The 288358-nt window shown below is 39.9% G+C and overlaps 1 protein-coding gene and 4 long non-coding RNA genes across 9 annotated transcripts; 3 read left to right on the top strand and 2 right to left on the bottom strand.

Moving 5' to 3' along the window:
* Positions 1-4907: 4907 nt before the first annotated feature.
* negr1 (neuronal growth regulator 1) lies at positions 4908-233503 on the bottom strand. 2 transcript variants are annotated; one of them, XM_082505589.1, is made up of 8 exons: positions 232256-233503; positions 120782-121020; positions 88021-88146; positions 68825-68956; positions 52921-53041; positions 50868-51016; positions 37811-37852; positions 4908-6044 (listed from the first exon to the last, which is right to left on the bottom strand). In XM_082505589.1, the coding sequence occupies exons 1-8, from the start codon at positions 232423-232425 to the stop codon at positions 5944-5946; spliced, it is 1080 nt and encodes a 359-aa protein (XP_082361715.1). In that variant the 5' UTR covers positions 232426-233503; the 3' UTR covers positions 4908-5943. The 2 variants fall into 2 exon arrangements, with proteins under 2 accessions (XP_082361715.1, XP_082361716.1); XM_082505590.1 differs by lacking the exon at positions 37811-37852 and having other exon boundaries at positions 232256-233502.
* On the top strand, positions 172715-174986 carry LOC309689295. The gene is made up of 3 exons (XR_014271321.1): positions 172715-172738; positions 172830-173825; positions 174255-174986. It is a non-coding gene; the product is annotated as an uncharacterized lncRNA (long non-coding RNA).
* Positions 192962-195531, top strand: LOC309689296. The gene is made up of 3 exons (XR_014271322.1): positions 192962-193185; positions 193477-194344; positions 194774-195531. It is a non-coding gene; the product is annotated as an uncharacterized lncRNA (long non-coding RNA).
* Positions 203919-206052, top strand: LOC309689301. Its single transcript, XR_014271327.1, has 3 exons — positions 203919-204431; positions 204548-204651; positions 204756-206052. It is a non-coding gene; the product is annotated as an uncharacterized lncRNA (long non-coding RNA).
* A 3829-nt stretch (positions 233504-237332) lies between the features above and the next one.
* On the bottom strand, positions 237333-241096 carry LOC309689623. 4 transcript variants are annotated; one of them, XR_014271468.1, is made up of 5 exons: positions 240955-241096; positions 240190-240255; positions 239684-239839; positions 239141-239233; positions 237333-238845 (listed from the first exon to the last, which is right to left on the bottom strand). It is a non-coding gene; the product is annotated as an uncharacterized lncRNA (long non-coding RNA). The 4 variants fall into 4 exon arrangements; XR_014271469.1 differs by lacking the exon at positions 240955-241096 and adding an exon at positions 240799-240948; XR_014271470.1 differs by lacking the exon at positions 240955-241096 and having other exon boundaries at positions 240211-240948.
* Positions 241097-288358: the final 47262 nt, after the last annotated feature.

The following is a 288358-nucleotide window of genomic DNA, read 5'->3' on the forward strand; positions in this document are numbered from 1 at the left end:
ATATACTAATGTGCCACAAACAGGACTTTAATATCACCAACCATTCCTATTTTATTACGGTGTATCCATATAAATGGCCCACCCTGTAGAAAGCCCCGTGCTATTTCCAAAAAGGTATAAAGTAGCACAGGTGCATATCGAATGGAATGAGCAGTGACTTATGTCCGCTGATGTCTCCAGATCACGTATACTGAGCGGTGCATGCCAGTCAGTGATGATAATGCAGCGCAAAAGGTGGTTAATCCTGCGTGCTGTGGAGTCTGGCCATCTGTGCTCAGGAGGCTTTGTACAGTGATTGAGGCAGGAAGGGAGGGGATCAAATATGCATGATGCTGCACATTTGCAATGATTGATACAATGATTGTTAATTTGAGCTGCAACTTAAAAAAAAAACTTTTAGAAGGGAAGAAATACACTAAATAATAAGATGTACAAACAGAATAATATTAAACTAACTTGCATTAACAGACAGATAATGGAAGCTAGGGGTGAGGTGTATACAAATCTAAACATTAGCAATGGCTAATGTAACGTTAGCTGATGTTAGCTACAATTTCACAGAGTGACAGAACAAACATCAACTCTGTTTTGACTTATCAAGATAGATTAAAGTGATTTAAATATGTGTGATTTTTAAAGCATTTTAAGGAAGATTGACTGTTTTAGTGTCACTTGCTAGCTATCGAGCTACAGAGAAATTAGCTTTAACTGACACATGATTGTTAACCACCTGGCATTAGCTTCCTTGCTATTTTGGGTGTGTGATAATCATGGTAACATTGTAGCCTCAAGCGAATGAGGACCACTGGTTGTGAGGGGAAAAGAAATTAGTATTTCCCAGTTGGTTGGAGAGTTGTTGCTGGAGGTTGATGGCAGTTGCTGGGAAACTGACTGCTAAAGCCAACGTCACACAGACCTGTCACTGCTGGCTGTAGCAGTGAAGCTTAGCTTTTTCTGTTAAGTTTATGTTGTACTTTTTCAAGTTTTACTGCTGATCAGCTAGTCAGCTGTAGTTGGTAGTTAAGGAGATTTTTATCTGGTGCAGCACAATCTTTCCACCAATTTCACCTAGCAACAGCAAATAACTCCCAAGAATTACTTGCCAACCAGAACAATGATTATTTCCGTGGGACTAGTGGTTGTATCATAGCATCACATGAGAAACTGCTATTGAGCTGGATTATGTGCACTCATACTGTGTTTTATCAGTCTTCACTCATTTGAGAGCACATATTTGGGCGCACCAACTGCTTGAAGTCCAATTTTTAGCTAGAATGGACAATATCATGAAAGCTAGTTCTTAAGTTGAAGAACTACATACAATGTGAACATATTGTAAATTAACAGGTACTTAAATAACACCTTTCTACTTGGTTGCACTGAAAGAGCTTCCTACTCCAGCCACACATACACATTCATACAGTGCTTTTCTATGTGCCCATGTGCTTTTTAACATTCACAACCACACTCACACTCTGACAGATGCATTGGGGGCAACTTGAAGTTCTGTATCTTGCCCAAGGATACTTTGGCACATGGACTGGAGGAGTTAGGGATCCAACCACTGACCCTCTGAGTGATAGGTGACCCGCCACCTGATCCAGACCCATCCCAATCCGAAAATGCGTACATAAAAAAACTAAAATAAGATATTAAAGAGAAAACAATATTTAGGATGCAGTGAAACCATGGATGGTATAAATCAGCGGTACCCAACCTTTTTTGCACCACGGACCGATTTATGCCCGACAATATTTTCACGGACCGGCCTTTAAGGTGTCGCGGATAAATACAACAAAATAAAACTAGTACCGGTACCGAAAAAAACATAACACACGTGAAAAGACCCAGGAAAACCGAGTTAACGATAAAAACGATAACAAAATAACGCTGAAAACCGATAAAAACCCTGAAAACCAGACATTTCACACCTGAGCCTCAACTCTCACGGCCAAACGACTCACGGACCGGTACCGGTCCATGGCCAGGGGGTTGGGGACCGCTGGTATAAACCATGGACATAGCATTTGTGTTGGAAAAATGAAACCAGTGCAGAAGTGCCTTAAACCTGCATTCTATGTGAAGGCCACCAGATGGCGATGGCTGTGGTAGCAAAAACACATCTGGTCCAATAGACATCTACAGGAAAACGGCTTTCTGTTTTGACCTCTGTAAACACTTTTTTGCTGAGTTTGTGGACTCAGTCACTCGTTGCGGAAAATAAAAAATAAAAAATTACATTTGCGATGTAAATCTTTTATCTCATACTATGTGTCAAAATGGAGGTGTGGTCTGAAACTGGCTAACAAGCTGTCAATCACAAGTTATTAGCTAATAAGTATAAGGTTTCACAGCCAGACCTGCCCTTCCTCATCACGTTTTCTTTTTTTGCAGCCAAGAGGGCGAAAACACTCGTTTTGGGACTTCACAGACTGATGGGTGACATCATGGTGGAAACTGTAAATAAAAGATGCACACCTACTGCTTGGTCATTTTAGCTGTGGCCATGTTGGTGTTTAGAAACCTGATTGGCGAAGAGTGACTCTGACTGCAAACCCAATAACACTGCAAAACCGTAGTTACCGAACACAAATTGCTTAACCATCTAGTTTACTATAAATGGGACCGTACTTTATAAAATAAAAGTCACGATACATCAAAGAAGAACTAGTGACAGAGACCATAACCTGACGAGTTTACTGTGGTCATAAAACAAGTGAGAAGTTGGGTCATTTTGCCACAGACTTCTATGCTATTGGAAAACAAAGGCTATGCCGGTTTTTATTGACAATTCTTTGTCTGTTACTACGAAAGACTTTAAATGCAAACATAGCAAATTTACAAACTGGTGCAACCCACACGAGCTTTTGGCGAATTCTTTACAACTTAGCATTTAAGCTAATTTTGTAGTTTTGCCAAACGCTTTAAGAAAAAATCTGCTACATGGGGGAAATGACGTGCAGTGAGGTTGTAGTGACGGGACCGCGTACGCTGTGAGGATGCTGTCTCAGCTACCTTTACTCTCAAAACATCATGAAGTAACAATGAAAAACTCCTCTTGAGTGCTCATTAAGTCAGATGTTGCTTTATCTTGTAACATGAAGACTTTTATTGCAAATAATATTGATTTGATAAAAGGGACTTGTTAATACCATTATTGAAAATAATCAACATCCATTACATTTCATATGGAATACTAGCATGGTTTTAACTGCTTAACAAGCAACCAACATAACTCCAGACTGTCACCAATGTGCCACAATAATCATCATGACTCTGAACAGCAGTTGTTTTTAGTTTATCAGCAAAGTCGATCGAAAGAAATCACAAACAAACATAGCCTGGCAATCTGTAAGAGGTATGTCTTTTTAGACCAGGTTTATGAACCAAACGTTTGGAAAAAACTGCTTCCAGTCATAAAAAGTATGAATATCTGTAAAATGCCCACCTCAAAAACACAGGTTAACTTTGACATGCAGCACAACCATACTCTCTGCACATCGTCAAACACGCAAGTGTGTGAAACTATGACTACACACTGGCTCTAAAGATCAAAAGGTATCATATTTTCTCCAAATATACACACATTGACTCTGTTCTATAATACTGTTATATTGGTTCACACCCTCTCTCTTTCAAAAAGTAGGTAATTTGATTGCAAACATTGTTCTTTTAATGTACTTAAATCAACAACAGTTATGGCATCTAAATGAACCAGACAACATTATAAACTATGCCATACTGTGCCTCATTCAAATAAATGTCACATATTCAGTTTTACATGTTTCAAATGTATTTTTTTACACTGTTTTTATAAAGGAAGAGAATAAATATACGTCTGACCCATTTTCATTATACCTTAACATTTAAACAAGATCATATGGTGCAGTATTTTTATAATTTGTAAAACAAGCTGATAACAACTTTAGTACAAACAATAAAAGAAAGAAACGGAAAAGGAAACAACAGAAAAGCTCAGCAGACCTCAAAACAAATCACCACAAAACGTTCAAATAATAATGTTTGTGCTTTAAGTCTTTTAACTGCGATGGCTATTTTTCTATAGATTTGCAGTTGCAAGTTTGCTGTCTTAAAATACTCTGAACTTGAATGCTGTTAGTCCCTCCACTGTTCGGTCCAAATCCGAACGCGTTATTTGGACCGGAAATACTGCATTTGTACAACTGACTTATTTGAAAATACCTGCAGGAGCCATCGGTTGGATTTGACTGGATATAATGCCTAATTTAACAGATAAGTCAGCTAATTGTTCATGAACATTCAGTCATCAATAATACGTCAAAATGACAAATAAGTTGTGTCATATTGAGATTTTCTCCAAGCGTCCTTTCAAAAAGAGGGTAATTTAATGTCTATGGTACTAAATGACCTCCGATGCACACTGATCATCTCTTTGTTAACCTTGATCATCTTGGAGAGGGCTGGTAGCACCTTAGGCCATGTTTGTTTGGTAATGAGCATCTTCTCTTCATCATGAATAACATGAAAAAAAGTTAAAGTTGCAAAAGGTGCAATTATTGTAGGTTTTTTGTAGATTATGCACTTAGCCAAATATGGCTTTGACTCTTTATTTGAAGGGGAAAAAAAGAAAGTGGGGCATATTTCTGCATGTAATTCTCTGCACTGGAAAGGAGAGTAATAAAATGCAGTGCAGCAGAACGGTGCTTTCCCAGACTCCATTATCCAAGTTTCATACCCAAAGTTGGGGGCGAAAAAACCGATCCTACAGTACGGAGCTGTGGGTTTTCTGCCAAAGATGATCAGTAGGTACGCAGCGAATTCAGAGACAAAGTGCTCTGCCCTGATACCTACTGGAGGTGGAGCGCAAACTAAAAAGAAACTCAACTTGGGCCTCGCCTTTTTCCTAACTGCAACAATTTGTCATATTCTTCACATACACTGACTCGCTGAAGAAAAAAAAGCAAGACAAAACAGAAGGAAAAAAACAGAGAATATACTTTTTTATTTCTATTTTCAAGAAAAATGTAAACATGGGGGCGGCGATGTTCCTCCTTTCATAGCGTACAAAGTCATGGTTTGTGTTAATGCTCTTGGTCGAATGAGAAAAGCTGGTCCCACTTTAAAACAAAAGCCTACGCTATATTAAAATATAAAGATACAATACAGTATATTTTGCTACTTTTGACGGCTGCCTGATTGAAGCGGTTAGGCAGGCATAGTAACTGAAGGACCCATTTCAGGATACGGCAAACACACCTTGAACACTGTTCATCCATCTATTGAGTAATCGTGAGTAATACAGGTCCTGAAAACGCCCTGCCTTTTTTTTTTTTAATTATTATTTTGTTGTTGGATTTTTGTTGTTTTTTAACTGTTTTTTTTTTTTCAGAGCGCACTCCATGATCAAAAATTGTATTGTTAGGAATCTAAATGTCTTTCCTTTGTTCAACAGCCGGTAATACATTCAATACAACATTGGTATGGTAATTCTTTGTACTGAGAGACTTTGCGGAATTGCTTCTTTTTTAGTCGTGTACAAAAATGGGTGAAGATGTCAATTTTGCGCCATCGCCTCGCAGGGACAAGATGCATGAAAGGAACTCATTTGAAAGGTTCGAGGGGTGGGGGAGGGTGGGGCTGTTGATTGGTGTGGGGGTTGGGGATGAGTACTGATTCACAAGCTGGTCAATCAATCAGAAAAGGAAAAAAAATAATAAAGAGGAAATAATAATAATAATAATAATAAAAAACATCATAGTATTTACATTACAGAAATTTCACCAAATAAGAAAATAAGATTAAAAAAAAGGAAAAAAAAAACATTTCCCCACACAAAAAGTAACGCTGATTATTTTCCCACCACAGCTCAACAAACTGTACCAGATTGGATTCCAGCCATCAGCAATGTCAAAAAGGATTCATAAATGCTCTCGACAGTCATTGTGTCTGGGCTGGCCTCTGCTAGTACACGCTGATGAAGGAGGAGAGAGCCATGACCAGGTACCGGCAGGCCAGCGAGATGTGCGCACTTCCTGTGCTCCCATAGGGTGCAGTGTTGGGCGCTGTGGGCAGGAAACAAGAGAAGCTCTGATTAGTTGTGATTGCACTTTCACTCGCTGCACTGACCATTTTCAAACCCCGCGGTCAACTTGGCGTGGCGCGTCCAAATGACACAGCAAAAATGGCAATTACTGTACCGCTGCCACTGATTCCAGTTGGCTTGTGAGACAGAGTTAAGCTCTGATACTAGTAAAAAGGCTGCATTATAATCTCATGAACAACTAAATGTAGTAAAGCTATCAGAAGAGATTATTACCGCACATGAACTCACAAGACTTTTAGTAATTTTCCTTTTTTACAATAGATAAAGGAAAACAGGACAAGCTGTAAAAGATAAAGACATTAGAAACACTAATAAACATATGCATACATAAGTAGTTTTACATACGCATTTGCACACCAATGCATTCATACAAACATATACCAATAGACATGCATACATACTACATTAAATAAATGAGTGGATACAAATCTGAGTATAGTTACATAATGAATTATATGAGATGAAGGAATTAAAGTGGAAGGAATTTGTTGGGAGGGTCTTAAGAAAAAATTCTAAATTAATTAATAAAAAACATTAATGGGAAAAACAGCCCACAGATGAAAGAGGTGGTATCGTCCAAGTCAAAAAGATATTAGTCTCAGTAAAATGGTTGGTGACATCCAAGACTTTCCTTAGACCAGCTCTCAGTTTCCTCCAGACCTGGGGAGGGAGCCCCTGGGAGGGGGCCTGTTGATGGTCAGAGATTAGTGTTCTGTAAGGAAGTCAGTAAGTGATGTGGTCAACTACATGTTGCACACCTCTGAGACTATCCTGTCGGGCATCTCAAGATATCACAGCACACTTTGTGGGGCTGAAGGCCAGTTTGATGATGTGTCTTATCTTGTTGGTAATTTAACTGATCAGCAACACAACCAGAAATCAAGCCCCAAATGGCTGAAAGTTAACTCAGATCAAAAAACATAAAACAAAGTCGACTTCTTTGTAGAGCAAATTTAAAAACAGCAAATGAAGAAAAATAATCATCAAAATCAATCAATCAATGACAAGAGTGAGTAAAATGTTAACGCCATATTATGTAACTGAGTTGAATCCAAAACTGTCCTGACACATTTACTACTGTTATAGTACAACACTATGAGCCAGTAAGTTTTTCACCCACTGGTGTGAACTTTACCAGTTCTTTGTACCGCACTGGCTTCATAAGGTATTAAATGTAACATCCAGAAGTGACATCATTACTGCTGAACTCAGAGGAGGTTCTCAGAGGGAGATCACTGCAACATTTATAGAAGATGAGACCTTCGACAACAGTGAGCTGAAAACGCCACCATGGTCGCATTTTTTCTGTTTTATATTCTTCTATTTTGTAATCTAGTTTTTTTCCTGTGCTGCAACACCTGTCATTTAGAAGCAGACTGCAGCGGGCATAAATGGTTATGCAGCGAGCGGTGACGAATGCGTCGCCCATAATTGCGGCTTAAAGCAGTAATAGTCAACCGAGACAGGTGTTGGTGTGTTATGCTGTCTGATCAGATCACTTCTCCGAAATGAACGAGGGCGTGTACGACCTGATCGACAGCTGTTTTATTTTCCTCTTAGTGTTATTGAACACTCGGGTGGCTGGACACACCCAGAGGGTTTTGTGACATCATCTACAGCTCCCTGACTCCCTGCAGACATTCTGACCTGTCATCACAGGAAAAGTGCAGGTGGAATAATGACATTAGTGATGTTTTAATACAGTCACATTAACTAGAAAACAATTTTTCCGCATTTGGCAACTGATTGCAAGTAGTTATGTTGACCTGCTGGTCTCCCAGATGTTAAACGGCCAACACCCTCACATTCTAGGTGAGGGTGTTGCAATCACCTTTCCATTGTAAGGTGATTGTGTGGGTCGCAACCCGTCTCTTTTCAACAGGTCACATGACTTGAGCGTACCCATTGCCTATCTCACTTTGCAGTTGAATCCCCTGCAGCAACAATGTCAACACTTGTGGAGAAATGTCTGAATTTGTGCTTCGGACCTGTGGCTGGACTCTGAATGTAAGTAGTTGAGAATTTATGTGTATGTAGAATGCAACAGATTTGACTGCATTCAACTGCAGACTGCATCTTGTGTATGTATATATAAAATTTGGCTTTTTTATTAAAGCAGACAGATATTTCAGGTGTGCCAGCTCTAAATGTGTATGCGCTAAAGGTGCGGCCAGATTACAGTTTTCTCTTTCCAAATGTAATATTTCCTCCAATAAACTGGCACAAAACTCCACTGGGACCTTATGGTTTTAACAGCATTTAATACTTGAAAACAGTGGTGCACCAGCACATACTGCACTCTGTCTACCACTACAGCTAAAACATTTAGTAAATCCAACTTTAACCGGACATACAGTTCAATCAGGAGTAGCAGCACCAGAGTCCAGAAAAAAGAGAAAAAAACCTTTCTTCCATCTCATCTATTTTTAGTTGAGTGTCAAAACACTTATTCCCCCTTTTCCCTCTTTCAAATTAGTGGCCCAAAAAAGTCATCAGTGGAGAACAGTTGAGGGCTGAACAAGGTCTTTTGTAACATTGCTATTGAAGGAGGCTTTGTTTTGGCTTGTTTGTGTTTCTCTGAACAGCAGACAGCCACAGTAATATGAACAGGTCTCTCCGGAGAGCTGCGTCAGGCGGGCAAAGAGGAAGAGGGCAGCCTTTCATTTGGAAAAGGGCTACTCTGCCTCCTCATCACAGGCACACTCTTAGGTTTTGGCTCAATAAAGCACACCTCACAGGTTACAAAACAAACACTCCATCTGCACACACACACACACACACACACACACACACACACACACACACACACACACACACACACACACACACACATATATATATATAAACCTGCATGTACAGGTCACATGCATGCTTGCACAAAGAAGGCTCTGCTGCACCAGGGGAAATCATGTGGTGCACAGCCCATATCAGCAGGGTGCCTCTTTACACAGCCATGTAATTAGTTCACAATGTAACTCCTCTGATGTGGACCTCACAAACACACAGCCCAAAGTGAATGACGACAAAACCGAACGCGCAGACATACCACGCAGAAACACAGATTCCGTCGCCAACATATCGAGCCGTTTTCGTGGCGTTTCAAAGGTCAGAGATGCATGATCTGCAAGAATCTCAGCCCCGGGTAGTGAGGGCCATGCATTTATTCAATAAGAACCTGCAATGGTTGCCATTAGAGTGTTACATGAACGCTAGTGTGTTAAAATAAATACAATGATGCAGAGATTGATCTTTTTTTTCTTGCCGACATAATAGCTTGTTATTGACAATTTTCACAGGAGTTGTGATGGAGAGAAAGGGAAAAAGCCACCCCGTTATCACCTGATATTTTCAGGTATTATTTGTCAGCGCTGAAGTTGTTTACCTATTAGAGTGAAAACTATAAGCTTGTCTGACAGATGGAAAGGGGAACAAAAAGGGGAAAAAAAACAGTGAACAGAGGTGCACAATTACACCGATCCGCCACAACATTCAAACCGCCCGGTGAATATGGTAAAGGTACACCCCGGGCTGCCAAAACAGCTTGGACCTGTCAGCGAATGGACATGGGACCCAGGGGGTTGTCCTGTGGTGTCTGGCGGCAGTGGGATATTGGCACCAGATCCTTTGGGTCCTGTGCAGGTTTGGGCCTTCGCAGATCAGATTCAACCCACAGATGTCTGATCGGGCCGGGATGTGGGGAGCTGGCCTGGAGCCTTTTGCTGTTCTCCTCGAGCCATTACTAAATAGCTTGTGATCTTTTTCTGGGGAAGCGGTGCATATCCAGGCCAGGATTCCATCGTCTTCTTTTGTCTTTACGAATGCAGATAAAATAAGATAGTTGATGACTTCAGCAAATACCTTCTCTCCTTTTCTTTTCATACGTGCTCTTTACTTAGCGCAGTCAAAGCTTGCCTAGATGTGATTGGTTAATAGATATGCAGAATCTATTTATAGAGATGAGCCGGGGGAGGCCGGTGTCGTTGAAGTCTGCAGAAAACGTTTAGGTCGGTGGTACGTGTCGAAGTAACATCCCCATAATTGCAAAGACCTGAGGTTCACTAGAAGGACCTTCTACTGTAACAAGACAATCAGTGTTTTTCCACCTTTGCTGTAAGTAGTTTTAATGTGTCTGATGTGCGATGATATACGGTTTATGTCTGTGGTTGGCCGGCGTGAGCCGCAGACCCTCCCTCTTCTTTCTCCTTCTCGCCTTTCTTTCTTTGTCTCCCCTTTCCACCTCTTTCTCTGTCTTTGTATCCGTCCTCTCTCTCTTTCTCCCTCACCTCCTATCCAAAGTACAGGATAATGACACAGTTTTCCTGGGCTGCGAGAGCGAGCTGAGAAATGGTAACCATAGCAACAGCTCCTGTCCTGCTCAGCCGGCCCACTGCTGCCTGCGCCTCAGCGCGCAGCATTGTGCTAGCCATGCTAGCGAAATCATTCTGGGTGTTGTTTGTGTTGCGTGTGTGTGTTTATGTGTGTGCGTATAGTGGTAGCGGCGGTGGGAGGGGGAATAGGCAGATGTCACTATTTGCCTTCTTCAGTCTCTCATCTCATCAGAGTCAGTGTAGTTTACGGCTCAGTAAATACTGCAGTAATCACATTAATATCTTGTGCACAAGTGCTTTTCGTGCAGCAGTTCAAAGAGCTCACGAAGTAATTAGTGGATCTCTGCAATGACTAATGTTTACTGGGCTGAGAGCATAACAATAAACCTCTCAGTACTTCAGGAAGGGAAGTGTTAAGTGAGGTTGAGGTATAGTCAGAGTTACCGGTCCCTGCCTCCTCTCTGTGCTTGATTTTGGGCTTGTTTAATATCTCCCCATGTCACCGCGAAAAGCCTCCATTGTTTTGACTGTGTGGGTTGTAACTTGCCATTTTAATTAAGTCCCCAACCAGGACCCGCCTGCAATACTATTACTCTGCTTATTACCATGAAGGGAATGGAAGGAGAAAGATAGAGACAGACAGTGCAGAAGAAAGAGCGATGTGGGGAGAAGCAGGGTGAACTAAAGGAGGAGAAAGCGGGGAGAGAAAAAAAGGACAGTGATTGAAAGGGGGGTGAAAGTGAGGCTGAAACGGCAGCAGCGGATGCAGGAGGGCGGGGGGGCTGACTGAGCTCTACCTCTTTGGGGTTTGAATTTAATTGCCATGTACATCAGCAGCAAGCTACAATGAAGTACCAGAATACCAGACAATATATCATAGAGAAACCAATAGTGTCAAGGATGCGCAAACGCAGGGAAGACAAGCAGCGCTCCAGAGGGAAGAGGAGCAGAGGAGATAAGTGGAGATGAAAGCGATATGCTTCAATTACTGTTTTGCAACAGAATTGAAATGAAAAACTAAAGCCTCTCCAGCTGTAGCAAGAGTCATATGAAAATAACAATCCCTGCTACTCTCCCCTGATTCTGGACTGGAGCCATTAGCTGTAAATAGTGAGCTGGAGTATGAAGCACTCTCTCTCACTCTCTCGTCCTTCCCTACCCCTTATCTCTCCCAAATCTCCATCGACAGCAGTTTTGTCACCCACATATCATATGCACAACAAATGCTAAGGCTTTGAACTTCAGTCTCTGTTGACACAGATAATGAATCATACTGAAATCTGCAACTGTGGCACTCAATGCAGGCTTTGTATCGAGTATTATCTCGAGTGCTGCGCTGCACTGTAATTTGCTGGAATGCCATTGTTTATTAAGTAATAGGGTGCTTTTCATTATGCTAACCTATTCTTCCCCGCGTCCTATCTTCTCCTATGACCCTGAATTCATTCCCCCTCTGCCATCACGAGGACCTTTCAATCGTTTAAATGTACCTCGAGGAGCTCGGAGGCTTCTGGAGGAGCTCGGAGAAACACAGGTGCGTCCTTTCTCACATAGCATAATGAAAAACATCCATAGTGTGAGGTAATTGGGCGGCTTTGCAGACACAGGTGAAGATCTATTCGGGAACGTGGGCTATCTTTGCTGTTGGTCCCTTTATAGTTCATATCAACGCTTTAATCAGTCACCTGTGCAATCTATGGAGCCTTTGAATGAACTGAAATCCCATCATCCTACAACACAGGCACAAATGCAGAAACAAAAAGTTTAACCCGACCCTACTACTTTTCAGCTCTTTAACCAACACACACTGGTACTTTAGGCTTCCTTTCCTTGAGCTTTATACTGTATACATTCAATAAAGCACATGAAGGAAGACAAATCGAACAAACGTGCATGTTTTTGTATTGGATGAAGTCTCCAATCTATTCATTTGTCTTTTATTGGATTCACAGAGTTGGTTGTATCCTCCAAACAGCCTGTCACTAGCGGCACACGGACGGCAGCCAGCCAGGCAACATCCCAATCCCCCTGTGGACGTGGCTTCAGAGATGGGCTCCTCTGAGCAGAGGGTGTGGGAGGGGTTCAGTGTCCTTGACCATCAATCAGTGGCCTCTGGTCCTTCCCCCACAGCTCCCCCGAGAGACACCAGATGAGACACTCCTGAGCCAGAACTGATCCTGTACACGCCATGCTGTAAATCGGGCTAAATCCCTCTACACGCCAGGTTCACAGCAGCCACCAAGGGTGTTTTTAACACAGTACTGCAAACACTAAAAAGTAGGGTTTTTTTCCTAGGCATCATGTTTGGTAAAGACTTTAAATGTAAAATAATGCAACCCTTGTGACATGTGACGAGGGGATGCCGCACCTTCAAAGAACGCGTCGCGCCTCGCCGTCTCCTGAGAGCTTACACACACCGAGAGCGTACAGAAGGCGATCAAGACATTTTCCATGCCTTACCTCACTTCAATCCGCTGACGGTGAAATACGCTCCTCTACTTCACCATTCATCTTGTACCCTCCTGCCTGTAGCGGGCTGCCATATCGAGTCTGTGCACAATTGACTCACCGACCCATCAGTTCACTCATCCATTCCTTTCTCTATTCCTTCTGTTCTTGTACAAGCAAAATGTTCATCATGAACAGATACGATGTTCAAAACTCATCACCTCTGTCTCCCGCTATGATCATCACACACTGCCGCTCCACAGAGCCCTCATTCACACAGACCTTCGAGCTCATTAGCCCCACCAATCATTTGCATTAGTGCTAGTAATGAAAAGCCTCCATTAATAAGATGGCCTTCAGAGATCATTTACCCTCCTCCGCCTCCCAGTGCTGCCGTTTCCTCACCCCTCTCCCCCTTCCTTCTCCACATCGTGGTACCTGCCAGTTATCACCACCCAGCAGAATGCTTTTTGGGGCTGGCTCTAATAGCTCCTCTCAGCATCAGTATCTGACTGGAAAACGAATGAGCAGGAGACGGGTCACCTGATAGCCCACTGAGTGAGCCGGGGGCTCTCGATTGCAGGCGGGCTTTGGCCTTCAGCTTGACTTAATCAACACCTCTGTGGGGTATCTGGACACTTAAGAGAGCCCTCAGCGCAGTGTGAGCTGGAGGAAGGAATCCCAACAGAGAAGACATTTCCGGTGCTCTCCGCAGAGATACTGTTGCTTGTCTTCACTGATCGACCGCTCCCTCGTACAGTCTCCTCTTTCATCCTCCTTCTTATAGCGCATTTACATTCATTTTATCTGCACTGAGTCAGGTATTTGAGAGAATCCACGATTCTGAGTGACCTCAACGTATGTTTATTACACCTATCAATTCAAGGACATGCTTTATGCAGGAAATCAATGAGCTTGCAAATTGTGTACTTTATATGCAAGCCTGATGGATAAATCTCCATTTTAAAATGTTTTATGAATTTTTCTCTTTTTTCCATCCCTCCTCTGAATCTAGAGGGTAAATTCAGAGCAGCATGTTCTGGGAATAAACAAGAAAACGCAGTACAGTGTGGATTGATAGTTTAAGCAAGCGCTTTTAATCACAGCGTTTTCTAAAGCATAATTACTTCATGACTTTGGCTGCTCCCGCTAAATCTGTTTAATGTTAGAGGCTTAATAAAATGCACAGGGACACAAACAAATGGCGTCAGCATGTAGTGGGTTCATGCAGCTCCTTTCTCCTCCTCTCGTCTTCTCATTGTCTCCGTAATAATCTCCTATTCACATGTGGGTCTCTCGCTCCCGCTCTCTCTAATAATTCCCCGTGCCCCCTTTTCTCCCTCACATTTTAATGCTTATCAGGATTTTATTTCTGTGCAAGTCCTGGCTGCAGGGCCAAGGATTTCGCTGAGTCAGGCGCTGCTCAGCTCCAGCATCCCTGCAATGACAGCGACAATCTGGCCAGTTATGAAGAATGTCTTACGACAAACGGCCTGTACTTGCATCACCGTTAGCTCCTCCATCGATAACATCTGATCTGCAACTGGGAGGCAACTCTTTCTTCCTGCCTGTTCTGTTCCACTCATCTCCTTCACCTGTAGCCTCCTAAAATAGCAATTCCCTGCTGTTATGTATGTGGAATTATGATAAGACAGCTCCCTTTTATCAATTTTCATTATGGTGCTGATAAAATGGCAGGGCTGGATGTAGAGGGTTAAGTGCATTTTCCTCTTGATGGATCTAAGATAACTTTATCACTGCAGACTGCCTGGTTATCAGAGTTCACCTGGGGCTACTTGAACCGTACCGGAATTCGCTCCCGCTGAGCATCTCGGCGCGGGCACACAAGCTGCAGCAAGAATTTGCTCAGATGGTCATACTATATACAGAGCGATCCATAATTTTGTTCATATTTACCTACCCTGAGCTGTTAATTGATTTCTTTCAAATCAATTCGGTGGTTTACAGAAATTGTTGGACCAAAAAGGGCCAAATCAATCGCCAAGTGATTAGCATGTGCAGTGGATTATTCCTAGCTGAGGCGCTGTGCGAGGATGAGGATGAGTGGACGGCACACGCAATTCAATGAAGGCACAAGCAATATGTTTTTGTTAATTATTTCTAACTCAAAGTCTGCTTTAGATAATGTACGCCCACAGGCTGTGTGAGTGTCACACATGAAATATTCCTTTATTACGCCAAGACAGAACCCGAGGCAGTGAATGCACTCCGGTGTCTACTCCCCACCTTGCTGCTGACTGCCTGCGGGAGGTTCAGATAAAAGCTATAGTGTCCTGAAGTGAGCACCATTGATTCAGAGGCATATTTTATACAGCAGTTTGAGACAGTACAGGCAGTGCTGATACAACAACAGTCAGCCGGGTCTCTCTGCATGTGCCTTCCTTTCCTTTCATACACAGGAATGTGTTCAGCGGTTCACAGTTCAAGGTCTCAGAAACAGATATAAAGTTCTCCTGCCACAAAGTCCTCGTGGACAATGAAACAAACAAAACAAAACAGAGCCGCCGTGCTACTTATGTGACCCCCGTGACACATGTAGCTTTAGGAGATTGCAGTCTGGAATGAGAATGAATCCCTTTTACACTGAAACCAGAAAACTAATTGCAGGGTTGTTAATTAATTCTTAATAGCCTCCGTCTGTCGTCCTGGAGATGGGCTGCACTGGAAAGGCTCAAAACTAATTCACTAATGTCAGCTGCAGTTAATTTGGGGGACTGTATTTAAGGCAGAATTAAGAGTGAATTTGACGTGTGTCTCTTCTTATGACACGGAGAAGGCGGTGTGCGGGGAGGAATTGGAAGAGTTGCTTCTGTGTGTTACACTGATCGTCCGAGGGTAATAATGAAAATGTCACATGTTAAAGCAGAGATAGACGGTGTTTTTTGTACATGCTACAACTGTGCTTGACACACATGAAAGGAGCTTTAAAGTTATTAATATTATGAGAATTAAAGCTAATGTAGTAAAACACATGGTGAGTAGCTTGTTGTCAAATGGTTGTAGTGGAATTTATTTGAACTATTTAAGCACTATTAAAGTACTAATTAGTATTAGATTAGTAACTCGAAGAATATACTGTAATAACTTCATGCTCATGCATTTTAATGTAGCTTTCATATAATCCCCAGAGACACCTGAAAACAATCAACCTCAGTCATGCACTGCTTTCGTTTTGGGGATTTACTGGTTTAATCTGTACCAGTGCAATGTGCAGATGTCAGATATGTGCACTGAGATAAAAGGCAAAATCTTTTGTCCTGAAATTGAGAGATATTTAGTAGCATTAAATTAATGATCTCAGTGCGGCTGTCCCATATCATATGGTCCTACTGGTATAGGTTTTTTACGTCATATAAAAGTATCGAATCAAGATGATATAGCAATGCCAGGCAGTGGACACAACAACAATTCAAGCCCAGGCATGTCTGACAGTGAGAGCTGTGTGTCCCCCTCTGATCACCATTTATTAAAACATGCGCTAAACTGTTGAGTTACAAGGTTTAGTTACTTTGTTAGTTACTGTCAAAGCATTAAGCAGTTAGCTTTACACTTTAACTGAAAATTACCAGGGAAAGCCGACACAGGCGCGTTTGTCTTGCGCTGTGCTACTGGATCTAATGCTGTGTCACTACTCTAATGCTGCTGCTAGATTCACCCTTTGATTTAGGCAGTCTGTCATCAGTGGGTCATTGGGAAAGAAGGATGGAAAATGTCCTCCATGTTGTTAGCGCTAATAAACAAATGCTGGTGCCTGCAAGCTGCAATCACCGATAAAATGCTGTTCAGTACTTGTTTTTCTATATCAGTGATCGAGCTGCAGTTGGAATTGTTCAGAGAAGAAACATTTACGAGAAGAAAAGTTGAGGTGGTGTGAGGCGGTGGGGAAAAAGGCAGCCAAATAAAAACAATGACTTGTGTTTAAAAGTTGCATCAAATTCTCTGTCAGCGCATTTAAACAGAGTGCAGGCTGAGCTGTTGCTTTGTGTTTACTGACAATAGCTGTGCAGCAGTCCTGGATGTTTAGGTTGTATGAATAAAAGGCAGACAATATCTCCTCACACTGCAACGTGTCAGATCCCCAAAAAAGCCCTCAACTCTTATCTGCTCCTTCATATCCTCCCCCTCTACTCCAAATCCACTTTAGGCTTTCCTCTGTAGGCTTATCCGCTCAGCCACGCTGACGCTATCGATGTGCAACTTTCATGCCTGCATAAATACCATAACCGATGATTGTGACACATGCTCCTTGCTTTTGATGTGAGACTACACTTGGTGAATGTGGCTCTCAAGTCTGTAAGTACTACTCTCCCTGCCTTTGTTTTCCACATGAGGTTAAACATTATTGACTGGAATCACTGAGGGGAATGAGTCTGCGTTTACCGACAAATTGGACTGGTGGATTGACCCCCGGTTCAACTCGGCTTGGTTTCAGGAGCTGAAAATATCAATACATTTGGTAAAATGCACACAAATCTCTCTGTCGGCAGAAGCAAAGCAGATGGATTCACATTTACATACAGTATTCATCAACAAGTTGACTCACTGGTCTCATGACAGGGGATGTCAGTATGGGAAATGTCACTACAATTATACTGCATTCATACTATTAAAGGCAATTATAGCCCAGCATAAAGGGTAAACCAGCAGCAGCATATAAAAGAAGCTAATATCGTCTGTCTAGAAAAAAACTGATCAAAGTTCCACCAAAATGCTTTTCAAAATGCTTTTTTATTGGTTAATCAGACCCAGCATCCAATTACTAAGTCCCTCCATCACCGTTAATTTGTGCCTGTATAATGTGTGTGGAAAAGAGCAGACGATTGAATGTGCACTTTTCCATCAAGGCTACATGCAGCGTTAAAGCACTATTTCCAAGAACAGGAGCAATCTAACCCAAGAAAAACACAGCACATTGAAAATATATCTATCTTTGACAGACACGTGATGACAAAACAATCATCCACACTTGTTAAAAAAGCAATTCCAACAAGCAGTCCTTACGTGATTACTGACGACTCCTGACTTAGTCTTGTCCAACACCATTCAACTACTCAGTGAATCATTTCTCACCTTAAAAAACTGTCAGTTTCCAGTCCCACATATTCCAGAATTTCCAGAACTCCTCAGACTGCAGTGATTTTTAGCGTAAAATATCCTGACATACATGTTATATCTCTTAATAATTCATGTGAGTCTGATCAACAAATCCAAAGACAAGACAAACAATGTCTTAATATTCTGTCAGTACCACCATTAGGTGGGACACTGTATGTGCAGGACCAGCTCAATTCTCAAAGACACAAATATTTGAAAAATCAGGCACTGTAGTTTTAGTTTTAATCAAAGAGCAGCGTATTCTTCTGTGCACTTGTGAGCATTAATGGATACGTATACAGTGCCATGCTCATTGTAACAAGCGACCGTGTCAGCCAATAAAAAAAAATGTATAATACAGTGGAGGCAATAATACAAATTGCTGATCAGACTTTAAATCGACAGACTGAATTTGCTGAAATGTATCAGGAACACATTTGGGTTTTTTTTCATTCCTGGTCCTGTCAGGGTCCTGGGACTGGGCGACCCAGGATCCCTGAGCAGTCATGTATTATATTATTATTATTATTATATGTATTTTGGTATTGCTGCTGCTCTCCTCCATGATTGTAGATGTGAGTGTGTGTGTTTATGTCTGCGGGGATGCTTGGAGGATGGAGCTCAGCCACCTGCAGGCCTGAGGGGTGTGGCCCTGCGGAAGGACTGGCCACACCCGAAGCCACACACCTGCCGCTGATCAGGGCTCGTCGGGGGAGCTACTTAGGAGAGTCTTGGAGCTCCCACCGACGCGGGATCATTGCATGAGACTCCACGTTAGTCACCCTGTCTAAGTTTAGTCAGAAAGTGTATGCCTGCCATTTCTGAGTGTCCTGACAGCTGCGCTATTGTTTCCCGCAGGAAGAGCGTGGAAGGCACGGAGAGCAGCGAGCACCGGGGGGTGCTGACACGGGAGCAGAGAGCACACGGACTATTCACGGGAGACACGACACGGGAGTCTGGGAGAACACGGGGATTTATTGTTACGTTGTTTTCACTCTGTAAATAAACACTGTTTGTACATAGAGCACCGCGCCTGGGTCCTCCTTCCCCACATCCCCACGGTCTGCCAGCCAGACCGTGACAGAATGATCCCGCCACTTATGGACCCAGCGGTCTCCGGGGAGAGGCTCAGGAGGGAAATTATGGACAAAGTGTACCGCATGTGTGAATTATGGTGGGAGAAGCCTGCGGAAGGTTTGCGTCACGCCGTGGAGAGGCGGCTGCAGGAGATGCTTTTTAAATTCCCCTGGCTGGTGGACTCCCTTAATGCGGTGGTCCTGGACTTCCTACTTTCCACCCTCCACCTCCACTCTCCTCCTCAGGCTGCCCACCAGCTCGGACAGCTGGTGGATTCACTGCCTGAGACGCCGGCCCCGACGCCGACACGGAAACGACGTTCGCGCCGCCAGCGTTCCTCACCGCAGCTAAATCCCCAGACATCTCAACAGCCGGCTGTGGTGAGTCATATGGACAATTCATCGTCACTCACCTCAACTGTTTACTCTGGGGCTATGTTTATACGGTCAGCTGCCCAGCCGGTAGCCAAAGCGCAGCCCGCGGCCCAGCTGGTCGCTGTACCTCAGCCTATCGCCCGGCTAGTGATCCAGCCGTCACCTGCTGAATCATCCCCCGCGACATCTACCTCACCGCTTACCGTTTCATCCTGTTCACCATCCACATCACACGCTCAGCCATCTTCTCCACCAGCAGCAGCCTCCATTCCACTGCCCACTCCAGCGGCCTTGTCCGGAGAGAGCGACCTTACCCGCGTCCAACGCCTGATGGACTGGGTAACTCACACCACCAACACAAGGGCAAGAGTGGTGGGGTTAAACGCCATCGAGGCAGTCCTGGAGGGAAACCCCTACCTCGGCCAGCTCAAGGGAGTTTCCGCCTGCCTTTGCACCCTGCATAAAGCCCGGGGGGTAGTGCAAGCTCGGGAAACCTCAGACTTCGTCCAGCTGCAGCAGGAGCTCAGCATGCCCGAGCAGGAGCTCAGCGAGCCGGAGGAGCCCGCACCGTCAGCTGAGGCGCTCAGCGAGCCGGAGGAGCTCAGCATGCCCGAGCAGGAGCTCAGCGAGCCGGAGGAGCCCGCACCGTCAGCATGAGACTCCACGTTAGTCACCCTGTCTAAGTTTAGTCAGAAAGTGTATGCCTGCCATTTCTGAGTGTCCTGACAGCTGCGCTATTGTTTCCCGCAGGAAGAGCGTGGAAGGCACGGAGAGCAGCGAGCACCGGGGGGTGCTGACACGGGAGCAGAGAGCACACGGACTATTCACGGGAGACACGACACGGGAGTCTGGGAGAACACGGGGATTTATTGTTACGTTGTTTTCACTCTGTAAATAAACACTGTTTGTACATAGAGCACCGCGCCTGGGTCCTCCTTCCCCACATCCCCACGGTCTGCCAGCCAGACCGTGACAGGTCCGCTTTCATGTTTCTGCTTTTTTGTCAATGTTTTGTCATGAAACAACTTTTCTCTTTGGTCTAATTGCAGATACTTAACTTCCTGGGCCCTTTTCCCACCTGTGTGATTACCTAATTATCATCTTATTCTTCTTGTGTTTGTAGTCTCTGTGTTACTTTTCCCCTGTGCTGACTTTTATGTCTAGCGTTCCAGCCATTTCCCTCATGTTTTCCTAGTGGTAATCAACAATTGTTTCTTGTGTTTTTGTAAATGTTAAAAATGTCTCTGCCAGATTTTTTGGACTGTTTGCTGTGTACCAGAAATCAATCTGTAGTAAAAACTCTTTATTTAGAACTGCCTTGTGTTTGACCTGTCCATATGTGTCCACACAGTCACTATAAGGGTAACATTTAGGCTGAGAGGTATTTATCCAAAAAAGAAAAACACGTCTGTTCACCAACTTTATAACACAAATATGCTTTTAGGTGTGCAGACATGGTCAAAATGACCTGCTGAAGTTCAAAGCGTGCATCAGAGTGGGAAAGAAAAGGGATTTAAGTGACTTTGAATGTGGCACGGTTGCTTGTACAAGCCCCAGCTTGTCTGTGTAGTTCAGAAACTGCTGACCTACTGGGCTTCTTCCACACAGCCATCTCTAGGGTTTACAGAGAATGGTCCAAAAGGGAGCAAATATCCAGTGAGCTGCAGTTTGCTGGGTGAAAACACTTTGTTGATGTCAGAGGTCAGAGGAGAATGGCCAGACTGCTTCGAGCTGATAGAAAGGCAAAAATAACTCAAATAACCACTTTATACAACCAAGGTGTGCAGAAGATCATCTTTGAATGTTCAACATGTTCAATCTTGAAGTAGAAGTGCTATAACGACAAAAGACCACATTGAGTGCTACTCCTCTCAGCTACAAACAGGAAACTGCGGCTACAATTCGCACACTAAAATTAGACAACAGAAAATTGGAAAAATGTTGCCTGGAATAATGGGTCTCGATTTCTGCTGCAGCATTTGGATGGTAGGGTCAGAATCTGGTGTAAACAACATGAAAGCACAGATCCATCCTGGCTCAACGGTTCAGGCTGCTGGTGGGGATGTAATGGTGTGGGGATATTTTCTTGCACACTTTTGTCCCTTTAGTACAGCCGATGTTGTTTAAATGTCACAACCTACCTGAGTATTGTCACTGACCAAGTCCATCCCTTTATAACCACAGTGTACCCATGCTTCCAGCAGGATAGCACACCACGCCACAAAACTCAATCCATCTCAAACTGATGATGAAACATGACTTAGATGACAGTAAGCTCACTGTACTCAAATGGCCTTTACAGCCACCAGATCTTAATACAATTAAGCATGTTTGGGATGTGGAGGAATGGATCCATTCCATTATGGATGTACAAAAAAAGGGCGTGGTGGGTGGGCAGGGCAAAGTCTCAAAGGAACGAAGCCAAACGAGGTCCTACCCAGCTTTTGCGAGTAGCTGGTGAGTGTATGTTGTTGCACAGAATAAAAGATGTCATTGTTTAATATAGTTATCTCTTATAGCAAGTTAAATCTGACACCTATCTGTTCCTTAATGACATCTGACAGATTAATGACATATGTAGCTGCTATTTTAATTCTTCAGATCCAAATTTAAAATCCAAACTTCGTTATTTTTTTTTACTTTATAATTTCAACTTTTTATAGTTCTTGCACAAAAAGTTTGAATATTACTTTTTTAAGATGTTGAATTATATTTTCTATTTCTTTCTGTGAAGCTTGTGAATAAAGTGCAAAGATATGATTGACTGTCGTGCTATGAATAAATATTAGTGTTTCAGGGTGGCGGTTCCACAATAACAAAGAGAGAACACTTCTAACGGAGTCCTGTAGGACGTTACTCACAGAATATGACCTACTGCCAGCAACCAGGGCTCTACAAATAACTGTGTTGCATAACACTCTTTTCTAGTTACTGTTAGTTTATCAAATCTGTATATTTTGACAAACAGGGTGTCAGATATCAGACTCGGTTTAATATATGCCTGCAGCACTGATCCTTAGGATATACTTGAAAAGAACAGAATGAAATTCTCGCGTCGTCTATCACTTTGTCTCGTCTCTACTGTGGTGCAGAATAAATTAAGGTGTGTAGCAAAGAAAGGGTTTGCCAGATATCAAAACACACATCAATCATCCAAATGCCAACAAACAATCAAAAGACAGACTAGTGTCACTAGTGATATGCAAATGGACAACTCTAGGAGAAGGCAATATTCGTCTCATTCTGTGCTAATATTCCTCCCTGTGCTGGTGAGAGGCATACGGGCTTCCTTCCAGGCATTTTCTGCTGTTTCATGTTGGGATACGGATCTGTGGCGGCCCACGGGGAGCCACCCACCATCACTGAGATCTCCACATGCTAGATGGCATTAGGAATAACAAATGTTAAGCAAAATGGTCTAATCCTCCCGTCTCCTTTTAAATGTGCTCAGACAAAAGCGCCTGAGATTCTTTGGTGCTAATTAACAGTGTCAGCGGTGACAGGACTCAGACTCGTGAGTAGCTCAGCCCATTGATTGTTTCAAGCACGTTATACGGGGTACTTGGATAATAAAGGACCGTTTATCACTTCAGAGGCCGTTACGACCCTTGGTGCATTGAGTCCTGAGATTATTTTGCCAAAGGCATCTCTCAGCAGCACGTTCATCGACCTTTCTTCATTATTAGTCGATGGGAAGAGGGTGGATCCTTGTCAAAAACCCTGAATAACTCATCAGTTTCAAGGCCAAAGGAAAAGTAAAGGGTTAATGGTTTCTGTTTGCGTCCTTCGAGGCTTTACCCTTAAGCTCTTGCATTTCAATTCCTCTGTTTCATGGGAAGAAGAACTGAGCGCAGGAGAGTGGGGAACTGAGATAGCAATGAGCTGTGCGGGATGCAAAAAAAGTTGTGTATGCAGGGGGTTTGATTTGTCTGTGTGTGTGTGCGTGTGTGTGTGAACAAAAGCGTGTATATCATTAATTGTCAGAAACAACCCCCCCAGCCATCCAGCGCTAATGCATCCATCCCTACACTCACCACCACAACCAAGTGGGAGCATACTCAGCATATACGTGCTTATATACTGTGTGTCTCCATATGTGTGTGGGGGCTGTTCTGCTTTATTAGCCATAACACAGAGTGAAACCACTCCAAGTTGTGCAGAAAGCCTTCAGTACTGGCAGAGAAATGACCACTTTTTAGCGATGCAGAAGATGCCAAGCTGCTTAGAAATCGAGCCGATAGAACTAACCTTATTTAACGGTCAGACATCCAAGCCATTTCCCCAAAGAGGATGCCATTTCTGAATGTCATGACCTTTTCTAACCGCGTTTAAAAACCTCCAAGGTCTTCAAGGTGTGGTTTGTCAATGAAAAGAATTTAAAGACTATCGAGGAGGGGGTAACTGACGGAGAGGCGATGCAAATGCTCCGCTTTTAATGGGCGCTTCAGTATAGATACTGTCATTTGTGGATGGGATGACTGAGAGAATTTTCCAGAGGCTCACGACAGCAATTGAAACGACGCGCGTGGGCTTGATGAACTTAGGAGAGGGTCCAGACAGTTTCAATAACATAAAAGACAGAAATGGAAAAGAGCTTTAGGGTTGCCTCTGTGTGTGATTTAGTGTGTTTTCAAATAGACAAGAGTAAGTGCTATTTAATGGGTGATGGGCAGTGTGGGTTGGTTTAAAGGTAGGTGAAATTGTCATGAAGAGAGGGACTCTTTGTCCAGGCCTCTCAGAGATAATTGTCTGAAAGAGCAAAAAAAAAAAAAAAAAAAAAACCAAACCACTCCACAGCAGTTAATCCTGAGAGGGCAGAGGGGCAACACTGAAGACATCAAACTTGACAAAAAACAAATTAAAGAAAAGATGAGGGAAAGGTGTCTGGAGTGTGATTTGAGAGGACTATGGACTAAACTCTTTGCTCTGTCATAAGGACACCCAGTATGGGTCCACATAATCGATAACACCGTGTCGTTGAAGGTGAAACAAGTGCAGAAAGTCACCGGGATTCATTTAGAAATCGTTCACTGTGGAAAAGGAAGCAAGGTGTGCAAAGCCCTACTGAAGAACAGCACTAGTGAAGCCTCCTGTTACATTTCCTCCTGTATGATCATGCATACAAAGTAGAAACCAAGTACATTTAGATCTGTTTGTCTCCGGGCTGCTGTGATTAACAGGGGTTGAGTTCTGTCTCAGTCAAAGCTATATGAAATGCAAATCAGTAGCCAGTACAGTCACATCTCTGATGGCTGACAAGCATTTTCATGCAAGTGTTGTAGTAGGACTTAGAGTTCAATTTACAAAGTGAGCAGAGAACAAAGCTGAGCTGAACTCAGGTGAGCCCCGAACAAATCTGTTACACCCACAGGAAGGTTTCTTAAGGATTTCCTCCTTTTCCTCCTGTACCAAGGTGCAACGCAGTGCATGGATGAGAAAAAAGCTCAAGGGGCCAGGGTGATATCAAACTGACTGGACACTTTCATAGCTTCCCTTATCAAAAGTATGCATCATGTGTATGCATATGAATAAACTCAGTTACATTTGGGTGTGTAACACTTTGCTAGGAGCCAGCCATAGCATTTGCAAGTCAACACAACAGGAGTATTAAATGACCAATTTTACATCAGCTATTTTGCTGTGAAATAGCAGGTAAATAGAGGAAACTCTTTTTACAGCAAAGCGCTTTCATTATTGTCATCGCAAAGCCTGATGATGGTAAAGACCTGTTTACCCACCATTTCATGCCAAAACTGCAGTTCCTGTTAAAACCACTTTGATGAACACTTTATATGTGAACATTATAAGGTGTTGTGTTTCCCTCCTCTCATCCCCGACCGGTTGCGCCAGATGGCTACCCCTCCCTTAGACTGGTTCTGCTGGAGGTTTCTTCCTGTCAAGAGGGAGTTTTTCCTTCCCACTTTCACCAGGTTCTTGCTCATAAGGGGTCATCTGATTCTTGGGGGTTTCTCTGTATTGTTGTAGGGTCTTTATCTTACAGTACAAAGTCCCGTGAGGCAACTGTTACTGTGACTTGGAGCTTTATAAATAAAACTGAAACTGATTAAGATTAAGGCTTGCATCATAGGTAAGAATAGCAACAATGTAACTATCTGATAACTCCACTGAGAGACTGTTTAAAAGATAAAATGACCACATATGAATGTTTGGTTTATATGTGGATATTTGAAGAAGATTGTGGAGATTATTGTGGAGAAGTCCACATTGCTAAATATCTGGTAATTAACAACTTTATGTCATTTGAACCATCATACAGCCTCCCTCGAAACAGCAAGTAGTTAATAATATAGATTAGCCTTTGTTAAATGCATAATGCACAATATCAATATACACAAATTAACAAAATATGGCTAATTTATTGTGGAGAAATGCAACTAAAGAACAGCAGGAACATTTCCCTGCATCACTAATCTGCTTGCTGAATTAAACAGGGGAGAAAATTATTCAGCATCAGACCTAACAACAACAGAACAGCAGCTAAAACGCATCTCCATATCATTATGCCTCTATGTTTGATTTATACAACTGAAGCCAGTCTTCAAATAATGATTTCTTTGAAAATTTTGGATGCAAGGGTTGAGCATAGGTTTTCTTTTAGAAGCAGTGGGCACAGTATCTTTACTCCTCAGGCTTCTTCCTCTGCCAATGTCAGCAGGGGTTGTTTAAATTGGGCAAGCGAGGAACTGTGTAATTCCTAGCACTTATCATGGAGTGACATATAGGCACCAGTCTCTCTAGAATTTAAATACAGGGGAAGAAGACATGTCATGGGTGGGCAGAGTTCCTGAGGTTTATCGGGGCAGTTGGCAACGAAGACAAAACCACCCTGGCACGATCACATGACCTGTAATCTTGCAGAAGACAGCTGTCACACACGGACGGGTGACAAATTAAAGGGAGAGCTGACATCAAGTGTCTTAGCAAGGTGTTGAGCCACCTTGTGCTGCTAGACAGCTTCAGTGCCCCTTGGTACCGATTCAATAAGTCTCTGGAACTGAAGTGGTGGAGTGGAAAATGCATGATTTTAAATCATTTTCATACCTAAGCCATTTAATTAGACTAACTTTGTATTGATTTAAAGTGACCCTTCCCTCTCTGGGGACAAGTAAAGCTAAATCGCACCAGCAAAATGCGCCTCCAGCATATTAGAGCCACCTTATCGCCTCACCGTCGTGGTCAAAGGTTTAACATTTATATATCTGCAAAATAATACAGACATGGAAACATATTCTTGAGTAATCTCTCATAGTGTCTCGTGTTTTCATCTCAGACTCTTAAAAAGCAATGGCTAATTTTAATGTGACAGTATCAGTGCCTGCGGATGGGGATGCAGTGTTCCATTGGCTCTGATTTGCTTCAATAAGCCACTTCGGTAAGTGCCTGTTTAGGGTCATCATTAAAATCCCAGAGATGCCAAAGCAGAGCTGTTATAACACAGTGAAATGCAACATTGCAGACAACACAGCATGCACTGGTGAGCACAGCAGCACGCTTAATTGAGCAGGAACAGCGGTAAGTGATCAGGGTTAAATTTAAATGCCTGTGTTTTAGATTCTGTGAGAATAAACGACAGGACAAAGACAACTGCTCAAACACCCAGAGTTTAGGAATGACATCTGCATGAGGCTTTATTGGATTAGCAGGAGTATGCAGCGTGAGCCCGCAGGTCTGCGGATCTCTTAAGCAAAGCTACTTCCTCAACTCGTTCCTCAAGAACCCCAAAAGTGAGCGTGATGCAGCGAAGAGCCTCCTGAGAAGTGAGCGAGCCTGAAGAGCGCATTTGCTATATTTCCAAGGGCAATGACAACATGTCCAAAGCTTTCTCTCCATTACTACTAAAAGTGTTCTCTCCTGTACCTCAAAATTATGCCCATTTAACTCTGCTGAAGAGTGCACTCACCAAAGATGAGAGAGAGGGAAGACCTAAAGCACTGCACAGTGTGAACCCACTGCAATCTACAAATTGGCCAGAAAGCCATCTTTTCTGATTTACCGCGGCCTCTACTGTAAGTGTGTGGCTTTCTTCAATCATCCTCCTTAATGCACTAACCATTAGAGTCTGTCCAGAAAGAGAATATACCCTGGTGTCTCAATTATAGACCAAGACTGAATCGCTACAGCAGCCTTTTGTGGTCATAAAAGGAAATGACTATCCATTTTCTGCTCCAGCTCTCACACAGCAACGGCACGGTCCTGTCTGTTGTTGGGAGTGCCAAAACTCATCTTTCCAACTGAATTGTCTTATTAATCACCCCCACTGCAGCGGTGAGAGTGCCAATTAAAGTTGGAAAGAGATTTAAATTGACAAAAAACCCCATTTTCAACGTCCCTTTAACAGCAGCTTCCCTTTGTGGTCCTTTCTGCTTATTTGCAGAACTTTTTACTCAAGAGCAGGAATGGAGGTTTTGTAAATACAACATCAAAAACTGGGAAGGATGTCGCGGACCTGAAAGCGCTACAATGCATAATGTGCTTTGATCTTCTGGGTACAGCGTAGAGATGTGTGAGATTTGGTGATCTGCAAACTCTGAAAAGTTATACCAGAAAAAAAAATATAAGTGACAGCGACAGGGATAAAAGCACTGCCTCCAACAAGAACTCAAATACGAGATGGGAAGAAACACATGAAAGAAAGAAGATTCTTTGGCACAACTTAAAAACTGGGAAAAGGCTCTGACAGGTCTCAGTTTTAATATCCACCTCCAATATTATCATTGCAAATACAGAGAAATATCCATGAAAGATGAATACAGGGAGAAGTCTGTAAAATAGTTTTCTCGCTCTTCTCGAGACAGTTGTTTAAGTGAGCGCCGCTGTGTTTCTTCTCCGTGTGTGTGGGACTGACAGCATGACCAGGTTTGCATTTAATGGCCGGCACTCCTGAGGAGATGCAAAATGGGAGAGATAATCAGAGGCAGAGAGAAAAGCGGTGCATGTGGGAGCAAGGGAACAACGCTGTGTGAAAGAGAGGCAGGGACAGAGAGACTCGGTGAGAGAAATGTGGGATAAGTAAAATAATCTGCTGACAGAAGGGGAGGGCAGCACGGCCATTTAAATCAGAGACTGACAAATAGGTGAAAGGCAAGCCTGAAAATGAGTCTTTGCAGGGGGCAGAGGGGAATGGTGAAGGTTAAGGTCCATGAAATATGGATAATAATCTGTTTATGTAGTTAAGATAGGGAAGAGGAGAGGTAAAAAGCCCTTTGTGTGAGCTGAAAATGTTTTGGCAATGCTGTCTGAGAGCCTAGAGTCAGAAAAATATTGCATTACTGCTAAAACAGGCTCCCTCTGAGACGTCTCCAAATTTAAAGAGTTTAAATTTAGTACACGTGCGTGATTGCAGAACTCTAGCTTAGACTGTACGATTATTTGTATGATTGCATAATTGCCTTTGCAGTGCATTTTCTCATATATATTATATATAAATCATTTGACTATGTCTCTCACTCATATTCTTAGGTAGCACGGTGGACCTTACTTACCATAGGGGACCCTGGTTGGGCTACTTAATGCATTTAGTCATGTGGACATGGTCAAGACAGCCTGCTTACGTTCAAACTGAGCATTAGAACAGTGACTTTGGCAGGGTTGTTGGTGCCATACGAGCTGGTGTATCAAAAAATGCTGATCTGCTTGGATTTTCCCACACAACCATCTCTGGGGTTTACAGAGAGGGTATAACGAGGAAAAATATCCAATGAGCAACAGTTCACTGGCTGAAAATGCCTCGTTGATATCATAGGCCAGAAGAGAATGGCCAGAGATAATAGGAAAGTAGCACAAATAACCACTCGACACAACCAAGGTATGCAGAAGATGATCTCTGAATACAAAACATGTCAAACCTTGAAGTAGATGGGCTTCGGTAGCAAAAGACCACACCGAGTGCCGCTTCTCTCAGCTAAAAAAAGGAAATGGATGCTATAATCCGTGCAGGCTAACCAAAAGTAACAGAAAATTGGAAAAAGCCCAGTCTGGTGAGTCTCAGTTACTGCTGCAACATTCAGTAATAGGCTTAAAAACAACAACATGAAAGCATGGATCCACCCTGCCTGCTACCAATGCTGTAACAATGGGGGGTATTTATTTTCTTGGCACACTTTGAGCACCTTAGTACAACTGAAGTGTGTTTAAACATCACAGCCTACCCAAGTATTGTTGCATCTCTTTATGACAACAGTGTAACATCTTTAGATAGCTGCTTCCAGCAGGATAACATGTCATGCAACAAAGTTTAAAACATGAGTTCACTGCACTCAAGCAGCCTCCAAACTCACAGAGTCGAATTACGGATGTGCAGCGGACAAATCTGCAACAACTGTGTAATGCTATTATGTCAACATGGTTGCTTAATTGCTTAATTTTAGGAAAATGTTGGGGTTAGAATTAATTAAAGCAAATGACATACACGCCACATTTACTCCACTGGCATTGAAGGTTCCCAATAGATGTATGAGGTGTCCCTTCACCAGTGTGGACTCGTCTGTCCATCCAAGAATTGCCCTGTGTTTAATTTGTAACAAACGGTGTGCGATCAATATTAATAATTGTTTTTCCTCAGATTATAAAAGGTTTCTTTTTTTGAAGCATGTCTTAAGTGTTTCATAATCAGTTAACCAAAAGCAAACAAGGAGAAAGAGCCATCACTTTGTTTTAGAGCACACTTCTCAGCACAGTAAAACACAAAATCAATTTCATTGTCGGTATCTCCCACATTTAACTAATCAGCATTAGCACTCAGAATGTGTTTTAGGGCACAGTAATAAAAAGCCCAGGCAGCCACAGCAAAACAAAACCTAGCCTGTAATGACTAATATCACACAAACAACGGAGTACCAATCAGCCAAACAACAAAAAATAACACTTCCCCTGATTAATACTCATTTAGGAAATTACAGAGAGAAAACAGAAGATCACAAGGCAATCGCATCGTGTGCTATTATAATATCAAAGTAATGGCTTTCATTTCCTGAAAACATATGCTCTACACTACACTACACTACACTACACTATGGTAATGCATGTGTTGTCAGAAGGCAAGGGAACTGTTGATCAAATGGATAAACTCTGGCAACCCTAGCACACTTTGACATTTCAGAAGATAATGCAATAAAGCCGAGAAGAGTTATAAACTCAGCCTTCCTCAGCGCTGGATATATCCTGTATAATTTAGTGTTTACATGCACTCACTGGTGGCTTTTGAGTCCCTGTTTTCTTTTCATTAGACATTATAGAATTTCTGTTTTATCAGAGGAGGAGATGGAGGTTTTATTTGTCGAGCCTATCTCACGTGTTTTTAAAATGTTTACTGAAACAACAGGTTTCTGAGCGAGGAAGCTCACAGGCTTCCAGTTTCGCAGGACAAAACTCCCGATCTATTTACATTGTTCCGGGATCGGGGGGTCAAGCGTGATAGATGACATGCCATCTGCTTATCAGGCCCTTCCAGAGGTCAGTAAAATTGAAGGTCAGCATAACACCTCAAAACAAACTGTACGGGACAGGAGTTGGGGGTGGCAGTGCGTTGCAGGAGCAGAGCACGGTTCCTGATCTCGCCACCACACAACTGATAAGGCTAGCAGAAAATGCGCTGCCAAAAAGGATTATCTGTGGGTAGCTCAGTGTGTCTGACACCAGGCATGCTGGGTAAAGTAGAGGCAGGGCTGTTTACTGTAAAGGTTTAACACACTAAAATGTGGTCTCAACAAGCCCAGTGCTCTAGGATTTACACTACCAGTCACACTCATAGCACACTCCAATGTAGGTTTAACAGTGGGAGATACTCCATCCTGCTGAATATTTCATAAGTGCAATGTATTAATGCAGTCATTAGCTTGGTATGACTCACAAACCCAAGTAGACAGCAGTCAAACTGGTGACTATATTTTAATTGTCACTTGACACAACTGAACTTCAGCACTTCTGGCTCCTACGTCTGACTACAGACGTGTAATTGAACTGTGTGCATGTGTGCTATTTGTTAGAACAGCAGTTTCACGTACTGAGCAATCCGGCGTAGTTCACCTCAGGATGAGGACTTTATCCATAAAGTCTACAATACCTACCTCTGAGCAACAGGAAAAAAACACACAGCATCTCAGTATGGGTTTTATCTGAGTGCAAGTTCAGGAACTTTGTCTGTGGTTGATTTTTGGAGCTTTGAGGTTTGCAGAAGCAGGGAGGTGGTAGAGTCTCTGCAGTCTCTGGATTTAATGCCAAGGGAAGGAGGAAAAAGGCCTTTTTTATATCAGTTACCTGATTCTTTTCAACCGGCTTACAGTGTCACATTGCTTCACTGCTAAAAATACAACATATGGAAAGTAAAGCTGGTTTGAGAGGTGCCGTAGAGCAGATGAAGACCGTGTTATCTAACCGATGATGTGTAATGAATGATTAGTGTGATTGACTTTGTCTGGGACTAAACAAAGGACAGGCAGATCTATTCAACTTGTCCAATGACATTCAAGAAATCCAATATCAATCTCTAAGTATCAGTGTTCTCCTGCATGCCGTCAGAAATAATCCTAGTGGAAATTAAAGGCATATTGTGGCATCAGAAACCTATTATTGTGTGCTGAGGTGAAAGAAATCTGCAACTTTGTTTCAAATTTTTCTTTTATGACTCATTTGAATACATAACTTTTGTTTCCTAGGTATCCCAGTACTTTTAGGATGGCCTAGTACTGAGGTTATGATGCAATGATCAGCATTCTAGTCGTCCGTGTGGGCATCGAGCATATGCTGGAGCATATGTTTCAGAATATATTGCGAGAATTTAGTATGCACTGCTGCAGGGCAAAGGAGCAGGGCAGCCCGGTAGTATATTCAGGGGGAAAAACTGTGATACACAGTTAACCTGTGCATGTACAAAAACAAAAAACCTACTGCCTTTGTTATAAAGCCTACAGCTGATAGCAACTAATACTCCATCTCAGAAGGGAAACTAAATCTGCACATACAATTTTACTTTGTAATTCTTTTTGCCTCCCCTAAGGGCAAATATTTGTATAAAAAATAAGGTACTAAACCAAATGCGCACCATTTTTTACGCTTAAGTTAGTAAAAGTCATACGCTGACAAAATCACCAAAGAAGTACTATATATAGATTCAAAGACAGGCTGGATGTGCTTATGGGCTTCTTCAGTTAGAGTTAGTCTAATATTTACAAAGTGATGGCCAAGAGAAAATATTAATTTAGAACTTAAGAGAAAAATGCCAAGTTGTGTATTTGTAGAGTGTAACATAAACAAAATCTTCCTTAGAGTCTTGCTTGCGTCAGCATCAGATGAAATAGGAAACTCAAAGAGCAAAAGCACATTCAACCTTGTTTAAAGTAATCTTCCAAAGAAGACATTACCCCAATTTCAGACATAAATTAGCCAGCTATCCTTTCATTAGAGAAGCTTTACAGGCTTACTATAATAATTTGATTAACACAACTCCCTGAACCTCAGGGAGCTGAGTGAGTGACTTTTGTATTTTAGAGGACTTTGGAAGAATACTTAATGAGGTAGATTATCTCTTTGATGTTGTGCTCTGGACCTTGAATAAAGCAAGATATATGACCTAGCCCTGCTCTAAATCAATCAGAAAATGGTCTTCATTAAGCCGCTGAAACTTCCAATTTGAAAACATCTTTATAAAGGAACCCTCATCTGAGTCTTTGTTCTGCAAAGATACAAGAAATTTTCAGGGAATAAATCCCAGAAAACTTTAACAGCCTACTCCACTATCTTCCAAGACACATAAACCTTCATAGACTCATTAAAGCACTCTCCCTATCTCCTAAAGCTTGATGCTGGTATGGAGGACGGTCAAATAAATGATTCACATGCCAGAAACGCGAAAGCATCGGCATTACCTCTTTCTGTAATTCGTTTTAATTATACCAGATAACAAGAAAAAAGGAAATTATGTACCATGAAAAATTAGGCCCCAATAAGAGGATAAAAGAGAAAGTCAAACAGTATGTGAATCATGTTCACTTAGCTACACTCACGCCTGAATTTGTTTATTTGGAAGTTAACATGGCACCTGGGAATTAGAGTGAGGTACCTCGGTTATGTATAATGCATGCAGTACTCCTCGAACCAGCAGCAGTTGTGCATCTTGCCTCATGAAGACATGATATGCGGCTCAGTACAGTGTTAAGAACACTGTTTTCTTAGAGTCAAGTGATCCGAATAAACAGTAGTGAAAACCTGTGGGAGCAAACACTCTTATCTCAGATCTACATTTCATTGGGAGGATAGGGTGGCACCAAGCCAGCTGCTTTAGAGAATTGGAGCAGTGCTTTGTTTGGGTAAATGCATGCAGATCCATATGCTAAAGATAAAATAAGCTTAAGGCCTTGATTGTCACCAAATAGTATATTACCATTTTGCACAGCATAAACTTTCACGGTGCGGTACATAAAACATCATCTCAAGAGGCAGAGACAGATGGCTTCCCTTTGTGCGTGTGGTTACCTGATAAATGTGAATGTATCTGTATGACATAATAAAACAGGTAAAGAAAAAATAAGATAAAAGTATGAAATGATTTGTATTGATCTCCATGGGTGCAATTCAATAGTCAAAGGTCAAAGATGCTTTTGTGGTGGTAAACAACAACTGTACAGTTATACTAGGCCTTACAGCTCACACAGCTGTGTAGACGTTAGAATACTAGTTACATTTACCAAAGGAATCGTGTTACAATCTGCTCCTATCACTCACCAACTGTTCAGTTTGATCATATACCCAAACAAAGTCCCAGTTATGTGCTTTTGTAGTGAGTCAGTAGCATCTTCATATTATACAGTACTGTCTTGAGGATGCAGACCTTTTCACAGTAGTCTTAAACAATAGTTCTCTGGGCTTTCTGAAGGTTTTTATTTGGACTTTGGCTGCTTTTTCATTCATTTTCAGTCCAGTCCTTGTACCTTACAGTCCATGCATTCATCTTTAGTAGGCTTGATTACTGTAACAGCATCTTTACAGGTCTACCTAAAAAATCAGTCAGACAACTACAGCTCATTCAGAACTCTGCTGCTCGAGTCCTCACTAAGACCAAAAAAGTGGACCACATCAGTCCAGCTCTGAGGTCTTTACACTGGCTGCCTGTCCGTCAGAGGATAGACTTTAAAGTTCTGATGCTGGTCTATAAAGCTCTGAATGGTTTAGGACCAAAATACATCAGTGACCTCCTGACCCAGTATGAACCTTCCAGATCCCTCAGGTCATCTGGATCCGGTCTTTTATCAGTTCCCAGAGTCAGAACCAGACACGGAGAAGCTGCATTCAGCTTTTATGCTCCTTATATCTGGAACAAACTCCCAGAAAGCCTCAGATCAGCTGAAACACTCAGTTTATTTAAATCCAGGTTGAAGACTCACCTGTTCTCAGCTGCATTTGAATAAAACACAAAATCCACACTTTTAAGCTTAAATTTCAAAACTTACATTTTAACTACTGATTTTATCTACTTTTTTTAATCAATTTTAAATCATGCTTTGATTTGTTTTTGTTTTTTAATGTCTCTGTAAAGCACTTTGAATCACCTTGTTGTGCTATATAAATAAACTTGCCTTACCATGCACATAATACATAGAATTATAAATGCAGAAACATAGCATCTTGGAAATCTGTCTGTCAACATCCAAAGATTTGAATGTCCTTCTAAAAACATTCAGTTAATTAACATGATGTTTTAGAAATCCATCCATTCGCTTATCCTTCTTCAGGGTCGCAGGGTACGCCCTGGACATGTCGGCAGTCTGTTGCTAACATAGGCACAGACAACCATTCACGCTCGCCTTCATACTTATGGACAATGTAGAGTTTCCAATTAACTTATCCCCTATTATGTCTTTGGGAGGAAGCTGGAGTAGTCAGAGAGAACCTACCTGCACAAACACAGGGAGAACATGCAAACTCCACACAGAAGCAGCAGAATGGTGGCATTGAACTCAGGACCTTCTTGCTATGAGGAAACAGTGCTGACCACTGTACCACCGTGCTGCCTTGTTTTAGACTGTGTATACTGTGGTGTATAATCAATTATGTAAAAGGTTGAGGCTTTTAAGATACAATTATTGTCTCAAAAACATCAGGCATGACATTTGATTGTTTGATCTTTTGTAGTACATCATACTGAAGACCAAGTAGTGACCCATCGCAGTATGACAGTCCTCACTGGATAAACCATGAATGGGTTACTGACCAGCTTTCCTGAACACAAGGCAACTAAGCCAAGTGAATCCTGCTTCTATGAATTTCAGCCATGATATATTTAGTTTTGCAGTTGTGAGCTCCAATGTTTATCAGGGATGGAGCATCATTCACGTAGAGGTCCATGCTGTTATTTAGCAGCGCTAAAGGAACTGCAGCTTTTTGCGACTAATGGTGTCATTTCACATCCCAAATCTTGCTTAGAAATATTTCATAAGTTTTCCTGTTGGGTGGGAAACTAAGCTTGTGTACAGCTGTGTCTGTGGGATATCAGATTATACAAGTGCTGAGTCAAACAATCTAACATCTACCATAAAAATAGGATTTAATTAACCTACACAATAGCTTTTTTGGCCCATTGGAGACGACTTTTATTAGAGTAGTACTGGCCCAGCAAGGTTAGAAATAAAAGCACAGTGACGGATGTTTCCTATTAACAATGTTTTCTCTTTGTAATTTGATTTTGTTTTTGTCATTTGCCCTTGATCAATGGACTGAAACATACACTGCCAAGTGCTGTGGGGCCTGAGATTTATTTATTTATTTCCCCCCATTTCAGATCTTCGGATTCTTTTACCTTACAGACAAGAAATTTCATTCTTATTTTGGGACCACATCTCCCCAAACCCATTCATAGGGGAAATAAAAGCAGATAATAACTTGGTAAAAAAAAAATAATTATGAAACTTAATTATACAATGTTTGGGATCTAAAATAATTCCCTTTACCAAGCCAGTTAGTGAAGGCAGCATTGAGAAATTAACTTCAAATACAACTTGGAACAAAGCAAAAACAGTGGCTCACTGAGAGAGTTTATCTCCACGATTGAAACCACCGGTGTTCCTTTGGACCATGAAATTGTCATTTGTTCTGCTAGCATTACATCAAATGAGAGTTCAGGGCCATGCCAGGACCGTTTGTTGCTGCTGAGCTTATTTTAACTTGTTATCTGACAGAATCTCCATGGATAATTATATTTGGCTCAGACAGACAGGTAGAGAATGTCATCTTTCCACAGAGCTGGGTGAAAAGTCACGAGAACTGCCTAGGAGATAAATCGTGCAATACGAATCCTCGCGTGTGATTACAGTACAGTATGTACTGTAAGTGCAGGTGCATTTGGGCACATCAGAATATTTCAGAATGTTTTCATTTCAGCGTCTACAATGCGCATCTGTGTCAGAGAAAGCTTTTAGTGCCAGTGTGCTTCTGTGCACATGAGCACAATTAAGCAAAAAAAAAATAAATAAATAATGTAACCACCATGAGAGATTACATTCTGCGACTTGCTTAAAACCATTAGAGAGGGAGAAGAGACGGCCAGGCAGAGGGGATTATTCTGGGCTGGAATGTGGAAGCAGCAGAATGCAGTGAGGAGGGGGAAATAAGGGCGACGTCGACAGTGTAGCACTGACAACAGCACTAGGAGGAGATCAGGTTAAAGAGGGTGGCACGGCGCCAGAGGACTGTTTTAAAGAGGAAAGAACAGAGAGAGAAAGTAGGGGGAAATGATTGAGGAATATTACAAGAGAGACAGAAAGGGGGGGGAGGTAGTTTTCCCTTTTTCTCCTTTTGGAATGGGGGGAAGAAAACTACAAGCGCAGCGGAGATTCCATCTTGCAAACAACAAACCAACCACAGGCCCTTCACCACCGACGGTGTACTGCCTTTCATGTATACTACATTTAGCGAGTGGCGGGGAGCAGGAGAGTGTTGTTGAGAGAAAGAGAGAAAGAAGCCATCAGCATTATGAAAAGCATCAGACCCAACGGAATATGGAGCAGCCACTTGATGACGCTATTTGATCCAAGTGGGGGTGCTGGTGGGGGAGGCGGGGTTGTAATGGCAGAAAAAAGGGGGCGGGGTAGTGTGATGGCAAAGGCTGCAAGAAGAATAATGTAGCCAGACTGAAGAAGCCAAAAAAAAAAAAACAATTACCAAAAAATAAAAATCCCCAAAACAAAAGATTAAAAAAAGAATAAATGCAAATATAGAGTATAAAAGACATACAGTGAAGCTGTACACCCAGCAGGCACTCCAGCCAGCCAACTGAAATAAATCGAGATGGAGGAGCGGTTTTCAGCTCAGGTTAGTATGAGGCAGCGGCTCACGTTGCTGATTTGGTGTACAGCATGGTGACATATACTGACCTGGGCTTGAGACAGCACTAGTGGTGGTGGGTTCAATAATTGCTACAGGGGAGGAGAGGGGGGGAGAGGGAAGGGGAGGGAAAGAGGACATTCATGTATTATTAACAGAATGGAGACATAAAAAAATAAAAATTTAAAAAATAAAATAAAATAATAATAATAATAATAATAATGCATGCAAGGACAAAAAAGGACAGGGAATGACGACAAATCCTCTCCGTGCATTAAGGAGCGATGGCTATAGCGAGATGCAACCTCCTCGTGCTAATAAAAAGCACCTTTCCCCCCAGTTGCCTCTGATTTGCATGAATTGCTGCTAAGACAAAAAAAAGAACAAGGGCGAACCCAGCAGCCGGAGCCAGTCCCAAACCCTGAAGGGATTTTGTGACCTGGTGAAAAGTCTTCATTTCTCTTCAGGAATACTCGGCCACCTGCACTTAGTGGGGGTAGTTTTTCAGTAGCAACACTCGGCTTAATTTTTTCTCTCCAAATCGTGTTTGGAGAAGGCGCTAAAGAATAAGCAGCAACAATGGGAACCTTCCTCTGAGGGAGGAACTCAATCTTGAATAGCTTTCAGGCTGATGGAATTAAGTAACATCCAGTGTGGCAATCTAAACAGCTAGCTTGTGCTCTTTAAGTATATATGACACATAAATCTTTGTACTTGTGTCACATATGCAGCAACGACCCCCCCCCCGCAGATCTCGTATCAACACTCAACAATCACCTTGTCGACTAAATTGGTATGAAGATATCAGTGTAATGCAAACACTGCTGCCCATTTGATCTAACATAGCTGTTTGGTAAACAAGCACTCAATTTGAGAAAAATCTGTACCCACTTTGTGCAGTGACTCACTTGAGAGCAGAATCTGAAATGTGTAGCAAAAATCAAAGCTGTTCTTTACCATAAGGGCTAAACTCAAAGCGATACAGGAGTCGGCATCGCTATCATGTGTTTTTCGCACATGATAGGCTATAAAAATATTTAGACTTCCTGCAAAGGCGCTATGTAAGATACAAGCCACCTTCCTCCTAAAAGGCTTCATGAGAGCAGAGGAGCTTAAATGTCACAAGAGAAATCAAAGCAGCCATGATTACGCCTTAAAAACATTCACACGAGGAATACAATGACTTTCTGTCGTTCCACCAGTGCCGCGCCACGTTAGCGATAGTGCAGAGGCTACTTAGTCTCTCTATTTTAATCCATTTACACGGGAACTCAATATGGGCACTTCACCTGCGGGGCAAAAGAGGGTACGCTGTAGTCCCCACCATGCTCTCAATCTGTGGTCTGTGTTGCTTTTCTGAAGCGCTCAAACAAGTGTGTAATCACTGTGTTACTCTTTTACCGAGCCACTGTTATGCCAACAACAATAAAACATTTGCTTTCACGTCGTTTCATCATTCTATTTGAGGTGGAAATTGTTCAAGAATCAGTATTCATACGTGAAATGATATGCCTTTTTCCCTCGGTATATTGGTGAGGAAATGGTCGAATTCATCTTTTCTTCCACAAATGTTTCCACTTTAAGTAGTCCTGGGGGACCCGGTATGTGAAGAGAGTTTCTTTTCAGTTCTTCAAACAGCCAGCCGGGTGCTATCTGATTAATACTTGAGCATGGATTCACCACTGAATCATTTCATGAGCTCTCAAGACACTCCTCCATTACTGTGGAACATATCTTTTGACATGCAATCTCTCCCTCGTAGCTCCACGCCGACTTGGAGTTTCTCTCTCATTCAGGAGAGCGACGCATCATTTCACATACTGTATACGCCGGTCGGCCTCTCGCGCAGCTTGCTCCTTTTGCGAGATAAAACACATTAGTTTTCACAGCTATTTTATTTCATGGATTGCTATTCTCTTTGTTCTTTGTGAAGGGATAATGTGAGAGATTTATCTGACTCGATTTGAAGGAACCAGTGTTCACAGAGAGCCCAGCTCAGACTTTTAGCTCATTACAAGCATAAGGAGAAGTTAATACTAAAACTGTACACATCCGTTTTAGCTCTATGGGTTGCACGCAGGCAGCTATTCCAAAGAGACTTCTTGGAGTTTTCTCCTGTATGAGATGTGTTCAGAGTTAGATTCTTAACAAAGAAACACAAAATGTCTTTGGTATGCGAGTTTGTGCCAATATCTGAGTTTATAAAGTCACATTTCAGAGCCAACAATCTCAAAACTCATTAATTACTGGCTGGGTCAATAAAACTTATCACTAATCCTATTAAACCTCCATGGATAAAATATGGCGTGTTTGTGCAATGCCGCAGTAAAAACCGTACTTAGAGCCATAAAATATAGGAAGAGGAGATTCCAGACAAACTTGGATATAGCCCGAGCCTTTGTAAGTGTCCAATTTATCTCCGCTGCTCCATTTGAGAGCATTATCAAGGTATTTTTCATGCAGGGACACATGCCTGCATGAACATCTTCCTCACTTATTCCTCCATGATGATGGAATGGTCCGTTTTTAAGGCTGTGCTCATTTGTGAGCCGCCCAATTAAGTATTCGCCCTTGTTCATTTTTAATGGCGGCAAGTGTGTGTGGGTACACACTCGGATCGCTCATCCAGGGATGAATGTCCATAAAGTGCTTTGTGCCTCCTATAGGAGTCGGCAATGGTGGGTGGGGTGTTGTCGGGAATAAGCTCCACTGCCTGCTGGGCTTCAGCACCAAACATCATCGCAGTGCAACTGGAAAATGTTAATGGCTTTTATGATTGCCTAAATATGGAAATGCAGGCATTCAAAAGACAGGTAAATGGTGCAACACTCTAAGGGCGCTTTTGGGGAAAATAAAGCGTATGGCAGCCTCGCCACGTTAAAGTTATTCAGTGTCTTTTTCATATGTGCGTGCTCTAAAAATGCCCTCAAATTATGTCGCGCTGCTTCTATTCAATGGTTTTAATGCTGGAAAACAATCAGCGGTCCAATATTGCCAGGACACGCTTCTGTTTTCTAACCAATGCGGACAAATATAAAAGAGGAGTCATTTTAAACCAGGATGAATAAACCTGGCTGAAGCACGATGCGCCGCAGCCATCCAATCCCCGCCTGGACTCGATATTATTCCCCTGCGTTCGAGGCTGTAATCACACACCCACATTTCAGGTTTCACCTTTTGCTCACATTTTCCTGCATCTCTGCTCCGTGACTCAGGTACAATCACAGGGTGCGTGAGCGAACGACATCATCGACAACAATGGCAGACGAGGAGACGTGTCAAAATGACACCTACACATGCAGTGATTGATAAGCGTGACAAATGAACACAACATTCATTAACCAACTAGCCAGCAGTGTCTCTCCTGCCTGAGGGAGGCTGAGCAGTGACACAGAGAGAGGAAGAGTAACTCTTTTTCTTCTCCATCAGTCTCTTCCGATTACTGCTCAAAAGGTGGGAGTGGGGAGCAGGTGGGGGGGGGGGGGGGGGGGGAGGAAATGAAGGCAGAGGTATAGGCGGAGAAAATCTCCTTCAGGGCTAAGCCGAGGTGGGCTGGGGGATAAGAGCTTGACCAATTAAGCTGGAGGACTCCTCAGAAAATTGGAGTGAGCAGCCTCAGTCTTTTCACCGAAGTTCACTTCCATCTAGCACATGAAATGGGAAGTTGAAATAGGGATTGCCAGCTTGGTGATTGTTATACCTCGGCTAAAATCATAAAGAGTGTGTCTCTGCATGTGTGTGTGCAGTGTACACACAGTGCTCATGTGTATGTGTAGTAAGAGGCCGTCAGAAACAACCTGCAATGATTTTTGGCCCTTTTAAAAATAATTATTGGCCCACAAACGAACATTTTTTAAAAAACTGTTACACAGTTAGATTTGATTGAAAATCCTCTGCTGTCTGAGGAGCTGTCAATGAATGAGGGGGAGGGAGGGTGTGCTGATGAAGCTCAACTCACCTAATAAACACATAAATAAACATAAACATACATGAATGATGTCTTCTTCAAAACAACAATCATAATTAAGACACAAGGAGGGCGTGCGGGAAGGTAAAGGGTGCTGCGGCTGTTAGCGGTGTGGCTGTCAGAGGAACAATCATCAGGCTCACGTTGTAATATCTGTGCTGTGCACCTGAATTACTATAAACTACTGCAAAATGAGCCAATCACTGAAAGAGCCAATTACTGTAAGACATATAAGAGCTGGTGTCAATCAGCCATTCCAGATTGATTACAGTTCTCTGCCAGAACTAATTCCATGTTTCATTCATTTCATCAAGTGAGAGATCCGAGTCAAGGAAGTGAACGTTTACAGCTGAAGGTTATACAGTTAGATGTGGAGGAAGAAAGGTTCGGCTGTTTGAGGGCGCTGTCGATGGACCCGAACAGCAATGAGGATTCTGCTGCGACCACAAATCCCCAATAACTACATTACTGCGACGAGCACGCTGTCGCCTGAGAAGGAGTTTAGACAACATGCTGGCTGCCCGCTGATAATCATGCAGCGGGACACTGATTCAAGTGAAACATTTTAAACTATACATGAGAGGCTGCAGCAGGCGTGCACTTTTTATCTGACATATTACTCGGTAATATTGATTACTTGCAAATTAACATACAGTAGGATCCTAATGACATCTTGAGCCAAAATATAAATACACTCTGGATCCCATATACAGTAACAGCTCACGGAAAAGCACCAAAACTACAAGTGGAAAAGGACTAATTCCACCAATTTATTGAGTATACTCCAATTATAACTGGATAACAGCAACAAGGCAAGCACTGTGATATGATCCTATTTTTTAATAACACCATGCAAATGAACAGAAAGACTGGAACTCAATATATATTTGTCTCCGTGACGCAACAGCAAACTGAGCAGCCACCGGCACGAAAATCGACGCATGCATTTAAATGCCAATAATTCCTGCTCATTATAAATTAAAGAGCAACAGCAAAGCAATGAAACTAACCCAACAGACAAACAGCCATAGCATACTAACATTATAGATAGAGCTGGGCGATAGAACGATAACGATATGTATCGCGATATAACTTTTACTCGATAGAGAAATTAAGCTATCGCGATAGACCTCGCCGCTCTTGTCCTCAAAAAAAAAAAAAAAAAAAAAAAAAAGGTCAGCCAATCCAAACTAATTAGCGCAGAGCCGAACCAATCACAGCCGCAGCGTCACGTCGCGTGACTTGTTACGTACAGCACAAGTGCCAAGCCGCACGTGTGTTTGTTTGGGAAGCAGCCAGCGGGCAATGGAGGAAATGAGTGTGCGACTAGAAAAATCAACCGAGCGTGACCGAAGAGAAAACAGATGATGGTTCCAACGCCGGAGAGATTGTCGAACGGAAGAGCCATAGAAGTTCCGTAGTGTGAAGGTATTTCGGCTATTTCAAGTCTGACAAAAAACAGAGTAGCGTGCACTGTAAATTGTGCCGAAAGCAAGTCTGGAAATACAATAAACTGGTGCATGCGTCACACTGTGCGCCACGTTATTGTTTCGGTGAAATGAATTTCTACAATACTGTTACTGTTAATTCTACTCTCTGCAGTGTTTAAATGCTTACATATACACACAGTTACTGTCCCTCCACACATACGACTCGGTTCTGCTTCTGTGCCCCAGCTTTGTTTACTTTTTCCCACCGAGGCTTCTAGACTTCTGATTGGCCAACATTTCTGCACGGTTAGGAATCTAGCGCCACCTGCTGCTTTGGCATGTTCATAGCAGCGTTTTCCTTCATTTCTGCCTTTATGTGTGGACGGGATTATTTTTTAAAACGAAAACGGAAAATCTCCGTTTTCAAAAATACCCGTGTACGTGTGGACGTAGCCTCAGTCTCTGACTGGAAGCGCTAATTCGTCATTCGGCTTTTGTCAGACTAAAGTAACTGTTAAAACTGTTTGAAAAGCTCAGCTATACAACAAGGAGAGATTGAGAATTTCCTTTTAGTTCTCAGTTTATTTGATATTGACAAAAGTTAGTCAGTTTTGTCTGTTCTTCTGTAAAACAAACTAAGATTTATTTGTAGAATTAATATTTTGTTTCTAAGTGGAATTGACAATTTAGTCTGTTTCATTTGTTCTATTTTGAAACTTAAACGCTTTAGCGGCTGCCTTTTGTGTAGTTTGTAATATTTGCCTTTATTTATCTGAAAAAGTCTCATGTTCCTTAAGTACATCTACCCTGTTGAACTTATTATGGGAAGTAAATATTTAAATAAAAACAAGCTGCTGATTATTTCACATTTTACTTGTGAGCAACGGCACATTTAAATCTTACAAATATAGTTATTTGGCTGATATCGTGATAGATATCGTTATCGCCTGAAATGAAAAAAACATATCGTGATATGAAAAAATCTCATATCGCCCAGCTCTAATTATAGAGGAAACAAAGACTGAAGGAAAACATGCTAGGAGTGAATAAAAGCTCCTGAGGTCACCATGCCCTGTCAGCGTGGGCATGGTGACCTCAGGAAATGCTGTGGCTTCAGATGCTGACTGACAACCGCGCGGTGATAAACTATTTACTCCTTAATTAACTTGTCCAAGATGAGAAGCAGGGATCGTGACAGGTCAGCCAGTTCTGGCAAAAGTTAATGGGAATATCTATCATTTTTTGTGTTGTCCTTTTCCCAAACCAAACCCACTCACGCTTTTCTTGACGAGACTCCTCACAGCGCAACGTTGCCTTACATTTCTTTCAGTAATGAAAAGAGCGTGGAACCAGTGCATCGATCTGGTTTTAAACTCCGCAGGTTTCACTATAGAATTTTTGCCGAAAGCTGAACCCTCATTAACTGCGATTACGTTTCTGTTGTATGCACACTGCGGCTCAGTTTGCTACAGAGTGATATGGAAAACACAGCAAAGCTACTGAGAGTGAGACTGATAATGAATCAGTGCAAACTGAACCTGTGCGAGCTCGGCTTCGTCTGTAATCACACAGTTCAACTGAAATCATACAGAAGGACAAAAAGTTATTTTGGGGTATTTCTATGCATCATTCATAACTATTACCCAGTCCAATCCATCACACCTTTGTAGCTTAACAATTGTTTAAAAGTACAGACAATTGTGACCAGTGCTGTTTCACTTTGATATTTGTTCATTCACCGATGACACTGGGCATTGTGGTATTCACAAAGTATGAAAAGATTTACACACACGCGCACAGAAGTGCTGCAGAGTGGTGACAAAGAGGCTATATGCTTTCTTTCTGCTCCACAGAACCCAGTTTGTGTTTTACCACAGCTTTTTAACACAAGCTTAAAGTGGTACTTGGCTCAAAGAGATCACAATCCCTGACTAATGGTTTAAAAGCACGAAAACCAAAACGCTCTGACATAACTGGCAGAATAGAGCAGACAGTGAGGAAACACAGCACCTAACTCGTATAAAAAAACCCAGGCGTTAGTCAGAGCCTACCATGTCGAAAGCGAGACGAGATCAGGATGCAAATTCTGCTTTTCATCCCTATTTGATTTGAAACAGAAACCCAACTATCTGTCTTCCACTGGCTGCTCTGAATTGAAGGCAAATGTGTTTACTTTCTCTGGGAGTAGGCTTTGCTGAGTCACAGTTCATCTCATCAGCGATAATGGCAAACCTTTTCCTGGATTGATTTAAAGTGACTCTGTAAGGTTAAGACAAAAAGGATTTACACCACTGACAGATAAGGACCTTTCAGCTTTAAATTCCTGACAACAGAGCAATGACACTGAGCTCTGAGGTCTTGTGTGTTTTGCTTTATTGTACTTCCTTTTCTCTTGTTTTTCTTTTTTGAATAGGGATAACCCTCAGTTCACAGTGCAGTGCAAACAACCACAGAGACAGCTGGACATGACCATAAATATCCCTCCACACGTTGTTCTTCTACTTACAATTCACCTCACTATATACGATGCTCAGTCTAATATGCATACCCCTTTCCCCCCTTGCTCATCAATAGCTATTGACTGGTTCAAAAATAGCAACCCAAAGTCACCCGTGGTGAAATCTCACCTCTGGGTTTTGTTATTTGCGTCAACGTAGCGATGAGGTGCGCTGCGGCGACTGCTTGCCATTTCTCGTTAAGAGCGACATCGGAAACGGCCTCTCTTCTAGATCACGAGAGACAAAGGGAGGGGCAAGACTCTGTGTGTGCCTGTGTGTGTTTCTCGCTGAGAGGAAGAGAGTGATCGAAAGGAAGAATGAGTGACAACAGTCGCAGAAAGGGGGAGAAAAAGAGTGAGAGAACGAGATAAGAGAATCAGACAGACAAAGCCACGATAGAACGACAGACAAAGAGATAAAGAGAAGGGGAGAAGTTGGGGGTGGCAGCACAGGAAGCTGCCTCCTCTTTCTATTCCGAGGGTTTCTTTATCGCTCTGCCTTTGAGGCCTCGCTAGTGTCACATTAAGATCATCCATTTGAGAATCTGAGACAAGCCTTTGATGTTCTTTGTGCATACACAAACAGGAGAGTGGAGTGCTCCTTTGACAATTGCCAACTCTACAGAAATATCTTTTTGTAGTCTGAGTCTCTGGCCTGCTAGGGACAATGTTATCATCAGAGAGTGCAGTGCAAACTAGTGAATAATTTAATTTACCTGTTCATATTTCATCACTGAATACATTAAATAGATTTTTTCCCACTGCTCTCACTGTAAAACATCGAGAAAACGATGTTCCTCAGTCACGATGTCACTGCTTTTTTTTAATCTCTTTTTTTTGTCGCTCAGTTGGGCAAAATAATGGAAGAGTGTAAGAAAAACTCAAACACCCACCAAAAAGTAGGGAGAACTCACGAAGACGTTCCTGAATGCATGTATTGTAGACAGATATTTCATAAAAGAAGTGTCTTGCTCTTTCAGGAATGAAAGATGTTGAAAAGTAATTCACGGAGCTTTAAAAATATGTGCGTTCGGAAAGTGGAGTCATCAAACATGTCGGAATTTTTCCTAAAAGTTTGCTCATAGTGGATTTCTTTCCTGGAAATAAAAAAAAAGGCCTCAGGTTGTTTGTTCATTAAACAATCGACAGCACTACACTGGCAAATAAGCCTTAGGGCATTTTAAGAACTTTATCTTTTTTTGGATAAATTCTGTGTATTGGGCAGTCTGACAAAATGGGCCAATTATACTTTAATGATCAATGAAGAACTTCACTTAGGCCTGTAATAAATGAACTGATGGCTCACTTCACCTAATCTATACCTTGACCCTCGCCGCCCTCGGCTCCAGTCAGTAGACATCATGACTGTGATAAAGCCTAGAGTGTAGAGAACGGATCTACTGCTGCAACTTTCAAAACTGTGAAAGGTTATCATCGTCAAACAACCTCGTCCAACCTTTATGAATCTATGTTTTCTCATACAGAACCAAGAATTGGAAACGTATTAATCTTGCTAGGAAACCTGTCAAAGATCATCTCAACAACCACCGGAAATATGTACTTCCGGACTGCTTGAGAGTGGTTGTTGGAGGTTGCTGGCAGTCACTGTGAAGTCGATTGCTAAAGCCCCCTTTCACACAGGCCTACAGATCACTCAGTGGCCCCCTGTTAACTACGAAGGGTCATGAGGGAAATGTATGTTTTCTGCAACTTTGGCAAGTGGTTGGTGGATGTATTTGGTGTTTCACCAAAAACCTCCTGCTTTGGTCAATTGCACATTGCTACAGTTGTCAGTAGTTTGCATGGAAAACGCCGACATGTCTGCAAGCACTTGGCAACCACTCTCAAAGCAGTGAAGGTGAAAAGTGCAGTGAAAAATGGAAATGGAGAAGGTTCGCCTTCAAAGTAAAAGTTGCACTTTTTGAAAAGTGTTTGCGTTGGACTTTTTCAAATTTCAAGAACGTCCACAGACAAGTCGGTGTCTTCATGTTAGCTATGTGTGCAGTAGTAGCAGTAAGCTGCACAGGAAGGCTTTTCGTGCTGCACCCTCTTTGCAATTGATTTCACCAAGTGACAGCCAGCAACGTAGCATTATTATTACTTTTTACCATTTAGTAAAATCCTACAGTATTTTTTCTGCATGCACAGCCACCTCATTCAGACACACGTGTTACGTTTTTATTATTCTAGAATTATTATCATTATTCCCAATGCTGATGTGCCAAACTTATCACATTTTTTTCCTTAAAGTGTTAGAAATCATAACTATCAGTAGTATCAACACATCACACTCCTTCCAAACCTTATCCAGTGTGCTTATTATTTTCCATTTTTAAATGCAGTAACAACACTGCGTTATATTTTGTCAAAACATGCACAGATGGTATAATATAAACGTATGACTTGTATATTATACTTTGCCTCCTGGACAAGATTAAGCCCGGCATCTTTATGTGCTAGAAGATCTCTATTCAAACACGGAGCTTCACAAAGATGAGACATAAAACAATACAATGATAGTCTACCACACAAATGCTCTCCCACAGTCCCCAAACAAGAGCTGCTTCGACTGGACTCGTCATTATTAGAAGCCTTTCACTCACATGCTGGTTAACACTGAGTGCCTGCACGTTGTACATCTTCTTATATTTTCCTACATCTTTCAGCTCTGAGCTGCGGCTCGTGGCACGCACAGATCAGATTTCAAAAAGCTGATTATGGTCAGAAAGTTCAATTTTGAAGATTGCTGTTTGAGAAAACTTTGATCTCAAGCCACAGCATCCTTGGGTCCAGTGCTCCTCTACTAGTGGTGTATGAGTGTGTGTGTGTGTGTGTGTGAGTGAATTGTAAGGCACTTTGTAGAACCACTAAGGCAGGGATTATACTCGGTTGCGGGAACCGTCATGGAGAGCTGCAGACATCACAGATGAGTAGCCATTCTTGTTATGCTTTGAAGTCTGCTTGAAGTGCACCTGAAGGGTATATGCATTGGTGTGTTGTAGTGTAATGTGTCAATGGGTGTCACAGAAAATTGGTAGGCATGTGCACGTCGGCACGGAGCTTTGCGCTCAAAATTTACATCGCTTGGACCCGGTGAACCCTGGCATACTCACAAAAGCAGAACTATAATACACCATTCAGGTTTAACAGGTGCTATAGATGTGCGTTACACTTAATATGCGAGAGAAATGTAGAGTTTTTACACAGCAAAATCTCCAGTGTTAAATTAACACTGGAGAGTGTCTATATGGGTCCACACCTCTGAGTGTTAAATACAACACTGGAAAATATCTCAAAATGTTAGAAATATTCCAGTGTTAGAAAATCAGCACTGCTCAGTGTTAGCCATTGTTAATCTTCTAAACTGACTAGGTTACTTTTAAACACATAACACTGTCAAAAGTGTTAATTTAACACTCAATAGTGTTGTATTTAACACTCAGAGGTGTGGACCCATATAGACACTCTCCAGTGTTAATTTAACACTGGAGATTTTGCTGTGTAGTAGAGTTTGTTCTTCTTTCATAAATTGTATATCAACTAGTAAGTTAGGCTTAGTTTACTGAATGAACTACAAAAAAATTTTTTTTTTGCTTGTTATTTTAAGAGATTTCTCATTTTTTTTAGTCAGGATATTTTCTCTGATTTAAAAAAAGAAATCTCACTCAGGGTAAAAATCTGTAAAACTCTGTGATGTGACTGAAGCACATAGATCGTTTGTTCCAAATAAAGCTATAAAATTGACACATAAGTCAAACTGAGGATGTGCAGAACTGTTATTCAAATTCAAATTTTATTTGTCACACACACACAACCATACACAGTATGACATGGGGGTGAAATGCTTGTAGCTGTGCAAACCCGACCATTAAATGCGAGTGGTTTTACAGTATTTACAATTTACAGGTTACTACAAAAATTTACAAATTAACTTAGAAACTTACAGTAAAAAATGTGCAAATGGCAGAAAGAGATTATAAAGATTATAAATTATAGGAAGTGTGCATAAAGAAAAACCCGAGTGCGTGTGGTGATGTGATGTGTGTGAGAGTCCAGTCTTATGCAGTATGTTACAGCCCAAATTACCTGGCAGCACTGGTTTCAAGTGTGCATTTTCTCAAATAATGTACTTGTTTCCTGTATTTGCTGAACATAGTGATGAATGAGATCACAGGTATGATTTGGCTGTATAACAGCTTTTGATGCAGCGTTGTGTTTTTCTCCCCCTTCAATCTCCAGTTCCCTTTCATTAGTTGTTTTGAATGCTTAAGCAAGCAGGGGCCTGGGTAAGTGCTGGTCTGGGGTGAAAACAGACAGCCTTGTGTAAGCCTCATCCTAGAAACACAGAGCCTCTCTCTCCAGCGGAAAGGTCTAAGGTTGTGTTCAGGCAGACAACAGCACTGAATGAAAAAGCAGAGCCACCTCATTTATTCATATGCAATATTGATTCAGTCAGGGTGGCAATGTTGAAGAGTTGTGCATGAAAGAATGAAAACTTGAGCTATAATAGCATAGCTGAAGTATCTCTGCAGGGATGACTTCATTTATTTTGTGGACACATACTGATTTATTTATTTAAAAGAATGCTTCTAACTATGAGAAATAAATGCTGTTTATCAGTGATACTGCAGGAGTTTGGCCTCTGATATTTGGGTCTTTTTGGAACTCGGAAAGATTCCTTATGGGCTTTGAAAAGCTGTGAAAGGGCTGGCTCGGAGCCCTCTTTAAAATCTGACTCATACTCCTACTTGGTATTCAACTTAGCAGGATTGACCTGTGTTGCTGCCTTTGTAATTGTGACGCTGTTGCCTCAAACCTAAATTTCTTTTTCAGGTGGTGTTTTTATCCAGTACACATGCAGATGTAGACTTAAAAAGCAGACGCACCAACCCACCCACACACACACACACACACACACACACACACACACACACACACACACACACACACACACACAGGATGTCTAACAATAATAGACAACTGATTCACAAAGCGGATGTCTAGGAAATAATCTTTTTTTTTTTTTACTGGTGATCTGTGGGCAACCACTTCCACTGGGGTTAAACCTTTTTTTTCTATAACAAGAAAATTGTAGCAAAAAATGAAAACACTTTTGAGGGCAGAGAACCCCCCACTGACATCCACAACACTCTTCCAACCCTCTGACTCTTCAGCACTCCAGTTAGCCACAAGCAGGTAGAATGACAACTTACGATTGAGAGGCACGCTGGCATTAGCCGTCCCTAGCTTGTTGGAGGCGACGCACGTGTAGTTCCCGTAACGATCCTCTGTCATGTTGGTGACTGTGAGGACTGATCTGGAGCTGAGGCTCTTGATGTCGATGCCCTGACCCTTGATAATCCTGAAAAACAGAACACAATCACAACAAATGATGCTTTGATTTCTCTCCCCGAACACAAAGTAACGGGGGTGGAAACGGCTAGAGTCAAGGGCAGCGCAAATGTTTGTCATCTTTAGTGGATTTTCAGATTGTGTAGTGGCTCATCACTCTCTTCAACAGATCTATTTATCCCTTGGTCTGCCTTGGAGAGACGCTTTGAAGGACTGCGAGGAGAGAGAAATGACCCAGAGGTGAACCAGCTGGGTGCCACTTGACGTGTTGTTCATCGTTTTTGTTGCAGGTCCGGCCGGATTATAATAAATCCTACTACAGTTGTGCCTGGCATCTGTGCTAAGAAACTGACAAATGTTAAATTGTTTACTGTTGTGGGCGTGATGATCTTAAACAGCCTGTAGAGATTAAAATTCACTCAGCACAGGCATATGCTATGAATCCTGATTGTGGGATTTTTGTAGATGGTACAGCTTGTTTTCATCTCAGCGGTTGCCTGTACTGCTACAGATTCATATTTAAACATATAAACCATAAAATCCTCCAGAGAGGAGACATACTTCTATCCTGGCCTTGCTGTGCCCCCCATGATCTCGAGCTTGGCTCGACTCGCTTTGAGAGTCACTCTGGGTGTGAAGCATTATGTGCGACCTTATGTCCAGCAAATATCCGCAAATCTGTTGTTCCCTCTCCCATGGCGATTTCCTCAAATGTTAGCTGAACATTCTCTGATAATCTCAGCATGTGTCTCACCTCTTTACTTCACCGTGAAACTAGTCAATGCTCTCCTCCGTCATCCGAGAGCGATAGTGGCGATGCATCGAGAAAGATTTACTTGCAGAAGCCGCCACACGCCTTCCATTATCGACCAAATGAAACGACATCTGCAGCAATGCTATAGCTGCATCAACACTCAGCCAAAATCAGGAGTGGGGCTCATTTTACATGACGAGTAATTGGGCAGTGAAAAAGGCAGCGTTAATGCTGTACAGCAGCTACACGTGCTCCATGCTTAAGTCCCGATACTAATGTCCTGCTCATAATGAGGAGTAAATAAGAAATCAACATTTAGCCATGTAAGAAGTCACAGAAAGAACAAGTCCTTGAATTAAGTAAAGACTAGAATCACGCCAACTTGCCTCCTTAGCAATTTGAATAAATTGAATCCACCCTATAATTACAATTAGCACAGTGTGAGCTGATGATTGAAATTGTGCTCACCAGGAGTGGGTAAATGACGGGTAATAGGGGTAATTTGGTTTTTAAATTCAAGAACTGACACTTGAATCTAGACTGATTGATGTATGTGTCGCGAATGATTTAAGCCAGTTGCCAGCAAACATTTTATTAGGATGCAAGGTGAGGACAAGGCACAAATGACTCTCGCTGGAACATTTTTGTGCGCTCTCCCCAGAGGCTGGATGGATGGCAGAACAAACAAATGCACTGTCTCTGGAAAAAAAGCAAACAAGCAGAAGTAATACATTTTCTATCAAGTGAAGGTGTGACCTAATAACACAAGCGTTATTGTCAAATGTCAGCGTGAACGATTGCAGTAAAAATTTGATATTTAGATGTGGACTTTAGACTTCCGCGGGAAAAAAGTATTCCCGGGTAATCATACGGATTTCTTTATATTTGTGTCTACCGGCCCATTTTTCATGGCGTGTCGACTTGTCATAGCAAGAAAAGGACACACGAAACTAATTTCGTTAACAATGCCTCAGCTCCATCGAGAGTCACGGTGAAACAGCGTGCACAATACCAGAGGCTTGTAAGTTCACCTAAATGCAAGGCAGTGATTTTCCTCCTTTATTGATTACACATGTTCCTGTAGTTCAATGACATGCAGAAGAAATCTGGTATGAAAAAAGGTCTATGCGGGTATGCAGGGGTAAACAATCCGAACTCACCTTTTTTCACCCTTGTACCACTCAAATGTTGGAGAAGGCATTGCAGCAGCCTCACATCTTAGCAGGGCTGTGCGTCCCAGACCGACTCCATGGCTCTTTATGTCGTGGATAGATGGGGCAACTGAAGAAAACAAAAAATAAAAAGAAGACATCTTAGCAAGATTACCCACAACATTACCATGAGCCCTTTGCATAAGAACAGCGGTGAATGCTCTTATTTTGATGGCAAAGGGTGGCTGCACTTGACAACTGCTGACACCCTGGTCAGTGCAGACATTGCGCGGTGTAAGCTCAACATTCAAAATCTACAACGGCATATTTGGAGAGGAGAGAGGGCACCCATCCCCTGTGTTAGGAAACTCAAATAAATTGCACTGCATGGTGATAAATGGCTTAATGGAAGTTCAAAGACTCAATGGCAGAGGCAGGTTCAGTGAATGCAAAATCAGACTCCTTTCATGTGCTGAAGTGTGGTGTTAATCTCTTTGCCAGTGTCATGTAGGCAGCGATGGCTTTTAAAGCAACCCAGTCCTTCTCCACTTCAAGCAACAGAGCCTTGAAATAATGTAATGTGTTTATGTTTTATAGATTGACAACATAATTAAAGTGGTAGACCAAAAACAAAAAGGCCATTTCAAATTTCATCTAAAATGTAACTACAGGTTAAACTCGGGAGATGGGCCATCGTGTTTAAGAGGTCACACAGTGAATAAGAAAACCAACACAAGTGCAGACCAGACCACAGCTACGATCAGTGATACCAAAATGAATGAAAAATTAAATAACGGCCCAATAATGTCACCATGAATATACCATCAGTTTAACTTTTTTTTACAGGTATGCAAGTCAGTTTGGGTTTGGTAGATTTCTCCAGTCGGATGGTCTTTAAACTTGAAAGCACAAGTTGTATTTTCTTGACACTCTCAAAACGTTGTTGCATGTGTCAGAAGCTGTTTTCACTGATGCACTGCAGTCCTGGACGTTTCAAGACATCAGCCTGTAGAGGTGCACGCATCATATTTGATACATGCAGGTTTTTGTGAGACTTCTACATCATCAGTGTAACATCCCCCCCGCCCCCACCCCCTCTTTAAAAAAACGAAATAAATTGCAAAACATATTTTTAAGCAATTTAAAAAAAGAAGTCAGATGTAGCAAATATGATACAAAATATAAAATCATATATGGAAATTAAAATATAAATCATTTTTAAACCAATTTGTCAGATGGTTCAATAAATTCTTCATTTTCAAAAATTTTCTGGCAATTATTTCATATTTCAGGCTTTAAGGGGGTAATGCGATCCAGCTGTCCCACACAGCTGGATCGAACATTAAATGGTCTTTAACCTGCCAGGGTCCCCCAGTGCACAGCAGTCCATAAGGCTGCCCGCTTATAGCAAAATTCCAGGTTATTCTGGTCAGTGGTGTATGTGAATTTTTTAAGCAGCTGCAGGCAACTGTTAAAAAAAATACTTGGACAGGTTCACCTTTGGAAGCCCTGCGAGTTCTGCTTCCTTGATATTGAGCTTTTTGACCAAAGAGTCTCCTTCAGTCGAAGGCTTGAGCTGAAACTAACCAGTGAGTTTGAGCTTTTAGGGGGTTGTAAAAGTGCACGGCTGTAACAGTGGGAAAAAAGAAAAACAAAGGGGGGAGTGTAAGCATTTTATGCCAATCACTTTGTTTTCTTCTTAGGTGGAAGTCAAAATAATGACTGACATTAAAATCCAATTAATGGCCAAGCACAGTAAGTCCATGTGTAGGTAATTGTCGAGTGGATTCAAAGCGAGTGAGTGGGCGTAATGTGCTGGGACTCCTGAACTCCACTGCACACGCAAAGTGGGATTACTGGGACTGAATCAATAATACAACTGTAACTGTCCTGTGCTTTCTTATTTGGTATGTAAAACATTTAGATGAGCATTATAATATTCAAACAGCATTAGCTATTAGGTTTAGTTCAATGCATTTGACTCAATTTTACCAAGTGGAGATCAAAGGGTAAAATAAACAGCCAACTCATCAGATGAATGATTAAGATTGTATTATACTCTGCTTAATGTTATAATATTAATTCAATTAATGCTTAAACTGTGATGGGTAAATAAAATGGCACCTTTAGACAACGCTAAACTGGTCCCAGCTGAATGCACACAGTGGCTTAAACCCACTGGTATTTTTATGACAGCTTACCTTCATAGATCGCCTGCTTCTTCACTGAACACTGAGGCAAAGAAACAGGAAAAACCAATCACACTATCACACAGAGCTCAATCTGACATTGTGTATTGTGTAAACTTGGCTTGACTTTCCAAAAGCCTGACAAACAATAAAACTGTTCTGAACAACCAAGCAGATGCACAGCCATTTCAGATACAAGACAGGGCAAAATTACTTTGTGTCACTCACACTGTTTCTGATTAAAAGCATATGATACATGGAAAACGCTCGCGCTCTTTAGACCAGTCCTGCAGCTAGCAGTAAATTGCCCAGCCAAGTTTGAAAGTAAGATGGGGACTATTTATATTCCTGACAATGAGCTTTAAAGAATTACCTGTCAGTCTGAGCTAAAGCCCCTTTCCAGTGGAAGGACTTGGCCAAGAGCCTGCAAGACTTTACTTTCAATTGCATTTGGAGAGACCTGAGTATGGAGTGAAAAAGCTTCTAAACATAACCCCCAGCACGTCGGTGATAGGTTTGTAGCTTGAACCCATCCGCTGGAACTTTGAAGACAATATAATTACACTGCAAAGCAAGACACAAGTAGGCAAGCTTCTTCATGTTTCTCGTGCACGGGAGAGAACCGGACAGGCACCGTTCCTTCGCTTGACCCCAGTTGCTCTCGTCCGTTCTCCCGTACCACTGTTCTTTTATTGAGGTTACATGAATATGCATAAGTTCATTAACATACGACGTCTACATACACACAAAGAGTACCTTGCCTGTGTGTGTGTGTGTGTGTGTGTGTGTGTGTGTGTGTGTGTGTGTGTGTGTGTGTGTGTGTGGACTGCTGATCAAAGGGTCAAACATCCTTGGTCAGGAAGAGGGTAGCCTCCCCCTCACCCTAGATGGTTCATCCTAGATAACACGGTGAGGAAGTCCTGCAGTTCATCTAAACAAAGAGCACTTAGACTAGAACAGACGCAACTACGTTAATCCTACCATAAAACAATAAGACACGGTATGACCTCTCATGCTCCCAAAGTGCTGTCTAATACACACAAAGTTTGCAGACTATCAAGGATCAAAACCACTACCAATCTACAACTAATTACAAAACTCTAAGCATATATAAGTAAATATTTCTAAGCATAAATGACAATCAACAATACAAATCTAACAGTCGGACTCCCCCAAAACAACGGAAATTCAACGAAGACATAATCTGGTTCACTCCTACGGAACAGGATAGCATTCATGTGTTTTATCCGCTTAGATTTACAAATCCTTCACCTTTGATCATTCAGTACTTTCTGTGAGACGGCCTTGGTTTGAAGAGCTGCATGGAACCAATGCATGCACAGTCTTTCCCTGCAGCCTGTGACAGTCAGCGCAGATAGATGAAGTGGAATGCCACAGATTTGGGCAAGGTGAAAGCGAAGCATGTGATCATTTGTACAAGTGTCATAAAATCATGTAAGAGAGGCACACAAAGATCACAGTGTGCTCTGTGATGATGGATGCCCTTCCACCAACCTTTCCTCTGCATCCTAATGAGCACATTCATAGGACTAGCGTATGTTGATTTTCTGTCCTTGCATGTGTGCCAATTATACCATTAGTTCCCTCTTTTGTTGCTCTGCTGAATAATCTGAAGGACTTAAGATAGTGAATCAAGCAATGGGTTATGCTAGGGCTCTTCCTCTTCATTTATCACTGCATGAAATGTTCAACCCCATGCTGGGGGGGTATTAGTAGACCTTGACTGGATGCCTGTGCATGTTGTGTGTGAATGTGCACTGTGGGTGTGTGTACCCTTGTGTCTGTGGTCTAAACTCAAAATTTTTCTGCTTCAGAAACTTCAAAGATCTGTTCAAACATCACAGATTACTTCAGAGCTATATTTAAACATAACCATTAGTGGTTACTGCACCCGAAGACAGCTTTGCAGAGGAGCAGTAACAACCTGCAGCAACTAAAAGAAAACAAAAGTTTCTAAAGCACATAATAAAGTAACATCAGAGTGTCTGGTGTCTGACACTGCGCTTTACAGAACAGATGTACTTAAAGAAAAAGATGAGAAGAAGCAGAGAAAATTGCAACAGTACTCTGCAGCACAGAAATATAAGCCAATAACAAGTATGACAAAATCAATGTAGTATGCTGACCAGCAGAGGCTTAGCAAGTCCTCGTAATCCTCCATTGGTGGTATTGTGCGGGGCCATCGATTATCTGAAGGCTCTGAAAGCACCAGGGTGACCCGGCTGTCGTGTTGTACAGTTACTAGGACAGTGGACAGGGTGGCTCAGTCAGGTGAGTCAATACTTCAAACCTCACACATAGAGACATTTTATTTATTTCATTCTTATTATACCAGGAGGGTTTTTCCTGCATGGAGGGTTTTTTCATGGCCGCCCTGCATGGAGAGGTTTTATGAAAAGTAACTGAGAAACAACCACGATTCTAATAAAATGATTACCTACACTGTTCAGACTATCTGGATTTGACTGAATCGAGCATTGCAGACGTGTTTAGCAAATAATCTTTCTGTGAAAAATGTAACACACACTCACTGCTTTTATGGTACGCTGACCAATCAAGCTTATGTGCATATCTTTAAACATCCATTCGGACCCAGGGATAGACCCTGAACTACAAACCACAAAACTGCTGGAAAATTGTTTTTCTAAATGTGCATTTCCTCTCTGGATTATTTTGCTGTGTTCCCTTTAATATATTACCAGCTGGATCAGCTATTTGTCAAATGAACACTGTGCTTTCTTCATTAGACTCAAAGGATTTCCTATTTTTATAGTTAATTAGGTTTACTGTTCTCCATCAGTAGTTGGTTAAAATGCTCAGATAAAAAAATCAAACGAAGACAATGAAAGGATTGAAAAATGTGCTGTTAAAAATGTTAGGCACTTCAGGTGCTCATCCGTTCCACAGCACAGCTCTAAATACAGAGCGCAGTATAATAATAATACCAGCGATCCAGTCGTGCAACATGCCGCGTATTCAAAAAAGTGTGGAGTTGGAACTGATGTTGGTTATTTGCAAAGGCAAAGTCAAATGTTTTTAAGCATTTTTCTATTTGCTGCACTTAATTTGAAAACTTGAACCATGTAAATGCATCATCCCACTGGCCAGCATACAATACGAGCACTACAGGCTGCAAAACTCCAAGAGCGGTAACTAAGAATACAAAGCTTTTCTTGAAGGCCAGTTGTATTTCTGCAAATGGACAAATTCAAAAAGCAATTTGGGTCCAATAATTGTCTTTCAGCGATTTCTAATATAGAAAAATCTCTCTTATAGCATTGCAGGTATTGCAAAATGCTATAATTTTATATGCATATCAATATTATCAAGTTCTCCCAATTTGGACCTTGGCACTGCGATCTGTTAAGACAGATCACAACCATAAAACCCAGTACAATCCAATAAGTCCAATTTTACCTTGCTGGCATATCTTATATCATCATATATTGTGCTATACACCATCCGGATTTTGGAGAGTAATGCAAAGCAGTGCACTAAAAACCATGAAGCCCCAATAATCCAGGTAATTTAATGTCTAGGGAATGCTGGGGTGGTGCTGTAAATCATGCCTAAAGTCACGGTGGCTCCACCAGATGGGGGTGAGCGGTTGGGTCCAGGAATAGTACAAGCATGGCAGAAAAATGAGGAGTGTAAGGCTCTGGCAGGTGACAAATGGGCAGTTACGGATCGATCACGAACCAAAAGCCATTACATCTGCATTATCAAAACAAAGCCGATGTCTCCAAATGTCTATGCAAACTGTACAAATACACACACTTTAAAGATACATAACAAGTGTGACCTTTATTAATGGACAGGGTTTGCTCACAAAGCAAAACACCTTAATGTACAAGGCTTCGCTGAGTAGCGTCCCTTAAACAATCCTCGTGTGACAATTGATGATTAATTGGTGTGCTTCAAGGATGAATATGATTTATTTAGCTACATACTATTGTTTGCCAAGAGAACCCGGAGAACGCAGGCTTTTTAATTAAAAGATCAATTAATAACCCTACCTCTTCAGCCAGATTTGAAAATGAGTTTTCATTGCAATTAAGAAATGGACTCATCAGTGCATGACTTGTCAGCTTACACACAGAGACACTGTTCCCCACTGCCATCTGTGGGCTTCTTTGTCCTGCTTTTTCCCCCCTCAGTCAGGAATGGTTCTACTGCCAAGATTTATTAATTCATTAAGATTTCTATTCAGAACAGCTAGGGAACATTGTGTTCCTTCTTTTTATACAATGCGAGGCATATAAATAACCAGCTTAGTGTGTAGGACTGTGTGGGTCGACAACACCAGGGATTCAATCTATTGTCTGTGTTTAACACTAAATGGCTCAAGGTACACAAATCCTCACCTATCTTCCTAAATACACACGAGCTGGCGAGCTGTTCCGATGAAGACAATGGTACAGTCGACACACGCGGAAATGTCATTAATCTATTGTTACGAGCGAGCGCAGTAAGTCATCTCCGGTTGTGTGAACATAATAACCATGTTATAGACGATTTCATGTAAGCCTGTGATGTTATTCACCTTGCGCTCAACATTATTACTTATTTTGTCACTAAAATGGGATGCCAATGTTTAGAAGTAAAGGAAAAAAAAGGAAGTGTACTAGCCAGAACATTTATTCTGCAGAAGATCAAGTTTCCGCTCATTTATTCATGCCCCTCATGCAGCAAGGAATCCAAATAGCAATCAAGACGAGAGCTTTGGAGAGATGTAGAGAGATGGATTTACATCCAAACAGCTTGAGGGTACTGGCTTTAACTCTACTTAGGATTGGATCAGAATCCAATTCTAGGAAGCCTTCTCTTTTGAATCGTAAGCCACAGTATTTCAACAGATAGGGCAAACTGTCGACAAACGCTCAACGGAGACTGCATGTCTGATTTGAAAATACTCCCGACGCCAGTTTTCATTGAACTGTGCGATGAACGTTTATTCCACCTTTGATTCAACCTCACCATCCACCGCTGCGCTGAGCCTGATATGGACACACAGTATGTAGGTCATTGCATTTTGCAAAATGTAATAAATCCTGCATACCTCTATGCAGCTGTTATGGTGTATAATGATTCTTTGTAAATTCAATAACTATCAAATAAATAAATAAATAAAGCATGCCCACACGCCGCTAATAGCTGTTTACTCCAGTGTCATTACTTGACATTGTAATGTTGGGTGGTCATGAAGATGTGTCTACTGAACACAAGTAAACAACTTTAGTCTCTTATTTATCAGAGATGGTCGTGACTCCCCACAACCACTCTGTCAGCAGAGGAGCATGTTGTGGGTGTATCTACCAGGCCGGGGCCTGAATTCCAAACAGGCCTGGACGGCTGGGGTATTAGAGGGAAAGGAAGGTTAGGAGCAAACAAAAGACCAGGTGATGTAAAGAATTAGAAGTATTCGCAGTGTGCTCCTGCATTCTGATTTATTTATTTTTTTCAGAAAGCTATCAATACCACTGGTTAAATTGCTCACAGCAGCTCTGATGTGTATGGTGATTAAAATGATCACAGTTTTGCTGGACAATTAGTGTAAGCAGGAAAGAGCGAGGTGCTCTTCTTTTTACAATCACAGCCATGGCGAATATGTGAGCAGAATTCACAGCTGCAGGGTACTGGAGGAGGAAGGAGGCGTAAAAATGGCTGGAAAACTCCGAAGCATACAGGGTACGCTTTCACTCTGACAAGCAAGCTTGCCACGAAGGAGCCAAAGTGATATTAAAAAGGAAGACAAACCTGAACTGGTTAAAGCTTTAGCCTGAATCGAGGGATGCTGTCATACAAAATTACACGCGGTCAGAAGTTTGTATACGCTCACCGTGGGCATGAATATAATGGGAATTTTGGGCTTTCAATCGTTTCTTTGAACTGTGTACAGCACACATCTTCAATGGTTAAAAACAAACAAACTGGGTCCACGAGTTTGAAATTATTTTGCATTTTCTCTAATCCACATAGGGTAAAAATTATACATGCAAACTCTTACATACATTCACCTCAACCTTTTAGTAATTGATGCCTTTTAACTTGACAAGCCTCCTGGCTCCTGGAGAAAAGTTTTGTATACAGGGCTTAACAAATTAGTTAAAAAGAGAAAACACAAATACTTTTTAGAAATCTGTCAAAAAACCTGTTAAAAAATAAAACTCACTGAATTCACTGAAATGTAATCAACATTTTTATTCGCGGCACACTGGACTTCTCTGAGAGCTTATTAATAAATCAAGCACGACATCAACCATTAAAACGAATCTGTCTGTTCAGGAATGCAAGAAAATAACTAGTTTTACATCTTAATCAAAAATTCTACTGTGCCTTAAAACAGTAAATTTAAAAATAATGGCGAACGACAATAATTACATTCTGTTTATAAAACCATCATTTTGAATAACGAGCTTGCACATATTGGTGGTTAATCGTTACAAAAACATTACAATCATTTTGGTAAATACCAATAATGTTAATTTAGGGCGTGATGACACAGTTTAATGACCACGATTGAGCAATAATAAAAACACACGCTCCAGCTACAGAACACAAAGTAAAAGCATATCAAGTGGCACCTGAGCATGTGCCAATCACAGCTGTTCCCAGCACTGAGCAACTTGAACTTTCCTGGACTCGTATGACTCGATGACTGAAGCTATGCTAAAAGACAGACAGAGATCAAACTTCTAATGTCTGCCACAGCAGACGGAGAAGAGCTTGTCCCTCAAAGAAGATCATCATTGTTGTTGGAAATACTTCAGATTTAGCACAAGTTATCTCAACCGATTATAAATCATATTCAAAGCGTTTTGTCTGCGCTGCAAAGGAACACAAACTTTTCAGCTGCCTCAAGATACACCTTAAGAAACAGTATAATGAATGCGTAAAGTGCAGGAAAAACAATGCAATGGTTGCTAACGTAAATTAGAAAATAGTCAACTTAGCGGACAAAGCTGTTGTTGTGGGCCTGATCTCCGACAACATCGAGACGGCCTACCTGGAGGAGATTAGGAACCTGGAGACCTGGTGCCAGGAAAATAACCTCCTCCTAAACATCAGCAAGACTAAGGAGCTGATCGTGGACTTCACTACAAAGCAGGCGAGGAATTACAAACCCCTCATCATCAGTGGCACGCCAGTGGAGAGAGTGGACAGTTTCCGATACCTGGGTGTCCACATCACTCAGGACCTGTCATGGTCCTGCCACATCAACTCCCTGGTTAAGAAAGCCCGTCAGCGTCTCTTCTTCCTCAGAAGACTTAGAGACTTCCATCTGCCACTGAAGGTGCACAAGAACTTCTACTCCTGCACCATCGAGAGCGTCCTGACGGCAAACATCTGCACCAAGCAGGACAGACGAGATCTGCAAAGAGAGGTGCGCTCAGCCGAACGCATCATTCAATCAGAGCTCCCTGACCTGCTGTCCATCTACACCAAGCGGTGCAAGTCCAAAGCTAGGAAGACTATGATGGACCTCTCCCATCCCAACAATGGACTCTTCTCACTGTTGAGGTCTGGGAAGCGCTTCCGCTCCCTTAAGGCCAAAACAGAGAGAATGAAGAGGAGCTTCTTCCCCCAGGCTATTCGGGCCCTGAACCAGGTGTAGGACTGGACTCTCCCAAACACGTCACTATAAGACTGGACTCTCACACACGTCACCACACATTTCCTATAATCCTATAATTCCTATAATTTATAATCCTTATCTTTATAATCTCTTCTGCTATTTGCACGTTCTTTACTGTAAATTCCTAAGTTAATTTGTAAATTTTGTAGTAAACTGTAAATTGTAAATATTGTAAAACTTTTCTTCTGTCATTTAATGGTCGGGCATTGTACAGCTACAAGCATTTCACCCCCATGTCATACTGTGTATGGTTGTGTGTGTGTGACAAATTTGAATTTGAAAAGATGTGTTATCGCATCGCTGAGTTATTTTTCCCAAGCTTCAGGAGAAATTCAGAAGGATCTCACAGCAGTCGAGTACTTCTCTATAGCTTTATTTACATTCATGGTGGAGGTATAATGAATGGAGTGCCTTTATATTTAGCTTCTAAGAGATGTAGGTCAGGTGAATATATGCATGATTTAAACGTATTATTTAATTAAATAAGCTAAAATTAACAGGAATGTAGCCCAATGTAAAAGCATGTAAAAGAGTCCTAAAAGAACCCTGCTGATTTCATTTTCTTAAGTTCATCTTAAGAAGATAAACGTAAAATAAATGAATAACTGACTCTATGTCGCCTCCTCGTGCTTCTTATTTCAAATAATAGCCAAATTGTACTTCTGCAAAACATCTGGATATCTGCAAAGTTGACATTTTCTGTAAAATTTTGTCCAGAGTTTTTTGAGTTAGGATTAAAATCTTTATGTAAACATTTGTGCCACGCTATCAAATTCCCTCTAGATATTTCAAACAGCTTCAGATGAAGCAACTGAAACAGTGACGGGCAAATAAAACGTAGCACGACAAGACAGTTAGCTGTCTCCGTTTCTTCCGTGTGTGACTAAAGTTTGTGCAAACTGTCAAATCTCATCTTGCAACATGATGATGTTCAAACCCTGTATTCTCACTCGTTCAATAAGAGGAGCCGACACCTCTCTCTGGAGGAAAAGAGCTCCCTAAACTAGAAAGCGAGGTCAAACACCTTTGATTGTTCGTCTTAAAACAGAAACAGGCTTCTGTTATTGTTTTATCTGTAGTGTTAGTAATGGATGCCTTCAATCTGCTATAAGGTGGCTTCATTAATTAATCAAACACCAGCGTTTTATCTCAGGCGGAGGTGTTCCACGGTGGTTTCCTTTTCATTCATCCCTCCGACTCAACCACCTAGATGTGATATTTATGCTTTTGAGTCACACTGTGCAGTGAGAATTTCAGCCAGTAACGGCACCCACCTGCAGTGAAGATGAATATGTAAATTTTAAAAAGTAGGTCAGAGATCAAATTTCATCAGGTAGAATCACAGCTGAAATATTCTTTCGCCAAGTAGGGTTTTTTAAGCCAATCTGATTCTAGTGCGACCTTATGGATGACTGCCATCGTTCAGGTTTAGATGATAAAAGTATTCAGTCGCCGTTCATTTATCGCCAGGAGCATAAAGGCAAGAAGCCCTCTCAGGCCATAATTTAATTAATGCTGCCACATGAAGGTAGGACATTTGAGCCTTAGAGAAATCCATGCTGGGGTTACATGTACTGGACTTAACACTCGGGCAGTGACAATGCCTGCGAACGTCTGCCTCTAACTCCTCCTATCATAGAGAACCAAATGGCAGGCTTAGTGGCCCGGTGTTATTAAAACTGCAAATATGTTCGAGCTTAATTTTATTTTCATTACCTTGGTTTGCTTATTTTAATTATTGGCCCTAATCTGCAATTAGCCCAGAGGTCAGCTATACCCACAGCTTTGAAAAACGCCATTGTTTTGAACAAAATTGTCTGGACATGTATTTAATTAGACTGTTAACCCTTGAAATGTCAGTGTCACTCAATCCTATGCTGTCTTATTAGAATGATGAAGGAAAAAATACTACAGACTTCACTAACTGATGAATATGAATTCATTTCATTTAACTGCTGTTAGCAAGAAAAAAGAGGATCAGTGGTGATACCATAATGGGGTCAAAGCACGCCACGATAGCCGCTTACACCGTTAACAATATCGAACGATAACGCTGCGCCCTTTCTGTTACTCCACCTCTCATTTCTTTGTGTTTTGCTAAGAAGCTTTTTCGTCATTTCTTTAAGTAGTCTTCACAGATAGTTCAGCTTTTTGAAGAACATTCAAAGCTCTTATTTGGATGCTGGCTGCCTTTTGCTTTGTTCTTTGTCAAGATGATCGAAAATCCAGAGTTCAGGGGAGGCCAATCCATGATTTGTAATGTTCCATTGTGCGTTTTTCTTTTTTCTACTGCCAGTATTGTAAAAGGTGTGCTTTGGCGACTTTGGCAGTGTGTTTGGGATCATTGTCATTCTGAAATTAAAGCTGCTGCCAATGAAATGGCTTCCAGATGGCATCGCAGGGCGAATCCAAATCTGTCTGTGCGTTTCTGCATTCATAATTCTTTTAGTTTTGACATGATCCCCGACACCACTGGCTGAAATGCAGCTCCAAACCAAACAGAGCCCCCACTGTGTTTTGCAGATGGCTGCAGACACCCACTTCTGACTATTTGAACCGAATATTAGTATTCATGACTCCATCAGACCTGCTGTCATTGATTTTCATTCTAGTTCTTGTGTAATTTGGCAAACCTCAGCTTTTCGTCCTGTTTCCCTTAAGAACGGCTTCTTAGAAACACTTCTTAGAGTCAGGTGTGTTTTTTATGCTCGGATGATTCATAGTTCAGTGTTGAGTGACTTAATAAAAAAGCAAAAAGAATATTTGAATTTCTGTGCTGTGTACTGTTTAAGTTAGAGAGTTAAACTGACACCTGCACAGTCTCCCAGGAGGGCCTTCACAAAATTAGCAGGCTTCTTTTGTGAGACATACAGCTGTAAAACAGCTGTATGAGCACGTGTCCATGCAGTGTAATATTTTTAATAAAGTTAATTTCTTGCTTCTTGCTGCATAATTATTCTCTCTTGTTTGAGTTTCCATGTCAGCTAATGTCTTTATCTTAATACAGATTTTAATACGCTCAGCCCCTCATCAATAGCCCACACTCCTGGGTGCCTGGTGAATACAGCCTGATGTGTGACAGCAGAGCATGAATGATACAGTAGATTGGGACACAATCCAAATGCTTCTCTTTTTACTTCACAGGAGGAGAAGTGTGCCAGTGAGGAGAGGAGGCAGTGAAGAGTGGCCACCAGCTGGCTAAAGCTCTGCCTGCTGTGGCCAAATCAGTCGCTCCAATGGACAACTTTAATTCATTCATTCTGCTTCCTTATCTTTAGAGATGAGCACATGTGTCACCAGTCACCATGCAGAGAGAAAAGGGAAGAGGCAACTTTGATGAAAAATACAAGCATGAAAAGCATACTGACAAAATGCTCTGAAAACAGTCGCTGACTATTTGAAGCTACAGGGCACAAAATATTGAAGAACTTTTCAGTCCCATTTGAGGAAGCCGACAAACAAAGTCCTGCCTCTTTAACGTCAGCTGCATTTTTTGCTTCTTCTCTGTTACCTATTCAGCACCTTGAATGCTAAACAGCCGTAATAAAACACAGGACCTTTCGTGTGTGAAATGCTTGTGAGGCTAGAAAAATCTGACAGTGTTTGCAGTAGCTCAAACAGCATGTAAATAATTATGAAATCCATTATTTATAACTGAAAGGGTGGCCCCAAAGATGTACAGCGCCTGCTCAAACACTTATCAGACACCTTCTAGTCTTACTGCACACAAATTATGAATGAAAATGTGTATACATGTCACACAAGAGCTCTATCAGATATTTCATGTGTACGGCGGATGCCCATCAAGCTGTCTCTCTAAATCAGTGGTGCAAAACCAATGGCCCAAGAGCCATAACGGGCCCAGCAAAATCTCTGAACTGGCCCACCTGATGGGTTTGAGAATGTGAAACTTGCAAAAAAATCATAAATACTTTAGGTTTTTTGGGGGGTAAGATGCACCGCCACTGAGGTGTGACGATGCCAGCATTACGAGTCCGAATGTGTGAAAAGTTAAAAGCATTTCTCTAATATTTTGTTGGTGTTTGGTCAAAAAATACTGGAAATGCACAAAGGTTTCTCTGTTCGCAGATGCACTTGTACTGTTGACAATGATCCCAAACACACTGCCATGGTACTGCACATGTAAAGTGGAAAAACAAATCCACAAGCTCATTTTTCTTAAGACAGCTCGTGCAGGGTATGCCTCCTTTCCTAAATTACATGAAAGTTTTTTGTGTATTTTATATTAAGAGAAAGGGGCGACTGTGGAGCCTCTTCTTAATTGGTCATTCGGCAATGACTTTATAGCATCTGGATCTTTAACGATACTTCACCTAAATTTAAGGACTGCGTGCCACTTTATAAAAGGTGATATTTTTCCCACTTCGCTAGCGCACAAAAAAAAAAAAACCCTTTTAAGACCCATTGGATTATTTCAAAAATGAATTATCATCGACCTCACTGAAGGCTGTGTTACTTCATTCCTGAAAAGAAACACTTTGGAGATAATGGCTTTCAACTGACATCGACTCTAAAAATCTCATTTCAAAGTAATCGCTCAACATCCTCCTGCTGCTTTTGATAACACTGTCCAACAAACTGTCTCCTTTACATTTTTCATTTTTATAGTATATTCCATAAAGGTGTTGCAGTTAGGCTGGCTGTGTTACAAAAACTAATTATTCATTACCCTGCAGGCTGATGTAATGTGCGAGAGTTTTTGGTCCATACGTTTAACTCTTTTGTAATAGAGACACTTTCTATTTGTGAAGCGGAGCAACTCAATATCTGCTGTACTGAAGGATTATGTAAAATATCAGATCAAAGGGAAATTTATAAATAGTTCTCAGAAACCAATTTATACAATAAGATCAAAGGAGTCACAGACAGATATCTGGATCATTGTCGTCTGCGGTATAGATCAATAGCAACGAGCGAATCAATGGCGGAAGCAACCTGAGATAACTGTCCAGCAGGCCTGAGCACTTGACCAAATACAACACGCTCCCACCCCAACTATGGCTCAGGGGCTCAAACTGTGAAGACTATGTCTGACAGCAAAGAAAAGTCTTCCTAATCAATTCACTCAGTTCGAATGCTAAGCCCACATAACCCCGCCGTCTCAGCTTAAAATTCAGCGTCTGACTATGACATGCCTTATCAATCACAGAGAACATCTCCTTTGTTCTGTACCATAAAGACACAGCCAGTTGTCAAAGCACTTTTCATCCTTGAACCCACGTCTCAGTAGAGCTATAAATAACTGGCCTCTGAAACTTCACTCAGACCCAGCTCATTAGAGCCAGGCATTACCCAGAAATAATGGCCACAATTCTTGGTTTTGTACCAAAGCGGGCATGAACACTGTCTTAATACATGGAGGTGGATACAGATGATCTGCAGAAACAGATTAAAAATCGTTTTGAAAATGAATATAAAAAAGTACGTGTCAATTTCTTAAAACCCGAATTAGAAAACTTGCACGATTAGCTTTCTGGATGCGACTCACTAACTGGGCCAAGACGAGCCTTTTTTCTTTCACTTCCCCCTCCCTCCCTCCCCACATCGCTGTCGATGAGTGCTTGATAAGCTTTTCCAAAAGTGAGATTTAGCAGAGGGCATCTATACAGAAACTTCAATGAATAACAGTGAAGCAAAGGTGCACTTCTGAAAGAAAAGGGAATGGCAATAATAGTCAAGCACCCGAATTCTGCTTCTACTTACAAGTGGTGGTTTCTATGTGACCACGACAGCTAAAGCCCAGTATCATTCATTAATGCCCTGGCTCCTCATTACTGTCTCCTCACACTTTTGAAAGACTCATTACCTGCATAATGGAATAGTGCTTAGAACAGTCAGACCTTTCCTTAGTGTGAATTAATCATCTACATGCACCGACAAAAAGGGAATTCTCGCATTAAATATTAAGAAACTTCTTTAGCTCTCGACTTTCTCAAACTTCTGGATAGTATACTTTCTTGAAGTGCATCGTCAGGGATCGTGGATCTGCAAGGCCGGTGCACAAAAAAACACGGGAACCCAAGGAAGAAGAAGGAGATGTACTTACAGTTGACTGTGACTTTTACTCTTTTGGTGTCGGGAGAGGCAATGTCATTTAAAGCGCTGCATTCGTAGTCTCCAGCCTGGTCCTTTGTGATCCCAGTGATGTTAAGATTTTCGCCACTGTCATACTTCTTGGCTGGAAATAGAAGAATAGAGGCAAACTACTTACCACCATGTCTACACAGAATACAAACACGTACGCGCATGCGTAAGGCATTTTGTGCTGCCTGTGGTTAGTGGGTGGAAAGGCCTCATTTGTAGCAAATTATTTGTAAGTTTAAGTCTGAGTAGAAGATGCAATACAATTAGATATTGCATTGAACTCCTGATTACCTTCCTTGCATCCTAAAATAGCAGCGGACCAGCAGAGCATTGATCTATTTATATTGATACAGCGGTAGGTAATAATGGTGTATTCCCAGTCATCCGCTCATCGTTTGCTCAACCCCACGCAATGCAGTTAGAGCTGTCCCTGAAGACAGACAGATTTGATGGCTCAATGCACATGTCAGTGCTTTACTGGCATAACAACAGTGGCATGGCCCACTTTAAACATGCAAATCCACACAAAGATGTCCACTCAACACTCAAATTAAAATAGGCTAACAGAGATAGACTCACTCGGCTAATTTCTGATGCTAGAAACTGCATTAATAATAACGCGGAGAAAAGTAGAGCGACACAGAATAATATGGTTTCCAGAACAATTCGGATACAGCCATCAGGAATAAATACATTAGTGGCATAAATGTGGGAATTCTTAATCATTTTATATCTGAAGGATATAAGCTGAAAGACAGAAAGGCAAAGCAGCAAATGCTGGAAAGTGTTCAAGGCTATGACACACTTTTAGCCAAAGCGAATGAATGTAAATGAAGTTTATCTCAGCCAGCATTATGGGTAAGCCACTCATTGTTTTATTTAATGCTGTCGTTAGAATGAATAGTTGAGTCACTGATGGAAACAAAATTAATGAACAACTATTTTAATAACCAATTAATCATTGCCGCCATTTATTTAGCACTCATCTGGAACCTGTTTCTCAGTATGTGTGCTTATGTTTGTGCTTCTTTATGTATGAATACATCGTTTATATATAACCACAATTTCACTGGAAGATGAAATATGAAAATGACGACTCGGCTAATCGACACTGAAAATAGCATAATCTGAAGCTCTATTTAACATGTTAAACCAGCCACTTAAAACAACGTAATGGAAAAATCTGTCCAATTATTGATAATCACGGCCAATAAGCTCCAACTGACAGCAAAGACACGTTCTGTTTCGATTAAAATCACACCTATAAGACTGTTTAGATCATTTAGCTTGTGAGTGTGCGTGTAACAAATGGTTAAAATATCTCAGCAGGCTGCTCTGTGTACATATAAGAGAAACTGTGGTAGATTTTTCCCCAGACAACAATTAATTTCCAACCCAGTGGTGCTCAGTGTGAAATCTATTTATACAGAACCTTTCAGCCTGGTAATGGTGGTTTGGGATGGAAGATGTGTGGCCAGACTCAGAAGGCATGGGATTCAAACAGAGCACACAGTCAAGTTAAACTGAGCACAGTGTACCATACAGAAAACCACAGAGATTTAACCCCGATTTAGCCAGATCTTATAAGAGAGGAGTCGGAATAAAGACAACTTGTGTTCCAGAACAGCTGCCATTCGGTGCTGCCTGCAAGTGAGCTGGATTTTATATGTAATGCCACATTCTCCAACCCTGGTGGGCATTTTTTTCTTTTTATCTGCAAACCACTGTGTCAAAACACTTGAAACCGAAGGAACTGTCGATAATAAGTTTTCTTGTCTCTCCTCACACTGTCGTGGTGGCAACAATGAAGTCCAAGAGTCTTGGCAAAGATATTGTGGCAACACAAACAACTGCAAAATAAATAAATAAATAAAAGGGCCAGCGTTTGAGAAAACAATCCATAAATAAGCACTGAATGTGTCTGAAAAACCACACCAGTTAGTGTGCCAAGAGAGCACATGGATGGAGACATCACACAAAGGGCTCTAATTTTGTGGAGCTGGATGGTAAGCGGCTGGGACACAAGTGAAGAGGAATCTTCAGTGGGTGCACCGCCTTTGTTTCGTTTTTGACTTAATCCCACTAATGTGTGAGAGGGTGTGCAGCAGAGTGTGTCAATATAGTAATCAAATGGTGGAGAGCACGTCTGATGTAATAAAAATGTGATTTTGTCTAGACAAGGTTACAGTACCAGGATGCAATGCACAGTATTTCCATGTGCTATTAAATTACTCGTGCAAAGATTGCAAACCGGTTTTTATTTTAAATAACACACTGCCGTTTTCTAATTTCACTCGGGCATATCTCTCATAGCAAAAGATAAATAGCAATCCATTAGATTGAGAGACATGGTATGCTACAAAGTCCCAATGTCAACAATATTACAAGGGAAGAGGCATTAGCTGCTGAATATAAGCAGTGGGTGGCTTTCAGTAGTAAGCTAATCATCTAAGATAGCTTACATATCTGTGTGGCACCTTGGCCTGATGATACATGTACAGCTTGTATTTGAACAAAGAGATTAATACACAAATTGAAGTCATTTTTAACTACATAGTATTGTTAATGTTTCCATCTATTAAGTGGACTTACTGAACGGAAGCAAAGCCAGAACGTGACAATTGCTTTACTGGTCATATCGTGTATTTTTCTTAGTATATTTTTTGATCGTTCTCAGCATTTGCATTTGGCAATTTGTTCAAAAGAATGAGAACGTGCTTTTATGATGTGCACAAGTGACTAGATGATTTAACGAGCAGTTTTGATCATTTGAAATGCATCAAAGCCACCGAGAAAAGCTGTAATAGCGCAGTCATTTTAATTTAAATTTGAAAGAGTTTCAGAAGGCAGAGACAGACTGCACAGTGGATAAGTTTTGTCAGCTCTGAAAACCCTTCCAACTGTCATTGTAATATAGAGTTAAAAATGATGCAATCTGCCAATTAATTTGGGGCAGCTGAATCATAATAATTTCCCCATATACCCTAATTATCATCATTGCTATCTGCTATCTGAGTTTTCAGACTGCTTTATAGTATCTAATTGATCATAAAGAAGGCAGAATGTTTGCTTTTTTCATATAAAATTGCTTGCATGTGTGTTAGTATTACCCACATGACACCGCTAAAACCAGGTATAGTCATTAAAATGAATGTCTACTTGTTGCAAACACAGCTCTCGTGGATCATTGCGGCCCATTAGCGGTTGCATTTTGGCTTGATGATTAGAGTTATCTGATGCTTGTTTTTTATTGTGAAGACTCTGAGAGCTGCGCTTTAGAAATGACCAATATAAATAAACTTAATTAACAACATATATACTATAAAGAAATGCAAGCTTCCATACTACAGAGACACACACACACCCTCCGGCTCTATACTCACTATACTTGGTATTAAAGACACACAGGGCTTAGAAATCCACGGTATGCACTAGTGTCTTTAATAAGGCAATGAAATCAAAAGCAGTGACCCACAAGGCCAAGTACTGCTGCTACATATTACGAAATGCTGTAGTTTCCACAGGAAAGAGCTTTTTTCCACAATCACTCACTTCCCTGCCTCTACAGGAGGTCGATTACATTAGAAGAAAAAAGAAAAAATGTTAAGCATGATGCTTACATATTTTTCAATTCATTTGCATTCAATTATGTTTTATTTATATAGCAATAAATCACAACAGTGACCCCAAGGTGCTTCATATTGTAAGGTAAAGATCCTACAATAATACAGAGAAAGCCCCAACAGATCGGATCAGCCAATATCAGGAAGCACTTGGCAACAGTGGTAGTGAAAAACTCCCTTTTAACAGGAAGGAACCTCTAGCACAGAGGTGGGCAACTGCAGGCCTCGAGGGTCGGAGTCATGCAGGTTTTAGATGTGTCCTTGATCCAACACAGCTGATTCAAAGGCTAAATTACCTCCTCAACATGTCTTGAAGTTCTCCAGTGGCCTGCAGGACACCGGCCCTCGAGCCTTGGAGTTGGACACATGTGAACTAATCATTTGATTCAGGTGTGTTGACCGAGGGTCATAGCTAAAATCTGCAGGACACCGGGCACGTGAGGGCTGGAGTTGCCTACCCCTGCTCTAGCAGAACCAGGGTCAGGGACAGGAAACCATCTGCCGTGACCAGCTGCGTGTAAAGGGAAGGAGACAGGACGAAAGACAATCATAAATCTACATATGAATCTGCAGTATAAAAATGCCGCAGATTGGTTTTTAAGGGTGTGGAATAACACCTCAGCCTTTTAAGATCCTCTTTGTAAAAGTGTTGTACCATGTTTTCATAATCGGTCAACCACATTCTCTATAAATATATATTCTTTTTAAATAAACCTTTTTGATCATTGAAGTAAATATTTTAAAAAAGCATTTACAACACTTCAAAATTAAAATTGAAAACATAGGAAAGTGCTTTCTTGAGTCAGAACTGTACCTGCAGTGCTGTATAGCTTGTTAGAGCGCAGTCTTTCTGCACCTCCAGATGATGCTATCGTTTGACCCACAGGTTCCCATCCACACAACGTTTATTTTCCTTTGCAGAACGGCACTGAAAGAATCTTTTGTCCCATCCAGCTACTGCAGGTTTCGCTGTGATGCTTTTTTCTGCTATGGACTGTTGTAAGAGTACAGCCTTTTTCCTTTTTTGCAGTGACGTACGCTGTCAACAATTTACAGTATAAAACAATATAAAAGTGGAAATGTGAGTCTTTTACAGTCTCTTGCAATCAGTCTCTTATACAGAAATGTGTAACTTTGTTGAAACTGATATAAGCCACACAGAAAAAAGTGCAGCTTTTTGCTCTTCAACAACTTTTTCAATTACTGTCTACAAAACCTTACCTGCAGTCAACATCAGAAAATACTTGAAGAAACTGTTGTATTGACAACGTGACTAATCGTGACTGTAAACAATGATGTAAAGATAGTTTGCTTTGTTCACTGACAAAAGTATTTACATTTGAGAGATAAATTAAGGCAGGTTTGCTTGAATTGTTTGGAGAATTCTTGTAAACGCTGAGGATGATTTGTCTAGTATTAAATGAGGCTGTTGTAATCTGTCTGATGTCAGATTTTCCAATGCTACTAACAAGTGTAGCTTTCCTGGTAAGCAAATTGATGCAGAATGGGTCATCTATGCTCGGTTAGTCACATGATATTAAAAAAAAAAAGCGTCTGACTTTTCAATGCCTCCAGTTAACCGCTTTGAAAAATGACGACCTCGCATTTATTTCAGTATTGACACAGCATAAATACAACCCACAGCGAGTTCAATATCACTGAACTGTGAGTACACAGAGCAGATAAAAGAGGCAGTGAAGACTTGGGATATGAGAGCAAATTGGAATCATTCACAACAGGAATGAGACATGATGTCAGTCTATATTTAATCATAGAATCCAGGTGAAACTGCTGTGGCTTAATTATGGTAAATGGAAGGCAGTGTGACTGGTCACAGCTAGTGCATTACAGATGTAGTCAATTAATGTGATGATGGTTCAGTCCCACTAAGCTCTATAGCCCCACAAGCCCAATACCACCATCATCTTTAAGACTACATAGACTTAAAGGCCGGCACTGATTTACTGGAGCTTCATTTAATCAGTTCTGGAATAGCACCTTTTGTGCAGGTAAAATGTAAAAGAGTTGCAGACTAATGCACAAAGCAACACTCACATATGAATGGTGAAAAGAATAAAAATGCTACCAATTCAATTAAAAATACACAAAACAGATAAAAGCAAATAAAATTGATCTCAGCAGGCAGGGACATGACTGAAAAAGGAAAAACAGCAGGAAAGTGTACAGGGAGCAGAGAAGGTCTGGAGCCCCTGTTAGTGGGCTGTCCACAGTTTTAGAGAATGAGTAATTATACTTAAAAGCATTAAAGCTGGTAGGCAGCAAGCTGGTGTCCATCCTAAATGATGGCAGTAACTGGTCTCTGGCATTTATCAACCTGCTGGTTGTTTTGATTCAGGTACCCTTCTATCAGGATTCGGAACCAACGGGAAAACAAAAAACTTAAACAGTCACAACTGAGCAGAACTCACACAAGGTTCAACACAGGCGATCGTGGCTCAAGAGTTGGGTGTTTGTCTTGTAATCGGAAGGTTGCCGGTTCGAGCCCCGGCTCGGACAGTCTCGGTCGTTGTGTCCTTGCGCAAGACACTTCACCTACCGCCTGCTGGTGATGGCCAGAGGGGCCGACGGCGTGATATGGCAGCCTCGCCTCTGTCAGTCTGCCCCAGGGCAGCTGTGGATGCCACTGTAGCTGCCTCCACCAGTGAGTGAATGAATAGTGGTATTGTAAAGCGCTTTGAGGGGTTCCAAAAAGCGCTATATAAATGCAATCCATTATTATTATTATTATTATTAACACAGACCAAAAAAATATTGCATGCACACAAAACTAACTGTGTTTTAAATGGGCAGCACATTGAAGTGCATTGTGATCCACCCACATAATGCCATTCTGGCTTGCCATGCGGTTACCATTAACAGTGATTGCACCAGTAACCTGCACCAGTGTGGTTGGGAATTGCTCTGCTTGAGTGGTACCATGACAGTTAAATGCTGGGTTATTCTGGAACAGCCTACGTAATTTGGGTTTCCAGATCAAATGCTACCAGACCACACTGATTTCACCAGATGTCATCTGTCTTACTTGCACCTTGCTGGTTTGGAACATCTGACCACAGAGATGAGGCTGACTGTGAAACACTTGAGACCCTGCAGTGAGATGGCATTGATACACTGATAAAATAAAAATACATAATTATTTGAAACCACCAGCATTGCTGGTGCCAAATAGCGAGGGCATAGACGTGCAATAAAAAAAATTGTGGGCGTGACCTCCGCTGAACACAGACAAGCATCTTTGTGGGCTTTTGGAAAGGGAAAAAATCTTCACGCGCTTCAGCCTAGAGAAGCAATCGAATGCTATCCATTTCACATGAGCAGATCACAATAATGAGAAACAGGTGTGAGTAATAATGTCTCCCACGCTCAACAGTACCCTTTAGTGATATACACAGGTGGCATGTAGGCTTCCAATTAAACTGACGGAGCTAAATATTCCAGTTTGCGAGTGTTCATAATTCTGTAGAAAATATGCAGCCTTGTGCTGATTCAATGTGAACATAATGACATCTCTGAAGTTATCAAATGCTAGCAAACCCGGTCAGGCAAACCAAATGGAAAAGGATGGTCATTGCTACTGTTACATGAGTTTTCCCATGCCTAACATAGCAAACACTATCAGCCTTTTGTTGTGCTTATATATCCCACACCCCTGTCTTTGCTATTCATCCAACAGTGTTTTTGGTGTACTTTGTTTTTTTATTATTGGATTTTCTGACCTGCACAAAGACATGTTCCTACTACTGGATGTGAGCGGTCGCTTGAACAAGAATAAACTATTTAAAAACAAGATCAGTGTTAACCAAGAAATCAAAAGCTAAATTTTTATGAAAGCTAAATTCCTGAATCAGTTTCAAAGAGAAACACATTCAGCGCTCACAGTAATAGTTATCCAGTGATCAGTTTAATTCAGTTCAATTCTAGGTCTACACTATCACGCAGCAGAAGTTGAGCAGTAGAGGTGTTCGTCATTTGAAGTAGAGCATCATTATTTGCAGCAAACCTTTTTGGTACCATCGATGTTAGGATTTCACTCATTTGGTGTGACCAGGAAGGACAAAATTAGAAATGAGAATAAAATATGAGAGCATGAGGGTGGGAATGGATGTTTGTGTCTGTGTGTGCCTGTATGTCTGTGTCTATATGTCAGGTTGGGTATCAGACGGCACCTCTCTGGGGACATCTCAGGCCCTCCAAGGAGGCCTATCTCCCCCCACCACTTCCCCTGCCAGTGGCAGACGCCCTCAGACATCGGTGCGTTGGTGGTTCTTTGTGTCCGGGGATGGGCGTCCAGGTACACACCGGCTCCTGGTGGCTGCTTGTCGGGGCCTGGAGCCTGGGGCTCGCTCGGGCCACTTCGGGGGCGGGGTGCCCTCGGCCTCTCGGCCTGGGGCTCGGTCACTCTGGCACAGCTGGCTGCCGGCGGAGCTCACGGGCGCGTCACTGCAACTCCCCCTGGCTTCTGCTCCGCGGCTGCTGAGTGAGCCCTCATCTGGGACTCTCCTCAGCTCTTTCTGGGACAGTGGCGCAGCTGCCCCTCTGTTGGTCTTCCTTGGTCTCTTGTGTTCTGGGGGCCTCTGGATGTCTGGAGTTTTGATCTCCTCCATACCTGCTTCATGCCCTGGAGGACGGGGCTGTGGCCCCCCCACACCCTCTAGCAGATCATTACATGAAGGAACCTTTTAAAAAAACAAGCGCGTCCATGCTCACAGGTGTACACACGGGTGATCACACCCACAAACTACACCCTTTTTGGCTCCTACCTCAAAGCACACTGTGTTCTGTTGATATTATGTGCTGCACAATAATGTTTAATATTTAGTATTTACTGTCATATTCCCATATATCATCGTGATGTTGTTTATTATATTGCTCTATTTTTTCTGCTTGTTTTCTCTTTTTTCTTTCTCAACAGGTGATCCAGGTGATTGATTTATGTATGTTTTGTCTGCTTATTTTGTTGGTTTTTGTTTTTTGCCCTTTATCACCGTTCCTCTTCCCCGCTGTTTTTCTTTCCCTCTTTCTTTCTCCCCTTTCTTTTCCTCAGCCAAGTCTGTCCCGTATTTAGCAGGTTAAAATAAAATAAACAATAAAAGGTAGAAAAAAAAAGAAAAAAAAAGAAACGAGAATAAAAGAAGGACAACTTGGAAGATGGCAACTGGTGAAGCTGTCGTCTTATAGCTCTGCCCCGACTCGCCGATAAGAAAGACTCATGTATGGAAGTACTTTGAGGAATACTTTAAGGTGAATGACTGATTTGCAAAAGGTAATATGCAAGCATTGCTAGATCACAGGACGAAATACTTCCATTTCAGTGAAGCTTTTCTATTTATGTATTTTTATGGATTTCTTAAATGTTCTTTGACCAACCTACGTAGCAATGATCCAACCACATCACACCAAACTCAGTCTGAGTTGCCAGCAGGTACAGTATGAAGACTTGTATACTTCTACTACTATTTACAAAAGAACATTAACAATATTTACAGAACGTTAAGAATGAGGCTCTCCCTGTTCCTGCTGCCAAATGAATTTTCACACCAAAGCCACATTATCTTGTGAATCTGTAATAAAAGTGATCATTTGCGTGAAATGACTGGAATAGTTTGTAGTACGAGAAGCAAAAGAGCAGATAAACAAAATAAAATCACATGAAAATAAACAACACGTTGTCTAAGATTAAGACCACTGGAGCACAAAGTTGCAGCGGGCATTTACAGGAAGATTTGCTGCTTTCCCCCCAACATCATTCACATGTTAACTTCAGAATCAGCAGATGTGGACTTACAGTTGAACAAAATATTAATGCAGATCCTTCAGAAACAAATGGACAAATTTCAGATTTAAAAATCAGATTATGCTGCAGTGTATTAGTAAATGAACTCCAATATATTATTTCCATGCAGGATCCACTTGCACCAGGCTGCAAATTGTGTTTCTATTGATTTAACCAAGACGGGGCCTTTTCAAAGGTCAGAGAGGCCATTAGGCAGGTATCCCATCCTTGATATACATTTTGGAGATCATTTTATGTCCACTGCTCAACTAATAGACAACACAGAAATAAAACAATATATCCAAGCTCTAGCGTTGGTGTAAGTAATGTAAAACTGTCAAGGGACGCAACATAAGTTGCATGTGAGCGCATGGTGAGAGATATTCGAGAAACTGACAGAGGCCTCTCTCACCTGAGGGAGATGTCACTCCAAGCAAATTAAAGAAATCACAGCAAGGTTAATTCCGTATTCAGTGCCAATCCTGGCTAAGTGCCGATGCGGTAAGCAATTTCCCACATTGTGTAGGGGAGCTGAGGGTACACTTCCTTCAGGGCTGCAATACACAGATAGGGCAGGCATCGCTGAAGAATCCATTATAGCATAGAGCAGCATTTTCTACATCAATTTATCCTTTAAACTCGTGAAAATGGAGAACAACCCACGCCGCTACATTGTGCACTGGTGCCTTCTGGCCCCGACTCAAGGTGTGGGCCAGAAGTAGGGGTAGAATCACACCGTGTGCAGGGCTTGTCTGAAAAACAGGCTGTTAGTCTACCTTGATACGTAACCCCTACCCTGCTCCCTGGCTGCCAATCTGAGGCCGTTAAAATCCAGAGTGGAACTGGGCCAAAGGAGCCTTAAGTCATGTCTGATTGGATGTGCTGCCACCTCCGTGACCCGTAGAATTACCTCACCGCTACTTTCTGTGCTGACATATTTAGCCAAATGCGCTGAAGGCAGTGAAACACAATTTCAGGTGCTGGACTGGTTATTGGTTATTAGAGTGTGTGATTACACAATAGCTAGACAATGCTGAGAGTAACATACATCATTCAGAAAATGAGCGACGAGACAAACAGAGTGGTCTCGGGAGAAAAACAAAATAATTAGTTTTACAGAGAAAAATCTTTTATTTATTTAGTGAATTAGCAGATTTGTATTCTGCTTGTGGCCAGGACGAGGGTGTTCACACACAGATATACATGTGCGTGCTCATGTGCATTACTTGCACACTGTGTGTGTAAGTTTTCCTCCTATGCTAAGTTCTTTGTGATGAATAACTGAGTCTCGAGTCCCCCTTGTTGAACTGTTGTCTGCTTAGCAGAGCTTTCACGGCAGAAGAAAGAGCACAGTGGAAGAAAAGTGCTAAACTGCTAGTGTTTCCTACACAGATTATATTTGGAGAGGCCACCCAGGTATAAAAACGATTGCCCGGGAAGTAAAGTCTGCGTATGGGAAACGATGATTAGGCTCCAACAATTTGCAGAAGTCAATAAAATGTACCACAGAACAGCACAATTAAGAGATTTATTTGTTTACTTAATACGGCCTGGTAAGCTGTGTGTGTTGTACCAGATGAATCCTTTTATCACAGAGGGTTTAGGTTAAAAATAATAAACACTTTTTACTTTACAATTAAACCGGAACAAGCTGTAGTGTCCTGTTGTGTGGAGTCCACACCACAGCTAAACTGCTTATTGTTTAATTAGCTGTCTCTGTCACTGCAGAGCGTGGGACCGAATCAATCTGTCGAGCTTGGCACACACGGACACTTAACAATGAAATGAGTGTGTTAATATAAGGATAGAAAAAAGGATCATATTTTACATATTTATTAAGAATGGAAGGCTTTTATGAGATGTGACTAAAATGCAAATTCAAAAGTAACAAATGCAGATGTCTGTTCAGAAATAGACACAAGGTAATCACAGTGACATAGTAATCCAATTTGAAAGAATCACTGATTACAAATGATCTCACCAATGACATCTGCGTTTGGAAAAAGAAAGGGTCAATTAGGGCGTGCAGTATACTACAGTGTACATACAGTACAAGGCTCATTTGCAAAAAGGCTCATTTTCAGAGTTTAAAGCAAAAAAAAAAAACCAACTCTGGGAGCCTTCTAGGGGCCAAGAATGTGAAAAATTCTTCTGAGCTTCAATTAGTCAGTTAACTGACTGAAAAAAGGATAAATATATAACTGATTAATCATCTAGATTCCTCTAAGATAGAAAGCCAACATTCTCTGGTTCCAACCTCAATTCAATTCAATTTTATTTATCGTCCTCCATAATATACTGGCTGTTTTTTTTCTTTGCATCTGTAAACTCGACATGTTTTTGCTAATCTATTAAGAAGAAAATAATACACTAATCAGTAAAGACAATGGTCGGTCTAAGTATATTAAAAGGCACTGCTTATATGTGGCTTTCAACTACATGTACCATTAAATAAAGTAGTAGTGTGTAACAGTAGCATAGCACCGTGGCAAACAATCTAGTAGTCATCGTGTTAGGGCCACTACAATAAACCATGAGCCCATTGAGCACCTCTTTAGTTAGCAACACTCAGTTCAACAGCTGAATGGGGAAGTGTTAGACACGGCTCCTGCTGCTGATACGTGAAATTTGAAATGCAGTGCCTAGCTCTTTATCTTTCACCTCCCAACGTGTTTAAAGCATGCCCAAATGTCAGCCCTTGAACTGCAGATCAGTTCAATGCAAACTATGACAAAAAAAACCCGGTTCTGAATGAGAGATCCCAGGTGAGCAGACCGACAAACACCTGCTAAGCCTTCCTTAAAGAGCTGCCAAATTTCAGCGTGACATGACAGGCACAACTCGAGGTTCACAGCAGTGATATAAAGTCAAGTTTGAACAATTCATCACACTATTACATGCTAGAAAAACACTACAGCTCATGCTATTACCAAAAAGTCCCGTTAGATCTAGTTTTAACAGGCTGCAGTACTCACAACATAGTAAGCTGTGTCTGCAGAGCGGACCTGGGCAGAGGAAAGCCCATTGGCTGTCTCTGAGTGGCCTGTACGAGGTCAATGGAAAATTAGGAAATACAATACTACAAAATACAATTGAAAATGAACCCAGAATGGACATTGGTATTGGTATTTTCCCACCAGACCTTGCTGTCAAAATCAATAATAAGAATGTAACACATTGTTGATGTTGTTACTAAAACAGTAAACAGTGGCAAGGGGACAGGAGTCAGTTTGTTGCTCTTTTGAAGGAGCATGAGACCGAACATGGTGACATAGGCTACAACGTAGCTGACAGGTGGTTTGGCTAAAGGGCTAAAATGTGCTGGGGACCTGAGAGCAGAAACTCAAGAGTTTTGTGGGAAGAAAAATGAGGAATTTGTAAAGCTTGAATTTGCCGTTCCTCACATTTACACCCAGACAATGAACCTGATTATTTTACACTTACTTAAGCTTAAAACAGACTACTCCTTGTTCTCTTAAACTCTTAAACTACAAGAAAAACAGCAAAGACCGCTCTGTATGGAGTTAAAAATCTAACATTTTGCAAAAACATGCACATTTTGTTCACAGTTGTTTTTGCCTATATTGATTAATAATGATAAAATATTGGTACTATTACTATTCCTTCAATTGTAACATCTACTCAGTTGCAGCACAGAGATACAATTAATATTGAGCAAAATTAAATTCTGCTATTGGCGAGCCTCCACAACAGTCCCAATTTCTCATCTGGCCCTATGGGAAAATCGGAGGACGGAGGATGCTGCTACCTGTTTCTTTACAGTGTGTCATGGAGAGATCATGCACTTACACTAAATGAAAAGGCAGAGCACATATAGCATTTGTACATGTACAGTAGTAGCAGGGGAAGAGAGAAAAACGCTCCCAACTGAGTCCTATCATGAGAAACAATCAAATATGCGTTCTAGTATTCTAGTCAGCCTTTTCAAAGGTCACACTTCTATCCCATGGATTCAAATCTCAATGGAAAAGGCTTATCAAAGCAATTTTCCCAGCCATCCAGCCATCCACACAACCAAACCAGATTGAAACAGACTACATTAAAGGCTTTTTTACCTCACTTTCTGTGACCTATGAAAGAATGGTGAGGAAACAGCACCAGATTCCATATATAGGTAATACCCTGACAAGCAGCCATGCTGCCCCAATCTATCATGAGATTAGCAATGAAGTGGGTAAGTGAAGAGCTAAATTAGCAAAGACAGAGTTGCTTTCGGAAATACTGCAATGACATTTCCTGCCAAAAATCTTTCACTTGGTTTAAACACACAAGTTGATTCAAAACAGTGTTTTAATGACACTTAAAGGGTGCAAAGCCGAAAGCTGATCAAACTGATACACACTAAAATAAGCATCTTGCCACTATGTTTCTGTTTTTACTGAACTGCAGCTCTGAATTAGTTGGGGAGAAATCCTTGCTCAAGGGCACATCAACAGTGCTTGATAAGAACAAGGGAAGCATGAAACATGTAGCTTTCACCAAAGGATAGAGGGCATGTGTTTTTAGTTATAAGCACCCTTAACATGCAGCAGTCCTCACAACCTCTTAAGGACTTCACTGTTAAGCACAACTTTCTCATGGCTAATTAAGCTATTACAGAAAAAGTCTTCAAAAACATTAAAGTCCACACATATTTGCTCTTCTCATAGCACGTCAACAATAATGATCAGTGTTTTTTCAAGTGCCTGCTTCAGCTCTCTCTAATGAAGAACATGCACTAACCTTCTATGAACCGATTTGAGCCAAATTATCATCTCAATAAACTGTTTATGGCCACACTTCACTGGATTCACAAAGTTTATTATTAGCTTGCACTTTGCTGGTTGGCAGGAAGGGGACAGAGGGGAAAAAATGCAAACACAAAACAGTCAGAGTGGGAATAGGAACCTGACAGTCAGTCAGAGCAATTTATCATTCTGTCAAACTTCACTGACTGCTGCAGCAGAACCATCTACAGTGCAAAAAAATCTCTGCCCACTACTCCAAAATGACTGAGTGTTGAGGAGAGGAAGGCCAGAAAACTATACCTGACATGTAGAAGTGTTTGTTATTAAACACACCTGCTTGGCTTTACGTCAATGAGGTAGCTAAAATAGCAAGAAATTTGTCCTGCGTCTGTAACAATCAAACATAACAGATAAACCATTAGTGTGATTTGTAAAACATGTGCTTTAAGAGTTAAAACACATTAAGTTTTTTCTTTTTCCCCCGCCAGCTCTATCTACTGATAAACGAGTTCAGGATGGTCACTAGCTAACCAGTACACTTCCAGTACACTAACCAGTACACTTCCAGTACACTAACCAGTACACTTCCAGGGTTGTTCCTGTCCCAGTATAGTCCTAAACATGGCAGGAAATATAATCATTGTGAAATGAGTCCATGTTGCATTGTTTGATGGAAATGTATTCCTATTCCTGTTATTTGTGACTTTTATTAAATAAATTAGTTTACACGCAAATTCAACAAAACACAGCGATGTGGAAAAGAAAAGAAAATGCAACATTATCCAAATTATACATGAGTTATAGGATAAAAATAAACAACTATTCAGTAAAAAAAGTTTTAAAATTGTCCCTGGTCTTTGTTTGTTTTTTATGAGGGAGAGCTTTTTACCATCTGGCTCGTTACAGTCAAATAACCTTATTTAACAGGATATACTAGAATATGTTTCTGTGCTTTATTGATCAAAAACGCACTTGTTATTTATATTTTACATTGCTGCAGCAGACAGTTTCACCGTCTGTCAGAACTCCCTTTTCTGCTCCTCAGACGCTTCGGTTTGAACAGTAGTTACGAACATAACCAACATGGATCGCTAAAGAACGCTAACAACATGGTACAACATAACAATAAACTTTAGCGACATGCGACTTTCTCACTGAGAAGTCATTGTTCATGTTAGTAAAGCCCAAATGGATAAATAAACTAATTAGCATTATAATGCAAACTCCTTTATAATGATCCTGCAGCGTCTGTGGAATCACACTGCAGCTCCAAATTGGTAATTAATTTCCTCTGCTTCCCAAAATAACTCTTGTTTACAAGCAGCCAACCTGCTGCAACTGTCTCAGCAATAATCCTTGCATTCAGTTTTTTAATGTGTCTATAGTATTATGTAACAAAGCATGCATGTACATACTGCAAATAATAGTTGGTGTGATGATCACTGCAGTGAGAAGCATAGCAAATGTAAGGTATGGTGTGCTGCATCATTACAGTAACGTTAATGCTAATTTACCGACATCAAATGACCTGATTACAGATGTACGCCATCTATAATCCAGATCCCTTCCCAGACGCCTTGACCCCCACTCACATGAGTCACATGATATGGTGGGGTTCACCTGAAACCTTGGCTGATTGTGACCCACACCTGTTTTTACACCTTGGCTCATGTGATTAGGCAGAGGATCAATAGGGGGTTCATGACCCTCTTAGGGACACTCCCAATAGGGCTTAAAATCTGGGACTCTCCACCAGTTACGCTTAGAACTGAAGAAGCTTGTCAGATGAAACATCTTCAAGAAACTTAAAGAAGACCAAATGTGTTTCTTTCCGAGCTCCTTGGACTTCGACAAAGAAGCAAAGCAGAACCATGACGAGACATGATGCCACTGTCAAAAATGTGGGATTTAAGCCATTTACCATTGTTACCAACTCTGTGGCCATAAAAAACTCCCTTAGACAGCTCTCCTTGAACCTGGTTCTTTACAATGAAGTGCCTTGAGCTGACTGTTGTTGTGATTTGGCGTTACATTAATAAGACTGAATTAAACTGAACAGCTGTATTTGCCACAACGAACACCTGATCCATATGAGGCTCACGGCCCACTTCATTGAGACTACTGAACTTCATGTTCCTTTTGGTGCCACTGGAGAAGAAGCAATTATAGTCTAGATGTAGTTTTTAGATTTTATTTTGCACTGATGGCATTTTTATGTTTTTGTAGCTGATCATAGAATTTTAGTTTTCAAGTTTGTTTCTGTTCTTCTGTAAAACTTGAATCTTTTCAGTTTCAGTTTAGTAGATGTACTCGTGTTGTTTATTTAAAATGTAGTTGAACATTGTTGTCATGAATATATATGAACTTTAAGCTTGTCAGCCACAGTGACTGGACACATATTGTCATATGTATCCATAATGACTGACATTAAAAACGTTTTTATAAGACGTTTTTCCATATTGCCAAGCCCTAACTAAATCTTGCCAAGCATAATTCACAAAAGATTGATTTTTTTATTACTGTATTTTTTATGTGTGTGCTGCATATTTGTAGCTTTTATTTTCTACAAGCATGCTATCTATTCACAAAGTCTCTTAAATAAGCCTCTTGGATGGAAAGAAATCCCCCAACAGTCCCCAAAGTTGCCCACAAAATGTTCCCAAGTAAAAAGAGCGATTGTTATGATCATTTCAACACGTGCCAAGGCTTACTTTACATGTCTAGATCCCCATCTGTCTCATTTTATAAATGACTTAACAGAGCTGTAGTTTTGACTATATTTATACCCTGGAAGTAATTACCTTATACGTGCAGAATTCATGAATCAATTTGCAATTACAGTCCCAGCACTGTTAGTTTTTAAAGTCTGCTGCTATTTGACAGATCATTCACAAACGAGGTAAATATTCCCATATGCTCTGATAGCACATTCAAATTGGCCATGCACTGGTTAAAGCATGCTCTGCATATCCAAGGGATTTAATGGAATTCCATCGATAGGTAATTAGCCTATTACAACCTTTCAGTTGTACCACATCCTTTGGTCAAATCACCCTTACTAGAACTGACTCAAAGATCCCATGGCAAACGGCTTCTTTTCTGATGTGCTGGGAGACAGTCTGTGATTACATTTAGTCCTGGGCCCTTTCATTTGACCAGCATATCATTTCTTCCCTGGCATACTTCAAAGTGTGGACACTTCAAAGTAGAATGAGTGACTGCCACTCGGACTCTGAGGATGGCTCTTTTGATCATCCTCTGAAAACTCCTCTAATGCAATCAGGGCAAGCACGCCAGAGAGAAGGATTTGACAGCCATAAGATAAATGCAGTAATCCTCATAGCTATCAGATAAGCACAGCATGCTCTAATCCATTAATATGAAAATGAGGGAGGACTCAAAGTGGCTGGGTGGGGGCTTCAGAGCAACAGTTAAACACTTTGGAATAAGTCTTCAAAGGAAGGATTCAGAATTTAAACTATTTAATGATCTGTGTGTGTGTGGGGGGGGGGGGGGGGGGTGCCCAGGATAACAGCTTCCTACATCATAACACTAAATTATTTTGTTAATGCACTTACAAGGTGTAAGAGCAAATCTGATGTCTACCTGCAGTGATGTGAGTTAAAGTCTTCCAGCAACTCTTGAGTAACCATCAACCTGCTTTTATAGCAGTCCTCAGTTTTAACCTCTGCATCCTGTTTTATTACATTTGACCCTGAGTTTCTGTTTATGCTCTCCTGTTATTAAGATGTTTGTGTTTACGGCATCGTTCAGATACTCTATTATTCTAGTCTTGGTTATGGTTATATTGAGTCTTTCTGATTTTACTTTATGTTTCCTACTGATAGCTTTCAGTTTTGCAATCGGCTGGTTTGACTCTTACTTTTGGTAGTAATAGTTTGCTCAGTGTTTTTCCTGTCGTCTGTTCTCCCTGTCTCATTTTTCTCGTGGTGCCTGGTCCACTGTCATTGACTCTGACTCTTCTTGACTCTGAGTATTTGTCTTTATTTTATTTTGAAGGTTTTTTTTTAACCTGTGTCTCATTCCTATTGACATGAAATGCATTATATGTTTCCAGGATAGTGCTCTGATAAAGGTCAAAAAGACTGACGACTCCATCAGATCACCATCTGGAGTATGTAGGGGACCAGGGAGAGACCACCAACCAACCTTCACACAGCAGTAATGTATGTCAGGTGGTACAGTGTGTTAAACTGTCAGAATTCAGCATTTAGCGTTTGGTCAGATGCTGCGAAAGTTTTAAATGTCCACAAAATGCAGCGATTAGCGTCAGATTGCAATTGTCATGGCTATAATGTTAGCCAGTGCAAGCATGCCTAACAATATATATGGAACATTTTAGCCTTTTGACCCATAGCCTAAAATTCTTAGCCCTTGCAAACATTTTACAATTGCAATGCTAGCCTGGAAAAGAAATGACAATGTGCCACCTCCTCCTTCTTCAGCATGTAAGAATAGACAAGAACCCTTGTAGGCGTATGCTTTCTCTGTCAGAATTGCTGCCTCAGTGCATACACTCCGTACACTACCTATGGTACTAAAAAAAAAAAAAAATCCCTCTTTCAGACGTTTGGAGTTGGAAGAAACTGTAAGTATTGGTTGTAGTGGGGTGTGTCAACGTGAAGTCTGTAGCTGCTCATTTGCTGATTGCTTTAGTTGTAAAGGTAGATGCAGACTTGGCTTCTGTCTGTCCCCCAACTTTGTTTTTTGAAGGAACTCAGTTGTTCCATCTGACCACCTGCTCTTCTAATGCAAATCCATCCAATCACATTTATCTCCTATTCTATCTCTCTATCCTCTTGCTATTTCTTTATCTGCAACATTACTAGAAGTACTCTGTCCTGTTCATACAATCACCTATTGATATTTTCCGTGCTTCCCCATTACTGCTTTCTATTCAGCTATCCTTCTATCCATTTATCCATCCCTTCATTCATTAGCATTGGGTATGTGAGAGGTGATGTGAACTCACCTAATGGGGTTATGTGTCTCCAGGTAATGGTTGGCTCAGGTTTCCCACTGGCTGTGCAGATGAGAGACACATTGCTGCCCTCGTTTACCGTGATGTCAGGGGAAATGTCATATATCTTGGGAGGAACTACAAAAAAAAAAAGAAAAAGAAAGGAAAGGGAGAACATATAAACAAGATTAGCATTTCAAAGTGAAATATGATTCCTCCAGCAATATCATCTATATGTACGATTAAATTAGAGAGGAAATCAGTGTATGATGAATAATACAGTAAGAACAGTAAGAAGAATATATGTTTCGGTAAATGCTCCTTCACTTTACTGTTTGCATAAATCCCACATTACATGTCATATTCAGACCCCATGAGTCTGACATTGTCACCTTGTTAGATATTCAGAGTGGGCATAAGGGGAGTGTGACTTTCCCCTTGGCAGTTACTCCTACTCAACTGCATCAGTGACTATCACAGTCATGACTGAGGCTACATTGGGTAGTGCACACTTAGTATAGGTTAAGCAGGTTTAAACAAAGAAGCAGACAGTCGGATCAAAATAAACGGAGGCACAGTATAAGACAGGCTAAATGTTAGCGGTGGAGGAAAGAAATGAATACAGCATAGCATGCATGGTGATAGTGTATTGTTACTGGGACACCAAATATCAATATTTTATTAAACTGAATATGAACAAGAGGGCTAATCTTATGCACCACCATCCTGAGATAACATAAGCTAAATAAACTTGACAACCTCCTAACCTCCTCGGTGTAAGCTAATAACTCCATTCCATGAGTAAAAATAGGATACCAAATCTATTAAACTAAAAACGAAGAAATATTTGATATTCTGTGACCGAGGGCTTGAGTGTGTTGCACACTCACGATACTTTTTATCCATAAGGCGATTGCACGCCTCACAGGAGGACTTTTCTGCAAACAGTCACAGTCTGACTTGCACTGATTGCAATCACTCAAATTGCCAATATGTTGCCATCACACTAAATGAGTCTTTGTCACTGAGTGCAACTCGAGGGGACTCGACTCAACTGACCACCAGCTGGTTGTACATTAATATAGAACAGGAAGGTTGCCCAGCACAAATGTGATGGTTAAAATGGAAATTTCTGTTAAATGCAGATTTAACACCATCAGATATGTAATTTCTAACAATTTATCACAGTTAATTGCTCTATTATAGAAAACAAATTCCATGTAATTGCCAAATTGACCGCACTGAATTGCAGACTGATGTCAGACTAAGGCTAACTCCGTCTTATGTTAACATTTACAGCAGGCTTTAGTGTTTGGTATTTGACAAGTCTTTCCTGGCCTATCCTGTCAAATAGGGGTTGATGTAGGAGACGCCCTGTACAGCTCACCAATCAGAGACAGACAATTAACGTCAATGTGTTTGTACTGGAACATGGACACTCCACACAGAGGGGCCCCAGCCAGGAGGCTAGTGGATCTAAACTAGCCAAATGGGGCTATGAGTCAACACTTTGCCCATGATTAGCTCACCTCTCGCTAAAAAGAATCAATCTGGCAACTTATTGTATGACATCCTCTGTTGTATAAGTATATCGAGGTCCCAGTATATGTATATCGAAATATGGAAATAATTCTTAGATATTTTTACAAAAACATGAACAGGCTTTAAACAGATCTTGTCTTCCTAGAATCACTAGTGTATAACATCTGTTGGCGATATACTGATATAATGATTGAGGGTAAACAGAAGTTAACTAATGTGCTCTCACAGCCAGAAAATGAATGACAGCACAAAGTGTGGCTCAACTAAAAAGTTTTAAATGTGAATAATAATTGAATACACTTTGACACTTTTTAATCACAGACACTGCGACACACTGCAGATAGATGTCTCCTAATGGCTCATGTATCACGGTACCTTTGTTACTTTGGGAAATACTTCATGATGGTATTGTAAGTTACTATGCGTACCCCTATAACCAAACTCCCCAAAAGTAAGTAATTCATAGATCTGTAGCCGGGCTTAGAGGGTGTTTATCATCAATTTGGGGGGAAAAAAATATATTGACGGCAGCTCATGAGAAGTCCCCGCTGGACATCACTTACACGTATAATTGGAAAGTTTTTGTGCACTTAAATCCTCTTGGAGCTTTGATGTTAAAAGCTTCGGTATTTAGGGTGTTCAAAACGCAGAGAGAAACACATGAAGCCATCCACAAAGGCCTTTGCACGCATTTGAATAAGCACACATGCAGGTACATGTGCATGTGCGCACACACTGCTGCCAGCTTATGAGACACTATTTTAATCTGCAAGATTTGAATCTCAGCGGGGGCTTTTCTGCAGTGGACTGTGTTATACAGTAATGGATTCTCACTCATCTGGGTCCAACTATTCAACTATTCTACCCTCTGATCCTGCCTGATGCCTGCTAAAAAAACAACAAAGGAAAAGTTGATTCAACAATGTCTAGAGTTCCCCCCTTTAGGCCCACCAACACATTTTAGTCACATGGTCTTTTGTGTCATTGAACTTTCACTTCAGCATCAATTTCTCCCCTTCACTCTGTTATGAGTATACAAAGGGCACTGCAAAGAATTTAAACGCAAGCAAAACCTGCAACTTATAAACAATAAATGAGTTTCTTTAGTGCACAGAAAACAATCTGTGGCTTGGACAAAGTAAAAGAATAAAGCTAATAACGGAACTCCGATGACCAACATTAAGGCCATAAACAGCATGCTATAACTTTAACAAGGTTATATGTGTCCCACTTGTGTATTAAGAGCGAACAGCCAATCGGTTTTATAACTCTGCGATTTAAAGGAAACAAACAGCACTGTATGACTCACAAGTGGTACCACCAACCAGCAACCTGCACTGACCCAGGCATAACCAACCAATGAAACAAGGGAATGCCCATGAAAACATTTGCAGTGCTGCTGTTTTTTGTTGAGGGATGATAGGCGTCGCTTTTGATCAACAGATCTGGATCTAAATGAGATGAAAGTGGCAGACTTTCTGTGGGAGAGGACCGGAGGCGATGTTGAATCTAGGTTATTGCTTGTCAGACTCCTGTGTTTACTTGCTGTAGGACCCCAGTGTTGACACATCTCCTCAGTGTCTGATAGCACAAAATTGAAAATGTTGGGGTTGTCTACTGATCCTATCTCTCTTTGGCAGGGACTGAGAGGTTTTCAAAGGTTTAGATGAAGAGCCCACAGTTTTTCAGCTCAGAGCTGCTGTAGCACAGTGGCTTTACTGTATAACAATGCTTGCTCCAGTTAAGAATAACAACCGATGCTGTGAAACAGAATAAAAGATCAATAGGTACCAGTCAAACTTTAGACACTGAGTGAAAAACTTTTTATCATTATGGCGCTGCGGTATCTGAACAACTGAACAGTAATTTATTCACCAGACAATAGTCCATGTTTTCGATTCATGCCTTTTAAATCTATTACAGTAACTACCCGAAGGCTTTTTTATAATTGTAAATTTGCTCTAATACCGCTAGTATGGAGGGAAAAACTACTATAATGAATAATTAAATGTATACAACACTGAATGCATTCAAGTAATATATTTAAAAAATGTAGGTACATATGATTATTTAAAGCCATGATAAGAAGAAGAAAGAAAGCACATCCTCTTTCAGTTCTAAGGTTTTACATATCAAGACACATGATACAAATAATTTGATAACTACAACCTCAGATCAACTCCAAAACATGACATACTACATTGTGCCATTATTTATTTAACAGAAACTAAGCCAAATGCATAAGCATAAGTGTGTGCAATATTAGATCCACCCTTACTGCTGCTTTAGGAATTAAGAGGTTAAGTAGCAGCCGGGTGGATTAACTGATCATCAGCAAGTGTGAGCACCTCTACAAAAGGAGATGTTTTGTCAGTTTAGTGGTCTGGAGCACTCAGGTGCCTGTTAACACAATGCCAAGAAAGAAAGACGTCAGCGATGGTCTTGGAGAAGCAATTGTTGCTGCCCATCAATCGGGCGAGGTTATGAGGCCATTTCCAAACATTCTCAAGTGAGAAAGATTATTTACAAGTGGAAAACATCCAAGACAGCTGCCACTCTCTCAAGGAGTGGACATCGCACCATCCCAGCAAATTCATTCAAGTTCATGACAGTACAATTAGAAACAGACTGGATAAGTATGGCTTGTTTACAACGGCTGTCAGGAGAAAGCATCTTCTCTCTAAAAAGAACATGGCAGCACAGCTTAGGTTTGCGAGGTTGCGTCTGAACAAACCACAAGACGTCTGGAACAATCTCCTTCGAACAGACGAGACCAAAGTACAGATGTCTGGCCATAATGCACAGCACCACGTCTGGCAAAAACCAAACACAGCCTATCAGCACAAACATCTCATACCAACTGTCACGGAGGGGTGATGATTCGGGCTTGTTTTGCAGCCACAGGCCCCGAGCACCTCGCAGTCACTGAGTCCGCTATGAACTCCTCTGTATACCAAAGTATTCTGGAGTCGAATGTGAGGCCATCTGTCAGACAGATAAAGCTTGGCTTGAACTGGGTCACGTAGCACCAGCAGTTCTACAACTGAATGTGAAAAAGAAAAGTCAGTGTGTTATCCAGTCAAAGTCCGGACCTTGAAATCCTTAGTGAACTGAATTGACACTGTAAAGAGGAGTGGGCCAAAATTCCTCCACAATGCCTTTGTACAGAAAATGATTGCTTTTGTAGAAAACTGGTTCTATAAGCTTCTGAATCACAGGGTGCACTTAGTTTGTTTGGCTTCATTCTTGTTAAATAAGGTGTAATATCACAGGTTGGTGTTTATCTGAATTTCTATCTACTTCATTTTAAAAAAACTGCTTTTATTATGTCCTGACATGTAAAACCTGTATTTACATTTGCATTAATTATTCTATGTAATCATCATTGGTTTTGAATTTTAAAAGCATTTCATCTTTTATCTATTTATTTTGGGAACAAGTTCCTTTGTATTTTCCTGGTTTATTTGCAAAAACTCCATTTCTGCTTAACTATACAAATGAGCGGGGGTACCACTCAAAATGCGTAATAAGGTCAACTCTTCACCTTTTGGTGTTAAATAAGTTAAACTCTTATCACGGACAAATGGGGAAATCACTGAAAGCATGTGTCATGTTTTGTCTCACTACAGCGGCCCCTCAGCGGCTTTTTAAAGAGGCAGATATGGGGGAAAGTTTGCATAACTGCAAATTTATTTTAGTTTAATAATGCAATGCTGCTATTAAGTATGAAGTGTTTATTGTGTAGGGAATAGGAAATGAGTGATAGCGTGACAAAATATGATTTTGCCATCTGTTGTTTCTCCTGTACAAAAAAAACTAAAAACTAAAATCCTAAATAATATCTTACATGTTTTTTATTAAGTGGGAGTCTTGTTGCTAGGTTACAGTGCAAAGACTTTGCAATTTGTGTTGCTGAGGGGTCCGTATGATGGACACAGGACTGAACGGGTTGTGTATTTGCCTGCGAGTACCTTTTCCTACAAATGTTTTAGTGACGAAGCTCGTATTAACAAGAGCACGAGTCTCATACTGACATGTGACTCGTGTTAATACAGAAAAACGTTTGTACGTGTCGGTGGTAACTTATATGAATATATAGCTAATGACTTTATTTTCTTATTGCTACAGTCAAAAGAAAGTTGTTATTTTCATTGATGCCATTTATATTTATTATCTCTGGACCATCCTGTCCTTCAGTGTGCATTAGAGCCCAATGACATACCAGCTGATATAAGGTATCTGCAATGGCTGATCAACCAACATTTAAAAAGTAAGGAGGATATGACAGAAACACCCTTCAAATGCTCCATCGACACACATAACATGCTGTAGTTATGAGTGATAGACAAGTAATTCGTTCACTCTGCATCTTACTTGTTGGAAACGCCTGCCACAGTTGTAACCCGAGTGTAAAATCCAAGACTTGGTGTGACAATAAAAGATTATCAAAGGTTTTAATTTTAAAGATTTAAAATGCATTTCATATTTTTTGCAAGGGTGCATAAATAGCTACACAACGTAAACATGAGGGAAGTTTATGTTTCATGTCTCTAATAGAAAAATATATTGAACGATATATTGGATTTTTTTAATATGAGTTTAGATATTGTTCTTCAAAGTCCTATATAGGTTCGCCTGCACTGTGTATAGGGCGGCACGGTGGTTAGCACCGTTGCCGCACAGCAAGAAGGTCCTGAGTTCAATTCCACCATCAGGCCGGGGTCTTTCTGTGTGGAGTTTGCATGTTCTCCCCGTGTTTGTGTGGGTTCCCTCCGGGTACTCCGGCTTCCTCCCACCGTCCAAAGACATGCAGCTTGTGGGGATAGGTTAATTGGATAATCCAAATTGCCACTAGGTGTGAATGTGAGCGCGAATGGCTGTCTGTCCCTGTGTGTTGGCTCTGTGACAGACTGGTGACCTGTCCAGGGTGTACCCCGCCTCTCGCCCTATGACAGCTGGGATAGGCTCCAGTGCCCCCCGCGACCCTGAAAAGGATAAGCGGAAGCGAATGGATGGATGGATGCACTGTGTATATGTGGAAAGCATAAAAGGAGACGGGCAAAGTTCCATAACCTTCCATGTGCATGCATAAAAAGCTAAAGATCAGGACAGAGCCAGTCAGAGTAGCCTCCAATGGTAATAGATGAAAGTAGCTGACCTCCAAAGCAGCAGAAGCACAGCAAATACAGTCAAGCTAAAGCATTTTAAATAGAATGCCTGATGTGGGCTGGCACTGAGATCTTCTTATCTGGTGAGACTATAGCTCAACTTTCTTTGTGGCCCATCTGGACTCATGTGGGTGAATGCTGTAGTGGATATTTATGACATTTTTGCTTTTATTAGAAAAGTGAGAAAAACAAAATAATGGACATAGTGACCATGAGGACACCCACCAATAAGTGAAGTCCCTTTATGAAGCCTAAAGCTGAGAGTTTTTGAAACCTGGACCCGAAGAACATGCAGGCTAACGAGGTGTAATTGACAAGTCATTAAATAATGTGCATATTCTTGAAAATCCTCCTCGCCGACTCTGAGAATGTCACAAAAGGGACAATTTCCCTGCTCAACTCAAGTGTTTGTGCAACCAAAAGAGTTGCTGGCCATTAAAAAGCAGCAAATGACATGTAGTAAAGCTCCAGTCTGCAGGAATTAAACTGGACATATATTATGGGTCCCAGTCCCACGACTACTTGGCTGCTCCAAATCAGCACAAACGTAACCATCCAGTGAGGTTAATGATTGGAATGTGTTATGGTCCACCATCATCTTATTTTACAGCACAATAGATGTCTCATAACATAGTAATGGAGAAACATGGTGCAAAAATGTGCATTCGGAAATACAGCATCCAACCACAGTGAGAATTTTCTACATTTCTATCTTTATTTTTTACACAAAAAGAACTAAAAGCCTCCTCCAACAGCAGTGATGACGATCTTCCTCTCTGAGGTAAAATGACACCACGGATTCTTCAGGCATTATATCCGAATGTAAGTGGCAGTATCAAGGTGCTCTTACAATGTTAGTCCAACACTTCAGAAGCCAGAATCGTCAATACCTTGACCCAATCAACACTTAGTAATGGCGGCCAGTGTGCTGGAGGTGATTAATTTCCTCTCGTTTTCACAACACTATAACGCAGTTACTCCAAGGTAACATGTGTACTGAGGCTCACTTTGTGTTTCTCAGTCAGTATATGCCAGAAGATTCTAGGATCTTTGTAATAAAGCAAACTGCTTGACCAGCCATACTACATCATGGTTTAAAAGACCGCTGATGAGTTTGAAGATTTTCTCAAAATCCCTTCCCTCTAATTCAGAATAACGCAGTAGCCGCTTCTAACTGTAGACAACTTAACTCAGTGACATGGAAGTAAAAATAAATCTTACTATACTGATCACAGTGTAAGTATATATGTACTGTAACTCGTCCTTAAAAGGTCGGGCCCGCTTAACAAAGCTTTGCAACAACGTCACAGCAATTACAAAAGCTATATATTTAAAAAATATATAATTATTATAAATCCAGTTGGGTTTTTTGTATATATAATGCACACGTCATCCTCCCCCTGTGAATGCAACACTAAGTTCTATGAATTTATTTGTTTCATGTGCTATGTTCAACATAAATAAAAAATACAACCACTTGCTCAAAGCTGCTTAGAGGAAAACTAGTCAAAACTAAAGTGGACATTCATATAAAAGTTCCTCCCTGCTGAGATAAGACGTCGCTGGAATTCTTAGTTGTTAAATTCTTGGTTAACACATTGAAAGCCTGTGAAGTTCGGTACCATTACTGTTCCCTGGGTGCCTCTCTCTGAGTGCTCCGTATCATCCCTTTTCCACCTCCTCCAACTCTAACATCAGAAACAGTCACGACTGTGCGACCCCTTCAACAGCAGAACAATATAACCCTTCCCTCGATACCAACATCACCAGCTTGTTGTTTTCTTTAGGCGCTAATTCATTAACGATGCTATGATTGTCATGTTTGCCCATTCCTCTCTAATTTCCCTTCTCTAGCCCTGCGGGAGGTGCTGAGCACAAGCTGCCACAGCTGATCTGGGTGGCATCATCTCCCTCCTAGCAGATGCCTCAGGTGAATAAATAAAACCGTAATGACGCCACCTTGAATTACGGAAATGCTTACAGCTGCACTATTATAACATGGGGGGTGCACGCTACTGGGCTCTTCCATGAATTCTGACAGGCCTTTCCACGATGACTTCTGCTACTAAATTGCAGGACCCAATTACTGGCTAAACCTACTGCCATCAAGCTTTCCAATTAGAGCACAGAGGGGAACCCTGGCCACTAGCTGTAATGGACGGCAGCACGGGTGATGAGTCACAGGAAGCTGTGAGAAAGAGAGGGAAGGACAGGCAAGAAGGAAAAGAGTGCCATCCTTTATTTTCCACTGCCAGTGTTGAAACAGATGAAGATGTTGTGACTGCTCAAGACAACGCAATGCAATAATCTTACTGAAACAGAGAGGCTCTTTCATTGGAGGACACCTTTTTTTAATCATTGGCCTGAAGAAATTTTGAAGTGAATTAGGGGAAGATTTACTTGATACAATGACAGGGAAATCTTAAAATATGCTTTTAAAACTCTAAAATTACCTGCTCCCAAATTTCCCCAAACTTAATAACGAAACATAAACCCCATAAAAGTATACTTAAGTTTCTTGGATGTAATATACACCTCTATAATGTGACAGCTATTCCTAAAGGTTTTCAATTACATTTCCCCAAAGCATGCAGCAAAAAAAAAAAACCTTCCACTCTGTTAATTAGGTGTCAGACACGGAGACTAAACATAAGCAGTGACAGATTATATTACGCAAAGGGATTACCTCCATTTGCAGTGTCATAAAGCATTCACAGATAATTTGTAGCACTTAACTTCGGGGAAAGTTCATCCAAACAGAAAGAGAAACATGTCACTATTTGATATGACATTTTTCTTTACTGCTTTTGAGAGAAGAAAAAATAACTTTAGTGTAAGGAAAAGGCTCGACCACACAACCTATCATGTTTGTTGTGCCTCATGTGTAACATCATCAGTTAAAGGCCCTCAGAATCAATTAGGTGATTTTTAATGTATTATACACAAATCTTAAAAAGCATGCCTAATAAATCAGAGTTGATAGATACTGAAGGTGCAGTATGCATAAAGAAAGGAAAATGGTATAATTTCAAAGTAAAGTTGTCCTCTTGACAGTCTCCCTTCTCTGTTCTACGTTCCTTCAGCCTAATGAGCAGCAGCATATACCGACCGACATATTTGCAACGCAAGCTTGATCAATAGGCTCGACCAGAGTCGTCTGCCAGCGAGGCAGCCCAGGAGTTTGTTGTATAATCCAGCTTTTTATGAAGCTAAATATTACCTAAGTCTGCCTTGGCTGAGGCCAAGTGTGACAACTACAGTGAGTGCCAGTGCAGGAATAAACACATTTTACTGCAGGATTTTTCATCATTAAATAAGGCTTTCCACCAAGCTTCAGTGCCAATGGGGATGCTCTACTCAGCTGTGATGAATTGTTTTCCTACACGTCTGTCATTGGTTCTTCAGCTGGCAGGTGAATGAGGACTTCTCAGATTGAAAGGGCAGCACGGGAAATGGGTCATCTGGGTCCCTTTTCTTTTTTAAGTTTTGCTGTCACACATAGTTTGGAAAAGATTTTTAATTTTATGTCCCCAAATTAAGTATGAACAGTCTGAATGGGTCCTCACCATAAGACCATATAACCAAACCTATGAATTGTCTAAATCTATTCTGCACAAGAAGCTGTACTACTTTTCAGCACTACTTTAACATGAAATTTAACTGTGAAGAAGGTCATGCACAGTGCTGGTCGATAGAGGCACTGTCTCTTGTAGATTATTAAATAAATGTATGTATGGGATGTTTTTTATTTATTTATTCTACTGGATTTGTGTTTTTCAGCAGTGGCAGTGTTGGAGGCTCTTCACTTACTCTACTGCTGCTATTTCTTTTTTTAAAGAGTCTGGCCAGTGTTCAGTTAGCCTTCAATGCTGGAGAAGCCTCTCAGATGAGAGTTGAAATGTCTTCAAGAACCTAAAAAAGAAGTCCAGTTGCTTTCAACTCAAGCTCTTCAGACTACCATGACACGAAAGCCCGAGAACCTACACGGACACTCTGGCTAATGAAATGCAGCAGCATCTCATCTGAAGGGAATGCACTTGCAGATCAGCCAACAAGAACTAGCAATGATTATCGAATATCGAGAAGTCGTCATTAAGTTTAATACAGGACTATAACTACGAGCCGTACAATAAAATCTGTCCAACTCAGCAAGATTAGATACGCAGGACAAATATGTAGAGTCAAAGACAACTACTGCTGTTAAAAAAAGTCGTCAAATAATACATGAACACAAGGTCAGGCATAAACGACAGCCCTCAAAGCTAGCATGTCAGAAGTCTGCAAGAACTTGAGCAGTTTGGGGTCAAAGGTAATCAAATAGTTCCCTGTGAACTTGAAACAGTTCCCTGTGTTTTGCACATCCCTCACAGGACCAGACACCCTTGTCCCATCTACCCCATGATGCAATGGGGTAGATGGATTTTATAAAGTCTGTAAAAACAGCCAAGTGAAAATGCAGACCACTTGAATTACAACAACGACACAAAAACCTGCCTCAGTCTGTTTTCAATGGATTCCTCAGATAATGACAGTTTAATGCCATTCTTTTTTAGTGTGTTTGTACCTTTGTGTGTGCCACAGGCTTGCACTGTGTGCTTTTAAACAAATGTTATACCATACGTGACTCCAATCCTATAAACTTTGAAAGTAGCTTTAGTTTTAGCTTCAACATCAACTGCTGAACTCCCATAGTGTTATTAAACATATCAATCTCAATAATTTTCAACAGAAAAAAATAAAGCAAAAACACACGCTCAGCCATACGGCAATAATAAAAAGCAATAAAAACGTCCCGAAAAAGAGATGTTTTCTTTTTCTTTCCATTTATTTGAGCCCAGCAGCAATTGAGGAGGTGGACTAACTGGTGGAATGGCAGTACCAAGACATAAAACCTCATCATCCCTTATTGCTTGTCTGTTTTTGGCATCTCTTCATATTCTAAGATCTCCTCGTGGCTACGATGTTGGGCAGGTTAATAAAGGATTAGGACGTTAGGAGCTGCAGCACACAGCAAATAGCTGAAGACACAAATAGATTCCTGGCAAGTGCACATTAGATGATGAACATTATTCCATAATGGTATCATTAAGTATGATGAATCCAGTGATTTACCCGATTAATGTACTGCACGAATTCGCTTGAGGGCCTGGTGACAGTGTATAATGGCGGTACAGTATGATGACTTACTGTATGTCAGTAGCGACACTATACAGATAGAAGCTGGCATGTGTGAAACAAACACAAGTCGAGTATTTTGTAACATAGGTGCACTCTCTACTACATCTGCAGCAGATAGTGTCTTTCCCTTCGATGTGACCTGGTTGTGTTTTGTTGCTGACTCTCAGTAAGCACTTACACATAATCACTGTTAATGCACCTGGCATACATTCTCACAGTGAAATCTATGCCAATTACTTTAGTTGCAAGCCTGAAGTTATTATTTTTTTCCTCTCAGTTTATGTCAGTGGCCCACTTTTTCGCTTCGAGGCATCATTCGTGTGTGACTGAAACAGAAATGACCCCAATACCGTGGTAACAATAACACACTGGTGAGGCGATGATAGCCTTGGAGAAAAAGAAAGAATCGGACAAACATTGGACAATTCTACCTCAAGCCTCCTAAATGCACTTGCAATGTATGGACGTCGCCGGAGTCATAGAGCGAAACAATTTTCACCACGTCGAAGGTGTGTTATTAGACAGAACGACTTCTGTTATCAGGAGGTTGAAGTTGAGACTTTATCAGTATTTCATGCAAACTGTGTGTATTTATTCTAATAACACGCGAGTCATTAATTTGGGAGCTGGTGAGATGATCAAGGCGATAAAAGACAAAAAGAATTGTGAAAGTAAAATCAAACATGCTGAGAACACGCTTTGCCCTGTGCAGCAATGTGAGGAAACTATAGACACCGTTTCTATTCAACTTGTAATTAACCATAACTTTATGATAATAATCCTGTCATGACCTAATGGTGCAAAAATAACATGCTTCCGCAAATGTCACAACCAATACATATGATGAGTAATTGCCAGTGAGGTTAACGATGCACAAAGCGTGATTATGGAGAGCTTGTTACCAATTTCATGCACTTCTGGGGATTTCGTGAATTAAGGGAAATCAATTGATGAAAATGAACTTTTCGAAATACCTTGTGAGAGGCAATTAATCTTCAATGGGAGAGCTGCACTGGCCATGTAATTCAAAGATAAGCTATCTAATTTATTCATGCTAATCAGCGTCTTTAAAGCCACAGCATCTTGCTTATAAACAAAATTCCTCTACGTGTGGGACACTTAAATCTCAAGGATGATTGCTGGTTTTTCAATTAGCTGCATGGCAGCAAAGTGTCTCTGATTGGTGTGGCTACTCACAGGCCCCTTAAATAGTTTACTGTCACAAATAAACAGAGAGACTGTGAGAGGGCATGCAGCTTTCAGGCTGCAAAATGTGAGCCAGGGATTAAATGACCACTGCTATGGGTGCATCTCAGCTCTTAGCTTGTGTGTATGAACTAATAATGTGATGGGACACAATCTTGGCCTCCATCTGTCACTGATCCTAAAGGTCAAAGTTCAACCTTTAGAGCCTGGGTCTTGATTAATGGGGAGAAAGCAGTTTGCAGCTAGCACACACACACAGTCATAACAAAAGAGCTGAGCTCAGTGGGTGTTTGGATCTGCTCTTTATTGGCCTGTTGCTCATCAGTAGGTCTTTGTGTTTCATTATTTATGAAAAAAAATTTGGATTATTAGTTAAAAGTAGTTATTTAATAGAAAACAAAAATGCTGTACTCATAAAAGTGATTGTGTAATTACGTTTTCTATTAAATTGATGCATTCCCATAAACTTCATTCACAAGAAGCCACCACCTTGAGTACAGTGTCAGAGATGGCCATTCTTCACAATCGCCTTGTATGTATCTGGCTAGAGACAGGCTACAAACATATAGGCCAAGTGAGTTACTTACAGATCACAAACAGCTCTTTCAGTTGTATATGACCATTTAACGTTTAATCATCTAGCTCATTATGACTTTCTACTCCTCCTTCCTCTTTTCCACCTCATCCGCTTCCTCCTCACCTCAAGCCTTATCACCTGAACTGAATTCAGGGCTCTAACACACAAAAACATTCATAAACGGTGGACTTCCGGTGGCTCGTAGCACCGCATGGCCGCATAGAGAGTGACCTCCGGCACCAACCGTGTGTTTCCCCGGACTCGAGAGCTGTATTAGGGCTACATTGCCATTTTTCGACTCAAGAATGAGTGGGGATAAATCTAAAAAGGGAGGATACGGGCTACGAAACATTCTTGACTGTGAAATGGAGAAGGACGCCGCGGCTAGTGAGGCAAGCCTCGCATCGGGACAAGATGGCGACCGAGGTGAAGGTCTGGGTTGGCTTCGGGATGCTGTGAGTAGCGTACTGGTGGCCGAAATGGCTACATTGCGTACCGAATTGAAGAGTGACTTCAAAGCATTCGGTACGGAATTTCGGGAGGATGTAAAGAAGCAAATGGCCGAACTCTAAGGAATTGAATCAAAGATTACACGAGATGGCGGATCAGGTGGAGGAGATGACTGGTCGGCTAAAGCACGTCGAGGACAACATGGCTGACTCGGAACGCTGGGACATTGGTGTTAGGGATACACTTGTGCAGCTGTTGGAAAATCAACGGGCGCTTCAGGAAAAGGTGTCCGATATGGAGGGCCGCGCTAGACGCAAGAACATCCGGATCTACGGCGTACCGGAAAACTCGGAGGGCTCGTCGGTGACTACCTTTGTTGAAAATCTGATCAAAGAACACCTAGGCGAAGATTTCGGCCCGGACCGTGCTCTCGGCATTGAGCAGCACACCGCGCGTTGGGACCGAAACCACCCCCGAACGCCCCACCACGCTCAATAATAGTGCGCTTCCTCCGGTTCTCTGTTAAAGAAGAGATTCTCCGCACGGCGTGGAACAAAGGGGTACATATCCAAAACAAACGGGTGTATTTCGATCATGACTACTCTCTGGAAGTGCAGAAAAGGAGACGGGAATATATCCCAGTTAAGAAGGCTTTGAAGGACAACGGGATCCGTTTCCAGACACCACTAAGTAAGATGCGAGTGTTTTATGCGTCAGGCAATGTCCTATATAATACCGCGAGCCAAGCTGACGAGGATTTAAGAAAGCGGGGAATAGCCGTGGGTAAGATCACCTTGGGGAACCAAACCAACAGGATGACAGAGGACACGATAAAGCAGCTACTTCCTTGGGAAACGCAGACAGCACACTGCGGGGGCGGCTTCCAGCAGCACGTGCGGGAAAAGCTCCAAGCATTCCGGAGGGAGCAAGAAAAAGTGTCAGCAGACGAGTGAACAGCTGATGGCGGGACAACGGTGAGATAGCTGGCGGTAGAGTTTTGATAATCTAACCGCAGGAACACTGACTTTCGTATCCTTCAGAATTCATATTTCTTTAGGTTGGTGCCTACGGACATGGTTAGAGAACCACCACGTTATGTCTAGTAGCGATAAGAGACTGTTTCGTTTATTTTTTGCCCTTTTTTGGCTTTTTTGTCGGTCACTCCCCTCTTGTCGGATGAGGGGCCCCACCCTGTGGCCAGTCCCCTCAATGTCAAAGGATACTGTTATATCCTTTGTATTGGAAGCTCCTGTTAATGTTTTGTGTGTTTGCTGTTCAGTGAGTTCTGGTTGTGATGTTCTGAGGTCTGGGTTGATTATGTTGTATTCCACATATCCACTTGATGGCTTATAATTTCTATAAAATGCTGTCACTAAATGTAAATGGCCTGAATAGCCCTATTAAAAGAAGCAAATTAATTGCCAAATTGAAAAAGGAGACAGTAGACTTGGCATATTGGCAAGAAACTCATCTAGATAATGCAGAACATGAGAAATTAAAAAAGATGGGTTTCAGACATACATTTTATTCATCGTATAGGGCCGGGAAAAAACGAGGAGTAGCTATCCTTATCTCAAATAAAATAAAATTTGAACATATATCTACTATAAGTGATAAGGAAGGTCGGTTTGTTTTAGTAAAAGGTAGAATAGAGAATAAGACGGTCACACTATTAAATGTCTATGCACCCCCAGGAAGCAACGCAAGCTTCTTTAAGAAGATATTTGATTTGATCTCTAAGGAAACGGTGGGAACTCTTATTTGTGCAGGAGATTTTAATTTACTGTTAAATCCCAGATTAGACTCAAATAATAGGGACAGGAAAAGCACGTCTGGAGGGAAACGGGTTAAAGGAATGTTAACGGAATTAGGGCTTATTGACGTGTGGCGATCTATCCATGGGTCAGCGTCAGGATTCACTTTTTACTCTGCTCGACACTCAGTGTATTCGAGGATAGATTACTGTTTTATGTTTAATAGGGATTTACACAGGATAAAAGATTGCAGAATAGGTCCAAGAGATGTCTCTGACCACAGTGGACTTTATATAACGTTACATTTGGACGGGACACGGAAGACAACTTTGTGGAGACTAAATACCGGTATGTTAAATGACCCCGCTTTTGTGAAACAAATGACAGCCGATCTTAACTTGTACCTGCAGGACAATGATAATGGAGAGACAAATCACAGTATTGTATGGGATGCAGCCAAAGCTGTCCTCAGAGGTAAAATAATTGCGTGGTCGACCATGATTAAAAAGAAAAAGTCACAAGAATTGTTACAACTGCAGAATAGATTAATGGCCTTGGAACAGTCAGGTCTAAAGGATAAAAATACTACAGTAACCCACCAGATCAGACAGATTAAGCAGGAGATAGATAAGATATTGAGCGAAGAAGTAGAGAAAAACATAAGGTTCATGAAACAGAGGTATTATGAGGCGGGGCCTAAGGCGGCGAAGCAGTTGGCGTGGCGGATTAGAAAACAGCAAGCTGAAAATAATATTTATAAGATTAGAGACCCGGTTGGTAACAATGTTGTAACTGACCTGGATAAAATTCAAAAAGCGTTTGAAAAGTATTACAAATCCTTATATAGTCAATCTACTCAGGGTGATGTAAATAAGATGACTGACTTTTTGAATTCCTTAGACCCGCCTACGATTGGTCGAGAAGCAAATAGTAAGTTAACGTCCTTAATATCTCGGGAAGAAATAATTAAAGCTATCTCCAGCCTTAAATCCAATAAATCACCAGGTACCGATGGGCTCCCTGCCGAATGGTACAAAACCATGAGGGAAAGCCTTCTTCCCCTGTTGGAAACTAGTTTTAACTACATTTTGAAAGGAGGTCTGGTACCTCCCTCTTGGAAGGAGGCCTTCATATCGGTTTTGCCAAAGGGGGGACAGGATAGACTAAACTGCAAATCTTATAGGCCTATAGGTGTCCTGAACTCAGACTATAAACTATACACAACTATTTTGGTGCGAAGAATGGATGCTGTAATGCCTTCTTTGATTGATGAAGACCAAACGGGTTTCTTGAAAAATAGACAAACCCACGATAATATTAGACGAGCTTTACACATCATCGAACACATTAATAATAAGAAAAAAAGCTCAATTATTCTTAGCTTAGATGCTGAAAAAGCATATGATTCAGTGAATTGGGACTTCCTCTTCCTAGTGATGAAAAGATTTGGTTTCTGTAGCGAGTTTATAAGATGTTTCCAAGCTCTTTATTCTCTCCCTACTGCCAGAATAAAAGTTAACGGTAGCCTCTCCGATACTATTTTTTTAGAACGAGGATGTAGACAGGGGTGTCCAGCAAGCCCCTACCTCTTCAACTTGTTTATCGAACCTCTAGCCCAGGCTATACGTCAGGAAACATCGTTGAAAGGGATTGTAATAGGAGGGGACGAGTACAAGGTGTGTTTATATGCAGATGATGTCTTGGTGACAATCATGGATCCCAGCTCAGGTATACCAGTATTAATGGGGATGTTGGAAACATATGGCCTGTATTCAGGGTATGTCCTTAATGTAAAAAAAACTCAAGTTCTGTCATTTAATTTTTCTCCGGACCAGACACTACTGGCAAAATTCAAGTTTAATTGGGAGGCAACTGCTATCAAATATTTGGGAGTGTTTCTGCCTAGAGATCTGACACAACTGTACGATATTAATTACAGTCGTATTAATAGAGAAATATATAGCGATCTCAACATTTGGGCCTTGCTCCCTCTCGACCTTGGCAACAGGATACAGATAATTAAAATGAATATTCTCCCCAAACTACTCTATCTTTTTCTTGCTTTACCTATTCAAATTCCAGAGAAGCAATTCAGGGAATGGAATAAGCAGATTTCGAGATTCATTTGGCTTAACAAAAGACCACGGGTGAAGTTCTCTACTTTGCAGTTGCCGAAAGACAAAGGGGGCTTGGCTCTACCTTCATTAAGGAATTACTACTTATCTGCTCAGCTGAGGTCCTTGGTGTGTTGGTGTAATCCATCTTTTTGTGCGAGGTGGAAGACTATTGAGATGTCTCTCTCAGACACGCCAATCCAGTCTAGACTTGGTCACGCGGCTTCTGATTTGGACGATACCTTGACGCCCAGCCACTGGGTCACTTTTACACTAAAAATATGGAGGGGAGTGGTCAAGCAGGTGCAACTCCAGGAAGAGATAAAACTTCTGAGGTGGCCAGCGTATGACCCTGATTTTCTACCTGCTTCCCACGATAGTAGATTTAAACAATGGGTGTGGCATGGAATCACTGCTGGGTGTTTGGTTATTGTAAAATCTAAAATTATGGCTTTTGATACCCTATGCAAGACTTACGATCTCGGCAAACAAGACTTTTTTTGATACTTGCAACTCCGTGACTATATTGGCAAAAGACTGAAGAGCTGTGTCCGTGGAGACTTCTCGATTGTTAATATTTTCATTGATGCTTATGACTCTGGGAGTAACAGAGCCTTGATAAGTAAACTGTATAAATGTCTGACTAAGCTCAAAGGGCACTCAACGATTTACATAAAGTAGAAATGGGAAAAAGAAATGGACATTGTGATTACAGAAGATGGGTGGGCACGGATCTGGGAGACACAGTTTACCACGACTAACTCCAACATGTGGCGGGACTTCTGCTGGAAGAACATTATACGGTATTTCATAACGCCTAAACAGAAGTCTAAATTCAGTGCTACACCTGCGTTTTGCTGGAGGAATTGTGGGGAAGTCATGGCTGATTACGGTCATATATTCTGGTCCTGCCCACTCATACGACCCTTCTGGACGGAAGTTATAAAGATAATTACAGAGGTGTTGGGATTCCACGTGTCTTGTACATTTACCTCATTGTATCTGGGGTATTTTACAGACGATTTAGTTGCAGATGATGTTTACCTTCTGAAAGTTCTCTTGGCTTCTGCGAAGAAGGCCATAACAAAACGCTGGCTCTGTAGAGATCCCCCCACTGTAACACTTTTTACCTCTATAGTGGAAGACGTCAAATTGATGGAATGTATGACTTTCACTCTGCGACTGCAGGGAGATTTGGGAAGGAGACGGTGGAGAAAATGGCTGGACTTTACAGCTTGTGGCAGCACCCTTTGATGCATAGAATTAGCAATGCAGACTTGTTGACGTATGTATGTGTGGATGTGCAGATGTATGTACAGGTGTATGTTATCTTCCCATGACCTCATACTGTTTCTGTTTTTTCTTTTTTCTTTTATCTTGTTGCATAAAAATGTTCCTAAACAAATAAAAAGTGTCAAAAAAAAACATTCATAAACATGCTTATTTGTTCCTGACATTGTTACACTTAGTTACTGTCAGCAGATCAGACGTGAGACCCTCCTGTCCCAGTGCAGCTGACAGCGAGCTAGCTAAAAAAACAACAACAGCTGGTTATAAACTAACATTATGCCAGCTAACGTTAGGCTGAGTGTCCTGAAAGTCCTAATGTGTCCTAATTGCTTTTGAAAAACAGTTTTATTAAATTTCACATTGCAAAAATGACAGAATGACATTGCAAGAACAGCAGGTCCTAATGTCGGCTAACGGGGGTAAAAACATCGGCTCACCTCCGTTTCTCTGTCATCAGACAGAAGTGAGCTTTGCTGACTCGTATCAAGACTCCTTTTACAAACTTTCACGGCCTCCTCTATAGTGAACACATGGGCGCCAGGTGAGATAAAATGCTGACTGATAGTTTAAACTCACTAAAGATGAATGGTGGCCAGGACTGCTTGTCCTACAACGTCCACCGTAGCTAGGGTTGTGAAGAAAACGGAATTCAGTTGACTGCAATCTGCAATATACTGACATCTAGTGGTGAGATTGTACACACTGTAGCTTTAAGATGCAAAATACCAACCCTGTTGAAATAGCGCCAAGCAGCTGTAGTTTTCGTCTATAGCGCGTACATCTCAGGGAGTAGATACATAAAATGATCGCTGATACCGAACACTGTCTTGTGTGTGCGATTTTAGAGATGCTGTTTTTCAACTACCCAGTTTCTCAGTGAATCTAAATTTAAGATGCCTTTCTGTGCTTTTCATCATACTTGTCAGAGTGCCCTTGAGAGTTCTGATGAGCGTCTTTGAGCACATTAACATAATCTCCACTGGGCTTCTGGAAGACCCTTAACCATCAAAGCAATGCGCACTGCCCTGCCTTTGTTTGTCCATTTGTAGTGCAATTACTGTGAAATATTGCTACGTATCCCTGTGACTGGGCCATGTGGAGCAAAAGAAATCTACATTTTCATGAAGTGCGACGAACTGTCCGGGAAAGTTGGAATCGCGTCAAAACGCACTCGTGGATTGTTTGTCAAACTCACTTCCTCTCCTTCTGTCTCCCTCAGTCATGATTTATTCCTCTCATTGGTGAGTCATATAAGTCCGTGATAAATAGCATCGGCTGCCAAAACAATTCAAGGTTCAAGTGCATAAGAGGATTAGTGATTACACTCAGAGTTTGTGTGTGTGTGGGGGGGTGCATCTATGTAGTATGCACATCTGTGCACAACCACAAACACTGAAAGTGTCTGCATACAGCACGTGTATTATCTGTGTGTGCTCCATTCATTCTGATGGTGCTCCTGTATCAACTGCTTTTCTTCACAGTCGTCCCCATGGGTTGGTAAAGGGAGATTTGGATTAAAAAACACGTAGGTAATACAGGGCAATTCCTGTCCAGTGAGAGCTTTGGAAAGGCCAAAGTCATGAATATTCAATAAGTTGCTCATTATTAAAAACTATCAGCTACTTTGCCGAATACAGATGTCAGTTCCTGCTATTTGTTTACGCTGTTAGTCTCGAAAGATAAAGATGTTAATACAGAACACCAGGACTCTGATCATTTTAAATAAGCATCCCACCTCTGATTTGCCTGTTTTTGTGTCTATGATAATACATCATGTGTCAGGTCACTACAGATGAATGCTGCAGTATCCAGAACATGTAGGTTGAATGTCATGGTTAGACTACTAGTACATAGCTACTGTAATTCAAGCATGTATAAATCTAGTGCGTAGATTTTCATTGCACTACAGTAGTGAACTGATGATTATTTTTATCATCTAAAGATTATTTTAAGTTTAATATTTAAATGGTAAATGGCCTGTATTTATATAGCGCTTTACTAGTCCCTAAGGACCCCAAAGCGCTTTACACATCCAGTCATTCACACACATTTATTTTGTTGATAAACTACCAAAAGTCCACAGCTATTTATTGTATGGTAGTGAGGAGGCTACATTACAATACACAGCTCTTTTAACATCTGTTTCTATTTTTTTCTGTACATTGGTGTAGCAAATTTGTTCTGTATATGTGTTTATGTGAGCTGCTGAGGAATTTTCTATCTATCTGTCTGTCTATCTGTCCATCTGTCTAAAATGTGTGCATAGACTTTCTAAAACAGTCTTATCCTTGAGTGGATTTTGACCTAAACCACTTTTGACCTAAAAGTGGAACAATCCTGCATGTCAAAAATGTGATTCTTTGAGACGGTAAGGAAAAAAAGGTCTGATGCAGTCGCTTAGTTGGAGGGCTCGTTGAATCTAACAAAGACGGAGGGTCTCTGTGACCAGACTTCTACGACAGCTAGTAGTCAAGGAAGCCAACAAAGAGGAAATCTCTCCCTGCTCTTTAATTGCACTTTGGGCAGAAGATAAATCTCGCGGACGAGACAGGCGGGCGGCACCCCACTGCTGGTGGTCAGTTTACATTCAGGGTGATGTATGCAACAGTGCTGTAAGGCCAGAGAGCGCAGCCTGTGATATTTATCTGCCCAATTAGGGCCAGTATATCTCTGAGATGTCTGCCAGTGTTTCCCCCCCAGCAAATCAGTTTCACAGCCATCCCACCATTGATGAAGGTTATGCTGTATGATAAACACAGCCTAGAGGACAAGCACGCTTGTATCCACACACAAGTGAGAGAATTCTTATTTCTGTTGTGATTTACACCTCTGAGAACCAAATGTTTAACACCACAAAAGCCATGGGCTGACACGTCTAAGCCTGACTGACTGTGTGAACAGTCAGTCAGGCTTAGGGGGAGAACGATGCCAGAGTAGCACGCATGTTCACAATTCAAAAGTTCAAATCGGACGGCATGTGGCAGGAAAAACTGGGCAAGGACTGGGTAATGTATGCTCATGAAAATGAAATAGACATTTTCATTTGAAAAGCAATCAGGGTTTATATACGACTACGTATGACTTTTAAACAAACCAAAAGAAAAACAGTCAAAATCCCTCTGTTCTACCGAAGATCAGTCAGGTAGAAAAAACCAACAAAAGTCATAGTTGGAGCCACGTTAAAATCGTTTCTGGTAAGTTTTATTGATTACTCTTTGTTTCCTTGATCGTGTTTTAGTCGAACAGGACCAGGACTCGACTGCTCAACTCCCTGCTCGACTTCCTGCAGGTATCTCTGTTTCTGCTCTGCAGTTACTGGTTCTACTGTGTCGATTGTCATCTCGCCGTGCCTCCCCGTCAACACCACAGTTGGTCACAGCAGTAAAATGTGTCCCTGATTTATCGTTATTTGGTTTGTCTGTTTTCTAAACTACTGACAGAGTAAACACTGATCAGCACTTAATACGAACTACTTGCAGGTGGGGTCAAGTTTAATTATTTAGGACATCACAACAGTAAATGGATTACTCTACATGTCTCATTCTCACATTCATACAAGACCTTTTTCCTACATCTAACTGCTTTTTATTTGATCATTAATCCCTCCTTCCTGCACTGAAAAAAACAACCAGACTAACCTGAGGTGTGTAAGCGGGAATAAGAATGTGTCACAGACAAAATTAAAAAAAGAAAAAGAAAAACAGCACGAGACGACAACAACAAGTGACTAATTTTGACAACTCAACAAACTCAAAGGTTCTCAGAAGTCTTAAATCATGATTTTATTGCACCTAATGAGACAAGATGAACAACATCACCCGCATCAAACGAGATGACGATGTGGAAACATAATGGGGAATTCAGTCTGCTAATTCTTCTAGCGTGGTATGCCTATATTGTTCCAGCACAAATGCTGTGACAATGTAAAACATGTCGAACTCACCATGACAACAGCCAGACATGAAGTTTAAGAAAAGGCTAATTAAAGAAAAAAGGCACTGAGAGTTAACAGCGAGGCTTTTTACTTGAATAAGACACAATTAACAGTTAAAAGAGAGGAAACTGGAATTAAAGCCTAATTAGGTCTTGGTTCAAATAAAGGCCAAGTTCCCGCTTTACCTGAAGTAAATAAAGCTTTGATTTAAGCAGCTACAGCTACCCATGATTCATTAAATCACTTTTCAAGTTTATTTCTATTATATTTTAATTAAATTATACATCTTATGCATGTTGACTCGTGTAATGTTTTCTCACATGCTCGACTCTTTTTAAAACAATTTTGGCCTTCCCGGCATTAAAGGTGTTATCTAAGCTGGAGTGTCTGTGCACTTTCACGACTCGAGGTAATTTATTGAATATTTATGGCTATCGGCAACAATGAGTGACAGCAGAGATTTATTTTTCCTGCCCATTAATCTAATGTTATCCACGAGTACAGGCATGCAGAGAACACATGAAAAAAACCAGAGGATAATTGAAGTGGGACACCATCCAAGAAAATTCACGGGGAGTAACTCTACATTCTGTGGTTTTCGGTGGAAACAAACCCATTACTATAATCTGGAGAATAAAGCTATACAGCGCATACATTTCAAAGTACAAAAAGTATAAAAATAAACATCACTCCATATTTTATTGTTAATAAAATAAAACCAGCATGCACAAGGCAATTACATTTTTACATAATAGATCACATGGAATGTAATTTTGAGGAATTTACAGACGTAAAAAGTGACAACGTGGAGGTAAATTTCATGTTAAGCTCTTTTACCTGTGAATACCGTTCAAGGCTCCAAATGAAAGTTTTCTCCACTCAAGCTGCCTCTATTCTCTATTCTCTAGAGAAGACAGACGTGAGAGCTGAGCGGCTGACCTTTAACCTCACTCATTTTAATTAACAATGCCTAATATCAGCCATTTTCATAATGAGGATTCACTTTAGGCTCATGCAGATGCTCAACCAACTGCACACACGCGCACATGTGCATGCAGTTGTACAAATATATATTGCTGCATGCACGATGAGAGAAATTTACAAGAGCTTAGATAAAAATTCACAAACACAGACACCCACACAGAGACACACACACACAAACGTGCAATGATTGGTGGCTAACTAAATGTCAGGGGCCATAATGGCAAATCTGTTCCTTTAGACGCACTCATATTCTCTCCACACTTTCCCCTGCAATATAAATGGCAGCCACATTGTTTCAGTGCATTATTATTCCACTGAGGCCTTGATACTCAGTTATTCCAGCTGATGCTGATTCACTATTCCCTGTTCATAGAACATCTTTTCACAGGCATTAGAAGCTATTGCAGTAATGTTGTCAAAGTGTCTGTTTTCCACTTTGATAGCAATCATCATGCAACAAGTCTTTCATCTAAAACTAGATAAAACTAGATAAGTCAATAATCTCAGTGTAATTCATCTTTTTTTAATTAAAATCAAATTTTATCTTAATAAAATTTCTAGTTGTAACAGTAATTCTAGCTCAGCTAAAATGTAACTTTGGTTAATGTGACTAAAAACATCAAGTGTAACACACTACAGCTATAAAATGCTCGGCATTGGTCTCCACATTGCTTTATATACATTGTTATACCTTAGTAGTGAAGAGTGTGTCGTTCCCACAACACTGCTTTCCTCCCGAGGTCCCCGCAGCTGTTGAAAGCAATGACTTACGCAAAGACTGGAAGTCCCTCTATATGCACGTAAACCAGTTCACAGAACTCCGATAATCACAGAATGTTTTCCTTCATCGTGTGCTTGAGCTTAGCGCAGCTGTACAGTAGGCGACAGTAGGCCTTCGTGCGAAGGCGTGTCACAGAGCGCAGTCGTCAAAGTTCAATCAGTTGAGTTGCAGGTTGAGTCCAACGCACACAGAGATAAAGATCATGTTTATTACTCATTTAAAAATAAAAAAGCTGCATTTCTGTCCTTATCGGCTGAAATGACTGCTTATACAGGAAAATTACTCCTCTGATTGTTCATTCCTTGTAACGCTTGTAGACTATTAGAGTAAATGTCTAATCTAATAGCAGCATTCAGTTTAATCTTCAGGTAAGCTGCATCGACTGTTGACAAAATGTCCCGCCGTGTTTCAGTTTCACTGAAATATGCAGAAGTTAACTTTAAACTTTTTAAGCTACTTGACATCGAGTTTAAAAGGAAAATTGTTTAACCAATATGTGCAGTGGGAGCAATCTGTTTGAAATTGAATCAAGAGCAAAGCAGAGCTAGGTTGCAATTACGTGTAAATTTTATAACATCGATGTCACTAATACTCAAGTGGAGTTTGTGACAGTCAGTGAAGGAGAAATGGCAACGCAAAGGCATTCGCTGTGTGGATTTTGTCACAGAGGTGCTTTAGCGATGCTTGACAGGACTGTATTTTCGGGCTCAGGTCACGAGAAAATGAAATCTTTTTTTTAAAAGCACCCAACAATTAATGAGACTGACAGAATCATAGCACATTACGAATAAACTGCGATTTGCTTGGTCTTTTTATGCCATGTAATTACACACTGCTTCTGCGCTGACATTAAAGAGAGGAGCTGCAACCGGAGGTTTAACCCTCCATTTCTCTTCTCGCTGTGAAACACTCTTTCCAGGCTGACTCACTCCATGGGCGTGGGCGACTTTTCACTGTGGATCCGCTTTGATCCATATTAATGTCCAAAGCATTTTCATCACATACAGGATTACTGCTCACATTTTTGAAAAACGTTAACCCCTACGAAGCAATACACCACGCCAGGGCAACATGTAAAATCCCACATGAAATCCTATATCTTTAGACATACTGCATTATGTGAACAAGATTTCTCTTAACAAATTCATGGTGATGAAACCTTGAAATGCATTTCCAATGCCTGTGTGAGCAGCTACTGATGGTGAAAGGAAGTATGCTTCTTTCCCCTTCCTCGCTGTGACAAGATATTCTTAGATGAGAGGTGCTGTGCATATTTAATGCATTATCACATCTACAATCTTAATTAACCGAGAGCGAGGAATAGAATGGCGGCTGAGGAGGAGGCCGCTTATGTGATGTACAGAAGGGGCGGGCTGGGCCTGATGCCAATCTTTCAGTATCCTGCATCAGATGCTGTTCGGGGGGGGGATTGCTGCTAAGTTAGTGTAAGCGGGATGGAGAGAGGAGAATATGCAGACGAGGAAGAACAGCAGGGTTCACATGAACTAGTTACTTCATGGTCAGAGCATTTCGCATTCACTCAATAATCAGTGCACAGCCACAAGGCAGAGCCCATTTGGTTTAATCTTGTTAAGTCGAGTATTTGAAGAATGGTCTAACTGCTCGGCACCTGTGCCAAAAGTACCTGGAGGAAAACAGGGACCCTTTAGTAATTTAGCAGACCCCCTGTGGCCTTATGATCACTGCTTTTGGCTGAGATTACGTGAGAGAGAGAGGGCGAGCGGGCACTGGCACCTTCAGAGGACTGTTGTTGTGATTTCAATTTAAAAAAAAAAAAAAAGTAGATCTGGAGTTGAGCTGAGTTTAATCTTTGCATCACTCTGTGGAATATGAATATGCTTCTCTGCATCCGACAGACCCGCAGTCCTCTCATCTTCCTATTTTTGTTTTGGCGCACTGAGCTTACTCCATGTGCAATGACAACAAAGAGAAAATGTGGTGCCGAGACGGTGCCCTCGGCGTTGTGTGTCTCTGAGCTGTAATGCCAGTGCAATTCTGAACAATTTTTCCACCCACCTATCAGGGGCGCCGTTTGCAAAAAAGCTATGGGGGGTGGGAGGGGCACAGATGCAAATGTCTAATTTGCTGAGGTGACATAAGGTCTCTGAGGGGGATAAATGTCACACTGAGATTAAATGATTCTTAGAGAAGACAGCAAAGTCATATCCCACCTCTAGCCTCTAATAGAGCAGCATGTGATTCATGCATTAAGAAGCGTGACGATAACTAGAGATTCCTGGTGCCGTAGGTTCGGGTAAGGAGAAATCCCGAGGGATGCGACTCCAGAGAAGGAGGGAAAAAAATTCTCGTCTTTACCTCCGTCTTCATCCGCTCGTATAAAACTGACGTTATTTCTCATTGCCATAAATAATGTAAAGGTTTCTGCTGAGCGAGAGACGACTAAAAAGGAAACACATGGAGATTCAGTTTTTTTAAAAAAGAAGAAAAAAAGTAGAACAATTCCAAAAACAGCTTTACATATTTATCAAAGTTACAAACTTTCAGTGGGTTCTCAATTTGCCAAGTCATCATTGTTAAGGGACTGGTGAATTTTAAGGATTTATGAAGCGAAGCGTTGAACATTACTTCCATCTCCATCACAAGCTGTCCCTTAAAAAAGTCCAACTTTTGGCAAATGTTCCTCGCTTGTATTTTAGCATGCGTCTTTTCTGCCCCACAGCTTGGTGAAATATTCAAATATCTCCATTTTCAAATCTGTAAATGACCGGATGCAAGAAAGCCACTCCCTGCACTGCAGACAAAGATATTCATTTCAGATAAGCATAATTGCTCGGTGGATCAACTACTCAAAGACCCAACCATGCACCTGAAATGAGTTGAGACCATTGCATATTTTCATGCAGTAATCCCTTCTTGCTCCAATTTTCCATGTTACTCTTCCATGGTGCACCGTCAAGCAAAGTAAAAACGCCCCAAAAAAATCCAACGCCATGAAATCCTTTTAAGTCAACTGTAACATTTGTGTTGCGGTATTAATAAATGTTGCATGCTTGGACTGAAAAGCTCAGATTAAAGTGTCTGTTTTTTTTTCTTAGCAAGTCTTCCCTTTCATTTCAGCAGATGAAAAAAACAGCATGCTCCCAGAAGCCTCTGCAACATGACAGAGCGGCTCCTCTGCTACATCTCATCTGTAAAGAAATCTCTCTGTTCTCGATGAGTGGGCTTAAGCATGTGTACACAACTACCACACAGTGACAGGTAAGGTTTCCCAGTGCACAGTTTTGACAAAGAAAATGAACTGAAGTACAATATGGTGTAAAATGGCAGAGATGCCAGAAGACCACACATATGCTTTGGGACAGAATGGCTGGCAATGTAATGAACCAAATTTTTTAACAAGCTCTAGCGACCTGTCAAAGACATGCCTATCGGCATTCATCAGCTGGAGGTAGTCATCTGTATTTCAGCATACTTCCTGCCTGCAGCTCCCTCTCAGATACACAGAGCTGTCTGTCCATTTGCCTGATGACTCAACAGATTTAGATACATAACACAATCAAAACGCCATCAAGCTTTACTGAAAGCTGATAGTACATTTAGGGATCTCCATGTTTTACACTTTTTCACATGATTATATCGTCCGCTCATCATCCATCAAGGAAACAGTGACCACATCCCTTCATATAGCGTTCAGATATTTTTGTTTTCTGCTATCACTACCCAGTCTTTGTCCTACACTACAGGTTTAACGAAGCTGCAGGCTCTCTGCTAAACAGCTTCTGTTCAGCCTCGTTATTGTTTATGTGAAATAAAATGCAGTTCTCAGACATCACTGACTTTGATGGTCAACATGTTACATTTGCGAACAACAGTTGCTATTTGTAGGTCAAACTTTTGCCAAATCTTAGCCATTATGTCACATCCATCAGGAATTCTAGCCATTCCAAGACTTATTATGCAGCTGACAGCTGGCACATTAGCTTCGGTTTGATTGTGGCCATATGGCCAGTGGTGAGGAGCTGCCATGACCCACAACACCCCTGGTAAGATTCCCATTACAAACTGTTCTTCGGAAAACCAACGCCTACAAAAACATGACGGTCGTGCAGCTCACATTACTGCCTGCCAAGCAGCTGATTACAGTTTATCACATACATATTCAGAAACATGGTGTACCTGTAAAATGTGGCCCGAGCAGGGAAAGCAACGCTATGTGCGTTCTGTCCATGTGAATATCAGCAAATAAAAGCAGTCTTCACTCTCTTCCCTCCACTCTAGTCAATCCTAGAATTGCTTATAACGGCTGCTCAATGGGGCAAATTCAACAATGTGAACACAATAGGTTAGTGTAAAAAAAGTATGAGATTTTCTTATTATAACCTCCAGACAAAGGTGCTTTCATTATAACCTTTTGACCAGCAATTAGCCCTAACTTATAGGGATGTGTTGACCTTTTCTCTCCTGGTACCTAACCCCAAGCAGTCTTACTAATACCAGTGCCCATTTGCACCCCCCCATTAAAAATTTGCATTACACATCTTACTGCATGGATCTCATTGAAATTCCAGCTCCTAAAAGTTCAACATAAGAAGCACAATCATTCTGTATTACTGAGCTTACAGATATAATACAATTTCAAGCTTCTGTGTGCCTTTTCAAAATGACTTTTCCTAAAAAAAAACAAACTGCAGAAAATGTACTTTTCAGAAAAAGTTTGATGCGTCAACCTTTAATAAAGGCAACTGAATGCCAATGGCCACTTTTATTACCTACACAGGAAGGGACATGCAGAACAGTGTTTCGTGCCCCATCTTACTGATATGTGATCTACTTTATAAAATCAGTATTCAAGGCCAGTTTGAGGAATCTCTTTAAAGTGAACAGACACATTTCTAGAAGTAAATTCATCATTCGCTGAGAGGAAGCGAACGCCTGTGTGCTTGTGTTGGTGTGTGCGTGCGTCTGGGGGTGTATGCTTTCACTTGAGGAAACGCTAACAAGACTCAAGACTGCTGATGGACACATTGGCAGAGGCGGGATTTGCCCCTGTGACCTTTCAGCTATAGCACAGTGGCTATAACTGCAGAGGCGCTGCGGTGCTCTGAGGAGTTGACAAGTGCTGATAGAACTCTGCATTTATATTAAAGGTTTAAGCCTATCTTCATTAACAAACAATAAGTGAGGCTATGGACGCTCAATTTCTTGATGAGAGATTAAAAAGAAATTAGATAAGGTGCATTTGCACTAAAGACTTCTCATGACTCTGAGGGTACCAGCTCACCAGGGAGCTGCCCGGAGAACTACAAACTTTCAGGGCGCTTGTTTTTTTCTGCTTGCATTCGCACAGCCAATTATATTGACCTGTTTTTGCTTGCTGTTGTCATCTTTGTGAATGGTGGCACGCCCCACTCTGTGATGTTGTTTTAGCTTGCCGTGCACTCTTTAGTTTTAATTACCTGAGGCACACGCCGCAGCTGTAGTGGCTGGTGTGGAGACCCGCGTGTACGAGTAGGTCAGATTTACCACCTTTTAATTGATAGATGAGTGAAGCTCAAAGATTCCCAGATTATAGACAGGAAGCTGCTACAACGGCTTGAAAAGATGAGACTTTCTGGAGAAAACGCTTCAACTTCTTCTGTTTTACATCAGCACTGATTCAGCACACATAACATCCATCATTAAGAAGAAGACTGCAGGGAGTCAAGCGCCAGCATGAACAGTTATGGGGCTGTGATGTGGTCACAGTTGACGCAGGTAACAACAAACAGGAAGGTGACGACAGCAGAATCGGAAAGGCCGAGTTTCAACCAGAAAAGTTTTTCAGCAAAGTGACGACAACCGGCCCAAGAAGGAGGTTACACACTAAATCTAATCTGTAGCTCTATGCACTATCTATCCACCTGCTGTAACTTTATTATGCTAACCTGCACAGACGGATCAGCAGAGCTGTGTCGGTGCAGCTCCACAAAGTCAGTGCGATCTTTCACTTTCTTCTAATCCTGTCTCCGTTTGAGATTTACTGATGCCAAATATATCACGCTGACAGAAAAAATCTCATATTTTTCACGTGTTCTTATATGTAAGAATAAAACCTGGACTTCACTGTTGATTTCAGTTTTTGCCTCCAACTTTCACTCAGATAGCTGATGTTTACCTGCAATTTTGTCTGCAGGTTTGCCAGAAAGTTACAATCAACTAAAAGATTTTTCTATGAAACGTTGTACTTTGTGGACTGACACGAAAATGGATGGGGTGGAGTCCGTCCTCCAAAATAGGACCTATAAAAAAGTACCAGGAGTATAGCATTTAAATTCTGTGACCCTTTAAAACCGACAGGATTGTTAGGATTGTTAACCAAAGGCCATTTTTGAACGGCAGTACAGTGAATGCGCTCTCATCAGCAGCCAAACAAGCACAATTGTTCAAACACCACTTTGTACCTTCGAAACCAACCTTAGTTGCCGCTCTACGCCCACACATTGTAAATATTTGCACACTACAGGCAGCAGATTAAGAAATTTGGGGAAACAGACTGTTTTAAAAGCGCGCTGCTTTCATGTTGTGCTGCTTGTTGAACAGGGACGGACACCTGAGAAGGTAAACAGTGATTTGTTTTGACTACTCTTCTTATCCCCGGCGAAAAGTGCTACCTCACAGGATAGCAGTTTACAGAAGCGCCGTCCGTGCTGTTTGCGAATTGATGTGACTCTTTTTTTTTCTTTTCCAAACCCTAGTGCTCTTGTACCAGTTTAACGTGGATAAAGGCGAAACAAATATTTTCAATTACGGCTCACAACAAACAAATCAAACTGCAGGTAGGATCACATGCCTGAAAAGAATTTTCATAAGCTCTCTCCATATGTCACAACAGAGACGCCAGCTGGAGAGCTATTTCCACTTGCACATTTCACATATCACTGCTCAAACTTCAGTGCTCCTGACCCTCACCTCTTCTATTAATACTGTGCTGCTTGTGCGGAGGTGTGCAACATTATGTTTTCATAAATTAATCCTTAACTTGGCTAGGCTTAAAGCAGAATGAGAATAATTTGTTGTGCATTTTCAATTAATCTGATACCTGCCGAGGGGTGTGTGTGTGTGAATGTAGGCCAGGAGACAATGTTGTGAAATAAATATTAGGATTAAGAGAGAGACATTTTTTAATGAAATCTTCACATCAGCCTAGAAAAGAAACATAACACGGGTGGGCCCATTAAAATCCCTAAAAAAAATGCACGCTGCCCGAGATAAAGCCCAATGCAGACAACCTCTAAAAAGCTCAGTGCCAGCACATTTGTGTCGAAAACTAAAATTCACAACATTATCGTCTGCTAAGCAATGCATAGTGCATATATAGCATATCAGCAAGTGCAGGATGTAGTTAAAAGTTATCAGAATTGGATCTCTTTTTGTTTTGCCTGCTGCGACAAAATCCAGAGAGGCCTGATTAAAGCTACTTTGCCTCCAGTAATTTAAACCAACCGGCTTTTTGCTGCATGGCCTGCGGGCATACAATGTACCTTAAAATGTCGGTTTCCCGTCACCGAAGCAATTTCTCAAGCCTTTGCCTTTGTGAGCAAGACATAAGGTGTTAGATCAGAAAAAGGCACAGGACGGAAGCTGCAGCTCGCTTTTTGTGATGCTTGAAAACTCTGCGCCTACGATTTAAACAACCAAAATTGAACTGCAGATATGTGCAGACAACTGAAACACGTGCATGCTTGGAAATGGAACAATGTAAGTTATGATAATCACCAACATATACATATGCTACACACAGACAAAGTAAAGAACACGCATGGCCTGCACGCACCTTTTACAATGAGGTTGAGGAGCTTTGGCCGTGGGTTACGTTCACTCTGAATCGAGCATGTGTAAAGGCCATCATCAGTTACATCCACTTTCTGTATCTGAAGGCTGTACTCATGTTTGTCTCCAACACTGGACACTATGGACACACGTGGATCCACAGACCACTTGTCATTCCCTGCGAATATGATGCTTGAGCGGTTCAGCCAGGCTCCTTTAGAGATCCCATCCAACAAGTAGCACCTGGATCAACAAAAAAAGACACATTTAGATTTACTTGGAAAAACACATCCGTCTCATCATCTTTGCTGAAGAATGTCTTTGACTTATTAGCAATGTCTAGAAAATGTCACCTTTCTTGACAAATATTACTGTCTTCCTATTTAGAAGACACCTCCTGCTGTTTATTATTTTTTTAACTCAGAAAACAGGTGAAATCTTTAATGTGCCAAAAAGCGAGTCTCACAAAATACAGAAATCTCATCAACTTTACAAAGTGATTTAACATGTAAGAAGTTCAAGGTTGCTTTGAGATTTGATTTGTTTTGAGACTAAATTATCCCAAAGCCATCAGAATAACAAAGACTGCGCTGTTGTTGACACTCTAAACAAGTTCAAAGTGAAATTCTTTGTCACATTTTCAGTGGCATTTTAACAGTTAAGTGTTAATAGGCATCTTTATACTTAAGCAGTTGACTGACTGAAGGTGCGTCTGACTTAATTTAAGGCAAACTGATGAGTTTTATGACAAAAAGACACAAACTACAGCAGTCAGAAAAGAAACACTTGGAACTGTACTCCAAACAGAGTCCGAGCAGATTGTGAGTGCCTGTTGCCCTAACACACGCCCATGTGCGAAGAGCAGCACTGTTGACAGTCTAGAGATTCAAACCTTCAACCTTTGCATCACCAGGTAAGGTTACTTACTGACTGCAATGGGGAGACATGGTTGTCAACACACCTTGCCAGAAACTTAGACAATGACATAGCGTGTGCCAAACTGAGATATGTTTGTGTCTTTGAAGGCAGGAATCTTAAAGTATTCAAAATGGGAAACAGGGATGGGCAAAATTATAGGATGATATTTCAAGGAAATTAGATGTTTCTGGTATTTCTGACAGTATAGAAAAGAAAATAGTGAACGATGCTTTATCAGTGATTGCAACATGCAGGAAGCGGCATCTTTTACAGCAAGTAAAATAAAGGGCATTTCCTTCCTTCTTTTCCAATCAGTTACTGTTAATGAAAACTACCTAATTTGAAGTGTGAATCTGCTGCTACAGGGTGCCAGCAAGGGCAGCCTTGTGGTGGTATATTAATGTGTGTCTTAAAGTGTCATATTTAGATATCATTGCCATAGCAACACCTTGTGTTTGCAGAACAGCGAGACAAGCCCAGGCATGTCTGCCAGCAAGAGCCACATATTACGTCTCAAATGACGATTTAGTAGCTAAAAGGAAGTTACTTGAACAACGGTGATTTGAAAAATGTGCAAGAAAACTGCTCCTGCAGTCGATTCTGTTCCACCACTTGAGACAAACACACAACATCGTGCACAATCAGGCAACAAAGAGATACTAGCAGCTGGTGATGTGCGACCCAAATGTAAACAATGAACTGAACCAAGCATCGCTGGAGCACTTGATAGCAGCGCTCCAGGAAGAGAAAACGGTGAATGGAAATTACTGGCACGGTTACTTTAAGCAGCTGGTTCAAACGTTTGACCCAAGATAAAACAGTTTAGGTCAAATATATTTTTCAATATTATTATGTGATAATATCCTGAAGCTCCTGAAGAGTTCAAAGATTAAGTTAGTTTAGTTATTCTTAAATGCTAATTGTTCAATAATATTTAGGCTACTTTGGTCCACACGTTTGATTTAGGCTGTCACTGGAATTATTACTGTGTCACTGATATTGCATATCATGCTGTTGGTGGTGTTACTTTATTTCAACAGATTCACCAAATTATTGTAATTATTGTATTAATATTGTAGGAACCCAGGTAGTGTTTTTCCTGGAAAAACTGGGATATTGCATGTTGGGTTGAGCTTTTTAACCAGTAACCAGTTAATCAGTAATTTCTGTTCACCATCTGATCTTCCTGTCATACAGAGCACATCTAGCAAGTGCTCCAGCCATGCTCATTTAAGTCATTTGTTTACTTCTGGCAAATCACCAGATGCTAGAATCACTTCCTTTGTACTGGTTGTACTCGACAGTCTGTACACCAGCCTTCAAAAAGCACAATGCCTTGTTGGAGGTAAAAGTAAAAGGAGGTTAAAGTAGCTCTCTTTTTAATACATATGTGTGTGTGTGTGTGTTTATTGTTTGTTTAGGTTCATTAAGTTATTCTAGCTCATTTGTTATTGTATTACCCTTGTGTTAAGTCTCCCTTGCCCTTCATGTGTTTATGTCTGTGTGTCTTATGTTGTCAAGTTCATGTTGTCGTTTCTGTCATCTTCCCCTGTACTCAGTCTCCCTGGTTCGTGCGCCTACCCGTTATGTGTCATGTCTGTGTGGCTCTTGTTGTCTAGTTCGTTTCATGTCTATGTCTCCGTGTTTCCTGTTTTATTTTGAAAGAGTCTGTTCTTTGTTCACTGCATTTAATTTACTCTCCCCTGTGTTGTCATTGTTTCATTCTAGTCAGCTGTGTGCCCATGTGTCTCCACTTCCCCATATCACCTCATGTGTGTATTTGGTCCTCAGCCTTGCTGTGTTCAGTGTCGCGTCGTCTGTGTTCTCACCCACCATGTTTGTATTCATAGTTCTCTGTGGCATCATAATGCCAGTTTCCCAGTTTAGTTATAGTTTAGTTTCGTCACTGTGCTTCTGCCTTGTTTGACCCACATGTCATCAGCCAAAATAAAGGCTCGCTTTTCGTTTGAACTCAGTTTCGTGTCTGCACCTGAGTCCTCCACACACTCTCCACTCGGTCTGCCACTGCGGATCGTGACACATATATACATATATGAAAACATTATATATGCTCAAGTTTCATAGTGTTAGATTTTATTATACAGTAGTGTCTGTGTTTGCAGCACTAACTGAAAACTGCATCGACAAACCATGGCCAGTCATTTTTGGCAGTTTTCAGTGGATCACTTTGAAATATTGGAGGGAGCAGTGGAACAAGAAAGAGCTCCCACAGTGTGCATTTGATGTAGGGTGCAGGTACACGACCACCACCACCACCTTCTTAGATAGGTAACCAACTTCCACTCTCGTTGAGCCCTGCTGTTTATAGACTCATGCTATGTGCAGCATAAGATCACATCACGGTCCCACCCAGAGTGGAAAAGGCCAGCTATTGCCTGATTTTCTTTTCCAATTACAACACCGTAGTTTGTGTTCCTGCCTCCTGTATTGTGTGATCTGCAGTTTTAAGCCTCATGTACAGCTAGCAGAAGGAACTACAGGTACAGCTGAATCAACAAGGACTGAAATATTTTAAACACTGAAAACGAGGCAACTGGAACACAACAAAAATAAATTAGTATTACTTTTTCTGTTCAATGTTGCAATTTAGATTATTTAACATGATTAGTTATAAAAGCATACACCGTCATCTCTGATCAAAACTGGCACAACATCAACCTTAAACAGACAGGTACTCAGGTTGGTTCCATGTAGAACAGAGATCTAGCCACACGTCTCTTGCAAAGTGAGAAATATCAATCAAATTATTCTGAAAGAATTAAATGCATGTGTCTTCATTCTTTGTAACTAATTTGCTAAATGATTGCAAACAGAGAACCATTAACCCCTTATTCATGTACACAGATTATTATTACCAGAGAATGTTTTTTCACATGTAAACGACACTTTAAAGCTGGTAAGGTTTAAGCCTATCTGCATTAATTCTCTATCATTTTTTCCATTGTGAAATGAACGTGTTGGGCTGTTACATCCACTGTAACGCCATAAGCCTTCCCCTGATGTCAGGATCATAAACCCTGTGATGCCGCTGTTTTTGTCTGAAGTTGGTTACCTCAGCAGGATGAGAAATGAACCCCAGAGAAAGAGATCGTGAATTTGAGTCAGGGGTGAAAGTGGGCTGGAACAATCTGTAACGGCGTTCTGGCACCTTCAATTAACGAGCATTTAAATCTGATAGGCAGGTTAATGTTTATGTCGATGAGTTCATTTTTTGTGTCCTGTAGTCTGGAGTTACTCCAGTGACAGCAAGGAGATACTTTCTCAATAATAAGAAAATAATCATATCCCACAGGACTGCCCATTTTTTCCTCTCATGCATGTGAGCTGGTGTAGATGTAAATGCAGTTGGTCGCAGTACTTCAGGATTTAGCTGGACGAGAAGCATAAACAGAATAAAGTTCTTTGAAGTTACAGATAATATAAAATGCAAATAAATGTTCTTTATTTCCCAGGGAGAGGAAAAGAAAGTTTATAAGTGACACTGTCAGAGACTGAGAAAGATGTAAGAAACACAGGAAAGGGAATGGAGGTAAAGACTTCTCGGCACATGAAATCTGATAAAGTGGAAATTTAAACCTTTCATGTAATGTCCTCATTCCTTTTAGAGCTTTTAAATCAGATACTTGAGCTATAAATTATGTGCGGATTAAATTGCGCTTTTCCATAGTACAAGTATACTAATTTTGTGTTATTCAAAGGTTGCATGAAAATGCCAGGCAGTTTAGTGTTGGTTACACTGCTTAGTTTGTAGTAATGTGGTGAATAACGTCTCCACCATAGGCTGGACTGGTACAGAGCACCCTGTTCATGGTAAATGGTAGGTTAGGTCAAACGTAGACAATCAAATATATATAATAAATCATTATTATTTAGGGCAATGATCATGACACCCAATTTTACTTTTTATATGCCCGTTATAGTGTCTAAGGATTGGAAATCAGCCATGTAGCTCATGAATCATCTGCTTATATCTTATTGAACTGTGAAAGTGAAAGTGCTAAACCTGTGAAAAGCAGTGAATACAGGAGTAGCAGCACAGGTCACAGCCTGTACACAAAGAAACATCTATATCACAAAACAAGCAAATATTTGACTTATTTCTAAGTAATTCACTTCTTCATACTACACCGCTACACCCGACCTTGGGGGTCCCCACCTGCACAATCCCAGTTTAACCCCTACGTGTTTCACTCTTCCTAGAACATCTAAGCATGAACCAGCAATGTTCAGTAAGTAATAAATACAGCTGGGAATATTTTTCAACCATAACAAGACATTGACCAAAGACCACCAGCTGATGTTTATTTAACGCTGAAATTATATGTTGGATACAGTTTCTGAATTTAAAAAACTTTTTAGGGACTTTTTAATCTTTTGGTTAGGGACACTGTGGGGCGTTTGCTGGTACCGAGTGGGGCAAAGGAACAGTGTCACATTCCTCAGAGACCTGCTTGTATCTTGTTGGCAGCAATGATTTCTAAACAGATATAATTCCAGACAAGTGTTCACAGTCCTTCCATGGGATGACTTTCAAAAACCTCGGGACTTCCTCTAGTTAGATCTTGTTCACTAAAGGCTCTCTTTCAGTCTTCTTGGCTATCTGAATTATTGTTTTTGTTTTTAATAACTGGACGTGAAAATTGTAACATTTAAAATAAATATGATTACAACTTAAACATACAAGGTATAGTCCTCCACAGACGATGATGCAACCTTCAGTTTACTCAACGTGGTTTATAAGAGCATGCTCCGATGCCTGAGAGACCAGCACCAACACAGGTTATGTTTAGCTTCAGTAAAGGTTACAACATGGGGATAAGCACTCTCACAAGCCCAGTGCTGACTGTAGTTAAGAAATCGCATCATATTCTGTAACGAATACTGTAATAATGAGCAGGAAAAGAGGCAATCAAGTTTGGCTCTTTAGCCGTTGTCAACATGCCACGCAGACTGCCAGCACCAGTAGTAAACCCACCGAGGAAATCAGTTTGGCACTAACCACAAAGCTCTTTACTCCCTATGCCAAAAAAGTGTCTGTCAGGAAAGCGGGTAGAGGACAATGGTTTCGTCCACGCTGGTTCTCCCCTTAGAGAAAGCATTGCTGCATTGTGACAAATAAGTGGCAAACAATGTGAGAGTGGGTAAAATTAAATAAGCACAAGAGAGAAGTGCAGATCCTGTGGAGAGCCCACACAGACCTGTCAGTTAGTTAGCCCATTGACCACCTGAGCCACGGTGTTCCTTGCCCTCAGGCAAGATTTACTGAAGGAGCCTCAAGGCAGGTTTCACTCCGTTTCTGAGTTTTTTTTGCTTTTCAACAAAATAAGAATTCACTTGTACACTAGATTTTAGAGATGTGCTGATTATTTAATGTGCTGTATTCACATAATGGCAGATTTGTGGGCTTCAAGTGGCAAATTCATTACTCGGATTGACCGTGGTCGATACTAAATCGCATTACGGTGACATAAAGCCAATTTTTAATGTATTTTCAGCTGAGAGAAGTGTTGGGAGGCTTGATGCCTACATGTATGATCACAGCCCTTCAGTGACTTATAATTTAACACACTTTGGCGGGACTAGTAGGAGTGTTCAATGAACCTGTGTGCAGCCCACTAATGTGGACTACTTGTCAACAACTTCCAAGACTTTCATCATTATATTCTTGTAAAACAGGGTCGCCATAGAAAACATAGTCTCCAGTGTAGCTGCTATTGATTTTTATGTTTTCTCACCTAAAATTGTCCTTTCAGAATCACTCACGCTGGCTTCATAGGTGGCTGTTAAAAAAGTCTCCTCTTCAGAAGAGATCAGAAGCTCTGGTCAGCTTTGTATAGATGCCAGTTACAATGCACTTTAACAGTGACAGGCTTTTAAGGCTTGAAAAATTATCAAAAGGTCTCAAAACACTGCTGCAGCACAGGCTTCGTCTAGCTGTATAAACCACTTATACTGCTATCCATTGGTACCATAAGACATGCATTTCTTTGTTGTGGTCATATAAACTGCTGATATGGTTGTTGTTCTGCTGTTTTTGAAGAGGAAACTAACTTTTAACAACCACCTTTCAAGCATAGATTTCGGGGGAAACCTTTACTTTAACAAAGCCACGCAGCTAAAACTATGGCCTGCGGACACATATAACAGAGCCAGGATCTCTACAAGGAGTTTTGATATTATTTCTTCTTCATCTTGATGACCCAGGCCTCGATGTTCTTGCACTGGTTTTTCCAGTTTGCTTATCACCGTTGAGTGCCTTTGCACTCTTTCTGCAGAAATCATTATTGTTATCTCGCTGTCATCTTTCACCACAGAGCTAAAGCAATGCCCGTATTTGTTCATCTGCTCACAAAGCAGTGTGTCAAAACAGGCCATTTTACATTAGCACATTGTCTCGGGTGGGTGGGAGGGTGTTTAGTGTGGCTGCTTCCTTTGTTGCTGCTGACTGAAGTAGGAGCTACAAGGGAACTGATCACAGGTCTGGCATGAGACATCTCGGTGTGGCAGATTCAGGCTGCTGTTGGGCCAAGTCATTTTTGCTGCCTGTGATATCGAGCAATTTGATGGAGCGTAGACCTCGGGCAGATCAGTAGTGTAAAACCATTACATATAGATGACATATATATATACAACATTGTGATAAATTGTGGTGGTAAATGCCCCTGACACACCAACAAACTCAAATCTGCAGTCCTGCTTCTAGACGCTTTAGCTGCTTGGAGAGGGGACAGAAGCATTTTTGCCTGCAATGTATTTCTTTTAATTCTGCTATTTTAAAGTAATCCCACATTATTCAATGAAACCCACATGGAAATTTTCGATTAAAAGTAACAAGCTATTTCACCTACCAAAGACCTTGGATATTAAATGTAAATTATTGCAAGGCCATGCCATTGGGCGTGTCTTTTGTTTCTGCCACATTTCCCAAATTCATCTGCTAGTAGGCTCCACAGTGTAGTCGTTTACGCATTTGCCTAACAAGCAAAAAGAGCCCCAGTTTGATCCCGGGAGGAGACAAATCCCTTTGGGGTTGTGTTACAGAGGACATCGGGCGTAAAAAATCTGCTAAATCAAATATGAGGCGCTACCTGCTGCGGCGACCCCTCGTGAATGAGAGAGCAGCCAAAAGTCGTTTTTTCTCGCCCCACCCCCCAGTTCATCTGCTCACCCAGGCATAGCAGCACAAAACTAACACCTAAGGTGAGCTTTGTTTTCATTAGGCTGCCTTTATTCTAGAAGCCTCCCCAGGTAGCAGTCTGCCCATGGCTTATACAAAGCGCAGGTAATTATTTCACAGACATCAGAACTTCCGGTCTGATGCAGCTCTGACAACACAAATATATGCTAATTGATATTTCTGTTTATCCCCGTTTCTGACGAATGAGCGCACAGGAACCTGGCCCATTACAAGATGTGTGGGTTTTTTAAACATATATTGGATTTCAGAAAAGAATTCAATTCAAACCCCGGTGATTGTGCATAATGTGGAGAAAGGAAAGTGATGAGCTGGTGTTTGAGCAGCACCTCACATGAATGGGGAATGATGACAAATCATTAATTACAGTATGGAAGCTGGAAAGATGAGGCTGATTTTAATCCATTTAGCCAAACTCATTCATGTTCTTTGATTAGATATCATAATTAACACTGGGGCATCACTGCGACCCAGATTCTTTTTGCTCTATACAAATGTTTGCTAGATCTTCAACTGTAAATATTCTCCTTGGCGCCAACTCCACACATCTCGCCTCATAAACATATTTCACTGTTTCACAATTTTTTTCCCCTCCAGTTTGGCAAAGGAAATAAATGCGTTTCTGGATGTGTTCCTTTGCAGATTTTTTTAGATGTAAAAGTTAAGTAAGACTAAAGACAAACGATGTCTGCATTTTAAGAAATGGAAACGTTTTTATTTTATCTGAAATGAAGACAACAGCACGACATGTTGTGCAGATTTTACTCAGAAATTATTGTTATTATTATTTTTCCTTTATCCACCATTGAAATTGAACCTGAGGACCAATTATGAAGATTGGGTTTTGTTATTATTACTATTATGTAGTTGTTTAACTGTTGATGATGACAGTGCAATTGGTACTTGTCATTATTCTATGTGAAAAAGATCACATTAAAAAGAAAACACTTCTAATCACAGCTTGTCCTGATCCGTAATCAGTCAGAACGCTCAAATCAGTCGGACCTGTACTATTTCTATTCTCCAACAGGTTTGCTGACACTTGTCACTACACTGCAACTTCACTACATCAGACGTTGTGGAGGGCAGTTTGAGTGCTCTCACGTTCACTGCCCATCTGGCTTCTTATCTTTACAACCTAGCTCACAACTTCCATCTACTTCAGAGTGCAGCAACTAGTCTTTTTACAGCTTTGGATGGCTCATGACATCACCCTCAATCCTGGGGTCTCTTCCTATGCACTTCATAATCTATTTTAAGATATTACGGATCTCTTTTAAATCTGTGTGTAATAGTATGTCCCAGCCATTGTCGAGATATTCCACCAATCTGTCTTTTTACTGTCAGACAACAGCGAAAGCTGTTAGGGATGGCATATTACAGCATTTCTGGGAAGAAGATCTGCTCTGAGAGAAGCAGCTTAGAGCTTTTACGCAAAATAAATCAACCCCTAGCAAAACCACAGACTATTCAGGAAGAAATATGTGGTCGTGCAAACCTTGGAGCTGTTGATGGACTCAAACTCTGATAATTCATGCCTTGTCAACTTTGTGATTCAAACTTTAAAAGGAGCAGGTGGGTCGAGTCATGACAGTTGCCACACAGATGCGACAACCCACGTGAGATGGACTATGGAGTTGTTGACACTGAATTTTCACATCCATATGGCAGACGTGTCGGGAGTAGACAGATAACTCGAGGACTTGGGCAGAGACCCGAGGAGAGATATAGGTTGCTCATCAACCTGCTGATAGTGACAGTTCGATTTCAGACTGTGATTCTTCAGAAACAGAGTTAAAGGATTCACAGCTCAGGTCTTGTTCTCTGTTCCCAGCAGCCAGAAATGCAAGAGGAAAGACACTTAGACATGTTTTAAGCCTGAGATTTAGATTGTTTGATAATTAGATTCATCCAGGAGCATCCATTAAATATCTGCGATGTGAGAGGTGAAATACAGAACTGATAACTGTTGAGTTTTCCTGTAATATTACATCAGACAAGAAGCTGAACAATTCAGGTTTCTTTCTCCATTCTCTCTCCATTTTCACATGCCAGAGGGGGTCCTGGTTATACTGGACGACACGGCTCCTAAATAAAAAATATTCCTTTTTTATATTTTAGTAATTTATTTATTTATAGGTCAAACACAGGAAAAGGGATGGAGGTGAAGCTTTTGGATGGGGTAGAGCTCAAGCTCTGTGGTGTGGACGGTGATCAAGTAAGGGCCTCAGTAAACCATGTAACTCTAGTTCCTGGGCCTGAAGCTTTACTTCCACAGAGAATCCTGAATCTCTCAATGATGCTGTTGATGCTCCTGATCCAGAACAGCCAATTGGCTTTATTGAGTTGTTCATTTCTAATGAACTGATCCAGAGTGTTTTTGATGAGACAAACTTGTATGCAGATCAGCATTCACGCTGGCAGTGTCTCACCACATGCTGCTCTTCATGCATTGAAGATTGTTACAGTTTCAGACACGAAAACATTCCTACTGTAAGGCCCTTTTCTCCCTGGTATCATTCATAAGCCTGAACTTGAAATGTACTGGTATACTAACAACATGCTACCCACTCCCTACTTCAACAAGGTCATGTCTCACACCAGGTTTAAAACTGTACTGAGAATTTGTCAGTGATAATGAAGCACAACCAGCCAAACGCACTGACAGGCTGTACACAGTCAGTCCTGGCATTTGTCCAAATTCCATGAATTGTATAAATCAAGCAATCCGGTTGTTCAGTCTGACGTCACTAGCCGTGTCTGGGTCTAAACTCTGCTGCAGGTCCATATATCAAACGATCACTGTGGCATTACTGAGAGTTGAAAAACTGTCTAAAGTCTTTCATCTTTAATAAAATGATCGGCGTTCTGCTCTACCAGGTGTAACAATTGAGTTTAACATCCAGGCATCCATGAAAACGGAATTTATGACATTTAACGGAGTTAGAAGTTAGCAGGGAGTTAGCTCGCTAGCTTCTATCTAAATACAATATAGCATGTCCTGACTGCGGGGTTTTGGAAACAAATTAAAACGTACAGCTCTGCTATCATTTCCAGCATAAATGAAGACAGAAAACTAAACAGCAGTGACGTTTGTACGGTTACTGAAGTTGGGCTAGCTGGTATATAATGATGTGCTACGTGACCGCTAGCGACACAGCTATGTTAGCATAATATAAACAAGCTAACTTTTTTTCCACTCGATAAAAGTTACCGTGAGTGCTGTCAGTGGTCAGAAACAAATGTAATCGCATGGCAGGATGCTGTAAAAGGACCAAACTTCAGCCAGGAGAACAACTGAGATAATCCATCCACAATACGAGGTTAGTCATTCATATACTGCTGCATGGGCTGGGCTGTAGTTACATCCTAAGGTTTTAAAAACTGAGCTTAAATAAATGATTAGTGGTAATAAAAGCCGAGGGAGGTCAACAGTGATCACTGACTGTTTTAGGAGCTTTTTGAGATCAAATAGAAGAAAATACATAACATTAAACATGTTAACAACACAAAAGCCATATTAAACGTAGAATACTTTAGACCCGGAAGTAGGATTCGTCGCGTCATCACTGAACAACCGGATATATCGAAGAGACTATGATCCTGCGGCTCTACAATCTCCAAACAAACTTCTAAACCCTTCTGGTATACGGTACTGTTATACCACGAAACTGCAGAGACGTTGGCCTGGCTGGGAGACAGTCCCAGACTGAGTTTCTGCTTTATCACCTAGCAGGCACTGACGGTCGGTGTTTCATGGATATCTTTCACACTTCTGCAGTACTGTGTGAGTGCCTGTTAAATCGAGGTGGGAATCACCAGACACCCCATGATATGATATAATCACAACACGTCACACATGATATTATATTACTGCAATTTGTTTTTTACATTTTGTGATATGCTGAGTATTGCAAACACATATATTTCAACTTGAGGCTACGTTTCAAGTTTAAACTATGCCTTCAAAGTTAAACTTCGTCAATATCTGTTGCAAGCTGCAAAATGACATTACATGCACACTAATACTGTCAGCAAACACATCCATATACATGTATGTTGGTACAAGACAGATTCAGTCTGCAATCAGTTTGACATCAATCTGCAGTTGAATGAGGTCTAGTTGGCTATAACATGCAATCAGTTTCTGATAATAGAGCAATTAACTGTGATAAATCACTGAAAATCACATATCATAGCTGTCTGCATAGACAGAAATTCATATTTAACTGATACATTTGTGCTCAGCAACCTTCCTGTTCTTTAGGAATATAACCAGAATACAACCAGCTGGCAGCCACTTGAGTCGAGTGCCCTCAAGTTATGCTTAATGAAAAAGACTCATTCAGTCTGTCTGCTTTCATAAATTATTAAGCAATTATTTGAAAACCTTCAACAATCTCTCTGAGAGTGATTGCAGACAGTCCACATCAGACTGCAGCTGTTTGCAGAAAGGTTGCCTCCTGTCAGGCAACATGTCCAAACACTTTGTAATGAAAAGTGGTTATAATTGTGTAACACTCAACCTCTGAGAAACAATTTAGTCACCATAAGTTGCAATCGGTAACAGAATGTGGAAAAAAAAACAATACAATCACCAGACAACCATTGTTTTTTTGGTTTTCATTTTTTTTTTGTAGATGCAAGAACTTGACCACTGAGTTTGCTCTGAGTTTGGAGGTAGCTTTGTGAACCTAAGTGTGTCCACTGTTGGATGGTGTTCAGCTAACATTATCTCAGGATGGTGGTGCGTGAGCTGAGCCCTCTTGTTCACAGCAGTACAGTATTTTAGAGAGAGTTCTTTTGCTTTACAGCATCTGAGCTGTGTGTTTGTGGCCACCTAAACATCATGAACAGGAGTGAGTTTGGGGTTATATTTTTACTCTTTACTTGTTTAGTTTTTCTCTCGCTATCTCAACCTGCACACTTTTACTGCTGCCTTCCCACATCCTCCAGATTTCCTGTAGTGAGGTGCCTAAACTGAAAACCGATGTCAGTCTTACAGAAATCTTTATTTCTGAAAATAAGGGTGAACCACGAATAGTTTTGGATATTGGTAATAATGACCACAGAAATAGGGAAATAAACAAGCCTGGTGTGGTAGAACAAACAAAATTGAAAAAGTTAAAATGACTACAACCTCTTGATTCAAGCATATGGAAAACAATAAGATATGTTAGACAAATCGCAAATAAAAATTGCACGGCGAAAGGCCGCCACGTCAAGCACAGTAATGCAATAAATGGTGCTGACAAATTTGGTCAGAATATTCTGTAAGTCCCATTTGTCAGGCTGTCACACAAGTGGACGAAGAAATTTGTTTCGCTTCTGTTTGAGTTCAATTTGATCAATGCTTTTGTCAATTACAAAGCTAAAAACCCACATGAAGAATGTAGCACTCATCTCTCATTCATTCAAAGTGTCCTAAAATCATGGAGCAGCCAGGAGCCTTTCAACATTCTGCTGGTGAGGAAAAATGACCTTCCAGAGACTCCCACCATGAAACAGTGCTGATCCAGGGAAAAGGCTGGGTGTAATAAGCTGAAAAATAAATATGTAAAGTTTAGAGGATCTACAGTATTTTCAGGTGGGGCCATTCTGACTGAGGATTGAATATAAAGGTGAGCGTGCTTCTACCATCAGGACCCCTCAGCTTTAAAATGATCTGCCTGGACACAATCAGTTCCTCCTCAAAAAACACTTCTTCAAACACATTTTCATGCTTTTTTGGTAAGCAATCTTATGATTTTAATCATATTTGTATTATTGCATATTCTATTATTAATGTTAGCATTTTAAAATAAATTATTAATAGTAATAGCAGTAATAGTAGTGTTTGCATGGTCACCGAAGTGTGATTTAAGCTTCAGGTACTGAGAATACCACCTTGTATTTTTGTTATCCTCTGTAACACTGTCGTGGAGCATCATCTTATAGAGATTACGTCTGCATTTTATGTCAAGAGCAGTGCTTGATTTCTGGAGATGTTTGATTCCATTTAAGCCATTTCACACAGAGATACTGTCATGACCTTTACAACGAGTTACTGGCCTCAAAAGACCCCAAATGTCCATCGACTCTCCAAATGAGAAACTGTATTTCGAAGCGACTGGATACTGAGTATCATAGTGAAATCAAAAGCCTTTTCTGCTGTGAATTTATATTTTGCTGCGTCCACAAAAGAGAAGCCAGCTGATAAGGATAGAAAACAGGTTATTTTGCAAGTTTGCTGGAACCAGGCAGGTACTCAAAGGCAAACGGAGCAGGCAAAAACAAAATATTGGACAAAATTAGAGCAGGGCGATATGGCCAAAAATATATATCACGATATATATTTGAAAATTTGCGATAACGATATAACTGACGATATAATTTCTGCGAGACAAAATACAACTTCACAACTTTACTAGCGCATAAAAAAACCCATCTATTTATTTTCACTTAAACAAGCAGCTGTTTTTATGTGCATTAAAGCTATATAAACATTTAACAGTGCAAATTCAAATTCCTTGCTGAAAGTTTAACCAAAAGCCATTTCGAGTAGAAATGGGCTGACATATCCTGAGCATAACCATGTATGATATCCACTGAAGTTAAAAAGAGGTGCTTTGCAACATTAAACTGCAGTGTGCCAAATAAAAAAGTCAAATACGTATTTCTCGGACCATAAGGTGCACGGGATTATAAGGCACATTAAGCGAAACAAAGCAGTCAGATAAATCAAACTTTATTCAACTCAAATATGGGGAAAGCCAAAAACTGTGCTTCCTCCACTTCTGTACCATTGATTCATTAATGCTGTATTCTATCACAGCTGCTCTATTCCCATGTTGTTGCAGTATATTAATGACTAACCTCGTATTGTGGATGGATTATCTCAGTTGTTCTCCTGACTGAAGTTTGGTCCGTTTACAGCATCCTGCCATGCGATTGCATTTGTCTCTAACCACCAGGAACCCTCACGTGAACTTTTATCGAGTGGAAAAGTGTTCGCGTTCATCCTCCAGCTTCACTGTTTATGTTATGCTAACACAGCTGTGTCGCTAGCGACCACGTAGCACATCATTATATACCAGCTAGCCCAACTTCAGCAACCCTACAAACGTCACTGCTGTTTAGTTTCCTGTCTTCATTTATGCTGGAAGTGATAGCAGAGCTGTACGTTTGAACTGTTTCAGAAATCTCTCAGTCAGAACATGCTATATCATGCTTAGGTGGAAACTAGCGAGCTAACTTCCTGCTAACGTCTAACTCTGTTAAATGTAATAAATTCTGTTTTCATGGATGCCTGGATGTTAAACTTCATAGTTACACCTGGTAAAGCAGCAATGCTGATCATTTTATTAAAGATGAAAGAATTTAGACAGTTTTTAACTCTCAGTGATGCTGCAGTGTTCATTTGACTTTTGGGACCTGAATCGGTTTAGGACCCAGATTACGCCCAGATTTACGAGCACCTTAGTCCGACAAATACGGCAATAACGATGGCCCGCTTGCATGTTCTACAAAAAAGATGTGCTTTGTTGTGTATCTGACAGACAAACACCAAACCAGTGAAGTTGCACTATTTTTAAAAACCAATTCTGGTTCCTTTTCACTGAACCATCCGCTTTCCCCCTTCTCATTTCCCGTTGCCGCCGTGCTTTTTCGGCCATGTGCGTATGAAAACAAAGGCACTGCGCATGCGCGTTTTACCCATATTCTATCGCGATATTTCATTTTCTTATCGTTGCCTAACATTGTACCGGTATTACCGTCAACGGCATAATATGGCCCAGCCCTAGACAAAATATTGACAAATTTCACTAAGGAACAGACACTCTGGCAGGGTGCAACTGGTGGACTGGTGGTATATACAGGGTGGGACAGAGTGGGGGAAAAAAGGGGATGAGGGGGTGGGGAAGTTCAAGGCCATGTTCAGTCTGGAAAAACGTGTGCAACATTTTGCTATCGTTGCTGGTTTAAAGGCATGTTTCTACGCAACAGTGTGCAACAGGCTTTGATGAATATTTTAATTCATTTGATGGGATTGTCGGAAGCATTACCAAATCACCGGTGATGTCTATCTAAAATCCTCTTTATAATGAATAGGCATTCACAATGGTTGCAGTCAAATACCCAGTTTCTTTGAAGCAGGCTCCTGAGTGAAGAGCCATGGATGAATCAGCGTAGCAGTCGTATTAAGAGTTTATCAAATTCACTAAATGCTGTTTATTACTCCTTAACCGCAGGATACACTGAACCATCCTTCATTAAAAAGAACGCCCCACAATTCAAAGCGATGCACTATCACTAAAGCAGTCATACAGTATAACTGACAAGTGACCCAGATAATCATAAAAATTTAAATGTTTCTCATCCTATGCCATAATTTGCTCAAATGATGATGAGTTTTGAACTGCAAACATTTAATAAAGCCAACAGCGAACGCTGAACATTACGCTGCTTTATTAAAATCTTCTTATAATGAAGTCGCCTCCTTGTGTGAAGCACTTTGTAATGTGCTCTACAAATAAAGATAATAAGCCACATTACTGTGATCAAAGTGAAGGTTGTAGTGTATCTCAGTTAGCATTGGTTATCTCCTCATTTTTGCTGTTTTGACAGCATTTATTAGAATTAGAAACGCTGAAAGCTTTATTAAAGGCAAAAGTTAAAGCAGATCATCTCTTTAGCAGGAGGAGGAAATATGGCGGGACATTTCTTAATACAACCGTTTGATTACACTGTTGTCACTGGTAAAGTAGAAACACCTGTTCAATTGCTCGTTAATGCAGATGTCTGACCAACCAATCACGTGGCAACAACTCAATTTATTTAGTGGATGTACCCCTGCTGAAGTTCAAACTGAGCATCAGAAGTTTGAATGTCACATAAATGGACTGGGACGAGTATTTCAGATACTGATGATCTACTGGGGGTTTTCTCACATCTGAGGTTTACAGAGAACGGTCCACAGTCACCAGAACGCAATCCAATAGAGCACCTTCGGGATGTGGTGGAAAGGGAAATGGAATCTCTGAGGAATGTTTCCAGCACCTTCTTGAATCTCGGCCACGGAAAACTGAAAAAAGGCAGTTCTGAAGGCAAAAGGAGTCCAGCCCCAGTGCTAAAAATCATCCATTGAGTGTCTATACAACAGTGAAGTGATACTTTGTACACATTTACATGCACATAAAGAAAAAAACACTAACAAGGGGCACATGTTAGATAGATAGTTGTTTGTGAATCATCTTTGGGAACATGGCAGATCCAGTTAAACCATAACCAAACGCACCACAGTGCTTCTTTTCCCCTGACAGATCTGTTCATGTTCATGTCACTCCATGATCTTCTGATATTTTTCATCGAAGTAAAGTTATTAGGAAAAAGACATGTAAGGACTTTTTTTCTTTTTGTTCACCAGCCACATTAGTCGGTCACAGACAGTGAATGCTGTATTTTTGCTGTGTTTGATGAAACTTTAAATAAAATATAATGACATTATTGTTTGTCGGTTTTTTGTTTTTAGTAGGGAACTGTAAGAACTGTGTATATATATATATATATATATATACACACACACATATATATATATATATATATATATATATATATATATATATATATATATATACACACACACACACACACACACACACACACATATATATATATATATATACATATATATATATATATACATATATATATATATATATATTTAGTATGGTATTGCTCATTCCCTTAAAGATAGGTATTGATTTCTGTCTGGTTATTGGGTGGGTATGCTAGAGGTGGGGTGTTGTGTTGTTGCAAAGGATGAGGGAGAATGAGGACACACTGTAGTGCTGTGCAACCAAGGTACAGAGCACCAGGCTCTTAATCCCTAAAATAATCCTGTCGACTGTGGCCAGTGGGACACATCTGAAGCCTTTCAGCTATAATCCACACACACACACACACACACGCACACACACATGCCATCTAAAATCACAGACGCAGAACACTCTGAAAACTGTCTCATAGTCTTTTTCTCATTACAGTATCACTTTCTCTGAACTGACACAGATGGAGCCTCTGACTGTGGGAGCAGAAATTGCTTAGACTCCTGACGATGCCCCTATTTTGTTGCCACAGCAAAAAGAAACTCTTAACAGCATCACCTTGTCCCATCCAGCTTCGGATTTCCTCTAGGCGCATATGAAGTGGTTTTGTGTCATTGTGCATGTGTGTAAGATCCATAAGAAACAGAGTCGAAGATATCCAGAAGGTCTGAACAAGAAGAAATCTACTCGTTGCGTCTAGATACCAGCAAAACAAGGCTGTAGCTCCTCTTCTCAACTCTAAACGTGTAGAAGATTTCACATGCTGTCAATCTCAATTTGATCAAAAGTCAACACCAGTGTTTCTTCAACAACTAATTCATGTACAGAAAATCGTTCAAAGCTCTACACGAGTAATCTCTGGATTAATTCACATTATTGATCGCCTTTTTCAAGCATTGGCATGAATTTAACTTTGATTTTTTTTTTTTTAAATAACAAATGGTGCTTACAAATCAGCTTTTGAATAAAAGCTGAGAATTCTGAGAGGATAGAGTAGCCTTTGCAGAGATATAATGGGAGTGCAATGTCCACCCCAGACAGTTCCTCCTTATAAATATGTGAATGTGCTCTATGTAATATATTCACATCAAAACTGTGTTCAGTGCACATGCAAATGCTGATAAATGTCACACTGGAAAAAAAGACTCGACAAAGCATGATCAAACATTAAACCAGTTTACTGCCCTGCTTTCTGTTAAACAAATAGTATATTGTGTGGGAATCTATTTCCTAAGGCGAATGTTGCAGTTTTTCAATACCACTGTCAGACACGTCTTCTTCCAGCGCGCTACTGGACCACAGTCAGTACCACTGAATCTCAAAAATAACATAGCGATAACTGTGTACTGCCACAGAACAACAACAATTTTCTTGCATTCAACAACATGAAAAAAGTAACAAACAATTTACAGGAAACCAGCGTCTGACCAAGTTTACCGAACACCAGTTCTGATTTGAATGTCCAGTCAAAACGATTTTCAATGATCACTTAAGAGCCTGTTCTTCCTTTGTAGCAAACTGAAGCCCGCTGCTGTGCTAGAGACACACTTTTAAATCACTTCGCTTATCTTTGTTTGGTGCAAGCAACCTGCATTGCAAAGCAGACTGTTGAACTTTTCGAACAATGTATAGCTCACTGTGTTTTTTTTTCAGGAAGTCATTTTTCAAATGCTTCAAACGCAGTATGATATGAAGTATTTCTTCAAGAAGAAGGTGAGTTTTTTAATGTATTTAGTGCCAGTGGTCTAACATACCTTGTGAGTTGGATGCAATGTTCTGCCATTACTTACAGAATAAATAGGGTGGTTAGTATCACCATAACGTGTTGATCAATCAGACATGCATATATTTTGTGGCTAATAACCAAGGCACGCCCACAGAGACGCCCATCTGTAAAAGATACTTTAAACTCATGCAGGCTAGAGTCCAACAAGCCTGACATTTATACCAATATCTAGTCATAAAATTTAGGCACATAAGACATAAACAGATTTCACTAACATATGTGTGTACATACATAAACATACATGTGTATTTTTTGCATAGTTATTTATGGATGACTGAAATTATTTATTTATTTTGAACTGATTTAAACTGGTTGTTGTCTTTGTGGTGCTCCAACATGCACGTTGCCAAGAAGGAAGAGTTCCCTGAGGTGGACAAACTTTACATTAACACTCCTAACCTGACTGATGCATGTTTCTCCAGTGTCTGCTTTACTTTTTTTTTCATTTTCATTCAGTCTGCCAATAAATCTGTCAGGCTTAATCCAACCAAAGAAGACAACTTGTCCAACTTGGCAAAGCACCTTCCCAACAGTATGCTACCTTTTTTAAAGGAGTCAAAGAGTAACAGGTCAGCAAAAGTGAGTCCACAAGTGTGATTCGTCTTATGACCAGCAAATCTTTCCATCAGAATCTGACAAGAGAATTAAGAGTAATAGTTTGACTATTACGTGTTTAACTAACCTACCAGTGAGTAAACTATCTTTATATGCCAACTGAATATGCAGACAGTGTTTTAATGGAATTTTCTATTCCTTCATGCTTCATACACAAGCATAGAAATAAATCTCTAAATAAAGTTCTCCATGTTACTCGACTGAATATAAATCCCACTTTATCTCTGCATAGCTTTCCAATTACCCCTCCAAATTCCTATGTGGTAGAAGTGTTGATCATTTGGAATTAATCAATGTAAAACAACAGTTACCTTAACTGAAAATGACTGCAATGAAAAAAAAGGATAAATGATGCTGGAATGATGAAAAAGAATTATAAACATAAAGTCTTAAATATTGAATTTATTTTAAAGGGAGGTGGCTTTCTGCTAAACAAAAGGCAGTGTTTCTGTGCAATATTGCTACGGCAAAACAGACCGTTGTTGTCTACATTACTGCAATGTGTACTTATATTTCTGGAGAGATAATCACCAGGCTGAGATGGATCAGCAACAGGATCAGCCAGAGAAAGCCAGAGATTGTGGCCACTGGCCAGTCACTCAGTGCATTTCTAATTTGTATAACAAAAAAATCGTGCTCAGTAGAGTGCAGGCCTCCATCAAGGATACATATATTAAAAACCTTATTAAACAGGAAGCAATATAACACAATCTAACGTCGCCTGGAGCTGTGTGATATCAGTATCTTGATATGTATTTATTTGTAAACCAATAGTTCCATATTTATGAAAAGAAAAAATATTTGTTTTTATTTTACTTTATTTTTGGGCAGGTTTAGGCACCGATAAATGATTCCCTCTTTTCCAACATTAGCTTGCAAACGTTTAAATGTGATGACAAGTGGTCCTTTGCAAGTGTTCTGCCAAGTTGTCAGAAAACAACTTGTAACTTTCTTAAAATCAGAAACAGTGAGAAGAGATGTTCTTAAAAATAAGGCTTTAAACAGGATTTTTAAGCTTGTGTTTTCTTCTACACCACATTTGTTGGATCCTGACAAAACGCTCTCTGGGAATCTCATAATGCACAAGTGACCATGGAATATCTTACAAAGAAGCACTCAGTATTTAATTAAGCAGCAACATTTAGTGGTTGTGCAGACTACAAGAACATAGCTCCCATATAGAATCGCGTTGTCCTTCAAAACCACTGACTGGTTCAACACTGGACACTTCCTGTGGTTCCAGCTTTTTTTTTTAAGCATTTTTAAAGAACTTTCACAAACGGGAACACTCGGGACATCCCTGAAACTTACTGTAAATGATGTCCACCAAAAAACAAAAACAATGACAGGCATTCACAGGATCAAGTTTCTGGAGTTTCTGATTATTATCAATTATATCAATTGAGAGCCTGTATTTCCTGTCTGGAATTCCACATTCACTATGAATAAGTGGCTGTGTCTCTCCTATAGAAAGAAGGGAGGAGGGATTGCATGCAATAGCGGGGGACAAGAGAAGAATGCAAATATGGAAAATAAATGCATCGCTGCTGCGTATTAAAGACCCAGAGATCAAACGGAAGCAGTGGGTGGCTGACAAACCCCAGACAATCTCACTGAAGTTCATAGTATTATACTGTTTGGGCCCTTGGAGCCTTTTAATTATGCGTCATTTAATTTCAAAAATGACATTATATCCGGACAGATAACAGTGCACGAGATCACTCACTGTTGTGTACCATTGCGTGACTGAGGCCATTCATTCGTTTGCCTTTGATTAATCTGTTGAGATATTTATGCAGTGAGAGGACAGACAAAGGTATTTCATCCATTCTCAAACAAAAATTCAGTTTTTCAGCTAGTGGCTTTAGCTATACCTTTATTAATGTCCAAAAAACGAATAACCATGCAAATCCATGCACAGTGTTTAGCAGTGTTTCCCACACACAGACTTTTTCCTGGGCAGACACCTTCTGCAATCGATTCACACTCTTATTTTGAAAGTTCAATCAAAGCTAACTAGCTTGCCATGGTGATTCCCATCTTGTGCTTTCCTACTTACTCCTAAATTATAAAAAAGAATCAGAGACTCTCAAACAGACACAGAAAACATAAGACGAGAGATGCCATCAAAAAGTGTGGCAAGAAACCAGAAAATCTTGGGAGTTTAAGAAGTAAAGACACAATCAATGAAAACAGTCAATATACAAGCAGGCCAAATAACAGTACTGTAAAAGTCAAAAAGTGAGACTGAAAGCTTGCAATGCTTTTTACCGACTGGTGATCATACAGAAAATGCCTGACATAAGCCAGACGGTTGGTTTTCAGTGCTCTGCCACAGCACACAGGACATTTATTACTGAGTTTGTCTGTCAAATTACCAGTTTAGGACTCCACTGGGAAGCAATATTATGTCTTCATTACATTCCTATAGAATGAAAATATGCCACAATGGCTTTATGTATGGGATGTCACGTGTTTGTGATGTCTTAAAGACAAAAGAAAATCGTTGAAAATGGGTTTTAAGAGGGCTGCCTTTTTCTCCCTCTTAGTAGTTCTGGTGACATTTTCACACATGGATTTCATTTTATAGCATCTGCTTTCCCAAATCTAGCAACCCGTTCTGCGGGGTAGCCTATTTGCTCTGCGTACGTCTGTTGCCTTTTCTGGGCTGGCAGGGACTACCCTAAACAGCTCAGCCGGGACATTTTCCTCCCACAGCCATCTGTGCCCAGGTCCTCCTAATCCCCCACTATTCTGTCAACCTTTGCTGTCTCCCGTCTCGCTCGAGTTGTCGTGCTCTAGCTTGTACTACTTCAAACACATACTGATTGTAGTGGACAAACGCATTCTAGTATGACAGGTGAAACTGACAGCTGCAATTAATGGCATAAAAAGTTTAATTTGCTCAGGATTTATCAGCGTGATATTTAGGTTAATTCCCCCCAAAAACATAAAAACATACATAAATATATATATATTGTATATAACCCACTGACTCTTACTTTGATTGCTTTATATTGTCGTGTGTTATTTTATTTTATTTATATATTTGTTTTTCTTCATTGCACTTTTCTGTTTCACTGTATATGCCACTCTCTGCACTCTCAATTGCCCCCATGGGGATAAATAAAGTTATCTGAATCTGAAAAAGATACATCAAAATAAGCAGTCAACCCCAAAAAATATGATTAATGCAAAAATACCTTCCTATCCAAACCGACTAATTCTTATTCTGGTGTGCTCCTCTACCTCGTTTGTTTGTGCTTTGAAGTGTGTATGTGCGTCTGTGTGGAAGCTGATTCCTTTCATCCGTATATGCTTAGTTGGGCATTCTGCTGTCGAACAGTTTACCCACACCGCTCACCACCCAAGTGACAGGTCAGGGTTGGCGGCGTGCCAGAGAGAGCGGGTAAGTGGAGTCAGTGGGATAGGTCAAGGCTGGATGTGGGGTAAAGCTACTCATTGCCTGTTAGCCTGGGACCACTGGGGCTCAGAGATGGGTTTACAGCGCTCAATAACAGAGCTTACACCCCAAGTTAAATCAAACTAAAAGCAAGTGTGTTTGTGTTATGTCTAGACTGTGTGAAGACTCTTAGGATGAAAAGGAGGCCTATGCATACTGCGTTTTTAAAGGTCACTGCAAATTACTTCTTTAAAATGAGGTCACGCTGAGTCTTTTGAGCAGGCACTTATTGTAAACCCCAAATTTTAAGGTAAGCCTGCATCACGAGTATAGTTAGACTGTTCCTATTGATGTTTCTTCTGTGTTTCTTTGGAATGATGCACTATGTTTTTCACAACACTGTGGGTAAAAATCAAGGGATTAGCCATCTTGATTCTGTTTGTTCTGATTGTTAAACATATAAATGTACTAAATATTGCATTTCCTTTAAAGAACTTAGGGCATATTCAGAGCATCCGCCTGGTAAAAGATTGCGTCGTAATTAGTTTTCTTGTGGAGGGAAAAAAGTCCTGCAGTTCAGACAGTTTAAAAATGATGAAAAAGCTGTTTTTGAAGGTTCATTTCTCTAGCAGCGATGGGCCACAGTGCAAAGGTACTGACATGGGCAGAATTTGAACTGCTCTTCAAATTCTTTGGTACATTTCTCACACATTCCAGCTTCCTCTGCTGCCTGTGTTGCCTGCTCAACTACACCAATAGCAATGGATGAAAAACTCAATTTCTTTTTTTACAGCTCAGATCACATTTTTGCACAAGTTGGCAAGACTTGTGCAAAATGTGAGACAAGTATTATGTTGTATCTGTAGCATGTACACCGATCCAAAAAAAATTAAAGAAACACTATGAAAAGAGCTCAGTTCTCAATGGGGGAAAAATGCTGCTGCATATCTGTACTGACATGGACTGGGTAATGTGTTAGTAATGAAAGGATGCCACATTGTTTGATGGAAATGGAAACTATCAACCTACAAAGGGCTGATTTCAAAGACACCCCAAAAATCTAATTAAAAAAATGATGCTAGACCATTTTCACAAAATTTCATTGCAGCAACTCAGGATGGCACTCGGTATTTTGCATGGCCTCCATGTGCCCATGTGCATGTCTGACAACGTCAGGGCGTTTCTCCTAATGAGATGATGGTGCCCTGGGGGATCTCCTCCCAGGTCTGGACCAGGGTATCAGTGAGATCCTGGACAGCCTGAGGTGCAACCTGGCGGTGTCAGATGGACCAAAACGTAATGTTTCAGAGCTGTTTTATTAGATTTAGGTCAGGAGAACATGGGCACCAGTCAGTAGAATCAATTCGTTTATCCTACAGGAGCTGCCAGCATGCTCTCGCCCCATGAGGCCAGGACTCACTGCAAGTCTGACAAAGGCTTCATGGATTTCATCCTGATACCTAATGGCAGTCAGGATGTCGTTGTGTAGCCTTTAGTGGTCTGTGCATCCCTCCATGGATAAACCTCCCCAGACCATCACTGACCAACCACCAAACCAGTCAAGCTGAATGATGTTACAGACATTATAACGTTTTCCCGAGCTTCCTCAGACCCTTTCACAACTGTCACAAGTGCTGAGCGTGAGCCTACTCTCGTCTCTGAAGTGCTGCCGTAGTGGACCTGCCACTTCTGCTATTTTATGGCAAATGCCAATTGGGCTCCATGGTGCTGTTAATTTCATTAACCCCCTCTGCTACGTAACTGAGCAGATCAATATCCCAGAAGTTTGACTAACTTGAAGCCATACTCTATATTAAGTCTATATTGATGCCATTATACTGATGCTATATTTTAAAAAATCCTTTACTTTTTGAGCAGTGCATATTGATGAGAAAATATTTCTTTTCAAGTCTCCCCCTAGCTTTAAGAAAAAGGGCGGGTTATCATACTTTAAATAATACCATTAGCAAAGAACTACCGAAACTTTGATAATTGCAAGATTTCATTTGTAACTTCATTTAGAGGAACTGAAACATTATTCTACTGATTTACAAAAAAATACAGTAAGCTGAGACAGAAGAAGTCACTTGAATGAATGATGAAACGTCCCACTGAAAACATCCAGATGAACAGAATCGGCTTTTTGGGATACAGAAACTACAGAAATTACAAAAGTCATGCAAAACTAAATAAGGACAATCAATGTTATAGATTTGTTTGGAGCCTAACCCTCTTTTTGATGACTCATAGTTTGTAGGAGGCTGGAAAGAAGCCAGGCCCACTAGTCCTTTGGAGCACGATGACCTGACCATCTTATGTTTGGTCTGTTCTCCCTCTACAAAAAGCCTCAACAAGAGGATTTCTGCTTGTTGACAATGCAGAAGCTCACCATGTTCCCATTTCTGAAGAGTGTTATTGAGAACACTCTCTGTGGAAGAATAAACTTCAGAATGAGAGCTGTCATAAAGAGCCATACATGGGCAATATTAGCACCTGATTCTTTTCATCTCAACTTGAAGTCTCACCAAAATAAGCGCAGAGGATGAAACTGTATTTTAGATTTTTACATCTATGTCCTTCATGAGAAAGGTCGGGTCACAATATTCACAAAACAAACAAAAATCCTTTAATATCGTTCTTTGTTTTTGAATTATTTGCACTGTAGACAAATGTAAAGTTTTAAATTCTCCAAATCACTTCCCCAGCGGCAAAGAAAGTGATACATTATGAATGATAACGAGATCGCATTTAATCACGAAACAAACTGGCAAACGGTCAGTGGGATTCAGAGAGTCCTTGTAATTCTGCAGTGAGGAAAAAATGAAATTGTCTTTTACAGTCCATTTGTGAGCATTAACATTATATTGGATCAGAGTAGGTTGTGCAGTTTTCTAGAAGCTAATGCACACGGATGCTGTTTGCCAAGCCAGCTCTGGCATCTTTACAGGCAGTAACAGCTGAGGTGAAACAGTGTCTGAGCCTTTTTTTAACACAAAGGTAAACATCAACATACTCCACAATCTGAATGCCAAACAGCCTTACTAAGCAAAAGCAAAAGGCTAAAATATCTGCATTAGCAACAGCAACAACAAAAACCTGTGACGATCACGTCTGGCAGGAGATCGAGTCATTTGTTTTCACTGTTCTCTGTAAATCTGACTTGAATCTTCAGGTCCTTACTCCTGCCATGTGAGGGTGGCTGTGCTGCTGCAAATCTAGCCCGTACTCTGAATGCATTAAAAAAATAAAGACGTGCGTTCTTGAGTTCGATATGACAGAATTCAAATTCACAGTCAGCTATTTACTATATGCCATCACATTACTGGATTCCTCACAGATATTTGTGGACCTATTAGCTAACGCCAGGTGGTGTCGGGTCTTCGGTGTGTGCATGTGACTATGCCTAAAAAAATCACTCCGTCATGAACAATGACAATAACAAGTGAGTGTTTTTGTTATTGCCTCCCTGCAGGGCTTTATCCACCTTTTTTGATGTGCTCTGTCCATTGCACAAATGGACAATCCTTCTTTGTCAGAGGACTTTGAAACCCCTGCGCCGTCCGATAGGTGCGACCACATTCATCATCCTGACAAAGGGAAATAAGCAATTGCCACAGCACTTAACTGGTTTCAGTCATCTGCAAATATTGGAATAAACACATTGCGTAGAGGAGAGGTCCCTCTGGGTATAGTCATATTTTACATGCCCTATTTGTGCTTACTTGCTTGCATTAGGGACAGTGCTTTTTCTGTCTGTCTTACAGCAATGCACACAAAGTTCCCAGCTAGTGGGTAAAAGTAATAGGTTGCGCATCACGAGCAGTTTAAACCCCCTGCTTTCACAACAGAACATTAGTAAACACTTTATCCGAGACCCCGTTACTATCACTGTTATAACACGCAGACAAGCGGTGTTTAAAGCAATGCATTAAGTCTTTAGCTTAAGGCTGTTAATTATTTTGACAAAAGGAAGGAAGGAGTGTTGCACTGTGTCTAACTTTATTATTACTACTGAAAATCATCATTGTGAATATTAAAATGTGAGGTATTCAAACCTTTCTTTGTGTACTTCTGAGACATGTAAGCCTGTTTTTATAGAACGAGATGGCAGAAGGCTGAATGAATACAGAAATTCACTGAATGCTCCTCTGCTTAAAATGCAGAGCCTGTGCATTGGCAGCGACCAAAAAGTCCTTAGTTAAGCTAATCGCCAGTCCATTTGGCAAGGATTATGTTCAGCTTAGGGCTCGTCCCACGAACAAGGTCTCTGATTCATAACAGTGATTTGACTAAGTAATTTTATTGATAGAGCAAATACTCCCTTCATTGCCTTAATCACTGTAAGGTCTTCATAAGAAGTCATTAGTAAAAGTAAAATACTATTACATTAATTACAGATATCAATATGCCTCTCTGGCATGTGTGGGTTCGAGCTTGGGTTGACTTGAGGACACAGACACAGGAAGAAGTCTGAAAAGGACTCTGCAAACCAAGAGCCTGAACATTACTTTCTGACGACAGCCAACAGGGGGCACAACATGGGTTAGAGAGGCACTTATTCACCTCACTTCACCTGGGCTCAGAGCCTGTTGCACTTAACTGACTGAAGTGGTGGTCAGCAGGGTGAAAAACAATACAATTCCTTCAGGAGTGTCAACGGTGGTATACAGTTTTAAAGAGGCTGTAAAACAATCCAAAGCCCTGGGCGGTGTGTGCAACGTAAGCTAGACCAAACAATTTAAGTTAAATGATGGACGGAAGACAATTTTTGAAGTTAATGCAGTTGGCGAGTAAACAAAAAGAACTCGATGAGGAAGCGGAGAACTAAAAGAGTGAGAGCAGTGATGGGAATCTGTGTGTCACATAGGCCAAGAGTCTACATTCTCTTTTTCCTCCTCAGTGAGATAAAAGCGGCTTTCCGGAAGGGAGATAAAGAGGTAGAAAAGCTTAACTTTGGTTATTCCTGTGGTGTTTTGCTTTACATGTTTGTCTTAACAAATTTATGAAAGCACCTGTCATAGAAAATTGTTTAAAACCAAAGACTATTTTGTAATATATTAGGCAAACAAACTGAATTCACAAATTCATCCAAATTTGGGCCGGCACGCTGGACTTCTCTGAGAAGGCAGAAATTAATCAACTAATTAGTAAAACTAATTTTTCTGCTCAGGAATTAAAATAAATAACTGTACTTTGAAATTCTAATCAGAAAATAATAATAATGTGCTTGTTTGTATGTTTATATGTTATTTTTTAATAAAATGGAAAATTCACCAATAACAACAATAATTATATATTTATCATGGAAAATATCATTTTTGATTAAAGAGCTTGCACATGTTGGTGGATTAACCATTACAGAAACATGGAAAAAACACCGTCAAAGTTAAACGCCAGAAGTAATATTACCAATCGATTCAACACCATATAGTCAAGAAATGATGATTTTTTTTCAGAATTCTGAGAAAAAGGTCAAAATTCTGACTTTAATTTCAGAAGTTTGTTTAATCTCACAATTCTGAGAAAAAAGGTCAGAATTGTGAGATTAAAGTCAGAATTCAGAATTCTGGAAGTCGTGTCCACTTTTTTGGTCCTAATTCTGGTCCGTAGTACAGTGTATCAGATTTAATCAAAAATGGAACTAAATAGTCACATTGTCAAACTACAGAAAGATACAGAAGTACATCTTAAAGATACCTCAAAAAAGAGCAATAAAAGTAAAGTTTTTATTGCCTTGTTTCATAACTACTGTAACAGACCAATTAAAATCTTTCTTAGGTGCCATGAATTGTTAGCAGACAATAGAACAAAAGTCACAGGCGGCAAAGCTAAGTTGCACAAATCCATTTTGCATGAGTTCATTGGCTTAACCCAAAGCCTCCCTTGTTATTTCTGTAACTGTTTCCTGTTACCAAATGACCTTGTTAAGCATATTTAGTTGGAGGTAATGAGGAAACTGTTGTGATGAAATTTCTCATATTGTCTGGAAATGTTTACCAGACAGTCCTGAGTGTCTGAATCAAGAAAAAATTGTAATGGCGGCGAGAGGAAAAATACAGTGCAAGTTTTGCATTAGTGACAATGATCTCACATCTCATTAAAATACAAAAAAATACAAAGCACAGCAACACATACATCGCAATTTGGTTTCATCCAAGAACCTCCTGATCAATTGCTGTTCTTCCCCTTAATCTCACTAATCATAAACGCAGTCAAAAATCCAGGGGAAAATTGCTCCTCTTGCTTACCAACTCCAATCAATTATACAAAGTGATTGAAATGATGACTGAAATGATGCACAGAGGCTATGGCACACAAGCATGTTAACTATCATGATGTTATCTGAAGCCCATTAAGAGCTGGATTTGGGTCTGATTGTTCCCCACCCATGCGCCAGTGGTGAAGGGGAATAGCAGGGGAATGCATGTCTAAGTGAACAGGTTCATTAAGCCCATGTAAATGCTGCACTTTCCAGGACTTTAGCATTGTGGCAACCACAATAATAATGGTAAAAGTGAAACACCCAGCAGAGAATCCATCTCAGCCCTTCCTTGGGCTTTATTATGCCTCACCAGCTCTGGCTGCTCATTACCGGCACTGCACACGCTCAAATGAGCCAATGGCAAATGAGCATATACACAAACACACAATACTGTGCTCTGTGGGGTTTGGGGGAACGGACTGATGACTGTGCACTAGATACAACACAGTCACCTCATAAACCACCAACAACACAACACTAAAGTGATTTTGTGACTGATTCCTTTTCATCATGCTTATGCTGAGATCACAAACAAATCCCACTTTATAGAGTATGTAATTTTAGCTAAGGGTAAAATGGCTGATAAGAAGTAAAGTCAGCTAAGCTCCTAAATTGGATGGTTACAGGAGTGGGGGAATCTAAATAAGATGTATGGGCTGCAGCCTGTAACCTGTTAGAATTTTCCTTATCAGTTTATGAAACACGCAATTAGTTAAAGATGGCTGCAAGGTTTATTGAATAACCCCATTAAAGAGAATGGTGTCAAATAGGAAAGAGCCTACAGGCAAACGTAATGGGTTTTTTCCACTGACATGCTTTTGATGGGACCCATTTGATGGGAGAGAATGCTTTCCTTGTTCTTAATTTAAGCCCAGGACACCTTGAGATGGGAAGAGAGGGCGAGTTATTCCACAACTAATGAATAGATACATAATATAAATGCTAAAACACAAACAAAATCTATTTCATTCGTTAAACATCTGCCAGCAAGTGCATCTTGAGAGTTTACAGACTATCCTGGAATGACTGGAGAAAATAGCATTGCAGCAGAGTGAAAATCAAGGATTAGTACAGCATGGAAGAACAAAGCTTTAGGAATGTTTTGCTTCCCCATTTGAGGGGTTTGGTTATGTTGTCGACGGGCTAAGTCCTTGACAACACAGACACAGATATCTGTGTTGTAAAAGTTTGCAAACTTAAAACTTGGTAAACAAAATGTATGTTAAGATATGTGGCGAGCTATTGAAGTGACTATTAATTTGAGCAGATGATTGCTATACAACAGTGTGATAATACATTACCACAATCATACAGGTATTTCAAAAACGATATCAATATTTCATGATTTCTTACGAATGCAACCAAAAGGGATTTTGCAGGGTGTTCTCTGGTGGACAAATTATGCAACATCAACACTCATAACATGGTTAAAGGGTGTTTCTCTCATCTCTACTGTACTTTTAAATTTTTAATTCATTAGCTCCTAAAATTCTGATACATCAGCAAATACTCTAAAATACATTTGAGGGTTACCTAGGCAACCAGTGCTTTATAGGAGCTCTTTAGGAGCTAAATGCCCACAGAACCAGATATATTCCTGTCAATCAATGTCTGCACTCTTGATATAAGCATAAGACATAAAGTTACTGTCAGTATAATTACATGTCTTTCTTTTCTGCTGTAAAAATCCAAGGGAACAGTGACACCGATGAGGGAAAGGTGACTTAAGGATTGGTATTTTTTATGGTCTTATAATTTTGCGGCTGTGCAACACAAAGCCAGCAATAAAACACTGAACTAGAGTAAGCTTGCTGTGGGCATATCTGTCTGGCATAGCAGGGCCATCACTTGTAGGAGAGCCTGACAGCAAAAACAATAGAGACTGCTGAATTATGGACAGTAATTTTACTGGCTCATGACATTCAAAGTAGCTGTAGCAGCTCCTCCGGAGGGCAATCAACCAAAAGTGTGATCAGCAGGTTAGTTGGAGAAATTCTAACTTTGCAGAATCGTGTAGGGAAAAAAAAATCATAAAAAGCATATGCTTGGTCTAGAAGTCCACGGGGTATTAAATAAGCAACCTAAGGCAAAAGTACTTTTAGTTTGTTTTTAATACAGGCTACTTCTGAAATGAGAGGAGCCTGATGTTAACTGCTAATATAATTATGTGTGTTTGTCATTGTCAGTGCTTCCCCTAAGATGAGGACTTTGGTGGGGGAGGAGCAGATGGGCAACACGCCATTCTTTGACCACCATGGAAAGAGAAACTATGAGAGGGACTAGCACAACCATAAATTACAGCAAAATTCATTAACTGCTCTCAAGCTGTACCAAAACAAAACAAGAGCACACTCACCAAGTTAATCAATATCTAGGTTTTGTTAATCTAATATATTTTTTAGTCTATATTTTATCATTTATTTGTTTTATTTATTTATTTATTCCCCTTTTGGCTTTGGAACCACCAACAGATCAATAAAGTACACTGATGTAAAAAGGGAGCCAACCCAAGAAAAAAGATTCATTTTCTTCACTTCAGCAACGATTGTGTCTTGGTGCGTTTTTGTCACTCAAGTGACTGATTGCTGTGATCATAATGCAGAAACAAATGGATTCTGTAGTCTAAGCAACACTATATGTTCATTTCTGGTAAGGCTAGTTTGGTATTTAAGCCAGCAATCTGTTATCAGCTCCCTGGGGTCTAACGGGAGAGGCTCAACATTTGTCCCAATCAAGCCATGACCAATCTGCTGTTTGACTGCCACAAACACACACGTCTGCCTTTTACAAGACACCTGCAAGCAAAACCCTGCCTTATTTCTCAACATATAAACAAACCTATGCATTCATTTCAATTTGGTTTCTTGCAGCGGGGTCCTGTGGAGTGGTAGAGGAAACGCTGCCCTTGTTGGGGTCACTTTTTTCCAATCAGAGGCTTACTCATACGCCTCGCTCTGAATCTGACATTTGACATGATGGATATAGAATATATGGTGTGTTTCACTAAGCCCACTAGGTTGCCACTCTGTTATAGGCCTAGCAACCATTGACCTTGACAGCAAGACAGGACAGCCCCCATCCTGGAGGCGAGATTCTGATAACCATGTCATCCATCATTGTGGCACTGAACCAAACACACAGGTCAGAAATCTCAAGTTGATAGTGAATCCTCACCTGTACAAAGTGTGCGTTCACACATACAGACACACCGTGAGGAGTGGGAACTAGCAGTACGGTCTTTTAGCCCTTAAAGGGTACGGCAGAACGCTCATTTTTGTCAGCGATTAATGATGTATGGAGCTCTACAGTGTTGTGGGAGACAGGGCCGTCGGTCACCCCCCTCCCCTATCTTACTCACATACACACACGAGTGTGTGATGCTGGCACATGAAAAAATGCACTTCACAGGCCCGCAAACATATTATGCAATCACACATGTGCAAAAAAAAAAGGCAAGAGCTGAAACACTCTTATGTCTCTTCTCACAGAGCTTCCTCTCCCTATCGTTGTCTCTTTTATTTTTTTCCTTGGGCTTTGCAGAAATAGTCAGCGGCTTCGACGTATCACCTCCTGACAGAAAAGACCTCAATTCCCCACCAGTACACACTAACAAGAGAGCGCGAATCCTCCCTTTCAGCATGTAGGTCAGAGCTGCCTTTCATGACTGCTTTTTAAAAGGAGAGCTTATTACCAGTAGATCCAAGCTATACCCTCCTGCAGGCGCTTTGTTCATAACAGCAATATTCTCCTGAATGAGTTTCATACATTTTACAGGGGGAGCAAACACAGCAGTGAACTTTGACCTTAAGCCATAAAAATCCTGGATAGCCTTTGTAATACATGCTGTCATGTAATATGCTTTTCTTTAATCAAGGGAAATCTCCATTGGTGCAATAACATTTTACACCCCTCCCAGTGAGGGTGCTAGAGTCATCACAAATGCCATATGGATATTACCATCAACATAATGCTGCTGAGCACAATTTGGGAGTGATGAAATATTGCCTTGATGAAGGGACAAAAACCTAATTAGACACTATTCAGCTAATGTTGATGACTGTTTTATGAAAGATGGTTTTCACACAAACGGCCAGCAGGCCACAGGCCATATCATGTTTGCTAACCTGGACCTGATTTAACAGCCGAAATGACCATTTTGAGCACACAGATATTGAAAGGTTAAATTAAACCATAACCGCAAATGTATTATCATTTTTCTTAATTCTCATTATCACGGCTCTTCGTGTTCCCGCATACCTCCCCGAGGAAAGATTACCTCAAACATTTTCCTCATGGACATTTTCCGCTCTAGTGGAGGGCATGAAATGAACAAAAAGTACTTGTGCTAAGAAATACTTTTAAAGATTTTTATTGTTAAGAGTATGAGGAGACTTTTTAAAAAACACAGGTTCATACATGATAAAACACCTTAAATATTCAGAAGAGATTATTTAAGCTTTCATTAGCTTGTACCGACACTGTCAAGACCATGACAAAGCAGAGAGAAGACTCCCAAATGAGAGGCATTTTGTACTATGATGAACCGTCATTATCATTATGCTCTCCGTACAGAGCCAAGTACCCATTTTTGGAAACATTACAAATCTTTGAGCCAGTGTCACATGCATTATGTTACTGTTAAAGCCAACGAGGAGCAGTTGGATGTAGATGACTGACACAAGAGAGAAAGGCAGGCCATCTGAATATTTCATGGGTAGGATATATAAGTATTTGTCGCAGGTTATGAGGCGTGATATTGCATATTGGCAGTGTTTGGTGATGTCACTCAATAACCCCACACACACAATGCATAATCAGCCATTTATCATTTTTAGGACTTTTATAGTGGACTGCACCGATATATCAGTTTTGGTACGTATCATATCCTGTGGTAACCGCCAAAGACCAATCAGTAAATGAAATGGCATCAGTGGCCCATGGTACAATAAGAAGAATTAGCTATCAGCCAAACTGTAAAAACAAAAAGAAGTCATTTCCCTAATTTGACATCCAGACGTAGGCTTTAATGCACTCAGTGGTGCAGTCTGTTGTCATTCCTGGAACTGGCCAGCCACTGTCACTTTCTCTTCCCCTTCTTTCTCTCTTTGCCAGATAGGGAAAGGGGTTGGAACAAGCCTGGAGCTGGAGTGATGATTGATGACACGCCTCCTCTGGTGCACACTTCCCTGCTGACGCACCCTCACACTGCAACACTTTTCAGCACTAATTGGGCAAACCCTGCAAACTCTACTCTCCCTGTATGCGGGGTCCGGGTCTAAGCCAACCACCCACTCAAGAGAAGTGTGTGAGCTATACTGCTCTGATTAAGCACCGCTCGCAGCCCCCTTGCATGTCAGTAACACGCTCTGGCCCTGTTCACTGTGTAGTGCCAGACAGAAAGAAGGGCACCTGGAGCCATACTATTGACAGAAGATGGGAACATGCATGTTTCCTTAGAGAAACACTCCTTACTCCGTGGAGTACGAGTCAGAGAATGACCTCTGTGCACTTATGGAATATGTTGTGACAGAGGCTCCAAACAATGACAAAGCAATACAATCCAGACATAAACAACCTGATATTCCCCAGGACTGTGTTGCAAGCCAGGCTGCTATCTGGGGCTTGCATTGTTTGTTTCTCCTGACTTCGTCGAGGGCGACTTGCATGAGCTGCGATATGTGTGTAAAGCCTCTACGAAGATGGATATTAAGTGAAACAATTTAGATTAAGTGCCTCGCTCAAGGTCCGTGTTTAAACTGACAACCTCGCGATCATTAATTCATTTAGGGCTCACAGGGTTACAGGAGAGCAAACATAAGGTCGTTGTCCTTTTAAACTGTTTGCTAAACAGCACGGCATGCTCAGATCATGAATTCATCCACAGCGTTCTGTAATGCAGGACCAGGCAATTATTACTTGCTAACCATATGGCTGGAAAGACAATAACAGTGTGCTGTATGTTCACTGGTTCTCAATGAAGGACAAAGGTTCAGCTTATGGGTTCAGAAATTGTTGCTGATCTGTGCAACTGGTAAGCAGAGGGGGGTATTATGTATTATGTAAAATGAAAAAAAAATACAGGATATGCTTCCAAATCTGATTATGACATTGAAACAAGTAGAAGGAACTATTACTGTCATTTTGCTCTCCACAAACTCAATCTCTCGCCTGCTTTATCAGCAGAATCTTTTTTTTAAAGCCTCTTACGGTTCATTTTCTCTCTTGCCCTCGTTATTCTTCTCCTTTTATGTTCTGATTTTATGCCTACGTAATTGTTAATGTTTAAGTGTCTCTGGGCCCCGAGACTATATAATTAGGACATGTCACTTCCTCAGTGGAAGAGTAAACCAGCAGAGGCTTCAGTGTGTCACGTCCAAGAGGAAAATCACAGGAATTTCGATCGAAGAGGAGGTGCACATAATGTGTACAGAAGCCTTTGAATTCACTTTCTGGTTGGCTCTCAGCTAGGCTTAAGCAGGCACTTCTGAAGACAAACCCAGAACTTTATAGGTAGCTGCTTCGCCTCACAAAGAGTTGCTAGCTCGTTAGCTGTTTCTAAACCCCTTTATCTAAGTTTACAGTGTGAATTCTTCTTATTCTGTTTTTAATCTCTACAAAGGAATGTCTGCATGAATTATTCATTTCAGTTGTATACAGTATCTTCCCATTATTAACACAGAGTTAAAAAACACATCAATGGTCTGAGTCATTTAGCTGGCAAAACAGCCTTTAAGTTGACATATAAGACGTCTGTGTTGCAGGTGATGATGGAAAAAAGAAATCTGAGGAACAGGGGATACTGGCTAGTGTTAATAAGAAGTGAACCAAGCTTTCACTCGCAGCAAAGCTTCTTTTGTTTTCAGATGGAAAACGGTGAAATGCCACCTTGTGCTATTCCTTATAACTTATTCACTGCATCAAAAATGCAGCTACACCATAAAAAACATAGCAGTGTATAGCGACATATAAGCAAGTCATTACAGCATTCAGTATTCATTTTTGGCTCATGCTCACAAACACACACACATATATGCATGCTCACATACTAACAGATACTATTTCTAGGTGGCTCAGAGCTGTTTACTGGGACTGTTACCCAATGCTTTTCATATTTCAGGGAAAGCTTTCACTCTATTTGGCCATTGCCATGGCAGCTGGAAAACCCAATCTCATGCTGCACGTCAATAATGAGTTCCAAAATTGCCGACAAACACATCCTGTCAAACAGTATTATGTGTCGAGTATCGGGCTCAGGGCAACAGCAAGAGATCAGTAAATGCCTCGATCTTTAACTAAGAAAACTACAGCGATATAAAGCCTTTTAAAAATGTCTGCAGGATTGAGAAGTATTCTTATAAATACTTCTAAATTGATACACACACGCAAAAAGCATTCAAGCGTTTCCTAGTTATATATTATCTAGACAAAACCTCACCACTTTCCTTGAACAGATGAAGTACAATGCTTACTGACAGGTCCCTGTCATATAACACTCAACAATATCAGATTCCTGTTTGTGTCTTAAATAAACCTTTCACGACACAAATCTATTACTGTGCTAAAGTATTCCATTTGGCAGTCTAATTTCAATGCACCTGTCAACACAATTACTCTGAGCAGAAAGCTGCCTGGTTCGGTGGACAACACAATCATCTCGCCTCTTTCCAAATTACTCTTACCTGGTCTTATATTCTCTGGCCATTTTATTCGTTACTCTTGCTAGTACTGAGACCCATTAGAAGACAGGTACACTTTGATCGCCATGGGTGCATGGACATTATGGCACTTATTGATCCTCCGATGGTACTGAGGGGATAAAAGCATGGCAAAAAGAAAAAAAAAGAAATGACCAGCAGCCTGAATTGTTGACACAAGGCAGGATTGATCCAGTTCTTATGCTCTTTGTAGAATTCTGAGTCTAGTGTCTGAAAGCTGCAGCAAAGACATGAGCGTCATCAGACCGGGCAGCATTTTTCCATTCTTCCACTGTCTAATTCTGGTGACCCTGTGCTCAATGTAGCCTCAGTTTCCTGTTCTTAACTGACAGAAGTGGCACTTAGTACGGTTTCCTGCTGCTCTTGCCCATCTGCTTCAACGTCTGAGGTGTTATGCATTCACAGATTCTCCTTTACATACCTTGGTTGTAATGAATTAGTTTTTTGTGCTCCTGCATTTCTATCTATTGAAACCAGTCTGGTCATTTCCTCTTGCCTCTTCAATCAACGAGGCAATTTCACCCAGAGAACTGCAGCTCACTGGATGCTTTTTTTTCTTCTTTTTTTCCCTTAAATTTCTTAGAGACAGTTGTATGAAAATCACAGTTTCTTAAAAAAAACTTCTACAAGGCTGTCTCCTGCCTATGAACGTGCATCAAAGTAATATGAGATACATTTCCCTTACTCTGAAAGCAGGTGATCAATCAAAACTCAGCTCATAATTAAGAAGAGATGTTTAGCGATGTGTATAACAGAAACCATAGAATGATCATGGAAATTGCTAACTTGTAGCTATGACAGGCAAAATTGCCATTTGTGACTCGAAGTAGGGGGCTATAGGTTAAACTACCCTCAACTTTGAGGCGAGTGATTAAAGCAGCTACTAATTAAAAAGAAGACTGCCATATAATAGTTTAGGAAGAGGTTTACTATCAACCAAATATTAACAAATAAACAAGAAAACAACAGGAGCTTAGAGCTGCAGCCACACTGGTTGCATATTCCTTTGGAACTAGGGGCTAGCTGACATTCCAGGCTCTACCTGCTGGCGTAGCCCTCTAATGCAGCGGCCCCCAACCCCCAGGCCACGGACCGGAGTCATTTGGTACCGGGCTGCGAGAGTGAGACTCAGGTGTGAAATGTATGGTTTTCAGGGTTTTTAGTGTTATTTTGTTATCGTTTTTTTTTTTTCATTAACCTGGTTTTCCTGGGTCTTTTCACGTGTGTTATGAATAAATCTTTTTTTTCGGTACAGGTACTAGTTTTATTTTGTTGTAAAGGGATAAGCGACACCTTAAAGGCCGGTCCGTGAAAATATTGTCGGGCACAAACCGGTCCTTGGCGCAAAAAAGGTTGGGGACCGCTGTTCTAATGCATTAATTAAAAGGGCATATGTCAGTCGCCTACATCCTGCATTCTCATTGTTAGTTGTCTCAAGGTTAAGACAAGTTTATTTCAAGACCTGAACACTTCACATTGCCATCTTTTTTTTCTAGTAGTCTACTAAAGTGTGCAAATATCAGTGACTTTCTATGATCTCTGGTCATACACAGCTAAAGAGTCTTCTCAGTGACTAACATTTTGTTGACTAGTGAGGGACAGGTCTAGTAAATACTTTAAGTTCTGGCATAACCTTCTCACAGACCTTCAAATTTAATTCATTCAGAATAAGTATTCTTGTCGTGTGCAGGGACAAGCAAGGAAGCCTTGGTTTCCCTTCACTGTAAACACTTCTAATTAGTGTGAATGCTTGAAAAGCATTCACAGTATTGTTCTTCTAATCTTTATTATTATTATTAGTGTGAATGCTTGAAAAGCATTCACAGTATTGTTATTCTAATCTTTATTATTAGTGTGAATGCTTGAAAAGCATTCACAGTATTGTTCTTCTAATCTTTATTATTATATTTTATTCTGTATTCCGTACGTTTTTTGAAAGCCTACTCCTTCAAAACCGTTCAACTTAGAAAAACCATTCAAACATCGTTAGATTCCTATTATTTTGGACAACATTGCTTCTATTTTTCTCATTTTTAACATTTATATTTTTAATTTTATTCAACTTTATTCAACAAAAATTTCCCATGTATTTCAATGGGGAGACCCTTCAAATTCTCATTCAACTTACTCATTTTTAAACTCTTACTACTTCAACATACGTTCACATAGAGCCACCATTCAAACTTTAAAACGAAGACAAGACATTCAACTATTCAACTTGTATTTATCTTTTCAATATCTATTATACTTTTTCTTCAGTTCCAGTTTAAGTTTCATGATGTTTTTTCACCCGTTTCAGAGTTTATAATGGGTGTGTATGGGACGGAATGTTGGGGCTAGAGTGAGGCAGCTCAACTGCTAGAGTGAGAGGAGCAAAAAAATTAATCTTAAAATATTTTTTAAAACTGCTGCTGTGTCCGCAGCGTTTGCTCTACAGGTATGATTTTACCCTCAAAACGTAGCCATGGCTGTCCTCTTTCATCCAATGTGTTTACTATTGTACTAGGTGTTATGGTTCTTTCATAAATGTCACCAATGCACAGCCTCCTCCCTCCAACTCTTCCATAGACTCTAATGTTAAAATGGCTCAGAAGGTTGGTTTGAAAATCAGAAGAGCATGGTGTCTTTCCACTGTCACCACGTCCATATAATAAGCTCCACAGGCATGAAAACTGAGAATTAGGTAGACTAGACATTGCTGTCGCTCACGGTGAAAGAATTTTGTCAATACGACTTTTACTTTTCATTTGGGAGCGATTTGTTTCGGCCTGACTTTTCTGTTCATTTTAAGCAGCAAAAGTGAGGTGCATGTCTGTGTGCGTGTGTATGGAGCCATTGGGTGCGGTCACTATAGCAACCAGGCTCACACCTGCCTGCTTAACGAGCTCTGCCTGCCACTCTGCCAAAATTCAACTTAAACACTTCTCTTTCAACTGCTGCTGTGTCCACAGTGTCACAGCCATCATTTTACCCTCAAAACGTAGCCATCGTTGTTCTCTTTCCAACACTGTTTTTCAAAGCTCAGACTTTTACATTTTTTAAACTGTGTGGATCCAAGCAGAGGGATCAGATTTTAGTCATTCAGTGATTCAAAGAATATGACCTTTTAATATTCATTCAGATGTTTTCTGACTCTAAATGTTCTTTTCTCATTTCTTAGGGTTTTCTAATTTACATTTAAAACATTTTCAGTTTTTTTCCAACTTCTTCTTCTGTGTAACCTTCAGCTTTTAGCAGTTCAGCACCTTTGTTTTCAGGTTAATTTCGGGGTTTTTTTGTTGTTTTTTTTTAATCTCATTCAATATTTTTAACTCAAAATTCAGCAATTAATTCATTTCAGTACATACATTCAGATTCAAGCATTCACACTGCAGTTTCTTCAGAAAATGCACTTTCTAGTTAGTGTGAATGCTTGAAAAGCATTCACAGTATTGTTATTCGAATCTTTATTATTATTAGTGTGAATGCTTGAAAAGCATTCACAGTATTGTTCTTCTAATCTTTATTATTAGTGTGAATGCTTGAAAAGCATTCACAGTATTGTTCTTCTAATCTTTATTATTATTATATTTTATTATTTTTCCGTACGTTTTTTGAAAGCCTACTCCTTCAAAACCGTTCAACTTAGAAAAACCATTCAAACATCGTTAGATTCCTATTATTTTGGACATGACTGCTTCTAATTTTCTCATTTTTAACATTTATATTTTTAATTTTATTCAACTTTATTCAACAAAAATTTCCCATGTATTTCAATGGGGAGACCCTTCAAATTCTCATTCAACTTACTCATTTTTAAACTCTTACTACTTCCACATACATTGACATAGAGCCACCATTCAAACTTTAAAACGAAGACAAGACATTCAACTATTCAACTTGTATTTATCTTTTCAATATCTATTATACTTTTTCTTCAGTTCCAGTTTAAGTTTCATGATGTTTTTTCAGCCGTTTCAGAGTTTATAATGGGTGTGTATGGGACGGAATGTTGGGGCTAGAGTGAGGCAGCTCAACTGCTAGAGTGAGAGGAGCAAAAAAATTAATCTTAAAATCTTTTTTAAAACTGCTGCTGTGTCCGCAGCGTTTGCTCTACAGGTATGATTTTACCCTCAAAACGTAGCCATGGCTGTCCTCTTTCATCCAATGTGTTTACTATTGTCCTAGGTGTTACGGTTCTCTCATAAATGTCACCAATGCACAGCCTCCTCCTTCCAACTCTTCCATAGACTCTAATGTTAAAATGGCTCAGAAGGTTCGTTTGAAAATCAGAAGAGCATGGTGTCTTTCCACTGTCACCACGTCCATATAATAAACTCCACAGACATGAAAACTGAGAATTAGGTAGACTAGACATTGCTGTCGCTCACGGTGAAAGAATTTCGTCAATACGACTTTTACTTTTCATTTGGGAGCGATTTGTTTCGGCCTGACTTTTCTGTTCATTTTAAGCAGCAAAAGTGAGGTGCATGTCTGTGTACGTGTGTATGGAGCCCTTGGGTGCAGTCACTATAGCAACCAGGCTCACACCTGCCTGCTTAACGAGCTCTCTCTCTCACTCTGCCAAGATTCATCTTAAACACTTCTCTTTCAACTGCTGCTGTGTCCACAGTGTTAAAGCCATCATTTTACCCTCAAAACGTCGCCATCGTTGTTCTTTTTCCAACATCTTGTCTTTCAAAGCTCAGAGATGTAAACTTTTTAAACTGTGTGGGTCCAAGTGGAGGGATCACATTTTAGTCATTCAGTGATTCAAAGAATATGACCTTTTAATATTCTTTCAGATGTTTTCTGACTCTAAATATTCTTTTCTCATTTCTTAGGTTTTTCTAATTTACAATTAAAACATTTTCAGCTTTTTTCCAACTTCTTCTTCTGTGTAACCTTCAGCTTTTAGCAGTTCAGCACTGTTGTTTTCAGGTTAAATTCAGGTTGTTTTTTTTTTTATTTTTTATCTCATTCAAAATTTTTAACTCAAAATTCAGCAATTAATTCATTTCAGTGCATACATTCAGATTCAAGCATTCACACTGCAGTTTCTTCAGAAAATGCACTTTCTAGTTAGTGTGAATGCTTGAAAAGCATTCACAGTATTGTTCTTCTAATCTTTATTATTAGTGTGAATGCTTGAAAAGCATTCACAGTATTGTTCTTCTAATCTTTATTATTAGTGTGAATGCTTGAAAAGCATTCACAGTATTGTTATTCTAATCTTTATTATTATTATTAGTGTGAATGCTTGAAAAGCATTCACAGTATTGTTATTCTAATCTTTATTATTAGTGTGAATGCTTGAAAAGCATTCACAGTATTGTTCTTCTAATCTTTATTATTATATCATCTTCCGTACGTTTTTTGGCATCTAACTCCTTCAAAACCGTTCAACTTAGAAAAACCATTCAAACACCGTTAGATTCCTATTATTTTGGACATGACTGCTTCTATTTTTCTCATTTTTAACATTTATATTTTTAATTTTATTCAACTTTATTCAACAAAAATTTCCCATGTATTTCAATGGGGAGACCCTTCAAATTCTCATTCAACTTACTCATTTTTAAACTCTTACTACTTCCACATACATTGACATAGAGCCACCATTCAAACTTTAAAACGAAGACAAGACATTCAACTATTCAACTTGTATTTATCTTTTCAATATCTATTATACTTTTTCTTCAGTTCCAGTTTAAGTTTCATGATGTTTTTTCACCCGTTTCAAAATTTATAATGGGTGTGTATGGGACGGAATGTTGGGGCTAGAGTGAGACAGCTCAACTGCTAGAGTGAGAGGAGCAAAAAAATTAATCTTAAAATCTTTTTTAAAACTGCTGCTGTGTCCGCAGCGTTTGCTCTACAGGTATGATTTTACCCTCAAAACGTAGCCATCGCTGTCCTCTTTCATCCAATGTGTTTACTATTGTACTAGGTGTTATGGTTCTTTCATAAATGTCACCAATGCACAGCCTCCTCCCTCCAACTCTTCCATAGACTCTAATGTTAAAATGGCTCAGAAGGTTCGTTTGAAAATCAGAAGAGCATGGTGTCTTTCCACTGTCACCACGTCCATATAATAAACTCCACAGACATGAAAACTGAGAATTAGGTAGACTAGACATTGCTGTCGCTCACAGTGAAAGAATTTTGTCAATACGACTTTTACTTTTCATTTGGGAGCGATTTGTTTCGGCCTGACTTTTCTGTTCATTTTAAGCAGCAAAAGTGAGGTGCATGTCTGTGTCCGTGTGTATGGAGCCATTGGGTGCGGTCACTATAGCAACCAGGCTCACACCTGCCTGCTTAACGAGCTCTCTCTGCCACTCTGCCAAAATTCATCTTAAACACTTCTCTTTCAACTGCTGCTGTGTCCACAGTGTTAAAGCCATCATTTTACCCTCAAAACGTCGCCATCGTTGTTCTTTTTCCAACATCTTGTCTTTCAAAGCTCAGAGATGTAAACTTTTTAAACTGTGTGGGTCCAAGTGGAGGGATCACATTTTAGTCATTCAGTGATTCAAAGAATATGACCTTTTAATATTCTTTCAGATGTTTTCTGACTCTAAATGTTCTTTTCTCATTTCTTAGGTTTTTCTAATTTACAATTAAAACATTTTCAGCTTTTTTCCAACTTCTTCTTCTGTGTAACCTTCAGCTTTTAGCAGTTCAGCACTTTTGTTTTCAGGTTAAATTCGGGGGGTTTTTTTAATCTCATTCAAGATTTTTAACTTAAATTCAGTAATTAATTCATTTCAGTGCATACATTCAGATTCAAGCATTCACACTGCAGTTTCTTCAGAAAATGCACTTTCTAGTTATTATTATTATATATTCCGTACGTTTTTTGACATCTCACTCCTTCAAAACCGTTCAACTTAGAAAAACCATTCAAACACCGTTAGATTCCTATTCTTTTGGACAACACTGCTTCTATTTTTCATATTTTTAACATTTATATTTTTAATTTTATTCAACTTTATTCAACAAAAATTTATAATGTATTTCAATGGGGAGACCCTTCAAATCCTCATTCAACTTACTCATTTTTAAACTCTTACTACTTCCACATACATTGACATAGAGCCACCATTCAAACTTTAAAACGAAGACAAGACATTCAACTATTCAACTTGTATTTATCTTTTCAATATCTATTATACTTTTTCTTCAGTTCCAGTTTAAGTTTCATGATGTTTTTTCACCCGTTTCAGAGTTTATAATGGGTGTGTATGGGACGGAATGTTGGGGCTAGAGTGAGGCAGCTCAACTGCTAGAGTGAGAGGAGCAAAAAAATTAATCTTAAAATCTTTTTTAAAACTGCTGCTGTGTCCACAGCGTTTGCTCTACAGGTATGATTTTACCCTCAAAACGTAGCCATGGCTGTCCTCTTTCATCCAATGTGTTTACTATTGTACTAGGTGTTATGGTTCTTTCATAAATGTCACCAATGCACAGCCTCCTCCCTCCAACTCTTCCATAGACTCTAATGTTAAAACGGCTCAGAAGGTTGGTTTGAAAATCAGAAGAGCATGGTGTTTTTACACTGTCACCACGTCCATATAATAAACTCCACAGGCATGAAAACTGAGAATTAGGTAGACTAGACATTGCTGCCGCTCACGGTGAAAGAATTTCGTCAATACGACTTTTACTTTTCATTTGGGAGCGATTTGTTTCGGCCTGACTTTTCTGTTCATTTTAAGCAGCAAAAGTGAGGCGCATGTCTGTGTACGTGTGTATGGAGCCATTGGGTGCAGTCACTATAGCAACCAGGCTCACACCTGCCTGCTTAACGAGCTCTGCCTGCCACTGTACCAAGATTCATCTTTAGCACTTCTCTTTCAACTGCTGCTGTGTCCACAGTGTTACAGCCATCATTTTACCCTCAAATTGTCGCCATTATTGTTCTCTTTCCAACACCGTATCTTTCAAAGCTCAGGCATTTAAACTTTTTAAACTGTGTGGATCAAAGTGGAGGGATCACATTTGAGTCATTCAGTGATTCAAAGAATATGACCTTTTAATATTCATTCAGATGTTTTCTGACTCTAAATGTTCTTTTCTCATTTCTTAGGGTTTTCTAATTTACATTTAAAACATTTTCAGTTTTTTTCCAACTCCTTCTTCTGTGTAACCTTCAGCTTTTAGCAGTTCAGCACCTTTGTTTTCAGGTTAAATTCGGTTTTTTTTTGGTTTTTTTTAATCTCATTCAATATTTTTAACTCAAAATTCAGCAATTAATTCATTTCAGTGCATACATTCAGATTCAAGCATTCACACTGCAGTTTCTTCAGAAAATGCACTTTCTAGTTATTATTATTAGTGTGAATGCTTGAAAAGCATTCACAGTATTGTTATTCGAATCTTTATTATTATTATTATTATATTTTATCTATTCCGTACGTTTTTTGTAATCCTACTCCTTCAAAACCGTTCAACTTAGAAAAACCATTCAAACACCGTTAGATTCCTATTCTTTTGGACAACACTGCTTCTATTTTTCATATTTTTAACATTTATATTTTTAATTTTATTCAACTTTATTCAACAACAATTTCCCAAAATTTCCCATGTATTTCAATGGGGAGACCCTTCAAATTCTCATTCAACTTATTCATTTTTAAACTCTTACTACTTCCACATACATTGACATAGAGCCACCATTCAAACTTTAAAACGAAGACAAGACATTCAACTATTCAACTTGTATTTATCTTTTCAATATCTATTATACTTTTTCTTCAGTTCCAGTTTAAGTTTCATGATGTTTTTTCACCCGTTTCAGAGTTTATAATGGGTGTGTATGGGACGGAATGTTGGGGCTAGAGTGAGACAGCTCAACTGCTAGAGTGAGAGGAGCAAAAAAATTAATCTTAAAATATTTTTTAAAACTGCTGCTGTGTCCGCAGCGTTTGCTCTACAGGTATGATTTTACCCTCAAAACGTAGCCATGGCTGTCCTCTTTCATCCAATGTGTTTACTATTGTCCTAGGTGTTACGGTTCTTTCATAAATGTCACCAATGCACAGCCTCCTCCTTCCAACTCTTCCATAGACTCTAATGTTAAAATGGCTCAGAAGGTTCGTTTGAAAATCAGAAGAGCATGGTGTCTTTCCACTGTCACCACGTCCATATAATAAACTCCACAGGCATGAAAACTGAGAATTCAGTAGACTAGAAGTTGCTGTCGCTCACGGTGAAAGAATTTTGTCAATACGACTTGTACTTTTAATTTGGGAACGATTTGTTTCGGCCTGACTTTTCTGTTCATTTTAAGCAGCAAAAGTGAGGTGCATGTCTGTGTCCGTGTGTATGGAGCCCTTGGGTGCGGTCACTATAGCAACCAGGCTCACACCTGCCTGCTTAACGAGCTCTCTCTCTCACTCTGCCAAGATTCATCTTAAACACTTCTCTTTCAACTGCTGCTGTGTCCACAGTGTTACAGCCATCATTTTACCCTCAAAACGTCGCCATCGTTGTTCTTTTTCCAACATCTTGTCTTTCAAAGCTCAGAGATGTAAACTTTTTAAACTGTGTGGATCCAAGTGGAGGGATCACATTTTAGTCATTCAGTGATTCAAAGAATATGACCTTTTAATATTCATTCAGATGTTTTCTGACTCTAAATGTTCCTTTCTCATTTCTTAGGTTTTTCTAATTTACAATTAAAACATTTTCAGCTTTTTTCCAACTTCTTCTTCTGTGTAACCTTCAGCTTTTAGCAGTTCAGCACTTTTGTTTTCAGGTTAAATTCGTTTTTTTTTTTTTGTTTTTTTTATCTCATTCAATATTTTTAACTCAAAATTCAGCAATTAATTCATTTCAGTGCATACATTCAGATTCAAGCATTCACACTGCAGTTTCTTCAGAAAATGCACTTTCTAGTTAGTGTGAATGCTTGAAAAGCATTCACAGTATTGTTCTTCTAATCTTTATTATTATTATTATATTTTATCTATTCCGTACGTTTTTTGTAGTCCTACTCCTTCAAAACCGTTCAACTTAGAAAAACCATTCAAACACCGTTAGATTCCTATTCTTTTGGACAACACTGCTTCTATTTTTCTCATTTTTAACATTTTTATTTTTAATTTTATTCAAATTTATTCAACAAAAATTTATAATGTATTTCAATGGGGAGACCCTTCAAATCCTCATTCAACTTACTCATTTTTAAACTCTTACTACTTCCACATACATTGACATAGAGCCACCATTCAAACTTTAAAACGAAGACAAGACATTCAACTATTCAACTTGTATTTATCTTTTCAATATCTATTATACTTTTTCTTCAGTTCCAGTTTAAGTTTCATGATGTTTTTTCACCCGTTTCAAAGTTTATAATGGGTGTGTATGGGACGGAATGTTGGGGCTAGAGTGAGACAGCTCAACTGCTAGAGTGAGAGGAGCAAAAAAATTAATCTTAAAATATTTTTTAAAACTGCTGCTGTGTCCGCAGCGTTTGCTCTACAGGTATGATTTTACCCTCAAAACGTAGCCATCGCTGTCCTCTTTCATCCAATGTGTTTACTATTGTCCTAGGTGTTATGGTTCTTTCATAAATGTCACCAATGCACAGCCTCCTCCCTCCAACTGTTCCATAGACTCTAATGTTAAAATGGCTCAGAAGGTTCGTTTGAAAATCAGAAGAGCATGGTGTCTTTCCACTGTCACCACGTCCATATAATAAACTCCACAGGCATGAAAACTGAGAATTTGGTAGACTAGACATTGCTGTCGCTCACGGTGAAAGAATTTCGTCAATACGACTTGTACTTTTCATATGGGAACGATTTGTTTCGGCCTGACTTTTCTGTTCATTTTAAGCAGCAAAAGTGAGGTGCATGTCTGTGTGCGTGTGTATGGAGCCATTGGGTGCGGTCACTATAGCAACCAGGCTCACACCTGCCTGCTTAACGAGCTCTGCCTGCCACTGTACCAAGATTCATCTTAAGCACTTCTCTTTCAACTGCTGCTGTGTCCACAGTGTCACAGCCATCATTTTACCCTCAAAACGTCGCCATTATTGTTCTCTTTCCAACACCGTATCTTTCAAAGCTCAGGCATTTAAACTTTTTAAACTGTGTGGATCAAAGTGGAGGGATCACATTTGAGTCATTCAGTGATTCAAAGAATATGACCTTTTAATATTCATTCAGATGTTTTCTGACTCTAAATCTTCTTTTCTCATTTTTAGGGTTTTCTAATTTACATTTAAAACATTTTCAGTTTTTTTCCAACTCCTTCTTCTGTGTAACCTTCAGCTTTTAGCAGTTCAGCACCTTTGTTTTCAGGTTAAATTCATTTGTTTTTTTTGTTTTTTTTAATCTCATTCAATATTTTTAACTCAAAATTCAGCAATTAATTCATTTCAGTGCATACATTCAGATTCAAGCATTCACACTGCAGTTTCTTCAGAAAATGCACTTTCTAGTTATTATATTTTATTCTGTATTCCGTACGTTTTTTGTAATCCTATAACTTCAAAACCGTTCAACTTAGAAAAACCATTCAAACACCGTTAGATTCCTATTCTTTTGGACAACACTGCTTCTATTTTTCATATTTTTAACATTTATATTTTTAATTTTATTCAACTTTATTCAACAAAAATTTATAATGTATTTCAATGGGGAGACCCTTCAAATCCTCATTCAACTTACTCATTTTTAAACTCTTACTACTTCCACATACATTGACATAGAGCCACCATTCAAACTTTAAAACGAAGACAAGACATTCAACTATTCAACTTGTATTTATCTTTTCAATATCTATTATACTTTTTCTTCAGTTCCAGTTTAAGTTTCATGATGTTTTTTCACCCGTTTCAGAGTTTATAATGGGTGTGTATGGGACGGAATGTTGGGGCTAGAGTGAGGCAGCTCAACTGCTAGAGTGAGAGGAGCAAAAAAATTAATCTTAAAATATTTTTTAAAACTGCTGCTGTGTCCGCAGCGTTTGCTCTACAGGTATGATTTTACCCTCAAAACGTAGCCATGGCTGTCCTCTTTCATCCAATGTGTTTACTATTGTACTAGGTGTTATGGTTCTTTCATAAATGTCACCAATGCACAGCCTCCTCCCTCCAACTCTTCCATAGACTCTAATGTTAAAATGGCTCAGAAGGTTCGTTTGAAAATCAGAAGAGCATGGTGTCTTTACACTGTCACCACGTCCATATAATAAACTCCACAGGCATGAAAACTGAGAATTAGGTAGACTAGACATGGCTGTCGCTCACGGTGAAAGAATTTTGTCAATACGACATGTACTTTTCATTTGGGAAGAATTTGTTTGGGCCTGACTTTTCTGTTCATTTTAAGCAGCAAAAGTGAGGTGCATGTCTGTGTACGTGTGTATGGAGCCATTGGGTGCAGTCACTATAGCAACCAGGCTCACACCTGCCTGCTTAACGAGCTCTGCCTGCCACTGTGCCAAGATTCATCTTAAGCACTTCTCTTTCAACTGCTGCTGTGTCCACAGTGTTACAGCCATCATTTTACCCTCAAATTGTCGCCATTATTGTTCTCTTTCCAACACCGTGTCTTTCAAAGCTCAGGCATTTAAACTTTTTAAACTGTGTGGATCAAAGTGGAGGGATCACATTTGAGTCATTCAGTGATTCAAAGAATATGACCTTTTGATATTCATTCAGATGTTTTCTGACTCTAAATGTTCTTTTCTCATTTCTTAGGGTTTTCTAATTTACATTTAAAACATTTTCAGTTTTTTTCCAACTCCTTCTTCTGTGTAACCTTCAGCTTTTAGCAGTTCAGCACCTTTGTTTTCAGGTTAAATTCGGGTTTTTTTTGTTTTTTTTTAATCTCATTCAATATTTTTAACTCAAAATTCAGCAATTAATTCATTTCAGTGCATACATTCAGATTCAAGCATTCACACTGCAGTTTCTTCAGAAAATGCACTTTCTAGTTCTATTTTATCTATTCCGTACGTTTTTTGTACTCCTACTCCTTCAAAACCGTTCAACTTAGAAAAACCATTCAAACACCATTAGATTCCTCTTCTTTTGGACATGACTGCTTCTACTTTTCTCATTTTTAACATTTATATTTTTAATTTTATTCAACTTTATTCAACAAAAATTTCCCATGTATTTCAATGGGGAGACCCTTCAAATTCTCATTCAACTTACTCATTTTTAAACTCCTACTACTTCCACATACGTTGACATAGAGCCACCATTCAAACTTTAAAACGAAGACAAGACATTCAACTATTCAACTTGTATTTATCTTTTCAATATCTATTATACTTTTTCTTCAGTTCCAGTTTAAGTTTCATGATGTTTTTTCACCCGTTTCAGAGTTTATAATGGGTGTGTATGGGACGGAATGTTGGGGCTAGAGTGAGGCAGCTCAACTGCTAGAGTGAGAGGAGCAAAAAAATTAATCTTAAAATCTTTTTTAAAACTGCTGCTGTGTCCGCAGCGTTTGCTCTACAGGTATGATTTTACCCTCAAAACGTAGCCATGGCTGTCCTCTTTCATCCAATGTGTTTACTATTGTACTAGGTGTTATGGTTCTTTCATAAATGTCACCAATGCACAGCCTCCTCCCTCCAACTCTTCCATAGACTCTAATGTTAAAATGGCTCAGAAGGTTCGTTTGAAAATCAGAAGAGCATGGTGTCTTTCCACTGTCACCACGTCCATATAATAAGCTCCACAGGCATGAAAACTGAGAATTAGGTAGACTAGACATTGCTGTCGCTCACGGTGAAAGAATTTTGTCAATACGACTTTTACTTTTCATTTGGGAGCGATTTGTTTCGGCCTGACTTTTCTGTTCATTTTAAGCAGCAAAAGTGAGGTGCATGTCTGTGTCCGTGTGTATGGAGCCCTTGGGTGCAGTCACTATAGCAACCAGGCTCACACCTGCCTGCTTAACGAGCTCTGTCTCTCACTCTGCCAAGATTAAATCAAAAATGTGTGTTACATCTAAGCAGTTGTAGTAAGATTAACTTTTTCAATAGGTACAATAAGACAGGTTTGACAGGCTTTTGCCACAGATTAACAGTATGTCAGTAGTTAATATAGGCTAACTGAATAGAGCCCTGAATTATTGCCCTGTTAAATTCAAGTTGATTGTGTATTGGTGGACTTGTCTTCTCCACACAGGTTTTTCATACCTCGGCAGTTTTAGTCAGTTGATGACTTTAAAATAATCTTTTCTGACTGGATAATTAAAGCTCACAGCATCTACCTGTCTGTAGTGTATTTTCCCACATTTTAAATAATCGAATCTCATTTAATGTCTCTGTTTTTAGTCTGTATAGTTTATCTCCCCACGAATACGCTCAAAGTAGTCTTAAAATAAAATCCATAAAACAGTTCAAGATGACATACTTTTTATTTGCTAATTTAATGCCAGTTGCCCTCTTTCCTGAGTATAAGTGAATGAGTGACATAAAGAGAAAAAGTACCAATTTGTATGCTGGTGAGTCTTGTGTATTTTTTCTCTGTCTCTCTATGACAGAGAAATATATATGCTCATTATTGATGTTCAAACTGATGCTCAAATTTCCAAGCACCACCTGAACGCCTCATCAGTCTTTAACTAATCACTGCACCAACTGCCGTCATTCCGCTTTGCTCTCTGCTGTGGTAAGTACAATACACTCAGTACAGCACTGTTTTAATTTTATGGTAAAAATACATGTTTGACATTTAAACTCACATATCAAGTCTTTTTAAAGTTCAACAGAGTTCAAAGAATAAAGAAAGCAAAAAAAGAATAACCTTTGCTACCATTTATATAGGTTTATGACTTTTGCTGTTAGCAGCAGTGCTAACGCTAGCTTCAATGCTAATGCTAGCTATAGTGCTAACACTAGCCTTAGCAGTTGTTAACTGACAAAAAGAATATTCTTGTGATATTCCTGTGATATTTATTGGCGGTCAGTGAGACAAAAGTAACAAATGAGATTTATTATTGCCATTGTGCCTCAGTTTTAACAGTAAGAGTACTTCATGACTTTTGCTGTTAGTAGCAGTGCTAATGCTAGCTTCGATGCTAATGCTAGCATCAATGCTAACGCTAGCTATAGTGCCAACACTAGCCTTAGCAGTTTTTAACTGACAAAAAGAATATTCCTGTGATATTCCTGTGATATTTATTGGCGGTCAGTGAGACAAAAGTAACAAATGAGCTTTATTATTGCCATTGTGCCTCAGTTTTAACAGTAAGAGTGCTAGTTCTACCAGCAGTGCTAACACTAACTGAAGTGCTAACGCTAGCATTCCTGCTAGCGTTAGCAGCGATGCTAAGGCTAGTAACAGTCTAACAGTAGCCTTATATAAGTACTTAAATAAATACTTCAGTTAATTAGTTTGAATTATAAAATGGCTGCTGTATCAGCTGGTGTGCTATATTACTCTATAATTACCCTGCTGACTATAAGTTCAGTGTATCATGTCGTGTGGGCTTTGTTTTTTTGTTAGTCTGATAACACTGTACAGACAACTAACATGTTATTTCTTGTCTTACACTTTCAGGAACTTGACTCACATCTGTGCTTTGCCTGGTAGGTGTGCACATACTGTTAGAGAAGTACACCAAAATTTTAAAAAAAGAGTCTGACTAATATAAGCTTTAAAGTGATGGGTTCAAACTTTGTGCTAGACCTTTTAAACACATTTTTATAATAAATACACATAAGTTCAGCTTAACAATTGGGCTAAAATATTTTTTTCGTACATTTTTGCACATTACATGTGATTAGTTAACAATTCACTCAATCATATTTGTATTTAAAAATATTATTGCTGAATTTAATTAAATATTTATTCTTTTAAAAAGTGCCAAATTGTGCAACTTTTTGCACATGGCAGCCGACAACAGTTTAGCTTGAATATTTGTTTTGTCCTTTTTCAGTAGTCACAATTAGTTCATACAATTACCATGTAATATAATTTTATTAAAATTATTTTTTTTTCTTGTTTTTTGTTCACAGTGTGCAGAAGAAGAACAAGGACCAGATCTCCAGTCTTCTATCTCACATCCCAACCCCCCAACCCCTCTATCTTCTGTCCTACTCCACCTGTTGTCTCTGCCTTCTTTCCATCTGTATTTCACCCTGTGGTTTGTGAGAAATTTTGCCAAACCAAGAATCTTATTGCGGTTTGATTTAAAGCCGTGTCTCTCCTGCTCTGTCTGTTCTCTCTGCTAAATTTTCTCTCTACCTGTTTTTCACTCTTTGGCTTGCTGCTGAAAAATGCACAAGCCAATAAAGCAATAAAGAGTGCATATTTTGCCTCAACCTGAGAACAAACTGAACAAACAAAGAAAACTCTGCGGTTTGATTTAAAGCCGTGTCTCTCCTGCTCTGTCTGTTCTCTCTGCTAAATTTTCTCTCTACCTGTTTTTCACTCTTGGCTTGCTGCTGAAAAATGCCAAGCCATTAAAGCAATAAAGAGTGCATATTGCCTCTACCTGAGAACAAACTAAACAAATAAAGAAAACTCTAATTCACGGTTTGATTGTGATTTCCCAGCCGTGTTTCTCCTGCTCTGTCTGTTCTCTCTTCTAAATTTTCTCTCTAGCTGTTTTTCACTTTGCGCTTGCTGCTAAGTTGTGCCAAGCCAATAAAGAGAGTGCATATTATTCTCTCGACTGACAAACTGTCAAACAAACAAAGACATCTGTTTCTGAGAAATAAAAACTGAAATATAAAGACAAAGAGAACATCTGCTGTGTGCCACTCTTATTTTATAAACATATTTTCTAAAGACTAAGAGAAACACTTGTGTAAAAATGCCAAGGAAGCAGAAAAAGTCACAAGCTGCAAAACAACGCTGGAAGAAGTTCCATGAGTTTCATGAAGTACCAACATGTGAACAAGCTGAGTGTGATTTTCCTCAGAGCTCTGCAGAAGACTTTGTGTCTGCAAAGACCAATGCTGATGGTGTCAAACAGGCAGGTCAACATGTTCCTGCACATGTACAACAGGTATCCTATGCAGATGCTGTAAAGATTGGATTGCAGCATGAATTTAATGATCATCAGGTAAACCATAGAGACCAACCTGAGGTGTCAAGTGCCCCACAGGTGGGTTATGCTGATATTGTAAAAAGAGGCCGTCACAGTGATGTGGCAGGACCATCTCATGCAGAAAGAGTGAACTTTGAAAACCAGCCCTCTGTTACACATATCTGTGCATCTCACAGCCAGGCTCATCCCAAATATGGAGACTCCAGAAACAAGCAGTGCACATGTAACTCACTCACATTTCTTGCTTTCCTTCATGAGAATGATAACATGACTACAGCTGACCTTAATCTGGTCTTGGATAAAGGTGATGTGATGTACAAAGAGGCCAAGAAAAGATTTCCTAAAAATATTCATTTGGCTACCGATGAGCTGCCAGACAAAGTTGATGCTCGCAGGTCTATGTATCATGTCGACATGACACAGCCTTCCCGGTATGGGACATTTGAAGAACCTCCAGAGGAGGCAGTAGATACCTTTCTCAGCTTAGAAGCAGGACTGAGCTGCCTGTTGTCAGATGTGCAGTATGCCTTATTGATTATGAGTGGATTGTGTATCGCAGTGTTCAGATCCACATCAGGCAAATATGGTTTCTTTGATCCACACTCCAGAACAGCCAGTGGTCTTCCTCTAGCACTATGGTCACGTGACCGTGGTACGGCTGTGATGGTGAAATTCACACTCCTCAGTGACATGATTAAGAGGCTCCAGGATTCTTATGAAGGGATGGAGATATCACCTTCTTGTACCTATGAACTGAAGCCTGTGCAGTTCTACAGTATGAGCACAGTCAACCTGAGTGATACTATCACAGACACAGTCTGCAGACCAACAGCTGCCACTGCTGTGGGACCTACTCACTCTGATACAACTGAAGCAAACTCCTCTACTCCAAGGAGAAACACAACCACTGGTCTGACTGAGAACATCTTTTGTCAAATGTCCATTTACACGCCACTGGTGAAACAAAAAGAAGTCCGCATGACTCAGTTCACACCATATGAAGATCAGAATGAACCTCCTAATATACCAACTGAAGAACTATGCAGTGAATTAAATTTGCTTCCATCAAATGATGTTTTTTCATGCCAATCAAATGCTGCAATAAAAAATGTTGCTGCCTGTGACCTTTCTGATATAGTTTTACAAAAACTGAAAAAAGTTAACAAACAACAAAGGCACAAAATGAAAAGAAGATTAATGGCATCAGAGAAACCCAGAAATCAGAGAAAAGAAAACCAAAAAAGGAAAGAACGACAAAAGTATGCTTCAAATAAAGAGTACAAAGAAAAGAAAAAATCTTGCACAAGCGGGGCATATAAAAACAATCCTGAAGTTAGACAAAAACAACAACAGTATGTTAAAAGACGTTACTGTGAGAATGCAGAATTCAGACAGAAACAACAACAGTATGTTAAAAGACGTTACTGTGAGAATGCTAAAGTTAGACAGAAACAAAAACAATATATTAAAAGACGCTACTATGAGAATACTGATTTCAGAGAGGAGAAAAAAAGCTATATCAGTAAAAGGTATCGAGAAAGCCCAGAATTCAGAGAGAGACAGAGATCTCGTGTGACTCAGCGTTATGCACGTGACAACGCATTCAGAGTAAGACACAAACAACTAATGAAACAACTAATGCGAGACAGGTATCAAAGTAATCTTGCATTTAGGATTATGCACAACATGAGATGTGCAATGAAAATAAAAAGGAAATACAGATGGGTGAACAGACAAACCCAAGAGAGTGACAACAGTGTGATCAACGAGGCCATATCTGTGTTCAAATCACAAATCAAAGCTGGACCATCATACCCATGTACTGTATGTTTCAAGGCTTCATTTCCAAACCAAGTACGACCCTGCAGAAGGTCAAATTATGTCAAAAACCCACATGTGGTTGCAACATGTTTGACAGGAAAGTATGTTCATGATTGTGATGAAAACTGCAGAAATGAGCAGTGCAATGTGCCTGATGAGAGAAAGAGAGAGTGGATTTGTCACACCTGCCACGATCATCTTAAAAATGGATCCATGCCAGCACTTGCTGTTGCCAATAAACTGGATCTTGCTGATATTCCACCTGAACTGTCTGATCTCAACATACTGGAGAGACATCTCATAGCCAAGTGCATACCATTTGCCAAGATCATTCCTCTTCCCAAAGGCAGACAAAGAGCAATTAGAGGAAATGTGGTCTGTGTCCCATCCGAGGTACAGGAAACTGTTGAAGCATTGCCTCGATTGAGAATTAATTCTCAGGTCATGAGAATAAAACTGAAGAGACGCTTGTCTTACAAAGGTCATCAGCTGTTTCAGACTGTAAGCTGGTCTAAACTTGTGCAAGCACTGCATAAACTCAAGCAGATTCACCCACAGTATAAGGATGTGAGCATCAGAGATGATGCTGAGCTGTGTGATCCAACACTTCCTGATGAAGATGATGATGATGATGATGATGAAAACATGAATGAGGACGATTATGATGAGGCTGATTTAATGGAAATTGACAGCTGTGAGAAAAATGCACTGAGTGAAGCACAAAATAAAAATGAACAGGACATTGACACGTTACCCTGTGATGGTGAACAATCGCATGAACAGATGAGAGATGATTCAGAGCAAGCAGATGGACTGACTAATGGTGGTTTTGCACTCGAGTCCTGTTTGCAGCCCCCTGATGTGGCTGAGGAGATATTATGTTTCAGTGAAGGAATCTACTCTGTTGCTCCTGCAGAGAGAAACAATCCAATAAGTTTTTTCAAAACACCTAAACTGGAGGCCATGGCCTTCCCTGTGCAGTTTCCTACAGGCCAAAACACACTTGATGAAAGAAGGCTGATCAAAGTATCCCCCAGTGGGTATTTCAAATCAAGACTTTTCTGCATTGATGATCGTTTTGCCAAAGACACAAACTATTTGTTCTTTGCACAGTTTGTGACTGAAATACACTTGGCTACATCCAGCATGACAGTACAGTTAAGGAAGGCAAAGCCTCTGACCAGAGATGGTAGAAAAATAACCTCAGGCATGTTACAAGATAAACATGAGGTGGAGAAACTGGTGCGAAATAAAGATGCAGTGAGATTCATGCAGCCTCTGAGAGGAACCCCAGCCTATTGGGAGAAAACAACAAGAGATCTTTTTGCCATGATCAGACAGTTGGGAACTCCCACGTTCTTTTGCACATTTTCAGCTGCTGAAATGCGCTGGCCTGAAGTGATCGAGGCAATAACAAGGCAGCAAGGTGAACAAGTGAATTTTGAAGGACTCGACTGGTCAGCAAAGTGTGACATCCTGAGAAGCAATCCTGTCACAACAATGCGCATGTTTGACAAGAGAGTTGAAGCATTATTCAGAGATTTACTCTTATCTCCCGCAGAGCCACTTGGCAAAGTCATTGACTACTTTTACAGAGTTGAGTTTCAGCACAGAGGAAGCCCACACATACACTGCCTCCTGTGGGTAGAAGGTGCTCCTGTGTTTGAGGAGGATGATGAGCAAACTGTTCTTGATTTTATAAACAAATACATCACAGCTCAGCTGCCTGATCCACATAAACAACCTGAACTGTACAAAAAAGTAACAGAAGTGCAAAAACACAGTAAGAACCACACAAAGACGTGCTTTAGGAGTTTAAGCTCCGGGTGCCGTTTTGGTTTTCCCAAACCACCCTGCAATGAGACAATGATCACAAGACCCAGTGAGGATGATGCACTGGAAGTAGAAACGGCAAAGAACAAGCTCAGACCACTGAACCAGCTGCTGAATGAACCTGAAACTGCTTCCATGAGTTTAGAGCAGCTCTTGGAAAGATGCAAGTTGACACATGCAGAATATGAGAGATACCTGAATAAAATGAACATGAGGAGTACGATCATACTAAAGCGTGATCCAAAAGACTCTTGGATAAACGGCTATAATCCACATCTGCTTGAAGCCTGGAACAGTAATATCGACATAAGCTTTGTTTTAGATGCTTTTGGTGCTGCAAATTATTTAATGAAATATATATCAAAAAAAGAGGGCGGGCTATCTGAGTACCTGAAAACTGTCATTGAGAACTCCCATAAGGACAGTGTAAATGAGTGCGATGAAATGAGAGCCGTCATGCAGGCATATTCAAAGAAGCGAGAGATCAGTGCACAGGAGTGTGTTGCTCGTGCATGTGGTCTTCACATGAAGCAATGCTCACGTGCTGTAATATTCATTCCAACTGATGATAATCCTGTGAAAATGAGTCGTCCCCTGTCAGTTCTGGACAACACAACACCTGAGTCTTCCAATGTTTGGATGACATCTTTGAATGACAAATACAAAGCCAGACCTGAAACACCAGAGTATGAGGAGATGTGCATGGCAGACTTTGCTGCTACTTGCAGGATTGTCTATGGCCAACAGAAAAAAGGTAAAGATGTTTTGCCCCTTCTCAATGAGATGGGGTTTGTGCAAAGGCGCAAAAACAATAAGCCTGCTATCATCAGATTTCACCGCTGCTCACAAGAAAAACATCCAGAGCAATATTACGGAAGACTGCTTAAACTGTACCTTCCTCATCGTTCAGACCACGAACTGAAAACACCATCGTTGCCAACCTATCAGGCTTTCTATGGTGCTGGCTGTGTACAGCTACCAGGTACTGACCATCTTGAGTACGTGCAACACATTGTCAAAAGAAACAGAGAAAAATATGAGAAAAACAGTGAGGAGATCGAGAGCGCTGTTGAGGAATATGAGCAGAACAGAGGTGTGACTGACGAATGGTGTAATCTGGCACCTGAATCAGATCTCGTAAGGTTGCCACTTGTCGAACAAGAAAGAGAGCGAGACAATGAAAATGAACAGGAAGATGTGCCCGACTACAGCCGTCAGGCTGATGCTTCAACAGAAGTCAGAGCCATCAGGGAACCCCCTGCTATTGATCCCACATTGTTACGTCAGATGTTTCAAAATCTGAATAAGAAGCAAGCCTGCATATTTTATGCAGTTAGAGACTGGTGCATTAAAAGAGTCTGTGCTCTAAATCCAGAGCAGTTTTTCTTTTATATTAATGGTGGTGCTGGAACAGGAAAATCACATCTAATCAAATGCATCTACTCAGAAGCATCTAAGATACTGAGCAAAGTGCCCAGATATGCAGATGACGTTGACATATCAAAACCCACCGTCCTGTTAACTGCTTTCACTGGGACTGCAGCTTTTAACATTTCTGGAACAACACTGCATTCTCTTCTCAAGCTGCCTAGAAGCTTAAAACCTCCCATTCAGGGACTTGGCAATCAGCTGGATGAAGTCAGATCAGAACTTTTGAATGCTGAAATAATCGTCATTGACGAAGTGTCTATGGTGTCAAGACATCTGTTTGCATATGTAGATGCAAGACTCAAACAGATCAAAGGGACTCGGAGACCCTTTGGAGGCATGTCAGTCATTGCTGTCGGAGACTTCTATCAGCTACCCCCAGTGCGACAGTCTAAACCTCTCTGTGTGCACGACCCGTCTGAGATCGACCTGTGGCGGGAGCATTTTCAGATGATCACTCTGACTGAGATTATGCGTCAGAAAGATGATGTTGTCTTTGCTGAGATGCTGAACAGAATTCGTGTAAAAGGAAAGTTGGATGAGCTTTGTGAAGCAGATAGAAATTTGTTGTTACAGGCCATAACTGAACCAGCCCATTGTCCGACTGATGCATTGCACATTTTTGCAACTAATAAAGAAGTGGATGCACACAACTCTTCAACACTGGCTCTGCTCCACACTCATATCATTGACATCCATGCAGATGATTATAGAAAAGATCCTAGAACTGGCAGAATGGCACTTCAAGACAGACCATTGAAAGGAGGTAAAAACGAGTTACCAGACACACTGAAAGTTGCAGAAGGAGCTCGTGTCATGCTCACCAGAAACATTGACATACAAAATGGTTTGGTTAATGGAGCTTTTGGAATACTACTTAGAGTAGTTTACTCTGAAAATGACCAACACATCATCAAGCTTGGACTTAAAATGGATAATGAGACATCTGGAAAGAATAACCGCACACCAGCAGACGACATGGTGTACATTGAGAGAGCAGAGGAGAATCTGAAGCAGAAAGGAGTGGTACGAAGACAGTTCCCAGTGAAGCTGGCCTTTGCATGTACAATACATAAGGTACAGGGTATGACAACTACATCAGCTGTTGTCTCTCTTAAGAGCATTTTTGAGCCCGGCATGGCCTACGTAGCTGTCAGTAGAGTGACGTCTCTCAGTGGACTGTATCTTCTTGATATGGAGGAGAAAAAAATATTCACCAACCCAGAAATCACTGCAGCGCTTGAGAACATGAGACAAGCCAACCTTGATGACATGATGCCTCTTCTACACGTGAGGCAAACACTGAGCAGGTCAGAGGTTTTCACCATTGTTCATCATAATACAGAGGGACTGCCAGCTCACATTAATGACATCAAAAGTCACCATGAATTGTGTCTAGCAGATGTTTTGTGCCTAACAGAAACACACCTGCGGGGCTCTTTTGTCGCAGAGAGTCTCCACTTGGAAAATTACAATTTGTTCAAACGCAACAGACACCTGTCCTACACAAACTTTCCCCAGATGGCAAACAGAAGTGGTGGTGGAGTTGCTGTTTATGTGAAAAGTGACATTCAAGTGCATGAAAAACAGTACATCCATAATGTAACTGACCTTGAATTTCTGGCTTTAAAGGTTGAAGCACCAGTCAGTGCTCTGATTGCAGTTGTATACAGACCTCCAGACTACACTCTGAGGCCATTCCTGAAAAACCTGGTAAGCCTATTAGACTCATTGGAGATCATGGACTGTCATCCCATCATAGTTTATGGTGATTTTAATGAGAATGTTTTATCCAGTGCAAACAAACCAATCCTGGAGCTGTTTGAGTCTAGGGGATACGCACAGGTCATCACTGCCCCTACCACAGAGAAGAACACACTGCTTGACCTAATTTTCATTTCTCAGTCAGATCGATGTCTCCATTCTGGAGTCATGAAGACCTACCATAGTTACCATGACCCAGTATACTGTGTATTGTCCTGTGATGATTCATGATCTAGATCTTTGAATACAGTAAGTAATATCTATATTTTTGAATGACTTAAGAAAGTAGAGCGATATTTAAAAGTTGACGCTCTGCATTGCAGTATAATGGTTGAATTGTTTACATAAAATACAATTACATGAATTAAGTAATGATATCAGTAAAAGATGACAATTTTATTTATCACAGAAAATCTAAAGTTCACTAACAGTAACCTATAAATGTCAGAAAAATCAAATATAGCAGTTTAAAATGAATAGTGTAGGCATATCCTCTCTGCAGCCAGGCTTCAACATCCTGCCAGGCTGCCCCAGTCTCACTGTGGCTGGGAGGGAGGGAGGGTGGACCAGAGGATTGCCTACACAACACATAAATGTTCAACAGCTTCTTCATTGTTTCTGAGAGAACAATAATGACTAAAGGTTGCTTTTTAAACAAACAAACAAACAAACAAACAAACAAACAAACAAACAAACCTAATTACAGCAATAATGACAGTTAAGCCACTTTATGTGTGCCTCTATTTTGAAATACTATTTACAAAAATGTTATTATTTTGGTTTGTTATAAACTTTAAACTTTTTCAAAAGTATACGATTATATTTTTGGACAAATCTTTCGATGAAACATACATTTTTATGAGCTTTTATCATGTTTCGGCCAGTGCAATCATCAGGGTGGGTCTGGGTTGATAACTGCACATTTCTGGCCAGAAATGTTTCAGCAGTGTTACATAAGTAGTACATATGTAACACTTGCTTTCTGTTACCAGCTGATACCCTACATTTGTATAGACATTGGATGGTGTGAGGTTGGGGAGTTGAGGGGGGGGGGGTTACGGTGGGAGCTGAGGGGGGGGGTGTTAGGTTTCCTTTTTTCTTTTTCTTTTTTAAGAGAGACACAGTCCTCCTGTGTCTTCTCCAAGCTTCACATGTAAGATCCAACAGTGTGAAGCACATAGCAGCTAGAAACTGTAATGCCACAGATCAGAGAAACTTCATCATCACCATCTTCATCGCCGTACGATCAGAGCGTGAGACTTCACATCTGGAGCACAGGAGACATTCTGTGATAAGTCCTCCTTCTAGCTTGTCCCACAAGCAGTCGGTGAGATTTACTCACAACAAAAAGGGTTAATGACATTATTTCCATGAAAACATGTATTCATTCTTTGTGAAGTGTTTAAATTGTGTTTTCACTTGACCTTAGGAGTGTTAGAGTGTATTGTAATGTCTGTACTCAGGTGTTTCCCTCTGTGATCCATCCCCATCAGAGCTGAGACACTCAGGACTGAACAGACTGCACAGTTTCTGTGACCGAGCCTCCAAAACACCTTCTTTGAAACCACTCATGATAGAAGGGCTTCATATTTGCAGCAGCACTACTACAGGTATTCAGTTTATTACAGGATGTGTTTGTTTCTTAGGACCAGCTCTGAGTGCACACTACCTAACATATACACCTTTCTGTTCATTACAAACCAACTACTCTGGATCATATGGCCAGTTGGCAGGAATGTTGCTGCAGGAAAACATCCCTGGAGATCACCATCATTGTCAGACTGACTGTGCCTCCTCTGTGCAGTGTCAAGATCCTCTCTAAATGAGTGTGTAAGTTAACATTTTCATTATTTTATTCCCTTTGACAAGACAAGTATCACTGATATTTACATTTACAACTACATATGTTCCCGTTTTCTGCTCTTCTTTTAAAGTCCTCAGCTATCCTGCTTCTGTGCTGCTTGCCACACATCAAACACTGGCCGGATGACAGGGAGGATCCACTCTGAAGTCACTGGACGTGATGAGGATCATATGGGACTTCATAGTTTCACAGAAACATTGTGCTCTGTGATTACAGGTTTTAAATGGACATAATGACTGCCTCTCTCTGATCAACAGGCTAAAGGATTGTTTTCATTGTTAGTGCTCTGTACAATGTATGCTTATTTAATATTTCATCACAGAGCAAACCTTTATTTATTTAACATTTTTTTATTTTGTTTTAATGTTGAATTAACTGTGGGGATTTTTTTAAGTGGGCACTTGGGATGTCATATGACCAGAAATGTGGTAACTGGAATTCAACAGTATGGAAGAAAAAATCTGCTGAGAACGAAACACATACAAAAACCCCCAAGAAAATTCAAATTCATTCCATGTAATCCAATCTAAAACATTTTAAACTGCTGAACAGCAACACAAACAGTGTTAAAAAACAGTGTTAACAGAATGATTATGATGATTTTGTACCAAAGTTTCAGGTCACATGGCACACCTAGTGTGTAGTGTGGGGTATCAGCTGGTAAGTATAGGTTTTTTCATATTTGTGTCCTTAGAGTTTAGATAGATAAAGCCTTGTGTATAATAATTAGTCATAACCACAACTCAAAGTCAGGGACTAACTAAATTTGGGACTTTGTGTCTGAGCCCAGGTTAAAACAATGTGTAAAAAAGCATTTAGTGGCATGGCTGAACAATGCTGTATTGATACTTATTTATCCATGTTCACAAAAAGGACTAATGTGTTTATTTGATTATTTGCATGTGTTAAACTGTGTCACCACCTTAGGCTTTCATTTGAGTTTACTCACAAATCTCTATACAGTTCTCTTTTACCACTGTGTGGACTCTGTTTACATTAAAACATAAAAAAGAATGAGTAATAAAAAGATGTGTAGACAGATCAGAAGATTAAGTAGACCGATAGAAACAGCTGTTCAGCCATGTTCTAAGAAACCAACACAATTTAAAGGTTCAGGATTGTGGTTTTAAAAGTTGAATTTTCATGTATTTCATATGTTGCTCATTTTTTATTTAGTTATTTAATTTAGTTATTTTTCTTTATTCTACCAGTCCTTTTCAGAAAGAAGCTGTATATGACTTAAGATTTTTATGTTATTTTCTATGACATACAAAACAAATTGATGTATGTAATACTATTAAACATGATATACACATGTGTATATGTCTGAAAAACATCATGCTGTATATTAAAGTTTGTATTTTCTCCAGAATTTTTGTTCATCTTTTAAGTTCATTTCAATTAGAAGAATATGAACTTTTAATATTCATTCAGAGGTTTTCTGACTCTAAATTTTCTTTTGTCATTACTCATCTTTTTATTATTTACATTTTAAACATGCTTAGCTTTTTCCAACTTCTTCTGTGTGAACATCAGCTTTCAAAAGTTCTGCACTTTTATTTTCAGGTTAAAAATTCTGTATTTTCCAGCTCATTCAGATTTTTAACTCAAAATTCAGCAATTAATTCATTTCAGTGCATACATTCAGATTCAAGCATTCACACTGCAGTTTCTTCAGAAAATGCACTTTCTAGTTAGTGTGAATGCTTGAAAAGCATTCACAGTATTGTTATTCGAATCTTTATTATTATTCTATTTAGTGTGAATGCTTGAAAAGCATTCACAGTATTGTTATTCTAATCTTTATTATTATTAGTGTGAATGCTTGAAAAGCATTCACAGTATTGTTGTTGTAATCTTTATTATTATATTTTATTATTATTATTATCTATTCCGTACGTTTTTTGAAAGCCTACTCCTTCAAAACCGTTCAACTTAGAAAAACCATTCAAACACCATTAGATTCCTATTCTTTTGGACAACATTGCTTCTATTTTTTCTCATTTTTAACATTTATATTTTTAATTTTATTCAACTTTTTTCAACAAAAATTTATAATGTATTTCAATGGGGAGACCCTTCAAATTCTCATTCAACTTCCTCCTCTTTAAACTGTATCTACTTCCACATACATTGACATAGAGCCACCATTCAAACTTTAAAACGAAGACAAGACATTCAACTATTCAACTTGTATTTATCTTTTCAATATCTATTATACTTTTTCTTCAGTTCCAGTTTAAGTTTCATGATGTTTTTTCACCCGTTTCAGAGTTTATAATGGGTGTGTATGGGACGGAATGTTGGGGCTAGAGTGAGGCAGCTCAACTGCTAGAGTGAGAGGAGCAAAAAAATTAATCTTAAAATCTTTTTTAAAACTGCTGCTGTGTCCACAGCGTTTGCTCTACAGGTATGATTTTACCCTCAAAACGTAGCCATGGCTGTCCTCTTTCATCCAATGTGTTTACTATTGTCCTAGGTGTTACGGTTCTTTCATAAATGTCACCAATGCACAGCCTCCTCCCTCCAACTCTTCCATAGACTCTAATGTTAAAACGGCTCAGAAGGTTGGTTTGAAAATCAGAAGAGCATGGTGTTTTTACACTGTCACCACGTCCATATAATAAACTCCACAGGCATGAAAACTGAGAATTAGGTAGAGTGGACATTGCTGCCGCTCACGGTGAAAGAATTTTGTCAATACGACTTTTACTTTTCATTTGGGAACGATTTGTTTCGGCCTGACTTTTCTGTTCATTTTAAGCAGCAAAAGTGAGGCGCATGTCTGTGTACGTGTGTATGGAGCCATTGGGTGCGGTCACTATAGCAACCAGGCTCACACCTGCCTGCTTAACGAGCTCTGCCTGCCACTGTACCAAGATTCATCTTAAGCACTTCTCTTTCAACTGCTGCTGTGTCCACAGTGTTAAAGCCATCATTTTACCCTCAAAACGTCGCCATCGTTGTTCTCTTTCCAACACCGTGTCTTTCAAAGCTCAGACTTTTAAATTTTTTAAACTGTGTGGATCCAAGCAGAGGGATCACATTTTAGTCATTCAGTGATTCAAAGAATATGAACTTTTAATATTCATTCAGATGTTTTCTGACTCTAAATGTTCTCTTCTAAATTCTTAGGGTTTTCTAATTTACAATTAAAACATTTTCAGCTTTTTTCCAACTTCTTCTTCTGTGTAACCTTCAGCTTTTAGCAGTTCAGCACTTTTGTTTTCAGGTTAAATTTGGGTTGTTTTTTTTTTATCTCATTCAAAATTTTTAACTTAAATTCAGTAATTATTTCATTTCAATGCATACATTCAGATTCAAGCATTCACACTGCAGTTTCTTCAGAAAATGCACTTTCTAGTTATTATATTTTATTTTTCCGTACGTTTTTTGAAAGCCTACTCCTTCAAAACCGTTCAACTTAGAAAAACCATTCAAACACCGTTAGATTCCTATTCTTTTGGACAACATTGCTTCTATTTTTCTCATTTTTAACATTTATATTTTTAATTTTATTCAACTTTATTCAACAAAAATTTATAATGTATTTCAATGGGGAGACCCTTCAAATCCTCATTCAACTTACTCATTTTTAAACTCTTACTACTTCCACATACATTGACATAGAGCCACCATTCAAACTTTAAAACGAAGACAAGACATTCAACTATTCAACTTGTATTTATCTTTTCAATATCTATTATACTTTTTCTTCAGTTCCAGTTTAAGTTTCATGATGTTTTTTCACCCGTTTCAGAGTTTATAATGGGTGTGTATGGGACGGAATGTTGGGGCTAGAGTGAGACAGCTCAACTGCTAGAGTGAGAGGAGCAAAAAAATTAATCTTAAAATCTTTTTTAAAACTGCTGCTGTGTCCACAGCGTTTGCTCTACAGGTATGATTTTACCCTCAAAACGTAGCCATGGCTGTCCTCTTTCATCCAATGTGTTTACTGTTGTACTAGGTGTTATGGTTCTTTCATAAATGTCACCAATGCACAGCCTCCTCCCTCCAACTCTTCCATAGACTCTAATGTTAAAATGGCTCAGAAGGTTCGTTTGAAAATCAGAAGAGCATGGTGTCTTTCCACTGTCACCACGTCCATATAATAAGCTCCACAGGCATGAAAACTGAGAATTAGGTAGACTAGACATTGCTGTCGCTCACGGTGAAAGAATTTTGTCAATACGACTTTTACTTTTCATTTGGGAGCGATTTGTTTGGGCCTGACTTTTCTGTTCATTTTAAGCAGCAAAAGTGAGGTGCATGTCTGTGTACGTGTGTATGGAGCCCTTGGGTGCAGTCACTATAGCAACCAGGCTCACACCTGCCTGCTTAACGAGCTCTCTCTCTCACTCTGCCAAGATTCATCTTAAACACTTCTCTTTCAACTGCTGCTGTCTCCACAGTGTTACAGCCATCATTTTACCCTCAAAACGTCGCCATCGTTGTTCTCTTTCCAACATCTTGTCTTTCAAAGCTCAGAGATGTAAACTTTTTAAACTGTGTGGATCCAAGTGGAGGGATCACATTTTAGTCATTCAGTGATTCAAAGAATATGACCTTTTAATATTATTTCAGATGTTTTCTGACTCTAAATGTTCTTTTCTCATTTCTTAGGTTTTTCTAATTTACAATTAAAACATTTTCAGCTTTTTTCCAACTTCTTCTTCTGTGTAACCTTCAGCTTTTAGCAGTTCAGCACTTTTGTTTTCAGGTTAAATTTGGTTTATTTTTTTTTTATCTCATTAAAAAAGTTTTAACTCAAAATTCAGCAATTAATTCATTTCAGTGCATACATTCAGATTCAAGCATTCACACTGCAGTTTCTTCAGAAAATGCACTTTCTAGTTTATTATTATTATCTATTCCGTACGTTTTTTGAAAGCCTACTCCTTCAAAACCGTTCAACTTAGAAAAACCATTCAAACACCGTTAGATTCCTATTCTTTTGGACAACACTGCTTCTATTTTTCATATTTTTAACATTTATATTTTTAATTTTATTCAACTTTATTCAACAAAAATTTATAATGTATTTCAATGGGGAGACCCTTCAAATCCTCATTCAACTTACTCATTTTTAAACTCTTACTACTTCCACATACATTGACATAGAGCCACCATTCAAACTTTAAAACGAAGACAAGACATTCAACTATTAAACTTGTATTTATCTTTTCAATATCTATTATACTTTTTCTTCAGTTCCAGTTTAAGTTTCATGATGTTTTTTCACCCGTTTCAGAGTTTATAATGGGTGTGTATGGGACGGAATGTTGGGGCTAGAGTGAGAGAGCTCAACTGCTAGAGTGAGAGGAGCAAAAAAATTAATCTTAAAATATTTTTTAAAACTGCTGCTGTGTCCACAGCGTTTGCTCTACAGCCACCATTTTACCCTCAAAACGTAGCCATCGCTGTCCTCTTTCATCCAATGTGTTTACTATTGTCCTAGGTGTTATGGTTCTTTCATAAATGTCACCAATGCACAGCCTCCTCCCTCCAACTCTTCCATAGACTCTAATGTTAAAATGGCTCAGAAGGTTCGTTTGAAAATCAGAAGAGCATGGTGTCTTTCCACTGTCACCACGTCCATATAATAAACTCCACAGGCATGAAAACTGAGAATTCAGTAGACTAGACATTGCTGTCGCTCACGGTGAAAGAATTTTGTCAATACGACTTGTACTTTTCATATGGGAACGATTTGTTTCGGCCTGACTTTTCTGTTCATTTTAAGCAGCAAAAGTGAGGTGCATGTCTGTGTCCGTGTGTATGGAGCCATTGGGTGCGGTCACTATAGCAACCAGGCTCACACCTGCCTGCTTAACGAGCTCTCTCTCTCACTCTGCCAAGATTCATCTGAAACACTTCTCTTTCAACTGCTGCTGTCTCCACAGTGTTACAGCCATCATTTTATCCTCAAAACGTCGCCATCGTTGTTCTCTTTCCAACATCTTGTCTTTCAAAGCTCAGAGATGTAAACTTTTTAAACTGTGTGGATCCAAGTGGAGGGATCACATTTTAGTCATTCAGTGATTCAAAGAATATGACCTTTTAATATTCTTTCAGATGTTTTCTGACTCTAAATGTTCTTTTCTCATTTCTTAGGTTTTTCTAATTTACAATTAAAACATTTTCAGCTTTTTTCCAACTTCTTCTTCTGTGTAACCTTCAGCAGTTCAGCACTTTTGTTTTCAGGTTAAATTCAGGTTGTTTTTTTTTTATCTCATTCAAAATTTTTAACTCAAAATTCAGCAATTAATTCATTTCAGTCCATACATTCAGATTCAAGCATTCACACTGCACTTTCTTCAGAAAATGCACTTTCTAGTTAGTGTGAATGCTTGAAAAGCATTCACAGTATTGTTATTCGAATCTTTATTAGTGTGAATGCTTGAAAAGCATTCACAGTATTGTTATTCTAATCTTTATTATTATTATATTTTATTTTTCCGTACGTTTTTTGAAAGCCTACTCCTTCAAAACCGTTCAACTTAGAAAAACCATTCAAACATCGTTAGATTCCTATTATTTTGGACAACATTGCTTCTATTTTTCTCATTTTTAACATTTATATTTTTAATTTTATTCAACTTTATTCAACAAAAATTTCCCATGTATTTCAATGGGGAGACCCTTCAAATTCTCATTCAACTTACTCATTTTTAAACTCTTACTACTTCAACATACGTTCACATAGAGCCACCATTCAAACTTTAAAACGAAGACAAGACATTCAACTATTCAACTTGTATTTATCTTTTCAATATCTATTATACTTTTTCTTCAGTTCCAGTTTAAGTTTCATGATGTTTTTTCACCCGTTTCAGAGTTTATAATGGGTGTGTATGGGACGGAATGTTGGGGCTAGAGTGAGGCAGCTCAACTGCTAGAGTGAGAGGAGCAAAAAAATTAATCTTAAAATATTTTTTAAAACTGCTGCTGTGTCCGCAGCGTTTGCTCTACAGGTATGATTTTACCCTCAAAACGTAGCCATCGCTGTCCTCTTTCATCCAATGTGTTTACTATTGTACTAGGTGTTATGGTTCTTTCATAAATGTCACCAATGCACAGCCTCCTCCCTCCAACTCTTCCATAGACACTAATGTTAAAATGGCTCAGAAGGTTCGTTTGAAAATCAGAAGAGCATGGTGTCTTTCCACTGTCACCACGTCCATATAATAAACTCCACAGGCATGAAAACTGAGAATTAGGTAGACTAGAAGCTGCTGTCGCTCACGGTGAAAGAATTTTGTCAATACGACTTTTACTTTTCATTTGGGAACGATTTGTTTCGGCCTGACTTTTCTGTTCATTTTAAGCAGCAAAAGTGAGGTGCATGTCTGTGTCCGTGTGTATGGAGCCATTGGGTGCGGTCACTATAGCAACCAGGCTCACACCTGCCTGCTTAACGAGCTCTCTCTCTCACTCTGCCAAGATTCATCTGAAACACTTCTCTTTCAACTGCTGCTGTGTCCACAGTGTTAAAGCCATCATTTTACCCTCAAAACGTCGCCATCGTTGTTCTCTTTCCAACATCTTGTCTTTCAAAGCTCAGAGATGTAAACTTTTTAAACTGTGTGGATCCAAGTGGAGGGATCACATTTTAGTCATTCAGTGATTCAAAGAATATGACCTTTTAATATTCTTTCAGATGTTTTCTGACTCTAAATGTTCTTTTCTCATTTCTTAGGTTTTTCTAATTTACAATTAAAACATTTTCAGCTTTTTTCCAACTTCTTCTTCTGTGTAACCTTCAGCTTTTAGCAGTTCAGCACCTTTGTTTTCAGGTTAAATTCGTTTTTTTGTTGTTGTTTTTTTTAAATCTCATTCAATATTTTTAACTCAAAATTCAGCAATTAATTCATTTCAGTCCATACATTCAGATTCAAGCATTCACACTGCAGTTTCTTCAGAAAATGCACTTTCTAGTTATTATTATTATTATATTTTATCTATTCCGTACGTTTTTTGTAATCCTACTCCTTCAAAACCGTTCAACTTAGAAAAACCATTCAAACACCGTTAGATTCCTATTCTTTTGGACAACACTGCTTCTATTTTTCATATTTTTAACATTTATATTTTTAATTTTATTCAACTTTATTCAACAAAAATTTCCCAAAATTTCCCATGTATTTCAATGGGGAGACCCTTCAAATTCTCATTCAACTTATTCATTTTTAAACTCTTACTACTTCCACATACATTGACATAGAGCCACCATTCAAACTTTAAAACGAAGACAAGACATTCAACTATTCAACTTGTATTTATCTTTTCAATATCTATTATACTTTTTCTTCAGTTCCAGTTTAAGTTTCATGATGTTTTTTCACCCGTTTCAAAATTTATAATGGGTGTGTATGGGACGGAATGTTGGGGCTAGAGTGAGACAGCTCAACTGCTAGAGTGAGAGGAGCAAAAAAATTAATCTTAAAATCTTTTTTAAAACTGCTGCTGTGTCCACAGCGTTTGCTCTACAGGTATGATTTTACCCTCAAAACGTAGCCATGGCTGTCCTCTTTCATCCAATGTGTTTACTATTGTCCTAGGTGTTACGGTTCTTTCATAAATGTCACCAATGCACAGCCTCCTCCTTCCAACTCTTCCATAGACTCTAATGTTAAAATGGCTCAGAAGGTTCGTTTGAAAATCAGAAGAGCATGGTGTCTTTACACTGTCACCACGTCCATATAATAAACTCCACAGGCATGAAAACTGAGAATTTGGTAGACTAGAAGCTGCTGTCGCTCACGGTGAAAGAATTTTGTCAATACGACTTGTACTTTTAATTTGGGAACGATTTGTTTCGGCCTGACTTTTCTGTTCATTTTAAGCAGCAAAAGTGAGGCGCATGTCTGTGTCGTGTGTATGGAGCCATTGTCACTATAGCAACCAGGCTCACACCTGCCTGCTTAACGAGCTCTCTCTCACTCTGCCAAGGTTAAACCTAAAAATGTTAGATTGTAGTAAGATTAACTTTTTCAAAAGTACAATAAGACAGATTTGACAGGGTTTTGCCACAGATTAATAGTTTGTCACTAGTTAGTATATGCCAACTAAGTAGAGCATTGTGATTGGCACAAAGGTTTTTCAGATCTGGGCAGTTGGAGTCAGTTGATGACTTCAAAATCATCCTTTCTGACTGGATAATTAAAGCTCTCAGCATCTATCGGTCTGTAGTTAATTTCCCCACCTTTTAACTAACGTTTCACTAACCTAATCTCATTTAATGTCTCTGTTTATAGTCTGTATAGTTTATCTCCCCACGAATACACTCAAAGTAGTCTTAAAATAAAACCCACAAAACAGTTCAAGATTTAATACTTTTTATTTGCTCATTTAATGCCAGTTGCCCTGTTTTTCTGTATGTCACTCATTCGCTTATACTTGGGCAAAAAGGACCAATTTTTACACTAGTATAGTGTATTTTTTCCCTCTATCTCTCTATGTCTGTCACACACAGAGACCAACACACAGACATGTATATGCTCATTATTGCTGTTCAAACTGATGGTCAAATTTCCAAGCACCACCTGAACGCCTCATCTGTTTTTAACCTATCACTGGACCAACTGTCGTCATTCCGCTTTGCTCTCTGCTGTGGTAAGTACAGTACACTCAGTACTGCAGTGTTTTATTTTTATGATGGAAAAAATACATGTTTGACATTTAAACTCACATATCAAGTCCAACAGAGTTAAAAACAATTCAAAGAAGAAAGAAAGAAAAAAGAATAACCTTCGCTATCATTTATATACGTTTATTACGTTTTGCTGTTAGCAGCAGTGCTAACGCTAGCTTCAATGCTAATGCTAGCAACAATGCTAACGCTAGCTATAGTGCTAACACTAGCCTTAGCAGTTGTTAACTGACAAAAATAATATTCCTGTGATATTTCTTGCCGGTCAGTGAGACAAAAGTAAGAAATTAGCTTTATTATTGCCATTGTGGCTCAGTTTTAACAGTAAGAGTGCTAGCGCTAGCAGCATTGCTAACGCTAGCTGCAATGCTAACGCTAGCTGCAATGCTAACACTAACTGAAGTGCTAATGCTAGCCGGAATGCTAGCGCTAGCAGCAATGCTAAGGCTAGTAACAGTCTAACAGTAGCCTTACATAAGTGGCAATACTTCAGTTAACTAGTTTGAATTGTAAAATGACTGCTGTATCAGTTGGTGTGCTATATTACTCTATAATTACTCTGCTGACTAGAAGTTCAGTGTATCATGTCGTGTGGGCTTTGTATTTCTGTTAGTCTGATAACACTGTACAGACAACTAACGTATTATTTCTCGTTTCTTTCAGGAACCTGACTGACACTGTGCTTTGCCTGGTAGGTGTGCACATACTGTAAGAGAAGTAGACCAAAATAAAAAAAATTATATGACTAATATAAGCTGTAAAGTGATGGGTTCAAACTTTGTGCTAGACCTTTTAAACACAATTTTATAATAAATACACATAAGTGCAGCTTAACAATTGGGCTAAAATATTTTTTTCGTACATTTTTGTAGTCACACTACATGTGATTAATTAATGATTCACTCAATCATATTTGTATTTAAAAATATTATTGCTGAATTTAATTAAATATTTATTCTTTTAAAAAGTGCCCAATTATGCAACTTTTTGCACATGGCAGCCGACAACAGTTTAGCTTGAATATTTGTTTTGTCCTTTTGCAGTAGTCACATTTAGTTCATACAATTACCATGTGATATAATTTTAATAAAATTATTTTTTTTTCTTGTTTTTTGTTCAGAGTGTGTAGAAGAAGAAGAACAAGGACCAGATCTCCAGTCTTCTCTCTCACATCCCAACCCCCCAACCCCTCTATCCTCTGTCCTGCTCCACCTATTGTCTCTGCCTTCTTTCCATCTGTATTTCACTCTGTGGTTTGTGAGAAATTTTGCCAAACCAACAATCCTTTTGCGGTTTGATTTAAAGCCGTGTCTCTCCTGCTCTGTCTGTTCTCTCTGCTAAATTTTCTCTCTACCTGTTTTTCACTCTTGGCTTGCTGCTGAAAAACGCCAAGCCAACAAAGCAATAAAGAGTGCATATTTTGCCTCAACCTATGAACAAACTGAACAAACAAAGAAAAATCTGCGGTTTGATTTAAAGCCGTGTCTCTCCTGCTCTGTCTGTTCTCACTGCTAAATTTTCTCTCTACCTGTTTTTCACTCTTGGCTTGCTGCTGAAAAACGCCAAGCCATTAAAGCAATAAAGAGTGCATATATTGCCTCTACCTGAGAACAAACTGAACAAAGAAAACTAATTCACGGTTTGATTGTGATTTCCCAGCCGTGTCTCTCCTGCTCTGCCTGTTCTCTCTTCTAAATTTTCTCTCTACCTGTTTTTCACTCTTGGCTTGCTGCTGAAAAATGCCAAGCCAATAAAGAGAGTGCATAATATTCTCTCAACTGAAGAACAAACTGTCAAACGAAAGACAACTGTTTAAGACAAATAAAAACTGAAATATAAAAACAAAGACAACATCTCCTGGTGTGTGCCACTCTTATCTTGTGAACATATTTTCTAAAGACTAAGAAACACTTGCAGGTGTGTGAAAATGCCAAGGAAGCAGAAAAAGTCACAAGCTGCAAAACAACGCTGGAAAAAGTTTCATGAGTTTCACAAAGTACCAACATGTGAACAAGCTGAGTTTGATTTTCCTCAGAGCTCTGCAGAAGACAGTGTGTCTACAAAGACCAATTCTGACAGTGTCAAACAGGCAGGTCAACATGTTCCTGCACATGTACAACAGGTATCTTATGCTGATGCTGTAAAGAGTGGACTGCAGCATAAAGTTAATGAACAACATGAGGTGTCAAGTGCCCCACAGGTGGGTTATGCTGACTTTTTGAAAAGAGGCTGTCACAGTGATGTGGCAGGACCATCTCATGCAGAAAGAGTGAACCTTGAAAACCAGCCCTCTGTTATACATGTCTGTGCATCTCGCAGCCAGGCTCATCCTAAATATGGAGACTCCAGAAACAAGCAGTGCACATGTAACTCACTCACATTTCTTGCTTTCCTTCATGAGAATGAAAACATGACTACAGCTGACCTTAATCTGGTCTTGGATAAAGGTGATGTGATGTACAAAGAGGCCAAGAAAAGATTTCCTAAAAATATTCATTTGGCAACCGATGAGCTGCCAGACAAAGTTGATGCTCGCTGGTCTATGTATGATGTCGACATGACACAGCCTTCCCGGTATGGGACATTTGAAGAACCTCCAGAGGAAGCAGTAGATACCTTTCTCAGCTTAGAAGCAGGACTGAGCTGCCTGTTGTCAGATGTGCAGTATGCCTTATTGATTATGAGTGGATTGTGTATCGCAGTGTTCAGATCCACATCAGGCAAATATGGTTTCTTTGATCCACACTCCAGAACACCCAGTGGTCTTCCTCTATTACTACAGTCACGTAATCGTGGTACAGCTGTGATGCTGAAATTCACACTCCTCAGTGACATGATTAAGAGGATCCAAGATTCTTATGAAATGATGGCGATATCACCCTCTTGTAACTATGAACTGAAGCCTGTGCAGTTCTACAGTATGAGCACAGTCAACCTGAGTGATACTATCACAGACACAGTCTGCAGACCAACAGCTGCCACTGCTGTGGCATCTACTCACTCTGATACAACTGTTGATGAAGCAAACTCCTCTACTCCAAGGAGAAACACAACGACTGATCTGACTGAGAACATCTTTTGTCAAATGTCCATTTGTACGCCACCGGTGAAACAAAAAGAAGTTCACGTGACTCAGTTCACATCATATGAAGATCAGAATGAACCTCCTAATATACCAACTGAAGAACTATGCAGTGAATTAAGTTTCCTTCCATCAAGTGATGCTTTTTCATGTCAATCAAATGCTGCCATAACAAATGTTGCTGCCTGTGACCTTTCTGATATAGTTTTACAAAAACTGAAAAAAGTTAATAAACAACAAAGGCACAAAATGAAAAGAAGATTAATGGCATCAGAGAAACCCAGAAATCAGAGAAAAGAAAACCAAAAAAGGAGAGAACAACAAAAGTATGCTTCAAATAAAGATTACAAAGAAAAGAAAAAATCTTGCGCAAGCGAGACATATAAAAACAATCCTGAAGTTAGACAAAAACAACAACAGTATATGAAAAGACGTTACTGTGAAAATGATGAATTCAGAAAGAAACAAAAACAATATGTTAAAAAACGTTTTTCTGAGAATGCTACAGTTAGAAAGAAACAACAACAATATATTAAAAGACGCTACTGTGAGAACGATGAATTCAGAAAGAAACAACAACAATATATTAAAAGACGCTACTGTGAGAACGATGAATTCAGAAAGAAACAACAACAATATATTAAAAGACGCTACTGTGAGAACGATGAATTCAGAAAGAAACAACAACAATATATTAAAAGACGCTACTGTGACAATGCTGAATTTAGACAAAAACAAAAAAACTATATAACTAAAAGGTATCAAGAAAACCCTGAATTCAGAGAGAGACAGAGATCTCGAGTGACTCAGCGTTATGCACGTGACAATGCATTCAGAGTAAGACACAGACAACTAATGAAACAACTAATGCGAGACAGGTATCAAAGTAATCTTGCATTCAGGATTATGCACAACATGAGATGTGCAATGAAAATAAAAAGGAAATACAGATGGGTGAACAGACAAACCCAAGAGAGTGACAACAGTGTGATCAACGAGGCCATATCTGTGTTCAAATCACAAATCAAAGCTGGACCATCATACCCATGTACTGTATGCTTCAAGGCTTCATTTCCAAACCAAGTGCGACCCTGCACAAGGTCAAAGTATGTCAAAAACCCACATGTAGTTGCAACATGTTTGACAGGAAAGTTTGTTCATGTTTGTGATGAAAACTGCAGAAATGAGCAGTGCAAAGTGCCTGATGAGAGAAAGAGAGAGTGGATATGTTACACCTGCCACGATCATCTTAAAAATGGATCCATGCCAGCACTTGCTGTTGCCAATAAGTTGGATCTTGCTGATATTCCAGCTGAACTTTCTGATCTCAACATACTGGAGAGACATCTCATAGCCAAGTGCATACCATTTGCCAAGATCATTCCTCTTCCCAAAGGCAGACAAAGAGCAATTAGAGGAAATGTGGTCTGTGTCCCATCAGAGGTACAGGAAACTGTTGAAACACTACCTCGATTGAGAATTAATTCTCAGGTGATCAGAGTAAAATTGAAGAGACGCTTGTCTTACAAAGGTCATCAGCTGTTTCAGACTGTAAGCTGGTCTAAACTTGTGCAAGCACTGCATAAACTCAAGCAGATTCATCCACAGTATAAGGATGTGAGCATCAGAGATGATGCTGAGCTGTGTGATCCAACACTTCCTGATGAAGATGATGATGATGATGAAAATATGAATGAGGACGATTATGATGAGGCTGATTTAATGGAAATTGACAGCTGTGAGAAAAATGCACTGAGTGAAGCACAAAATATAAATGAACAGGACATTGACATGTTACCCTGTGATGGTGAACAATCGCATGAACAGATGAGAGATGATTCAGAGCAAGCAGATGGACTGACTAATGGTGGTTTTGCACTCGAGTCCTGTTTGCAGCCCCCTGATGTGGCTGAGGAGATATTATGTTTCAGTGAAGGAATCTACTCTGTTGCTCCTGCAGAGAGAAACAATCCAATAAGTTTTTTCAAAACACCTAAACTGGAGGCCATGGCCTTCCCTGTGCAGTTTCCTACAGGCCAAAACACACTTGATGAAAGAAGGCTGATCAAAGTATCCCCCAGTGGGTATTTCAAATCAAGACTTTTCTGCATTGATGATCGTTTTGCCAAAGACACAAACTATTTATTCTTTGCACAGTTTGTGACTGAAATACACTTGGCTACATCCAGCATGACAGTACAGTTAAGGAAGGCAAAGCCTCTGACCAGAGATGGTAGAAAAATAACCTCAGGCATGTTACAAGATAAACATGAGGTGGAGAAACTGGTGCGAAATAAAGATGCAGTGAGATTCATGCAGCCTCTGAGAGGAACCCCAGCCTATTGGGAGAAAACAACAAGAGATCTTTTTGCCATGATCAGACAGTTGGGAACTCCCACGTTCTTTTGCACATTTTCAGCTGCTGAAATGCGCTGGCCTGAAGTGATCGAGGCAATAACAAGGCAGCAAGGTGAACAAGTGAATTTTGAAGGACTCGACTGGTCAGCAAAGTGTGACATCCTGAGAAGCAATCCTGTCACAACAATGCGCATGTTTGACAAGAGAGTTGAAGCATTATTCAGAGATTTACTCTTATCTCCCGCAGAGCCACTTGGCAAAGTCATTGACTACTTTTACAGAGTTGAGTTTCAGCACAGAGGAAGCCCACACATACACTGCCTCCTGTGGGTAGAAGGTGCTCCTGTGTTTGAGGAGGATGATGAGCAAACTGTTCTTGATTTTATAAACAAATACATCACAGCTCAGCTGCCTGATCCACATAAACAACCCGAACTGTACAAAAAAGTAACAGAAGTGCAAAAACACAGTAAGAACCACACAAAGACATGCTTTAGGAGTTTAAGCTCCGGGTGCCGTTTTGGTTTTCCCAAACCACCCTGCAATGAGACAATGATCACAAGACCCAGTGAGGATGATGCACTGGAAGTAGAAACGGCAAAGAACAAGCTCAGACCACTGAACCAGCTGCTGAATGAACCTGAAACTGCTTCCATGAGTTTAGAGCAGCTCTTGGAAAGATGCAAGTTGACACATGCAGAATATGAGAGATACCTGAATAAAATGAACATGAGGAGTACGATCATACTAAAGCGTGATCCAAAAGACTCTTGGATAAACGGCTATAATCCACATCTGCTTGAAGCCTGGAACAGTAATATCGACATAAGCTTTGTTTTAGATGCTTTTGGTGCTGCAAATTATTTAATGAAATATATATCAAAAAAAGAGGGCGGGCTATCTGAGTACCTGAAAACTGTCATTGAGAACTCCCATAAGGACAGTGTAAATGAGTGCGATGAAATGAGAGCCGTCATGCAGGCATATTCAAAGAAGCGAGAGATCAGTGCACAGGAGTGTGTTGCTCGTGCATGTGGTCTTCACATGAAGCAATGCTCACGTGCTGTAATATTCATTCCAACTGATGATAATCCTGTGAAAATGAGTCGTCCCCTGTCAGTTCTGGACAACACAACACCTGAGTCTTCCAATGTTTGGATGACATCTTTGAATGACAAATACAAAGCCAGACCTGAAACACCAGAGTATGAGGAGATGTGCATGGCAGACTTTGCTGCTACTTGCAGGATTGTCTATGGCCAACAGAAAAAAGGTAAAGATGTTTTGCCCCTTCTCAATGAGATGGGGTTTGTGCAAAGGCGCAAAAACAATAAGCCTGCTATCATCAGATTTCACCGCTGCTCACAAGAAAAACATCCAGAGCAATATTACGGAAGACTGCTTAAACTGTACCTTCCTCATCGTTCAGACCACGAACTGAAAACACCATCGTTGCCAACCTATCAGGCTTTCTATGGTGCTGGCTGTGTACAGCTACCAGGTACTGACCATCTTGAGTACGTGCAACACATTGTCAAAAGAAACAGAGAAAAATATGAGAAAAACAGTGAGGAGATCGAGAGCGCTGTTGAGGAATATGAGCAGAACAGAGGTGTGACTGACGAATGGTGTAATCTGGCACCTGAATCAGATCTTGTAAGGTTGCCACTTGTCGAACAAGAAAGAGAGCGAGACAATGAAAATGAACAGGAAGATGTGCCCGACTACAGCCGTCAGGCTGATGCTTCAACAGAAGTCAGAGCCATCAGGGAACCCCCTGCTATTGATCCCACATTGTTACGTCAGATGTTTCAGAATCTGAACAAGAAGCAAGCCTGCATATTTTATGCAGTTAGAGACTGGTGCATTAAAAGAGTCTGTGCTCTAAATCCAGAGCAGTTTTTCTTTTATATTAATGGTGGTGCTGGAACAGGAAAATCACATCTTATCAAATGCATCTACTCAGAAGCATCTAAGATACTGAGCAAAGTGCCCAGATATGCAGACGACGTTGACATATCAAAACCCACCGTCCTGTTAACTGCTTTCACTGGGACTGCAGCTTTTAACATTTCTGGAACAACACTGCATTCTCTTCTCAAGCTGCCTAGAAGCTTAAAACCTCCCATTCAGGGACTTGGCAATCAGCTGGATGAAGTCAGATCAGAACTTTTGAATGCTGAAATAATCGTCATTGACGAAGTGTCTATGGTGTCAAGACATCTGTTTGCATATGTAGATGCAAGACTCAAACAGATCAAAGGGACTCGGAGACCCTTTGGAGGCATGTCAGTCATTGCTGTCGGAGACTTCTATCAGCTACCCCCAGTGCGACAGTCTAAACCTCTCTGTGTGCACGACCCGTCTGAGATCGACCTGTGGCGGGAGCATTTTCAGATGATCACTCTGACTGAGATTATGCGTCAGAAAGATGATGTTGTCTTTGCAGAGATGCTGAACAGAATTCGTGTGAAAGGAAAGTTGGATGAGCTTTGCGAAGCAGATAGAGATTTGTTGTTACAGGCCATAACTGAACCAGCCCATTGTCCGACTGATGCATTGCACATTTTTGCAACTAATAAAGAAGTGGATGCACACAACTCTGCAACACTGGCTCTGCTCCACACTCATATCATTGACATCCATGCAGATGATTATAGAAAAGATCCTAGAACTGGCAGAATGGCACTTCAAGACAGACCATTGAAAGGAGGTAAAAACGAGTTACCAGACACACTGAAAGTTGCAGAAGGAGCTCGTGTCATGCTCACCAGAAACATTGACATACAAAATGGTTTGGTTAATGGAGCTTTTGGAATACTACTTAGAGTAGTTCACTCTGAAAACGACCAACACATCATCAAGCTTGGACTTAAAATGGATAATGAGACATCTGGAAAGAATAACCGCACACCAGCAGACGACATGGTGTACATTGAGAGAGCAGAGGAGAATCTGAAGCAGAAAGGAGTGGTACGAAGACAGTTCCCAGTGAAGCTGGCCTTTGCATGTACAATACATAAGGTACAGGGTATGACAACTACATCAGCTGTTGTCTCTCTTAAGAGCATTTTTGAGCCCGGCATGGCCTACGTAGCTGTCAGTAGAGTGACGTCTCTCAGTGGACTGTATCTTCTTGATATGGAGGAGAAAAAAATATTCACCAACCCAGAAATTACTGCAGCGCTTGAGAACATGAGACAAGCCAACCTTGATGACATGATGCCTCTTCTACACGTGAGGCAAACACTGAGCAGGTCAGAGGTTTTCACCATTGTTCATCATAATACAGAGGGACTGCCAGCTCACATTAATGACATCAAAAGTCACCATGAATTGTGTCTAGCAGATGTTTTGTGCCTAACAGAAACACACCTGCGGGGCTCTTTTGTCGCAGAGAGTCTCCACTTGGAAAATTACAATTTGTTCAAACGCAACAGACACCTGTCCTACACAAACTTTCCCCAGATGGCAAACAGAAGTGGTGGTGGAGTTGCTGTTTATGTGAAAAGTGACATTCAAGTGCATGAAAAACAGTACATCCATAATGTAACTGACCTTGAATTTCTGGCTTTAAAGGTTGAAGCACCAGTCAGTGCTCTGATTGCAGTTGTATACAGACCTCCAGACTACACTCTGAGGCCATTCCTGAAAAACCTGGTAAGCCTATTAGACTCACTGGAGATCATGGACTGTCATCCCATCATAGTTTGTGGTGATTTTAATGAGAATGTTTTATCCAGTGCAAACAAACCAATCCTGGAGCTGTTTGAGTCTAGGGGATACGCACAGGTCATCACTGCCCCTACCACAGAGAAGAACACACTGCTTGACCTAATTTTCATTTCTCAGTCAGATCGATGTCTCCATTCTGGAGTATTGAAGACCTACCATAGTTACCATGACCCAGTATACTGTGTATTGTCCTGTGATGATTCATGATCTAGATCTTTGAATACAGTAAGTAATTTCTATATTTTTGAATGACTTAAGAAAGTAGAGCGATATTTAAAAGTTGACGCTCTGCATTGCAGTATAATGGTTGAATTGTTTACATAAAATACAATTACATGAATTAAGTAATGATATCAGTAAAAGATGACAATTTTATTTATCACAGAAAATCTAAAATTCACTAACAGTAACCTATAAATGTCAGAAAAATCAAATATAGCAGTTTAAAATGAATAGTGTAGGCATATCCTCTCTGCAGCCAGGCTTCAACATCCTGCCAGGCTGCCCCAGTCTCACTGTGGCTGGGAGGGAGGGAGGGTGGACCAGAGGATTGCCTACACAACACATAAATGTTCAACAGCTTCTTCATTGTTTCTGAGAGAACAACAATGACTAAAGGTTGCTTTTTAAACAAACAAACAAACAAACAAACAAACAAACAAACAAACAAACAAACAAACAAACAAACCTAATTACAGCAATAATGACAGTTAAGCCACTTTATGTGTGCCTCTATTTTGAAATACTATTTACAAAAATGTTATTATTTTGGTTTGTTATAAACTTTAAACTTTTTCAAAAGTATACGATTATATTTTTGGACAAATCTTTCGATGAAACATACATTTTTATGAGCTTTTATCATGTTTCGGCCAGTGCAATCATCAGGGTGGGTCTGGGTTGATAACTGCACATTTCTGGCCAGAAATGTTTCAGCAGTGTTACATAAGTAGTACATATGTAACACTTGCTTTCTGTTACCAGCTGATACCCTACATTTATATAGACATTGGATGGTGTGAGGTTGGGGAGTTGAGTGGGGGGGGTTTACGGTGGGAGCTGAGGGGGGGGGGTGTTAGGTTTCCTTTTTTCTTTTTCTTTTTTAAGAGAGACACAGTCCTCCTGTGTCTTCTCCAAGCTTCACATGTAAGATCCAACAGTGTGAAGCACATAGCAGCTAGAAACTGTAATGCCACAGATCAGAGAGGCTTCATCATCACCATCTTCATCGCCGTACGATCAGAGCGTGAGACTTCACATCTGGAGCACAGGAGACATTCTGTGATAAGTCCTCCTTCTAGCTTGTCCCACAAGCAGTCGGTGAGATTTACTCACAACAAAAAGGGTTAATGACATTATTTCCATGAAAACATGTATTCATTCTTTGTGAAGTGTTTAAATTGTGTTTTCACTTGACCTTAGGAGTGTTAGAGTGTATTGTAATGTCTGTACTCAGGTGTTTCCCTCTGTGATCCATCCCCATCAGAGCTGAGACACTCAGGACTGAACAGACTGCACAGTTTCTGTGACCGAGCCTCCAAAACACCTTCTTTGAAACCACTCATGATAGAAGGGCTTCATATTTGCAGCAGCACTACTACAGGTATTCAGTTTATTACAGGATGTGTTTGTTTCTTAGGACCAGCTCTGAGTGCACACTACCTAACATATACACCTTTCTGTTCATTACAAACCAACTACTCTGGATCATATGGCCAGTTGGCAGGAATGTTGCTGCAGGAAAACATCCCTGGAGATCACCATCATTGTCAGACTGACTGTGCCTCCTCTGTGCAGTGTCAAGATCCTCTCTAAATGAGTGTGTAAGTTAACATTTTCATTATTTTATTCCCTTTGACAAGACAAGTATCACTGATATTTACATTTACAACTACATATGTTCCCGTTTTCTGCTCTTCTTTTAAAGTCCTCAGCTATCCTGCTTCTGTGCTGCTTGCCACACATCAAACACTGGCCGGATGACAGGGAGGATCCACTCTGAAGTCACTGGACGTGATGAGGATCATATGGGACTTCATAGTTTCACAGAAACATTGTGCTCTGTGATTACAGGTTTTAAATGGACATAATGACTGCCTCTCTCTGATCAACAGGCTAAAGGATTGTTTTCATTGTTAGTGCTCTGTACAATGTATGCTTATTTAATATTTCATCACAGAGCAAACCTTTATTTATTTAACATTTTTTTTATTTTGTTTTAATGTTGAATTAACTGTGGGGATTTTTTTAAGTGGGCACTTGGGATGTCATATGACCAGAAATGTGGTAACTGGAATTCAACAGTATGGAAGAAAAAATCTGCTGAGAACGAAACACATACAAAAACCCCCAAGAAAATTCAAATTCATTCCATGTAATCCAATCTAAAACATTTTAAACTGCTGAACAGCAACACAAACAGTGTTAAAAAACAGTGTTAACAGAATGATTATGATGATTTTGTACCAAAGTTTCAGGTCACATGGCACACCTAGTGTGTAGTGTGGGGTATCAGCTGGTAAGTATAGGTTTTTTCATATTTGTGTCCTTAGAGTTTAGATAGATAAAGCCTTGTGTATAATAATTAGTCATAACCACAACTCAAAGTCAGGGACTAACTAAATTTGGGACTTTGTGTCTGAGCCCAGGTTAAAACAATGTGTAAAAAAGCATTTAGTGGCATGGCTGAACAATGCTGTATTGATACTTATTTATCCATGTTCACAAAAAGGACTAATGTGTTTATTTGATTATTTGCATGTGTTAAACTGTGTCACCACCTTAGGCTTTCATTTGAGTTTACTCACAAATCTCTATACAGTTCTCTTTTACCACTGTGTGGACTCTGTTTACATTAAAACATAAAAAAGAATGAGTAATAAAAAGATGTGTAGACAGATCAGAAGATTAAGTAGACCGATAGAAAAAGCTGTTCAGCCATGTTCTAAGAAACCAACACAATTTAAAGGTTCAGGATTGTGGTTTTAAAAGTTGAATTTTCATGTATTTCATATGTTGCTCATTATTTTTTATTTAGTTATTTAATTTAGTTATTTTTCTTTATTCTACCAGTCCTTTTCAGAAAGAAGCTGTAAAATATGACTTAAGATTTTTATGTTATTTTCTATGACATACAAAACAAATTGATGTATGTAATACTATTAAACATGATATACACATGTGTATATGTCTGAAAAACATCATGCTGTATATTAAAGTTTGTATTTTCTGCAGAATGTTTGTTCATCTTTTAAGTTCATTTCAATTAGAAGAATATGAACTTTTAATATTCATTCAGAGGTTTTCTGACTCTAAATTTTCTTTTGTCATTACTCATCTTTTTATTATTTACATTTTAAACATGCTTAGCTTTTTCCAACTTCTTCTGTGTGAACATCAGCTTTCAAAAGTTCTGCACTTTTATTTTCAGGTTAAAAATTCTGTATTTTCCAGCTCATTCAGATTTTTAACTTAACATTCAGCAATTAATTCATTTCAGTGCATACATTCAGATTCAAGCATTCACACTGCAGTTTCTTCAGAAAATGCACTTTCTAGTTATATTTTCTTATTCCGTACGTTTTTTGAAAGCCTACTCCTTCAAAACCGTTCAACTTAGAAAAACCATTCAAACACCATTAGATTCCTATTATTTTGGACATGACTGCTTCTACTTTTCTCATTTTTAACATTTATATTTTTAATTTTATTCAACTTTATTCAACAAAAATTTCCCATGTATTTCAATGGGGAGACCCTTCAAATTCTCATTCAACTTACTCATTTTTAAACTCTTACTACTTCCACATACATTGACATAGAGCCACCATTCAAACTTTAAAACGAAGACAAGACATTCAACTATTCAACTTGTATTTATCTTTTCAATATCTATTATACTTTTTCTTCAGTTCCAGTTTAAGTTTCATGATGTTTTTTCACCTGTTTCAGAGTTTATAATGGGTGTGTATGGGACGGAATGTTGGGGCTAGAGTGAGGCAGCTCAACTGCTAGAGTGAGAGGAGCAAAAAAATTAATCTTAAAATCTTTTTTAAAACTGCTGCTGTGTCCGCAGCGTTTGCTCTACAGGTATGATTTTACCCTCAAAACGTAGCCATGGCTGTCCTCTTTCATCCAATGTGTTTACTATTGTCCTAGGTGTTATGGTTCTTTCGTAAATGTCACCAATGCACAGCCTCCTCCCTCCAACTCTTCCATAGACTCTAATGTTAAAATGGCTCAGAAGGTTCGTTTGAAAATCAGAAGAGCATGGTGTCTTTCCACTGTCACCACGTCCATATAATAAGCTCCACAGGCATGAAAACTGAGAATTAGGTAGAGTAGACATTGCTGTCGCTCACGGTGAAAGAATTTTGTCAATACGACTTTTACTTTTCATTTGGGAACGATTTGTTTCGGCCTGACTTTTCTGTTCATTTTAAGCAGCAAAAGTGAGGCGCATGTCTGTGTACGTGTGTATGGAGCCCTTGGGTGCAGTCACTATAGCAACCAGGCTCACACCTGCCTGCTTAACGAGCTCTGCCTGCCACTGTACCAAGATTCATCTTAAGCACTTCTCTTTCAACTGCTGCTGTGTCCACAGTGTTACAGCCATCATTTTACCCTCAAATTGTCGCCATTATTGTTCTCTTTCCAACACCGTATCTTTCAAAGCTCAGGCATTTAAACTTTTTAAACTGTGTGGATCAAAGTGGAGGGATCACATTTGAGTCATTCAGTGATTCAAAGAATATGACCTTTTAATATTCATTCAGATGTTTTCTGACTCTACATGTTCTTTTCTCATTTCTTAGGGTTTTCTAATTTACATTTAAAACATTTTCAGTTTTTTTCCAACTCCTTCTTCTGTGTAACCTTCAGCTTTTAGCAGTTCAGCACCTTTGTTTTCAGGTTAAATTCGGGTTTTTTTTTTTGTTTTTTTTTTAAATCTCATTCAATATTTTTAACTCAAAATTCAGCAATTAATTCATTTCAGTGCATACATTCAGATTCAAGCATTCACACTGCAGTTTCTTCAGAAAATGCACTTTCTAGTTATATTTTATTATTTTTCCGTACGTTTTTTGAAAGCCTACTCCTTCAAAACCGTTCAACTTAGAAAAACCATTCAAACACCGTTAGATTCCTATTCTTTTGGACAACACTGCTTCTATTTTTCATATTTTTAACATTTATATTTTTAATTTTATTCAACTTTATTCAACAAAAATTTATAATGTATTTCAATGGGGAGACCCTTCAAATCCTCATTCAACTTACTCATTTTTAAACTCTTACTACTTCCACATACATTGACATAGAGCCACCATTCAAACTTTAAAACGAAGACAAGACATTCAACTATTCAACTTGTATTTATCTTTTCAATATCTATTATACTTTTTCTTCAGTTCCAGTTTAAGTTTCATGATGTTTTTTCACCCGTTTCAGAGTTTATAATGGGTGTGTATGGGACGGAATGTTGGGGCTAGAGTGAGGCAGCTCAACTGCTAGAGTGAGAGGAGCAAAAAAATTAATCTTAAAATCTTTTTTAAAACTGCTGCTGTGTCCGCAGCGTTTGCTCTACAGGTATGATTTTACCCTCAAAACGTAGCCATCGCTGTCCTCTTTCATCCAATGTGTTTACTATTGTCCTAGGTGTTATGGTTCTTTCGTAAATGTCACCAATGCACAGCCTCCTCCCTCCAACTCTTCCATAGACTCTAATGTTAAAATGGCTCAGAAGGTTCGTTTGAAAATCAGAAGAGCATGGTGTCTTTACACTGTCACCACGTCCATATAATAAACTCCACAGGCATGAAAACTGAGAATTTGGTAGACTAGACATGGCTGTCGCTCACGGTGAAAGAATTTTGTCAGTACGACTTTTACTTTTCATTTGGGAACGATTTGTTTCGGCCTGACTTTTCTGTTCATTTTAAGCAGCAAAAGTGAGGCGCAGGTCTGTGTACGTGTGTATGGAGCCATTGGGTGCAGTCACTATAGCAACCAGGCTCACACCTGCCTGCTTAACGAGCTCTGCCTGCCACTGTGCCAAGATTCATCTTAAGCACTTCTCTTTCAACTGCTGCTGTGTCCACAGTGTTACAGCCATCATTTTACCCTCAAATTGTCGCCATTATTGTTCTCTTTCCAACACCGTGTCTTTCAAAGCTCAGGCATTTAAACTTTTTAAACTGTGTGGATCAAAGTGGAGGGATCACATTTGAGTCATTCAGTGATTCAAAGAATATGACCTTTTAATATTCATTCAGATGTTTTCTGACTCTAAATGTTCTTTTCTCATTTCTTAGGGTTTTCTAATTTACATTTAAAACATTTTCAGTTTTTTTCCAACTTCTTCTTCTGTGTAACGTTCAGCTTTTAGCAGTTCAGCACCTTTGTTTTCAGGTTAAATTCGTTTTTTTTTTTTGTTTTGTTTTTTTATCTCATTCAATATTTTTAACTCAAAATTCAGCAATTAATTCATTTCAGTGCATACATTCAGATTCAAGCATTCACACTGCAGTTTCTTCAGAAAATGCACTTTCTAGTTAGTGTGAATGCTTGAAAAGCATTCACAGTATTGTTATTCGAATCTTTATTATTAGTGTGAATGCTTGAAAAGCATTCACAGTATTGTTCTTCTAATCTTTATTATTATATTTTATTATTATTATCTATTCCGTACGTTTTTTGAAAGCCAACTCCTTCAAAACCGTTCAACTTAGAAAAACCATTCAAACACCGTTAGATTCCTATTCTTTTGGACAACATTGCTTCTATTTTTCTCATTTTTAACATTTATATTTTTAATTTTATTCAACTTTTTTCAACAAAAATTTATAATGTATTTCAATGGGGAGACCCTTCAAATTCTCATTCAACTTCATCCTCTTTAAACTGTATCTACTTCCACATACATTGACATAGAGCCACCATTCAAACTTTAAAACGAAGACAAGACATTCAACTATTCAACTTGTATTTATCTTTTCAATATCTATTATACTTTTTCTTCAGTTCCAGTTTAAGTTTCATGATGTTTTTTCACCCGTTTCAGAGTTTATAATGGGTGTGTATGGGACGGAATGTTGGGGCTAGAGTGAGGCAGCTCAACTGCTAGAGTGAGAGGAGCAAAAAAATTAATCTTAAAATCTTTTTTAAAACTGCTGCTGTGTCCGCAGCGTTTGCTCTACAGGTATGATTTTACCCTCAAAATGTAGCCATCGCTGTCCTCTTTCATCCAATGTGTTTACTATTGTACTAGGTGTTATGGTTCTTTCATAAATGTCACCAATGCACAGCCTCCTCCCTCCAACTCTTCCATAGACTCTAATGTTAAAATCGCTCAGAAGGTTGGTTTGAAAATCAGAAGAGCATGGTGTCTTTCCACTGTCACCATGTCCATATAATAAACTCCACAGGCATGAAAACTGAGAATTCAGTAGACTAGAAGCTGCTGTCACTCACGGTGAAAGAATTTTGTCAATACGACTTTTACTTTTCATTTGGGAACGATTTGTTTCGGCCTGACTTTTCTGTTCATTTTAAGCAGCAAAAGTGAGGTGCATGTCTGTGTGCGTGTGTATGGAGCCATTGGGTGCGGTCACTATAGCAACCAGGCTCACACCTGCCTGCTTAACGAGCTCTGCCTGCCACTGTACCAAGATTCATCTTAAGCACTTCTCTTTCAACTGCTGCTGTGTCCACAGTGTTACAGCCATCATTTTACCCTCAAATTGTCGCCATTATTGTTCTCTTTCCAACACCGTATCTTTCAAAGCTCAGGCATTTAAACTTTTTAAACTGTGTGGATCAAAGTGGAGGGATCACATTTAAGTCATTCAGTGATTCAAAGAATATGACCTTTTAATATTCATTCAGATGTTTTCTGACTCTAAATGTTCTTTTCTCATTTCTTAGGGTTTTCTAATTTACATTTAAAACATTTTCAGTTTTTTTCCAACTCCTTCTTCTGTGTAACCTTCAGCTTTTAGCAGTTCAGCACCTTTGTTTTCAGGTTAAATTCGTTTTTTTTTTGTTTTTTTTTAATCTCATTCAATATTTTTAACTCAAAATTCAGCAATTAATTCATTTCAGTGCATACATTCAGATTCAAGCATTCACACTGCAGTTTCTTCAGAAAATGCACTTTCTAGTTATTATTCTATTTTATTATTATCTATTCCGTACGTTTTTTGAAAGCCTACTCCTTCAAAACCGTTCAACTTAGAAAAACCATTCAAACATCGTTAGATTCCTATTATTTTGGACATGATTGCTTCTATTTTTCTCATTTTTAACATTTATATTTTTAATTTTATTCAACTTTATTCAACAAAAATTTCCCATGTATTTCAATGGGGAGACCCTTCAAATTCTCATTCAACTTACTCATTTTTAAACTCTTACTACTTCCACATACGTTGACATAGAGCCACCATTCAAACTTTAAAACGAAGACAAGACATTCAACTATTCAACTTGTATTTATCTTTTCAATATCTATTATACTTTTTCTTCAGTTCCAGTTTAAGTTTCATGATGTTTTTTCACCCGTTTCAGAGTTTATAATGGGTGTGTATGGGACGGAATGTTGGGGCTAGAGTGAGGCAGCCCAACTGCTAGAGTGAGAGGAGCAAAAAAATTAATCTTAAAATCTTTTTTAAAACTGCTGCTGTGTCCGCAGCGTTTGCTCTACAGGTATGATTTTACCCTCAAAACGTAGCCATCGCTGTCCTCTTTCATCCAATGTGTTTACTATTGTACTAGGTGTTATGGTTCTTTCATAAATGTCACCAATGCACAGCCTCCTCCCTCCAACTCTTCCATAGACTCTAATGTTAAATTGGCTCAGAAGGTTGGTTTGAAAATCAGAAGAGCATGGTGTCTTTCCACTGTCACCACGTCCATATAATAAACTCCACAGACATGAAAACTGAGAATTTGGTAGACTAGACATTGCTGTCGCTCACAGTGAAAGAATTTTGTCAATACGACTTTTACTTTTCATTTGGGAACGATTTGTTTCGGCCTGACTTTTCTGTTCATTTTAAGCAGCAAAAGTGAGGCGCATGTCTGTGTACGTGTGTATGGAGCCATTGGGTGCGGTCACTATAGCAACCAGGCTCACACCTGCCTGCTTAACGAGCGCTGCCTGCCACTGTACCAAGATTCATCTTAAGCACTTCTCTTTCAACTGCTGCTGTGTCCACAGTGTTAAAGCCATCATTTTACCCTCAAAACGTCGCCATCGTTGTTCTCTTTCCAACACCGTGTCTTTCAAAGCTCAGACTTTTAAATTTTTTAAACTGTGTGGATCCAAGCAGAGGGATCACATTTTAGTCATTCAGTGATTCAAAGAATATGAACTTTTAATATTCATTCAGATGTTTTCTGACTCTAAATGTTCTCTTCTAAATTCTTAGGGTTTTCTAATTTACAATTAAAACATTTTCAGCTTTTTTCCAACTTCTTCTTCTGTGTAACCTTCAGCTTTTAGCAGTTCAGCACTTTTGTTTTCAGGTTAAATTTGGGTTGTTTTTTTTTTATCTCATTCAAAATTTTTAACTTAAATTCAGTAATTATTTCATTTCAATGCATACATTCAGATTCAAGCATTCACACTGCAGTTTCTTCAGAAAATGCACTTTCTAGTTAGTGTGAATGCTTGAAAAGCATTCACAGTATTGTTCTTCTAATCTTTCTTATTATCTATTATTCCATATTCCGTACGTTTTTTGGCATCTAACTCCTTCAAAACCGTTCAACTTAGAAAAACCATTCAAACACCTTCAGATTCCTCTTCTTTTGGACAAGACTGCTTCTATTTTTCTCATTTTTAACATTTATATTTTTAATTTTATTCAACTTTATTCAACAAAAATTTATAATGTATTTCAATGGGGAGACCCTTCAAATTCTCATTCAACTTACTCATTTTTAAACTCTTACTACTTCCACATACGTTGACATAGAGCCACCATTCAAACTTTAAAACGAAGACAAGACATTCAACTATTCAACTTGTATTTATCTTTTCAATATCTATTATACTTTTTCTTCAGTTCCAGTTTAAGTTTCATGATGTTTTTTCAGCCGTTTCAGAGTTTATAATGGGTGTGTATGGGACGGAATGTTGGGGCTAGAGTGAGGCAGCTCAACTGCTAGAGTGAGAGGAGCAAAAAAATTAATCTTAAAATCTTTTTTAAAACTGCTGCTGTGTCCGCAGCGTTTGCTCTACAGGTATGATTTTACCCTCAAAACGTAGCCATCGCTGTCCTCTTTCATCCAATGTGTTTACTATTGTACTAGGTGTTATGGTTCTTTCATAAATGTCACCAATGCACAGCCTCCTCCCTCCAACTCTTCCATAGACTCTAATGTTAAAATGGCTCAGAAGGTTCGTTTGAAAATCAGAAGAGCATGGTGTCTTTACACTGTCACCACGTCCATATAATAAACTCCACAGGCATGAAAACTGAGAATTAGGTAGACTAGACATTGCTGTCACTCACGGTGAAAGAATTTTGTCAATACGACTTTTACTTTTCATTTGGGAACGATTTGTTTCGGCCTGACTTTTCTGTTCATTTTAAGCAGCAAAAGTGAGGCGCATGTCTGTGTACGTGTGTATGGAGCCTTTGGGTGCAGTCACTATAGCAACCAGGCTCACACCTGCCTGCTTAACGAGCTCTGCCTGCCACTGTACCAAGATTCATCTTAAGCACTTCTCTTTCAACTGCTGCTGTGTCCACAGTGTTACAGCCATCATTTTACCCTCAAAACGTCGCCATTATTGTTCTCTTTCCAACACCGTATCTTTCAAAGCTCAGGCATTTAAACTTTTTAAACTGTGTGGATCAAAGTGGAGGGATCACATTTGAGTCATTCAGTGATTCAAAGAATATGACCTTTTAATATTCATTCAGATGTTTTCTGACTCTAAATGTTCTTTTCTCATTTCTTAGGGTTTTCTAATTTACATTTAAACCATTTTCAGTTTTTTTCCAACTCCTTCTTCTGTGTAACCTTCAGCTTTTAGCAGTTCAGCACCTTTGTTTTCAGGTTAAATTCGTTTTTTTTTTTTTGTTTTCTTTTAATCTCATTCAATATTTTTAACTCAAAATTCAGCAATTAATTCATTTCAGTGCATACATTCAGATTCAAGCATTCACACTGCAGTTTCTTCAGAAAATGCACTTTCTAGTTAGTGTGAATGCTTGAAAAGCATTCACAGTATTGTTATTCGAATCTTTATTATTATTATTATTATATTTTATCTATTCCGTACGTTTTTTGTAATCCTACTCCTTCAAAACCGTTCAACTTAGAAAAACCATTCAAACACCGTTAGATTCCTATTCTTTTGGACAACACTGCTTCTATTTTTCATATTTTTAACATTTATATTTTTAATTTTATTCAACTTTATTCAACAAAAATTTCCCAAAATTTCCCATGTATTTCAATGGGGAGACCCTTCAAATTCTCATTCAACTTATTCATTTTTAAACTCTTACTACTTCCACATACATTGACATAGAGCCACCATTCAAACTTTAAAACGAAGACAAGACATTCAACTATTCAACTTGTATTTATCTTTTCAATATCTATTATACTTTTTCTTCAGTTCCAGTTTAAGTTTCATGATGTTTTTTCACCCGTTTCAGAGTTTATAATGGGTGTGTATGGGACGGAATGTTGGGGCTAGAGTGAGGCAGCTCAACTGCTAGAGTGAGAGGAGCAAAAAAATTAATCTTAAAATCTTTTTTAAAACTGCTGCTGTGTCCGCAGCGTTTTCTCTACAGGTATGATTTTACCCTCAAAACGTAGCCATGGCTGTCCTCTTTCATCCAATGTGTTTACTATTGTCCTAGGTGTTATGGTTCTTTCATAAATGTCACCAATGCACAGCCTCCTCCCTCCAACTCTTCCATAGACTCTAATGTTAAAATGGCTCAGAAGGTTCGTTTGAAAATCAGAAGAGCATGGTGTCTTTACACTGTCACCACGTCCATATAATAAGCTCCACAGGCATGAAAACTGAGAATTAGGTAGACTAGACATGGCTGTCGCTCACGGTGAAAGAATTTTGTCAGTACGACATGTACTTTTCATTTGGGAACGATTTGTTTCGGCCTGACTTTTCTGTTCATTTTAAGCAGCAAAAGTGAGGTGCATGTCTGTGTCGTGTGTATGGAGCCATTGGGTGCGGTCACTATAGCAACCAGGCTCACACCTGCCTGCTTAACGAGCTCTGCCTGCCACTCTGCCAAGATTCATCTTAAACACTTCTCTTTCAACTGCTGCTGTGTCCACAGTGTTAAAGCCATCATTTTACCCTCAAAACGTCGCCATCGTTGTTCTTTTTCCAACATCTTGTCTTTCAAAGCTCAGAGATGTAAACTTTTTAAACTGTGTGGGTCCAAGTGGAGGGATCACATTTTAGTCATTCAGTGATTCAAAGAATATGACCTTTTAATATTTTTTCAGATGTTTTCTGACTCTAAATGTTCTTTTCTCATTTCTTAGGTTTTTCTAATTTACAATTAAAACATTTTCAGCTTTTTTCCAACTTCTTCTTCTGTGTAACCTTCAGCTTTTAGCAGTTCAGCACTGTTGTTTTCAGGTTAAATTCAGGTTGTTTCTTTTTTTTTTTTTATCTCATTCAAAATTTTTAACTCAAAATTCAGCAATTAATTCATTTCAGTCCATACATTCAGATTCAAGCATTCACACTGCAGTTTCTTCAGAAAATGCACTTTCTAGTTATTATATTTTATCTATTCCGTACGTTTTTTGTAATCCTACTCCTTCAAAACCGTTCAACTTAGAAAAACCATTCAAACACCGTTAGATTCCTATTCTTTTGGACAACACTGCTTCTATTTTTCATATTTTTAACATTTATATTTTTAATTTTATTCAACTTTATTCAACAAAAATTTATAATGTATTTCAATGGGGAGACCCTTCAAATCCTCATTCAACTTACTCATTTTTAAACTCTTACTACTTCCACATACATTGACATAGAGCCACCATTCAAACTTTAAAACGAAGACAAGACATTCAACTATTCAACTTGTATTTATCTTTTCAATATCTATTATACTTTTTCTTCAGTTCCAGTTTAAGTTTCATGATGTTTTTTCACCCGTTTCAGAGTTTATAATGGGTGTGTATGGGACGGAATGTTGGGGCTAGAGTGAGACAGCTCAACTGCTAGAGTGAGAGGAGCAAAAAAATTAATCTTAAAATCTTTTTTAAAACTGCTGCTGTGTCCGCAGCTTTTGCTCTACAGGTATGATTTTACCCTCAAAACGTAGCCATCGCTGTCCTCTTTCATCCAATGTGTTTACTATTGTCCTAGGTGTTATGGTTCTTTCGTAAATGTCACCAATGCACAGCCTCCTCCCTCCAACTCTTCCATAGACTCTAATGTTAAAATGGCTCAGAAGGTTCGTTTGAAAATCAGAAGAGCATGGTGTCTTTCCACTGTCACCACGTCCATATAATAAGCTCCACAGGCATGAAAACTGAGAATTTGGTAGACTAGACATTGCTGTCGCTCACGGTGAAAGAATTTTGTCAATACGACTTTTACTTTTCATTTGGGAGCGATTTGTTTCGGCCTGACTTTTCTGTTCATTTTAAGCAGCAAAAGTGAGGCGCATGTCTGTGTACGTGTGTATGGAGCCATTGGGTGCGGTCACTATAGCAACCAGGCTCACACCTGCCTGCTTAACGAGCTCTGCCTGCCACTGTACCAAGATTCATCTTAAGCACTTCTCTTTCAACTGCTGCTGTGTCCACAGTGTTACAGCCATCATTTTACCCTCAAATTGTCGCCATTATTGTTCTCTTTCCAACACCGTATCTTTCAAAGCTCAGGCATTTAAACTTTTTAAACTGTGTGGATCAAAGTGGAGGGATCACATTTGAGTCATTCAGTGATTCAAAGAATATGACCTTTTGATATTCATTCAGATGTTTTCTGACTCTAAATGTTCTTTTCTCATTTCTTAGGGTTTTCTAATTTACATTTAAAACATTTTCAGTTTTTTTCCAACTCCTTCTTCTGTGTAACCTTCAGCTTTTAGCAGTTCAGCACCTTTGTTTTCAGGTTAAATTCGTTTGTTTTTTTTTTTGTTTTTTTTATCTCATTCAATATTTTTAACTCAAAATTCAGTAATTAATTCATTTCAGTGCATACATTCAGATTCAAGCATTCACACTGCAGTTTCTTCAGAAAATGCACTTTCTAGTTATATTTTATTTTTCCGTACGTTTTTTGAAAGCCTACTCCTTCAAAACCGTTCAACTTAGAAAAACCATTCAAACAGCGTTAGATTCCTATTATTTTGGACAACATTGCTTCTATTTTTCTCATTTTTAACATTTATATTTTTAATTTTATTCAACTTTTTTCAACAAAAATTTATAATGTATTTCAATGGGGAGACCCTTCAAATTCTCATTCAACTTCCTCCTCTTTAAACTGTATCTACTTCCACATACATTGACATAGAGCCACCATTCAAACTTTAAAACGAAGACAAGACATTCAACTATTCAACTTGTATTTATCTTTTCAATATCTATTATACTTTTTCTTCAGTTCCAGTTTAAGTTTCATGATGTTTTTTCACCCGTTTCAGAGTTTATAATGGGTGTCTATGGGACGGAATGTTGGGGCTAGAGTGAGACAGCTCAACTGCTAGAGTGAGAGGAGCAAAAAAATTAATCTTAAAATCTTTTTTTAAAACTGCTGCTGTGTCCGCAGCGTTTGCTCTACAGGTATGATTTTACCCTCAAAACGTAGCCATGGCTGTCCTCTTTCATCCAATGTGTTTACTATTGTACTAGGTGTTATGGTTCTTTCATAAATGTCACCAATGCACAGCCTCCTCCCTCCAACTCTTCCATAGACTCTAATGTTAAAATGGCTCAGAAGGTTCGTTTGAAAATCAGAAGAGCATGGTGTCTTTACACTGTCACCACGTCCATATAATAAACTCCACAGGCATGAAAACTGAGAATTAGGTAGACTAGACATGGCTGTCGCTCACGGTGAAAGAATTTTGTCAATACGACATGTACTTTTCATTTGGGAAGAATTTGTTTGGGCCTGACTTTTCTGTTCATTTTAAGCAGCAAAAGTGAGGTGCATGTCTGTGTACGTGTGTATGGAGCCATTGGGTGCGGTCACTATAGCAATCAGGCTCACACCTGCCTGCTTAACGAGCTCTCTCTCTCACTCTGCCAAGATTCATCTTAAACACTTCTCTTTCAACTGCTGCTGTGTCCACAGTGTCACAGCCATCATTTTACCCTCAAAACGTCGCCATCGTTGTTCTTTTTCCAACATCTTGTCTTTCAAAGCTCAGAGATGTAAACTTTTTAAACTGTGTGGATCCAAGTGGAGGGATCACATTTTAGTCATTCAGTGATTCAAAGAATAGGACCTTTTAATATTCTTTCAGATGTTTTCTGACTCTAAATGTTCTTTTCTCATTTCTTAGGGTTTTCTAATTTACATTTAAAACATTTTCAGTTTTTTTCCAACTTCTTCTTCTGTGTAACCTTCAGCTTTTAGCAGTTCAGCACTTTTGTTTTCAGGTTAAATTCGGGTCTTTTTTTTTATCTCATTAAAAAAGTTTTAACTCAAAATTCAGCAATTAATTCATTTCAGTGCATACATTCAGATTCAAGCATTCACACTGCAGTTTCTTCAGAAAATGCACTTTCTAGTTCTAGTGCTTCTTTCTTACAATGATCTGTAATCCACAACCTGAAAGTATTTCCTCATCACAAGAATGTATAATGTGCTCCACTCCTACAGTTCATACAATCAAATCAAACACTGCTGCTTCCTCAAGGTGAGTGATTTTTGTTCCCAAGAAAGAAATACCCAGTGTGCACCATGGAGCTAAAACCATAAAACTCAGTAGCAGCCACAAAAAAACATAGTCGTCTTTGAATGACCATGTTGTCTTGTCAGGAAAAATATGAAAAGTCCCGAGATCTTGAGTTAAAGGCCAGGGTTTTTACGTTTGTTTTTGGTTCTTGAAGACGCTTCTTCAGTTTCCTGAAGTGTCTCGGATAAGAAACTAAAAAAGAGGTCCACACCTTCAACTAAAGCATTCAAGACAAGCCGTGACTTGGATGACTGAAAACATACAGACATGGAAAATTTGATGTTTATGGAGTGATTGACATATATAATATGCAAAAGCTGGAAAGCATTCTGAAACTGATACATCATTTTCAGGAATGCTGCAGTTTCAAGAACCACCTTCCACCCCTGCACATTTGTGCGTGTGGTAACCTGGCATCAGCATTAACACAACATAATAAAGCATCTGGCTCGGATATTCCCCTAAGTGAGCCGCTATAGTCATTCAGCACAGCACCTGTTTCCACATGTAGCCATGCCTGTAATGGTAGATATGGGACATGACAGCGAGAGCAAACCTCACAGACGCTGCACTGCAGATTTTTTTTTTCTTTTGAACTTGTTGAATGGCCCTGAGGTGGCAATGAAAACAAAGATGACAGGATTATCCTCTCCAGGCTCTGCAAAGACTACCCATTAGTTATTGCTGTGGCAAAAACAAGGGTGAATATTCTGAAATGAAAGTGACATGCAAGCAGTGCAGAGAAGAAGGCAGCGGGAGTATTGTGTTGAAATCAAAGACAGTGCCTGGATTGAGGTTTGCGGCAGAAAGACATGGCCCACACACTTCCAAGGAAGACAACTGGTTGTTTAAGAGATTGCAGAATGAAGTGCTGAAGCTGGAAACTGATAGCATGCCTCAGGGAAGCTCTATTGTTGCATATGGCTGTTTCTCACAAAATACAGTAAGATGAATCAGTGTGCATGTTAAACCCAACAATTGGCATTCACATTCTAACATGGTAGAGGCATGGTAGCTACATATGCTGTATTATCTACAAAAGCATTGCATTCATAGCTAGTAGGACTGGATGCTAATTAGCTCTGAGCTGTAATCCTCCTTTTCATAAACGGGGCATAATGCAGAGGAAAAACAAAGCTTCGCTTCTCTAAAGAGAACCTTTGAGGTTAATTCCAAGCCCTGCTAGAAAACTTGCATGTAAGTTTTGATGCCATTAAATGGAATAGTTGAACTGTTTCCTGAGAGAAATGCTTTTCGTTCCTGATCCAGAAGCTTCTGAATTAGCAGCATGGCTTTAACTGAGCCCTTACCCTGTGTGTTTAAGAGCAACATAGAGCTTTATGTTGTTAGGAAAAGGCACTAAACTATATATGACTGATATGCTGCAATTCACCAAGGAAATGACAGAATTACAAAAAGCACAAGTGATATAAAGATAACAGTATAACTGTTAAATTATTTCTGTAACCCAAGCACCCATGCATCAATCAGGTAGCAGCTGTAAACTGCATTTGGGTAAACTGAATGGATTTTCACCTACAGCAGATATCAATAAAATATTACAAGTGTGTTGTTCCCAGTGGAAAAGATACTATTTCATTTGTGCATCTTGATTGTTGTGGTCAAATGTAATGAGCTTGTCTGAAAACCACCAAGATTTACCTCAAAGGGGAAAACTGGTAACTCAAGTAATTAATAACTGAGCACACTGAGCTGACTGCTGCATATCACGTGGAATACAGCAAACCTCAATATCACCGATCAGTAATTACAGAACAATCTAAACGTGACGCTGACAACAGTAGACAGCTCATTTATTACTCGATCGTAACTGATCACGACTACATTTGGTTGCTTACCTTTCAACGCCATTTAGGAGCAGGAGAGAAATATGAGTTGAGAAAAGCCACAGAGAGTTAAAGAAAGATACAAAGACAGAGGAGTGTAGAGAAATCAAAGTCCCACTATGAATAGCGAAAAGCTCTCCCGAGTCTAAAATTAGAATGCTAATGAGTGGCAGCCTCATAGATCAATTGATGAATTTGCTATTTTACAGTGACACAGACTGGAGCTGCCAACGCATGGTTACAGCAAAGCTTGACAACTATTTAATATCATCTCTATACTTAGTTTAAAAGCAACGTACGTATACCAGACTTGAACATGCAAAGCCGAGACTAAAAACGCCTTCTTTAACGGCTCGTCACACTAGATTCTGATCACATATTATTAAAACTATGTAGGTCAGGGGGCTTTTTCAATAAACCAGCACTAACCGTTTCACTCATCACGGCAGCGTGCTGTGTTCCCATAATAAGTCAAGGGCTAGTGGGAATGTTATAAATTCCACTTGAGCGACATCCAATTTTTTTCGCTTTAATTGGATTACTCTACAGTAGGAAACAATTTCTACCATCTGTGTAAAACAGCAAAGAGTTAATAAACTGTCGTGAATCTACAATTAGTAACCAAAGGGGGCATTTGTCACGGTTGCCTTTTATCAACCATAAAATTAAAGCTTTGCAGCAAAATACGCCTCAATATGTCATCAGTACAGTGGCATTGTAGAGAATATTAGGCTTACATTCATAGTGCCTAAAGTCTGGACAATTTTAATGAATCAGTCTTACAAATGGTTTTTATTATTCTCAGCATGACACTTCTGTTACCTTAACTCCTGACCCCTCTGGAAACAATAGGTAGCACAATTCTCAGTGATATTGATTTGCTCCACTGCTTCTTTCTCCATTTACTAATAATTACTAATCCAGGCTCTCCAATTACTCGGCTCCAACAAACATTTACAGCAGCCTGAAATCCACACACTCATTATGCAGATGACAAAAAGAGAGCGAGAGCGAGAGAGAGAAAAGCACAAAAACCATAACCTTCTCAGAACAAGTCCAATTAAAATTCTTTAGCCATGCCAACATAGAACCAAATGAATTATGACAATACATACCTCTTTTAGCTGCCGGGCTTTTTCTAACCAATTTTGAAAGGCCAGCCATTGTGAACATAACATTTAGATAACAGAAGTGTTAAAATAGAGATCACTGTCAATATTTTTTGGTTTTTCCCAAGATTCATCCAACCTATGCCTCCAGGGGGCAAAACCAAAGAATAAATATGAAACAAAAAGTGATTCATATGTACTAGTTTCATTGCCTTGAGGCAAGGTTTGTATGTTTTTGTCTTTTTTGTTAAGCACTTTAAGTTTACATGTAATGAAATGCACTATATAAATGTTGTTGTCTTTTTTTGTTATCCCATCTTAGGCCTCGGTTATATAGGCCCAGAGACCCGTTGGCAACCATCTGACAGCTACCGTCATGAGAAAAACCTGTATTTGTCTGCATTAGGTTGCTGGCAGTCACTGTGACATTGATTGCTAATGTCTCATGTCTCTAATGGTGCAGCAAAAACCAGGTTGTGGTGGTTGACAGTAGATTGCGTAGAAGACAACACCTTGTCTGCAAACACTCACAAACTGCTCTCTAGGCAGTAGTGAAGATGTGAATCTCTAAAGTTCAGAGAGTAAATGGTGAGTGTCTGCAGTTAAGTCAGCGTCTTTCACGCAATCTGGTAGTGATCAAAGCAATCACAAGGATTTGTTGGGGAATATACATTTTCCCTAGTAACCGAATTGCAAGAGGGCTGCCGACCAGTCTCGAAGACTTTGTGACTGAGGTCTTAGTGCAAGTCTCTTTTGCATAGCAATGTCCTTTTTCATAAATAAACTTGTCCCGCGAGTCTTTATATTCCTCTCACACATCAGACACTTCTCACTTCCAGAAATACTATTTTTAGTTGAGGGGAGAGACGAGCAGATAGGAATATGGTAATCCCCTGACCCCCTTTTCCACTCCATCAAAAAGCAGTCAAGCAAAGGAAATCACTTTTTTTTCTTCTCACTCATCATTTCATGATCGTTGAAAACAAATGCAATTTGTTTGAGTCGTCAAATACAGTATATGTGACTCATTAGATATGCTGATATTTATAGAGTTGAAACAACTACGTCATGCCAAAAGTAATCCTAAAGTAATCCAACCTAAATACCGCGCCCGTTCTAAAAGCTCAATTTACAGCGATGCTCTGCTGCACAGGGATTAATTGAAAGGTGATCTGAGGTCACACCTAACATGTTCAACCTACTGCAGAAAAGCTGCAAGCCATCCTTACAATTTCTGAAATCACAGTTCACTAGAAAGAAAATTCATGCTCCATTTGATAGTGATGTGTAAATCCAAGATACAACAACGCCAAATGCTCATTAAAGGACAACAAGATGCCCTCTACAAGACGCTGAAATCCCACTGGACTGTGTTAATTCACTCAGCAACACTACTGACATATCCATGTGTCAACACTTCTGATTTATTTTTCCCTGAGGACCTAACTAATGTTTACCTGCCTCATGTCATCAACTACATTATCCTATGGGAGAGTCCTCTCACGGTGGTGATTCACATTCACTGTTCGTTATAAATAAGTTTAAAACAACAGAGACAGAATGCCTTAGTAAGATAAATTTAGCTCAAAGAGGTCACAGGTTCACCTTCTGACACAGGCCACAAAGCTGCAGAGATTTCCATTCAGGAAAGACCAGAAGCCAAGTGCACCTTCCATACAAATGCACTCTTTTTCCAGCGCATCACTCAGGCTTCAAAACCTGATGTCAGCAAGTTTTGACTATAACCTGCTGACATGAGAGGCATACCAAGACTTGCTGGTATACAGCTCAACTGAGGAGGCACAGATGAAATTACGCAATGTTGTCAGAGAAGCACAACTAATTATCATGAAACACAAGGAGATGCTAACTGATTGATTAAGGATTTTAATTGAAGGGGCTCTGAGGAATCGTTCCTCTCTGTGATGAAAGGCTGGGAAGTGTTGGCATATGATTTAGAGCAGAAAAGGCTGCACAGTATTCAACAAAGAGCTGGGAAAAACAAATCTACTCTGCAATAGCTGTCAGATGGGAGTAGCTTAATCTTGTACACAAACAAAAATATTATGTATCTATAAAAACATGCACGAAAATAGCATGATTTTTGATACAGGCTACTGGAAATCAGTGAAAACACTGAACGTATGTGCAAGCGGCCTGTAAAAACACCCAGCACTTAATTTGAAATATTCACAATCATGCTCAAAATCTCCATCTTGATGATACTGTAAGAATGAATGCTGAAGCTTCTAGATGAAGATGAACTCATCCTCTAAAAGCAAACGTAGCCAATCAAAGAATTACGAGGAATATAAAAACGTATCAATATAGGTATCAATATTTGGAGAGTGGATTGAGCTGAAACTTTTTTTCATGAGATTCGTGTCTTTTAGTATTTAAAACAAATGGCATCTCAAATTTATTCATGTATCAATCTTTATTACACATACAGTAAAAAAGCAGAAGATCTCAAAACAGGACCTGAAAAATTAATCAGGCCCTAGCAATCAAGAAGAAACAGAAATAAAAGGCTAAGGTATGCCAAATTACACAAGAACTGGACTGAAAATCAATAGCTCTTAAGGAGTGATGAATACAAATGTAAAGTTTTTGGTTCGAATCATTCCTAATGTTTACGGAGGAGGTTGGGAGAGCGGTACAACAGTGTCTAGAGCCATTGTAAAACAAGATGGAGGCTCTGTTATGGTTTGGGGCTGCACGTTGTCGGGGACCACGTCAAAATTGTAGGTATTATCAATACGGTCAGATTTTTAGCCACCATGCAACACCATTTAGAAAGTGTCTGATTGAGACGGGCTTCATTTCCCAGCGTGATAATGGTCCCAAAATACACTGTCAGTCATGGATTGGTCAATTCACAGTCCAGACCTCAACATTATTGAAGCAGTGTGGGATCATCTTGACAGAGAACAGAACAAAAGAAGAGCGTTGAATATCATTCAAGAAACCTGGAGACCTATTCCTGACTACTTAAAGAAAAGACAAGAAAACTTCAATAAGAGAGTTCAGGCTATGTTAAAGAATAAATGCGGTCATATCAAATATTGACCTTCAAACTTGTTAGAATTGGGCAAACTTTCCATTTCTATTTGCACAGCATTAATTAAGGGTAGCTGAAGACTTTTGCAGTAATGCACTGTAAGCACCACACCAAATTAAAAAATATTTCATGCAAACTTATGTTTACCTCAGCCACTGAGGGAAAAAAGTCAGCAACCTTGGCATGCACTTCAGCAAAACTCGGTTTCATGTAACTTCTTCTTAAAATTGCCCAAAAGATAACCTGTTATTGCTTCTCCACTCTGTCAAGTTTAATTTTCAGTCTTATAGCTTTCTCACATCACAAAAATGCTCCTCTGAGATTTTCTGTAGAATTATTGCAATTATGTGGATGCTCTGAGCTTGGAATGGGTAAAAGCTCAATTTTTCCACCCCAAATCATTTTCCCTATCCCATATAATTGTAGTGATTATACGAGTATTAGAAAGATGCTTTAAAACCTAGCATAGCATCTATTTCCCTCGAAGGATTTACCTTGAGAAAGCATTTCCATTTAGACTTTAATTCACTGGGGCACTCAATCTCTTTAGTGCTAATTGAAATATATTAGAAATAGAAATGCTTAATTTTTATGAAGTACAATGGATTGACTTGCCTGACAAATGATAGGCACAAATGTAATGCATTTAGAAATTGTTTATAGTGTATAAATTTGGTTTATTCAATGCATTTTAGCCCCAGTGCATAGTTGCAGCATGAAGTTACAAATCATGCCATGAAAAAAGCTCTGGCATCCTGGAATGTGTTCAGCAGGAAGCCAAAAGTAAGAGCTTTTCCTACCATCCAGCATTAAACTGGATGTTCTTTATATATGTTATAAAGAAATGAGGGAGCATCATGTCATGCGTCTGACTAGCTAACCTCGGTCAAGCTGTAAACTTCAAAAAGCTCTTTGTATATCTCATGAATAAACTTCTTAAATATCAACTGGTATTGCTCAACAACAAAAAATGTGCACATAATAAGCAAATTAGTCTCAGAACTGTTTGCTATGACAATCATTGACATTAGAAAACGTTGTTCTAGACAACATTTATTTCCATGGATGCATCAGGACTTTTCATCTTGAACAAGTCCTTCTGGCAATGGGCTGAGTGACTGTTTAAAACAAGACATAACAGACTCTGAGTTTCGAGTGGCTGCTTTGGATGAGGTTAACTGGAGGTCTTAAAGGAGGCAGCTGCTAGGAAAGCTTTCTTAACAACTGCTCTAGCGTGTCACCTTGTCGGCTGGTTTCCATCTGCACTCAAACACATCTGTAACAAATGGATGCCAGAGTGATGATGAATACTTTAGTAAAGCCAGCCTCCCTTGGGCAACGGGAGATACACCTAAATGTTAGCAATACGCCTGCTTTCTGACATAAGACAGCGAGCCTCCAAGCCTTAATAATGTGTGTTTATGGGGTTTTTCATGGCTCAAAATGGACCTTTGGGGGTTGACTACACAGGTAAGCACAACTGGTCCACAACCTGCACAGAGGTCCATATTACTTTATTTAACAGATGTATTTCTGTACAATTGTGAAAATCATATTTCCTGTGGTTTTCCTGTTTTGTATTTACAGATCAGTACTTAATTATTATTATTATCGCATCCTATACAAATTTGCTGTTAAACAGAGCGAGGAATTTGTAACCTAGCTTTTCCAAAATTCAAACTCTTTTTATGCTTGTTTACATTATTTTACTTTAAACACACAAAAAAGCCTAACATTACCAGGGTAAAATTATTAGCCACCCTTATGCTAATAGTAAATTGTGTATCTTTTCTCTGGGTAACAGCCTTCATTCATTTGCTGTAGCTTTCAGCAAGTCACACACACGTCTCCTGGTCAAACGCAGCCTATTTTTCTTGGGCAAATCTCTCAAGCTCCTCTAGATATCATGGTCTTCTGGCATGGACTTTGGTCTTCAGTTCACCCTACAAATTTTCAGTGGGAATCAAGTCAGGACGTAAAGGCTTTATTCTGCTGGAGGTAGTTCTTGACCAGGAACAACATATGTTTGAGTCTGTGGCCAGTTTTGTCTCATCTGACAAACGGACGCGTTTTTCTCCAGGTTGTCCCTAGTACACTGCAGAAGTCACATTTTTTCTTGGTCTGCAACCTTGTAGTCCAGTCTTGTGCAGGCCTCTAGTGTCTTGGTAGTTGTTCTGGGGTCTTAAGACACATCTCCTACACAGACTTTAATATCTTTCTATTCCTACCTCTGCCAGGCCTGTTCTGTACTGTAGGGCTCTCTTTGAATTTCTTGATGACACTTTTCACTCCAGTTCTTGACACTTGGAACTAGGACTGCCACGATTAGTCGACTATCAAAATCGTCCACGACTGATTTAATAGTCGACGCGTCGTTTGAAGCTTTGTAAGATCACAAAAGACGCAGGAATAAGTAGTAGGATTTAAGAGTGTAATAACGGACTGAAACAGAAGATGGCAGCACTGCATGTACAAGGATGCCAGCTGCCGTTAAACCCCGAAGAAGAAGAAGTAGCTTTGTCCCAGAATTCATTGCGCAGCCCAGCTCAGTTTCCAACAATGGCGGCAGCTAGTTAGTTTTAATATTACTCTTATTATTCTTTATGGGTCACAAAATAAACGTTTCACATATTTTCAGGCGAGAATGTAGCTGTGCAAACCTCAAATATCTGCTCAGTTTATATTTTCAAAAGCGCTCCGACGTTTTCGGAGACGTCTGTTACCCACTAGCTCGATAGCGAGCCGGGGGCTAGGTCACTAGAGCTGTGAGAACACCGGACTCCTGGCAGATCGTTTTCAAACCCACCGCAGTCTTTCGCTACTCAGGTTAAACATATATAGGTCACGTAGATAACTTAAAAATGTTATTGTTTGGCTTTTTTTTAGTATTTTATTTGTTCCTGAGTAAATCGGTTTGGCTGAGAAATAAAAGTTATAGTTTTTACACAGCTGAATAAATGTCAAGCAGACAGCTGATTATCAGAAGTGTGAGATGCTCCAGAATTTACTCCGGTGTCCTGTTATATTTTAGATAGCAAGGAGTTTATTAAACTTCACCGAAACAATCTGTAAATTTCATTAAAATTTATTAAACTATCATCTTGTCTTTATCTTTAGTTAGCACAGACCTTAAACACTTAAAGCTGTAAGCTAATGATAGTTCTATAAGAGCAGATGCTGCTTGTGCAGTACAGATGCTGCTTGTGCAGTAAGCTGTAAGTTTTACGTCCAATGGATGATGATCTGATTAGTCGACTAATCGCAAAAATAATCGGTGACTAGTCGACTATCAAAATAATTGTTTGTGGCAGCCCTACTTAGAACGCTGTGACAACTTTGTAAATCCATTTCCTGCCTTGTGAGCATCAGTAATTCTTTTTCTCAAGTCTAAACGGATTTTGTTTATTTGTGGCATGATATTTTCTCAAGTGAGGCGCAAACTGCTACTGAAGTGTTTATACTGTGTGTAAATTGTAAAATCAAGTTAAAACTCAGGGTTGTCTTCCAAACTTTGGGCATTACAAAGTTAAAGCACATCATTGAACAACAGTTGTTAATGTTGTTAATACTAATTCTGCTTGTGTGAAAATAGAAATAATTATGTTATGTATGTTTGAAAAATCCCGTGCTCTGTTAAAAAAAAACAGTTGAGAAAATTTTGACAAAAACTTAAAATTTAATTGGAGGTTAATAACGTTGTCTTCGTCTGTAGGGATGGCTTCATTTGGTACCACCCCTGCTTAACAACTGGTCCTTCCCACATGCAGATGGTTTTGTATCATGATAGTGGCTATTCATTGGCCAAAAAATTAGGTCAACTGACAATCCAAACACTTGATCCCTGAGATTAAGAGACTCTGAAGAAAAGCAGCATTGTGCTGACAGCAACACAGGCTGCATTAAACATGGGGTGCAGCAAACAGACGAGAGGATTTGGGCGTTTAATTAACAGTGACAGACTCAGGTGTGCCTCCAGATGTGTCATAAGAGGTAAACCAGGTTTTCCCCCAAATGAGTGCATGAAACTGCTGATATCTGGCAGTTAACTGATGTGTTCAGAGAGCCCAGTGTTTACTACATCTCCAACCAAGCTGTTGGAAATGAAGTAGCCTCGCTTTTACTTTTTAACTGAACTTGCTGTGGTCTAATTAAAAAGCTGCTGAAATGCAGAAAGAGGTGCTTCTCACCCATGGTTATGGCTGTGCGTTAAGCAGATCATCAACTATTCCTTCTTTTTAAAATTATTTTCTGTGAAGTCTCAACTATTGTTCTTCTTTTCTGTCTAATCATCGTGTGCGCCGGAAAGCGAACACCAAACCATTTAAACTACATGTTGTCTCTGGCTCAAGTGCTCATAGTAAATGTCAAGACCTTTCAGAGCCGTAATAATGACATAGTTGAGAAAAATGATGCATGGCACCATTTCTGTCCTGGATGATGTTAAAAAAACAGCTTCAGTACAATCATGTAGAGCCAGAAAAGATTTTCATCAACTAGCCTGTTGACATGGAGGCAATGATTTTAGATTTATACGAATACCCGACTTTGAAGCCAATGACAGGTCAATTTTGTACCATTACAGAGACTGTAAGGCTGGTGGGACAGACCTTATTTTGTAGCTGAGGGCCGACTGTCGTGATAAATAACAAAAATATGTTAAGACCATTGTGTCCCTCTGCTTTTATAGAAAAACATTTTTTCATTGCTGATCTGCGTGTCTTTTGTCTATTTCTCTTCATATCATGCACATTTCATTGAGATGAAATAGAGAGGCATGGGGTAAAAGATAAAAAGATTTAAGAACTGTACTTCAAACCGTAACCATATGGCAGCGGCCTGTTCTTAAGATTTCAGTCTGCATGGACTACATTTATAGACACGAGCTCTTTGCTGTTGATTACAGCTGCTTATCCATGTGGAAGAGGCTGCCACCGATACAGTGTTTCCCCTGACAGCACAGGGAACTGTCTTTTCATCCAGCTGTCTCCCTCAAATTCATAGCCAAATATGTCATTTACTGGGATTTATTCAAGTGAATCCAAACAACACGAAACCTGTAAAAGGGTGGGAAAAGAAATGGATTTGTAGCTACTTTAAACAATGTGTCTCTTATGATTTGCAGCATGTGAAAAATGTGCCTGACTCAAATGCAGGCAAGCAAGACTTTGAAGCAGCACCACAACTCAAATACAGGAGACAATTCATTAAAGGCTGAATATGGCTAAGCTTTTAGGCAATCAGACAAAAATTAAAAGGGTGATGATACACATGTGGACCATTCCTCATCTTCAGGAAGCTCAAATCACTTAATTGCTCTGGACCCAATGTCCAACATGAATCAGGGCAGTAGAAATCCAGCACTGAGAATTGAAGAGGTGAGGGGAAATTAACATATGACAGAAGACGCACCTCTCGGGAGCCACTTCATAATCCCAAGGCAGTGACTAATTGCGTGCTTCTGGGTTTGCTGGTATTTCAGGATGCATGCATTTTTTTTTTTACCAGCAATTTGCTCTGGGGCAAAGGAAAATTGCCCCCACTATTAGTCAGGGGTCTTGACAATGAAGAAACTCAACAAACAAGCAGTGCTTTCAGCACTGAGTCCCTATAAGAGACAGCTCATGCTTTGATGCCTGGCTCTCAAGGCCAATAAAAGAACATGGGGAAATCCAGAACCATAGACCCTTGTAGTTTGGAAAAATGGAGAAAAAACAGTATTCCGCATCACTTCTGTGACATTTTGCGCTTCAGTTAAAATGTTGAATATTTGTATTGAGTCAATAGAGTCACAGTGGCAGTATTAAAATAAATGAAAAATGCCAATCAGTGGTTACTCAGAGTCCTGTATAAGCCATTAATAAACCAGCTATGGAAGTATCTCCAAAATTCTCTCTATAGATCCACTTTACTGAGGCGATGGCCTGCTTGTTGAAAATGAGTGGTGACTTATTCAGGGGGTGGGAGGCAACTTGTCTATTGAGCTGATTAATAGCACAGGGATAATCTCTGGTCCAATAAACCATCAGGATCCAGGCAAAGCTTCTGCCACTGATCACAGCCAACCCAGACTGATACCAGGGAATTAGACATCCTCACTCAAGAGACATTCAGAGGTGTAAGTCTTTGTGATGGGGACGGCCCTTTTGCACGGAGGCAAACGGTGACAAAAATAGTGAGTACCCCTTGTTCCCAAGGTGATTCCTGTGATGAGCACCAGTACATTTTGACCCTCCTCATTATAACTCATCTCTGTATTTTAGCAGAGAATGACCTTGTGTCACAGGGTGGGGGGGGGAGTCAGCTTTTCAACAACATGACTAAAAGCCAAGCTGAGTGGGAACTTTAGACATTTAGCTGCTCTGTATTCAGGTCCACACCCAGCATCCCTTAGTCAACATCCACAGAATTCATATTGAAATGGGGCCGGCCCGCCCCCCCATCAACCTTTCCTCAGAGCCATCAAAGCGGACATTTAATATTGGTAGAACAAGATATTATCTCAGCCCTCCAAAGAGTTTGCTTTAAAAAAAACTGTGCTCTGCAAGAGTTTGAATATTTTTTCTATTTCATATTACCATTATGAAACAGACTGCAAATTTGCAGTTACACAAAAATCTGCAGTTTTGTAGTAAAACTTGTGCATCATGTGGCATTTATTGCAGCACCATTAGTAGCCTGTTTAAACTGAAGGCTGTTTTTTCCTCTTTTTTTAATAGCTTGACAACGTTTCAAGTTGCAAGCTTCCGACAGAAATGGACCCAAACCACACCCATGAAATTAATTTCGCCCTTAATGGTCAGCTACCTGTGCAGCTGGCACCGTAGCCTACGTGATGGAGGCAGGGTGACGAAGGGAGGGGTGGAGGAGTTAGCGCATCATTTGCCATAACTCCATTCAGATCAACAGCGACCACACACGAACACACACGAGTACACTCGTCAGGCTGGTTTTTGCAACTGCGACATCACACTGGACATTCAGCAAAATCTGTCCAAAAGCGTTGAGAATAAGCACGCCGGACCCATCGCTCGTAGATTAAGTTGCTTTTCTACACGTATGGCGTTTGAGAGACGGTGGAAATCGGCGGACACAGTGTAAGCAAATTACATAAGCGATAGGCAGCGGTAGGCTAACTTCACGCGATGTGCTCCCACATACGGGCAGCTGTGAAATCACACGCCAACAACTAATAAGACTTGTGCTCAGTTAGCACAGAGGGAAAGTATCTTGGAGAAGTTTGTTAGTAAGCAGCCGAGCTCCGTAGCGGTGGCTGCACTAGCCGGACGAAAACAAGGACGGGATGGAGGGAAAAGGACCTATTGTGTGAGCATCGCAGGCGCTCAATGACAGACCCCCCTCCCTCCAATCTCCAGAAGTAGTTACCAAACATGTTCGCTAAGGGTTGCGTTTGTTTGTCTTTTTGTCTTTTAGCTCCTCAGAACTCTGAAAGGAGAAAGTGAAGTTGTGTTATCTCGCTTTACCTCAGTAGTGCCGTGTCGCCTTGTCTGCTGACCACACTTTCAACCGAGGAATAGTCCACAGTTTGTCCAGCGGGCAAGCAGGACGGCAGAAAGCAGCACAGGCTGAGAATTATCGCAGTAAGCCACTGACCAGAGACACAAGCATCCTGCACCGCAGTCATTATGTCCATCACAGCTGTGTTTTTGTTGTCGCTTTTCCCAAGTCTTCTTGTTGTTAAGAAAGAAAAGAAAAGCGAACTGGGCTAGCTTCAAAAGAAAAAAAACGGAGAACCTTAACGCGAACGACGTTTTATTTCCACACTTTTGCGGAGCCCCACGAATAAACGATCCGCTGTATAGTTTCCCAGGTTTGTTTGGATGGATGTAGAGCTCACTGTGCGGGGAAGTGTACTCTCCAGTGGCTTGCACACCATCTAGTGAGGAAATGCGATGTAAAATGGGAGCAGACCTAGAAGCAGACAACCCCCAGGCTCTGATCCTGTTGCCATGCGGCCGTTTCCCGGGCAACCCGTTCCCAGTGGCTCGTGATGGAGCAGCAAAACCGGAAGGTATTGATACAACCCAGGAGCAATTAAAGATATCGACTGGAGAAGGTCCCCCTATAAGGAAATGAACAGTGAGCATTTGGTGGAAATGGAGCTTACTGACGGTGACGCAGGTGGATCCCACAGGAAAACTCCTGGAAAGCTTTCAAACTGCTACTGTTATAGACACATCTCCAGATGGGAGTCCTTAAAATCAGAGCTTATGCACTTAAACTGTTTGGTTTTTTTCTAGAAGTCATCCACAATATACTTTGAAATGATAATTACTGCCGACTTGAAGAGTTTGCACTACTAACGGGACTTTTTCATTAAGCAGGGAAAACCCCGGCACAGCACAAACACAGAGCACATACACATAAGGACAAGGGGGACTTGGAAAGTTTGTTTTAGAGCAGTAAACCCCATCCATTATGCTGCTTTAAGCCTTTTGACTTAGCCTACATAATACAGATTGTCTGGCCATAACCATGGAAATGACATACATTTCTATGAGGTGACATATTGGCATAGTGCGCTGAAATATCCGTGAATTCTTGGCATGAGCAAAACCTTGTGGATTTGCTATGATTGTAGCAACAGAAGGCACTTAATCAAGCAGTCACCTTGAATGCCTATTCAAGAGAGCATGTGCATAAAAATGACTTTAAAAATGAGGCTTAACATATTGTTGCACAGCAAAATCTCCAGTGTTAAATTTACACTAGAGAGTGTCTATATGGGTCCACTCCTCTGAGTGTTAAATACAACACTGTTGAGTGTTAAATTAACACTTTTGACAGTGTTATATGTTTAAAAGTAACCTAGTCAATTTAGAAGATTAACAATGGCTAACACTGAGCAGTGCTGATTTTCTAACACTGGAATATTTCTAACATTTTGAGTTATTTTCCAGTGTTAGAAAATCAGCACTGCTCAGTGTTAGCCATTGTTAATCTTCTAAATTGACTAGGTTACTTTTAAACATATAACACTGTCAAAAGTGTTAATTTAACACTCACCAGTGTTGTATTTAACACTCAGAGGTGTGGACCCATATAGACACTCTCTAGTGTTAATTTAACACTGGAGATTTTGCTGTGTGAAATAAAAAATGTTTTTTTAAAAAAAAGAAAGCCAGTCGGATAACTGAGGGCATTTTCTGATTCAAGCAAAATAAAGTAACAGATGTTAATCCACAGCGTCTTAATCCCTGTTGTTTTGTTGTTGTTGTTGTTTTCATCCCTGCAGCCACTGCAGCTTCTAGTATTTTTGATTTGATTTGTTACTGATGTTATTTTACAGATTTGAGCTGATATCCTATACAAAGTAACCTTCATCTGATTCCTATGTTACATTTCTTGCTGAATTCTCTTTTATACTTTTTTTTTTTTATTATTTTATTAATTTCCCCAAGGGGATCAATATAGTTTCATGATATTTTAGCTCACTGGACAAAAGTGTAAAGATTGAAGTCTCTAATGTTATCACAAGGTTAGAAGAAATGAAATAAAGACTATAAACTCCTGAAAGGCTTTTGCTGCAGTTTTTAATAGTGAAACAAGCTTTAAAGTGATACCCTGTCTTTGGTTTAAAATTAGGAAAGAAGCCTTGATCCTTTGTAAATTTATTCGGGGTACTGTGAAAGTTGCCTCTCCAGCGTTGGTTATTTATTCAAGAAGATAAATTGTTATTTCAGTGGTGAGAGAAAAGAGAGAGAACGGGGCAGATTTCTGTTTGCTCTGACAAAGAGCCAGAAAACAGGTTTCCAGAGGTTACAGGGGACATTTCGCCATATTGGAAATGAGTCAACAACCAATGTTCCATGACAAGCAGCATTAAAAGCAGGGGGAGTGAAAAGTTCATCTTGTCACAAAAACAATTGTAATTTGCATAACTGAAGCTCCCTCTGCTGTTAATAGCTGTGATAATGCCACCAGTAGAAATCCTCACGCTCTGGTTTTGTGACAGAGGTGTTTTTATTGGGCTGAGACAGGAAGATAATTTCCATCCTTCCCTTGTCAGTCACAATGCTGATTTTCCCCCAGTTTCTCTGAGCCCTTCAAATTACCTGAGAAAATGTACCTTTCCATGCATGAAAGCTATAATTACGATGACTCCATTTAGTGGTAGTGCACTTTCCAGAGAGGTGTGGAGGGGTATGCGCGAGTGGCAGCCTGGTAATAACCTCAGGAATTATGAACAGGATGAAAGAGATCAAGGCTGGACTATCACGATGTGTGCGAGCTGTTTTGAGTAATGGATACCACAGACGTTTCCCTCCAGGTGTTGGTAGACAGTTGTCTTCTCGGAGCTAGAGGGAAACTGATGCATGCAATTTGCTTTAATAAGGAGTGAATGAAGCAACACATAAAAAGTTTTCTTTGTGCAGCTTGTTTCCACCAGTTGGTTTAAATATATTAGCGCTATTATTATTATTAATACCACCAGGAAGAATAGACTTCTTCATCTGTCTGCTTAATGGAGACTGTTATGCAGAAGCAGGAGTGCAGCTACCGTCTTGTGTGTTACCACTACTGTATAACCAAACGCACTGAAACATGCGCTGGCTTGTCTTGGCTGCTGCGACTGAATGATGAACTTGAAGTGAAGCGAACACTCTTTGACTGTTATCTTTCTGCAAGTTGTGACAGCATTCTGCTTTACACCAACCGCGGCTGATTAAACTAATTTAGTGCAAGTAAGGCAGCATATTGAAGGCTATTGTTTCCTGAAGTAGTTAAGAACATGGTCATTTTTTTCTGTAATAGTGATTTGGTTAGCTATTATGAAAATGGATGACGTCCAGCGGGGAACTGTGCCGATCGATCACGACGAAGCAGAGAAATGCTGAACGGCTCTTGTGACTGCAGCCTGGGATAACAGGACATGAGAGCGATCCGTGAGGGAAATGCAAGGATAATTGATGTCCTGTTCAAAGGATCCGATTTTTAATCTCAAATTTACTCAGCAAAAGCTGTATTTTGATTAAATAATGATAAAGAATGATGTCAAACTGCTCTATTCATCTCCATTTTAATGGATATGTTGTGCTGGATCTAGGCTATCTATTATTAGAAACACAACCAGGTGGGGGAAAACGAATGCAGCATTTGGTGTGTTTTATTTCTTCTGAATAAAGTTCCGAGTTGCAGTTTAGAACAGGTTTAATAACATCAGCTTTTACAGACTCATTGTTTTAACGATGCTGCTTATTCTGATATACACTTTTAACTTGGTGGTAGGTTTTTCAAATCTCACTCTGCCTTAGTCAGTCATAATGATTCTAATGTGAAACTTTTGCCTTGAATCCGTGTAGGCCAAGCTTTCTTTATCATTTTATTCTCACAGCTGTGAAGTTATTAATATCTAAATTTAGTCTCTTTACTGCTGTTAAATATGAGCTAGTCAATGTCTATACTCTTCACGTTGGGGCATTCATACCACTGTAAGTTTGCTCTTAGGTTTTTGGACAGCTAAACATTTTGTTGTAATTTTGCTTCTGTACACCAACACAGCATATTTTAAATCAAATGAGGAGAGTGGAATGCAGACTTTCAGCTTTAATTCAAGGAGTTTAACAAAAGTATCACTTTACTTACGAATCACAGTCATTTGTATACAGTACACAGTCCTGAGAGCCTCAGCAGTAATTGTAAAACTTTGCCTGAAGTTTCCTCCCCTGAGATGCTCTGCCAGGCCTTCACTGCATCCACCTTGGGTTGCTTTGTGTTTGGGAGCCTCTCGACCTTTAATTTTGTCTTTACTAAGTGAAAACCTGCTTGATAGGTTTGTAGCATAAATAAAAGTTGTTACAGACCTCCTAGGATGAGACATTCTTTCAATCTACAAATGGTTATATACTTCTAAGCATATATAAATACATATTTCTAGGCATAAATGAAACTCCAACAATACAAATCTAACATTGCTCTACTGTGGTGAAAAGCCTGTAATTGTAAGCTGAGTGTGGGTTTATCCCTGTAACTTCAGGGTTACTCCTGGGTTTTTGTACTACAAAGGCAGATCACCTCATACTGGGTGCCTTGGTAATTTACGCTGTAGACCTAACCTGCTGTCGAGCAGGTTGTGTTCTTGAGACATCAAAAGGTACAAAATCAGTGCCTACTGATCAGGGAGTTATCCCCAAAATTGCATCATCGTTCTAGCAAGACCTCTGTGCACACACTCAAAAAAATGAAACGTTGACTTTAATTAAAATTATTTTGTCAACAGGTTCCACGAAATTGAATTATGTTAGTTTAAAGCAAAAATCTTTAGTTCATCTAATTTAAAAAAAACTACTTAAGATTAACAAGACATATTTAAGACTAACTAAATCAAGTTATGTTGTATGAACATAGATGATATTTTTTCAGGTTAGATAGTTTAGATTAGTTACTTCAACACATTTCTTATTTGTAGCAGTAAAATGTTAAATTTAAGTTAGATTAATTCAAATATTATATTTTCAGCCACCTTGTGCTTTATTAATTAGTTTTACATAAATCTATTTTGTCAACAGGTTCCACACAAATGAATTAAGTACATCCAACTTATTTTTTAAAATTTATTTTATTGCCAACACATTCAGTGAGCATTTGTGTAAACCCAGTCCAAAATAAAACACAACAGCTCATTAGGGTTAGTAATTAACAGTATGTAGACAGATGCAACATCAAGACTTTAAATTAAATGTCTGTATCTACCAGAAATAGAAGAAAAAAAAAAAAACGCATTGAAGATCACATAACACATTGATAAGATGACACTTGAGTTATGCACATGTGATGCTAGTAAGGTCTGTGAGTGTTTTTTTTCTTTTAGTGTCTAAAATGGATAGCAAAGTTGCTATTTGCAATGATTGCTTAGGGTCAGTCCAGTAACACAATGCCAATGAAGTGCTTTCCTTTAACAATGCAAAGTGAAGTGTCCACCTCAACAGCCACAATTTAAAAAAAAAAAAATTATGTAACAACAACAACAACAACAACAACAATAATAAATAGTCCACTGATATTAGCAATCAAAGAAAATTACATCACCATCCCAAATAAAACTTTAACAAAACATGCCAAGATTATGGTCTAACAATAAAACAGCTTGTCAGCGTTCAGTTTTTTTGCAACAGCACAGCAGTAACCATTTAACACTTGCCACTGTCAACATTTATTTTACCAGTGTTTGGGCAAAAAACTTCAGATGTAAACATTTTAACATGGAAACAATTGTTCGTCTTTAAAAGTCCACAAAATATACATTCATCCTGCATTCCCAACTTGGATGATCTGATATCCTCGTGTTGGTGTTGTTCCCAGACCATCATGAAAATGTTGTTCCAGGTTCAACATTGCAAGTGACCAATCACATTGTTGTGACGTTATTCTATTCCAAGCCATTTGTGCATTTATGAAATTCCAATGTTGCAAGGACAATATCAATTCTGCTTACTGTTTATTAAAGGGTTAGGGTTAGGGTCAGTTGATCGGCGGACAGAGGCGGTTTCACGCAGCTTAAGTACAGTTTTTTGTTTTACGCCGGTTTTTCCCGAAGTCGCAAAAGTATGACGTCACAACATTCTGATTGGTCACTTGCAATGTTGATCCTGGAACAACATTTAGTATGATGATCTGGGAACAACACCAACACGGGGATATCAGATCAACCTCCTAACTTACCCTTATTTTTAGTATGTATTGCAATTACCTTTACAATGCACACAATGTAACACAAACTGAATATGAACATATTTCCACCTCATAACAATATGCCTTGAACGCTAATATACACACCACCCTTCAACATTTCTGGTGCAGTATCATCTCTCAATTAAATCCTTTAAATCTCAATACTTTTGATTGTCTCTTAGCTTTCAGTCTTGAGGTTAACTGAGATTCAGTGCATATATCCCACCCATTAAGAGTGCACATGCAGAGGCCAGGTCTTCCAGGTCATGCAGGACACACTAGATGGTTATACCCACATCGGCTGGAGGAGTGCTGGCATCAGCTCTTTCGATGGTAAAGATAGCAAGGGTAATTTGTTCCAGCTCCCTCTGAACAGCTGTAGCTTAGACACAAAAACATAGAAAAATGGCATCCAGTTTTAAAAAAAAGAAAGAAAAAGGGCCAAAGCTACCCTTTAATGACGTAAACACAATATTAGGAACATGCACCCCAGTGCGCCACTATTTCAGACTACAGATTCAACGATAAATATAAATAGTTTGGGTATACAAGATTTCCCAAAACATTTAAACAGGTTCCATGCAAATTACAACAACAACAACATTACAACATGCAACAACATTAGTTATTCAAAATTAGTTTTTTATCTGTATTAAACCAAAACTAAAATTACCAACCAATTATTCTTTGAAGAGGATGCTTGGGTCTTCATTCAGGTAAAAAGGTAGTGCCCTGAGGACACACTCCCTCCCCTTTTCAATGGTTTCCTTCTGTAGAGAGTGGCAGAGATACAGGAAGAGAAAACAGAAATACTTTAGGATGACAGAAACTCACATTATACGCAAAATGAATGACATAGCCACTGCACAGATAGACATGTACACAAGACCAACTAATCATCACATGGACATGAATAGTTAACCTGTTGGGCAGGGTTTCCACCACATTATATATGTCCATAATGGAGGTAAAGAAACTAATACATCATCTTTTTTGCATTCAAAACATAACATAAAAACATTCACTTCTGGTTTAACCTAAATCAAGGGATCAGATTTTACATATGTTTAGGTAATTTAAATTTTCCAACGTTTTGAGTACCAAACTTTGTCTTGCTTAATATAAATGTAAGTGCACTGTGCAGCTACCATACACTAGCTGTTTAAATTTGAAAATGATCTTATTAGCCATAATATTTTGCTACCAACAGAATAACGCACCTGTGTGGCTGGGGCCAAAGTTTGTCTAATTTTCTTCCCTGCAACGCCTCCTTTTTTCTTGAAGACTTTTATGAGCTGGTCAGTGTATTGGTCAAGTTGTGTAAAAAGCCTTGGAACATGTGCAGCAGTAGTAATCCTCACATATTCTGCTTCCACCTGAAAATATGTCAACAAACACAACATACTGTACTGTAAATATACATACTATATGTACACATATACAAACTAAAACTAATGTAGAAAGACCTCATTAAAGCTATAATTTTAACACAAACATTTACACAAAATGCTAATGGAGCCATTACAGCTTTTATTGTTATTTATCAAGTTCCAAAAAATATTGATCACAGCTGATCTGAAAAGAATTTCATGCCTCAGGCCCTTGAACTGCAACCTTTACCATGGTTCAGATGTGGAGACGAAATAACAGGGGCATGGGATGGGTCACAAAAGAAAACTTAACTTATAAAACAGTTTTGTTTTTAAAAGCATAACAGTTCACATACCACATACAAGCTCAGCAGTACCACATACACCACATCAGTATAGGAGGGAGCAGGTAAAGGCAGGATCTGAGATTTATAAAGTAAAACAAGAAATTCATTACTTAATTTCAAGAAGCAAATTATTGTTTGAATTACAACTAAATAAAATACTACTCAGAAGAAAAGCAAGAGATTGACACTGCCATGTGCTAACTTTCTATAGAAGCAATTATCACCAGGTCTGTCGTCCTCCATTGTCTGTCCACTCATATGTCTTGAATAATTTTATTAAAAAAATTAAGTGTGTACTTTCACAAACTGTAATTTATAACTACATTGATATGTATAACTCCGCTAGGAAACATGCTGTATTTACAGACCATTTTTACATAATACAGATTACTGATAGAGCAGAACAATGGTGTCACAGTGGCTTTCGCCCTTGACTTTTTGGATTTTAAATGTCACTTTATGCTATCCTTGCTATCCTATTCGATATTTCCGACTCTCGGATTACAGAAAAGGAATCCCAAGAAAGCAAATGGAAAAATAACCCCTTGAAAGAATAACCCCATGAACCCCTGTAGCTAATCCCTTAATAAAACAAAAAACAATAAAAATGTTTCTTACACAGTCCACAAAATAAGCATGTCCAGGACCCAGTAAAACTAATGTAAAACAAGCACACGCAAACGATATAACATGTCTTGTAAGACAAACGCAAAATATAACCATGCTGGACATATAGATACTACACAACATAGTCAAAGAAAAAAGTGGTCTTACCTCTCAAAGAAACAGCAGCTTGGCGCCAAAACAGCCTTTTTCAGTTAAATTTGAAGTCTTGCGCATGAGCAGGCACAAGCCGTGAAACCTTCTTGTTCTGCGCGGTTTCATTACAACTGTTTTTGCATTACTGCCACCTTGTGGATATACAAGGTATATCGATCCTCATTGACTTAACTTAAATGTTATGCGATCAAGTAACACATTAGTATTATGTACGTTGAATAATAGACACAATTACGTAGACTTGATTAGAAAAACATATGTTAACTTAACAAAAACATATATTTTAAGTAAAATGAAAATAAATAATTAATATACACTGAACAATCCACCTCATTCATTTTTTTGAGTGCAGACGGTAGGAACCTCTAAAGTTTTCCAATAGCATCAAAAGTCTTTGTGTTTCCCTGAAGATCATCAGATTTTTAGATTCAACTTTATTTCTTTACTTCTTGGCTCTTCATGCAAATAATTCTTGTTAAGGTTCACATAATTGAGGAAGGAGAGTACAAACAACCATTGGTCCAGAAGATCTTGGTCAAACAACTGATTTTAATGAATACACGCGTGGGAAGACCACTCTGTACGCAGACAGGAATTAATCTTCGACTTAATCAAAGCATACACAGATTTTTATAGCATCAGGGTTTGAATTAATGACGCCCCTTCATACGTCACAGACAGAATATATGCATACGTCAAATCAAAACCACAATGACTTTTAACACAGTTTAAAAGAACGTTGTCTTCGTCTTCATGGCAGGTACTTCCTGTCACTGCCGGATGCTCGCTTGTCATCTTGACACCTCAGCAGCAGTTCTGCGACAAACTGCTCTTTTTGCAACCCCAAGCAAAACATGATTAAACTTCCACCTATAAATGATTCTCTCTAACTGAGTGTGTGTGTGTGTGTGTGTCTATGTCGTCCTCAAATGCTCTCTCAATTCACCCGTTGCACTTCTGACCTTTTACCAGACCAGAGGCTCATCCTTATGTGTAATAACCTAACTGAAACTATATGTACTATATTGAATAAATGTTTTAATCAAGAACTTCTACTAAAAGCTTAATAAAAGAATATAAAAGTATAACAGACAATTTGAATAACCTAGTAATTCAAATAGCCTCGTCTAACCTGCTCCTCAGAATAACTTAGACTCTGCTTTCACTTCTGCAAACTCTCTGCAACTTCCTGTCAACTCCTGCCTGCAACTTAGTCTTTCTGAATGATGATGATTATTTAACAATAGCAGTAAAATAATTTCCCTGCTCCACATTCTACAACAGTTTTATTTGTCCTGTAACCGTTAATAAATGATCCTAATAGAGGACAGCTATTTGTGCTCGTGAGCCTTATATCAAACTTGCATGTACACTAAGCCTATATTGGAATTTTGTTTATATATTTATCCTTTACTTGCACCATTAAACACCAGCTGGGCTGTAGTTGAAACAGTAATAATTATTGTTACTACAGTAGCAAATCAATACCAATTTTAATCCATCAGATTCTCCTGTGTTTTAACGATTGAGTTGTGATATCGAGAAGTCTGTTAAACTTACACAGAATATTTGCTAGCTTTCCTTCCTAACCTTCAAACAGGTTCAACTTTATTGATGTACTAGCTATTTTCCTCACTACAATGTTGAAAGCACACTGACATTCATACAGCACTTTTAATATTATGCTACTGTACAGTGCTTTTCCTCTCACTCACACACTGATTTGTCTGCAGCTGCTGTCTTTCTTTCAGCCTGCATTATGTGTTTAAGCTCTTTATATTTTTCCCATAGCAAAGTTTTATCCTCATCTGTGAAATCAGCTGCGCCGCTGCCAGTACACCTATCCATGTTTTAGATTGGTCCGATGCTTCTATGTTCTCATAGCCACATTTGGATACTCTAGGTAAACGTAACAATTTGATAACCAGCTTTCTGTGAATGTTTACTCTGACTAGAGAAAGAGAATCTAAATAACAGAAAAGCACTGGATATGTTTAACTTTCTTCAGACTGGCTTAGCCATCAAAGAAAATCCCATTTCTTTTCCTCAAGAAACTCTTTTGCAGAAGTTTTCCAGCACACTTTGGGTCATTATCCATTTCTACTGTGAAGCGCCATCCAATCAGGTCTGCAACACTGGCTGAATCTGAGCAGAGAGTATAGCCCTGTACACTTCAGCATTCGTGCTGCTGCTTCTATCAGCAGTCACATCATCAATAAACACTAGAGACCCAGTTCCACTGGCAGCCTTACAGTCCCATTCCATAACATTGCTTCCACTGTGTTTGACTGATGATGCAGTATGCTTCAGGACATGAGCTGTTCCTTTCTTTCTCCACACTTCTCTCCTCCTATCATTCTGATACAAGTTAATCTTGAGTTCACCTGCCCAAAGTTCCCCTTATTCTTTTCCAGAAGTGGAACGGCTCTTTTAGATGTTTTCTCACAAATTATTATAATATATCTAATCAATAAAAATTTGTGTTTCCATTAAACCCACTGTGGTGGTGTAAAGAGGGCAAATAAATAAATACATTATTGTAATAACGTTGGGGGGGGGGGGGGGGGGGGGGGTATTTTAATGCCCTAATTGAGACAAGAAATTCTATTTTCAACACTTTAATTTTAAAGAAAACTAAAACAGGCAGATCATCAACCAAAAATCCCGAAAAAATCACACACACTACATACAGGTTATAAATTGATTTGCACGTCATTGAGTGAAATAAGTTTTTGAGCCCTATAACCTGGCCACAATTCTGTGTCCTACAGATTTGTTGTGTCGTACATAGATTATAAACAATCAATCAAACTCATGTGTACGAACCACATCTGTCCACAGATTCCGGTTCTTCCATTACACTTCCACCATCAGACCAAAGAGCTGTTGAAAGATGTCAGGGACCTGCACAAGTCCGGAGCAACAAGCTTGGTGAGAAGGTGACAACTGCTGGTTTGATAAAATGCAAAATGGCCACCAGTCGACCTCTGTCTGGAGCTCCATTCGAGATCTCATGGGGTTAGGATGATCGTGAAAAAAATGGTCGATCCACTCAAAGCTACACGGGTAGAAGCCAGCTCTGTTCTAGGATGCCCTCTGGACCCAGTGGAGGTGGTGAGTGACAGGAGAACGGCGGCTAAGCTGTCATCCCTGTTGGACAACATCTCCCACCCCATGCAGCAGACTGTGACAGCACTGAGCAGCTCCTTCAGTGGGAGACTGCGGCACCCACGGTGTGGGACGGAGAGATTTCGCAGGTCTTTCCTCCCCACTGCTGTCAGACTCCACAACAAAGACTTTAACTGATCAAGCACACACATCCATACATATGCAATAATACTAAGTGCAATAATCCTTTCTGTCATCGTTGTATTTTTACTCAGTTGTATATAGTATTTGTATTTGTATTCTATTTTTATCTTATTGTATATTTATTTTATTTTATTCTACTGTATATAGTATTTTATTCTATTCTGTACAGTTGTGTACTGTATTTATTCTTATTGTATTCTAATTTTTGCCTCATAACTTTTGCACTGTCCACTTCCTGCTGTGACAAAACAAATTTCCCACGTGTGGGACTAATAAAGGTTATCTTATCTTATCTTATCTTATCTTATCTTATCTTATCCACAGTCAGCAGACCCATCCTAATTGTTCTAGTACAGTTCTTAATAATTCAGAGACGGCTTGGGAGAAAGTGCTGTGGCCAGATGAAAACCAAATCAAGTTTTTTGGCTACTCGACCCGCTCCCGTGTTTGGAGGAAGTAAAATATTGAGTACAACCCAAAGAACACATCCCCACTGTGAAGTACAGAGGTGGAAACATTATGCTCAAGGTGACTTCACCGCATTGAGGGACCAATTTATGGGGCTGTGGACTGTAAAATCTTGGATGACAACCTCCTTCCTCAAGCCAGAACGCTGAAGATGAGTTTGGATGAGTCTTCTACAATGGCAACCAAGGAGAAGCGCAGTAGGGTCATTCGGGGTTCTAGCCAGTCTCCAGACCTCAGTAGAGGGAGCTAAAGCTTCAAGTTACCAAGCGGCAATCAAGAACCCTAAAGGATTTAGAGAGTTTCTGTAAAGAGGGGTGGGCCAAAATCCCCCCTGAGATGTGTGGAAAGCTGGTGACCAACTACAAGAAACATCTCACCACTGCGACTGACTTTCTCCAGTTTCTCCATCAAGTACTAACTCGTGTTTTCACTATGGGTTCAACTACTCTTTTGACTCAGTGACATCCAAATGAATTGATAAGATTTATGTGTGTTTTTTCCTGCAGTTGTGGTTGCTATTCTCTCTTCATTAAAGTGAATCTCTTTGTAAGTCAGCAAAGAAACAAATTCAGCAGGGGATCAAATATTTATTACCCCACTGTACGTGTAAAGTGTGTTTACCTTCAACACTACATTGGTTTGAAGCTCTCTCTGGTGGAGTTTCAGCTCTGTAAAAGTTGATATTAAAAATCCTGGCGTGGTGAAGAAAAGTAGGCTGAATGTCCACTTGGAGAGTCTGACAAAAACACTATATCAGCTATGACATCCAGCCTTCAACATAAAAGGCTGACTTTCTAGGATACACAAAACCAGGAAGCCTCAGTGCTTTTGCCGTTGCCCTTAGTGTTTCACATAAGAAATTCCATTATGGTATAGTTCAACAACTGCCACTTGTTTGAGCAGAGAGTAATGTATTACATTTCTCAAACTGCGCCTTACTGTCAAAGTCCAAATGCACATTTCTAACATAGATATAGTGGACAAAACACATTTTGAATGAACTATGGAGTTTGATGTATGTAGCCCTCAAGCAGTGATTTATTTTGAGCCTTTCCTTTCTTTGTTCTTCCTACACTGGCCATGAGGGACAAAACCTACAGCACTCATGAGTCATAGCTGATTTGTACTTCCAGACAGCATCGACCACATTTCATACATGTTTCAAAAAGCTCTTCTGAGTCATTAAATATAGCAAGAAACTGATCTGTTTGTCCCATGAGTGGCTTTTACGCTGAACTTTCCCCACGATGTGCAGCACAGCCAGACAAGTGAAATTAAAAGAGGGAAAAAGTGAAAAGTTCGCCCTGTCACAAAACATGTTGAAGATGGGATTCTCTTTAAAGCATTACTGACATCTTTACGGGAAAAATTGTAGTTTCTTGTTAATTCTCATCTCTTAAACGTGGATCAGCTGTCTGGAACTGTTGTGTGCCCAGTTGGCAGGATGCAGAGTGGTCCGTGGTGTATTCAGTAGCTTTAGGCTACATAATAATGAGACTCTGGGAACCAGCAGTGGATGATGCCACACAAAACCTTAAAAACACTAAACTGGTAATTTACTGATCATAAGCACCCCGCTTCCAAGAAAATAATACAAACAACTTGTGGCTATACTTGTGATTTTGTTGGTCTTAGATAAACAAGAAATGTCTCATATCTGACTGTAAAATTCACAAATATCTCGAAACTTTGCCAAAGGTCTCTATGGTTATTGTTAAGGTTTTCAAGGATTCATGAGAGCAATGACTGAATGTGAAACACACATGTTGCTACAGTTACTTCATGTTGGCCCCTTAGGAAGTGCTCCTCGAACTGACAACACAAAGAGTTGACAGCAGTTTCTGAAGACCAAAACAAAGGTCCCAAAGAGACTGACAGACTGACATTAGCTGTAAAATGGAGCGGTGTGTGTTCTGGTGTGTGTGTGTGTGCATCGCTCCAAACTATTTTGATTCTCTGTTTATAAAAATTGCTGGTGAAATATCAAGTGGTTGGACATCAGTGGTAAATATTCCTTATATTCAAAATAAACAAATATTTTTCCATTTATCTTTTTTCCCCTGTGTGTAATTTGCTGCTTTCACTAGTTTGATGGCTACATTTCTATCGTCTGAGCGCATTCTGTCTCGCTGAATTTATTTTAAAATGAACATTGTTCTCGTTTCGCACAGCGTTGTAAGTCATCTAAGAGCCTCAGAGTGTGGGAAAGAAGGTGTAACGCTGCCTCGCTGCTCCTTTGGTTTCTCTTCTTCTATGTTCTTCTCAAACAGCAGCCACAGGCAAAGCAGCTGTACCTGTGAGCTTTCTTTGATTGCGTAAGCTAACATGGCAAAGGCCCGCTCTGCATGCACCAGAAACCTTCTTCTTTTTTCTCTTTTTTTACTCTGGGTAAATGTTTAGTGTCTTTGCCAAGATTAAGCCCTTTGAACCGCCGTTTCTTCGAAGAATCCTTCTTAGGCTCGTGTCCTCAAAAAATCTCTCGCAATACTTCTTGGGTTGAATACTTTGCATGGATTGACCTGTACTGGCAGCAGATTTTCAGGGGCTTAAATGGATATCAAATGCGATTTACCATAGCTCCATTGTGATAACTCTTTGTTATCAAGCCAAAATGGCAAGTGACACTAAAGCAATAGGATATATATCTCTTCTGTTTTTGGCTCTTGGGTCTCAGACATACATTATATATTTTGTGATATATATGTATAGTTAAACCTCTCGCTTGGAGGCCGCAGCTCTGTCACAGACTTGTATATGTGTTTGCCATAAATCCTCAGTTGCTGATTCAAAGTCAATTCAAAATCATAAATTACATAAAACGACTCTTGGCGGGCTTCAAGGTAGAAAACTTGTTTTATTTCCTTCTGGAAAAAAAAAGAATCTCTTTAGTCGTCTATCAAGCTGCTTTGAAAAGCTCCTGAAAGTGAATGAGGTTTCACCCCAGGACTAAGAAAGGACACTTACCACCAGGCAAGGCCAGATACCGCAGTGTTCCTGCACTGTGATATCTGCGCAAAAGCCCCATTCACAACACTAGTGTTGGTGTTTAAAATAGCCATGAAACTTAACTGATTCATGACTCTGAAACAACCACATATTGTATTCCAACACTGTGTGTTAGGAGCTTGAGGTAGTAGTGGTCACGTGGGCGGACTGAATCTCGCACCGGACTGTATTTTTGACTTCCCTTCATTTCATTTTTACATTTAAGTGTTCCTACCAAAGTTTAGTCGCGGCATTAAAACCACTTCTGCTGCTTATTATGTCTTAGAAAGCTAAATTTCCAAAGTTGCCAGGGTGAGACGCTCTGTCTGACAGCAGTCTGGGTGCAGGCACCAAACAAGTGCTATTAAAATGCATTTTCCTCCTTGACTGATGTGAAATAAAAGAGAAAATGTGCAAGAGTGACCTGTGGCAAAGGTTGTAGGCTGGAGCAGACTTGACAGTCATTTCATTAGTTTTTAATGTGCGTCCTACATTTTTACACCCTTTTCTCAGACATATGCACCACTGACTGCAAACATCGCAGCAGCATGACATCTCACTCACCTTCCTGGATGCTGTGGGGTCCTCTTTCACTCGAGCATGTTGAGCCTTGAGGCAGTGTTAATATTGCACATAGCTACGCTAACAGCAGTTGATTCTTTTATGGGGGGAAAAAGTGGTGATCCATTTTCCAGTCTAATCGAAATAGTTTTCTTTGTTTATTACTTACAGTAAGAGCAGGTGAAACTTCGGTACTACTTTGACAGTTTTGCATTAATTTTTCATCTTCTCCCAAACTCCTAGACAGATTGGTGGAGAATAACTGCCTCAAGTGAAGCGGGAATGTCATCTGTTAAATATGCCGCTATTATCTCTTCTACCTGGCTGTAATCATCTTACTGGTGAAAGTGGTAGTTAAAGTATCAAATTAATGTGAAATAATAAATGGGCTTTTTCATATTCCTACTTTGTTTGTCTTCTTCCCTCAGTGACAGTAGAAAAAAACAGTTTTGAACACATTCGGAAGATTTCCTTTCTAAATAAATAATTAAAGGTGTCGTCAAATAATTCAAATTTACTGTGAAAAGTGCCTGAACAAATCACAGTCAATTAATGTGTTGTAAACAACATCTTGTTCAATAAAAAAGCTTAAATGTCAGCAACAAATTTAATTTGTTGGGATTTAATCTTAATGCCTGGATTGATGTGACCTTTTAAGGTATTCTAAAAGACAATAAAGGTCATCAAAGATAATCAGTTAATATTGAGCCCACTTTTTAAATAGGGGTTATCTAATTTAAGGTGGAATCACTGAGCAAATCAGGCTGAAATGGTTGAATTGAATGTGGTCATTACACGGACAAGGTAATTACAATGAAGAGGACCTTATCGATGGTTTACCATCCATCAGAACAAAAATGATATCGTTACCATCAACATCATTTGAAGGTAGTATCACCCTTACTTATTCCAGTAAAAAATATAATAATAAATGTGTCTAGGTTTGAGTACGGGTGTGAAATGAAGGAAATACTGTTACCAAATGGTGATTTCTTTTTTCCCCCTCATGCAAAAGCAGACATTAAGAGATAACGCTTGCAGAGAGAGCTCAGGCTGAATGCAGTAAAGTAGCATGTATGCTACTGAAATTCCTATTTTTGAAGGACATGTCATTTTAGATTGGTTAAAAATGATGTTTGGAACTATCAATTTTGCAGAAGCTGGATCTAATTCCTAGGGGGGTTTGACAAATGTACACTTCATCATAAAAGGTGCACGTAGAACTGTTCCATAACACTTCAGTCTCTACTGTTGAAATGTGAGCCTGAAAAATGCATTGGTTACAGAGAGAGAACATCGAGCGGCTGTTCTTTTTGGTACAAAGGCACGACCTTCACACCAGATGACTTGAAGTTAATTTTACATCTCATTGAGAGTTCTGTTTTAGAGCTCCCCTGCAGACAGCTGTCATGGAAAACTGGGATCTTCATAGAAGGGTTTAATCTGTCTGACCTTCTGGCAGAGAGAAATAGATTACCTACCACACCTCCAGAGCCTCTGCTCTAACTACCTGCATTGCCCTATGCATACCAAAAAGAACATCAGACCGGCTGCTCATTATTGTCTTTGTGTACATCATTAGAGGTATTTTGTATTTTATCAGTGTGGGAAAAAAGGAGTTTATCCGTCTGCTTCTAAAATAAGCATTTGTTTCTAGTATTCATAAACCTGTGTGCGTACGAACAACTGTTTATTATACCAAAGCAAGCAAAGGACCTCAGTTATATACATCTATATGTTCAAAGTACAGATACTTTGTTACTGTACTTTGTTTTAATAATTTTACTTCCTACATTTTAGGACAAGCATCATTATTTTCTATTATTTCCATTCTCAAAACGGGCTTGCTTCATCAGGTTTAATGCCTTTGATTGTAATTTTTTTCAGACATCAACTCATAAATGAGGGAACAATATCACATACAAGACAATCCTGCAGATATTTGTTGTTGCTTATTGCACATAATGAGATATCGTTTGTGGCGCTGCCGGTTGAACTGGGAACATCTGCATGTGCATTTTTGGTGCAGATGTTTGCAAGTTGCAGTTGTGGTATTTTAGCATCTAGCTAGTGCTACAGAAAAGGAGCGAGCATAAGGGAGTAACATTTTTTATGTGACAGATAATTTGAAATGCCGTTGTATCGGCCTGAGAAATATTAGCAAACACAAACTGTTTGTGTGCAGCTTGTCTATCAGTGTGTTTGCTGGTTAAATGTACAGCTGCTCTATTTCCAAGAGAGACAGACCAATGACAGATGATGTCACTCAGAGATGGAGAAAGATGTAAGACATGCTTAAGTAAGTAAATGTAAGACATGAAAGACCGAAGAGAGTTTTTTTTCTTAACAGGCTAAACGATGCGTTGCTGAATTCTGTTTTTTCATATTGTGAAAGTCTTTTTTTTAATTACTTTTTGCCTTCAGTGGATAGTGGAGAGAGAGGGGGGAAGATATGCAACAAAGGGCTTTGGGTTGGACTTGAATCTAGGCTGCTGCCTTCTGGCCATGAGGCATATGGTCGCCTGCTCGATCACTGAGCTAAAGCGGCACCCTGCATACTGAGAAAGTCTTGTAAAACAAACTGAATAATGTTAACTGTTATTCAAAGGTCGTATAACAAATACCAGGTGGTTTAATAAAAGACACAAGCTGATGTGATGCACTATGTAATACACTGTGTTGGACTGTTGTGGAGCAGCTGTGGTGTTCATGGTCAGTGTTAGAACTATTTTGTTTTTTATTTTTATACTGTTTGTGTTCTAATGCGTTCTCATGCTGTGTGCTTTTAATAGACTGTTTTTAACTGTACTGCTACTTAACTGAAGAACGTGTGTACTCGTGTCTATATATGTTTATGTTATTTTAGATTTAGCCACGTGGGATCATTTTCAATTTTATTGCAGGTCCTGGCAATAAAGAAAGACCAGTGAAGAAAAAAGAACAATGCAAATGCATCCAAGCATGTGAATGACCAGAAAGACATAACCACATAACATATCACTCATGAAGCATACAAAAACTCAGACCTACATTAACACAATTAGTAAAACATAGATAGTTAGCATAAACAAAGACTTATTCAAAGTATTTCTTGTTATGACAACATATTTGATTATCCAGTAATCTCTGTTTTATCAGTTGGGAGAAAGAGATGTTATGTTGCTTAGTTTTGTGGTTATAGAAATCCAGGTATGTACTGCCATAGACACTACGAAATAGCAATGTAGCCAGGGCTGGACTGGTAATCTGGCATACTGGGAATTAGCTCTGTGGGCAGAGCCACTTGTGGGCTGAAGGGCCAATGAAATGTTTTTATAATTATAACTTTACAGCCTACAGGTGGGTTTGAAGGGTCGTTGCACACTGGCTCTACGAGCACTGACTACTGTTCATTTGTTCATTTTTACTACTGACACCAGATTTCCTCTAACATGACTGGCCCCTCTCCAGACTTTAGTTTGGAAGAGCTGTTTGTTAAAGATGGACAAACTAAAGTGAAACGGTGGAGCTGAACAGCTAAGAGCAAAATAGAAAAATAAACTAGAAATAGATGTATCAAAATGTGTCACATCAACAGCAGTACCAGCAACAACTGGCCCAGGCCTCGCTGTAGCTTCACTTAAACCTGTATTATTTCTGAAGACCACTAGATGGCGATAGCTGTGGCCACCAACATACACGAGGTCCTAAAGAAGTCTTTCCTGATGTGTTTACTGTCTCAGTCACTCATTTTGGGTCATATTGAAGAAAAAGTCTGTTTTATAAATCTTGGTCCAACCATGTTTTAAAATGGACATCTATCTGTAGCATGAAACTGATAATGAGCTGTCAATCAAAGTCATTAGCATTGGGTCACACCTACTATTCCTCCTCACATCTGTTTTTTGCAACTGAGCTGACAAATGCTCACATTGAGTCTTCAGAGAGCAGTGTGTGATGTCACAATAGCTGCGTCCATGTATTATACTGTCTGTGTGTTTTTCTCAATAAGAAAAGCCAGACTACCCACAAACTCTTTTCCTGAGAGGTGTTTCATAATCACCTCTAGAAGGTGCTCTGCTCCTTTTATGTAATGTTTTCAGAGCCTGTTTATAGAGCCTTTGTATTGATTGTAAGGTGGTCTAAGCTGCCTGTGTCCAACTGGTGAGAGAGTAGCTCGTTGGAGGGAGAACCATTTCTTTGATGTACATCTCTAATGCCTCAGTAGCTAAATTGCACCTAATATATACTTAAAATTTCCCAAAGTAAAGGAAACTTTTTTTGACTTGAGTCTATTATTATGCCTACACAAATCATTCTCTGGACTTTTGCCATCTTTGAAAGAAACAATCACACACGTGCTGCTTTACTGACAACAAGGAGTGAAAATGGTTGTTGTTGCCTGTGTGGCTTTATCCTTTGCTTTATTACAAATATAAGACAAAATGTTAATGAAATGGCAACATAAACACAGCACACGTTGGGGATATAAACATCTCCTGCAAACAGACTTGATTTAATAGAGTAAAAGAAATCTATAATTGGATTTTTAAAAGAAAGCTATCACTTCCTATGCCTAAAACGTCTATCAGCTCCCTACTCGTTAACAGATTAATAAATACTCGGGGGAACGAGAAAAGAGCAACTGACGTGAATAAATGGAAAACAACGCCTATCACTTTCTTTCCATATCCATTGTACCTTTCAAATTCAACCGCAGGAGAACAACAGATGTGTTGTGTTTTACCTCAAATTGGCTCGATTGGAAGATTCAGCAAGAAATAATGAGAAGTGATATGCCAAAGCGTTGCTGGAGATGAAAAGCCTGAGGGTATCATGAATGCTCTAAAAAGTGCAGAGCGGCCTCCAGATTGGATGAGCCTTATATTCATGGCAAGCATATAAAATCCAATTTATTTGAGTGCTACCAGCCCCCGTGTGAGCTTTATTGGAAGGCTGACCCTGACTTGACCAAAGACAAACAAAGCTACAGTATATTGTTCACCCCTTCAGTCTAAATACGGAGGCAAAGAAACAAGCCATTACAGTTTTATTCCTCCTATATATGCCCTCTGTGTTTACCCTTTACTTGAGGGTGATATAATTCCTCGGGCTATTTTGAAGCAAAACTGCATGAAAGATAGAACGGGGACATTGAAATACAACAACATGAATAACTTTCCCAATTGGAGAGATCCCAGCGATTTTGTTACCAGCTTTGCTTTGTGGTCACAAATGTAGTTTTCTCGTTCTGGCAACATTTTGAGTTCCTCTTTCATTTCCCCACGGTTGACAACCCCAGCAGCCCTCTGCGGGATGGTGAGGATAGAGGTGAACGTGTCAGTGTGAAATGAAATGCTCTCTGTCTCCTGAGGGAGGTCCCTGCTCTGTGTGGCTCGCCACTCAAGAAGAAATAACATTGCTGTGTACACGGATTTGTGAAGCAACCTGTGTGAAAACACGGACATTTGACTGTGAGGTGAAATTGTGCCAGTACGCTAGAAAAAGCCCCAAACTGGTGAAAAACCCAAGAATGAGGTTAACTAATGGTTCCATCTGCTTTTGTGTGAGACTTAACACCAGATTAGATCTGTTATTCATGATGATAGTAGACGCTTAATCCATGAAGAATGTGTGTTTGGGAGATACATGGCTCCTTAAACGAGCATCGAGGTTTAGAAGAGAGGATGTGAAGACTTAATGAGTTTGTTGAGTGAAATGAATGCTCCTGATGAAACAAACTTCAGTACGTTTCTTTTACATCATATATATCAAAGCTCTCGCCACCTTTAAGCTGTTTTTTACATTATAAAGTGAATCATAGATGCGCCAGATGTTGGCACATGGCGCTGCAGCTCAGTGGGTGTGACGTGGCATTGACACAGAGGGGAAAGCTTGCTATTTTTACTGAGTTACTGCTGCTACACCTGTCAAGCCTTCCTGCCTCGCATGCAGATTACAATTATGACGGTGGGTAACACTCAAAATTTGCAATAATTTCTGAAACAATACATGTTTGATTTCACACAAGGACAGACAAAAGCAAGCTCCTTATTTCTAAGTGATGACTATCAATTTCTGTAGCTCAAATAACTGTAGTTAACTTGCTAATTACCCTCATTTTAGCTCTATAATTTGGTTAAAAAAGCAGTTTCTAGATTGCATGGTTAGGAAATAAGGTCACTGGGGTAATTATGTATGCATTTCTTATATCAAGACAAATTGAAGCGTAATCGAAGCGATACAGGAGCATTTTTTATTATGATTATTATTACAGTCTACCTAACAAATGGCACGACTGTCACTCGATGTTTAGTTCAGCTTCCTTTTGCTGTTTACGTTTCTATCGGTGGCACAGTGGTACGCTACTTAGCACTGTTAGTGCACTGTTACCGCACTGTGGTACCAGTAACGTTCTGGGTCCTGTGCTCCTGTCAGCTGTGGCGTTTCTCTGTGGCTTTTGTGTCCTCTCCCTTGTCTGCTGGATGTTTTCCAGGTGTTCCTCATGGATAGGCTTCATGGTTAGGTTTAAGCATTGTTTGGTTTAAAATAGAGTACTGTGCAAAAGTCTTGAGTTACGCCTCATTTCTTTATATTTTGCAGGAAAAACGGGAACGAAGAGAGGGATTTATTAAAATGTATGCAAACATGGAGTTCTCACAAGCTTGAAAGTCAGTATTTGGCATGACCGCCATTGTTCTTCAATTTCATTAAGTAGTTTTTAGGACTACATTGGTCCCTCGCTGTGACACGGTTCACTTTTCGTGGCCTTGCTGTTTTGCGGAATTTTTTGTGCATGTACATGCACAGGAACGAAGCCTTCTTCTGATGAGGTTTTGGTGAACAGTAGATGGATCAACCAAAGGGCCACACACATCTCTCAGGTCCTGTGTCAGGTCTTTGCCGGATTTTCTTTTATTGTTTTTCTGCCTATTTCTGAAGGACTTTCAGGAACTGGTCATCTGCTGTCGATAGTTTTTTAAGGCCTGAGACTTGTTCTTTTGTCCTACAATTATCCAGTTTGCTCAACCGTTTTAAGAACACACTTCATAGATATTTCAAATTTTCAGCTAATAGGCCTTTGGGAATCACCATGTTAGCGCAAAAAGGCTCTTTTATTCCTCTAAAACTGTTTTATCTTTGGTGTTTTTTGTAGCTTCAAGTAAAGAAAATGGAACAAATGATGTGTTTTTGCAACAGGCTGCTGATAACAAAGTGCCTAAAGATCCAATTGAAAATTGGTTCTTTGCTAAGTCGTCTTTTATGTGCAGACACAACACTGATTGAGGAATATTAATCATTTGAGTGTAAAAAGGCAAATAATTCAAGGGTTCTTTATTTACAAATAAATAAAAAATGATTTCACTTTAAAAATGACAAGAAAGCTCGTCTCTTTGGAAGCAAAATATAGAGAAATAAAAGGGCGACTCAGTACTTTTGCACAGTACTGTTCACACATGCACAACAATCCTACACGCTGAAAGGTTACAATGAAAACCAGGTTGCTTGTGTCAGAGTGGTGCTCACATGTCCCCTGATGTAACTGCTGCTGGGTTACGGCAGCAGTCACACAGCCTCACTCCTACCCCGACTCATCCGGACATTTGATAAGGACCTCTGGACACTTTCTGCATCCTAATGCTGACTTTGACTCTCTCCATTCAAACAGGACTGCTATCTCTCAATATCAAGAGGCACTGATGAAAAAGGATGGTCACAAACTGGCAAAGAGCGAGTTCACGGAAGAGGTTTACATAAAAAAATGATAATTTAATAAACATAAACTAGCAAAGCCACAAAAATCATGGATGTTTGAGGCCAGGTGGAACAGAAGAGAGTGAAAAAATGGGCCAGCACTTGTAACCTGGAAAGCATAGCATCCTACCTGTTATGGTTGCAGAGATTACATATCTCAGCTGGCTTGCAAATGCCTTGGTCTCCCTGAGGAATGGGAGTTCTGGGAATCTCTGCTTAGTTTGCTGCCCCCATGACCCTGACATGGATGGGTGGATGGATGGAAACAGCATGTGAAACAGTCAAGGCCAGCTAGGAGGGAAAGGCCTAGAAGCACTTCTTTCTGGGTGACCCCTGTGAAGATTAAAGGTGCTTTTTCTTGTTTGGCACTAAATCATCTACCGAACGACCAAAGTCAGAATCATTTCCTAATTTGCTGTTATAAAGAGATACCAGGTGGTAATGATTATGATATTTTGTGAATGCCATACTAATTACATAATCACACTGAGCCTTAGAAGCCATCAGTATTCATATGCACAGCTTTCACAGTGTAGGCACACATTTTGCCATTTCACTCATATCCCTTAAACAGATATTTTCCAGAGTCATGTCTGTGCATTTTTAAGCATTGCTATGCCTTTTTGTTTCATTTGAAATGCAGCTCTCCCATCAGCTCTTTATAACTATATATATGTAGCTTATTCACAGCATACTTAAATTAAACTATCTTCATAAGAGCTATCCTTAAGCCTGTGTGTCAAATCTTTACAGAGTACAATGATGCTTTGTTTGCATGAGGCTCACAGGCTGTACACTGAAGCCCCAATTTCTTCCTAAACTCAGACTTACAGTTTTGCAGTCTGCACTGCTGAAATGAAGAGCCTCCTTATCTAAACGCTCGAGCCGCGTCTTGATACCGTTTGAAGCCCCCCCTCACGTTCCAGCCTTTTTTTGTAGCCTTAGGCAATTATATCTTTAATTGAACCTGTTCAGTGTTTAATTGGTAACCTTTTGCTATCATATAACATTATTTGCAGTGTAAATAGATGTTTTTGAACTCTTTCAGGTCTACAAAGACAGCCTTAATGTTTTCTGGCAACCTGGTTGAAATTGTGCAGGACAATCAGACTGTTCTGAGAGGTTTGAAATAATCATTCGAGACACAAACTTGTCTCTGCTGCTGTTGCTTGTTTTAATGAGAACAAATGATAAAGTTAGGATGTTTCATGCTCATCAGCTGGAACTAGAGCTGCATTCAACGTGTCCATTTGTCCCTGCACTTGCTTACCCACTGCATTCTGTTGTCTTCATAGAAGAGTCATTGTAGGGGCTACGGTTGGTACATTGTGGACACTACAAGGTTATACATAATTATGTGTGTATATTAGTAATTATCTCTGTCGCATAAACAAACAGCACAGCACCTGGAGGACATTTTAAGGCCATGGGCATTACACGGTTGCTGTTTCTGAAAAAGTGCATGCTACATATCTTAATAATGAAACATTAAATCTGTGCATATAAAACTGTATTAACAACTCTCTGTGGGTTAAGTGTATCCTCCTGCACAAGCTCGTGCGGTTACAACTATGCCACACTATACTTTATAAATGTATATGTTTGTTAATCCAAATATTCAGCCAATCACAAAGCAGCACTTTGCATTTAGGGATGCAGACTTGGTCAAAAAAGGGAAAGAAAGGAGATTTAAGAGATAATGGTTGTCGGTGGATTCAGAAACTGCTGATCGGCTGTGGTTTTCCCACACAACACAGCTCTACGGTTTACAGAGAAGGGCCTGAAAAACGAAAAATATCCAGTGAGCTGCAGTTTTCTGGGTAAAAACGCCTTTTTGATGCCAGAGGTCAGAGGAGAACGAAGAGCATCTCTGAAAATACAACGTGTCAGACCTTGAAGCAGATGGGTTCCAGCAGCAGGAAACTACACAAGGATTACCACTGCCATGAGCTAAGAGCAGGAAACTGAGGCTATAGTTAGCAGGTGCTGGTCAAAAATGGACAATAGAAGAAAAAAGTTGCTTGGTCCGATGAGCCTTGCTTCCTGAATATTTGGATGAGATGGTCAGAATTTAGCATAAACACCGTGAAAGCATGGAGCCATCCAGCCTGTGTCAATGGTTAAAGTGGCGGTGATGTTATAATGGTGGTGGAGATACATGGAGCTTTGTGGCTGACCATATCCATCCCCTTATGACCACCGTTTACTCATCTTCTGACTGCTGCATCTAACAGGATAACACATGATCACAAAGCTTCAGTTATCTCCAGCTGTGAACAGCTTGAACAAAAAGATTCACTGTCCTTAAATGGTCTCCGCAGCAACCAGATCTAGATCCAGAAGAGCACCTTTTGTGTTGGAATGGGAATTTCACATCGTAGATGTGCAGCTGATAAATACGCAGCAAATGTGATTCTATTATGATAATATGGACCAAAATATCTGAGGAATGTTTCCACCTCCTTGTTGACTCTGTGATGAAGAAGGCAGAAGGGCTCCAAACCCAGAACGAGGAAGAGATGCTTAATAAAGTGTCCGCCGAGTGTATCTGAAGAGTTCAGATGTAAAAGCCTCTCCATGCCACCTCTGTCAAAAATGAAAAACAATATAGAGTGAAAGCTTCAGTAATGCATGAAAATCAAATGCTTTCACTTCAAACCTTTTTTTTTTGCCACTTCTCTTTGTCAATGAAAGCCAATATGTCCAATCAGACACATGAATTAGATCATGTGACTTTCAAACAGGTTAGGTCACGTATTGGGTTTGACTTACATAACATGACAGCAGTGCATTCTTTACTAAGTTATTTGTGTTTTGAGTCCTCATACTGCTTAAATATGAATTCCATATTTATCTTTTTTTATTCTGTCACAGTTCAGACGTTATTGTGTAACGTCCTCTGCTTTTTGTTTGTGCTGTCACAGTGTGCTGTCACTTTGTGTCATTGCACTGTGCTTTTCTTTTGCTGATCAGTTTGTTCAGTGTTTCCCTTTCTGCTTTCACCATTCTGAATGTTTCCAGTCTGATCTTTAGTGATTCTGCAAGCGTTTCCCACACCCTGTCCAAAAAAAGCACACAAGTACTGAAACGGTTTTGGGTCCAGAAAACACTGAAATTCAACCAACTGAGTTAAGCTACACCTTTGAAAGTAATGCACTTGACTTAGTGACTAACAGCTTTTTCACTGCAATTAAAGTGAATTTACTGAACCTGAACAAAAGAGTCTGATTAAAAAATAAACAAAACATCTGAGATGGACATGGAGGTTTGTTTTTAAAGCTGAAGGACATGCAAAGTTGTTCTAGCCACCATGCAAATGTTCTATAATTGACTTAAAAAGGTATCATGAACATATTCAGAGTTTACGCTGAGCAAGTCTCTCAAATATGGTTCCAAGAGGCAATTTAATAATAATGTCTGAAATCCTGCTGCTCAGGCAGAGGAGGAGACAAGTCATAGCATGGTTGAGGTATCTGAGGAGTATTATGCACGCCAGGAATTTTCAAGAAAATCACATTAGCTCCATATCTGACTGCTCGCCTACTTCTTCTTCGTCTGACAACAGGCGCAGGCTGCAATGCATGATGGTCTAAGTCGATAAATGTAGGCTACAGCTCCTGCACGCTGCATTTTGGTACGAAAAGAAGTAGAATGTAGAAATCCATCCGGGCTTAGTGCTCGCCTCAAAATGAACCAGTTAATACAGTTATGATATGGAGCAGCGCAGGCCATCAATAGGAAAGAGAGTTTAAATGATTGATTCTCTTTAATAAAACGCCCCCTCTTTCACTCCATCCAGTTCACACAGGGGTCACAGGTTGGCTCAGCTGCAGAAGAGCACTTCTTCAGCAGACGGGGATTCAGTGTCATAAAAGTTCATGTCACCTCAGTCGCCCGGCTGCCCGGAGGTCAGTGCATCTTCTAATTAAATACCATAAACATCTGATTTCATTAACAAAGACACACAAAAAAGAAAGAAAATGTCCTTTTTATTTCCAAACCAAGAGACCGCAAATTACAAGCTGGCCGTGTGGGAGCATACTATAAATAATTTGATTTCCATTAGCTACAGTAATTTTGTTACCCACATTAGTGGAGTGAATTTATGCTTTTATGATTAAAGCGAAACAAAGGAGTGGCAGAAATGTTCTGGCCAAGAGAAAAATCTTAATTTGATTATCAGTAAAATCGATGAGCTAACTAAATGAACAATTAGCGGTAAAATACTGACAAGAAAACAAAGCAAAACAAGAAAAGAATGCTTGGAAAAGCTACAAGTGATTGCACACCGTACTCTGCTACAGCCAGAATAACGGACAGCATTACATGTCAGTCTTTTCCTCTGCTCTCCTTATAACATGCTGTACTTACTGAAAACATATAAAAGTTAAAAAAGGAAGATATTTATCCTTTCGATACCAAACATGGCTTTCCCGTGATGAATTATTCAAAGATTTTTCCTTCAAGATCAAGTTATGCTTCAGTGTAATTGCTTCTAAAGGAGCCATGCTCAGGCCTTGACAGTTTATGAATTCAAAGCAGTCTGTCATCACATTTCAACATCTCTATTGCTTTTTGGCAGTTCATAAGGTTAAGTTGTGTGTGACATCAATAAACACCTACAATCCACACGTACACACCGACAAATAGACGGATGCCTACATTAAAATACATCCGGCAAAACTCCCCGAAATGTATTCACGGCCAGGCAGCTTTAAACCACAACTTTCAGACGGAGGGGAGGAAATTTCAAAGTGCAAGCTGAGATTTCAGATTTTGATAAGGTCTGCACTGAAGCATTCACTCAAATGAATTGTAATTTTGGTAGACCGCTGAAGCTCCAATTGACTTTTAAAGCATAAAATCAGGGTGTACAGGATAACCTCCAAAATATGCGTGCCTTGTTTTTTATTATTTTGAGTCCTAAGTCATTCTTTTCTGTTCGAGAACACAACGGCGCAAAAAGCTTAGTACATTTAGAGATTTTTCGGGTTTTTTTGCACATAAAGCCCTACATTCATAAAAGCTACAGCTCAAATATCAAAGGGGATGTTCCGTTTATTGGTTCGGCTTATTATTTATTCACAGCAAAAAGCAATTTTTACCAAGCACGCGTCTAATAAATAATTGCCCTGTGCTGGGGCTGTATCCCAATAATATGAAGGCAATTTGTAGCAGAGGGATACAAGAGCACGTGAGGCCAGAGGAAATCAATAAAAAGACAGAGCATAATGATAAAGCTTCTTACATTACATCACTGTCTCTCCTAGCTGTGTTCGAGCCTGGCTGTGCTTGGATCGTCTACTTGTCTGCTCACCAGCTCATCCTCTATAAAGGGTTAGCTACAAAGTGGACTCACTAGGGGATCTAGGTAAAAAACTATGGAGACATTTGGGACTCTGCTTAACTATGCACCTGCTATTTGTAATTATCTCTGTCTCTTAAATGAGGAACAGAGACTCTCCATCACAGTTGAGGCCACTTTTATCACAGGGTTGCTATTTGTGGTTAAGTACATGTAACTGACATAAATATCCACAATATGGGCATAGAAATGTACATAAATGTGTACACAGAGTGTCCTTGTGCAGCTAAGTCTGATCTTTAGTATACTGGACAATGTCACAGAATGCAGAATGCAAGCTGGCAACCAGCTGAGTTGAGTCCCCTATTAAAAAGACTTGTTATAGACATGTTGTGCAGACAGCCTGTGCAGATTGATTGCAGAGAGATTGCAACATATTGTCAATATGCCTACATTTTGAAGTTAGATAGTAGTACATGTAAACCTTCACCAGTCTAAGAGTGACTACCCAACACACATAAAGGCTACCACCTGTGTGTGGGTGAGTAAGTGAGATTGCTCTTCCAACCTTTTGTTTCCAGAGGTCCAGTGGTGGTGCGGCAAGCAGGAGGGCAGGCAGGTGAGAGCGGTGAGTAGCTGAGGTTCAACAGAGTGAGTTTGCAGGCTTACTTGGAGGGTTTAGTGTCCAGCATCCAGATGACTGAGTTGCAGGTAAGTGGATCAGAGTCTTGAAGGAGACACGGGTGCAGGGCAAAACCTGGATAACTAGAGTCACGGAGGCCTAGTTACCACCATGAGGTAGCTGATAAACTGGTGAAGAATGGCAGGTTGAGCTGGTCTTAAGAACCATCCCACTCAAAGCCACTGATTTACGACAGGTGGAAGGATGCGGGTGTGGAACCGGGAACAAACCACCAGACACTCACTCGGATCATGACAACCACGAATATCTGGACAGAGGTTGCCTCCTGCATGGTAATTTAAAGTAGTCGTTGAACTACTCTGCAAAAAAATTAAATGCAATCAGCAAGCACCCACTGATTATTCCTGCTCACCAGGAGGCTGCAGTCCTGTCTTAACTCTAGTGTGACTGAGCCCTTATGAAACAACATCACGAAACAACAAACGAGACATGTTACATACAGATGTTTAAAATCCAAAGATAAGGTCAACAAGCAGATTTTTTGTAGTTGTGCTGCGCTGAGTCTTGATCGTAAGTTTAACGCGATTTAGTGATCCTTGTTTTCTTTTTCACTTTGCTTTCTCTACAAAGCTGTTACTAATTATACAAACAAATGATTCATTTTCTTAGTTTTCATTAGTACTTGGCTTCTTTCTCCTAGTAAGTGTGATAATGTCTGTTCAATCACATTTGTATTCGGTTCCTTTTATTAAAGATCACTGTAATAATTAGCCTATAATCACACTAAATACCACCTGCACTGTTCCAAGATACTCAAACACCTGTACTTACCCCTATCTGAGTAACATTGACCTACTCAAGAAAAGTCAAAAAGATTCAAATGCTTCAGATCTCTGCAGTAATATCTTTTCAAACATGAATCCTGGAGGCATTTTAATGGTAATATTTAACAATCTTTGTACTCACGTAGAAGAGACAAGCCACAGCACGGCTGAGCCATCTGAATAGTACGATCCTCACTTGACACTCAGCAGGTAGGAAAATCACATTAGTTCCATACCTGACAACTCTTCTTCTCTTGCTCACGACACACGATGGTCTAAGCTGATCGATGTAAGGTGGAGAACATGCCCCCTACAGCGCACTGACGCCATGGTGCACTATGTGGTGAATGAAATTTTTCAGCTGAGAAGTCGAACAGCGCTTCAAAATGGCTAACCCACTACATGGTGGACATGGAGCTAAACAATCTCAACACAGCACCTGACACGTTTAACGAAATGCTCCATTTGTACTGATGCAGTGAAGATGATGGTTTGTCCTCTCGCCTTCTCCAAATCAGCACAAATGATTCATGTGATTAATGCCACATCCGATCACGACAGTCTTATTTTAGTTCTTAAAAAGGAAAGACAAATTGCAGCTTTTTCTGTTTTTGGTGTGTGTGTGTGTGTGAAGAACAGGCCGACCTGTGTTTTTGTGTGTATGCATAATTTCATCTGGGTTATGTATCCAGGGCAGCTCTGACCGATGTTCTCTTCTAGACCTGGAGTAGGTGTGATTTATTCCCTCCGTATGATCTGCACAACTCCTATTTTTTTCCACGCTTTGGGTGATTTAGCAGCAGGGGTATTAAGACAGATGTGGAACCAGAATCTGTTGAGACACACGGTAAACATAAAGTGTGTTTCTTCACATATGTACACGAGGATTTAATGCGATTTCATTTCTCGGTAACAGAAGCAGAAGTAAGAGGAAAGAGAAGAAGAAATAAGCCTTCATCAGTGCGCTGCACTCTGCAATTAAATGAGTTTATTAAAATTAGTAATTAGAATGTGCCAAAGAAATACAGCGAAGCACAATATCATTTTATTAACATCAAACTAATTGCAGTAAGTAAATGACACATATGAGAAAATAAAATCTAATTACAGATGAAGTTGAGTCCTTTTTATTTAGGGAACCCCTAATTGCACTTTTATAATTGGTGCAGCATAAGATGCCCCACGCCTGTGGACTCCTAATGGGGATCTAGAACTATAATTTCAGTTAAAAAAAATAAAAACTTTCTTAATTCCCTTCACAATCATGACTCTCCAGAGCTAAAACCATTTGTGCTGTGTGTCACCTGATGAAGTGTGCTCATATGGCAGCTTGCACCCCCCTCCACCTCCAACAACGCTCACCATGCATGCAGCTAGCAAGCTGAGCTGAGTGGAGAGCTGAGCCGAGGGAGGAGAAGATGGAGTGCGGCTCCGCCTTTCTGTCTCAGGGTGACAAGGTTTCTCCTCCACACCTTCACATTCGTCTAATGAGGTGATAAAGTGAATGAATGAGGCATGAAAGGAGACATGCTGCTGGGGCCCTTAGATGCCACTCCCCACCCTGCATCATTTTGCTTCTCGGTACATTGTGGTTGAGGACAGAAAAAGGCTCACAGGAGGATGAGGCAATTTCTGCAATGTGTCTGCAAGACATTTATCCATCCTAGGTGGCATGCACACAGCCTATACGATATGTGCTTGTTACGACCGCTGTGGAAAAAAGGAGGACAGGAGGGCTAAGATGGGCAAAGATTTGTAAAATCATAACTGAATTCTGGAACTGCTACAAAAGGCAAATGGTAGAGCTTTATAGTACACACTACCACCACCACCAAAAGAAAAGGTGTTATTCACCAGCTCAACTCGGTACAAGTTCTTCTTGTCTCTGAATAACGCCGTGAAACAAAAGAGCTTCTTTCACTTTGACTATTCAGCCATGTAAATTTTTCACATTCGGCCATTTCTTTGTCATGAAAAGCAACCCACTCAAAGCCTTTTACTCAAGCAAGCCAGTGCTGTCGCTTTTGAGAGATACAGTACCAGCAGCGGTTGCCAAGCAAATTTATTCGGTGAAGTTTAATTCAGACGCTCTTTTTGGGGGTGAAAGAAAAGATACCGAGCCAAAATGACTTTTGATATTTTTAAACTAGGTATACTTTTCAGATTATTATGCCACGGGTCGTTGTTAAGTTTCAGGCAGCTCATTTGGCCGTAACGGAGGACGTTTCAAAGAGAGGCTGTGTTTTTTAATTAGCAGAGTTGGAATTTGAATAGGCTCAGCATTTAAAGTGCGTTGGAGAAGGGGATTGTGATATCGTGCGATGATCAGTTGCGAAAGCATAAAACATCAAATATATCCTTCTGGCTCACCAACCGCCTCCCACAAAAAAGCCAGGGGGTATTAATGACTAATAGCTACCTGACTCACGCTGTTAGCAGTGATTCAGATATTGACGTCCTTTTAATCACAGTTTGTTGCTTCCATTCAAAGTCTGAATTCCAAAACAATGTTGTGCGGCTGGAGGGTGAGGAAAAGTCTTGGTTTCGGACAGATACTGCAGATTAGTGCGATTCTGGAAATAATGACTCTCCGCTAACAATCTAATCTGTCAGTCCAAACACTGAGAAAGGCTCTGTGTTTCACATCCCAGTGAACAGATTGGCAGATTGTCTGTAGCCACGACAGACTGTAGATCATATCCTTATGGTGCTTCCAGGGAGCTACAGTGGGGCTCAGGCTTATTAACCAAATCCTCATATCAAAGGAAAGTAACCGGGAATCATCAGACAGAAGACCATCTCAAACACAAGAGTCCTGTTTATAGTTCTTTTGCCTCTCGGTAACAAATATAGGGCACTGAGAAAAGCACCTACAGTACAGTGTATGCACAGCAGCTGCTTAAATGGGGAATAAATAACACCCACTGAACCTCAGCTTGAAGATAACACCCTACCCGGGAAGCAGAAGTGTAAGTGCTTAGCCCAGGAGGCAGGCCTGGGAGCAGAACGGCAGGAGAGCTCAATTGGTATTCCTGCTTGAGTTGCATCCCAGAAGGCCAGCCCTCATAAATAATATGATAATGCTGTATTTCCACTGCTGCTGAGGTTAGCTGTATGGCAGCTAAGGAACAAAGCACAGTACTATGAGAGTGACCCGAGGTGAGTGGCAGGGACTGGCAGCGGCGGGTTCATCTCGGGGTTATTGCACTCGCCACCAGTCGGAAGCTAAGGAGACGAACGGCGTTGACAAGTTTAATCAAACTGTGTCAAGTTTGACAAGTGCAAGAACAGGACTGTAAAAATGTCTGACAACGGCCCGTGTTTATGCAGAAGGAGCAGCGCTGCTGGCACAGATCATTTACCCAGGGTTTGAGATCTGTCTAGAAAATGCTCAGGCCCCTTGTTTAAGCAGAGGGGATCTTAAGCTGCTCCTTTGCTGACCCAATCTTTCAAAACAAACCATGCTCCTGGCAGACAGGGTATAAGAGTGGAAACATCAAATTTAACACTGCCACAGGGCACAGAGACGGGAAAATACAGGTTCAGTTTCTTCTTTCACCACCGGCAAGGAGGTGATGGCTCCCTGAAATCAACAGACACAGAGGCTTCAGAGGAGCTTCTGCAGAGAACAGCGAAACAGCAGATTCTGACATCTGGATGCAGCAGGGATTTCTACTGTAATGGCACTTTATCTCTTTGGGTTCACTGTAAGGATGATATGTTAACAATGTATGTACAGTTATTATCCCATAGACTGAGGTTTTTTGTTTTTATCTCTGTGTCATTCTTTGCCTCTCTCTTCCTCCCGCCCTCATATCTTTCTGGCTTCACTTCATATGTCACATTCAGTGTTTGTAATATTTTTAGCTCAAGTGTTTGCATACTCTGTCAGCAGAGGATTTTTTTCCCTGACATATCACCCCAGAACAATATAGGGAACCACTTAGATGTAAGCGGTAGTTGCCAGCTGAGATGGATTTCGTAAACTGTAATTTAATATTGTGCAGAGTGTTCCTTAGTGTAATGGCTTTACATTTCACAGCAATGAAAATGCTATATGTGGAGACATAGTCTCACTTACAGCACATCGGCTACACAGTACTTTAGATTATTAGAGGGTAAAGCTCTGATATGAATGCTGTGGTACGCTCCATCGGGCGTAGTTTTCCCAAACAATGAGCCCAACACATTTCTTTGATAGCTGACACAGCACTCTCTGTATCACACTATGATCACTCAGACTAATTTCAGTTCTTCTGAGGGTTATTTCTGTCATCATTTCAAAGCTGAAAAGGTAGTTCCCCTCATTAACATATCTATATCCTTCATCTTTTTCAAGGGTATTGACGTGTTTATGTTTACGATCCCTTAAGAGCATTTCCAAAAATCCTTTCAGAACAAGTTGGCTCATGAGATTATTGCTGCTATAAAATATTCAACAGTGAGTCGTGTTCTTCATTTTAACAGTAATCTCATACACTTCACCTGGTATTGAGAAGATGCAAAAAAATGACAGTTTGTTTAACATGAACATGCAAACTGCACACAGAAAGGAAACTCAGGACCTTCTTGCTGTTCGGCAACAGTGCTAACCACCATGCCACTGTGCTGCCCAATTAATATTAATAATAATAATGTCTTTGGTATTTAGACCCCCTTTGCTCCAACTTGTGGGCCTTAATGTCCAATAAATGGCCTCTACTGCTAGAAGATACATTTTTTTCAGTGTTTTAAAAATCTTAAATGTTCAATACAAATTTTGACCTACAGAGAGATATATTGCTTTGCATGCAAAATGTGCAAAACACCCCAAACAAACAAACAAAAAGCCTCTGACACAAAGAGAACTGCGCTGCTTTTGGTTGTACTTGCCAACTGAAGTAAACAAGGGAAATAATACTAGTCTTCACCACTTCCCTGTCAAAAAGAAGAGGAGAGAGCAAAGTGGCTGTGAATTAACACAAGTTCCAACAGACTTTCGGTTTTGATGCTGCAGGTTATAAGCGAAAGCTAAAATTAGGTGCTGCATCTACAATTTTCTCACACAAAGAGTCCAAATGACCTGCGAGCCAGTGGTCATAATCTTGATCATGGAGGAACCTGACAGTTCGGTCAGTTCAGCCGTCTCTCAAGTGTTCAGAGTCTTTCAAGTCTTTTTGCATAAAGAAACACGACATTCAGCGAGCCGACCGGGGTGAACAAACTCTCGATTAGGATAGAGGACCAGTTGCACCAAAGCACTCTCACCTCTGCGCCTCTGTCACCTCTGGACCATTGCAACAACATGATTTTTTTCTTTTTCAGTCATTTTTTGTAGATTTGCTGCCTTTCTTTGAAACATTGTCCTGCTGCACAGCCATCCTTGTTGGGCAGATAGCTTCACATTTGACTACGGCATGCTTTGACATACGTGTTCAGTCTTTTTCTAATTGTATTGTCACATCTTTAACATTGAACATACTAACTGAGGTCTGTAGAGTCTTCGATGTAGCTCTTGGCTTTTTTGCCATGTCTGTGAGCATTTCACAGTCTGACCTTGGGGTGAAATTGCTGAGAATATCGACCCCTGGGTAGACTGTAGTTGTGTTTTAACACATACCTGAATGCTCCAGACCTGCAGAATGCCAAAAACATCTGTTTTCATAGAGGAGCTCGCACTTGTTGATGATCAGTTAATCAAGCATATCTGACTGGCAGCACCTGCTGTTACTTAACCTCTTAATTCCTATAAAAGCAGTTAGGGTGCACTTTGTGTTTTACAGGACGGCATAAAGACCTGATTTCACATGATTTTATATTTAAAAGACAAACTGCAGCCTCTTCCCAACTCTGTCTTTTTCAAGTAACACTTTTATGGCTAGAAAATGCATTCTTCCCACTTCATGCACATGCCTGTTATTGGATTTAAGCTATGGTAGACGTATCATACGGTTAGAAAATCATGGAATCAGCATTATTATTACCTTGTATTTTTTTGCTGGATAATCTCTTGAAAAAACTAAAACTTAATTTGAAAAGAGACATAGATCAAACTAAGGTAGAAGTTGTTGCTATCAGAAGGATGTGTGAGTTTTCAATATATATTGTGACAAAAACAGACACATTTTTACATCCATTATTTTCTTCTTATTATTTTAATTCCAACAAAAGCTGCACATTAATTTGACATTCAGAAGAGCCAATGGCAGATCTCTTGAAGCAAAAGCAGAGACGACATTGTTAAAGCTAAAAATATCTGAGAACATAAATAAAATGTTCTTTCTCAAGGGCAGCTGTCAGTTTTCATGAAATCGTATGAGCAGAGTTGGAACCAGCAGCCACAGAGGTCATCATTAACAGAGATTAAGATTAAATTTGTTTTATTGGGGGATTTTCATTTCTGCTACCTGAAGTTTCATTACAACGTTTGGCCAGCTGACAGAAATAATGTTTAGTGGCTTTAGCTGATGAAGCTCTGATGTTACTGTTCATGTGTTAAAGAAAGCAGAATGCTGCATTTTGTTTATTTTATGGCATTAACAGCATTTTCCCAGTAATTCAGAGTCGGTTTGACATTCGTGGATAAAAGTGTCAATAATCTGAGTTTCTCTCAGCCCTCTTTGTGACGTCTGTTGTCTGCTTGCTAGACAGACGCACCTGCAGTGTTTATTTCGATAATATGATGGCCCAGTATTCCAGGAGCTTTTGCAGTGTGTCACACACAGTCGTGGGGAGAAGAGCCAGTGCAGTGTGTCAGAGTTGATTTCTGCCAGCAGTGAGGGCAACACTCAAACCGCTCGATTGACAAAGTCTGCCTGGAGGCTCCATTTTGAGCAAAGGGGAGGGCTTCATCTCACAGTGAGGGCGCGATGTGGAGTTTTACCTTTGCTGTCAGTGAAACACAATAGAATTCATGGCAGACTTAATATCGATTTGCTACAGAAGTCATTCTTTTCTCGCCCTCAGAGTTAAAAACAAAGCAAGCTTTTGTCTCTGTTTCCCCTCACCTACCTCCCTCACCTTATTGCTGTGCACACGCAGCTGTTAAAACATTAAGTGAGAATCCTGTCATCCCCCAGCTTAATATGTTCATAATAAGCAAAATATCTGCTGGAGTTTAATTGTGTTGTGATACAACACAGGCACTGAACAGACACAGGCTTTCTAAAGGTAAATTAAGGCATTTTGCTTTCTTTTGCATAAATGCCGGTAGTCCTGCGAAGGCCAACCAATATGGAGAAGAAAAAAAAGCTAATAAGAAATTCACAGCCCTCCAATATTCAATTTTATCCATATAGTGCCAAATCACAACAACAGTTGCAGCAAGGCACTATATATATTGTAAAGTCCGTATAATAACACAGAGATATCCATCTACCCATCCTGTGTGAGGGTTATGGGTGGATTGGAGTTAAGCTATCTGTAATGGAGCAAGTGGTGGGGTACACCTTGCACAGTCTATTGCAAGGTTAACACAGAACACACACTATTCACGCCTATGGCAGATTTAGAATTAACAGTTAACCTAATAAGCATGTTGTGGGACTGCAGGGGGACGCTGTAGCCCACGTGGGTGATGGTGGTGCATGTGGGCTCTGCATGGGGGTGTGGGTAACCAGGTTACTTTGGACGTTTTTGCTGCAAGGTTACTGTGCTGACCAACCCCCCCTCTCTCTCTCGCTCTCTCAGTGATAGTCTTTCACAGTGGACATAGACACCAGCTATCAGCCACCACCAAAGCAGACTTGAGATCTCTTCTCAGGGATGTCAATCCCCACTCACACCTTGCTTCAAGTGACCTCAATAGCTCACATGATATTAGAGCGGGGCAATGTCTTACAGAGGTTTCACACCTTGGCTGTAGTGACGGCAGTGGCCTGTGCCTATTTTCACACCTTGGCTCATGTGACAACTAACATGATTAATAGTGGGTTAATGACCCACAGGAGCGCCTCTAGGGGTTAAATACCTGGGACTCTCTTCAGCTATTTTAGAGCTGAGGAAGCGTCTTGGATGAGAGGCTTCACAAACCTAAAGGAGATCAATTGCCTTCTTTTCAAGCAGTTGAAATTACAATGACTTGGATGAATGAGACCCCAAACAGAGATATGACAAGGTAGTAAATACATTAGAGGGTTACCTAGGCAACGAGAATGTAGGCTAGCAACTGACTGTCATCTTCAAAGTGATGACTTTTATGATGGAATCTAAATGCCAGCATGACCTGCTATTCCAGATGCCAGCTGATGATAATACAATTCCTTGATATGATGCTAAATCTAAGTCAAACCTGCTCCTTAAAAAATGTCACCAAAAATATACACATCGTTCATGATGCTGCCTGGTTTCCATTCTGTGATTTATTTTTAGCTAGCTCTGTTTAGCAAGCTAAACCATTAAAGCTATACCATTAATCAGTGCAATGGCTTCCAAAGTATAGCATTACTGTAATCACATTGTAGTGTGTTACTGTGCTAAATTCAGTAGTCACAGTTGAAACTATGCCATTACGTGTATTATAAAGCTTTCAGCATGATAGAACGGTTTGAGAGCACAGAGGTGGAAGACGGTGGCGCTATCTACACAAGAGTGTAGACATGGACGTCACTCTTATTTTGATTTCAAGAAGGACCAAGAGTGCGATGGTAAAGTGCAAACTGCATCCGAGACGGAAATTTCCTCCCAAGCATCAGGTAGCATGCTAGCGCAAAGCTAGCAGAGAACCCAGAATGATGCTAAAGCTGAGCAACCCCAGCTCTGCAGACGGAGCCTGGCCTTCATCAGGTAGCAAAAGCAGTTATGAGGAGTGTGGCTTGGAGCATTAGATTTCTACTTTCCATTTCTACTCGTTCTTTCGGCTGGTTTTCAACTTTGCTTTGGGTTGTTACGTTTTGTGTTCACACATAAGCGCTGAGTGTGAACTGGGGCCTCATGTTTCACATTCACATTGTTCAAGTAGGTGAATCAGTCAGTAGGACCCATGATCCCTGTATGAATTTGAAATCATTCTTGATATCCTCAGCAAAAATAATGATTTCTTGTGTATCAACTTCATATTCTTGTGTTGAGTGTGGATGGTTAGGTGTTGATAGGATCTCATGGGAGATTAGTGATGCAGTTTAGATTTCAGAACAAATAATGCTTCCTTTTAAAAAGTAATTCTTTTGTTAATGCTACTGTATATCACTTCCATATCTTTAATTTGTAACTAAATACATATTTGTGTTACTCTCTGTATAGTTTAATATTCATCTCTACATTTTATTGTGAGTTCAAAGTGTCTGACTCACCACTGCATTTATGATTTGGTGGGTTGTCCATCACTAACCACTCTAAGAAAACAACACTGGTATATTTCTCTGTAAATCGATTCTAACTAAAAATTGTCTGTCCCAGCAACAGTTACCAGCTACGCTCATCTAAACGGTTGCTTTTTGATGTGCCTGACAGTCCTGACAGATCTGGGGAAACAGCATTTTCTTACTATCCACCTTAAACATGGAATACTTTACGCTTCTTTTGATGAATTTAAAGGCAAAATAACGAATGCAGTGAAGGAGACTTGTAGATGTTTCTTTTGAGAAGCTATTTTAATGTTTTATGTTGTAGATATTTAGATATTTTGGATTTGTATTTTATGTTATATATATCAGTTTGGCTGCTATCTTGTAAAGGAGATTGTGATCTCAAGCAGACTTCCTGGTAAAATAAAGGCAACGATATTGAGTTCCTACCCACGATCTGAAGAGCCAGTTTGCTTTTGTCAGTATTGTACAAGAAGTATTTACTGACCTCACCTTTAAAATAAAAAAAACATCCACAAACAGCGAGGTAGCACTGCTAAACTACCACCTTAGTGAAAGTGGTCCTTAGGATTCAACACTATGCCAGTCTGTGCATCCATAAAATCTATGCAAGCACTTTAACTAACACTTAAATGCAGACTATGAATGCAATTTCTAGGAGACATGGTTGGCCAAGTTGCACATTGCATAATGTCCTTTTAATAGTTATTCTGCAAAATGCAATCATTTACAGAGGAATGATTCGGTTCTTTTGATGATTTCATGCGCCTCGAAAGCTTGAAAAAGCTATGATGTGCTGAATTCTGACACCATTGGTCATGTTTCTAGGTGTTCCACTCTCAATTCAGGTCAATGTGGGATACTGTGAAGGCATTGGTGTAAGAACGCTTGAATGTCCATCAATATGCTTCACTCACTAGAGAGACATGTTGAAAATCCCTACAGGACCAGAGAAAAAGGGAGAATGAAGTGTGTTAAAAAAGCCCACTGGGTGAGTGACAAGTCACAGAGAGGCAGGAGGACATTGCATTGCCACGCTGACATTCCCTCTCTGTTAGGGAGGTTACTGCCAAAGATATAGCAAATCCTGTGGTGCTTTCACAGGGAGCAGCTGACACACACGGGTGCGCAAACACACACACATTGGTAAGCTTCATAGGTCTTGTCGAGCCACTTTAACCTCAACCTCAACCTCATGCGACCCTTAACCATCACCTTTCTTTTGCTCTCAGAGTTTTCAGGCATCCTGTACCAAGCCAGGTATTTCAAATTTGCCCCTGTGCCCTGTGGGCTTGAGGAGCTGTAGTGCACCGGCTGTAAACAGTAGGTGTGACATGGCAGATGGAAGGAGCGGTGGGAGACTAGGTGAGTCTTGCTGTCCTATGGTGAGTCCCCTGGGCTGCAAGTGGAAAGTGACCGCTGTAATTAATCCATTTTCACCACTTTTTTTACTCCAAATATTGAGCCTCATGGGTGTTCACTGAAGGATACCAAGTACAGCAAATTTCAACTTTTTTTTAACCTCTCTCGAATTGGTGGGCGACAGAGGGAGAGATACTGTGTGCAGGCTCAAAGGTAATACTACAGAGCCGTGGTAAATGGAGGTCACAGTGAACTAAACTGAATGAAATCCAAACATTTTTTGCATGACTCATTTCGAGATGGTTCTCATACATCAATCAAGTTACAATGTAATGCATAAAGGATTCAAAGACACTGGAAAGGATCATCTTCCCAGTGCAAACGTTTCAATGTCTGGAATGTCTTAGGAAAGGAAACAGTCTTAGACTAGGCTTCAACCCTTTGTTACAATAATTGTGATGCTGCTGAAATGTGCAAATCAACTTTACTGCCCACAGTTAACAGAACACCATCCTCATTTTTTGTGCCCGCAAGCAACTCGACACACACTATCACAGACAAACCCAGAAATTGGTTGAAATAATCACATTTTTCTCCCCCTTCTGCCAGTTCCCCTTCTTAAATCTATTCAGATCTCAGAGGTTGCACAGAAATTTCCATGTTGCATCATAATGAAAACATCAGATGAAAGGAAGGAACTCTTTAAAAGTTGTCCCTATAGATTAACAGTGAAGCGGCAAGTATTAATTCACAGAGAACAAAGGGGTGGTGTGCTGTACAAGCATGTACACGACAAAGAATTAAGCTTGCAGTGGCCAGGTGGGCCGCTGAGTAAGAAGAGAACGTACACAGAAAAAAAAAGGGAATAATTTCAGTTTGTGCAAGAACATGCTCACTTTGCCCGGTTACTTTTTGCTATTCAATGAAAAAACTGACCTCTAATTAACACAGGCCAAGAGTTCAAAGGTTACGGCAGTACAGAAGAAGTGCTCTTTTTTAAACAGATGACTGTTCTTGATAATATTTTCCCTTCTGCCTTGAGGTTTATAACTTTATTGCTTGGTGAAAACAGTTCACCTGAATATTATGAGATACTGAAATCTCTTTTCATCAAGGATGCACTGGATCACATTTGCATAAACTGGAGATATATAAGGTGCTGAAGGCTGGAGGCAATTGTAACAGTCTCACTTTCTCCAAAAGAAACAAGCTAGAGGGGTGAAACTGTACTCATCTCTCACCCAAAGTCTATACATTAGTGCCATACCTACGTACAACGCACAAGTAAGCCTAGAGTGTGTTACTCACCCACAGTATGCCCACTTAAGCGTAAAGTAAGCGGGCATGGTGGAGCACATGCAGTGTGATCACTAACTGCACCCACGCAGCTACGCCTTCCCTGCTGTATTAAATTAAAAATGCATGTGAGCTTCCAAAAACGGTCCCATTTAAATCGAAGAATACAAGAAGTAGAAACCTCATTTAGGAGCTCTTTTAAAAAGAAAATGTGTGCGTGAAAGAGAGCGCGAGAGCAAAAGAGAAGATTTAGGATGCTGAGACAATCCGAAGCTTTTGAGGGCTGGATCGTTAGCGCAGTGTGACGGCAGGCCAGCAGGGGAGTGAGGTGGGGGGACAATTGTACTAGGGAATGGACGAGGCAGGTGTCCCAGTGTGAGTAGGCCCTTACTCTGCACGTGAAAAAAAAAAGTGAAAAAAATATTACAACTGACCCCAATTTTCCGTAACATTAGGTTTATGAAGAACATTTATCCATCTAGTCTGGTCTACTATTTCTGAACCGTGGTATTCGCACTGTACAATAGATGGAAAAAACGGAAAAGAAATTCAGGTAAAAGCACAATGATCAAATCATATAAAATGTTGTATTAAAAGCAGTCCTTCCATTTTTTTGGTGTCCTTTCAGACTTCTTTGCAACGTGGTTCTAAATTCAAGCACTTTTTGGAAAGTAATATTTATCAATGGATGTCATTAAAAAAAAGAAAAAAAATTAAAAATAAACCTAAAAAACAAAAACACAAACAAATAATAAAGAAAAAAGACAGTGCAGACCTATTATGCTCTTTAAATATGTGAATTTCAGTGCATTCACTCTATTATCACAATGAACATATAGCAAGTTGAATTCAGCACAGGTTGAAAGTACAACCTTAAAAGGAAAACTCGTCTCTTTTGGAATTTCTTCTTTAAAACAAAACAAAACAACTAAAACCAACAAAACTAACAAACAAAAGAGAAAACAAAGCAAACATTTAGTTTCATCAGTAAACTGGATGCAGCTTATAGAGAATGAAACGCTGTCAAAGATCTAAGTGCATCAACGTCATTAGCAAAGCCACATAGCTGCATCATCAGTCTGTTGTTAAAGATTAACATTTGACATTGTGACTCAGATTAACAGCTGAAATGGTTAAAGGAGCACATTCAAGCGCACAGCCGCAGAGTTCCTTTGAAGACAGATAGAAATCATTGAAGCGAGAACATCAAACTGAGTCTGTCATCGTGTACACACCACGGCTTCTGTGCCAAGTAATATCTGTCGGAGAATAGTGTGATCAACAGTATTAAAAGCCCTGGAAAAGATCTATAAATAGGAAGCAATAATTGCCTATGAATTTCGGGAATGTAAGTCTGTCTGCCTCCTGACAGGAAGGCTTTGTAATATTCTGAAAACGCCATGATTACTTAAGGTGCTGTGTTAAATATCACGCTGTACAGAGGCAGCAAATCAACCTGATCTTTCATATCCCTGGGTTGTTTTTAAAAATACTGTCTTTTAAATTGCATTGTCTTTGCAGTTATAACGCTAAAAAAACAAAAACGATGCATAAAGTGCAGTGCTTCTGACAGACAAAATTTCTGTTATGAACAATGCACATACTGCCCCAGCATTAGCTTTACCGTATATAGGAGTAAATTACCAAAACACGGGCATGAAACTGCCTCACTGCAGGGTAATAGAAGATATTGCTTCCATTGATTTCATTTTAATTCAGTAAGGGTCGCTTTCAGGATTTTTTTAATGAATGGGACACAGGCGGGCCCAAGGACATGATGGGGGGTGGTATTTAATAAAAAATAAAGACAGTGTAGAAAATGTCATAGAAACCACTGGGCATGCTTCAAGCTCACTTTATGTGATAAGAGCTGTACAAGAGTTTCGATATAATGTTGTTTTCATTTTCTAACTAAAACCTGTAAATAACAAGTATGCAATACAAAGTACAATATTTACATTCAAAATATAGTAAAGAGTGGAAGCAGAAAGTAGCATAACTTAAAAATACACAAGTTGCAGTGAGAGCAGAAGGAGGTATTTTATTATTTCTATTATTGTTTTTTTTATTTAAAAGGGACAGTGTCCAAGCACAAAACATGAAACTGATGTAACGCACGTACGTTTATAGCTATTGCTAATTTTCAACCATTGTCCCTTCTGGGCTTACAATCACAATACATACATTTTACAATAAAACATATATTTTCACAGAAGCCAAATACATCATCAATACAACTAAAATTAATAGACAATAAAAAAACAAAAACAACAAAAACAACAAATCATTAATTAAAATGACTACACTCTGATTTCCCTTTAGATTAGCCACCTAGCTTAATCGTTTCTGGTGATTAAGGAGCCTTAAATGTACCTGATATGTTATTTGCTCTCTACCAACTTCTTGGTTTTAAATACGTTATATTTCTCCTCCTGCTGGTGAAGCAACTTCTGTATGCAAAGAAGCAAAGTGGGAGCGGCGTGTCTATTACACGCTTTGCCGTGATACTGGGTCGCTTATTCATTAGTGGGTCGGTAGGTGAGCGGCCCACCGTCGCCCACCCCCTCAAGACACACCCGTGAATTCAGTGGCTGTGGATTCTTCCTCTGTGGACCATGAATGCCTCAGGGTCTCAAACACAAAAGCACAATGACTCGAACTGGGGAGATTTGTGTGCACGTTTCACATCTCTACACGACTATTTCATCTGTGTAAGAGTAAATAATTGAACAAAACCTGAAGAACCCTGTTAAAAATACAGGTGCTAAAATCTTTAACATGTTAGATGCAGGTTGTGTGAAAAAGCATTCTGTTAAGGTTTGCAAACACTTCATTCACTGCAAGTTTTTAAAGAATTCCCTTCATGGATATTGTGTTTGCCTTAAGGCAGTATAAATGAACACGAGAAGAGCACTTCTTCACCGAGTCTAGTAGTAGCAAGCCCATTATTACTGTACTTGAATACACACAATAATTATAGCTATTCAGTGACTTTTAAGTCTTAATTGGTTTTCTTGGTTTTACAGTTCCTGTGATATGTCATTTATTCTAACCACAACTATTAAACGGAGGCTAATGATCAGTCAAGTAAGACTTCTTTCACAGGGTTCAACAAGTAATTCCCATGACTGAAGTTTGGTTTGTTGACATAATTTTCTCTATCCGCGGCAGTCAATAAATCCACTATAATCAAAACGGCTGGTTTTGCTTGTATGCCGGCAAACTGTAGAGATGTTCTCTGACATCACTGGATATGAAAGGACAGGGCTGAACATGTCAGTACTAAGAAGACATTTTTAGCTAATGACATCAGGAACATTTGAATACAGTTTGTGCAGTAGGGAGCATGACGGTGAGAACCAAATAAACTGGAGTATTTCTCTCAGCATTACAAATGCTTCAGTGCTCTAGAGCAAGTCAGGTGATCTCCACAGTTGCTGAGAACTGAAAAAATCTCTACCAAATCCAGTCGCCGCTCTGGTGTATGTTGCTCAAAGATGATTGCTGTTCCCTGACTTGACGACAGTCGTGCAAACAGTTAACACATGATGCACTCAGCATGGCACCGTTAAAGATTGGTGTGAGAATGTGGGTAAAATATGCATGATGTAAGAAAGCCAGCCTTTTGGCAAGTGTTTGCTCTAGCGTGATAAATTGTCTTTGGCACCTGATATTGGCGCCATTTACCTGTGCCACTGTAAAGTTTGCCAAAGCGCTCTTTAAGAGAGATTATGATATTTACGTGTATGACAGAACGCTTGTTTTGTCGCTTCCATTTTCAGCAGATATCCTGGTGTGTGCGTGTGTGTTTTCAGATTAGACCTATTTATGTCTGAAGCGGTGAGACCAGCGTCTGCTTGTCAAGGTGTTGTGTTAAGTGTTACTTTGCTGCTTCTTTAATCATTCTGCTTCACTGAGAGCAGACCTGACAGCAGACCTGCGGTAAAATGCCAACCACGGTGCAGATTAGGCACATCTTTCAGGGTGTCTAAAAATGTTTGCTAGTCGCAAAATTTAAATTCTCTCATTTATTTTACATGGTGACACAATAATTTATTATGCTATTTCTCATTAACAGTGTGTCAAATGAAGTTGACTGGGGAAGCACATTTGTAGCTTCATCATATAACAGTATTGTGTCGGGCTTGTCACAGTTTGTAAAAGCCACACACTTTGTATTGTGCCTGCTCTACCGGCCTGCATTTGAAATATTTATTGAATCTGTTAAGGTGATATACAACCTGTAGCTAGCTGAAGGCACCAATCGCACATGCTCTCAAACCTGTCTTACCCATGGCATGCCCCGTGGTTTGCATTTTAAACCTTTGAGTTTGACATTGTGGCCATTTTGGTGGCCATGTGTTAGCGAATCTTGGCAAAGTTCGCCAGTAAATCCCCGGTCAAACAGGTGTAGAAACTGGAGGGTAACTACCTGGTAACCACTGGTTGCTAGGGAAAATGTGCAGTCACTGTGAAGTTGATTGCTAAAGCTTCAGTCCCACATGTCCAGAGGCTGATCAGTAACCCCCTGGTGGCCAGCAATCGCTGAGGAAGAATTCGTATTCCAGTTTCTCTGGCGAGAGGTTGTTGGAGGTTGAAGTAATGTATAATATTTTGCTAGATACTTTACAGTACACTAAGTTACATTACTTGTTACATTACTTTCAAGTTACTCCGTGAAATGACCTGAAAGGTAATGTCATTTTCTGTATGAACACAAAAGGGTGAAAAGCAGCTCAGACTTCAAAGTGATTACCAGTGAAGAGACATGTACAGGTAGAAATGGAGACTTGTAATGGAACACATTGTCACATATTTACCAGTTAATAATGTAAACCTGAAGCCACGGTCCCACGTGCTAACACCAATATCTGTGCTAATGAGGGCAAACTTATGAGCTTTCTTTCAGTGTTTACATTTGAATACAATACTGACAAAACAAAGATGCCAGAACAAAGAGACCTTAAAGCTGCCGCCGCATTCATTCATTCTAGAAACGTGCACAGTTAGAAATGGAGGCTACAGTGCTGCAAACCTGACTGCTCATCATTGATTTTGTTACCTGTTGAAGATCAGGGTCTGTGTCATGAACCTGTGTCAGTACCCTGCCTTCATTTACTGTAGGTTCACAGCTATGTTGCAGCTGTAAGCCTTAATATAGTTTAGACAGGTAAGCGCTAAAACTAAAACAAACAAACCCTCTTGTGCAGCAGTTTTTATCATGTTTTTTTTCTTAATTGTTCCTAAATGAATCATTTTAACATGAGAGTCCATGAGTGCTGCCTAACTTTTGTAGCCAGTCTCAAGTGGCCATTTAGGAATTATGATACTGTCACAGGTTCTCAGTTAGTATAACCTCAGAAAAAAGCATAATTAAAGGAAGGGGTAGAAATGAAGCATGTTTTACCTTCCAATGGGCCTTAAAACACTTGCTCTCACCAATTAGTGAGATAAAAATAATCCACACAGTCCTTCAAGCATTACCATGTCAGCTCGGTTGCATACCAACATAAGTCTGAAATATTTTAAGAAGGGTAAACACTTCAAACTGGTTTCAAAATTGTTGCTTTTCTGATCTACGATGTCACTCCATTAGCTGTGAGCTCAGCTGCTTTATCACTGCAAAATGTACTTAGGCTGACTACACTGAGTGTGCATGTGTTTCATACTTTTTGCTGGCAACGTTTTTTAGACATGAAGCTATATATACAGGCAGCCGTCAAACTACTTAAACTACATAGTGGCATTTATCTGCAAAAAGGCGCCTTTAAATGGCAGTGACATACAAAACTGTGTGTGTCTGAGAGAGAGAAGAGATGCAGACAAAGAAAATGCTTGCAACACAGGAACAGATAAAGCAGACTCGTCTACATATTTAGTCCATTCAGCCATTTTCCTTTGACTCCAATCTGGTGTGAGCTTCGCATCGCAACACACAAGCATGAGAGCGGTATAGATGTTCTTATCTAAGCCTTTGCAAGAAAATATCAAATTATTCTAGTAATTGATCCATTCAATTTCACTGCAAACTGAGATTTCTATTATAGCTGTGGTACTCAATATCAACAATACTGGGTTGTACCAAACAATTTCTAATCTGCTTCATTTATAATTTTGATTCTGATTGGGTAACTGAAAAATCCTTAATTGTATCTTGTTACAGTATGGTTGAATAAGCCAAAACATCGGGATGTAACATTGAGTAAATTCTGGTCTTTGCAGGGATCAAATCGGCAAGCCTCCAGTCATGCAGCTAATCTCTAATCACCCTGTCGCCTTGCCACCTGCTCGCCTCAGTATGTAGGCTTTATATATTTATGTTTGCTAACCACAATAGAAGTTGACTGATGGAATTACTTATAGAAGCATGTTTTCAGTTAACGTGTTAATCTCATGTTGTTGAGAGCTGAAAATAATAAGACAAGCTATGCAGATTCATTACCAGTCAAGTGTTCATGTATTCCATCTTATTGTGCTGTAGGCCTATAGTGTGAGTGCGTGTGTGCGCGCACGTGTGTGCACATGTGTGCACGCAAGACAGACCTCTTTCTCTTCACTGCCTAAAGCTTGATAAACTGTGAGGTTGCCATGGCAACCACTCTTCACGGGCACTCTGATCAGTGGCCTTCTTTTGCGATAGCTACAGAGCCTGTAAGACTGCACATGAAGAATTGCAGTATTCTCAGTTGCTGAATGCTCCAAACAACTTCGCCATTACTTTTTAACAGTTTCACTAATTTTGCTGTGCAGTTAGCAGGAAAAGGCTTGGCAGCAGCATCGTTTCACAGGACAGAAATGGGAATTCAGTTACCTGTTTTGGCAGAGGGTCAGATTTTTCACATCTTTTCTGTTTCTTTTTCTTTCTTTATTTAGATGAAACATATCTGCATTAAAAAAGAGTTATGGTGTTTGTATGAATCTGCTAAACAGTCTTCAACAGACAGATGACAACAGGCTACCCTGTGAGTCCCAACAAATCCTTATATTAAATGGTACACACAGGGATGCTGTGTAAGGGGTGCTTGGCTGCCTCTGTGTGTTTGTGTATTTAAATTTGATCACTCTCTGTCACTTTTTGTGTGTGTGTGTGTGTAAATCTGAATTTCTGGGTCATATGTTTGGAACAGGAGAATGGCACTGATCTACACAAGAAGACATCAAATTTTCACAAGAAGTAAAAATAGAAAATAAAGCTCCACAAGCAGGGGCTTCTTGCGGCGCCGCTAAGCGCAACAGTGCCCCCGCCTGGTGGCTGACTATTTAGGTGACTTCTTTATCCAAAAATAAATAAATAAAAATACAAACACATACACAGTTAAATGCAAAAAGCATCATCTCCATCTGTAAACAATAGGATTATGCCAAAACAGTAAAGAGCACGGGGCACGTAGCATTTAGAGCTCTGATGTGTCTATAGACAAGTTACAATGGACCTGAGGTCAAAAGACCACAGGATGATAACCAGGCAGGCAGAAATGAGGAATGAAGCCAATTTGTCAACATTTGCAAATGTTTTCATCTTGAAACGTCTCCAGTGCTTTTTCTGAGGTGATAAATAGTCTGTCTGTCTGTCTGCAGCACATTTTTTACTCTTATTGAGCACTTAGGCTGCTTTGATACTACAAGTCACCCTCGTCCTTTTAGACAGTTTTTTATTCTATGCATTTAATTCCTTTTAATTCCTTTTCATCTGTTGCACAGTCTCATACGATGATAGATTCACTGGGGGCAATTTGGGGTTAAGTCTCAAGCTTCGGGTCTGGACGAGCCAGAGACTGAAACACTGACCCTCTGATGACCTGCTCTACCTCCTGAGCCGCAGCTGCCCTGCGGTACGTTAAATCAAAGCTGCCTAATTTATGAATCAGTTTTGAAACATTTATAAATTCCCACTGGCGTGAATTTGGAGTCATGTTTCTGTCCCCTTGTTCAATGTAAGTCTATAGTCCTTTTTTCCTCCACTAGCTCGAGAGAAATATCTGAAAGCAGGTAGTTTTTCTTTTTATAGAGTGATTTCCTTTTAAAACAGCTGCCCGCTGTTGCTTGGAACAAGGTTGATGAGAGTGGTGAGACTGAATCAAAATAGACAGCGAACCAGAGAACCAAAAAATGAGCTGAAAGATTTTGTAAAGCTCTGCAGGTGATAATTAGCATCCCTAAAAACAGTTCGTCTCACTTACAATTAGTCATGCAGTCTTAGTAATATAAAAACATTTATTATAACTGCTGTATAGTAGTTTTGTTTTTCTAAGTCGTACTAAAATTTACATCAGGCGTGTAACCGTGCATGCATAATTGCTAACGCTGGTACCGTGCAGCCAATGATCTGCAGTCAGATGTGAGCGCTCACGTAGCTTTTTTTTTACTTTGTCAGAGTTTTTGACGCCTAACCAATACTTCTACGGTGGGAAGACTTCTTATTGATAGGATTTGGGTTACAGTAGTCTTATCCAAGAGGGTAGGAGGAATCCATGCAGCAGCTAGGGGCTACCAGTGGGTTTATGGATGTGTGATCTACTTTTTGGATAGCTGAGGATAATCCTAAACTATTACGGAAGCTAAAGCTGCCTCAGTAAAATTGCCTTTGTGTTTGGTACTAGATGGGATTTGGAAGACATCACACAATAACACACACACATAGTATTGAATTTTACATCACAGGCTGAAACAGGCACAGAAACTCTTCATGTAGAGGAAAACTCCTGCAAAAGGAAATAGTGGAAATATATTGAATAGAAATGCTCAACATAGAGAACTGTGCAAAAAACTGCCCTGCTTTTCTTCATATTTTGCCAGGAAAATGGGAGATAGATACAGCGATTTATTGAAACGTGTGCAAACATAAGTGGAAATGCAATATGTGAGTACTGACAATAGTCAATATTTGGTGTGGCCATCTTTATTCTCCAACGGAGCCTGATCTCTCTTTTTCTGGTAATTTCTTTAAGTAGTCTTCAGGAACAAATCTCCAGGCTTCTTGAAGGAAATTCAAAGATCTTCTTTGGATGTTGGCTGGTTTTTTGATCCACTATGCAACGCCGTCTGTGTTGCATGGTGATTGCAGAGTGTGTTGTAAAGTCTGGCTGTACTTTTCTGTGTTTATAATGTCAGAAGGTTTGACAAAAACCCAACACCACTGGCTGAAATTCAGCCCTAAACCATGACCATGTAGACACTCACATACTGATACCAATCTGAGCCAGAAGTTTCAAATTTGGATGACTCCATTAGAGCTGTTCCCATTTATTTTCCATCCTGTTCTTGCATCTGTACTCCCTGTTTCCCTGACTTGAGATGGGCCTCTCGACAGCCACCCTTCCACTGGGACCATTTCTGATGAGTAGGTGAACAGCAGCTGGATCAACCAAAGGCCAGACGCAATCGTCAGGTCCTCTGTCAGATCTTAAGTGGATGTGCCTTTCAGCTATCTGCAATAGATAGTTTTTCAGGCCTGCCACCTCTTCTTTTGTCCTCCACTTGTCCAGTTTCCTCATTTTCTTAAGGACACTGCACATCATGCCAAGAGATGCAGAGATGACGTTTTTACCAGAGAAAAACTTTGAAGAAATACAACTGAGTTAAACAACAATGCTCATCCTCTGTGTCTATTTGACATTTTTAATAAATGTATGTTCACATAGGACCACTAATACCAACTAATGTAGCAAATACGCCAAGATTTCTATAAGACGCTTTTAAAGGTTCACAAGATTTGGAATTCAGCTGCCAGCTGAGTGTTTGCTTCGCTTTCATCAGTGGAAAATTCTAGCATTCGGGCATCATCATCCCCACAAGTGGATAACATCCACTTTCTGCTGCCTGTGTTATGCCCTCCACCATTCATTATCTCTTACTGGCCTAGTTTAAATTAAATAAGGATTATTTTGAATCATGCAATGCTCCACTAGACTCAAAGAATGAAAATATGAAGCTAGAAATGAACATAATAGGTCCCTTTGAGTGTTCATTAACTAATAGTATGCATTAGCTTTGTTAAGTTGTTAACAAATACACCAGATAACAACTATGTCTGCTTACAACAGCATTAAAGTTTGCTATACCAATTTATTAAGAACTAGTACAGTAGAGGTAAGCTCTTTGTGGCTGCTCCTTCATTCACGAGGGGTCACAACAGCAGGCAGTTTGATTTGGCAGAGCTTCCGGACACAATCCCAAATACGGGGTGTTATGAAACGTTTCAATATGGAAAATATAGGAAATCAAAGTCTGAAACTTGTCCTGTTCAGTATCACAGAGGTCGGACGTCTATACCAGCCCTTAAAAAGTTCAGAAACACTGCACTTGCTGCAGCTCTCACAGCTCCAAGGAAACCACAGTGGTCACTAAATTGACACTGAAACAAACCTAATTATACCCGTAACAGTAAACTTCTTGCATTAATTAACTGCAAACAAAACGGCAGCTCTATCAGAACAACTCTTTGAACGTAAAGCACAATGTAGACATTGTTCAATATATATGAGATAAAATGAATAAACAAACAAAAATATGTTTATATCTTATACTTTTTGTGTGGCATTGCTCTTTTATGCACAAATAGAAGCTACAAAAATAAAATAAAATAAAAATAAAACAACTGGTCGCAGCAGATGGCCCCGCCCCTTCCTGAGTCTGGTTTGTCGGAGGTTTCTTCCTGTTAAAAGGGAGTTTTTCCTTCCCAGTGTCGCCAAACTGCTTGCTCATAGGGGGTCATATGATTGCTGGGGTTTTCCTTGTATTATTGTAGGGTCTTTACCTCTCAATATAAAGCACTCTTTTCGCCGTATAAATTAAATTGAATTGAATCGCATAAAAATATACTGATACAGCATGCAAATACTGATACTGACTGTTGTGTGATCTCAAATTGAAAACTCTATTGTAAAACTATACCTTTGTAGTCTTTAAAATGACAGCACATCCTTTATTAGCATTAAACAGACTCCTAACTTGGTGACCTGCAGTCATTCAGTGGAAATAGAAACTCTGTGCTTACAAACATTGAGCACCAAACAGCCTTCAGCATGGAAATCTCACTTTCATCGGCTGACTTCAGTTTCTGTTTATACAAAAGTCCCTTAGAGGCTTCAACCAGTGCTGCTATTCAAAGTCATAGCAATAACACAGCATGACAGTGCACCACTTATTATGATATGATCATAACATGTGCCGTTATTCTGATCTTTCTGGGATAATACTAATGTTTTCAGTGGTGCTCTGCGTTTTTTCTGGAGAAGCTAAAGATTTGCTTTTAAATCATCCCCTGAAAACATTGCACAGCTACTCAAGTGCAGAGCAACAACATTTTCCTAATAATGTTGGAGAGCATGGCAACAAGCTCATCTGGTAAGACTGTGATTTTTTAAATTATTTATATTATTTATCTTTTTTTTTAATGTGAGATCCACAGAAGACTAACTGCGAGTGTTATGTCAGATTCTAAGCCCTCTGGAGGTGTCAAGAAGTGACAAGGTGTGCCCACTTGATAATGTCAGTGATATAACCAGTCTCTCACCCACTCGCTTTATGTAAGCCTTGCTTTTGTGTATCTTAAATTAGAAGGGCATTTCATGTGATCATGCGAAGCTCTTCAAAAACCAATCCACTTTATGTTCTCCTCCAAATTACCTGATCAATCATTCGCTAATTCTCTTCTTCACTTGAGACTAAACCGGCTCCTCTTGCTAATAAGAAATCTGTATCAGCTACAGTGTCTCACATGTGACCGCGCTCTCCTCTCAGCTGTGCTCAGGTTAGTAAGGAAATTTGCAAATCTCCTGAAAATAAGCCATAATTACCTGCTAGTTACAACTTCAGATGCAATTTGATTTCAGTGTGCAATGAGTTAACAGTCAAATGTAAAAAAAGAAATAAATAAAAAATCTGTTTTTAGGAATGTTTAAAGGTTTCCTCTATTTAAAATCCAGAGCTGCTGGAGCACTTCAATGTGCCAACACGTTATGTTTATCTACCCTCAAAATGTCAACATCCACTGCATAGCCTTCTCTGTGAGCTAAACAAATACTGGTGCCAGGATGTCAGCACTGTGCCAGGCATATTTTAATATTTAGTAAACACTGTCCTCTAGTGCTCACACACCACATGTTCATGTAACCTGTTGTTGTGCTGGAAACATGATTTCATTTTCATCTTTTAAAACACTGTGACGAGGCTTTCTAAAATCTGTCCAACCCAAATAATCCATACTCTATTTAATTTATTAAATCTATTTGATAAGAGGTTGCCTCTTATTTTATAACAAAAGCTGCATTGACCCCTTGTGCCTGCAGCAATCCTCCACATTGTGCATAAAAGAGCAAAAAACAGCAAAAATGTCTGTGGCCATGGTTTTATTATCAGCTACTCTCAGATGGCTTTTAGTCGGGCTGGTATAGTCTGTGTAATGAGGCATGCCACAATTACAGAGTGAGTGGCAGTAAAAAGGAGGTGATGGCCAATCCCTCCTCCTCCAAATGACCAGATCAGTCATTCACTACCAGCTGATCTGGTGAAGTCATGTCAGCACGAGGTTAGGTTGTTCTGATCCCCTAAATAACAGGAGGTGACGTGGATCTTGACGAAGGGACAACAAATTTGCAATCATCTTGTCAACCAACTCTTGACAGCCTGCAGGATATTAGGGATGTAAATAGGACATAATGGTGGCATTATGACTGTGTTCATTCTGCTCTGCTTTTGATGGCAGTGTCTGTTCTCTGCAATTCAACACCATCTGGCTAAATTAGTGTAAGCGGGAGAACCGGAGCCAGGAGTAGTTAGGACAACCAGTCCTTTGTTAGGAGGCAATCATGATTTTTGGCTACTTACACATCCCATTTGTCAAAACTCAGATTCGAAATGTGGGACGGATCAGACGGTTTCATCTATTCACAGAGCCGTATCTCCGTATCCGCACACTTATGAAAAATGTACAAAAATATGTTAATATTAAATAGTCGAGCCATCTAAATATTTGTTTTTCCAAAATGGAAATGGGATGGAAAAACGAACTTTAAGGGCATTCACGGTGCTGTTGTGTACTGACATGTGCAAACACTCCTCTTGGGTCAGTTTACCAAACAAACAGAGCAGGTCATACAGACCTTGCAAATATCTTTCTCCTCCAGCAAAAGTCCCAAAATTTGCATTTATAATCCAGTTTACTGACTCCAAAACTCACCCATGGCATTTAGTGCTATAAAAACAGGATACAGTCACAGCCAGCTTTGATTTCTATCTAATCAAATATCTAATCAGCCAATCGTGTGGCAGCAGCTCAGTGTATTTAGGCATGTAGACATGGTCAAGGCAAGCTGCTGAAGTCCAAACCGAGCATCCAAATGAGAAAGAAAGGTACTTTCAACATGGCATGGTGGCTGGTGCCAGATGGGCTGGTCTGAGTATTTCAGAAACTCCTGATCTACTGGGATTTTTCCACACAAGTGTAATGATAGCTGCTATTGTTGAAGCTACCCACAGGGGGCGCTCTGGAACCAATAAGATATACAGAATAGAAGAAGAAAGTGATTGCTGGTAGAAAAACAATAAACAGCTAGCTGAAGCCAGCACAAGGAGAGATTCTTGATGTTTTATTCATAGAGGAATAAGAACATTACATGGTACC

This window comes from Aulonocara stuartgranti, assembly GCF_965226115.1.
Source record: "Aulonocara stuartgranti genome assembly, chromosome: 15".
Classification (NCBI taxonomy): Eukaryota; Metazoa; Chordata; class Actinopteri; order Cichliformes; family Cichlidae; genus Aulonocara; species Aulonocara stuartgranti.

Coding starts and splice junctions, on each gene's coding strand:
- negr1 (XM_082505589.1), bottom strand. CDS start 232,425: ATGGACATAATGACTGCGGTGCAGGATGCTTGTGTCTCTGGTCAGTGG. Junction 51,017..52,920: donor TGGTACAAGGGTGAAAAAAG/GTGAGTTCGGAT, acceptor TCTGTTTTTCAG/GATTATCAAGGGTCAGGGCA. Junction 6,045..37,810: donor TAGTGCTGTCTCAAGCCCAG/GTCAGTATATGT, acceptor TCCTGCCCACAG/CGCCCAACACTGCACCCTAT.